The sequence below is a fragment of the Oncorhynchus kisutch genome, linkage group LG4, assembly GCF_002021735.2.
Source record: "Oncorhynchus kisutch isolate 150728-3 linkage group LG4, Okis_V2, whole genome shotgun sequence".
NCBI lineage: Eukaryota > Metazoa > Chordata > Actinopteri > Salmoniformes > Salmonidae > Oncorhynchus > Oncorhynchus kisutch.
In genome coordinates this window covers 43691582-43979939 of record NC_034177.2, presented here as the reverse complement: position 1 = coordinate 43979939, position 288358 = coordinate 43691582, and the positions used below count along the sequence as shown (strand labels likewise).

At 43.5% G+C, this 288358-nt stretch overlaps 3 protein-coding genes and 1 long non-coding RNA gene across 26 annotated transcripts; 2 read left to right on the top strand and 2 right to left on the bottom strand.

The window, feature by feature from the left end:
• Positions 1 to 2541: 2541 nt before the first annotated feature.
• Positions 2542 to 20537, bottom strand: cnot1 (CCR4-NOT transcription complex, subunit 1). Of its 18 annotated transcripts, XM_020481092.2 has the most exons (49): positions 20401 to 20537; positions 18884 to 18917; positions 18395 to 18683; positions 17984 to 18091; positions 17605 to 17697; positions 17353 to 17421; positions 17198 to 17252; positions 16837 to 17040; positions 16554 to 16722; positions 16295 to 16421; positions 16077 to 16187; positions 15816 to 15986; positions 15567 to 15694; positions 15087 to 15447; positions 14838 to 14969; positions 14586 to 14737; positions 14209 to 14380; positions 13886 to 14093; positions 13664 to 13792; positions 13093 to 13217; positions 12700 to 12986; positions 12528 to 12606; positions 12134 to 12373; positions 11523 to 11663; positions 11218 to 11397; positions 11014 to 11130; positions 10760 to 10870; positions 10079 to 10156; positions 9759 to 9972; positions 9318 to 9469; positions 8933 to 9229; positions 8694 to 8834; positions 8467 to 8571; positions 8198 to 8317; positions 7867 to 8061; positions 7612 to 7754; positions 7387 to 7495; positions 7049 to 7218; positions 6568 to 6799; positions 5983 to 6231; positions 5604 to 5767; positions 5277 to 5394; positions 5072 to 5173; positions 4803 to 4976; positions 4496 to 4708; positions 4104 to 4284; positions 3893 to 4025; positions 3639 to 3773; positions 2542 to 3426 (listed from the first exon to the last, which is right to left on the bottom strand). In XM_020481092.2, the coding sequence occupies exons 3-49, from the start codon at positions 18494 to 18496 to the stop codon at positions 3348 to 3350; spliced, it is 7275 nt and encodes a 2424-aa protein (XP_020336681.1). In that variant the 5' UTR covers positions 18497 to 18683; positions 18884 to 18917; positions 20401 to 20537; the 3' UTR covers positions 2542 to 3347. The 18 variants fall into 18 exon arrangements, with proteins under 18 accessions (XP_020336681.1, XP_020336680.1, XP_020336692.1 ...); XM_020481091.2 differs by lacking the exon at positions 18884 to 18917; XM_020481103.2 differs by lacking the exon at positions 18884 to 18917 and having other exon boundaries at positions 4559 to 4708.
• A 16284-nt stretch (positions 20538 to 36821) lies between these two features.
• On the bottom strand, positions 36822 to 71791 carry kdm7ab (lysine (K)-specific demethylase 7Ab). Of its 3 annotated transcripts, none has more exons than XM_020481089.2 (20): positions 71660 to 71791; positions 53266 to 53351; positions 52814 to 52931; positions 52567 to 52727; positions 47638 to 47779; positions 46748 to 46934; positions 46207 to 46369; positions 44682 to 44769; positions 44371 to 44477; positions 44164 to 44255; positions 43815 to 43901; positions 43353 to 43589; positions 43102 to 43226; positions 42426 to 42634; positions 42239 to 42333; positions 41997 to 42136; positions 41652 to 41800; positions 41476 to 41543; positions 39992 to 40274; positions 36822 to 39875 (listed from the first exon to the last, which is right to left on the bottom strand). In XM_020481089.2, the coding sequence occupies exons 1-20, from the start codon at positions 71755 to 71757 to the stop codon at positions 39787 to 39789; spliced, it is 2724 nt and encodes a 907-aa protein (XP_020336678.1). In that variant the 5' UTR covers positions 71758 to 71791; the 3' UTR covers positions 36822 to 39786. The 3 variants fall into 3 exon arrangements, with proteins under 3 accessions (XP_020336678.1, XP_031678867.1, XP_031678869.1); XM_031823007.1 differs by having other exon boundaries at positions 42471 to 42634; XM_031823009.1 differs by lacking the exon at positions 71660 to 71791 and adding an exon at positions 57111 to 57455.
• A 3590-nt stretch (positions 71792 to 75381) lies between these two features.
• Positions 75382 to 278931, top strand: ccnd2a (cyclin D2, a). Of its 4 annotated transcripts, XM_031823006.1 has the most exons (7): positions 75382 to 75483; positions 156534 to 156819; positions 201493 to 201544; positions 255209 to 255424; positions 258839 to 258998; positions 267263 to 267411; positions 274243 to 278931. In XM_031823006.1, exons 4-7 carry the CDS (start codon positions 255254 to 255256, stop codon positions 274414 to 274416), a joined length of 654 nt encoding a protein of 217 aa, XP_031678866.1. In that variant the 5' UTR covers positions 75382 to 75483; positions 156534 to 156819; positions 201493 to 201544; positions 255209 to 255253; the 3' UTR covers positions 274417 to 278931. The 4 variants fall into 4 exon arrangements, with proteins under 4 accessions (XP_031678866.1, XP_020336677.1, XP_020336676.2 ...); XM_020481088.2 differs by lacking the exon at positions 75382 to 75483 and having other exon boundaries at positions 156719 to 156815; XM_020481087.2 differs by lacking the exons at positions 75382 to 75483; positions 156534 to 156819 and adding an exon at positions 160162 to 160457.
• LOC116373996 (uncharacterized) lies at positions 243570 to 250240 on the top strand. Its single transcript, XR_004209732.1, has 2 exons — positions 243570 to 244220; positions 244505 to 250240. It is a non-coding gene; the product is annotated as an uncharacterized LOC116373996 (long non-coding RNA).
• Positions 278932 to 288358: the final 9427 nt, after the last annotated feature.

Genomic DNA, 288358 nt, shown 5'->3' with positions numbered 1-288358 from the left:
CGTTTATTTGGTAACTATTTTCTTAACTCTTTCTTGAACTACATTCTTGTTTAAGGGTTTGTTAGTAACCATTTCACGGTAAGGTTTGATTGGGTAAAGTTTGATTTGATTTCTCCATTGCTATTTTGATCATCCATGGAACCCCTGGCCCAGGCAATGGGCTAATCGAAGGAAATAACACAAATTTCCCTAAAATCTACTGATCATTTTACTATATCGAGGCAATGTATCTCAATCGCTCCCAAATGCATTGAAGATCATAGATACATTCATCTTGATCTCATATTATTAAATTAATCTGCCTCTGAAGACCCCTGATGGAGGACTCCATCTCTTCCTATAGAATCCCAATTGTTTCCCATTGTAAATATTCGGGAGTATATATATTTCCTTGTTTATATAAAATCATTGCCAGAAACGTTGTCAGAAAGCTCTAATCAATTCAATCTGACCTCAGATGGACTAACATCCTAGTTCCTTTAACTGGCTAAATTAATATTTTTCCAGGGCTGAATTTCTGTAGTTCAATGCTTACCATGTCTCTCCCTTCAGGCTATTGGGATAAAATCCAGTGTGGTTTCAAAATGTATATGGCAATGTAAGCGATCCCGGAAAAATTTACAAAGTTACAAAATGTATTTCAAAGTGCATGATTGTATGATGTTAACTCCTCGAATCTCCCAATTAAGAGATAATTTCTGCTGGCAGGTAGCACTGCCGTAAACAAACGCGTTGGCTATTAATGGCAATTATGTCACTCTCCCAATTCGTCAATGGTTTGGACACATCTACTCATTCCAGGGATTTTCATTATTTTTTAAAACTATTTTCTACATTGTAGGATAATAGTTAAGACAAAACGATCAATTAACACATATGAAATCACTGAATTAACCAAAAAAGCATATATTTAGATTCTTCAAAGTTGCCACCTTGACAGCTTTGCACACTCTTGGCATTCTCTCAACCAACTTCATGAGGTAGTCTCCTGGAATGCATTTCAATTAACAGGTGTGCCTTGTTCAAAGTTAATTGGTGGAATTTATTTCCTTCTTAATGCGTTTGAGCCAATCAGTTGCGTTGTGACAAGGTAGGGGTGGTATACATTAGATATAGCCCTATTTGGTAAAAGACCAAGTCCATGTTATGAGAAATGTAGGTCCATCATTACTTTTAGACATGAAGGTCAGTCAGTCTGGAAAATTTCAGGAATTTTGAAAGTGCAGTTTCAAAACTGGCTCTCAGGAGGATCGCCACATGAAAGGAAGACCGAGACTCTTGCCATTCGCTCAACCAGCTTCACTTGGAATGCTTTTCCAAGTCTTGGAAGGAGTTCCCACATATGCTGAGTACTTGTTGGCTGCTTTTCCTTCACTCTGCAGTCTAACTCATCCTAAACCATCTCAATTGGTTTGAGGTCAGGTGATTGTGGAGGTCATCTGATGCAGCACTCCATCACTCTCGTTCTTGGTAAAATAGTCCTTACACAGCCTGGTGTTTTTGGTCATTGTCCTGTTGACAAATGATAGTCCCCCTAAGCGCAAACCAGATGGGATGGCGTATCGCTGTAGAATGCTGTGGTAGCCACGTTGGTTCAGTGTGTCATGAATTGTTAAATCAGTGTCACCAGCAAAGCACACACAGTGGTAGTGGTTTCATTGCAGCAATTCTACCATTAAGGAAAGATTCAGTTTCCTCTGAAAAGTTTGTTGAGATGTGTGTTACTTGAACTCTGAAAAAATAAATACAATTGGGCTGCAATATATTGCTGTTTTCTGAGGCTGGTAACTAATTAACTTATCCTCTACAGCAGAGGTAACTCAGGGGCTTCCTTTCTTGTTCAATCATAGCTCTTGGTTTTGGCAACTGCACTTGAACATTTGACATTTTCCATATTGACTTACCTTCATGTCTTAAATGGACTGTCATTTCGCTTTGCTTATTTGAGCCATTCTTGCCATAATATGGACTTGGTCTTTTACTAAATAGTGCTATCTTCTCTATACCTCCATACATTATCACAACACAAGGAAAGAAATTCCACAAATTAACAAAGCACACCTGTTAATTGAAATACATTCCAGGTGACTACCTCATGAAGCTGGTTGAGAGAGTGCAAAGCTGTCAAGGCAAAAGGTGGCTACTTTGAAGAATATAAAATATATTTTGATTTGTTTAACACTTTTTAGGTTACGTTATTTCATTGTTTGTCTCATCACTATTCTACAATGTAGAAAATAGTAAAAATAAAAACCCTTCAATGAGTAGGTGTCTCAACTTTTGACTGGTACTGTATATTCATTTGTACCCCCCCCCATTAAAAAACAAACTTGGTCAAAGACTTCCATGCTCCTCCGCTCTCAAAACAATGTGCTGTGGAGTAGGTAGAACTTCAAATTGACACTGCAACACTGATAGAAACAGCACTGCAACACTGACACTGATAATTACGTATTGCAATTACTAATTTACTATGTTTTACATAATACAATGAACAAACAGTCTAAAGTAATTTCTCATCAGCATGAATACAAACAAAAATGCAGTTCAATTGTTTAATGCGTTAACTACAGTATGCATACATACAGGAAATAAGTAGCAAGAACTAAAGGCAACTATAAAGGACTACAAAATACACACGGACCAATACATTTACAAAACATTCAAAATCCTTACAAAATGGGCTGTATTGGTCCTTTTGTTGTTCTGCAATTTGGATCTTTGTACAAATTTTAAGATTTAATTCGCCATCTTAAATTTTCCACAATTTTACAAGTGCCGGGGAGAACCTCTAACCCACTATTTAAAATGGAAAGACCATTGCCCCCACCACACCCCAAGTAGATCAAAGGAGTGAACCCATGAGAGAATCTAGTGCACTGCCTTTCTTTTCCCACTCAACAAATAAAAAATAAAAAAACAGCCCTCTTTATCCACTACCTTTTAAGCCTCCGAATGCAAATAAATCAATCATCAAATATGCAAAAATTAAATCTGTAGGAGGGAGACAGCCAGGGACCTTTGGTAGTGACTGAATGTGTGTGTACACGTCGTCTTTACACGTTAGATCATTTGTTGGACACTACATTCACATATCTGCTCGTACTATCAAGCTCTCCATCTCCCTTTTAATATTTACATCGAAGCATAAAAATATTAAACAGCATGTCCAAATAACTTCTCCATAGCCAGGGCAAAACAAACTCTTAGATCCATGAGCAGCAGTCAAACTTCAAAATCAGCATTGCCAGTTCATCCAGTGCTAACAGTAATGTAGGGGGGCATCTGTGGGGTGGGTTCCAGGGATGGAGGGTTTGGCCCTATTATCTCTCCTGCAGGCTGGCTGACTAACTGGCACCAGTGCCCTCCATCACCTGCTGAGCCTGCTTTTGCCCCATGCAGCACTGAGCCACTGACTGGAACAACCTGAGAGAGAGAGACAGCGGAGGGTGTTTAATCCAAGTCCTTCCATTGCAGCAATTTATCTTAGAACGTGTATGATATTGATTTTATTTTATTAAAGCAGAGCATGAACACAACGTGCTGCTAACTGGTTATCCTCCAGCTACTACTCTGCAGGTGAAGTCATCTCAGCTGAGTGAAAAGCCAACTCTGGTAGAGAGTGAATGAGCACATACTTCTCGATCTCCGGGGCACAGTGTACAAAGTCGTGGCTCCAGAACTTGAAGGCGGGATTCTTGATGAGCTCGATGAAGGTGATGAGCAGTCCCCAGGGATGAGGCCTGTTCACAATCAGCCTCTCCAGAAGAACCCTGCAAAGAGGTGCAAAATCCTGTTAACAAAGACACTTGGAAAGGAAACTGATCCATAAAAATGTAGGTAGTTCCAATGTCTTCAAATGCAATTGTTCTTTGTAGAGAAGAAGATTTACCTGGTAATCTGCTCCTGGATTGCCTCAGTGTTGGCCTCAGCAAACAGGTACAGCATGGTGCAGCTGAAGTAATGGGTGTGGCTGTTTGGGTAGCGCAGCTGATTGGCGATGGCATTCAGGAAGAGATAACGCCCTGGGAACAGAGAATGATGAGAATACCACACAACAACGAAGAGAGAAAACTGTATGCATGTGTGTGCGCACATCTTACCCTCAGTGTCCAGGTCCACAGCCAGGTTCTGGAAGATGTCCATGTGGGCTGAGTGAGTGATGGTGCTCATGGAGGGGGTGCTGCCCTTGTTGTGGATGTGTGCGATGGCCTGGGTTCCCACATACAGCACCAGAGCGTTGATCAGCTGGATGTTGTAACGGTTGCCTGGCTCATTTGACACCTAGAATAGGTTTGGAGGGTAAAAAGTAGAACAAAATGTAAAACCCCCAACACTTGCAATTGAAGGAGACACTCGTTTTATTTCCAGATTGAGTTGCCTGGAACTAAATCTACAGACAGACGCACTGAAAACACCCAAGTACAATGACACTTCAGATACAACGCAAGACAAATCGACATTTGAACATTTGCGCAAAGACTCAAAACTTAACCTGTTCTAAAGATGTGTCGTTGTGCTGCAAATACTTCCAGGGACCCAGAGTGGCGCCCCCTACCTGCAGATTGCTGCGGAGCTCAGAGAGGAAGGTGACGGGGGAGCGTGTCTTCAGGTACGAGTCCAGATCCTTCTTGAACTGAGAGGGCATCACTCCGGTGAAGTTTGTGAGGATGCGCGGCGCGATGTTGATCTCGCTGAGCATGTCAACCTAGTAGACAAAAAGTGAAAAATAGTAAACATTTACAGAAAAATACCAAACAAATTGCAGTGTAATGAATTTAGGGTCTCTCATTCAGCTGTACCTTCAGATTGGGAGTGAAGGGGTCTGGAAGCCTCATGTTGCGTGGGAAGGCACTCAGAATCAGGTTGCGGAGCTGGATGCAGTTGGGTGGGATGACGTCGCAGAAGCCGTAGTGGTAGTCACATAGGAACTCTGGGAAGTCATGCAGTAGGACCAGAAGGACACGCAGGGTACCCTGAGGTCAGAGGAGAAACATTTCAGTCAAATCCAAGTCGTAGTCATGTTACTAATGGTTTCAAGGGAAAGAAAAATTATGAGCCGTTTCCCAACCTTGTAGAGGATTTGCATAGGTTTGTTAAGCTCAACATTCCTCAGGAAGGGCGCCAGGTACTTGAACAGATCAATGAGAAGTTGGGCATACATGGGCCAACCCTAAATAGAAGAGAAAACAGGTTATCAATGGTTGCTATTCAGTACCAAAAACATCCACCCAAACATGGCACCGTCTTGTCACACATCAGTGACTTCTCCTTGCCTTCTGCTGTGGGGTGTGCGCCAGCATCCTGGCGATGAAGATACGGTGAGAGATCAACTCCAGCCAAGCGTAAACAAAGCCAGGGGCTTTGGTAGGCCTCAGGATGTGGAAAGTGTTGCTGTAGACAAAAAGAACAAAATAGAAACATGGAAAAGGTAGACAACTCAGTATAGATGAGCACCACACATTTACAGTTAAGGAAAGTGAGCTTTAAGAAATCCTGACATTCAGTGATAAATACCCCCAGTGAAAACCAATCATAGAATTCTATGCTGTATTCCACAAAGAAACGTTGGATCTGCTATGGCTTTTCTAACAGGCATTTACCAGAAGGCGGTGAGGGTCTGGAAGTTGATGGTCTCCAGCACGTGCTCGGGGGCATTGAGCTCGAGCAACAGCATGATGAAGATGCGGTGGTAAGGCAACTGCTGGAACTCAGTCTGTCTCACATCATGGTCCTGGATCAACACTCCAACCACAATACCTAGAACCTGAGAACAGTCAAGGGACACATTGATGAATCCAGTAATGTAATTTCCCAAGAGCCTTTATCAGAAATCTGTGAAGGGTTTTAAAAGAAAACTCAGAACTATGAACTGCGTTGTCAGTTTGCTGATTTCAAATGTACGGTTGTCTTTGCCGAGATATCTTTACAAAGCAGAGCTGATTCTACAGACTCCATGGTGAGGAGCCTCCTGATATTAACCTTGTTGAGCAGGTTGATCTTGGTGACAGTGTTGGTGGCCTCTCCGGAGTGCTTGACCAGCAGGGCAATGAGGCGCACAAAGGCATCCAGGTTATGGTAACACTTGGCCCTGATGATGGCGGCGCTGGCTGCGGGGTTGTGCTGCTGCTCGGCCTGGGCGCGGTAGCTGATCTCCACACACATCTCCGTGCACAGCCGGAAGAAACGAGTGATCAGGTCATCGGTCTTCAGAATGCCCTGCTGGTGCATCTGGGGAGGACAGTAAATACAGTAGTGAGAATGGCCATACACATCTAGTCATCCATAATAGTTAAAATTGTGTACATTTTACTAAGATTATCTTCGTATGAATATTGATGTACAGTCTCATAACACTGCTGCTGGGTGCAGTGGTTTGGAAGAAAATGGTGTTGCTGCTATGTGTACTGCTCTAGCACTAAGGCCCCACTGTGTCAAGGCCGCAACTGGAGCTGTGCTCGTGTTGTGAAGGCAAACAGCGCTCTGACTGGCTTGGAGGAGACAGGCGGTCGTCATAAGGCAAAGACTGTGAAACTAAAATAAAGACAAGTGTGTGCTGTCCTGTACCTGGCCCACAAAGGCAGAGAAGGCCTTGGTGCTGTCCCGGCCGGCGGCTGCAGAGTGGTACAGGTTGACCCATTCCCTCAGCAGGTACTCAGCCTTCTCCCTCAGGCCAGGCGGGTCGTCGTACTCGGATGCCTGGGAGATGCCAGAGTGCATCATAAAGTTGGGTCCTCCGTGGGCCCGGTCGATCATGGCCTCGTAGTTGGAACGGACCACATCCATCAGCTGAGGAAGCCTTGAGGTAAAAGGACAGATATACATCAGTTAGAAAGAACTACAAAACGTATGTACACCAACCACACATCTCCAGGGTCGTATTCACAACACACAAAATGGAAAACTGACAAGACAGCATGGGACTAACTGAACTAGTCTATTAAGAAACGGCCATTTTAGTTCTCCATTTCAAAAGGTTTTGCTAGAGTGTGCACTAAAGAACACGACCCAGACAAAAAAAATATTATTCGGACAGAAAAGGATTTACCCCTCAGGTGCGTTGGCCCTGGAGTGGGCGCTGGTTCGCATCAGAGTCTCGATAGTGTGGAACAAGTCTGCCTCAGTAATGTGGCTCACACTGCGCTCATCCACCAACAGCAGCTTCACCAGCTGCATGGCAAACGCCACCGCCATGTAGTGCAGCCCATTCTCCATAGACTAGACAGAAACATACAGACACACATGGTTGTAAGACACTGACACAGGTACAACACAAAAGCCCATTACACAGTTTTATAGAATAGAGAGGACTATTCACAGATTGAGTTGTGCACCTGAAAACAAACATCGCAACCCTTAATAAAAGGTGTGTGTAGTGGTGTTTACCTGTGCCAGGTGCAGGTCGTACTGCTGCATGTTGACCAGGTGGTTTCTGATCAGCAGCTCCACAGCCTCCACGTTGTACTTGTACTCATCACGGCACTCAATCAGGCACCTGGAACAGATCAAACATACCCCAAACGTTAACAAAAATCGACGAGTTGATTTAGTTTTCCATCCCCATTAAAGCCAGAAAGATTCCCATGAGTCGGTTTTATGGGGGATACCAACCTGGTAATCTGCTTGTTGCACCACAGTGGCCCGTATGCCCGGCCGTCCTGGAGGGCTTTGAGCACCAGCAGGTGGCACTCTCTGTATCGCAGAAGCAAGTCAGCATCGGCACCACTGGTAGCATCCAGCAGACCCTCCACAGCCTGGAGCGAGAGAGACAGTTAGTAGAACAGCTTTTCTACTGAGACCTAAGCTACTTGTCTATGCATGCATGCATGCATTTCCAATGTGACTGTGTGAGAACTAGTCCCTGACCTTCTGCAGCAGGCCCAGAGCGGCAATGCCGTCCCGGGAGTTCCTGGCTAGGGCCACAGCCTCCAGTAGGCTGCGCAAAGCCTGGGTCTGAGGGTTCATGGCCAGCGCTGGAGGGATGGCGTGGAGGTGCTGCTCCAGGTCTGCCATGCACTTGTCATAGATCTGAGCCACGTCGTCCGTGGCCCATGCCTGTTGCTGTAATAAAACACAGGAGAGACACATTCATATGGTACTTGAATAATGTCCTTAACCTTAAAATAATGTTGGGTTATGTCAAGATAGTAGCAAATGCAATATTGGTGTGTTCTCTTCCAGGGCCGAAGAGCCTTACCTTCATGGGCTGGGCAAGGAATCCTGTGGGCTGAGACAGGTCATTGCTGGGTAGGAAGCCTGGAACATTCCGGGCAAACTCCTCATACACCGCCAGCTGTTTGGGGTCTACGCCTCCAACCTGTGTCAGAAATATCACTCAGTAAATAGTCCAGATGCAAAAGCAATGTTTGATATCCCATTCATGAAATATATATTTTTAAATTCATGTCTGACTATACCACTACTAGGAAAGAAACCAATGGAGTGCTATAGACCAGGTGTGCTCACCTTGAGTCTGATCTGCTCTGGCATGCGCTCAGCCTGGTAGGTCAGCACAACGGGGTCACAGTAGCGACGGCCCTCCTGACGGGCATGCTTCCTCAGCTCAAACTCCTACAGGAGAGGAAGGGTACGGGTACAGGTACAACAGTCAGCCATTAGATAAAGTACTGGACAGTATACAGACAAGAGTAGCATCCCAGTGAGAACACAAACGTGCCCATAACTAAACTCACCGTCGCCAGCCTCTTGTCCATCTCTGGGCCAGCCTTCTCCACTGCAGTCTTCTGGATGAAGCAGCAGGCCAGCTCACAGTTGTCCTGGGCAACCCTGGCAGCAGCTTCCTCCATCATCTCTCTCTGCTGGGGGGTGGGGGCCTGGAGGGGGACAATAGCAGTTATAAGCAAGAACACCACTAAAAATATTTTATATAGCTCTCTGTGCATGTGAAATGGGAGAGAATGAAGATGCCTACCCTGAGGGCAGCGGCAAAGCTGTTCTTCAGGTTGGTGGCGATGCTCATGAGCAGGGGCTCCCGGCAGGTGATCATGGCCATGCCGGCGGTCAGGTTGCGCATCATATGATGAGCTGCCACACGCATGCGCGACTCCTCCGAGTCCAGAGCAAAGTCCTTCCTGACGATCTGCTCGCAGGTGGTCATGGCGATCTTGATGGATCGGTCCACTACGGGGTGGACAAGCTCTTGCACGGCCCGCTCAATGGACTGTCTCACACACTGCTTGAGCTGAGGGTGGGCTTGAAGCAAGGGGATCTGCAGGGAGTGAAGAGTTAGTACCGCCACAACTCACGACTTACCATGTGTATTCGTCACAAGGTGTTTGAGTGAAGGTGCTACTTACGTTGATGTTGATATTGATGTGAGGGGCTAGCCCTGCAAGGGCGTACACATTGATGTCATGATAGCTAAACTGCGGGGTAGGGGGCCCAGTAGCTGAGCAAGTGGTGGTTGGGGCAGGAGTGGATGGTGCAGCTGCAAATGGAAGAAAGTCTCCTGTTGGTTACAAAAACACTATTGTGATTAAAATACAGGAAAAAAAAAAAAAAAAAAAAAAAGGAGCTCAAGCGCAGCGGCTTGAACAAAACAAAAAAAGAAACGGGTTAAATGTTCTTGGCCAAACACTACAAATCCAGGTTGTCATTCTACATTCAAATAATGGAACTTAAGATGGGCTAAAATCTTATTCAACAATTGTGATTAAATATTAACATTTCAATATACATGATGACATTCAGATTAAACAAACATTTGAAATAAAATTGATAGAAAGATATCCACACACCGACAAGGGGCATCCCAGTTTGAAAGTGCTGGATACCTGTGCTAACAATAGGGATCATTTCTTCAGGGGGCTTGGCCTCTTTCTTTGGTGCAGAGAGCTGCTCCTCCAGACTCTTCAACTTGTCTTTGTCTTTCAGCAGGGTGCCAGGCTTCAGGTCGTTGATGTCCAGTGATAAGTTCTTACACAGCACCTCAATCTCAAACTTTAAGTTCAGCTGTAGTGGGGAAAGAGGCACAATGACAATCAGTAGGTGAAAAGTTTAAAAAAACGTGTTAAAAACATGTTGATGCTGGTGGATGAAAGAGAAAGGGTTACCGGACCTTTAGATCATGTTCCGTATGCAACTCTGCCAGAACATTCATGATGGCCATGGTCCAGGGATTCTGAGGTCGGAAGATCTGAGAAAACATTTAACCTGCTCTTAAAAACAATGAAATAAGGCATAACAGAGAGAAAAAAAGTGTGCAAATACATAACTCCAGTGGGCATAAATAATGTACCCAGAGAGCCATTTGGTCCAAAACAATGTTTAACCAAATAGTATTTTTATGGAGCAAAAATAGCACACATACTTTGCGCCTCTTTGCTTCTTCTGGAGATGGGCTATAATACTGCCTATAATGGTCTACATCATCTAGTTCTGGCTGGCTCCCTGTCTGCTGCTGTAGGTATTCTGCCTGGAAGGACTGGCTCCCTGTCCGCTCCGGTAGGTACTCTGCCTGATGGGACTGAGTCAGTCTTAGGGCCCATAGTTTCTCTTGACCATGGGACATGACCAGGAAAAACGAGTAGCTAGTTCAACTCCAGACCCAACCATATTTTCTGTTGGATTGGCTGTCTCGCTATTCCTGTAGGTCCTGCCTGCCGGGGCTGGCTTTGTCTGTGTTGGGCCTAAGCTCACTTTGTCATTATCACATTGCTAAAGTTGTTCCCTAGAAATTAAAATGTGAATTCAGATACCTATTGATACATTTGAAAATGCTTGTGAGATGTGGTCTTACCACGCTACGCAAACTGGATTCCAGGACTTTGGCCACAAACGGGACCACATAGAGTAGCTCCTGCTGCCCCTTGACATAGGCTTCCAACAAGAGGGATTTCACCTCCAAATCCTAAAAAAAAGTTGTACAAAAAAGGCAGGATAAACAAAATACCATCTAGGGGCACAGTTACGAGCGTTTGGTTATTTGTTGGGAGGAAAACAAATGGAAAGTTCTATACAGGCCAACATTTAAAAGTGAGGAAATGTACTCACCGTGTACAGGATGGGCTTGTTTTTAGCCAGAGTGATCATGCCAAGCCAGTGGCCCAAATTCTTCAGTAGGGATCGATCAGAGAAGTTTGCAGCTGCCTTATCAGAGGTAAGGAGAACCTGACACATGGAGAGAGAAAAGGCTAGTGTTAAAGTAGCTCTCTTAAACGTTTTCCATAAATGTTGTTTAAGTGAATAATCACACACCTTGATGTTTCTGTAAGTTTCATTCAGGACCATTTTGACAAACTCAGGGTTCTTCAGGGTGTCTAGAAAGTTGGAATATAGGCTGTGGAAGTTGGGCTCGATGCTGACCCTCTTCATGACCAGATACTGGGAAACCCAGGGCATAAACTCCTCTTTCACAGTTTCCTTTAACTCCTCGACCTTGGGAGTTGGATGAAAAGACACAAGCATTTGTAAAATTACAGAAATGTATTTAAATTGACCAAAACCAAGATGCACAGTAGCAATATACAGTAAGCAAACAAAAATGTATCTCTACGACCCACCTTCTGTGTCATGTTGGATTGTGACAGGTTATTGAAGATGAAAGCAATTTTCTCTTGAACATTCTCTGGGGGTTCCACAATCCTCTCAGTTTGGTCTGTTGCTACTAGCAGAGTGTCAATGTTTGTGGTGTTGATGGAAGGCTGAAATTAATAGATTAGAATATACATTCAGAACAAAATGTTTTACAATCTACTAACCTCCACTTTGGAAATCATAATTTTACACTACCTCAAATTCCCATAAAATTATTACTTAGTGCATTCTTGCCAAACAATCACAGTATATTAATTATTTCTTCAATGACCGCATTAGAAACAAATTCTCATTCTCTTAGACCTGCCCCATTTGCTTGAAAAAATGTGTTATTTCCTGGCCCTCTCCCCTTCTGTGCACGTTTGCGTGCACACAAAAATGAGCAGCATATCGTTGTACAAATTAGGGAACCCTCCTCAAGGAACTGTTTAGTGTTGCCATTGACAATGAAACTATAGCAACGCAGTAAACAAACACTGAAGCACTAGGTCGCTGGCATCATTTCACATGGCCAGCTAAAAGCATGCGCATATATATATATATATATATATATAGTACAATTGTCTCAGGTACTCACCGGCACATCCTTCTTGAAGCTGCCAGGGGTAGGTCGGGTGATGGTAGTGGTTTTGGCGACAGTGGTGGTGGCAGTAGCTGTGGTGACCAGGGTGCTGGGCTGTCCAGGCTGGGGGGCTTTGGGAGGCTGAGACTGGGCCTGAGCTTGAGCCAACGCCAGGCTTCCAGGGGTGGTGATGGATCCTTGCATCTTCACTGGAGGATCCCGTGACTGTTGGCCATACTCGATATACTGCACGCACAGGATATTCGAAAGTGCCAGAGCGAGAGACTTATTTATCGTGAAGTAGGATCCGCACCTCTGGCTAAGGTGGTGCGGAGATAAGTATAAAAGACAAGGTACTTGTACAGATGAATGACAAATTGTCTCACAAATACACAGGAAATCCAATTACCTCTTGCAAATGAAGGGGGAATTGCAGAAAGTGGCCGATCGAGGCCAAGTGCTGACAATATTGGGGATAGTCCTTCAGCCTAGAGAAGGAGAGATCAAATTACCCCTACAGCAGATCACAGATAATTTGAATCATACATACACAACATTCTATAGCAACAGCAAGTCCATACCTATTTTTGAATCTATCTAGAGCAGCGATTCCAAAGTAATACATTTTGGATCCAAATGGCTTCCTTAAGGCTTCAAGGACATATCTGAGGGCCAGTCCAAGGGCCATGTAGGTGACAAGACCCTTCTCGATGATCCCCCCGAACAGGCAGGCGGTGATGTGCAGCTCCTTGTCGGGGTACTGGGGGAAGAAGCGGTACTCCTCAAACAAGTTCCTCAGCATACAGTTAAAGACCTCCCGCTCTCGCTTGATGGTGGAGTCCTTGAACCTCTGCAACATCTCCAGCACCTGCAAAGAGAGGGGCACCATGGCTTAAACAGCTGTCAGCTTGAGGCTAAACACCATCACTGGGTCAGTGCCTGAAACAACTGCAGACTTTTACTCAGGGACTCACCTCATCCACAGACATGGTGGGGTGCGGAGGGTGGTTGTAGATGCGCTGGAAGTAACTGTTAGCCTCATCGTCAATCTCCTTACTAAAGTGCTGGTTAGCCTCGGGCCACACCTGAGATAAGTCAGCTGGGAAAAAGGTCAGACTAAATCAAACACTGCCATAGAAAACCCTTTGGAACTATTTCAATTGCAGCAAATAAAACATTTGCAGGGTAATTAAAAACAAGCTTAGGGTGTTTCACTATCAAACCAATAAACACCACACAAAAAAAAATGTACAAGGATTGTACCAAAAATCCAAGTTCAAATTCCTGTCAATTAGGAGCATAGGAATTTGCCAATTTGTGTTTAATGGAAGACTGACCTGTATTTCCTCTGATTCAATGTGTGAAAGACACTGTTTTTCTTCCCAGATTGTACTCAATGTTTTTAGATGAGAAATGTTAAAGCATTTGTAATTGACTCCAGTAAAACCACATTACTTCAAGAGCCCATTAGGAGATAAAGAGAACGTTTTGGGAGGAAATACAGTTGAGGCGCCTAGCACACTCAGTCACACCACCACCACTTACAGGCCTTCATCTTACTCTGCTGAAAGGTGGTCGGATTCAGGCCCGGTGTGCTCATCTTCCTCGTCCCAAACGGATCGCTGCTCACCGCTGGCATTCCAAGACCAGAACCAATGCCTGATCCCAGAGGACCTAGACAAAAGAAGAAAAAAAACAAGTTTAGTCCTCCATTATATTGTAATCAAAACACTATGAAATTCTCTATGGCAGTTTCTCTACTCATACCTGTGTTACCTAGCTGTGAAGAGAGGCTTCCAATCCCCCCAAACGGTGTGCTGGGGTTGGGGTTGGACAGTGGAGGGAAGGCCTTAGCTGGGGACTGGGGGTTGCTGAAGGCAGAGCCCAGCGGGGTAGGGAAGCCCTGCATGCTCTGTGTGTGAGAGGTGGCAGAGCTGCTCAGGTTCAGCGAACCCATGGCTGTCAGGGGATCCATCTAGAACACAGAATGGAACAATTGTAAATTAAGGGGATGATGAAAGTACAATGTTTCTAGCCAATACACATTACCCAATAACAGTGTTAGAGAACATAGATGCAATGCCCTTCACCTGGAGAGGAGACACCGATACCTGCACAGGGGAAATGGCGTCTAGGCTGCTGGTGCTGGGAGCACGTCCCTTTGGCATGACCCCCGGTGGTGGCTGGCGGGCTTTGTTCATGACGTTGCTACAGTTGGCAACCATGGTCAAGATAGTCTCAGAGAGCTCTTGAGACACACTCCTGAAAAATACATAAATTATTTAACTATATGACAGTGTTTCATATTTAGAAAGATAATTAATTTCAAGTTCATGATATATTATGGAACCTAGACCTTTTGGCACAACCATTTAATATGATTGAAGTAATGAAAGGGAGCATACCGGTCACAAATGTGATCATAGGTCTAATGATTCAACCTCTGATGGAAACATGGAAAACTCACCCGGCACAGGACTGCAGACAGCCCAGCATGGTAGCCATCGTTTCCGGGGGGAGCTGTGCGCTTTTGGGCTGGTCCTTCTCTGGGGCCAGACCACCCATAATAGAGGGACAGCGCCTCTTCAGGAACGTTACACATGCCTGGATGAATGGCTCCTAGAACGGCAAACAGGTAAATAACTGTCATACACTATATCCAAGTAACTTTTGTAGCAATGTGCATGTATAATTGCTGTAAATTAAAGGCTCAACTCACGCCACCCACCCCGTGCTCTCGGATTTTGTCAGTCAGCCATTTGTCAAGTTTGAGGTATTCACGGCGAGATGCAAGTGCAGCAAGGTCAATAACAAAGGCAAATGGAGTACCATTTAGCAGCATTGAAAGAGACTGAAAAACAAGAGGAACAGTTTGGATTTTGCAACATAAAAAGTTTGCAACGTGGCCTTGTACAAAACTATATCAAAGTTGTCATTATATTTCCTTAAGAGCATCCCTGATTTCTACCTTCAAGTCCTGGGCCACATCCAGGATGCGGGACAGCTTGGCCTGGTCGTACTGCTCTCCTCTCATGTACCACTCTGCCATCGAGTGCATGATCAGCTGGCGGATAGAGGGGGACTGGCCCTGTCCGTGCCACGCGTAGTGCAAGATTATGGCGGAGTTGGGGTGGTTGCCCAGGAAGATGGGCATGAGGGTGGAGATGAGCTCGTGGCGCAAGGTGTGCCAGGAGGTGCTGATCTGCAGCAGCGCCAGCACCAGCATGTCAGGACAGTGTTTAATGGGGAAACTGAAGAGCTGCTTCACCTGCTCGTACTGGCCCACCTCAGAGAGGCGCAGGAGGCTCTCCACCAGGTCCAGGCTCTTCCTGTGCGGCGAAAAAAAATCACAAATAAAGACCATCAGAAATGGCATGACATTTGACTAATAATTCATGTAAAGGAGTATCTGGAACTGTGGTGGTCAGGAGGGCTGTGTTTCACGCACCAGGTGGCTATCTCCCTGTTATCGTCCTCGGGTGGCGCCTTCAGTATGTCGATGGCTACGGTGTGGCAGGGGTAGTCAGCGAAGCAGAACACATCTGGGCTCATGAGGGAGTGCTGAATGAATGACAGCTGGAAAGGAGGGGAGAGAGAAAGGTCAGGAGGGCCAAGGAGGAAGTCCAGTGGTAGGACAAGAGCCCAAAGAGTTAAGTATGTGGTCATTTTTACACAACAATGATCCCCTCTTCCTTACCTGTCCCTCAGCATGCTTCCAGGGCCGGTAGATGAGGTCGACAGGGAACACCTCCATACCCAGGCCCCTCTGGATCCCATACACCACCATCTGAAGTCCCTTACTGTCCCGGATCATAAAGCCAGGGTGATCGAGCTCATAGGTCACCTCTTTGAAGTTCAGATTGGGGTTCTTAAATATAAAAAGGAAATGTTATGAACAAAGTATAAGACGAGAATGGCCAACTGAACGGGAATATCAAGTAATTCCACTTTAACTTACAACTTCTTTGACCACGTCAATCAGAACTTCTACATTCCAAGTGTGGGCCTGAGAACCATCACTCTTGTCCTTTCCATCACTCCAAATGCCACTGCCGGGAGCAGAGATGGACTGAAGAAGATGTAAAGAATGCATTAGTATATAAAGAAAGCAGTTACAGGATTATTTTTACAGAGCTTTGGAAAGGTTTATTAAGTTACTATCAGGTCAACCCTCACCTGTAGGGGGATCCCATCAGACAAGCCAGAGTGGGTACGAGCCATCATCCCCAGGACCCTGGCCACCTGGCTGGCAGTAACCTCTCGCACCCCATACTGCAGAATTATGTTGCGGCATTCATCAAGGCTGAGAAAGAGCAAAACGGTTCATTAACAGGGGTAACAGTCATTCAATTCCTTCTGTTGTGGTGGTCATGTATGACACCAAAAAGGACTCAAATTGAATTTGTAATGGGCATTTCAGTTACTAAATAATCACCTTGCACAAAAGCCATAGCCAACTTCCTGCATGAACTCTGCAAGAGAACTCTCCATCATGGTCTTGGCTAACTCTCCCGAGTCTGGCAGAATCCTGTCCATCAGAATGTCCCGTTTTTCAGGGTACAGCAGCGGTGCAAGCACCACAGGGCAGCGCGCCTGCGGGAAATCTGAAACACACACAGACAGCGTTTAACTGATAGGGCAACAATGGTGTGAATGAAGGAAGAGTATATTACCTCTGGAAATAATTGACATTTTCTGTCAAGTAGCACGCCCCTCACCTCTGCACAGTGTCTTGAGGAAAGCGTCAATCTGCTCTTGTCCGACGCCACTGGCTCCCTTCTGGCCAAACAAAAGATGGGAGAGGAGCAGGTGCAGGACCTCTATGGCAATATCTTGGAAGCCACCTTCCTGGTTAATGCCAAGGTCAGCGTCCACGTACGAGCGGAGGAGATCAGGGAGCTTTTGTTTGACGAACTGCGCGGCTAAAAACAGGTGGGAAAATATTTAAAATAAATACTTGCCTAGATACCATAATTACAGAATAACTTGAGCCCCCCCCCCCCCCCCCCCCCCCAACAAACACACTTGCACATTTTCAAGTCAGCTGGTATAGTCAAAAGATTACATATAAAAATTTACCAAAACCACGAAGGTCTGCGTTGCACGAATTGAGCAAAGCAAGGCCAAATATCACCTTGGGGGAAAAAAGACAAGATTTTTTACTGCAATAAATGTTTTTATCTGATAACATACATTTCCATACAGACTTAATTCTCTAGAACATAACTACTTACTTCTTGAACCTTGCTTAGCTTGAGAACTTTACTCAACTGAGTGAACAAGTGGGCCGACGGCTTCAAACTCTGAAAATGATAAAGGTTGAGAAAACAATCAACAGTTATTCTGACGCAGACAGTAATTTTGGGACATGAAGCAAGGCATAACTTGGACCCACTCCATCACTGCAGAAAAATGTACACATTGTCTTTAATTTGCAGAAATCTTTTACAAAGGTGAGTGAGAAAATAAGCACATATGCCTCCTACCTTCTGGTAGTGCAAAGGATTGTCGATGGCGTAGCAAAGTGTTGAAATAAAATTAGGCTTTGAAATCAGTGAAACACACTCCTGGATCAGAAACTGTATCACGGGCAAGTGGACAAACAAAGGTAAAAGGGAGAGGGAACATAAAATAGGTTAAGGACAAAATAGGAACGCAGAGTCAATTTCTAAAACAATAAGGGAAGACAAACTGACAATATCAATGACGATTAGGAAACCTACACAGTGGTGCGTTCAGAGTTCACATATTCCTAGAGCTGTGATAGCTAAGCATTTTCCGGTTCATAAGAGACCATTAATCCTCAGAGCTAAATCAGTTGAAGTCTAGCCACTGGTGTAATAAGTATTACTAATCAAAAATTACCTGATGAAAATCTTTGCCACTGCTTTTACCATCACCACTGAAATCCACATGGGAGAAGAGACAGCGTAATAAATGCCTGTCCGCCTCAGGGCCGTGACGATTCACAATCTGTTGGGACAGAAAACGCATTCACCAAAAGAACAACAGGTTGGCTGGCACTGCCAAAATATTATTGACAAGATAACTCAGACCTAATGCAATTCTGAACCACAGAATCATATTTGTTTTACAATCATTTCTGAAATGTGATATCTAATAAAAATGTGTCTATCTACATCATCAAATCTACTTAGCTATAGCCCTGCAACGCTCTAAATTTGTGAAAAATGTGTACTGTTTTGTAGTGTCCCAACTATTAAACACAACAAAAGAAAATGACAATTTGTGAGCATAATACTACATGCTACTCACATGCTGTATTTCCTGCTGGCTGGCTCTGTAGTTTTTCTTTGTTAAATTGTCCACCAGGTAGCTGATTTGAGACAAAGCCAGCGAGAGCGAGTCAAGATTCATTGCTGGTTGGGGCGGAAGCAGGCGGCCGTGCCCGGCGCAAAATCACCATTATTCCCCTTTAGTCACTTCAGTGATAAGATACTTCTGCCCCCCCCCAGGTGTGAAATGTCTGTTTTAAAACAAGCTTCTTCTGTCAATGGATCTTGATACAAGGTAAACTCCCTCAGTGCAAAATCAAGTTCAGCATCTGAAAATAGCCAAGAGAGAAAAGTAGTTAATACAGCTGCAATCTGCAATACAGTTCTACATATAGAAACTGTGTGGTAAAGTATTCCAAAATAATGGAGCAAATAAAACTTATATGATCAACTGGGTTTGTAAATACCAAAAGCGCATAACGACGTACAACAGCCATGGGTAATAAACCCAGTTGGGCCTACTACTCACCTGGAGTAATCCTGATTCATACGCCTGCGCAACACTAAACAAAACAGAAACATAGCTAGCTACCTTTAAACTGACAGGTAAGAAAGTCACCATGACAGTTTGCACAAACAAATTATAAATGTTTGCCAAAACTCTTTCCCAACGTCGCTCTAGTATCAGTGTCACGAGAGTCGGGCCTTGACTTCTGCACACCCACTACTCCTAGTTCAATCAGCATCGTGTGAGCTGATATTTATGCGGATGATTAACTATGTTCTACACTGGCAACACATGGTTAATCAATGAATAAACAAGCTAAAGTCGTTGTGAATTTGTTTACTTTATTTGGCTAGCTAATGCTAGTTATAGTAATTACAAACGTTAGATGTGTTTTCAGTGTCCTAGCAATAATGCAAATAGTCAGCTACTATAGCTTAGCGAGACAATACTAACGGCAACTAGCTAGCTAAGTTAACAGTAGCTTGCGTGTGTGTAATCTAAAAACATTTTTTTCCCGTAACCGTCCACGTAGCCAACTTAAGGGTTAACGTTAGCTAACCTTATTTTTGCCAGTTAACAGATAACTAACGTTACCGCTAGCTATCTTGGGCAACATAACTTGGCTCACGTTAACTAATAATACCAACGGTCACGTTAGCCATGATTGCTAACTGCAGAATTGACCTGACCACACACTAGCAAGTATAATTTGTTAACGTTAACCATCTGACAGTAACAAGCTAACTTAACCACTGAGACAAAGAGCTAGCCAACTAACGGTAGCTAAGCACATTTTGCAGCTAACTTAGCTAGATGTGACCAACGTCAGCCAGGCTACAGACAGTAACGTTAACTCTCAGAAGGCCGTAATGTTAGGCTGTTTTCTGTAGCTGGCTGGTTAATATCTGGTACCGCTGCAAATCCAACAATTATATACAGTAAAACCTAACGTTAGCTCACTGATCAATTTAGTAGCGAGCGATTATGCTATTGTCCATGAAAATAGTCAATAAAATATATAGTTACAGTACTAAGTTACTAGTATTACTGAGTAGTTCGTTACGTTAACTCGATGCCTAGCTAACTAATTAGCTAAATGTAGCTACCGTTAGCTAACTGGCTAGGTACATGACCTAGCCATGTATGGCTAGGTAGCGCTAACGTTAACTAGCTATAGTACTAGCAAAGATACAGTAACGTTACTAGTAGTTAGCTAGATCAGACGTTGGCATGAACATGTCGTTGTCAATGTGCACCATCTACGGGATAGAAATAATTACCGTTAACGTTAGCTAACTTAAATATGACTGGACATTTTCACTAGAAAACCAACTCTGCTTTTTGACATGGGACCATCAAACATAGCTAACGTTAGCTGCAAAGACAAGTTCAGCCAACGCTAGCCAGTTTTTATTTTCTTAGCGAACGTTACAGTAGTTAGCTATGACGCCTAACGGCTAGTTGCACAATTGCTATCTTACTAATGTCTTAATTTGAATAAATATCCCCGATTGTTAAAAAACAAATATTAAACTTACCATGGTTCCTAAAATGTATTTGTTATGTTCATTCCTTTTGGTTTCTGCGCCCAAACTTGATTAATTAAAAGGGTTGCTCTCCTTCCAGTTCGGTTAAATTTTTCAAAATAAAATGGCGACTGTCATCTCCGCGCGCACACAGTGCAGTCTGCACTTTAGTGCTCGAGCCCGGGCTCGCGACGCCATTGTGTTGTTCTTCTTCGGTGGAGTTTAACAACATCCAATATGTTGCATTACGCCCCCAACTGAACTATAGTAAAACCCATTACACTTTGTCATACAAAATGGAAAAAGGGGAAATGAGAAAAAATGTATATATTTTGTAAATCACCCTACACTCATGATTAAAACCCACCAACATATTCCACTACTTTAAACCTATCTGATCCTACCCCAGGCCACTGACTTGAGAGGACGGACACTGCCACTCAACACATCCTGTAACTCTTCTGAAGTAAAATCTTGTACCCCCAGGTACTTCTCTGCAGCTGCCACCACAAAATCTATTTTCTGTGACCTATGCCTCGATCACACCAACAGTTTATTGCGTTTTGGTACACCAGAAGTGCATTAATTTCTAATGGAACTCTGCGTTTGCCTTGCAGCATTGCGTTGCAGAGGCAGTTGCAGTGAGTTCTGTGTGGTGCATACCTTGTATTTATCGAACATATGCATCAAACTGTATGTGTAGACAGCTTGACAGAAATGGCAGCAGAAGGTAAATGTTGAACTATTGTTGCACACAAAGATGATGCTGCGTACCATTTTGTACAATGTGATCAGTGTGATCAAGCCATTACATCCATCTCTACGGCATAGTTGGTAACCATTTCTATGTGTAACAGTATAACCGGGCGCGAACCAGGGACCCTCTGCACACATCAACAACAGTCACCCACGAAGCATCGTTACCCATCACTCCACAAAAACCGTGGCCCTTGCAGAGCAAGGGGAACTACTACTTCAAGGTCTCAGAGAAAGTGACGTCACCGATTGAAACGCTATTTAGCGCCTACCGCTAACTAAGCTAGCCGTTTCACACCCGTTACATATGAACACTAAGAAGCTAACCTTACTGAAACATATCACTCATTGGCCTATCCCTCTGTTCTAGCACATACCTAATATTCACAGGGTTCCTCTCAGAATCTCTTACCCTTGAACCTCCCTCTACTTTCTTCACTGCCTCAGCATGCGGCATCTTCTGCACTACTCTGACCCTGGCCACCTCAACCTGCCTCTCTGACCCTGGCCACCTCACCCTGCCTCTCTGACCCTGGCCACCTCAACCTGCCTCTCTCTCAGTTGACACACACAACTTTTCCTACCGAAACTTAACATTATTCTGTCCCATGTCCTCTTGCACACTTCCCAAATCTTGGATTCTCCCTTCTACATACTGCTGTGACATGCCCATAAACATGACACCTGTAAGACTGCAGTGGATTCAGCACAAAAGCTCTAACAGCATAACTCATATATCCTAACATTACTTTATCAGGTAAATCCTCTGAATCAAGCTCAAAGAACAGACTCCCCTCTGTTTCACCACGCTCCCAACTGGACCTGCGTCGCACCAAACTGTGGGAGTCACAAACACCAGGAATCTGCAACTTAAATTGCTCCACCTCCACACTTAACGCCACCCCAGTAATCACTTCTTTCAATGGTGCCCTGTACCTAAGCGCATAGTAAGATACTTTCCCAAAGTTGCGTCGCACGGTGTGCCTGCTCCCTCTGATCTGAAGAAACACAAACAAACATCACAAGTCCACTTGGGTTACCTTCGCCGACTCAACAGCACCCACCCTCTTTTCCACCTAACCTGAAACCACCCATGGATCAGACAAAAGGCCTGGTTCCACCCTCTAGAAAAATCTCACTCCCACTGGGCTAAACATATCTTTATCATAACCATGTCCATCAATGCAAGGCTTTCCAACACCAATCTTCCTCAACATACCCTCTTCCTTGTTATTGCTAGCTTCAACAGATTCAAACCTATCCTCTGCCTCCCTCAGTCTTTTCAACCTTCTCTTTCTTTCCCTCCAATCCTCCTCCCTTAACCAATTACCAGATTCCTTTTAAAAATATTTAAATATTTTTTTAAATCAAATAAAATGTATTTATAAATCCCTTTTTACATCAGCTGATATCTCAACATGCTGTACAAAAACCCAGCCTATAACCCCAAACAGCAAGCAATGCAGGTGTAAAAGCACTGTGGCTCGGAAAAACTCCCTAAAATACTTTTTAGCCTCCTTGTGAGACATGCTAAGCCCTGTACTCCTTCCACTTCAAACTCAAGCCATCCCACCATAGATGTGCATGGCATGCTTCCACATGAGCACCAGCAGAGAGGAAGAGGAAGAGAGAGGCCCAACTGATGGATAATCTGTCTCCCTCCAGCAAGTGGCGTTTTTTCCTCGCTCACCAAGCCAGGATTTTTTTATGGAGGTCAATGAGTGTAATGGCTTATTTGCTGTGTGGCTTCATTGATCGAATATAAGTTTCTTAATGCTTAAGTTGTTACGAGTGTACTGATAGAAGTAGGACACGTGACACAATGGCAACTTTATTGGAGTTGTCTCGAGATAGCTATGCATATTTATGACATAAGGCTATTAGCATAGCGTCTCTCTCCATTGACTACAGGTGGTTGACGTCAACAACCCTCATCGAATATTCAACAAAATATTACAACAACGAGATGTATCCACCAATCCAAATAAAGGATAGGCGGGAGCTAGACAGCCCGCGGCGCCTCCTTGTGGACAACGAATCCCATTGTTTGGGAGAGAGACACGTACTTGTCAGTGTGTCCATTGTCTTTGGCACCAGAGAAGAAGAGGCGAAACGAGACGGATAACTGGAACCAAAATCTGTTTCCTTCAGCAGGTGTCAGTTTCACTTTCCGATCTGTGGCTTTGGGTTCACACTGCAAACGCACTACCCTCCCCTGTGCGCAATAAAAAAAACACACAACCTTACCCAAAGCAAAAGAACAAGTTTGACAACTCTCCCCCCAATTTTGCAACACTCCGATATAAAGTGTTTTTTCTCCAAATTGCTGGGATGTCGCGTGTCCTACTTATATCAGTACACTCATAACAACATAAGCATTATGAAACTTATATTGGATCAATGACGCCACAAGTAGCAAATAAGCCATTCCATTTTTTGTTAACCAAATTCGACACTCATTGACCTCCATACAAAACTCCTCGCTTGGTGAGCGGGAGAAACAGTGACAGGATGTTCTAGTGCTCACTGCTCTTAGAGGCTTTTATTTACAATGTTAACAGATGCAGGACGAGTTGGCCAATAAACGTTGTACAGAAGAAAAAAAACTGGACTTCGACAAAGATATGAACAAATCAAATATATTCTCAGTGTAAACTATTCCAGCAACAACTCTTTGCCTGTAACAAAACTCAGGTATGGCTCGACTCTAGCCAACCTGTTACCTGCCCAGCCTGCTCTTTTCCCAGGCAAAGGCCAACTGAGCAGCTAAGTACTCTTTCCATGAACTTCCTTACACTAGAAATGTTCCATCATGATTGCCCCAATATAGTCTGAAAGTATTCAGACTCTTTGACTTTTTCCAAATGTTGTTACGTTACAGCCTTATTTTAAAATGGATTAAATCCCCCCCCCCCCCCCCATCAATCTACACACAATAGCCCATAATGACAAATCATAAATAAAAACCGAAATATTACATTTACATAAGTATTCAGACCCTTTACTCAGTACTTTGTTGAAACACCTTTTGCAGCAATTACAGCCTCGACTCTTCTTGGGTATTATGCTACAAGCTTGGCACAACTACAGTACCAGTCAAAAGTTTGGAAACACCTACTCATTCCAAGGTCTTTCTTAATTTTTTGCTATTTTCTACATTGTGAATAAAAGTGAAGACATCAACACTATGAAATCACACACATGGAATCATCTAGTAATCAAAAAAGTGTTAAACATATCAAAACATATTTTATATTTGAGATTCTTCAAAGTTTTTTTTATTTATTTTATTTTACCTTTATTTAACCGGGTAGGCTAGTTGAGAACAAGTTCTCATTTGCAACTGCGACCTGGCCAAGATAAAGCATAGCAGTGTGAACAGACAACACAGAGTTACACATGGAGTAAACAATTAACAAGTCAATAACACAGTAGAAAAAAAAAATGTTGATGTGTGCAGAGGGTCCCTGGTTCGCGCCCGGGTATGGGCGAGGGGATGGTCTAAAGTTATACTGTTACACATAGAAATGGTTACCAACTATGTCGCAGAGATGGATGTAACGGCTTGATCACACTGATCACATTGTACAAAATGGTACGCAGCATCATCTTTGTGTGCAACAATAGTTCAACATTTACCTTCTGCTGCCATTTCTGTCAAGCTGTCTACACATACAGTTTGATGCATATGTTCGATAAATACAAGGTATGCACCACACAGAACGCACTGCAACTGCCTCTGCAACGCAATGCTGCAAGGCAAACGCAGAGTTCCATTAGAAATTAATGTACTTCTGGTGTACCAAAACGCAATAAGCTGTTGGTGTGATCGAGGCATAAATCACAGAAAATAGATTTTGTGGTGGCAGCTGCAGAGAAGTACCTGGGGGTACAAGATTTTACTTCAGAAGAGTTACAGGATGTGTTGAGTGGTAGTGTAGTACACACCATTTGCCTTGATGACAGCTTTGCACACTCTTGGCATTCTCTCAACCAGCTTCATGAGGTAGTCACCTGGAATGCATTTCAACAACAGGCGCCACCTTCCAGTTCGTGTGAGTACAGCACAAGGTGAGTCCAAAAATGTCTTATATGCTGCTGCATAAATTATGTAATAAATTATGTAATATGCCAGGGAGATATGTATATTGTAGCTAAGAAAGTAATAATAAGTGTATGTTGTGTAGTAAGCTGTTATTAGCCGATGTGCCTCACCATAATAATTTGGTAACTTCCCCCCTCATAACTAAGCCTACTGTTCTGACTTGATGGTGCACATGTAGCCTATAGCCTGTTTTAGATAAATGTAATAATTGAATATTGTAAGAGCTTTCATTGTCTGCTTATATGTCCCCTTTATTTATGCTACGGTTCTGACTTGGTGTACAGGGAGATTACGGGCCCATGTTCTGAATATTGTTGCTGTACATTTCAAAAGTGCTGAACAAGTAGTTATATTGATTACGTCTGTCCTAGTTCGCTCATTAGTCCTGAATTCACTCCACGGTGCTGAAAAGAAAGGTCTGCTGTTGGGACAGCTTTATGTTGGTCCTAACAGTATGTTGGCAAAGTTTGTCACCGTTGTAGTGCAATGCATGTATTGTTTAGTGTTGTGTTGTGTCATGTAGTGGCTTTGATGCCATGCATCAAAAACATTTTATTTGTGTATGCCACACCAAGATTTACATGCTAAAATCAGCACTGGTCGAGAGTAGACCCACAACTGATCCAAATCGAATGAAACATTCCAATCACAAGACTTTTGCACCGTTATTTAAATGACATTTTCACTGTAGCCGAGAATGTTCCCTAACAAAAAAATTTTGCAGTTCTGAAACTGCAGTAAAAGTTCAGTAACTGTAGTCGACTGGTATTTTGGACGCAGTTTTTTATGTATTTATTTTATTTCACCTTTATTTAACCAGGTAGGCTAGTTGAGAACAAGTTCTCATTTACAACTGTGACCTGGCCAAGATAAAGCATAGCAGTGTGAACAGACAACAACACAGAGTTACACAAAAAATAGTCTATATACATTGTGTGCAAAAGGCATGAGGAGGTAGGCGAATAATTACAATTTTGCAGATTAACACTGGAGTGATAAATGATCAGATGGTCATGCTCAGGTAGAGATACTGGTGTGCAAAAGAGCAGAAAAGTAAATAAATATAAACAGTATGGGGATGAGGTAGGTAAATTGGGTGGGCTATTTACCGATGGACTATGTACAGCTGCAGCGATCGGTTAGCTGCTCAGATAGCAGATGTTTGAAGTTGGTGAGGGAGATAAAAGTCTCCAACTTCAGCGATTTTTGCAATTTGTTCCAGTCACAGGCAGCAGAGAACTGGAAGGAAAGGCGGCCAAATGAGGTGTTGGCTTTAGGGATGATCAGTGAGATACACCTGCTGGAGCGTGTGCTATGGGTGGGTGCTGCCATCGTGACCAGTGAACTGAGATAAGGTGGAGCTTTACCTAGCATGGACTTGTAGATGACCTGGAGCCAGTGGGTCTGGCAACGAATATGTAGCGAGGGCCAGTCGACTAGAGCATACAGGTCGCAGTGGTGGGTGGTATAAGGTGCTTTAGTAACAAAACAGATGGCACTGTGATAAACTGCATCCAGTTTGCTGAGTAGAGTATTGGAAGCTATTTTGTAGATGCCATCGCCGAAGTCGAGGATCGGTAGGATAGTCAGTTTTACTAGGGTAAGTTTGGCGGCGTGAGTGAAGGAGGCTTTGTTGCGGAATAGAAAGCCGACTCTAGATTTGATTTTAGATTGGAGATGTTTGATATGAGTCTGGAAGGACTCAGAATAACTGCATTGTATACTACACAATAACTACAGGGGAAAAAAAACTGTTATTTTGGACGCAGTATTTGCAGGATTGTCATGTGTGCTCCCTCTCCGCTGTCAAGGTCACCAGGCTGCTCGTGATGACACCTGTCACCATCGTTACGCGCGTCATCACTCACCTGGACGCCATCAGTTCCCTGATTACCTTCCCAATATATATCACTCCCTTTGGTTCCTTCCCCAGGCGTTATTGTTTCTGTGTCATGTCTGTGCGTTGTCCATGTTTCTTATTTTGTATTATGTTGAGTTTAGTTATTAAAACCCTAAACTTGCTTCCCGGCATTCAGTGCAGATCTTTACAAGGATACTGTAGTTATACTGCACCCTCTGACTGAAATCTTTTTTTCGTAAGGGTTGTACTCACTTGAAAACAATAAAGCAATTATTCATTGCTTTTTGGTGTTGTAGGCTCATTTAGGTAGGGGAATTGTATTGTCCCTTAACAAGATCAATAAGGGAGATTTTGTGTGTCTCATGTCTTCACTGTTCCTTCATGTGCAATGATGCACCTGGCCTCTCTGCTGCCTATCAGCTATTCCTATTTGTTCTTGTCGGTTCATATAAAAAAAAAAGCATGTAGCTTTGAATGTCTTTGTGTGGTATGATCACTAAACTCAGCAAAAAAAGAAAAGTCCTCTCACTGTCAACTGCGTTTATTTTCAGCAAATCTGTTGTTCTGCCCCTGAACAAGGCAGAATTTGTTATTCACTGACTTGCCTAGTTAAATAAAGGTTAACCCTTAGCGTAGGTTGACCCGTAGCGACGAATTTACGGATTCTACTTGTAGAATGGCAATGCTCATTATTGGCCAACAACTTGACTTTGAGCCAATCAGAGAGCACAAACCACCACGTGGGTGAGCCAACAAAAAAAAAAAGAAAAAAAAATTATTTTCTCCATATATCTACGGATGAGCCAGTCACAGTTTCCAAACCCAGATACGTAACATCGCGAGACTTTCAGGAACGCTTGCCAAGCAGACCAGGCCGATGTTTGGAGTTTGAGAAATCAATGAGAGGAGTGAAATTATTCCTTAGATGGCAATTTTCTCGGAATCGAAAGGCACAACCTAGATTCGATACAATGTCTAAAGTATTTGAACATGTTGTTATTCCAACCTCGTGATAGTGACAAACAGACACGTTTTCATTTTCGTGAAAAACAACCATATTGAATGAGTGCCTTTAATTTGACGACTTGCACATGCGTAGTTTGGTGCGAGACGACCGTTAGACCCAATGGCATGTTTTCCGAGTTTAGCTAGACAAGGTCGCCATGACATCGCATACATCGGTGATCGGGTATTTCTATTGGAGGAGCAGTTTCTGTCTATATTCACACTACTGTCTTTGAGTCAGTCACACGTCATATGTAATGTGGGCTATGGGATGGCAGCATGCTTAGAGCACATAGGCAATGCACACAACACCAAATACTTCCTCCAAGCTAGCTAACTACGGTAACTAATATTGACATTAGAATTACATCACAATGGATTAACTAGTTTCCACGAAACAGCTTTCTGTGTTAGCTGCCGAGTTGAGATTATGAAGAGTGAATTAAATGTTTCTTCATCATCTTGCTAGGTAGTTATCTAACGTTAGCTTTGGCCATCTGGCTACTATCAAGAAGGGTTTTCTTCAAAATAGCAACATTTACACAGATAGCTTCGAATCTAGGCCATAAGGAATATGCATTGTCAAGCAAAGCTACTTTTTTTTGGAGTGCATTTGAACAAGGCTGAGTGTCTTGAGCTTTTACAGAACGCCCAAAAGTTTAATGACATTCGGAGATTGTCAAACCAAACCTTAAATACTGGGTAGATCTACAAGGTAGGGAGATATGTATTTTCTGTCTGTCGCGATTGACCTAGTCAATTTATTGTGGTGTCGAAAACGCAAACCATGATATTGAAGTGCCCAAAGTCAGTGTGCTTTGTTCGGTGCATTGGCACAAAAATCTAATTAAAATCATATTTTGCAGATGTTATGGGGGGTGTAGTGAAATAGGGCAGAGCACAATTGGCCCAGCGTCGTCCGGTTTAGGGGAGGGTTTTGCCGGGGTAGGCCGTCATTGTAAATAAAAATGTGTTCCTAACTGACTTGCCTAGTTAAATAAAAACATTAAAACGTCCTGGAGGGCAGTGTGCCCCCCCCAGTGATGCGTTGGGCTGACTGCACCACCCTCTGGAGAGCCCTGCTGTTGCTGACAGTGCAGTTGCCGTACTAATCACTGATACAGCCCGATAAGATGCTTGCAATGGTGCATCTGTAGAAGAATTTCGTCAGCCTCCTGAGAAGAAAGAGGCACTGTTGTACCTTCTTCACCACACTGTCAGTGGCACGCCAAGGAACTTGAAGCCTTTCAACCTCTACACTGCGGCCCTGTCGATGTGGATGGGTGCATGCTCCCTTTGCTGTCTCCTAAAGTCCACGATCAGCTCCATCATTTTGTTGACATTGAGGGAGGTTATTTTCCTGGCACCACTCCGCCAGGGCCCTCACCTCCTTCCTGTAGGCTGTCTCGTTGTTGGTAATCAGTTCTACCACTGTTGTGTTGTCTGCAAACGTCATGATTGAGTTGGAGATGTGCATGGCCATGCCGTCATGGGTGAACAGGCAGTACAGGAGGGGGTGAGCACACACCCTTGTGGGGCCCCTGTGTTGAGGATCAGCGTAATGGAGGTGTTGTTGCCCACTTTCACCACCTGGGGTCAGCCCGTCAGGAAGTCCAGGACCCAGTTGAACAGGGCGGGGTGCAGACCCAGGGCCCCCGACCTTAGTGATGAATGCTGAGCTGTAGTCAATGAATAGCATTCTTACATAGGTATTCCTCTTGTCCAGATGGGATAGGGCAGTGTGCAGTGCGATGGCAATTGCATCATCCGTGGATGTGTTGGGGCGGTACGCAAATTGGGCTGGGTCTTTGGTGTCGGGGAAGGTGATATGATCCGTAACTAGCCTTTCAAAGGACTTCATCATGATAGAAGTGCGTGCTACCGGGCGATAGTCATTTAGTTCTGTTACCGTAGCTTACTTGGGTACAGGAACAATGGTGAACATTTTCAAGCAAGTGGGAACAACATACTGGGTTAGGGAGAGATTGAATATGTCTGGAGACACTCCAGCCAGCTGGTCTGCACATGCTCTGAGGGCTCGCCTAGGGATGCTGTCTGGGCCAGCAGACTTATGTGGGTTAACACGCTTAAATGTCTTACGTCGCCCATGGAGAACGAAAGCCCACAGTCCTCGGCAGTGGCAGTGTGTTTTCCTTGAAGAGGGTGAAGAATGTGTTTAGCTTGTCTGGGAGCAAGGTGTCGATGTCCATCACGTGGCTGGTTTTCCCTTTAGAAACTGTGATTGTCTGAAGTCCTTGCCACATTCGTCTCATGTCTGAGCCGTTGAATTGCGACTCCACTTTGTCTCTGTACTTACGTTTTGCTTGTTTAATTGCCTTAAGGAGGGCATAACTGGACTGTTTGTACTCATCCATGTTCCCAGTCACCTTGCTGTGGTTAAATGCGGTGGTTTGCGCTTTCCAGATTTTTTGGTTTGGATAAATTATACTCGTCACAGTGGGAACAACATCCTCTATGCAATTCCTGATGAACTCAGTCACAGAGTCAATGTTATTCTCAGACGCAACCCGGGAACATTAAATCACATTTTATTGGTCACATATACAGTTGAAGTCGGAAGTTTACATACACTTAGGTTGGAGTCATTAAAAATAGTTTTTCAACCACTCCACAAATTTCTTGTTCAACTATAGTTTTGGCAAGTCGGTTAGGACATCTACTTTGTGCATGACAAGTCATTTTTCCAACAATTGTTTACAGACAGATCGTTTCACTTATAATTCATTGTATCACAATTCCAGTGGGTCAGAAGTTTACATACACTAAGTTGACTACAGCTTGGAAAATTCCAGAAAATGATGTCATGGCTTTAGAATCTTCTGATAGGCTAATTGACATCATTTGAGCCAATTGGAGGTGTACCTGTGGATTTATTTCAAGGCCTAACCTCAAACTCAGTGCCTCTTTGCTTGACATCATGGGAAAATCAAAAGAAATCAGCCAAGACCTCAGAAACAAAATTGTAGACCTCCACAAGTCTGGTTCATCCTTGGGAGCAATTTCCAAACACCTGAAGGTACCACGTTCATCTGTACAAACAATAGTATGCAAGTATAAACACCATGGGACCACGCAGCTGTCATACTGCTCAGGAAGGAGAGGTGTTCTGTCTCCTAGAGATGAACGTACTTCGGTGCGAAAAGTGCAAATCAATCCCAGAACAACAGCAAAGGACCTTGTGAAGATGCTGGAGGAAACAGGTACAAAAGTATCTATATCCACAGTAAAACAAGTCCTATATCTACATAACCTGAAAGGCTGCTCAGCAAGGAAGAAGCCACTGCTCCAAAACCGCCATAAAAAAAGCCAGGCTACGGTTTGCAACTGCACATGGGGACAAAGATCATACTTTACGGAGAAATGTCCTCTGGTCTGATGAAACAAAATTAGAAAGAAAAAAAAAGTCCAGGACCTAATTGCATAGGGCGGGGTTGAGACCCAGGGCCTCCAGCTTGATGATGAGCTTGGAGGATACTATGGTGTTGAATACTGAGCTGTAGTCAATGAACAGCATTCTTACATAAGTATTTCCCTTGTCCAGATGGGATAGGGCAGTGTGCAGTGTGATGGCGATTGCATCGTCTGTGGACCTGTTGGGGCAGTATTCAAACTGAAGTGGGTCTAGGGTGGCCAGTAAGGTGGGGGTGATATGATTCTTGGCTAGTTTCTCAAAGCACTTCATGATGACAGAAGTGATTGCTACGGGGTGGTAGTCATTAAGTTCAGTTCTTTGCCTTCTTGGGTACAGGAACAATGGTGGCCATCTTGAAGCATGTGGGGACAGCAGACTGGGCTAGGGAGCGATTGAATATGACCGTAAACACACCAGCCAGCTGGTCTGTGTATGCTCTGAGGACGAGGCTAGGGATGCCGTCTGGGCCAGCAGCCTTGCGGAGGTTTACACGTTTTACTCAAATCGGCCAGGGAGAAGGAGAGGGGTGCAGTCCTTGTTAGCGGGCTGCGAAGGTGGCACTGTATTATCCTCAAAGCGGGCAAATAAGGTGCGTAGTTTGTCTGGAAGCGTGATGTCGGTGTCAGTGACGTAGCTGGTTTTCTTTTTGTATTCCGTGATTTCCTGTAGACCATGCCACATACGTCTCGTGTCTGAGCCGTTGAATAGCGACTCCACTCTGTCCCTGTACCGGCATTTTGCTTGATTGATTGCCTTTCAGAGGGAATAACTATGCTGTTTATATTCAGCCATATTCCCAGACCTCTTTCCATGGTTAAATGCGGTGGTTCGCCCTTTCAGTTTTGCACGAATGCCACCATCCATCCACTGTTTCTAGTTAGGGTAGGTTTTAATAGTCACAGTGGGTACAACATCTCCAATGCACTTCTTTATAAACTCACTCACCGAATCAGCGTATAGATCAATGCTGTTCTCTGAGGCTGACCGGAACATAACAATCTTCTGATTGGTCAGACCAGCATTGAATGGTTCTAGTCACTGGTACATCCTGTTTGAGTTTCTGCATATAAGACGGTAAGAGCAAGATGGTGTCGTGGTCGGATTTGCCGAAGGGAGGGCGGGGGAGGGCCTTGTATGCATCGCGGAAGTTAGAGTAGCAGTGGTCGAGTGTATTACTTCTGCGCTTAGTGCAATCAATATGCTGATAGAATTTAGTTAGCCTTGTTCTCAAATATGCTTTGTTAAAATCCTCAGCTACAATAAATGCAGCCTCAGGATATATGGTTTCCAGTTTACATAGTAAAGTTCCTTGAGGGCCGTCTTGGTGTCTGCTTGAGGGGGAATGTACACAGCTGTGACGATAGCTGACGAGAATTCTCTTGGGAGGTAATATGGCCGGCATTTGATTGTAAGGAATTCAGGTGAGCAGAAGGACTTGAGTTCCTGTATGTTATGATTACACCATGAGTCGTTAATCATGAAGCATATAGCCCTTCCTCTTCCCAGAGAGGTGTTTATCTCTGTCGGCGCGATGCATGGAGAAGCCTGGTGGCTGAACAGATTCCGACATAATATGCAGAGAGAGCCAAGTTTCCGCGAAAGAGAATGTTACAATCTCTGATGTCTCTCTGGAAGGCAACACTTGCTCGAATTTCGTCTACCTTGTTGTCAAGAGACTGGACATTGGTGAGTAGCATACTCGTGCACATCGCCCACCGCTCCCGTCTATGGAGCATGACCAGGAGGCTTGTCCGTCTGCCCCTTCTGCAGCGCCGTTGTTTTGGGTGAGCTTCTGGGATTAGATCCATTGTCCTGGGTGGTGGTCCAAACATATCCCAGTCTGCGTGATCAAAACAATCTTGAAGCATAGATTTCCGACTGGTCAAACCAACGTTGAACAGTCCTTACCACGGGTGCTTCCTGTTTAAGTTTCTGCCTATAGGAAGGGAAGAGCAGAATGGAGGCGTGATCTGATTTGCTGAAGGGAGGGCAGGGAAGGGCCTTGTAGCTGTCCTGGGGAGCAGCAATGTTCAAGAATACTTGATGAGCAGGTCGCGCAGGTGATGTGTTGATAAAACTTATGTAGCATTTCCCTCAGATTCCTCAAGTCTCCAGCTACAATAAATTCAGCCTCAGGATATGCGGTTTCCAGTTTGCACAAATCCAGTGTATTTCCTTGAGAACCGTTGAGGTGTCGGCTTGAGGGGGAATATACACGGCCGTGACGATGACTGAAGAGAATAGTGAAATATTTCTGATTGTTACCACAATCACACCATGAGTAGTTAATCATGAAACATACACCTCTGACTTTCTTTTTCACGGAGAGCTCTTTCTTCATGTCTGTGCAGTGTATGGAGAACCCCACTGGCTGTATGGACGGGGATAGTATATCCGAAGAGAGCCATGATTTCGTGAAACAGAGTATGTTACAGTCTCTGAACATTAGTGAGTAATAAACTTGGAAAGGGTGGATGGTTTGCACGCCTCCTTAGTCGGACTAAAAGCACACTCTGTATTCCTCTTCTTCATTGGCGACATCTTGGAGCACCCCTGGGATGAGTGGAAATGCCTCGGTGGGTACGAACAAAGGATCCAATTCAGGAAAGCCTCATTTCTGGTCAAAATGCTGGTGAGAGACTGCCGATCTAATATCCACAATATATTTTCTACTGTAGGTATTTTCCACCAACAGAAACCTGATGGTGGACAATTCGTCATATACTGTATATTTTATATGATTATGAATATGGCATCATACTGTTGAAAATCGTATTTCCCTCCAGCTGATCATTGTCTGTAGCTGGCTCTGATCATAGTGTAGGCCTAATGAAACATGCAGGGAGAATTGGTTGGCAAACCCTCAACCTTTATGACCCGTAGCCCTGCGTAGCATTGACTGTGGCGGGGTGCATTTATGTTATGACACGTTGGTCCAGCAGTACATTTCTTTTTCTTTTTTTGTTTATTTAATTTACATTTTTTTTTATAAATTTTTTGAATTTCACTCCCTTTTTTCTCCCCAATTTCGTGGTATCCAATTGTTAGCGGCTACTATCTTGTCTCATCGCTACAACTCCCGTACTGGCTCGGGAGAGACGAAGGTCGAAAGTCATGTGTCCTCCGAAACACAACCCAACCAAGCCGCCCTGCTTCTTAACACAGCGCACATCCAACCCGGAAGCCAGCCACACCAATGTGTCGGAGGAAACACCGTGCACCTGGCAACCTTGTTAGCGTGCACTGCGCCCAGCCCGCCACAGGAGTCGCTGGTGCGTGATGAGACAAGGATATCCCTACCGGCCAAATCCTCCCTAACCCGGACAACGCTAGGCCAATTATGTGTCGCCCCACGGACCTCCCGGTCGCGGCCGGCTGTGACAGAGCCTGGGCGCGAACCCAGAGTCTCTGGTGGCACAATACATCCAAATAAAGGCGATTCTGAAAGAACTGATAGGCATATTGCTTACACCGGTCATGGACTGGCTTACAGGCTGTCCAGACTCCAGTCCTTCCAGATCAGTGAGCACTGAAGAGATTGAGAGCAGGGCATGGTGGCATCAAATCAACTGGTAATACAGTAGTATTACTAGTAGTACTAGCAGTATACTGTGCACTTTACTGTACAGTGAATTTTAATCAACGCCCTCCTGTCCCACAGGAGACTTTGCCTCTTGCCAGGCATTCGTTAATAAGAAGGTATTCTTAATTGACCTGCCTGTTAAAAAGACGTAAAATAAATACGAATAGTGAGTGTCTGAATGTGTCCCCCTACTGCTGAAATATGGATCTCTATGCAGACAAACACAAGGCACGTTACATTTGTTGCATACTGCCCGCCATGCATTATCTCACACTTTTAGATCCCCAAGCATGCACATTGTAGATGGAAACAAATACATAGGATGTACAAGGGAAATTCTTAGTTTGAGTTACAGTACGCTATATATACACAAAAGTATGTGGACACCCCTTCAAATGAGTGGATTCGGCTATATCAGCCACACCCTTGCTGACAGATGTATAAATCGAGCACAGAGCCATGCAATCTCCATAGACAAACATTGGCAGTTGAATGGCCTTACTGAAGAGCTCAGTGACTTTCAACATGGCACCGTCATAGAATGCCACATTTCCAACAAGTCAGTTCAACCTTTTGCTCTGTTAGAGCTGCCCTGCTCAACTGGAAGTGCTATTATTGTGGAGTGGAAATGTCTAGGAGCAACAACGGCTCAGCCGAGAAGTGGTAGTCTACATAAGCTCACAGATTGGAACTGGCGAGTGCTGAAGCGTGTAAAAATCATCTATGTTTGCAACACTCATTTTCGAGTTCCAAACTGCCTCTGGAAGTAACGTAAGTACAAGAATTGTTTGTCGGGAGTTTCATGAAATGGGTTTCCATGGCCGAGCAGCTGCACACAAGCCTAAGATCAATGTGCACAATGCCACGCATCGGCTGGAGTGGTGTAAAGCTCGCCACCGTTGGACTCTGGCGCAATGGAAACACGTCCTCTGGAGTGATGAATCGCACTTCCTCATCTGGCAGTCCAATGGACAAATCTGGGTTTGGCGGATGCCAGGAGAACGCTACCTGCCCCAGTGCCAAGTATACAGTTTGGTGCAAGAGGAATAATGGTCTGGGGCTGTTTTTCATGGTCCAGGCTCCTTCGTTCCAGTGAAGGGAAACCTTAACACGACAACATACAATGACATTCTAGACAATTCTGCGCTTCCAACTTTGTGGCAACAGTTTGGGGAAGGCCCTTTCCTGTTTCAGCATAACAATGCTCCTGTGCACAAAGCGAGGTCCATACAGAAATGTTTTGTTGAGATTGGTGTGGAAGAACTTGACTGGCCTGTACAGAGCCCTGACCTCAACCCCATCAAACACCTTTGGGATGAATTGGAACGACGACAGAGCCAGGTCAAATCGGCCAACATCAGTGTCGAGCCTCACGAATGCTCGTGGCTGAATGGACGCAATTCCAGGGAGCAATGTTCCAACATCTAATGGAAAGCCTTCCCAGAAGAGTGGAGGCTGTTATAGCAGCAAAGGGGTGGACCAACTCCATATTAATACCAATGATTTTAGAATGAGATACTCGACGATCAGGTGTCCTTTACCTGCTTTACAGTAGCCATGGATGACATTAGACATGAAATTCAAGTGATCTAAGAGTAGCTATCACATCAATGGTATTTGTCAATGCAAAATATCTTAGCCAGTCTTACTGATGCATGTTGAAGTTGGACTGGGAATAAATAATGAAAACATTGCTTAAAAATATTTTATTTACAGGCCACATTGGGATACAGAAATAAACATTCAAAGATTACAGTGTCAAAAGACTTAAGCTTATTTCGTTTTGAAAGATCACAACCTATAGCCGTTGAAACAAGCAATCTGCAGAATAGAAAGACATACCATGACCAACAGATCACACAAATGTAAAACTGATCTAAAATGCAGTCAAATAAATACTGTACAATTAATAGTAGCCTACTGGATAATAGGACCCTGCCAGCAGGCCAGTAATGCCATGCACGATCAAACATGTTGGATGCTGAAAAGTGAAACAGTTGAGTAACTGGAAAGCAACTTATGAGCTTTGCTTCTAAGAAGCTTTGTTGTTATTTACAAGGGCTGGGAGTAGGAGAAGTCAAGTTTCTCTGATTGAATCTCTACAGCATCTATAGGCAACCGCAAAATGCTAAATAGCTAGACAGGAGCGCAGCACAATTAACATGAGGGTGTAGAATAAGTCAGTCAAAGATGGGAACTCCGTTCTGGGTGGGTGGTACTTAAAGCTATTTGACATGCTTAAACCTGGAAGTTAGTGCAATATGTCTTGCCAGGTAGCACACGAGAATAGTGAAGATTTAGTGATGGCTTAATTTTACTTGGGGTCCCCTCTGTTGGCATGCTCTGTGCCAAATTAAATAAATGTTTTTATATTCAAAAGAGATTGCGTCCTTTGGGTCGACCTAAATATTTGAAGTTCTTAGTCTAGAAACGGTCACCATCAAACAGCCCTGAGCAGTCGTAACTTTGTCCACCATTCACGGTTTGAAGTGACAACAATTAACATGAAAAAACAAACAATTTTGGAATGAAAGTTGGAGACAGGCTACATAATTCCATTTCTATAAAAAAGGACTCAAGGGTACAACTAAAAGGGTTCTTAGTGACACTTGTAATACCAACTACACATAAAAAAAAGTGAATAGATCAATGATCAGAAAATGTGTCCACAATGATGTGTCATTTCATGTTGCTTATCAAAACAAACGTTTCTTAAGTCAAGAGCATGGGTCCCTGAGAAAGACACAAACTGGAGCAATCTCTCACTACAAATGTAAGAGGTCTTTCAAGCCATTCATGGTGCTCACATTTTTGGCATTATCACCAAAAAAAAGACCAATTCAAAATCCAACCTGAGGTCTTTCAAGCCAATATGAGGATATATATATATATATATATATATATATATATATATATATATAGTGACAGGGAAAATAAGCATACCCTTTAACAATAACTGGATCAGTAGACTTAATTACATACCATACTAATAGCAAACTTCTGTCACTTAAAGAAAAAAATCCACTCTTTTTTAAAATTAGTCCACTGTTGATACCGTCCCAAAATGTTTTGCATGTCAGCAGTCAAGTTTTCAAGGTAGGATTTTATGAAGCAAAGTGTCACTTGATGCGGCAAGTGACACTTTGCTTCTTGAAAATCCTATCTTGAAAACTTGACTGCTGACATGCAAAACATTTTGAGACGGTATCAACAGTGGACTAATGAAAAAAAAAAGAGCCAAAATACAGTTGAGTGGATTTTTCCTTTGACACATTTATAAAAAAATAAATATTCTTTCAATTTCATACAAACAGCCAAATATTCTTGACCAATCTTTTTTAATCAAAGTATCATACTTAGCCCAAGTAGAAGATAGGAAATGTGTATAATCTTTTGTAAATTTTTGCTGAAATCCACCCATACAAATGTAAGAGGCAAAGTATACAACCTCTTAGGGAAGAAAATCCCACATCCGTTACACTATCCATCGTAACAGGATTGTCATAGTCATTAACTCCCCCCCCCCCTCAATACAGAATTCAATACCAGCAAAAGAAACAGAACAATAAACACCAAAAGAGAAAGTGAAATAAATTATGGATAACTTATTTTCTGTAAATAAATTCTGTACATTTTTTACTTTATATAAAAGCTTTTTGCAGTTTCAGAAACATTTAATAATAACAGCACTCTCAAGCTCCTGCCCTAATTTGACCAATAGATGGCACCAAAGGAACACATTTGATATGATCAACTATAGCGTGATCAACTATAGAGCAATAAGGCTCGTAACTATTTTAGTAAACAGAAGCAGTACTCTTAATGTGGTGGGAGAGGTATTTTTTGGAATGGCTTAATGCATTAGGATTCATAGATAGCTTTTTACATACTGGGAGGCTGATAAGGCAAGGTGACTAGAGTGCTGCATCAAAATATCTCCCCCCTCTCTCAAATGCAATCACTGTTGTGATCGTGACAGGAGGCTAGGCAAAAAGGATAGCATGAATATACACTATAGCACCATTTCAAATTTGTTCCAACACCATAGCACCATTCTTGCTCTTCAGTCAGACTAACACAAGACAATCTCCCAAAGAGGGGATGAAAACCAGGTCGCAGAAAGCAGCATCTTCACTTGCCATTCTCGGCTTAAGCACAACATGTTTTGCTTGTCGTGGCATAACAAGTAGTGTTGGTTGGAAGGGCTAGTGCAAGCCTTGGGTAAAGCACCAGCCAAAACAGATACAAAAGCGTGTGGCTCAGATGCAAAGTTGTTGTATCAAAAGACGTAATTTAAATGCCCACTGCCATGCATCTTTGGACAATCCTGTGTTGTTGCGGTGCTTCAACTCTGAAACAAAGCCAAATTTACTGTGTCTCTCTTTTGATGACTAGAACATATACAATCCAATGTCACTGCTGAGAATCCATGCAGTTGTTTTTACAGCGGAACCATCACTTCACCATGGCAAACGGTGCGCTCGCTCGTGTCTTTGTCATCTAGCATGTGGAGTCAGTGATTCAGGGCAGTCCATCCAAGCGATGATTTTTGATAGAATGTGAGAGTCGAAGCTGAAAGAGACGCATCCTCAGTATATGGGCAGGGGTCGAGTTGTTCCTTAAAGTTTTTACTGGAGACATAAGGGTCTTGAGTGCTATAGCAAAAAGTGGTTGTTCCTGCTCAGCTTGAGAATCTTCCCCAGTCTCTGCTTGGTGGTGGCCATACCTTTCTTAGGACGTTTTCCTGAGAAGAAGAAACATTGCACAGAGATCAATAACAAAAGTAGGAGAGAAGAAGAATGCTACACTCATTTCAACTACTATAGATTAACTAGATCAAATAAAAATATGGAGTCAAACCTTTAGTTGCTTGATTACTGATGGGTGGGGTGTTTGGGGCAGACCTCTTGGAGGGGTGCAGGGGGGGTGACAGAGTGGTCTCACAGTACTGATAGTCAGTCCCTGGGCTGGGGTCCAGACAGAGGGGGCTAGAGGCAGCCCGAGAGGGGCTCTGGTCCCCCCAGGCCTCGCTGCTGTTACTCCCACTGCTCTGACTGTCCATGAAGTTCTTGTTCTCCTGGATCCTCTGGCTGAGTTCAGCTCGACACTCCTTACGCACATGCTGCTGGGCCCTCCGCTCATCCTAAAGGACAGGGAGACATTGTTACTTTACGTTAGATCCTTTAAGTCTTTACTGAAGACTCATCTCTTCAGTGGGTCATATGATTGAGTGTAGTCTGGCCCAGAAGTGGGAAGGTGAACGGAAAGGCTCTGGAGCAAAGAACCGCCCTTGCGGTCTCTGCCTGGCTGGTTCCCCTCTTTCCACTGGGATTCTCTGCCTCTAACCCTATTACAGGGGCTGAGTCACTGGCTTACTGGGGCTCTTTCATACTGTCCCTGGGAGGGGTGCGTCACCTGAGTGGGTTGAGTCACAGATGTGATCTGTCTGGGTTGGCGACCCCCCCTTGGGTTGTGCCGTGGCGGAGATCTTTGTGGGCTATACTCGGCCTTGTCTCAGGATGTTGGTGGTTGAAGATATCCCTCTAGTGGTATGGGGGCTGTGCTTTGGCAAAGTGGGTGGGGTTATATCCTTCCTGTTTGGCCCTGTCCGGGGGTGTCCTCGGATGGGGCCACAGTGTCTCCTGACCCCTCCTGTCTCAGCCTCCAGTATTTATGCTGCAGTAGTTTGTGTGTCGGGGGGCTAGGGTCAGTTTGTTATATCTGGAGTACTTCTCCTGTCCTATTCGGTGTCCTGTGTGAATTTAAGTGTGCTCTCTCTAATTCTCTTTCTTTCTCTCTCTCGGAGGACCTGAGCTCTAGGACCATGCCTCAGGACTACCTGACATGATGACTCCTTGCTGTCCCCAGTCCACCTGGCCGTGCTGCTGCTCCAGTTTCAACTGTTCTGCCTTATTATTATTGGACCATGCTGGTCATTTATGAACATTTGAACATCTTGGCCATGTTCTGTTATAATCTCCACCCGGCACAGCCAGAAGAGGACTGGCCACCCCACATAGCCTGGTTCCTCTCTAGGTTTCTTCCTAGGTTTTGGCCTTTCTAGGGAGTTTTTCCTAGCCACCGTGCTTCTACACCTGCATTGCTTGCTGTTTTGGGTTTTAGGCTGGGTTTCTGTACAGCACTTTGAGATATCAGCTGATGTACGAAGGGCTATATAAATACATTTGATTTGATCCCAACTTGTTACCTAGAGAGGAAGATTAGTCATTCCAATACAGGGTGAGTGATTCTGATGTCCTCTCAAAATAGAGACGTCAGTCTTTAGAGGTGCCGGCATCAGCATGTGCAGTCATGACCCATTCAACCTTGGCTATTGTCATTACCTGAAGGCTCAGTGTGGAGTTGCTGTCTGAATCCTGGCTCTCCTCCCCTGACGCAGGCTCTCTTTCACCTACAGGACAACCACAGGGAAAGTTTACTTAATCTGAAATGTATTGAATTAGGTCCTTAGTCAAATTGAGATGTTGATGTTTATAAGAATTTCAGGACTGTAGCGCACCACGGTCAGGGGAGCGATGGGCTGGGCTGGACCACCAGGGCTCCTGGGCAGTGCTACTCTCCTCTGGTCGCTGAGGGTACAGCAGCCCTGCCATGGACAGCATGCCCTCAACAGCCTCCTCTTCTGTGGTTGGCGAGGTAGGATGTTCTCTAAAGGCCAGCAAGTAAAGGAACAACTTCATTTAATTTCTGAACTCAACTGGATAATGAATGATTCATGCATAACTCCTCAGCCACTGTGGCTAATGTAATACTAAATGTCCCCCCATTGGATTCCTATTGCATTGCATACAGAATACGTAGAACAAGAAGGCCATTTGGTCCATTTATCCATGCGTCTCCGTACCCTTTGAGTGGTTTGTGGTGGTGGCTGAGGGCCTGGCTGGCCTGCTGCAGGTCCGTCACACTGCCTGTGCCTCGCTCCGTCCTGCACAGCTCCTTATCCTCCTCATCTGAGCTCCCTGAATCCTTCCCAGAGTCCCTTTTCTGCACAAGGTCACACAGATGTGTCAGCCTTTATAACTTAAAAACTCTTCCTCCGTGTGAAGGAGAGACCGGGCTCTTTGGGGAGGAAGTGCGATTAGTTACCTGTGTAGAGCAACGCCCTTCGGACTCAGAGTCTGAGATGTCGGAGTACACCGCGGTTCCTTTCCTCAGATCGGAATTCACTCTTTCAAAAAACTCTGAGGAAAAAAAGAGAAGGATGAATTACATACCTCTGCAATGGAATTTTATCTTTTAATTTTAATTCTCTGGCATTCAAAGATGAGCCTACCTAAACCGTTGATTGACAGCCGGTGACTTGACCAGTTAGACTCACTGCTGAGAGAGCTCGGTATCTCCCCTCTCTCTGGGTCTCTGTGCCGTTCCTGCATGGTGTCATTGATTTCTGTTTTCACCAGGACTCCTCCCAACTGGTGGCCACCAGTCCTCTCACCTTCCCACACCGGACTATTCTTCACCCTGGTGTGACAACGCTCATCTCTGTGCACACATACACACACTAGTAAGAAGGGGAGAAAAAGCCAAGAGGCAAACAACAGAATTTGGCACTGAAAGCCATTTTAGCTCATTTTATTTAGGCAAAATTTTGATGTAAGTGGTGAGTTGAAACATAAACATAAACATAAAGATTGCACAGTGCAGGTGGTCCATTCGAACGTGTTTAGGCTGTACAACACCAGCTCTGTGTTGAAACATGTAACCACTGCAGCCAGTAACGTGAGCATTATCAAAGCCAACCGGAGGTGTTGGATGGTGAGTAGAGTGAGTCACTGCTCTACCTGTTGGGAGGTGATGCATGACTGAGGACTTAGCGAGCGAGCAGAGAGACGCCGGCTGGCAGAGGAACCATTAACCCAGGCTCCAGATCCTTGGCTCCTTCCCTGAAAAGGTCACAGGCAGCCGGGGGCCAAGGGTGCTAGGGAGGGGGTGGGGTTCTTCTGGCTCACCTGATAATCCGGCCGTGGCACATCACCAGACGTAGGTTGTTGTCCAGGCTCCGCTCCACAGCTGCAGCAGATGCCACAGATGCCTTGTTGAACTTGGCCGTCACCGTGGAGCTGAACGGGGCATCCTGCGAAAAGAGCATAGAGATTTACTTTAACAAAAGTTGATAATTAACCTAGCCTCAGTGTAGGAGTTGCACATTGGGTTAGACCAAAGCAGCATGGGGGAGATGGTAGTGTGTCAATACCCTCACCTCCTCAAAGGGTCCCACTTCCAGCCTCTTGAGCACCTGTCGCGTGTGCAGCTCCAGGATCTCCAGGTTGGAGGGCGTCTTGGGCGCGTGGTGATGATGGTGGTGGTGCCGTAGCCGTCTGGCAGTCCTGCGAGCATGATGGCTAGCCCGGTCCAGAGTCGACCGCGTCAGCGGGCATCCTCCACTTCCCTGAGATTTCATTGGCTTGCTACCTCCAGCACCACTCTGCTGCTCCTCCTGTGGTTAAGAAGAGATACTAGTCAGTACAGAACCAGAACGCTGCAATAACCAGCTTGAAAGAAACACAGTGCCTTTGACCTGGTACTTAAAAAAGAGAAAAATGGAAATAAAAAAAGAATGAGGGACAGCCTTTTACTCGGAACACAAATTGTTTAGAACCAGCTCCAAGTAGTCACATAACAGCTTGAGGCCCTCTCTCCCAGCCCCGTCACAAGGCCTTACCTCCAGGTAGCGGATTTCCTTTGTGAGTTCTTTAATTAGACGGTTGGGTCTGATATGGTCCGGGACCTCGCTGGCCGGCTCTGTGACCTGAGGAGAGGCAGAGAGCGTTGGGACAATGAGGGCTCGTACAGTCTGTCTGCAGATGGTGGTTACAGTTTCCCAGCCTGGTCTTAGTCATACCAACACATTGGATACAACCTGCCCACTATTGACCTTAATAGAAGGAGCCCAATGTAGATGACATTAGAATGTATATAATGTGACCAAACGTCCTATTCTGTAGTCAGATGTTACACGCACAAAAGAAGCCGATTTGGCGTCTACAATAAGGTTTCCTGTAGTATCTTACCTCTCGCTTCAGCCAGTTCTTCAGTGCAGTAATCAAGGCTTTCACTCCTTCTGTCAGGTAGGCTGGGGGCTGGCAGTTATCCTCTCGTAACTCTGAGAAGCCAGGAATCATATGAGAAGGATGTCAAAAAAAAAGTGCAGAAAGTTACCAAAAGGGGACATCACCGACACAGCAACAAACTCTTCCTCCAAGTTGTATTTCTCTCACCCTTTAGAGTCTCCAGTAGATTCTTTGCCACATACCAGCAGATGGCCTCAAAGTAAGGGAATTTGAATAGGTCAGGAGTCTTCAACCGCCGCTCCATCTCATAACACCTGTAGTTGAGGATGCAGCAACCGAGGTCAAACACACACAACGCTGAGACCCATCACAGTGAAACCACCACTTCATTGCTGGCCATTAAAAAGAGCAGAAGGTAAGAGCGGTGTATTTAGCCATTCATTTCAATGTTATTGCTCTACAAAAGTAAAGAAAGGCAACAGACTGAGCAGAGGACAGAGGGTTTTCTGGGTGCTCACCTGAGCTGCATGCCTATGTTGAGATTGTGGAGGAAGTTCCCTCCGAACGCCATGCAGTCCTGAGAGGTGAGAACAGCATGGATCCATCCTGAGGAACACAGAGGAGGATAGACCACATCAACAGCTGACCCACAGATGTGGAGCAAAAGGCCAGTAGCAGGCAGAAGACAAACATGCAATAAATCCAACATTTCATTTGGGATTCTTGTTCTCCAGCTGTGTTTCAGCCACATCAAAGGGTTTAGGAAATGGTTGAAAAACCTTCCACGTTGCAGCAGCGCATCCACAGAGGCGTGACGATGCTGGGCTGGGAGGCCCTAAACATTATAAATGCCCGGCCATGGAGGGTGCACAGAGAGCTGCTGTGGCCCCAGCAGAGAGAGGACGGGAGCCACTCAAGTGATTCTATGGATGGCTGATAACGGTTGGGGTCCTCTCTCATCCTCTGCCTGTCTGATACATATCAGCCATCAAGAGCCCAACCGTGTGACCTTCCCTACCAGGGGCCTTTGGCTTCCCGCAATAAACCATTTCAGAAATGGTATTTATGGTACAGCAGGGGGCCTGTGAATGCAGTTCATGAAATCATAATTTGTACATTCATCCAAAAGCAGGTGGGCCCATGCTGATGGATCATTGTGCCACAGTTAAAATGATCAAATACTCTTTACTAAAAAATGTACGTTCATTTTTGACATCAGGAAATAGACACAGATTTGTTGTATTTGTACAATGACATTTTCCTCTGGGGAATGGTGGTTTTATGTGTTTATGTACTGAGGACCTGTGTGTGTGTGTGTGTGTGTGTGTGTATAACCCAATATGGAACTGGGCCAGGGCTCTCTCCCAGCAGGGAGCCACTAAGAATCTCACGCTCTCAGTGTCTGCTAGCATCATCAGTCCAGAGACCTTTCACATTCCCAGCAATCCAACTGGGAAAAGCAGCCTTGTGGGAAGCTGTGTTGTTTCCCTCAAGTCAAAAAAGTGTCACTATAAATAACTTGAAAATCTGCTTCTCCACCCTGTGGCTAGAGAAACTGGATCAAATAATTAAATATGCCCTTTTACATGATGTGCATCAATTCATTTTGGCGTGTCATCACCTATTTGACTTGCCATGTAATCGAAAGACCATATATATATATATATATATATGATGTAGGGAAGTTCTGTGAACAACAGTGGGCGTCATGTGGTGCTGTTGTCCTCGGTGACAGAGGAGGTCCACTCAGGCCCTTCAGAGCGCACAGTGGAAGACACAAATAACACAGGTCTTCCTGTGAGGCGCTATATCAAAGGCTAGCTGCTCCGCTCAGTGCTAAATGGAAAAGCAGCTTTACGGCTCGTGTTTTTGAATGCCCTTATGTCTGCAGCAGAGCTTTGGAAATATAGTGCTCTACACGAGGAATGTTGCAACAGTAGAGCAACTTAAACCCTTTGAACTCAGACAAGTTCCTTTAAAAAAAAAACTGACTTTGTCCTGTGGTGGAAAAGGAGACCGCTGCTTCTCGTAGCTTCTCCTAACCTGTCGGGATGAGGACAGTGGTTCCCTGCGGCACCACACACTTGTAGCACTTGTCCACCTTGTCGCCGAAGAACACCTCGCTCTGGTTGGGGGAGGAACTCCACGCCTCGTATAGTGCAAGATTAGCCTGGGTCGGCTTGATCAAGTAGAAGATCTTCTCTCCCTTCAGGACAGAGAAGAAAAAAAATATATATATATATTTTTTAAATTAGCAGAACATTATTCCAGTGCAATGGAATTATTAATAATACAAAACAATTTACACAAGTGTATCTGGAGGGGGAGATTTTCGGAGGAAGGCAAATTAACAAGACCCAGCATGTAGTCAGTGGTGCTACAGTAAAACACTTGAGGGGTGACAAACCTCAGGAGAAGCATGAGGATATTCAAGCTGGGCTGTCAGACTACATAGTCAATGCAAAACGCCCTGAAGAAGACTATAAACAACTCTGGTGCCTAACCCTAGCACATTTTACAAAAGGGATACACTGCTGTCTGTGAAGATATAAATCATGCTGAGCATAGCAATTCCACAGCTTACCCAGAGTACGTGGTACCACACGGATGTGCCTCCGAAGTCTATGTGGAAGTCTGTGTAGCTGTCCTTCACCCCCATCAGGCAGTACTTCTGGACAAAAGGCTTGGGGAAGAAGGAGTCATCTGGCCAGTAGTTCTCAACCCAGGACATCTTCTGAGCGATATCAGGCACCACCACCAGCTCTGCCATCCTGAGAAGATATAAAGAAGTGTTCAGGGAAGTTCTACCAGTAAGGCTGATTCCTTTTTAACGCTACTCATCTTTCAAAACACACACCATTACTGCGCTCTAATAAGGAAGTATTGTTCATCACGTTACACAGCTTCATATCTTACCCATCACTGTTCACCAAACTAACCAGGCATTTACCAAGAAGATTCATTTAATATAACGAATTTCTCCACCTCTTTGCCAATTTAGAGTGGTTTATTCTACCAGCTGTGCTGCTTCTCTGTGTAGCCCACGCAGCACAGTAGGAAGGAAACAGCACAAAATGGACTATAATGTTGGGGATAAAGTTCGGAATTACACAATTTCATGTGTACAACATCTAAAGACCTGCATCACTATACTGAGAGGTTTGTCGTTTTTAAAATGATATATTTTGGTGTTTTTTGAGCCTTAGTTCCTGTTTTCCCGTGACTCCCATACCGCAGAACAAGCAATGAGGAAGTCTATTGCGGGTGGGGTGAGTTTCTCAAAACCAAGTGAAATCGGGAAAAAAAATACATGTCTAGACCCTTTTATAATATCACATTTACATAACAAATAGGATCATTCCAAATGGTGAAAATTCAGTGAATCCTAAAAATACGTAAGTGAATCCAAATTATACAATGATCAACGCAGTAGCAGGATATACGTGTTAATAGCGAAAAGTAACCAATACTTACTTGGTGTCTGAAAACTCCAGACTGATCACGTTCAGCACCTTTGGCCGATAAGGTTTGTAGTAATACTTGACGAACTCTCGAAGCTTCATTTTGCTGTCTGCCTGTCTGGCAACATCAATGACATCCACAATTTTGTCACCACCTGCAAGAAAGTAATGCTTCAGCTTAGAATATGGTTTCTGCGATGCAGAAAGTAGTCTGGAGGAAGTTCAAGATGGGATGGGACAGGCATTAACACTTGTAGAATGTAGTATGTTAAGTAAGGACAGGTGCCAGGTGGATTTGATATGATATTACAGCATCGCCCCATTACTGCACAGTACTACTGACCAATACATGCTAAACCTAGCTTCTAAAAATACTTTAATATATTGAAATCTACCAGGGATACTCACAGGTCCAATCCACCACCCTCACCCCAGCCCAGACAGAGGGCCAGCCAGAGACAGACTACAGTTCTCATGCGCAGATGTCCAATGATGGAGGGCGCAAGGAGTGAAGCTTGCTGCCATTTTCAGAATCCCCATAATACTCCTGATGGACACCTCAGTGCTGCTGCAGCCTGCCCACTGGAGGAAGTGCATTGAAACATTCAAGGCAATCTCTCCGCATCCCATTACTGTCCTTCCATTGATGGACGCTGGAGGAGCCTAGTAAGGGTTGGCTAATGTCTTTCATGTGTGTCGATAACGCCACCTGTGTACAGCTGGCAAACTGCAAATAAATAAAAAAAATGGAGGGGGGGGGAGTTGTGAACAGACCTGCAGTTAACACAGGGCATGACAGGACAGCTGGTGGCTGTGCAAGGACAGCCCTGTTTGGCCCTGCTGGCCACCACCTGATGAAAGGGAACAGCTGGAGGCAGAGTAGCCTCACATACAGAGAACAGCCAGAGGAGCACTAGAGTACAGATGGGAAGGGGAGCTGCCTGGGCGTAGAACCACCAACGACAAGTTGGGGCAAAAAAATCTCTCCAGCCACCAATGTCCTGGGCGAATACTTATGGTCCTCATTTTAGCAATTATCTTTCCATCCAGTGACACAGTCAGGGACTAGGAGCACAGGTCTCCTGGAGAATAGACAGGGCGGTGCTGGTCCCAGGTCTGAGGTACTTGGAAAGTGTGATGTTAAAACCATGCTCCAAAAGGACAAAAGACACTTTACAACAGGTTTGCCATTAGGGTAAATGGAGAGACGGCCATGGAAAAAAACATATCGTTCAATACAATTAACTTACAGGTCCCTGCTGAGCCTAGCAGGCAGAGTGCCAACTGAGGTGAATGGATGAGCTTGGGCAGCTGGCCTGTGGTGAATGCTTGATTAAGCACGGGGCATTTAAACATTGTGAATATGAACAATGTTAAAGAATCTTTTCCAACTAATAAACCCCCAAAAGAGACCCACACATGAATACATTAAACCATTTGACGGTCATTGTCAGGCTGACACCTCAACCTAGACTGATAACTCCACAGGCTTATGCCTAATCCAAGGAGCTTTCAGGAGTCCAAGAGCCATGAAAACCACAACATATCACTGTGAGAATGGAAGACTGTTCTTCTGCCAGTGACAAATAATATGCTGCTCAGAAACAGAGGAGTGGGCAGAATGTCTGACACACATCTCTGACACAGATGTGAGATCGAATTTGGAGCCTGAGTTCCCAAAAAGGAAGACCATACCATTCATCTTTTCTAATATCTACAGTTCTAATATCACACCATGACTGTGGGCATGAAAGAAAAAAACCCAGAGACACAATAAATCCCATGCTAAGAAAAACAATGGCCAGTGCTTCACTTTTTGTAGTCTTCTGGTTATGGTAATATGATACACTGGTCACAGGGACACATTCTCAGGTTAGCAGCAATAGTGAGACGGTTTTGTCTCCACTCTTTCTGTTTGTGTAGACAGAAGGAGCAGAGTGAACGTAATTTGAACCTAAAAGAAACTTAGCCGGACATAAACCTGAGATGTCTGATAATGTACTGGGGATGTAAGGGGATCTCATAAGTACCAGACTCTCAATAGTGGAGAGAGGTGATAAACCACGGTGCTCCGTAAGCTAAGCCACTTTTAGCGACATACTTATTTCATTATTGGTGGATTAATGTAACTGTAAAAAGGTGGACCCAGTGAACCTCTCAGCTCTGTGAAATGAGATGGTCCCGAGGCGCATTAAGTTGCAGTAATGTACAGACACGTTACACTGCAAGCACTTAGGATTAATATTTAACCCTCGACAAGATGCTCAGCTAGCATCTCATTAACAAACACGTTTGATTAAACATCACACTCAGCGGTAAACGATCCAGAAATGTCTAGAGAGCTGGTGTACATAGAAACAGAACATTAGCGCACTGAAACAATTCTTTTGAAAATGGGTCTGTTTAGAAAATAAGTATGTCACAGTAAAATGTACACAAAGAAAACAAAGGCACCAAAACAGCACACTCGGTGAGAGAGGGCTCCATTATAACACACCTAATGTAATGGTAAATCTTAGTGCTGGTGGTAGCATTGCAGGTTCTGGGGTGTATCAGAAATATTTGAGCTATTTTCACAGCGGGAATTATGGGCGCAATAGCTGGCAAAAAAGGGCTGGGTTTTGATGAATAAATTAGTTGCAGGTGTGTCGAGGCTTGGCCCTTCACTGGCCAATGAGAACATGTTTCATGGCTAAATCTGTTGTGTATTTAAGGTATTTTTATATCAACTACAAATCAAATGTTAGTCCGTAATAAATAGCCTACAGAAACAAAATGCAGGCCTATCCCATATTAGATAATTATGTTGAACATGTTTGCAATCCACATTGTTCTAAGTAGGGTAATTGCATGGCTTCAATAAAAATACATATATTTTCTTTTTTAAAACATAGCATTCAAACTGATATAGGCCTACTGTAAATTGCCTTGTCTGAGCTATGCCAAACATTACACAAGATTAAATAAGACCTAAAAAGACAGTGAATGATTCTAATAACACAACTTGTTTTAAGTAGGCTGTGTCTAAATACAGTTACAGGCACCATAATTGCTCCCCGTGGGCATATAATATTATGACAACGTAGACTAGGGATAGTTTTACCCATACCTACACTTTTAAAAAGAACTGGAAACAGATCCAATATAAAGATAAAAAGGGGTGGGTGGGGGGGGTCCACTTACTGCACCCAAATATAATGTTTTATAAACATCATGGAACCATGTTAGAGATCATTTTCGCACCTCTCCAAACATAGCAGACAGCTTCTAAAATGCATTGCATGCGAGCCATGCATTCTAACAAAGCCATGGACAGTGAATCCTTCTAATAAGTTTGGTTTTTAATCCAATTAAACTAAAACAAGCAATATGGTTTTTTTAAACGGCAACTATATTTCTAAATAGGATGGGGTCAGAATCATGATATCAAGAATTGCATCTCTCGTTCCATGAACAGGCACTTGTAGGCCTAAGGCCAAGAGCTTTTTGGCAGGAGTAGCCTATAATGTTTGTCCTATCCATTGAAGATATACCTAGGCTACTATTTAATAAACTATACAATAGCCTAATCCTACAACAGGCCAAGTTATAACAAACATGTAGCCTATCTAGTGTTCTACATTAAATTGGCTTCAACATGGAAGTCTTAGGCTATAGACTAGGGGTATTCAACTCTTACCCAAGGAGGTCCGCACTACTGCTGGTTTTCAATAACTAATTGCACCCACCTGGTATTCCAGGTCTAAATCAGTGGACATGGCTTCGAGGTCCAGAGTTGAGTATGAGGGCGTCTCCCGAGTGCCGCAACAGTCTAAGGCACGGCATTGCAGTGCTAGAGGGGTCACTACAGACCGGGTTCGATCCCAGGTTGTGTCGTAGCCGGCCGCGACCGGGAGACCCATGAGGCAGCGCTCAATTGGCCCAGCTTCGTCCGGGTTATGGGAGGGTTTGGCCAGCCGAGATGTCCTTGTCCCAACTCACTCTAGTGACTCCTGTGGCGGGCCGGGAGCATGCACGCTGACATGGTCGCTGTACGGTGTTTCCTCCGAGACATTGGTACGGCTGGCTTCTGGGTTAAGCGAGCAGAGTGTCAAAAAGCAGCGTGGCTTGGTGGGGTCGTGTTTCGGCAGACACATGGCTCTCAACCTTTGCAGTGATGGAACAAGACTAACTACCAATTGGATATCAGAAAATTGGGGAGAAAAATAATAATATTTTTTTTATACCTTTGAGCGCTTTTCATAAATGCATTGCATGTTCAAACCACTAAGCCAACCATCACAGTTGATATGGACAGTAGTAACTTTGCCACGTGAAAGGTAAACAAACAGGCAAATATAGCCTACATGCGGATCCAGAACCATGGACAGTGATAGGAATTCCCGCGATTTGACAGAAATCCAACAAAGGAAAGTGGAAGAGGCATTTTTTGATAGCAGTCTTTTTAAAATAACTTGATGATCCTAAACAGGCTTCCTACAGTCACTGTCACCTTTAATGCAGAGTCCATACATTTCATAGAAGATGGACAAAAATAAATAAAAATGGGGGATTTCATTAACTCTTTTGCTGATTATGATATTTTCAATAAGCCTACTGTGTGCGCCTCCGCTGACAAATTCAATGCCATCAGCAAATCGCTTTACTGCTAAGACCAGCTTTTGGTCGGTGGTAAATATCTCTAGTTGCACTGGCTGAAATTGGCATATAGGTGCATGTTTTTTTAAGGACACAGTTCAGATTTCAACACCTCCTACCTCAGCGCAAGGCAGCTGATGGTAGACGGGTAAATTAACAACCCTTGCACAAAGGTTGGAAAAAAGCAGAGCGCTGGGTTTTACAAGTGAAAATTGCCAATGAGTGTGCGTTTCACACTAGCGCCGCCTTAACGGCAATCGAAGTGTCCAGAAAGCAGTCTATTTTTCAAATGTTCTCCTCTTACCAACGTACTCCTCCACATCCCTTACAGAGAAGCTGGAGGGGGGCAGCTTGAGACCAAGTCCATCCAGTTTGGGAACGGTGATGGGGTAGCGGAAGCCCTGCTTCTCCAGGTACTTCTGTGTTACCTGATGGCCCTGCATCTGCACCATGATTTCATCCGCACTGCAACAAAGGAAAGAGGGGCATTTATATTACGTTATTGGCAATCTACCTCGACTAATTCTACAAGATCGTGGCTCCTTCAGTACCTGGGAAAGGTCCTGTTCTGCAGCTCTCGTACAAACACAGAGGTCCCTGCTTGCACCGGCCTGCTGCCATCGTCAGGCTCTGTGTAGTCATGCCGGTGCCAGTTGTTACGTTTTTTCACTGGGAAGACAAGACAGCGAGTTGTAAAACTCCTCAACCGTCAGAGTCAATGATCAAACAGAGAAGATACTACACCAAGTTTGCAGGGGTCTGAGGGACATAGAAGTCTTGCATTATGGATTGTCTCCATAAACCATTTCAGAAGATCATAAAGCCCACATTATCTCCAGCCGAACAAGGGCCATCTTCAATCTCAATTTGATGATTACACCATCATTCAATTACCCTAATGCGCCCGCCGTATGCTCTGAGGTCAGACGTCTAGTGGAGAGCCAAATATTAAATCAACCGTGCTGGAGTAATACAAAGTGACAGAGTGTGTGGTGGTACTTACTCAAGGAGGGTCCGTGTTGGACATCACATTTGGGACAGTGGTAAACATCGATGTCCACGGCATGGTGCTCTTCCACTTGGACACAGCTGGAGAGGGAAGAGAACATTTTGATATTCAGACTCAGTTTTATGAAATAAGCTGGTTCTCAACACACAACATATCTGTAGTAAATATAGTTTAAATGTAGGGAGTGATCCAACATCAACCTCCAAATAGAATGGTTTACCAAGAAAACCTTCCAAAAGGACTAATTCGAGGTAAAAAGGATTGATTTGTTATTGCCCATTTGAATCCATTGTACAGGATGCAAACAGGTGACTGATGTTTTGACTTCAAGCTGACGTCTTCCTCAGAGTGACCTGACCATTGCACATAGCTCCTATTTATAGCCTAGTGGCCCATTGTAATTGTTTTACATTGTCTCAATGATAATAATAAGAGGAAGTGTCTCTCGTTAAACAACAGGCCGTCAAAATGTACATAGGTGATATTTGGGTGTCTGTGAATCCGGAGACAAAACTACTGTTCCTAAATAACTGTTGCAAAATGTAAAATACTACCCCTTCTCATTCAAGAAGGGATCCAGCCAAGTGGTCAACCAACTAGGGTACACATCAACAGCCATCTGTAGTAGGCAGGGATTGGGAGGAAAGGAAAGTCTCAAAGTTGCCATCTTTAAACTTGTCAGCGGTTTTAAGCTTTAGGAATGCAGGGTATCCAAATCTAAGAGGGTTTTTATCAAAATCACATAACGTAGTTATAAAAAGATTTTAGCTCACTTCCTTTCACATACAAAACATCCTGCCATCCTGATCCATTTGTCAAATAAGGATATCATAATCCACAAGTCATTTTGACTACCTTAGCACCTTTGTTTTCTCAACGTTAACAACTTCAACCCCCTCAATAAAGAGTGAGAACTATAAATCTGTGGTAAATCTGAGGTAGCCATTTCAAGCTTCTTTGTCAATCACTTTGAAAATAAAAGGTTGATGACATCCGCTACTCATTCACTCAGCCTATTGAGTCCACTGGTCTCCCTCACACAGAACTACGCTACGCCTTGACCTCTTTCTCCCCTCTCTCTCCAGATGATATCCTACAACTAGTGAGGTCTGGCCAACCTGCCCACTCGACTCATCTGATACCAAAAACTATAGACCTGTATCCCTTCTTTCTTGTCTTTCCAAAACACTTGAGCGTGCTGTCTCTGATCAACTTTCTCTCTCTCAGAACAATCTTCTTGACCCTTAACTAGGGTTGCACATTTTGGGGAATATTCAGGTGGAAACTTTCCGTGGGAATATATGCAAATAAATACCATTTAAATGTAGATGTTTCTTGCATTGCATATATTTAACAGATCAGATGGAGACATTGGAGACACAAACATTGACCTTTTACCTTATCATAAGTAGACATTATTGCAAATGATTAAATCCTTACAATATAAATAAAATAAACTATTTAGTTACGAATTGAACTTTAATTAAATTAGTTGACTCTTCACATGGGATGATTTCACTGAACAACAAAAGGGAATATTGAATGATCTCCAATGATCCATCGCATCTCCCAAAAACATTTTCAACATATATCTGTAAAATGATAGCCTAGAAACTAAAGCTTTGGATGTCTTCCGCTCAGGCTTCCATGTCTTCTCCCTGGACCTCATCAATGTCCACCTCTTGAACATCAGACTCTGAGGCCTCATCTTCACTGTCACTTTCCAACCTTGAGGATAGTTCGTTTTCAAGTCAAAAGATTTGCCCGGATGACCACCAATTTTTCAACCATTGTATTGGTCAGCCTGTTGCGTGCGTGTTCCCAAACAAGGGCCAGTTGCGCTCTGAGGCGGCTGATGTTGGTGGGATTTGGAGGATGATTTAGGCAACAGGGGAAAGAGCCTCAGATACACAAAGTCCCTTCCACCAGGTGGCTGATGAGATATGTTGGCACGACTGCCATATTGCATCTTCATCCCAAAGCCCTTGCTTGGAAGTGTACTTCGTCAGACTGTGGGACTGCAAATAAATTCATTAAAAATCCTACAATGTGATTTTCAGATTTTTTTTTCTCATTGTCTGTCATAGTTGAAGTGTACCTATGATGAAAATTACAGGCCTCTCATCTTTTTAAGTGGGAGAACTTGCACAATTGGTGGCTGACTAAATACTTTTTTGCCCCACTGTACACATATGTTCATATTTAATGAGAAGACATCACCTTATTTTCATATTTAGTTAAATATTTCAGAAAAAAAGAAATACAAGTCATTTGTGTCTACATTCAGCTGGTAAAAGTTGATTGTGATATGATTAGGGGAGGGGGGGGGGGTGTAGTACCTGGCCTTGTGTCTGCCAGACTCTTGATGACAACACCACTGATTTGTCAGCTTATTTCACCTAAAGAGTCCACATCTTCAGAACATAGCCCCACTGAAAACCGGGTAACTAATCACACAGTGGCAGTGTGTGTTATTGAGAATGTCTGGCTCTGAGAGATGGTCCGGAACTGACTACAAACCACACACCCTCTCCCTACGTCATGACTGCAGTTGTGCATTGGAACAGTGGGCCCTGTATTCTCACACACTGCTACTTCCACTCACTATTACGGAGTGTGAAGGACACAGAGCTAATAATGACTCACAGCTCCCTTTGTTGCAGAGCAGGCTAATGATGAAACAACCACCTTCTCAGGAAACACATTAGTCACCAGGCAACCCAGTAATTATGTCAGAGTAGGCTTAGGCCTAACCTAAAAGAAGTGAAACAGAACAAATCAAAATAGTACGAGGCAGAAGAAATTAAGCGCAACTACAGACAACTGTACTCAACACCATTTCAGGCTCACCTCCAACCCGAGCCAGTGACGTTCTTCTGTTACTAGGCTATACCATTCTGCCTTTGTTTTCATCTCCTCTTCAGACATGGAGAGAATGATGCCACTTTCTCAGTCATGCAGCTCACTCCTGTGGCTAGGAGTCTCTAGCCTAGCGGAAGGAAGCCAAACACAGCAAGATCACCAGCACCTCACTGAGAGCGACTAATCAGTGAGCTTACAGGCGCAGACAAAGAAAGGAGCATGATGGGAGCAATGAGCATGTGATGGAGATCCAGAGGTGAGCTCTGCTCTTTCCTGGTGCTGTGGTTACCCCAGGTCTCAAAAACGTAACCACATGTAACATATGGATTTGCATTAGTATACGCATCAAAAAGCCCAACGCAAAGTTAAAAATCTCACTTTTCTATTTTTCGAGTCATTACATAAAACATTTTGAGGGGCAACGTGTCAGAGGACCCAGCCAGTCAGTCTATTCCCTACAAGGTACTTCGACATATCTTCAAAATGTATCACTTCAAATTAAACCTAATCGTGTGCCTTCATGACTACTGGTTTCAATTACATTTTCAGCCAACTTTATATTTTATGAATGTAGCCTAACAAATTAGCTTGCAAAGTTGCTAGCCAAATAACGTTAGCCCTACTAACCCTACTACGTTAGCATTGCATGACTCAGCCAGCAGCTTTCAACACCTAGCTAGATAATTTACAGCTTTAATAGTGAATTGAGCCTCATTAAAGTACACCAAAGTTTTGGAGATACATAATGTCACCTAAATCAGTTATATGCATTATCTTAGCCAACAAGCTAGCCAGCCATCATTAACTATTTTAGTCTGCTAACTAGCCTAGCCAGCCAACCACCACAATCAGCATAGGTAGCAAGCCAGAGCCAAACATTGTTAACAACTTGAGACCAACTAGCATAGGCAGGAATCCACAGAACACAACTAAAACAAATCGAGCTGATCAAAAGCAAAGAGACAGCAGAGACTTACAGATTGACAGCTGGGTCCCATCAGATGTTAAAAGAGTGGCTGAGTTACTAATGCGAGAGCCAGGAAGAGAGGTGCTTCAGAGTTAGAGGCCATTTCACCAGGCAGAGGGAAAGTCTCTGTGAGGGTAATCCAAGAGATCTAGCGAGGAAAATCCAATGTAGATCGATTCCAGAGACAATAGTCCAGATGCGGCAGAGGGCACAGGAGATGAGGGAAACATTCAACAAGCCGGCGATCGAAGGAAGGTGGAACAGGCAGGTGGAAATGATCACAACAGCACAGTCCAGACTCAGCTGCGAGTCAGCTAGCACTAACCCAAGTTTGAAAGGTTAGAAAACTCGGTTAGTCTACTTCACAGAGAACAGGCCGAAAAGTTGACGAAACAAATAGAAGGACAAAAAAAAAAAACTATGAACAGACAAGGTACTAAACAGTTGCAGCAAGCAGGAATGATTTTCCCCTTTCATGAGACCTAGGCAAGAAGGGACAAAGAGCCTGCCTGCTGAATATGCAAGATTTCCCACATGTGGGGAATGCTCATGGATTGGTGATCCCAATAATAGCTTGTTTAAAATCACACTTCCTCATTATTGGTGGATTGTAGCCAATGAGAGAGAGAGATAGACATCTATACACACACACATACACATAGTAGATGACTGACAGGGGGCACTGTTTTGAAGCCACCGCACCTCTATCTTGGCACTCTCCCACATTGAAAAAAATATTTTGGAAGCTATAGAAACACATTTGTAAATGTCTACGTTTGTTTTTGCCATATTTATTGTATAACAGACACCTTAATGCATACTTTAAAAATTACATGAGCTAAACATAAAAAAAAATATAAAAAACATTTTCCATGAAGTATACTTTTTTGAAAGATCTAATGTTACTGCCCCCACTTCAACAACAAAAAAATACTTAAATACATGTAACTTAATTGAAATACTGTAGAATTCCACTCTGGGGAGTGCCAGTATGGCCAACCGGTGGCCTCAAAGCCTCTCATTGGCTAATCCATAGCGTCAGCAATCCAGGGTTTATATACATCATTAATTGTAGTTTACCACTGCCAACACTAGGTATGGAATGTAATTACATGCTAGCCTGTTGAGTGGTTAACGTTAGCCAGCTCGAGCTAGCAAACAAACTCTGTACCAGAGTAGGTTCCCTGAAGGACAGTAGCAATAGTGCATTATGTAAGTGCCGTAGGTAACCGAAAATAAGTAAATAAATATTTTGAAACCAAAACCATTATTTTTGGAATTAGAAGTAACCAGATCGTGGGTTTGCATATCCATTGTAACAACAGAGACTTCTTTCTCCCACTTAGGGCTCCCGAGTCTGTGCTAGAGGCGTCACCACCTGGTTCCATTTCAGGCTGTATCACAACCGGCCATGATTGGGAGTCCCATAGGACGGCGCACAATTGGCCCAGCATCGTTAGGATTTGGCCGAGGTAGACCGTCATTGTAAATACAAATTTGTTCTTAACCGACTTGTCTAGTTATATAAAAGGTTAAATACATAAATGATATTCTGTTGGATTTGCACCTTGCATGGCTGCTGTTGCGTTTCCCTACATACACACATCAGGCGGTTGCAGTGGTATTGCACTACTGTTGATGTGGGAGGGAGAACGTCTTTGGAAAAAACAAACACCGGAGATGTTACAAAAACAAATCAGCTTGGCTACGTGTATATTTGTATTATTTTGGACTTGAATGTGAAAAATGTGGTGTTCTGGTGGATACCGGTAAAATACCAAGGATAAAGATGAAATGTAAAGAAACCCTCCTCAAATATGGCCAATGTTAGCCAGATAGAAAGGAGGGGGGGGGGGAAACAGACAAACAAGTCCATGGCTGTTGGCCCCCGGCTGCACGCGTCATGCCTTAAAATGCTTAAATCCCTCTAGAGAGTGACTGTCTGTGCTTGAGAAGGCGACAATGGGGACTGTCTGCCAAGAGGGTGAGTGGGTGGGGGGGGGGGGGGGGGTGGGGGGGGTTCTAGCAGCACTAGCAGGGAACATAATGAAGCAGCACTCCAGAGATAGATAAGGAGCCAATGAGGGTGAAAATCCTCTTCCTCTGCCCAGGAACCCAGTGACTGACACGGACAATACGTCGCCTCATTGCCTCCGCTCTAAAGAGACCTGCCATCTTGTCCGAGTGGTGTTGTTCATTAGTCAGATGTGCAGTCAGAGGTTCATTGTGTTGAGCAAGGGGAGAAACACATTTGAGCAGACAATGGTAGGAAATAAGACATCTGTCTTTATTAGTAGCATCCGTGAGGACATGGTGCCAACATTCGGCTATAAGAAACTGGTTCATGTTTGATGGTGCTCAAAAAAATCCTGGAGAGTACCGTTAGTGGGGGTCATCAAGGTGATATTGGACATAACTGGGTGGGTTCACTTATGAAGCACCCTACTTTCAAATTTCCAGTAATTTCCCCCTGGCCTCTGCACTGAGAAGCGATTCCAAACAAATAACACAATCTATCAGAGGCTGCCCTCTGCTTCACCTAGACTGGTGGTGGCACAAAGGTGTCTCCATGGTGATGGCAGACACACTGGCAGCGTTCCCGTCTCCCTGTACAACACGTCTGCTTACACACCCATACAGGCAGAGACTGAAGCCCCATTCCTCTGCACCATACCGGAGTTCTAGACAAAGCTGAGTGTTGGTGAACAATGTTGGTGGACATAGGGCTGTGACAGTAATTGAATAACCGTGTAATTGACGCTTACGGATAAAGACAGTCGTGAAAATAAAATAAGTCAAAAACTTTTAAATAGGCCTACATTATTGACCAAATTAGCTAAATGTATTCACTTTATTTTCGTGTAGATACACTTTACCTAATAGCGGGGGTATTTACTAATGAATAAGCCAAAGTTCTGCTAACGTAAGCTAGACTGTCTATTAAAACGGGCTGCATCTCCTCTCTCCAAATGTCGCTTGATGCTCCAGCAGCTACACCGCTAGATGCACGGGGGTATAGAAGCGCTAGCCTATAGGCTATGGCACTTGATGTGTGGACTTACTTTTATACAATGCATGTTTCCATTGCTTGCTTGTAAATAAATATGGACAATGCGCCAATCCTCTCCAACCTGGCATGGTATAACTTAATGCGTAATCTTTTCTTAAGTTACAGACATGTATATTTGTTTCCATTTTAATTATTGTCAATTTAATACTATCGCGTAACTCCCTCTCCCCTTCATACTTTCCTTGTCAATTCATCTTATTTCCTAATTTCAGAAAGCTTAAGGTAGGCCTAGGTTTTTTTTTCTTCTTGTGTCTGACATACGCTGGTGGCTTTGATTGACGGGTCCTTTTACAGGGATGTGTGTGTGTGGAGAGAGAGAGAGAGAGAGTTCGCTGATTCTCTCTATAGGCCTAGATGTCCATCGATTGACCGCAGCATCAGGGTGTGATGCTAAAAAAAAAAATTATATTGGACTTCGCGCGAATGGATTTGTGTTCTTTAAATTTATCTTTATTTTACTAGGCAAGTCAGTTAAGAACAAATTCTTATTTTCAATGACGGCCTAGGAACAGTGGGTTAACTGCCTGTTCAGGGGCAGAACGACAGATTTGTACCTTGTCAGCTCGGGGATTTGAACTTTTCGATTACTAGTCCAACGCTCTAACCACTAGGCTACCCTCCCGCCCGTGTCGAAATAGGATCCGTATTGAATTTAAAAAATAAAAAATAATTGCAGAAAAGCCGACAGACGTGGATAAGTTAGGCATACATCTATGTTGACTCAGTCATGTGCTAATTGTGTGTCAATACAAAAATGTGATAGATCCTCTCCAACCTGGCATTAATGAATTTTTAGATTAATATTTATAAGTAATAACCTGAATAATAATTATAATAATGAAGGACCATGATAATAACAAAACTAGTTTCAAATAAGTTTTATTAAGAAGCATATCCATGTAAACAAGTGTGACCTCCCCTTTTTACATGGGGTCTTATAGGCCTAAGACAACAGTAACATACATTTAAACAAAGCGAAATTGCACATTTCTTTTGAGTATGATAGCCTATACATTAAGTTGTCAAAACTAAAATGTGACAATCCTCTCCAATCTGACATTTCTTAATTTGTATACTGGACTAATATTTATAGGTAATAATGACTAATGGTAATAGTGAAGTTGCAGAGAAAAGCCAAGTGCTTCTTTGGAGTCTGATATGCACCAATCCCCCCCCCCCCCCCCTCCCAACGATTATGTTGGATGACCGTACATTGACCTGGCCAATTACCATAACCTCAAATTCCAAGACAGTCACAGCCCTAAATGGACAGCTTAGAAGAGATGTTCCCATTAAATTGTCAAATATCATTGTGACAATGTTTAATTTTTGGGGGGTAATGGTTCCGTTTGTTTCACACACTATAGACGTGAATGCTTTGAATAGCTGCACGTCTTTCTCACTCGAATAGAGGAAACAAACATTTTCCACAACTTACTAAGAGGCCAGTTTACAGACAGGCCTACTATTCTCGGTTTAGGCTAAACTTTGTATGTGCCAAGCTTGTGATAGGTAGGGCAGTGCTAGCCTATTCATTCACAAGAGCACACTGAACATTCACATAAGGTAGGCTTGATAACGGAATTATCAGAATCAGCCGTGACCAGGGTTAGTTTCCCACAATGGGCCTCAAACCTATCCCCAGACACACATTTCCTCCTTCAGATTCTCTGGATCACATTTCCACCACATCGCATGATGAAACCATGGAATTTGAGCTGGGAGTCTAAGCTGCTATGAGCACATAGCTCATATGGCTATGAGTCAAGGTACCTGGCTATGACCTTGGTAGTCATCGGTCACTGATTTCACCGGACGATTAACATCCTCTTCTAGGTTAGCTTCATATTGATTCATCAACGTCATTCATAAACAAAGACTTGCTGAGGGGCAGGAATCTGTGAGAACAACTTCTCACAAATAAAGACTTCACTCAGTCGAGAGGCAGGAAACGCAGCGAAGAGAACAGAAGAGAAACTCACTCTTCCCCCTCATTCCTGGGTTGTGTCCTTCTTTATTCGAACCAGGGGGGAACGACTGCTTCCTCTCATTGAAGCCAAGAAGTTCAAGGCCGACTGCGGTACTGCAGGCATTGTTTGCAAAACATAGGAACATCTTTGTAGTCAATCGTTGTGTAAATACATTTAAAAAAATTGAAGACAATCATTGTACGAATAATTAGTTCTATTATATCAGATGCATGTTTTTGAACTGATTGTTTAAAACAAAATCATACACAAAAGTATGGATAATTTAGTAACTAATGGCTGCCTGCAGTACTCCAGTTGGCCTTTTATTTAACCCTTATTTTACCAGGTAAGTTGACTGTGAACACATTCTCATTTACAGCAACAACCTGGGGAATAATTACAGGGGAGAGGGGAGGTTGAATGAGCCATTGAGCCATTGTAACCTGGGGAAAATTAGGTGACCGTGATGGTATGAGGGCAAGATAGGGAATTTAGCCAGGACACCAGGGTTAACACCCCAACTCTTACGATAAGTGCCAGGGGATCTTTAGTGACCACAGAGAGTCAGGACACCCGTTTAACATCCCATCTGAAAGGCGGCACCCTACACAGGGCAATGTCCACAATCACTGCCCTGGGGTATTGGGGTATTTTTTTAGACCAGAGGAAAGGGTGCCTCCTTCTGGTCCTCCAACACCACTTCCAGTAGCATCTGGCTCCCATCCAGGGACCCACCAGGACCAACCCTGCTTAGCTTCAGAAGCAAGCCAGCAGTGGGATGCAGGGTGGTATGCTGCTGGCCAAGTTGAGATACTCAATGAGGGAGCAGCACTGAGCTAGCCTGCAACATCACTTCCTGGGAGTAGCTCAAACTGCACATACTGTGTCTACATAACTCTCCCACGAGACACCATCTTAGCAGATTTCCTGGGCTTCAAATGCACTATTGAGTCTTCACATAGGAATGAATGGTGTCATGTGATTGATGGCTTTGTGCATTCATGTATGTGACGCAATTCAGGAAACTAGGTGTATGTAGCAAGTCACGACTTCACAGGAGAGCGTTTTGAACGTAAAAAATATTTATCAAAATGTGTTTTGGCAGAAATGCCTTCTCGAACATGTGAACATTCATGTGTCTTAATATCAAACTTATGTAATCTGTAAATACATATGAAATTGTTAAATTACAAGCCTAGTTGGTTTAGACACAGAAAACCTTCCCGCTAGCCATGATTGGCTGAGATAATGAAAGTGCTGGATATGCCGAGAGAGGAGTTTGAATTGGTTTACGATGTTGCATCTTGCGTCTATAAAATGACCTGCTCAAAATGCGTAGATTATCCTTTTACTGCAGTTTTTTCGAAAGATATGTTAGCCATGGAGAACTGCAAATATGTTGCTACTGCTCTCAATAACATTGCTGGCTGGAATTTATCAGGCGCTATTGACAAAGGTCCGTTTCTGGACGACGATTGTGCCATACAATGCTGACTCTCATTTCATAACACGTTTTGAAATCAGTGGAACACAACGGGCCAAACAAGCTGTGCAAACTAAATGGAAACACAGGATGTCTTATAAAAAGGGTTTGCAGACTGCCATGAAGCTTTCATCCATGTATACAGGTAAGAATCTAGCTACAGATTCAGATATTATAGGTTTCTAATTTTGCCCGAAAGTTGTTTTCATTGCAAGCTAAAGCTTGCTGTTAGATAGCAAACTAACATTTAACCTAATGTTTTTTGGTTAACTTTAGCTTGCTATGATAATCGGTTTGTATTGTATTGTAACATTACTCTACAGAGTGGGATTATAGTTCATTTTTTAGCTAGCTAATGTTAACGTGACATGTCTAAACAAAAGATACCAAGTTAAAGCTTGCTGTTAGCTCACTAACATTAGGTGGCTGGCTTGCTAGTTAACATTAACTTGTGTATGAAGCGTGTGTAACGTTAGTGATGTTTTCTCAGAATGCCATTTCTCATTGCTAGTTATAGCCTAATGTTAGCTAGTTAACCAACAAGTTAAATGTTAACTTTAGCTAGCTATTGGTTAACTTTAGCTAGCTTGCTGTTAGCTAGCCAGCTGACATTAAATGGCTGGCTAGCTACAGTATCAAACATTATCTGTATGAACTGTGTGTAGTGATGTTCTCAGGATGCCATTTCGCATCCATTGTGTAATAATGCTAAAATATTTGCATCTGGAATGTGTCTTTCAGCATTAAATCAGTAGAACACGCCCGACTCTAATCCGCCAGTCATACAGTCATCAAAAAGAGAGCTGGCCCAAGCAAGCAAAGGCAGCAGCGCAGTCATCAACTACATGCACAATTTCTTCCCCAATTACAGAGTTGGACCTGAATTGTGCATTGGCCAAAACAAGAACAAGTGTGTGCTCTGGTATTGTGCCTGATGGACCAAGCTCCATCACAATCTGGACCTTCACTTCCTGATCACAGGCCACACCAAGTTCACCCCGGACTGGTGCTTCGCCCTCATCAAGCAGCGCTTCAGAAAGACCAGAGTGAACACTGAGATTGCTGATGTTGTGAAGGACAGCACTGTGACAGGGGTCAACATCCCACAGCTGATTGGACTGGAGGATGGTATGGTGCTTGTGGAAAACTATGGAGGGCAACAACATCTGACTCCGTACTTCAGGCCATTGCCACAGATCAAGCAGTACCAGCACTTCTGGGTAAAACATGTTTTATTTATTTGTATGAGGTTATTCTTATCTAAACTTGGGAGGTGAATTAATGTTGTGCAGGGTTGTAATGTCTTCAGATTTGTTGTTATTCCCTATTTTACAGCTTCGATGCTCTGGAGCCTGGTGTTGTCACCAAGGAGCTGTTGAGCAGCGCTGACATCCTTCCTCCCATAGGTGGTCCCATTGTTCCTCAAAAAATGCAGTGTATGATATACCCTTTTGTAGCTCTGTGTCTCTACTTTTATCCGATATAAAAAACTGAAATTAAAATTTTGCTACATAAGACCGAGTCCAGGTGGTGAGTAACATATACAGTCATTGGTTCGAACACCGCCAGGCTGCAGCCTCTCTCTGCCGAGAAATTTCTTAAGAGCTTAAGGACCATGGAGAATAATGAGTGTAGGAAGTGTCACCTCCACACCAGAGGAAGCAGCCCCTCCCTTGGCCTCTGCTGACAAAGCCACTGTCTTGCCTGCCTCTCAGAGACAACTTCCTGTGACATGGTCCAAGCTGAGAACATAGGCTTCACACAACAAACCCCTTGTATGATTAGCCTATAGGGACCGGAGTTTCTCTTGGTCAGGGTATATGGGTCAGAAATCTTGGGCCAGGAGTTACAGTCAAGTAACCGGAGCAGCACAAACTCTTGGACCCCATGTATGAAAAATGGCATAGGCCATTGTGTAGATCCTATAATTTACAATGTCCATGCGTCAACTATGTTTCCTTAGTTTTCATAAATATCTCAAGGCACGGCAAGTGGGCTACAATGCAATAACCATAGTCAGAGGCCATGCATGAAATGCATCGAATTTCTGACAGGTCAAGAGTTTCTCACATGACAACCTGTGCTTCATCAGTGCTTTAGCCATGAGACTCACTGAATGAAGGCTATGAAGTCCTGAAAATGTGTTATCCAAGCACTTAAATGAAATGGACTAGTCAGCGACATATTCCCAGTGCTGTACTTCATTCATAAAATGTAATTGATTTATTGTCCATGTGAACTAAGCTTATGTTCCCTATTTAATCATCATTGATCTGATCTTGATTATGATCTGATTAACACAGACATATCATTTCAATGGATACGGTAAAAGGACTCAAAACAAATTACTGTAAATGAAGGGCAGTGCAACATTGGATGATTAGAGGTAAAGCAATACATCTATATGAAACGTCAGCCTCTCGTGTGTGTGGCCACACACACTTAAAATGATATCACCCATCACAAAGCAATCATAATAACATAATAGCAGCCTAAATAGTGTAGAGTAAACCACCAGACCAATCCCACTAAAAACTTAAGGGTTTAATCACATGGATCATCAATCTCTCCCCAGTATTTTCATCTTGCAAGGACATTGATAGATGAGTGCTGAACTTGCCTAAAGCCAGTGGCAGTGCAATCAGTCTTCCTCAGTCAGTCACACACGCACACTAGTGATGGGCATTTGACATTATTTCACTATTCAAATAATAAATCATTCATAATTTTCAAATAGTCTAAATATTAAAACAAATATATCTTAATAAATAGAAACGCTCTCCATTACATGGCCTATGCAGAGTCACCAGAAAACGCTAACATCCTGTTCAGGGACACAGCATTTTCAACTGGCATTGCTAGTTATAGCCTAATGTTAGCTAGCTAACATTGAACCTGGTAGGTTAGCTACCTGCAGATTCATGCAGGGTAGTAATGTTATGAGTTGGGATTATGGTTCAATGTTTAGCTAGCTAGCTGTCTAAACAAAATACTCCACTTTGCAAGTGACCATTTCACTACAACTTCTGTATCCTGTGCATGTGACAAATACTATATAAAATAAAGTCAAAGTGTATGTGTTTACCAGAGACAGTAATGTGAAGAACATGACCTGCACCAAAGTCAAATTGGGATATAACGTTAGGCCAACGAGTCAGTGTCCAAGTTATGAAATTCTCTGGTAGAATACCCTGCTTTTATTATTTCGTCACACTCACATCTGTAAGCTATTTTCTGTACTTGGCTCGCCATTAACTTGTAAATAATGATCAGGTTGTGAGTTTATTTTCCTGTAAAAATGAAGACAAATGAGCTAAAGTGAAGACGTTGTGGAGATGTTACTATATGATATGGTCATTATTTGAACTGCTAACAAGCTATAAACTAACAAAAACCGTTTAGAAAGTTTCTTTAAGTTGCCGGGCTTGCAAGATTGCCATTTAGTAAATTAATTTTTAAAACAGATGAGTTTATTGGTGTTAAAATACACTAGTTATGCTATTTTGGACCACCAGGCTGCTGATGTCATGCAGCCTGTAGTTTAAATTTTTTGATAACGACAAGTTTGACATTGGACGAGAATAGAATGTTCATGATGTCACTGCGACAACTGTCGATAGACGTAGTATAAACCAGTCTTTATTCTTTGGTTGTTTAAGTAACAGTGCATTAGAAAAGTATTCAGACCTTGACTTTTCCACATTTTGTTACGTTGTAGCCTTATTTAAAAATGTATTAAATAAAACAATTCTCAATCTACACACAATACCCCATAATGAAAAAGCGAAAACTGGTTTTTAGAAATGTTTGCAAATGTAAAAAAACATATTTCTGCATTAGATTTTTTTTACATAAATATTCAGCCCCTTTACTATGAGACCTGAAATTAAGCTCAGGTGCATCCTATTTCCATTAATCATCCCTGAGAAGTTTCTACAACATGATTGGAGTCCACCTGTGGTAAATTCAATTGATTGGACATGATTTGGGAAGGCACATACTTGTCTATATAAAGGTCCCATAGTTGACAGTGCATGTCAGAGCAAAAACCAAGCCATGAGGTCGAAGGAATTGTCTGTAGAGCACCGAGACAGGATTGTCGTGGCACAGATCTGGGGAAGGGTACAAAAAAAATGTATGCAGCATTGAAGGTCCCCAAGAACACAGTGGCCGCCATCATTCTTAAATGGAAGAAGTTTGGAACCACCAAGACTCTTCCTAGAGCTGGCCGCCCAGTCAAACTGAGCAAACGAAGGAGAAGGGCCTTGGTCAGGGTGGTGACCAAGAACCCAATGGTCACTGACAGAGCGCCAGAGTTCCTCTTCCAGAAGGATAACCATCTATACAGCACTCCACCCATCAGGCCTTTTGTGGTAGAGTGGCCAGACAGAAGCCACTCCTCAGTATAAGGCAGACCAGCCCACTTGGAGTTTGCCAAATTTCGCTTAAAGACTCTCGGACCATGAGAAACAAGATTCTCTGGTCTGATGAAACCAAGTTTGAGTCACGTCTGGAGGAAACCTGGCACCATACCTACAGTGTAGCATGGTGGTGGCGGCATCATGCTGTGGGGTTGTTTTTCAGCAGCATGGACTGGAAGACTAGTCAGGATTGAGGGAAAGATGAACGGAGCAAAGTACAGAGAGATCCTTGATGAAACCCTGCTCCAGAGTTCTCAGGAGCTCAGACTAGGGCGAAGGTTCACCTTTCAACTGGACAACGACCCTAAGCACACAAAACAATGCAGGAGTGGCTTTGGGACAAGTCTCTGAATGCCCTTGAGTGGCATTCAGGAGAGACCTGAAAATAGCTGTGCAGCAATGCTCCCCATCCAACCTGACAGAGCTTGATAGGATATGCAGAGAAGAATGGGAGAAACTCCCCAAATACAGGTGTGCCAAGCTTGTAGCATCATACCCAAGAAGACTCAAGGCTGTAATCGCTTCCAAAGGTGCTTCAATAAAGTACTGAGTAAAGGGACAACTTCTTTGGGATCGGTGTCCCTTCCTCTGGACGGTTGAGCTAACGTAGGCTAATGTGATTATCATGAGGTTGTAAGTAACAAGAAAATGTCCCAGGACATAGACTTATCTGATATTGGCAGAAAGCTTAAATTCTTGTTAATGTAACTGTACTGTCCAATTTACAGTAGCTATTAGTGAAATAATACCATGCTATTGTTTGAGTGCACAATCTTGAACATAAGGTTATTAATAAACAAATTAGGCATATTTGGGCAGTCTTGATACAACATTGAACAGAAATGCAATGGTTCATTGATCAGTCAAACTTTGCACATACACAGCTAGTGGCCAAAATGTATATTGCACCTGGGCTGAAATAATACATTATGGCCTTTCTCTTGCATTTCAAAGATGATGGTATAAAAAAAATACAAAAGAACAGTTTTTTTTTCTTTGTATTAACTCCTACCAGATCTATTGTGTGTTATTCTCCTACATTCCTTTCACATTTCCACAAACCTCATTTCCTTTCAAATGGTACCAGGAATATGCATATCCTTGCTACAGGCAGTTAGATTTGGATGTCATTTTAGGCAAAAAATTGTAGGCTGAATGATAAAACAGCTATTTCCATGTAAAAATGTTATGGGATGCGTTTTTCTCCATAGTTTATTTTTTAAATGGTAGGCGACTCTGGTAAGCCCACATTATGATCAAATAGCCACAGTAGCCTACTTGGCCACTCAAGAACTTAACTTAAAACAGGTACAGCCTCAGTGGTCACAGTAAACACACACCGGAAGTTACAAAGAATTTTCACATCGTTCAAGTTTGCACTCAGTGCCCCAAAAAACTAGAGGGAACATTAGTAGTACTACCTTTTTATGTATAATGTTTTTGGCAAGCACTCTTATCCAGAGCAACTTACAGGATCAATTCGCTCGACACCCCCCCCCCCCCACCTAGTCGGCTCTGGATTCGAACCAGCGACCTTTCGGTTACTGGCTCAACAGTTCACCTCTATGTTATCTGCCGATTGCTTGCTAGCACCCACATGAGGGCGAGGCTAGCGTGGCTAGGAGAGTGCCGCTTGTATAGTGTAAATGGCCAGTGTAACACACACACACATTGGAGTGTCAGAATTCTAGGCAGCCTTCTAAATACTAACATTTTTGATGCCACTGATTAAAGTAGGAAAGCAACACTCTCCAGGAAAGAGACTGAAGAAAGACCCAGGCATATAAAATGTGTGAACAGCATCCGTAAGAGTTTAATGTCTGGCATGAATAGCAAAAATGCTTCTAATAGCCTAATCCCCCCCCGAACACTCTCCCCAGCTCCCAAACTGGCCTGTGCTCAGTTCCTGATAATAACACAGCCTACCGTCTGCCTGCGGCTAGACAGCATAATCCCATTGGTGGCAGGCAGCACTGCAGACAAGAGGTTTCCCAACAACAGAAAACACACAGGCTCAGGCAAGGCAACCCCACCAAAAAGGGATGTGAATGGGCCTGCGTAATCTACCATGCAGGGGAGCAATCCGGGCCTTGGGGACAGAGGAATAAGGGAAGAGAGGGTGTAAGAGATAAAAGCTCCTAACTACAATCCCTTTGTTGAGAGAGCCTTCAGTAAACACGTTTGTGTGTAGACAGACACACGGTCCCAGGTGAACCTTGGCATGCCTGCACTAAGTTAGGCCATAGTGAGCTTGCTCACACTTGTTTGTTAATGAGAAAACAATGAGTTGTAGTGCAGCATTCATGCCTCAATCTCTCTCGGCGTGCAGGCAGAAGCCATGAATTCCTTGCTCAGTTCCTGGCACCACACTTTATAGTTAAACCCAGCTGTTTCAGAAAAAAAACTGGGGTGAGATTTTATATATTTAACTAGGCAAGTCCGTTAAGAACAAATTCTTATTTACAAACCCGGACGACGCTGGACCAATTGTGCACCGCCCTATGGGACTCCCAATGACGGCCTGTTGTGATACAACCTGGATACGAACCCGGGTGTCTGTAGTGATAGATCATTTATTCATACCTCTTATCCTAGCCTCTTAGGAACAATGTCAAGTTTCGTCTTTGGGAAAACATGATGTTCGAGGGACACGTCAAACACGTGCACTTGCTTTAAAAATGTGTTTCTGAATTCTAACGCTAGATGGCTCTCGCCATGAGGACATCTTTGTTCGGGAAGGGACATTTAAATTCCCGTCCTCGACTTGACCACCCAACACTCCCATTTGGTCCATTTCTCAATGATGAGACAAACATTTTCCAAAATCAAAATGTTGTCTCTAGAATTCAGGCTACTTCCTCTTCCTGTACTGGCGTGGACGGCAGTACACCCATTGCCTTGCCTATTGTTTATTGCCCCCCAAACCCACAAGTCACTTATTTGAAATAAGTTAAAATCAAGTTAATATGGCATCCTCACGGCATGAATCGTGACATGACAACTAGTTAACACAGTAACAAAAACATTTAGCTACAGATGAAGGTTTAGGATTTCTGGCTGGCTGTCAGAAGGCGCAAGACAAAACTTGACAAACACTAAAACGACAACAGAGCCGAGACAACAGTGCTTGATTCGAAGTTTCTGCTCTAAAACTGACTAGATAACGTTACATCTACTGCAAATAAAGTACAATTGACTGACAAATCAACTGTTAATTCTACTCCTAACCAAATACTATAAAATAACTAGCAACCGCAGGGAGTTCATTTCCGTATAATTGCGTGCTGTGTTTACTTGTGCAGAGATCTGGCACTGGGATAAAAAAAATTATAAAAATAAACGTTTAATGACTCCGATTTCAACTACCACATCGTCCGTTGTACGTCTAAAAGAAAGTAGGTAAACAAACGAATATGTAGCCAAGCTGCGCAAAGGTCTGTTCGCTCGCGCTGGGTGCTCGCGAGATGCTCTGCACGGTCTTGATCGAACCTCTATTCACAGAGCGAGACTGACATCGCAATACGACTTGACTTTCCTTAACAGATTATTAGGACAGTCGTTGACGCACTCCTGTCATTTTCAGGTATGTCATTAAGTAATATGTCGGCTCCTTACCTGCCATGAAACCAGTCATTACAAATGTCGCATTCAATCATAAACCGGCTAACATCGTAAGACTGCCGGCAGACACAGTACAGCGGGGCAGCCGCCATCTTCTTAGTGTCCAAACAAACAACGCAGCCAGAAAGTTGGGCGGGGACTGTTTTCAACATACACGGAAAAAGCCGAGGGCGAAACGATAATTTACGATAACGTTGGAGGAGACCACACGACCACTCTGCGAAGCATGATATTTGTTAATCATAATAAGCAATCATTTACTATTATTCAATCCAAGCAACAATCGCAACACCATAATGTAGGCTATATTAACTCAACTTGCATGCACGCTAAATAAAATAACAAGTTGTAGAGTGTTATAAGCCAGATGTCTTTGATGTGGCCTGTTGGCACCAGGTGCTCCAAATTGTTAATAAAAGAGCGTGGCCTCTGGTATAAACGTTTGGCTAAAGCGGCGATTCTGGTTGGACCAAACGGCGAAATCTTTTTTAACCCAAAGTATGGAAACTAGTGTGGGACTGGAATGTGATGTGGCATATGTATAGGACTTTTATTGTGATATCCATCCATACCTGTATTCTAATTGGCTCCTGTATTAGAGCAAGGGCTTCTGGGTAGAAGATCAGTCAGCGCTGCCATGATGTAGTGTGTGGGGTTGTGCCAATCACTCTCCCATTATTATGTATTCAATATATTCCCTTATGAGATATACAGTCTCATCATTAACATATGAAGTCTGATGCACTGGTGCTGCATTCTGTTAGCTTCTTCAATTACAAGACCTTCAACCCACGTCCTCACACTAGGAACAACATTCCAACTGGTAGTGTTTGTAAGCATTGTAGCTGTACATTTATAACATACACTTTTCTTCTGAATCGAGAAGAGATAAAGTATTGGCAAGAACAGGCTTTAGTTAAAAAGTTACTGAATCCTTTCTTCTAGAATTCACATATTGCAGTTTTAATGTATATGGTTGTTCCATATAAGTTCAATAACTTTCTGACTATACTCATTTATATTTGAACGAAACCTTCCAAACATGTTTGCCCATGGTAGGTGGTCAGAAAGTGACATTTTGGACCCGGGTGCCAAAACATTTAGGAGACAGAGTTGCTTAAAGTTGACTCATTTTGTAGCTACAGATTGTACACCAAAGTATAACCAAAGATTTTTGGTGTCCATTGACAAATCTATGGTGGCGGTTGGTGTGAGGTGTTCCTGTAACGCCCAGTAATAGACTTAAAAAATATTTGATTATATCACATTATCTTGCGTACAATCTGTAGCTAACCCATTTTGCATACGCTACCATGAGACATCCATGTCGAGTTTGATATTTTTGAAAGCAAAAATAAAACATGTACTTTTTTTTCTTTAAAGTCAATTATCTAAAATTGTAAACACTGAATTTTTTCATGTTCACATATATTGAGAATTAGATCCTATTTTAGATAATCTGAGGTTTTGTGTTATGCCCGCCATTGGTTGAGACACAGCATTCTCTTAAATACAGAGAGGGTGGGTGTCATTTCAATCATAGAAACAAATCATATCCATCAATCAAATGTATTTATGAAGCCCTTTTTACATCAGCAGATGTCACAATGTGCTAGACAGAAACAGCCTAAAATCATAGAATACTTCAGACCACTACAATTTAGCTGGTACATAGAATTTTTAAGTTTCAACAAAGTTATGGATATACTGACAAGATAGATGTCTCTACAACCTAACAATGGGAGTCGTTGTCCACAAAGCGTCATTGTGGGCTGTCTAGCTCCTGCCTATCCTTTCTTTTGATTGGTAGATGTATCTCATTATTGTAATCCTTTTTTGAATATTCGATGAGGGTTGTTGACGTCAACCGCCTGTATTCAATGGAGAGAAATGCTATGCTACTAGCCTCATGCCATCAATATGGATAGCCATCTCAGTGTTTTTTCTCAAAGTTGCTGGGATTTCACGTGTCCTACTTACATCAGTGTACTCGCAACAATGTAAGCATTACAAAACTTCTATTCGGTCAAATAAACCTCATGGAGCAAATAAGCCATACATTTATTTTGTTGTTGACCAAATTTGACACTCATTGACCTCCATACAAAAATTCCTTGCTTGGTGGGCAAAACGACAAAAAAAATGCCACCTGCTGGAGGGAGACAGGTTTTCTGTGGAGTTGGGCCTCTCTTGCGCATTCTCTCTGGTTTCAATTACTACCAGAAAGATGGCTCGCCAGTCCGCCCACTGTCGAATGTCAACTTGAATGTGAATGTCTATTCTATTATCTATATTTCTATGATTTCAATAGGTTTCCTATGGAAGATTGACAGTTTAATATAAGACAATGGATATTCCCACTCAAGTCAACATTCTCTGATGTGAAGACCAACCATAATCCTGTTAATTGTGGTACCATTTAAAAGATGACATTTGAATTTTATCCAGATTTTTGTTAATTTATCAGCCAAAATATGACACCCAGCCGTGATTGAAGAGCACACGGTCATAATCGATGGTGGGCACAACACCTCTGATGTAAAATACAGTCTAAGCTACAACATACAATATATGAACATGAAAAAAGTGTTGTTTAAAAATATATATATATTTCAGAAAATTATACAAGTTTGACAACCCTGTTTGTAAGCTTTCAAATGATATCATACTCTACAATTGATCTTTTTTAGTGATGAAGTCATGGATGTGTCATGGTCAACATCGGGCACCTCTATCTCTTCAAATTAATTCCTATTGAACATACTTCTTTCTGAAATAAATATTAGTTTGATTACATTTTAGTAAAGGAATAAATAGAAACGTATTTTGACTTGTTGAAACAAAGTTTATGGGTAGATTTTCGGATTCCTTTGTCTGCAAGTTGAACGAGTGGATTACTCAAATCGATGGCGCCAACTAAACTGACTTTTTGGGATATTAAGAACGATTTTTATCTATCAAAACAACACTACATGTTATAGCTGGGACCCTTTGGATGACAAATCAGAGGAAGATTTTCAAAAAGTAAGTGAATATTTAATATTTTTATGTGAATGTATGAAACCTGTGCAGGTGGAAAAATATTTTGATGTGGGGCGCCGTCCTCAAACAATCGAATGGCATGTTTTTCTGTAATAGCTACTGTAAATCGGACATTGCAGTTAGATTAACAAGAATTTAAGCTTTCAGCTGATATAAGACACTTATATGTACTTTAATGTTTAAAATCCATCATATTTATCAATATTTATTTGAATTGCGCGCCCTCCCGTTTCACTGGAAGTTGTCCCGCTAGCCGGACACCGATCCTTAAGGAGTGTTAAACCTAGACTTGGACCACACATCTACTCCACTGAATAGCAGGCTAGTGATTGCTTTACAATGCTTGCAGTTAGCCACTGAATCCTTCCAAACCACTCATTGTTGAATTTGCGATTTCCAACTTGTTTTGTAATGTTTCTGTCCAATGGCCGATGAGCACCGATACGTTTTATCTATAGAATTCTAGCACCTTGGGTGTTGACATAGAGTTACAATAGAAGTGGACTTGGATTGGAACCGGTGTTATGGTCAGATGACATAGTCTAAATCCTTCAATCGTGGATAACGACCACCACCCTGCGGAGTTTTGATAAAACAGTTTATAGTCATCGGACAGACTGGAGTTTGGGGCGTCGCCTTTATGTTACTGGGACCAATCAGAGATCTGGCAGAAACTTTGTAAACAAGTCTTACACGTTGTGGGAAATATATTTGATTTGATCGTTTCAGTGAGCTGTATCGTTGGGAATCCCGCAGGACTGGAAGACTTCATTAAGGTAATGGAAAATGTGGTTATATTTTGTAACAAAATGTTTTGCTGCTCATCTTTTATGCTGTTGCATTGAGCTCGAGCGCAAGTGAAACGTTGGCAGACATCCGGTGAGATAGCATAGCTACCTTAATAGTTAAACACATCTCAGTTAACAGCCTACACAAATAATTTCCCTAATTTTCAACTGTAGCAACACAAACTTGAGTTTTGATTGGCAATTATAATTTTTTAATAATAACCAACTAAACTGTCGTGATAATCGCCAGCCCACTATTGCGCAATTGTCTGCTTCTCGCTACTATGTAACGTAACCGCTGTTAAATGACAGTGGCTGTAGCCTGTAGCTGTCGGATACAGCTCTGACACACACATTCATTGAAGCACCTCAGTCACGCCCCAATAGTCTTCCTTTTGTAACAATAGAAAAGTGAACTAACCATTAATCCTGCTCAGTTCAGTTTTAAATGCTTTTCGAAATTGAGAGATCGGGGGTTTGCTCCTGATGTGTTCCGATTGTGTGAACGAGCCTGCGTAGGCTAAATTATGAGTGGATACCAACTGTCTGGAATAGTTTACACATGATAAAATAATGAACAATTGGGACCTATAGGCTATTACATAGGCCAGTGGTTTTCAAACCTCTAGGACCCAAAACGATTCACAATTTCGTTGTAGCCCTGAGCTCACCTGATTCACCTATTCAAGGGCTTGATGATTAGGTGAACATTTTACAATCCCCTATGCTAGCTGTGGAATAATTAAAATACATGGAACGGCTGTGGGTCCCCAGAGGAGAGGTTTGAAAACCCCTACCATAATCTACTCCCTCTAGATCAGGGATTGTAAACTTTGATGGGGTTGGGGGACACAAACAATCTGAAATCATCATGAAGGGCGTCAGTTGCTCACATTTGTGTACCCACATCATATTAGAGCCAGAATACAGTGAGGCGTGTCTGTGATTCTAGATATTGATTTATGGTTGACCCTGAGTTTGCAAGAACAACTGTCCTCTTCAGAACCCATCGTTTTGCCCAGGGAGTGCCAAATGGAGGTTGGGTATATAGATGGTGTCATGGAGAATACATGTTTCTATATTACAATCAATCACCAAAATCATTCACATTAGAATGCATTTGTAATACTTGTTCAAGAGCACACACTAACGAATTCCCTTTATTCCCCTATGCATTTTCTTAAGACCATTCCCCTATGCAAATGGTCTTATTGACAATAATTGTTTTTTATTTGTTTATGAATAAATCACACTTTGCAGTGTGATCCAGTGACTTGTAAACAGAAAAGGTATTATCTGGAATATTTTGTGAATTTTCAAGAAGGAAATTACACATTTTCTCACTTTCATAAGTCACTGTCCTAAAGATATCAAACAGCTTTAGTAGAAACAGATTGACGTCACCATTTCCTGTCATATCTCAAATACAAAGAGACATCACCGCAGTGACACAAATAAGTAAACAAACATTACATGGTCTTGTTTTGTACATGTTGAACTTATGACAACTTGAAATGATACGTTATAGTCTAAAGACTATGGTAAAATACAAATTGTTTAATTTATTGACAGCAATAAGACAGACAGCTTTTTGAAAGAGTAGATTGTGAAGTGAAAATGTTTTTGTTTGTGTGGCAGTCACCACAGCTGTTCTAAGGAGTGGCTCATGTTTTTTCTCTGTCTTCTGGTAAATGCTATTGATGCGTATATGGTAGTGTTGAGAATTCCCCTATACAGTGCCTTCAGAAAGTATTCACACCCCTTGACTTTTTCCACATTTTGTGTTACTGCCTGCATTTAAAACGGATTAAATTGAGATTGTGTCACTGGCCTACACACACTACCCCATAATGTCAAAGTGGAATAATGTTTTAAGAAATGTTTACAAATTAATAAAAAATTAAAAGCTGAAATGTCTTGAGTCAATAAGTATTCAACCCCTTTGTTATGGCAAGCCTAAATAAATTCAGGAGTAAAACAAGTCACATAATAAATTGAATGGACTCACTCTGTGTGCCATAGTAGTGTTTAACATGATTTTTGAATGACTACCTCATCTCTGTACCCCACACATACAAATAATTAGAGCAGTACATTTCAAGCACAACAATGTTACGTTGATGAGGTAGTAGCTGGGAGCTTGCAATGTCATACTTGTGTGATTTGTTTGTGGTGGAACACGTGAAAATTGCTTGTACTTTCAACCTGTTGGAGAACCCTGATTTGGAGTTTAGTGGCTGTGATAGGATAAAACTGAGGATGGATTGCAGTTACAACAACATTGTAGTTACTCCATAATACTAACCTAAATGACAGAGTGAAAAGAAGGAAGCCTGCACATGATAAAAAAATATTCCAAAACATGCATCCTGTTTGCAACAAGGCACTAAAGTAAAGCTGCAAAAAAGTGGCAAAGAAATTAACCTTATGTCCTGAATATGTTATGTTTGGGGAAATCCAACACAACACATTAAATATGAAGAGTACCACTCTTCATATTTCCAAGAATGGTGGTGGCTGCATCATGTTATGGGTACATATGCTTGTCATCAGCAATGACTATAAAAAAAACTGCAATAGAGCTAAGCATAGGCAAAATCCTAGAGGAAAACATTGTTCAGTCTACATTCCAACAGACACTGGGAGTCAAATTCACCTTTCAGCAGGACAATAACCTAAAACACAAGGCCAAATATACACTAGAGTCGCTTACCAAGTGGCATAGTTACAGTTTTGACTTAAATTGGCTTGAAAATCTATGCAAGACTTGAAAATGGCTGTCTAGCAAAGATCAACAACCAACTTGACAGAGTTAGGATAATTTTTTTAAAGAATAATGTGCAAATATTGTACAATCCAGGTGTGCAAAGCTCTTAGAGACGTACTTAGAAAGACTCACAGCTGTAACCGCTACCAAAGGTGATTCTAACATTTATTGACTCATGGGGTAAAATACTTATGTAATCAAGGTACTTTTGGTCATGTAGTGTATGTGGACACCTGCTCGTCGAACATCTAATTCCAAAATCATGGGCATTAATTCGGAGTTGGTCCCCCCTTTGCTGCTATAACAGACTCAACTCTTCTGGGAAGGCTTTCCACTAGATGTTGGAACATTGCTGTGGGGACTTGCTTCCATTCAGCCACAAGAGCATTAGTGAGTAGGGAAGTAGCAACCCCACACATGAATGGTCTCAGGATGCTTGACTGTTGGCATGACACAGGACTGATGGTAGCGCTTACCTTGTCCTCTCCTGACAAGCTTTTTTTCCGGATGCCCCAAACAATTGGAAAGGGGATTCATCAGAGAAAATGACTTTACCCCAGTCCTCAGCAGTCCAATCCCTGTACCCTTTGCAGAATATCAGTCTGTTCCTGATGTTTTTCCTGGAGAGAAGTGGCTTCTTTGCTGCTCTTCTTGACACCAGGCCATCCTCCAAAAGTCTTTGCCTCATTGTGTGTGCAGATGTACTCACACCTGCCTGCTGCCATTCCTGAGTAAGTTCTGTGCTGGTGGTGCCCTGATCCCGCAGCTGAATCAACTTTAGGAGACGGCCCTGGCACTTGCTGGACTTTCTTGGGTGCCCTGAAGCCTTCTTCACAGCAATTGAACTTCTCCTTGAAGTTCTTGATGATGGTTGATTTAGGTGCAATCTTACTGGCAGCAATATCCTTGCCTGTGAATCCATTTTTGTGCAAAGCAATGATGACGGCATGTGTTTCCTTGCAGGTAACCATGGTTGACAGAGGAAGAACAATGATTCCAAGCACCACCCTCCTTTTGAAGCTTCCACTCTGTTATTTGAACTCAATCAGCATGACAGAGTGATCTCCAGCCTTGTCCTCGTCAACACTCACACCTGTGTTAACGAGAGAATCACTGACATGATGTCAGCTGGTCCTTTTGTGGCAGGGCAGAAATGCAGTGGAAATGTTTTTGGGGGATTCAGTTCATTTGCATGGCAAAGAGGGACTTTGCAATTAATTGCAATTCATCTGATCACTCTTCATAACATTCTGGAGTATATTCAAATTGCCATCATACAAACTGAGGCAGCAGACTTTGTGAAAATGAATATTTGTGTCATTCTCAAAACCTTTGGCCACGACAGTAGATTTATGGTTGACCTTGAGCTTGCAAGAACGACTGTCCCTTTCAGAACCAATTGTTTCGCCCAGGAATTGCCAAATGGAGGTTGGGTATATTCAGTTGAAGTCGGAAATTGACATACACTTGGAGTCATTAAAACTCGTTTTTCAACCACTTCACAAATTTATTGTTAACAAACTATCATTTTGGAAAGTCAATTAGGACATCTACTTTGTGCATGACACAAGTAGTTTTTCCAACAATTGTTTACAGACCGATTATTTCACTTATAATTGTCACGACTTCCGCCGAAGTTGACTCCCCTGCCTGTTCGGGCGGTGCTCGGCGGTCGTCGTCACCGTCCTACTAGCCGCCACCGATCCCTTTTTCGTTTGTCTGTTTGTTTTGTCTCATTAGTTTCACCTGTGTTTCTGTTGTTTGGTTTAATTAGCCTCCCTATATTTAGTAGGTAGACCCGCCCTTGTTTTGTGCGGGATTACCTTTATGTTACGTGTGTGCATTTTAGGTAATGGTGGATTTTCTTTTCTTTAACTTGGCACCCTGTGGTTTTTGGGTTGTCTCGTTGTGTGTCCAGCGCCCTGTATTTGTTGGGCTTATTATTTTGTTGTGCCTGAGTAAAGCACCTAACCTCAGTGGAACTCTCTCTGTGTCTGATTCCTGCACCCACCTAGTCCCTCGTGACAATAATTCACTGTATCACAATTCCAGAGGGTCAGAAGTTTACATACACTAAGTTGACTGTGCCATTAAACAGCTTGGAAAAATCCAGAAAATGATGTAATGGCTTTAGAAGCTTCTGATAGGCTAATTGACATAATTTGAGTCAATTGGAGGTGTACCTGTGGATGTATTTCAAGGCCTACCTTCAAACTCAGTGTCTCTTTGATGGACATCATCGGAAAATCAAAATAAATAAGCCAAGACCTCAGAAAAAAAATTGTAGACCTCCACAAGTCTGGTTCATCCTTGGGAGCAATTTCCAAATGCCTGAAGGTACCACGTTCATCTGCACAAACAATAGTATGCAAGTATAAACACCATGGGACCACGCAGCCGTCATACAGCTCAGGAACGGGACGCGTTCTGTCTGCTAGAGATGAACGTACTTTGGTGCAAAAAGTGCAAATCATTCCCAGAACAACAGCAAAGGACCTTGTGAAGATGATGGAGGAAAGAGGTACAAAAGTATCTATATCCACAGTAAAACGAGTCCTATATCGAAATAACCTGAAAGGCCGCTCAGCAAGGAAGAAGCCACTGCTCGAAAACCGCCATAAAAAGCCAGACTACAGTTTGCAACTGCATATGAGAACAAAGATCGTACTTTTTGGAGAAATGTTCTCTGGTCTGATGAAACAAACAGAACTGTTTGGCCATAATGACCATTGTTATGTTTGGAGGAAAAAGGGGGGGGCTTGCAAGCCGAAGAACACCATCCCAACTGTGAAGCACTGGGGTGGCAGCATCATGTTGTGGGGGTGCTTTGCTGCAGGAGGGACTGGTGCACGTCACAAAATAGATGGCATCATGAGGCTGGAAAATGAATATATGAATATATTGAAGAAACATCTCAAGACATCAGTTAAAGCTTGGTTGCAAATGAGTCTTCCAAATGGAGAATGACCAAAAGCATACTTCTAAAGGTGTGGCAAAATGGCTTAAGGACAACAAAGTCAATGTATTGGAGTGGCCATCACAAGGCCCTGACCTCAATCCTATAGAACGTTTGTGGGCAGAACTGAAAAAGTGTGTGCGAGCAAGGAGGCCTACAAACCTGACTCAGTTACACCAGCTCTGTCAGGAGGAATGGACCAAAATTCACCCAGCTTATTGTGGGAAGCTTGTGGAAGGCTTCCCAAAACAATTGACCCAAGTTAAACCATTTGAAGGAATTGCTACCAAATACTAATTGAGTGTATGTAAATGTCTGACCCACTGGGAATGTGATGAAAGAAATAAAAGCTGAAAGAAATAATTCTCTCTACTATTATTCTGACATTTCACATTCTCAAAATAAAGTGGTGATCCTAACTGACCTAAAACAGGGAATTTTTACTAGGATTAAATGTAAAGAATTGTGAAAAACTGAGTTTAAATGTTTTTGGCTAAGGTGTACATAAACTTCCGACTTCAACTGTAGCTGGTGTCAAGGAGAATACATGTTTCTATATTAAAATCACCAAAATAATTTCCATTAGAATGCATTGGTAGTATTTTTTCAAGAGCACACACTAACGAATTCCCTTTATTCCCATATGCATTTTCTCATTTGCACACTGCAATGTGCAAATGGTCTTATTGACAAGAATTGTTTGTATTTGTTTATGAATAAATCATACTTTGCAGTGACTTGAAAACAGAAAAGGTATTATCTGGAATATTTTGTGAATTTTCAAGAAGGAAATTACAAATTTTCACACTTTCATAAGTCACTGTCCTTCAGATATCAAACAGCTTTAGTAGAAACAGATTGACGTCACCATTTCCTGTCGTATCTCAAATACAAAGAAATATCACCGCAGTGACATGGAAATAAGTAAACAAACATTACATGGTCTTGTTACAACTTTAAATGATACATTATAGCCTAAAGCCTATGGTAAAATACAAATTGTTTCATTTATTGACGGCAATAAGAGACATCTTTTTGACAGAGTAGATTGTGAAGTGATCAGTGAAGTGAAAATGTTTGTTTGTGTGGCAGTCATCACAGCTGTTCTAAGGAGTGACTCATGTTTAATTCTCAGTATTCTGGTAAATGCTATTGATGCGTATATGGTAGTGTTGAGAATTCCCCTATACAGTGCCTTCAGAAAGTATTCACACCCCTTGACTTTTTCCACATTTTGTGTTACAGCTTGAATTTAAAATGGATTCAATTGAGATTTTGTGTCACTGGCCTACACACACTACCCCATAATGTCAAAGTGGAATAATGTTTTTTGAAATGTTTACAAATGAATAAAAAATGAAGAGGGGGATAATGCCAATGTTGCATTGATTAGATAGTAGCTGGGAGCTTGCGGTTTCATATTTGTGTGATTTGTTTATGACAGTTTGTGGTGGAACATGTGAAAAGAAATGTGGCAAAGAAATTAACTTCATGGCCTGAATACATTATGTATGAAGTAAATCCAACACAACACACAATATGAAGAGTACCACTCTTCGTATGGTGGTGGCTGCATCATGTTATGGGTACATATGCTTGTCATCAGCAATAACTAAAAAGTTTTTAAAAACGCTATAGAGCTAAGTATAGGCTAAATCCTAGAGGAAAACCTGGTTCAGTCTGCATTCCAACAGATATTGGGAGTCAAATTCACCATTTAGCAGGACAATAACCTAAAACACAAGGCCAAATATACACAAGTTGCTTACCAAGTGGCTTAGTTACAGTTTTGACTTAAATTGGCTTGAAAATCTATGCAAGACTTGAAAATGGCTGTCTAGCAAAGATCAACCACCAACTTGACAGAGCTAGGATAATTTTTTAAAAGAATAATGTGCAAATATTGTACAATCCAGGTGTGCAAAGCTCTTAGAGACTTACTTAGAAAGACTCACAGCTGTAACCGCTACCTAAGGTGATTCTAACATTTATTGACTCATGGGGTAAAATACTTATGTAATCAAGATACACTACATGACCAAAAGTATGTGGACTGCTCGTCGAACATCTAATTCCAAAATCATAGGGATTAATTCGGAGTTGGTCCCCCTTTTGCTGCCACAACAGCCTCAACTCTTCTGGGAAGGCTTTCCACTAGATGGTGAAACATTGATGGGAGGACTTGCTTCCATTCAGCCACAAGAGCATTAGTGAGGTCGGGCACTGATGTTGGGCGGTTAGGTCGGACACTGATGTTGGGCGGTTAGGTCGGACACTGATTTTGGGTGGTTAGGTCGGACACTGATGTTGGGCGATTAGGCCTGGCTTGCAGTCGACATTCCAATTCATCCCAAAGGTGTTCGATGGGGTGAAGGTCAGGGCTCTGTGCAGGCCAGTCAAGTTCTTCCACACCGATCTCGACAAACCATTTCTGTATGGGACCTCGCTTTGTGCATGGGGGCATTGTCATGCTGAGACAGGAAAGGGCCTTGCCCAAACTGTTGCCACAAAGTTGGAAGCACAGAATTGTTTAGAATGTCATTATATGCTGTAGAGGTACAATTTCCCTTCACTAGAATTAAGGGGCCTAGACCGAACCAAGAAAAACAGCCCCAGACCATTATCCCTCCTTCACAAAACTTTACAGTTGGTACTATGCATTGGGGCAGGTAGCGTTCTCCTGGCATCTGCAAAAACCCAGATTCATCTGTTGGACTGCCAGATGGTGAAGTGTGATTCATCACTGCAGAGAACGTGTTTCCACTGCTCCAGTCCAATTGCGGCAAACTTTATACCACTCCAGCCGACGCTTGGCATTGCGCATGGTTATATTAGGCTTGTGTGCGACGGCTCGGCCATGACAACCCATTTCATGAAGCTCCCGACGAACAGTTATTGTGCTGACATTGCTTCCAGAGGCAGTTTGGAAATCTGTAGTGAGTGTTGCAAATGAGGACAGACCATTTGTAGGCGCTTCAGCACTTGGCGGTCTCCTTCTGCGAGCCGTTGTTGCTCCTGCACAATTACAGCACTTACAGTTGACCTGGGCAGCTCTAGCAGGGCAGAAATTTGACTAACTGACTTGTTGGAAAGGTGGCATCCTATGACGGTGCCACGTTCAAAGTCACTGAGCTCTTCAGTAAGGCCATTCTACTGACAATGTTTGTCTATGGAGATCGCATGGCTGTGTGCTCGATTATATACACTTGTCAGCCACGGGTGTGGCTGAAATAGATGAATCCATAAATTTGAAAGGGTCAAATTTGTATGCTCAAATGGTTATGGTCAAATTGTACTTCAGTTGTTAGCGTGTAAACTTTTTTTTTCTCCTGACCACATGACTTGACATAGCGCAGCGGTAATCCGTCTGGTAATTAGCAGGTTATCTGTGTTACGAATGTCCATGTAAACTTGCAAGATCAGGTGGCTTGCGAGGCTAGACCTGACCGGGAAAATCTCCCATATGGGCAATTTCACAGTAATGGAATTACGCTTTGACTCAGATTTTTCACTTTAATATGAAATATCCTTCTTTTGCATATGTGGATATTATTTTACACACAGGCTATTATTGTAATGAGCTCCGCCCCAAACAAGACCACATTTGGTTGGTCCGGACCAGAATAAATCTGAAACAATCATTGACGTCTGTTTCACAAGTTTTTTTGTGTGCACGCTGACACGGTCGCCAGGTGTACGGTGTTTCCTCTTTCCTCCGGTGCAGCTGGCTTCCGGGTTGGATGGGCAATGTGTCAAGAAGCAGTATGGCCTGGTTGAATTGTGTTTCGGAGGATGCATGGCTCTTGACCTTCGCCTCTCCCAAGTCCGTACGGGAGTTGCAGCGATGAGACAAGACTGTAACTACTACCAATTGGATACCGTGAAATTGGGGTGAAAAAATAAATAAATAAATAAAGTATGTACAATGTATGCATCCAGACTATTTTTAGGGGGTACATTAGGAGAGGAGTCAGAGCTAAAAAGTACTAAAAAGGCATAGCGCCTCAAGTAGATGTACTTTGTTTTTGTGTGTTTTTTGTTGTTAAATACAATAACTATGTATTTAAACGATGATCCTCCCATTTTATGGAATGCCCACAGCCCTCATATGTCATGTCTGTTCAATTGTTTTTCTTGCTTCTTCAATGATAGACGGAACAGATAAGGTTAAGTTAACAAAAGACCAACAAAAAACGTATCACAAGGAATGTCCACGGGCTCCATTATGAATAATAAAGAAAGCAGGTGGTACTCAAACACCTAAAGATAAAAAAAGAGACATTTTACATTTAAAGAGGAGCCGAGTTATAGAGACCTACAGTGCCTTGCGAAAGTATTCGGCCCCCTTGAACTTTGCGACCTTTTGCCACATTTCAGGCTTCAAACATAAAGATATAAAACGGTATTTTTTTGTAAAGAATCAACAACAAGTGGGACACAATCATGAAGTGGAACGACATTTATTGGATATTTCTAACTTTTTTTACAAATCAAAAACTTAAAAATTGGGCGTGCAAAATTATTCAGCCCCCTTAAGTTAATACTTTGTAGCGCCAACTTTTGCTGCGATTACAGCTGTAAGTCGCTTGGGGTATGTCTCTATCAGTTTTGCACATCGAGAGACTGACATTTTTTCCCATTCCTCCTTGCAAAACAGCTCGAGCTAAGTGAGGTTGGATGGAGAGCATTTGTGAACAGCAGTTTTCAGTTCTTTCCACAGATTCTCGATTGGATTCAGGTCTGGACTTTGACTTGGCCATTCTAACACCTGGATATGTTTATTTTTGAACCATTCCATTGTAGATTTTGCTTTATGTTTTGGATCATTGTCTTGTTGGAAGACAAATCTCCGTCCCAGTCTCCGGTCTTTTGCAGACTCCATCAGGTTTTCTTCCAGAATGGTCCTGTATTTGGCTCCATCCATCTTCCCATCAATTTTAACCATCTTCCCTGTCCCTGCTGAAGAAAAGCAGGCTCAAAGCATGATGCTGCCACCACCATGTTTGACAGTGGGGATGGCGTGTTCAGGGTGATGAGCTGTGTTTCTTTTATGCCAAACATAACGTTTTGCATTGTTGCCAAAAAGTTCAATTTTGGTTTCATCTGACCAGAGCACCTTCTTCCACATGTTTGGTGTGTCTCCCAGGTGGCTTGTGGCAAACTTTAAATGACACTTTTTATGGATATCTTTAAGAAATGTCTTTCTTCTTGCCACTCTTCCATAAAGGCCAGATTTGTGCAATATACAACTGATTGTTGTCCTATGGACAGAGTCTCCCACCTCAGCTGTAGATCTCTGCAGTTCATCCAGAGTGATCATGGGCCTCTTGGCTGCATCTCTGATCAGTCTTCTCCTTGTATGAGCTGAAAGTTTAGAGGGACTGCCAGGTCTTGGTAGATTTGCAGTGGTCTGATACTCCTTCCATTTCAATATTATCGCTTGCACAGTGCTCCTTGGGATTTTTAATGCTTGGGAAATCTTTTTGTATCCAAATCCGGCTTTAAACTTCTTCACAACAGTATCTCGGACCTGCCTGGTGTGTTCCTTGTTCTTCATGATGCTCTCTGCGCTTTTAACGGACCTCTGAGACTATCACAGTGCAGGTGCATTTATACGGAGACTTGATTACACACAGGTGGATTGTATTTATCATCATTAGTCATTTAATGAAAACATTGGATCATTCAGAGATCCTCACTGAACTTCTGGAGAGAGTTTGCTGCACTGAAAGTAAAGGGGCTGAATAATTTTGCACGCCCAATTTTTCAGTTTTTGATTTGTTAAAAAAGTTTGAAATATCCAATAAATGTCGTTCCACTTCATTATTGTGTCCCACTTGTTGTTGATTCTTCACAAAAAAATACAGATTTATATCTTTATGTTTGAAGCCTGAAATGTGGCAAAAGGTCGCAAAGTTCAAGGGGGCCGAATACTTTCGCAAGGCACTGTATGCTGCCACATACTGTAGTAACAGCAGAGGTGTAGCCATCTTGATAAATAAGAATACACAATTTCCCCTTATATCCAAGCATATGGACCAAGAATGACATTTTCTAATTTTGAGTTTTTATTTATGAACATTTGAACATCTTGGCCATGTTCTGTTATAATCTCCACCCGGCACAGCCAGAAGAGGACTGGCCACCCCTCATAGCCTGGTTCCTCTCTAGATTTCTTCCTAGGTTTTGGCCTTTCTAGGGAGTGTTTCCTAACCACCATGCTTCTACACCTGCATTGCTTGCTGTTTGGGGTTTTAGGCTGGGCTTCTGTACAGCACTTTGATATATCAGCTGATGTACAAAGGGCTATATAAATACATTTGATTTGATTTAGATAGCATTCAATATATTATTTTAGCAGGTGACCTAAATCACACGTTTGATAAGATTGACAGACATAGTAATAGAAATGGCAAATTTAGGGAGCCTCCAAAGAGGCTGAAAATGTTCAACATTACAAATAATTTATAGGATACCTGGAAATTACTATTCCCACCGACAAAAGACTATTCCTTTTTTCTAAAAGTAAGAAAAGCTATTCAAGAATTGGCTCAAATTCATGATATACTGTAGTGATACCGGATCAGGCTTAATTACAATATATAACAATAAATAATAATAGAACAATAGAATTTGGAGAATGAACAGAGCGCATCTTCTGGACCCGAATTCGATTAAATATGTAAATAAAAAAAAAAACGTTTACCATTACAAATGTAGACAGAGGAAAGCTGGCCCCTTATACAATGTGTGATCTCTTTAAAGTGTACATTAGGGGAATGATAATCATACTCTGCAAAAGTTAAATCTGATTTAGAAATCAAAAGTAAGAAAAATGATTCAATATCTTAGAAAAAGGTAAAGAAAATAACATTTCTGAACTTAAGCAGGAATATGATCTTTTACTTCCGAAAAGAGCCAACAACTACAGGTGAAACTCAAATGAAGCATTCTACTTAATTACAAATAATGACAATTTTTTACTTTTCTATTAACATTTATATAAATCAAAATGAAAAACAGTGGGACGGATCCTATAGCCTTCTTAGAGTCAACAACTCTGATGCAACTAAACGCAGCAAAAAAACATCCTTTCACTGTCAACTGCGTTTATTTTCAGCAAGCTTAACATGTGTAAATATTTGTATGAACATAAGGTTCAACAACTCAGACATAAACTGAACAAGTTCCACAGACATGTGACAAACAAAAATGGAATAATGTGTCCCTGAACAAAGGGAGGGGGTCAAAATCAATACTAACAGTCAGTATCTGGTGTGGCCACCAGCTGCATTAAGTATTGCAGTGCATCTCCTCATGGACTGTACCAGATTTGCCAGTTTTTGCTGTGAGATGTTACCCCACTCTTCCACCAAGGCACCTGAAAGTTCCCGGACATATCTGGGGGGAATGGCCCTAGCCCTCACCCTCCGATCCAACAGGTCCCAGCCGTGCTCAATGGGATTGCGATCCGGGCCCTTCGCTGGCCATGGCAGAACACTGACATTCCTGTATTGCAGGAAATCATGCACAGAACGAGCAGTATGGCTTGTAGCGTTGTCATGCTGGAAGGTCATGTCAGGATGAGCCTGCAGGAAGGGTACCACATAAGGGAGGAGGTTGTCTTCCCTGTTACACACAGAGTTGAGATTGCCCGCAATGACAACAAGCTCAGTCCAAGGATGCTGTGACACACCGCCCCAGACCATGACGGACCCTCCACCTCCAAATCGATCCCGCTCCAGAGTACAGGCCTCGGTGTAATGCTCATTCCTTCAACGATAAACGCGAATCTGACCATCACCCCTGGTGAGACAAAACCGCGACTCGTCAGTGAAGAGCACTTTTTGCCAGTCCTGTCTGGTCCAGTGACGGTGGGTTTGTGCCCACGTTGTTGCCGGCGATGTCTGGTGAGGACCTGCCTTACAACAGGCCTACAAGCCCTCAGTCCAGCCTCTCTCAGCCTATTGCGGACAGTCTGAGCACTGATGGAGGGATTGTGCATTCCTGGTGTAACTCAGGCAGTTGTTGCCATCTTGTACCTGTCCCGCAGGTGTGATGTTCGGATGTACCGGTCCTGTACCGTGTTGTTACACGTGGTCTGCCACTGCGAGGACGATCAGCTGTCCGTCCTGTCTCCCTGTAGCTCTGTCTTAGGCGTCTCACAGTACAGACATTGCAATTTATTGCCCTGGCCAGGAAAGAACAAACAAGATTTTGGTTTACTTGTCGCGATGTGATACCATGGACATATAAAATACGCTGCATGATTTATGAATGTCAAAGAGAGATTGACTTTTATAAAGTAGTCAGCACTTGCTGTTCCGTCTTCAGTCAAAGCACAGTAAATAGCCTTATGCGCCCGACTGTGGCTGTATAGGCCTATGAAACACGCAAAATAAATGACTGTGCTACAAAACAACACTTAAGTGGTTTTCAACTCATCATTACCACTTACATTACATGGGTTGTGTAAATCACAATCAGGAGACGACGAAGAAGCATCAAACTCTCCCTCCGTGAAAAGAAATTAGACTACAACTCACCAGAGGGTACAAAAATAACACAGGTACAGAGAGGTGGGACAGACCAGCAGTTTCCCTGTCATCGCTCGCTTTGTGACTGACAGGCGCCTGTCCTATCAATAGATTACTAGAAGATGCCTATGGAGATATTGCAACCTGTACAACGAGGAAAGCTGTACATACTTTTCTGACCATCGCATTGAAACTTTTAACTTAAAACAAGCCTAGGTATTTTCTGACGTGGAAAAGTAGCCAGCGTACAACGAGTCTGTTATCAGCTATTTCGTCAACAGTCGCTGCTTATGGAAAACACTGCTCCTATAAACTTCACGTTGTCTCTCATAGGTTCTTTTACATGGAAATGCCCATATGATGAGTGATTATATGTAATTTCATAGAAAAGGAAACACTGACATCTATAGGGCGCTGAACTCCCAAAACAACTGTAAAATACATGAATACAGGACAGACAATTTAGATTACCTGGGCTCGGTTCCCAAAAGCATCGTGACACTGAGATCTTCTTAATTCTATTGAAACTAAATGGATGAAAGATTATTTTAGTGCTACGATGCTTTTGGGCCATGTTCAATATCTTGACATAACTCAATTATGATTTATGATTGAAGAAAAAAATCATTCAATATATATCTTTCTGTAAGGTAAATAGTACAGAAATGCTTTAATGATGTTTAATGTCCATGGACAATTGGAGGGTAGGTGATTTAAAAAAATGTATTGGTAATGCAGGTGACACAGCAGACAGTATCAATGGGATGTTTCACTTATCTTGCCTCAGCTTTTTTTTGTTGCCTTCTTTAAAGGACATTAAATCAACTGTATTCAGTTAAGGCCTTTTTTCTGCCAGCCATGCATTGGCCTACTCATAACCACTGGGGGGCAGTAAAGTTCTACCATTACCCAACATAATGCAGTCTAAGTAAGTTGCTGGCTGTGAAAACATATAAACAACATCAAGCATGTTTGTCACCTTTGCAACTTTATAAATGTATATTATCAGGCAGTTTGATCGGCGCTGATACAGCAAAAGTAATGTGACTTCAATGTCAATGCTACCCTCTTTCTACATTGTTTTCAAATTGCGAAGAAGTGTTGTGAGGACCTTTTGAGTACCATTTTACCCATAATGCGTTATAATTGCCGGTCAGTCGTTTGTCGCCTCTTTACTATTTTCAACCATGCGACATGTTGAAGTCTATTGACAGTGTGCCTCCAGGAACATGCGGCGTGTGTTGTGTTGGGATGTGTCTGTGTAGTCGACGAGCGAGAAGGTAATAAGCCACAATTGAGGGCTCAGTTGTTCCAGGCCTGTTGACCTCCTTTGAAGTTGAACCTACGTGGCCTACTAAAGTCTCCTTGACCTGCCGGATGACCCCCGTCTGGAAGCTTACACTGGAAGGAAAACCAATATAGTGTGCCTGTGGATTACCTGGGAATGTGGGAGGACTGATCCTGTAGGTGGTTGTGTGGGTAGTGCTGATAAAGCAGAGAGATGGTCAGCACTCAGCACAGAGCTCCATTCACATCTTGACATTTCATGCGAAGGATAGGATATACAGTAGGCTACTGCTTTTGACTTTCAGTGCGAAAACCATACTGTGAGAAGAACTGTGCTATATTGTTGTGTTGTTATTCTTCATTATTTGCTCCTAATCCCCCTGTGCAACTCACTGGCCCGCTTTGCTTCCTGGCTGAAACAACCCTATAGTGTGAAACTCAGGTCTGCAGCACGACGATGTACACATTCCCGGTAAAAAAAAAGGCCCAACAAAATACTGCTCAAGGCTTGAAATTAGTCCACAATGTCTACATAAACAGGCGCTGGAGCCGGCGGGAGCTCGTCTGAGCTGAACCAGCTCATTGAAAGGGCTCCTCCGCCAGTCTGGATAAGCAGAGCAGAGAACTCTGATTGTTTCTCCCCCATAATCCCACATACTGGCCCTCTGTGAGTGTGTATGTATGTGTGTGCGTGCGTGCCTCTGTGTTAACCCTTTCTGACAGACCAATCATCTTCCTGCATTGAGGGGATCAGTAACCTTCCTGTGGGTAATTGGCCTTTCCTTTTTGTCTTGACACGGCAAGATTAAAATCTTAATTAGGGAAGGCATTTGGGCAGACTGGGAACCTGTGGACAGTGATGGATTCCTGACCCAGGAGAACTCTCTCGCCCTCTTCCTGCTGCCCCCAGCCTGTCTGCTCCCTGGCAGCCTTGCACCGTGCTTGGACACAGGCAACACTTCAGTTTTACTGTACCTCTCTTGAACAAGCAGTAAATCTTGACATCACCTCTGCTTTTCTGCGGTGAAAAAGAATATGAAATGCCCTTGATGTTGGGTTTGCAATAAAAGGTGACCATTGAGTAGCTGGGGTTTGGTGAGGTAGCTTAGTCTAGCTTGGGTCCTAAAAGGACCCATGAGCACCAACATATGAAGCTCACAGGGGCATGTCAAATTGGGTGCCAAATTAAAGCTAAAAGTCTATATTTTGGGGAAAGGAAGGCACAAATATACATTTTTCAACCATTTTCCATCCCAAAAATTAGGAGTAAGCAAAGGCTTTGATTTCTGACCAAACAGGTGTAAAGGGGTCTTAGACAACGTCTTCCAGAAACAGTCTTAAAACATGAAAACACAACGTTGAAATCAATACCCCTGCCAGCTAATATCGACACTTTTAGATTTAGTTTTGGAGAAATGATTTGCATTCTGTAAGTTTAAGAAACACTGCCCTGTAATTCCGTTATCAAAACCCCACATATCTTGGTAAGATATTTTCTCATTTCTCTCCCTTAGAAGGATGGAGGATAATGAAAGTTCACAGAAGTAACAAGTAAAGGGAGACCTACCAATTTAGTTATAGTGTTTTTACTGATATAAAGTTTTTTCAATGAATGATTAAGTGATTAAAACTCGTAATTCTGCTACCAAATCGGTAACGATCATGCTGAATAATCAGTAACGGAATTACTGCAATTGAATTGGCTACAATGAGAAATCATAGTAGTCACAAACCACAGTTTGGTCACCTGCTACTGTCCACCCTTCCACTGACATACTGTTATGTTCAGCTCATAACTGTTTTTCCTCTTTCTGTCGTCTGGTGGTCAAAGCAAGACTGTGAAAACATTCTGGACAACCCTTCACTCTCTCTCCCGCCTCTCTCTCTCTCTCTTTCTCTGCTGCTCTCTCTTCTCTCTCTCTAGTTAATGTCACCTCTCCCAGCTCTGACTGGCACCTACCGTGACACCTACCCTCTTTACGTTTACTGTAACCAGCATCCTCACCCACTGAGCCCCGACCGACACCAGACGTCCATGGACGTAGAACGCCATGGTCGTTACGCCATGAACGGACTAAACCGTAACCAATCATAGAATTTTACAGTTTTAAAGCTAGTTTCCTGCAATTCTACACATTTGGCCATGGCTTATGCCGTGTTATTATGCCATCTGAGAAACCCAAACATTATAACAAAATCAATGGGGGCCCCATGCCATGACATATTTTTAAATAGTAGATTCTCCCTGACTGTCTAGTTATTATTTTGGTGATGGTTAGTTCTCAAAGATGATCTTATATAAAAATACAGTACCAGTCAAAAGTGTGGATACACCTACTCATTCTAGTTTTTTTTTAAATGTAGTAGAATTAAATGTTGTAGAATAATAAGGAAGACATCAAAACTATGAAATAACACATTTGAAATCATGTAGTAACCAAAAAGGTGTTGTATATTTGAGATTCTTAAAATTAGCCAGCCTTTGCCTTGATGACAGCTTTGCACACTCTTGGCATTCTCTCAACCTGCTTCATGAGGTAGTCACCTGGAATGCATTTCAATTAACTGGTGTGCCTTGTTAAAGGTTATTTTGTGGAATTTCTTTCCTAAATGTGTTTGAACCAATCAGTTGTGTTGTGACAAGATAGGGGTGGTATACAGAACATAGCACTATTTGGTAAAAATATTTATGGAACATTTATTCCGATAATTTCAAAATGAATAATTTAATTGCTAAAGTTCTAAGAAAACAATATAATGACAAAATAAATATGAAGGCTATAGCGACCTATAGGTAGCTAAATTGTGGTTTCTTCCCTGTCTTTATCTTTGGCTGTGGAGCAAATGATGAATCAAATCCAATTTTATTACAGGTGTAGACTTTACCGTGAAATCCTTATTTACGAGCCCTCTCCCGACAATGCAGAGTTAAAAAGTAAGAAAAGATTATTAAAAAAAAGGAAATGGTAACATAATAATGTAACAATAACGAGGCTTTATACAAGGACTACCAGTACCGAGTCGATGTGCAGGGGTACGAGGTAGTTGAGGTAATACAGTATGTACATGTAGGTAGGGGTAACAGTGACTAGGCAATCAGGATATATAATAAACAGAGTAGCAGCAGCGTATGTGAAGAGTGTGAAAGTATGTGTGTGGTGTCAATATGCGTGTGTATGTGAGCGTGTGTAGTGTGTGTTAGTGGGATTAGTGTGTGGGTAGAGTCCAGTGAGTGTGAATAGATCCAACGTAAGGATGTCAGTGCAAAGAAATGATAAATAAATGAGGTCAATGCAAATAGTCTGGGTGGCCATTTGATTAAGTGTTCAGCAGTCTTATGGCTTGGAGGTAGAAGCTGTTCAGGAGCCTTTTTGGTCCCAGACTTGGCGGCCTGGTACCGCTTGTAGCAGAGAGAACAAAATACGTACATTATTAGTGGGTCTTATGGTTGTGGAAGGCTTATATTTACCCTAGGTATAATTTTACAAGCCCTGAATTCATTAGATTATTGCCTGACTGTTTGACATGCAATGTATTGACTTTTAAATATATTTATATATCCAGATTTTTTTTAAAGTTATGGGCAATTCACAATATATATATATATATATATATACACTGCTCAAAAAATAAAGGGAACACTAAAATAACACATCCTAGATCTGAATGAATGAAATATTCTTAGGCGGAGGTAGCAGTCCTGCTGCTGGGTTGTTGGCCTCCTCCACGTCTCCTGATGTCCTGGCCTGTCTCCTGGTAGCGCCTCCATGCTCTGGACACTACCCTGACAGACACAGCAAAACCTCTTGCCACAGCTCGCATTGATGTGCCATCCTGGATGAGCTGCACTACCTGAGCCACTTGTGTGGGTTGTAGACTCCGTCTCATGCTACCACTAGAGTGAAAGCACCGCCAGCATTCAAAAGTGACCAAAACATCAGCCAGGAAGCATAGGAACTGAGAAGTGTTCTGTGGTCACCACCTGCAGGACCGCTCCTTTATTGGGGGTGTCTTGCTAATTGCCTATAATTTCCACCTGTTGTCTATTCCATTTGCACAACAGCATGTGAAATGTATTGTCAATCAGTGTTGCTTCCTAAGTGGACAGTTTGATTTCACAGAAGTGTGATTGACTTGGAGTTACATTGTGTTGTTTAAGTGTTCCCTTTATTTTTTTGAGCAGTGTATATATATATATATATTGTGAATTGCCCATAACTTTGAAAAAATCCAGATAATATTTTTTGTCCATATGGCCCAGCACTACGGGTGTATGGCAGAGAGGGTCAGAAGTACGCCTTCAAAGAATAGTCATTTTAATACTAACTTTGAATGTTGCAGCGGGATTTCATTTTAGGTCAGTAAGGCTCCTAGATCTATCACCACCAAGTGTACACTGCTTACATCAAATCCAACTTTATTTGTCACATGTTCCGAATGCAACAAGTGTAGACCTTACCGTGAAATGCTTCCTTACAGTACATCCGCATGGTAATACACTGAGCTGGAAGTGTGTGTTTACGATTATCTGGCTTATGCACTAATATGTTCACATAGTTTCTCCTTTGATTAAAAAGCTATGATGCGGTTACAGATGTATGTTAACTGGACATAGAAAGAACACTAGAACAGATGATGCTGACTTTCCGGTGTAACTACAGCATGTTTTCTGCAGAACTGTACTCTTAAATGACCTAATCCTCCAAATGAGCTGAGTAAACGGTCCAGTTTATCTGCCAGGTTCCCCACATGGCCATTGCCTACTGCACAACATACCAACCTCCTGTAAACACATGAGGAAACCTGCTGGACCCTTCGGGGTGACGTCGCCCCCCCCCAATACGTAGCTGGGCCAGGTGTTTCAGTCACTTCTCTGACCACACTTCCGCTGAGGTGGGATAGGGGTCAGACCCCCTGAGGGGGGTGTGGGGATGCAGAGTCGTCCGTGGTGTAAAGGCCAGGGGTACCCATCTAGTCCTAGAAATCCCCCTCAGCAGCACCCACAGCAGACGAACAACTATGGCCTTTGTTGGCCGCCCAGTGCATCTCACACACAGTTAATATAGACTTTTCCCACTGCCTCTGCCAAGAGTCTAAAGTCATTTAATGAAGTGGCGCTGAGTTTGGAAGGAGCCAGTGTGCTCGCGCTGACAGAATGGAAAATGTCTGTGCTATGCAGTAAGAAGCAGGAGGAGTGTGACCTGATACCCAGTCACCTCCACACTGCCGAGCACAAGAAACGCATTCATCCCAAAGAGCCTCTGCTCCCCAGCCACCTACAGCTCACGGCCTGTACTGGATGGAGCTGCAGCGATATGCACAGGCACACTCGCGCACACATGTAGGCGTGTACACCACACACACACACACACACACACACACACACACACACACACACACACACACACACACACACACACACACACACACACACACACACACAGACCTGAGGCTAGGTGGTTATCCCATACTGTACTGTGGAATGCTCTCAGGGACACAGTGACTGGCACAGTAAGCCCTCCATCAGAGCTGAAGATTGGCTCTAAACCTGGGCCCACAACCTGAACACTGAAGAATATAACTGAACGGCTTCACTTTAAATGATGGTGAAGTTTCAAAGAATGCCTCAAGTTTAGATTTTTTTGGGGGGCTTTGTTGACAGTTGTCAACAAGTTGTCAAGTTATGTTTCTTTTCAGTCATGGTATAGGCAAATATTGTAAATGGCTTCCGTGATTCGGTCTTCTTATCACTCTCTTTGTTTAGGTTGTTTATCTGTGCACAGCTTTACCTTTCATGTCCATTTTCATGGCTGTCTATTTATCCATTTCTCCTTTTGAACTGACTATCTGTGTGTATGTATTTAGTCTGTCCTTTTCAAGCCTCTATCCATTCATCTGTCCGTGTGCAGATTGCAGTCTGTCTTGCTGTCCTATTGTGCAGCTGTCAGTTATTTCAAACATTCAAGTGTCATTTGCCTCCAATTTCATCCCTTTCTTTTCCTCCTCTTTCTATTGGTGCGCCGGCGTACAGTGCTCTTCTTCATCTCATTGAGGGTGTATCAGCAGGCGGATTCATTATTCTCTTCTCCACAAGCACGTTTTTTTTCTTCTTCCATGGCAGCCGTAAGCTCCTTTTTAAATCCACGCACAATGCGTTTTTGTCCATCGTCCTCCTTTTCAGTGGAGAGCGCGGGAGCCGGGTGTCCCCCTCTCTCTCTCTCTCTCTCTCTCTCTCTCTCTCTCTCTCTCTCCTCTCTCTGTGTGAGGAGAGGCGGCCCCTGGAGCACAGTGGCTCTGTGGGGCCGTTTGTCTGGGCCTAATGAAGCATGCCCATGATAATAGAATGAAACGTAATAATTCATGGCGTCCTCAGCAAGAAGCACGTGGCCAGCGGTTCGCCTCGCGCCCAGCAGCTCCAGATAGCCTGCACAACAATGCACCGTCCCGGCCCACTCACCCAGCTCCAGATAGCCATCACAACAATGCACCGTCCCGACCCACTCACCCAGCTCCAGATAGCCTGCACAACAATGCACCGTCCCGGCCCACTCACCCAGCTCCAGATAGCCTCCACAACAATGCACCGTCCCGGCCCACTCACCCAGCTCCAGATAGCCTCCACAACAATGCACCGTCCCGGCCCACTCACCCAGTTCCAGATAGCCTGCACAACAATGCACTGTCCCGGCCCACTCACCCAGCTCCAGATAGCCTCCACAACAATGCACCGTCCCGGCCCACTCACCCAGCTCCAGATAGCCTCCACAACAATGCACTGTCCCGGCCCACTCACCCAGCTCCAGATAGCCTCCACAACAATGCACCGTCCCGGCCCACTCACCCAGCTCCAGATAGCCTCCACAACAATGCACCGTCCCGGCCCACTCACCCAGCTCCAGATAGCCTCCACAACAATGCACTGTCCCGGCCCACTCACCCAGCTCCAGATAGCCTCCACAACAATGCATCGTCCCGGGCCCACTCACCCAGCTCCGCTCCAAAACACTTTTTTTTGTTGTTGTCCCGTCCTTCCCCATTCTCCCCCTTCGGGGCTATTCAGAGTGAATTTATCGTGGCTAGTTGCCAATGCTCCCTGTATCATCTGAAAGGGATACAAGGCGAACAGCACTTACCGATTGTCTGCTTGGCATTCCTTCATACTCCCTTTTAGAATACCTTTCAGCTTCTTTAAAGGGAATAGTTTCAGCTAGAGATGTTACCTACCAAATGTGGATGTCTTTTAGGACTGATACACATGTGATAATTCCTTCAGTACATTCCATGCCTGTTTTCTCGTGATGATTAAATGATTGGTCATGCCTGACAAATAAATCAGACTAAGTCAGTGGGGAGTGACCAGTCGCACTGCAGCCCATCCATGCCCTTCACTTTGACTGAGATCCTGAACAAACACAAGCACAGAGCATGAATTAGTGATACTGTACGTGTCCACTCCAGCCTGGGAGTCTGATACATTAGTTTTATTAAAGGAGTCACAGAGAGCATATGAAATGCCCTCTCTGTGCCCACTGGCTCCCTGAGAGGGAGAGAAGTATGCTGGGTTGGTTGGTGATAGAAACACGTTCCCACTATGAGTGTGATATGCTCCTAATTTTAATGCCTGGTTCTTTGAAGAGCTCTGGTCTGAATTCGGTTCTTGTATTACACATGATGTGGTGTGGATGCTGGTAGTTTAGGATGGGAGGCAGCGTGGATGGGGTGAGCGAACAGAGCCTTGATTGATCCCATAGACCTCAGAGCTTCCGTGTAAGGGTCAGTGCGTGTCACGTGGTGTGTGCATGTACGAGACACTGTGGTCGGCATGGTACAATGTGTAATGGAAAAGACTAACTCCATCACTCATCATCCTCCCCAGAGTCTTTCTACCTCTCAGATGTCTGCTTTGATGGTGGCTGCATGGCAACCCGCACGATTAGACAAAATCATTATGCTAATGAATATGTGCGTGTTCCCGGAAGGTGTCACCGTGGAGACCAGGGGTCTGTTGGGCGAGCCCCGGTGTCTGGTCGTCTGTCTGGGGTGATGGATGGTGCAGAGAGACGGACGTGTCCTGCAGGGGAACACACATGTGTCTGACTGGGGCAAACATGGAAAGGGTGATGGATCCATTCAGAGGGAGGACCCTATAGGGCCTCGCATGTCATTGATGTGAAAAGAAGCTGATTGTCAACGGCCCGAGAATGAGAGATTCATTATTTTTATGAGCAACAGGTTCTCCCTGGTCCACGTTTATTCCCACAGTCACATTCTGCTCTTCTCTCAGGTGGCCTCGGACTGGGACTGGGACTCCATTTTGGGTCACAGACCTAATGGCTCGTCAGGAGAGATGCTAGCTAGCGCCCTTACAAGATGAGCGCTCCTGATTGTGTCAGCCACACTCGGTACTTCTGATGTGCTGGCTTCCTCTCCGATGTCTGGCTTTTCCAGACAAGGCAATAAACAACTTCTCTGATAGAAAACAGCCTATGGGGCATCGATGTTAGTCAGAAACATTAATTCTAGTGTCAAAATTGACTACAAAGTGTAAAAAGAATCATTTCGGTCATAAAGTCAGTCTCGTCCAAAACAGAGTTTGTAAATGATTTCGTCGTGACTTACTTGCCCACTAACACAGGATACACAGCTGCGGTGATTGCGCTTTATCCAATCCTACTGCAGAGCACACACTGAGCCTTATAGCCTAGCAGCGCAGCGGATCGGACTTTGTTTACACGCCTCACATTTTCTTTTACTTGAGAAATACTGCGCCATACACCTTAGCTAGATGTCAAGTTGCACAACTAAAACCTCCTCGGCAAAAACGTCAAAATTAATGACAGATTTCTTGAGTTATCTTAGATGAATTCTGCCTATTTTGAGGAAGTGATGCTGGCTTTGTTCCCGTGGTGTCTCATGGGAGACGTCAGTAACTGCCACATCGAACCACACCCCAAAGACTGAAATCTTGATTTTCTTTATGAGCAGCAGAGAAATACATGCAGAATTGGTGCCTTCAGTCACTTTTTTTAAGCGTTAACAGCGGTGGGTGACTCTGGAAAGCATAGAGAGCTGTGTGCATATGGGGCTTTAGTGTGTGTGTGAAACTCTGTCTCCTCTCAGAGGCTGTCCTGTCTGTCTGATACACACTTTATAAGGGGCTTGGGAGAGGGCGGAGGGAGGGAGAAAAAAATCTAAGTGTGCTTAGAGTGTGCCAGTTCACCAGTTTGGTGGTCTTCTTCTGAAGGTCGTTAATTAGTGCAGAATGCAGACTACAGTTCTACTGCCAGCTCTGATGAAAAGGGAGAGGGAGCGAGACGGAGAAAGAGGGAGAGAGAGGGGGAAAACTGAATGGCTGCCAAGAGTGAGGAATTTGTGATAGGTTCAGAGTGGTTCCAAATGTCGGAGCGGAGCGTGGAGTCTCCCAGCGCTTAATGCCTCCCGACCCGTGTGTTTGCAGCAGGCCCTGCTAGCCACACAGAGCAAAGCAGGCACAACACAGCTCAGCACAGCGGCTCTGTTTACATCAAGAGATGGGAGACAGGGAGGCCCACACAGACTCTTGCATTGACCACACATCAATCTCTGTCTCTTGGTCTCGGAGCCGTGGGTTCACACTGAAAGCATCAGGCTAAAATTTGTTTAGGGCTTCTGTTTCCTTCCACAGGGAAATGCAGGTTTATGAATCTTATTATATTTTCCCTCTTTCAAATTTGTGAGCAAAACATGAGATAACCGTATCACAATACTTATGAGGACGAAATGTATTGCGATTCTCACGATTCTATATGTATTGCGATTCTCACGATTCTATATGTATTGCGATTCTCACGATTCTATATGTATTGCGATTCTCACGATTCTATATGTATTGCGATTTGATGCTGGGATTTTCCAAGCATCAATTGTTCACCATATGTCTGCAGCAGAGAGACAGAGTTTTGATCAGTCTAGTATTTTGTAAATGTATACTTTATTTAACTCGGGAAGTCAGTTAAGAACAAATTCTTATTTACCATGACAGCCTACCGGGGAACAGCGGGTTAACTGCCTTTTTCATGGGCAGAACGACAGTTTTTCTTTTACCTTGTCAGTTCGGGGATTCGATCCAGCAACCCTTCGGGTTACTGGCAGAACACTCTAACCACTAGGCTACCTGCCGCCCCATGTAAATAAAAGTGCTGAAAACAAATTGCCTCCCTATTTAAAAAGAAGATGGCGAACACACTATGAAGGAAAAATACTTTGAGTTTTGGTGCAGGTAAAGCCAACTAGCGCAAAAATAATATTGCGATATTATCAAAACGATACGATATATTGTCAAAAATAATATCCCGATATGTAACTGTATCAATGTTTTCCCCATCACTACCACACACTGTCACCATGTTAAATCCACTACCCCTACCTCCCCAGTCCCCCATACCTCATGAAATAATGCAGGCCATGTGAGGTCCACTAAAGTCCTCTGGCTGAGAAACATCAGAAGTAAGCAGCAGTATTAAACCTGAAGGAATTATGAACTGGCTGGAGCAAGGAGAGCCCGACCTTATTTAGTCTGCAGGTGCTTTGTGTGTGTGATACAGCTCCCACAGCGTATCATATACAGATAGACCACTTCAAACTGAATAGGCCTTCTGTTTTGGTCCCTTTTGAACATGGCACCTTTTTAAATACTTCAACAGCTATTACATGAGGATAGTGCTGCTGGCTATGTTTGGAATACTCCAGGGCTTGCAGCTGTACTTTTCATTTTTGTAATCCCTGAGATATGAATAACTTCTGGCAGGCAGACCGAGGTGTCTGCGTATACTTAAAGGCCATTATAAGCGTTTATCAATGACCTTCACACAAAACCTGCCTGGCGACCTCTCTGTGGGACAGCAGCACAAAATGGAACAGATCTGAATCCAAAGAGGGCCCATTTCTCTTTGCCAGACCTTTATAAAAGCAACAACACCACCTTGCAGGGCCCCACCCAACCACACTCAGCCTGGCCCAGCGGCTAGAATGGAAAAGGGCATTATGTCAGTTGCACTCTCTCCGATCAGCCACATGGGGTGCATTGTCTGCGGAGAATCAGAAGACGTTACTGTAGGAGAATGGCTCAGGCTGCATGATGCATTCACGTATCATGTTGTTTGTTTATTGTTCATCACTCCTTTCTCGTTCTCTCTCGGCTGTCCCAGCCTCCTACATAATCACATCTTTTAGACTTGTTCATCATTCTTCTTCTTGTCAAATGTATACATTTTTGTCCAATGGGAGCTTTGGCTCTCCTACTGAAACAAATGCACACTACCGTATAGACAGTACAAAAGCTCTCCATCCCTGGCCTCTTTCCTCGGTGGGGTTTTGTGTAAAAGACGGCTGACAGACAGTGCTGGAGGCGCTGCAAGGGTGCGAGGGGAGGGGGGGGGGGGTCTTGTGAGGGCAGCAGCAGGTCCTCTGCCTTGCTCTTTGGCTAGTGCTGGTTTCCCTGCTTGAGGGTGGAGGGGCAGTCGAGGATGGAGTGGTGGCGATGGAGGGGCGTCCAAGGGTCATCGAGACGGGGCGGCCGGGCAGTGGGCCTCCTTGTGTCCTCATCACTACCTCCAGCCGCGGACAGCATCTGCGCCCTGCTTTGCATGCTAAACACACCCCGCAGAGAGGGTGTCTATAGTACGCTATGGGCCGAAGAAAAGCATTCCTTAGGCTGTTCTGGGCTGGGAGGTGGAACCCTTCAAGAGCCTCCCTCTCTCTCTCTCTCTCTCTCTCTCTCTGTCTCTGTCTCTCTCTGTCTGTGATGAATGCACCACTGCAGACACGACATGCTGTAGTAATGGCCTCCATCACGCATACGGAGAACACATTTTGTTTCTATATTTGTTATATGACGTTCCTACAAGCAAACTCCTCAGGTGAAGCAGCCCAGGAACTTGTCACAGTTGTCTTTAGCTGGTGTTCCATTGTGTAGAGAGGAAAAACGCAGAGTATGCACACACACCGAATGTTATGGTATTGTTTTCCATGGTTTTCTCTCTTGTCGCTTTTCCTTCCATTATGGTAGCTGTTAGGTCACCGCTGCTCAGTAACAATGTGGCAAACACTAAGCAGATGTCATGTCATGTGAGTCATCTGACCAAGAATGGCTAGCGTGTGCCACAGGTTACAGTCAGTCTGGCAGACACCCACTGGCCGAAGGAAACACACACATGGGCTGGATGTACACTTGCAAGTACACGTACACACTCATACGCACCTCTACTAGAAGGATTATATACAAAATAAAGAAAACACTTGAGTAAATTAGGGATACAAAGTACACTATATACAGTTCAAGTCGGAAGTTTACATACACCTTAGCCAAATACATTTAAACTCAGTTTTTCACAATTCCTGACATTTAATCCTAGTAAAAAGTCCCAGTCTTGGGTCAGTTATTTTTTTACACTTTATTTTAAGAATGTGAAATGTCAGGATAATAGTAGAGAGTGATTTATTTTAACTTTTATTTATTTCATCACATTCCCAGTGAGTCAGAAGTTTACATACACTCAATTAGTATTTGGTAGCATTGTCTTTAAATTGTTTAACTTGGGTCAAACATTTCAGGTAGCCTTCTACAAGCTTCCCACAATAAGTTGGGTGAAATTTGGCCCATTCCTCCTGACAGAGCTGGTGTTACGGAGTCAGGTTTGTAGTCCTCCTTGCTCACCCACGCTTTTTCAGTTCTGGCCACAAATTTTCTATAGGATTGAGGTCAGGGCTTTGTGTTGGCCATTCCAATACCTTGACTTTGTTGTCCTTAAGCCATTTTGCCACAACTTTGGAAGTATGCTTGGGGTCATTGTCCATTTGGAAGACCCATTTGCAACCAAGCTTTAACTGATGTCTTGAGATGTTGCTTCAATTTATCTACATAATTTTCCTCCCTCATGGTGCGATCTATTTTGTGAAGTGCACCAGTCCCTCCTGCAGCAAAGCACCCCCACAACATGATGCTGCCACCCCCGTGCTTCACGGTTGGGATGGTGTTCTTCGGCTTGCAAGCTTCCCCCTTTTTCCTCCAAACATAACGATGGTCATTATGGCCAAACAGTTCTGTTTTTGTTTCATCAGACTAGAGAACATTTCTCCAAAAAGTTGCAAATCGTAGTCAGTGGCTTCTTCCTTGCTGAGCGGCCTTTCAGGTTATGTCAATATAGGACTTTTTTTTACTGTGGATATAGATACTTTTGTACCTGTTTCATCCAGCATCTTCACAAGGTCCTTATGCTGTTGTTCTGGGATTGATTTGCACCAAAGTACATTCATTTCTAGGAGACAGAACGCATCTCCTTCCTATTTTTTTTTTACCTTTATTTAACTAGGCAAGTCAGTTAAGAACCAATTCTTATTTTCAATGACAGCCTAGGAACAGTGGGTTAACTGCCTGTTCAGGGGCAGAACGACAGATTTCTACCTTGGGGATTTGAACTTCGGTTTTGAACCTTTCGGTTACTAGTCCAATGCTCTAACCACTACGCTACCCTGCCGCCCTGGTATGACAGCTGTGTGTTCCCATGGTGTTTATACTTGCGCACTATTACTTGTACAGATGAACGTGGTACCTTCAGGTATTTGGAAATTGCTCCCAAGGATGAACCAGAGTTGTGGAGGTCTACAGTTTTTTTCCTGATGTCTTGGCTGATTTCTTTTGATTTTCCCATGATGTCATGCAAAGAGGCACTGAGTTTGAAGGTAGGCCTTGAAATACATCCACAGGTACACCTCCAATGGACTCAAATTATGTCAATTATGTCAATTAGCCTATCAGAAGCTTCTAAAGCCATGACATAATTTTCAGAAATTTTCCAAACTGTTTAAAGGCACAGTCAATTTAGTGTATGTCAACTTCTGACCCACTGGAATTGTGATACAGTGAATTATAAGTGAAATAATCTGTCTGTAAATAATTGTTGGAAAAATTACTTGAGTCATGCACAAAGTAGATGTCCTAACCGACTTGCCAAAACTAGAGTTTGTTAACAAGAAATTTGTAGAGTGGTTGAAAAACGAGTTTTAATGACTCCAACCTAAGTGTATTTAAACTTCCGACTACAACTGTATACAAACGTATGTGGACACCCCTTCAAATGAGTGGATTTGACTATTTCAGCCACACCCGTTGCTGACCAGTGTATAAAACCGAGAACACAGCCATGTAAACTCCAGAGACAAACATTGGCAGTAGAATGGCCTTACTGAAGAACTCAGGGACTTTCAACGTGGCCCCGTCATAGAATTGCCACCTTTCCAACAAGTCCGTTCATAAAGATTTCTGCCCTGCTACAGCCGCCTCGGCCAACTGTAAGTGTAGTTATTATGAAGTGGAAGTGTCTAGGAGCAACAACGGCCCGGCCGCAAAGTGGTAGGCCATATAAGCTCACAGAATGGGAACCCCAAGTGCTAAAGCGCGTAGCGTGTAAAAGAACGAGAACTAATCGTTGGGAGCTTCATGAAATTGGGTTTCAAAGGCCGAGCAGCCGCACACAAGCCTAAAATCACCATGTGCAATGCCAAGCGTCAACTGGAGTGGTGTAATGCTCGCTGCCATTGGACTCTGAAGCAGTGGAAACATGTTCTCTGGAGTGATGAATCACGCTTCACCTTCTGGCAGTCCCACAGACAAATCTGGGTTTGGCGGATGCCAGGAGAACGCTACCTGCCTGAATGCGTAGTGTCAACTGTAAGGTTTGGTGGAGAAATAATGGTCTGGGGTGGTTTTTCTAGACAACACTGTGTGGCAACACACTATCTTTATGGCAACAGTTTCCTTTTTCAGCATGACAATGCCCCCGTGCACAAAGCGAGGTACATACAGAAGTGGTTTGTCGAGATTGATGTGGAAGAACTTGACTGCCCTACACAGAGTTGACTTACCTATCTATCTTAAGATGAATGCACTTATAAGTATGTCATCTGGGCCCAGTTTCCCGATAGTGATGGAACTCAGGCTTAGGAGTGTTTTAACGATACATCTTTCCTACAATGGCCGAAGATGTAAACATGTGTTTCCCAAAACACCACATAGCGAGAATGGTTGCTAAGTGCGTCGTTGGTGTGCTTCGTTGGTGTGCGTCGTTGTAATTATTTCAACATACTGAAGATGGATCACCTCCTAGAGAGATACTACAGACCTATATCTATTCTACCGTGCCTTTCTAAGGTCTTCGAAAGCCAAGTCAACAAACAGATTACCGACCATTTCGAATCTCACCATACCTTCTCTGCTATGCAATCTGGTTTCAGAGCTGGTCATGGGTGCACCTCAGCCACGCTCAAGGTCCTAAACGATATCTTAACCGCCATCGATAAGAAACATTACTGTGCAGCCGTATTCATTGATCTGGCCAAGGCTTTCGACTCTGTCAATCACCATATCCTCATCGGCAGACTCGACAGCCTTGGTTTCTCAAATGATTGCCTTGCCTGGTTCACCAACTACTTCTCTCATAGAGTTCAGTGTGTCAAATCGGAGGGTCTGCTGTCCGGACCTCTGGCAGTCTCTATGGGGGTGCCACAGGGTTCAATTCTTGGACCGACTCTCTTCTCTGTATACATCAATGAGGTCGCTCTTGCTGCTGGTGAGTCTCTGATCCACCTCTACGCAGACTACACCATTCTGTATACTTCCGGCCCTTCTTTGGACACTGTGTTAACAACCCTCCAGGCAAGCTTCAATGCCATACAACTCTCCTTCCGTGGCCTCCAATTGCTCTTAAATACAAGTAAAACTAAATGCATGCTCTTCAACCGATCGCTACCTGCACCTACCCGCCTGTCCAACATCACTACTCTGGACGGCTCTGACTTAGAATACGTGGACAACTACAAATACTTAGGTGTCTGGTTAGACTGTAAACTCTCCTTCCAGACCCATATCAAACATCTCCAATCCAAAGTTAAATCTAGAATTGGCTTCCTATTTCGCAACAAAGCATCCTTCACTCATGCTGCCAAACATACCCTTGTAAAACTGACCATCCTACCAATCCTCGACTTTGGCGATGTCATTTACAAAATAGCCTCCAATACCCTACTCAACAAATTGGATGCAGTCTATCACAGTGCAATCCGTTTTGTCACCAAAGCCCCATATACTACCCACCATTGCGACCTGTACGCTCTCGTTGGCTGGCCCTCGCTTCATACTCGTCGCCAAACCCACTGGCTCCATGTCATCTACAAGACCCTGCTAGGTAAAGTCCCCCCTTATCTCAGCTCGCTGGTCACCATAGCTGCACCCACCCGTAGCACGCGTTCCAGCAGGTATATCTCACTTGTCACCCCCAAAGCCAATTCCTCCTTTGGCCGCCTCTCCTTCCAGTTCTCTGCTGCCAATGACTGGAACGAACTACAAAAATCTCTGAAACTGGAAACACTTATCTCCCTCACTAGCTTTAAGCACCAGCTGTCAGAGCAGCTCACAGATCACTGCACCTGTACATAGCCCATCTATAAATAGCCCAAACAACTACCTCTTCCCCTACTGTATTTATTTATTTATTTAGCTCCTTTGCACCCCATTATTTCTACTTTGCACACTCATCTACTGTCAAATCTACCATTCCAGTGTTTTAATTGCTATATTGTATTTACTTCACCACCATGGCCTATTTATTGCCTTTACCTCCCTTATCTCACCTCATTTGCTCACATTGTATATAGATGTATTTTTCTACTGTATTATTGACTGTATGTTAGTTTTACTCCATGTGTAACTCTGTGTTGTTATGTGTCGAACTGCTTTGCTTTATCTTGGCCAGGTCGCAGTTGTAAATGAGAACTTGTTCTCAACTTGCCTACCTGGTTAAATAAAGGTGACATTTAAAAAAATAAAAACATGATTTAATTTCTCATGAATGTTGTCGAATCCCTCTAATAGAGTTCCAGACACTTGTAGAATCTATGCCAAGGCACATTGAAGCTGTTCTGATGGCTCGTGGTGGCCCAGTGCCCTACTAAGACACTTTATGTTGGTGTTCATTTTATTTTGGTAGTTACTTGTAGTTCATTTGTATCTATACATAGAATGTCCATCCATTCAGCTTGTTCTGCGATGAGTAATTGTCTGCTGAGAAGACAAGTCCAAAAGATTGTCATTTTGGATAATTAGAGAGAATATCAAGGAGCCTCTTTTAAAGGGTAATGTTTAACAGACCTTGTGTTTAGTCTTGGATTGTCATGTTGTTCCTGTTTTCTCTGGAGTGGATTTTGGGGTTGCCACATTTCTCTGTAATACTAGGCACAGGTAGGTCTAGATATGATTCTTGGATTAAACTGTGTGTTGAAAGCAGTTTGCCATCGTTAGGCGGAATCCTCTGAGACCTTATTCTTCTGTTCAGAATAGTTGATCTGTAAGCATCAGCAGATGAGAGCAGGGAGGAGGTCATTGTGGTTGTCCACCAGATGAAAGCCTCTTTCCTCAATCCACATGAAGACATGGTTCAGTCCTCCATCCATGGAGATGTTGAGACTGATGTCCTGAATGGCACTTTTCATTCCCATAAGACCCAGTAAGATCACGGAAGAATGAGTCTTCATTCCCTTTCTCATTCCCCTTTCATGCCCATAGATCTCTTCAAGCCGGAAACCTCAACTGTGGAGTCTTTACTTTTCAACCGGACTTTCCAACTAGAAACCTAATGAAAAGTGACATTGGCTATTACAGAGAGGGCTTCCATTAGCAACCACCACACTACTCCTGTGATTTTTCTAATGTCCTTTTCCGTTCTGAGGGTCCGTTTCTCTCTTTTTTCCGCAGAACTAAATGGTGGAAGGTTGCTCCCTTTGTGTAACTTTGTGTGTAATAATTAACATTGAAAATGAGTCCTTTTTGCCTCACCTAATGTTAACGTTATGCTTATCAGGGGGTACATTACTTATTGAATGGACAGTATCGATGCGTATCCGCAGGAGAGATGATTGAAGTGTTTCCATACCATTATGTCAATCACGACAACAGTCGACCCACCCACAAAATGAGTGTCTTTTCATTCCCCTAATAGAAATTGCCTTTGTGACTTGCTGGTTGACTTTGAATACATACAAGGATAGACATATTTACCTTTGTAGAAAAATACTAGCAGCCTAATTACAAATACACATGGTGTTAACAAAATCAAATCAAATGTATTTATATAGCCCTTCGTACATCAGCTGATATCTCAAAGTGCTGTACAGAAACCCAGCCTAAAACCCCAAACAGCAAGCAATGCAGGTGTAGAAGCACGGTGGCTAGGAAGAAAGGCCAAAACCTAGGAAGAAACCTAGAGAGGAACCAGGCTATGTGGGGTGGCCAGTCCTCTTCTGGCTGTGCCGGGTGGAGATTATAACAGAACATGGCCAAGATGTTCAAATGTTCATAAATGACCAGCATGGTCAAATAATAATAAGGCAGAACAGTTGAAACTGGAGCAGCAGCACGGTCAGGTGGACTGGGGACAGCAAGGAGTCATCATGTCAGGTAGTCCTGGGGCATGGTCCTAGGGCTCAGGTCCTCCGAGAGAGAGAAAGAAAGAGAGAATTAGAGAGAGAGCATATGTGGGGTGGCCACATATGGCCAAGAAACAAAGAATGACAGAAATGAGGTGATCTACAGTAGGCCCATGTGTGATCTAAATGTGGAATTTGACCTTTTTTAGTGTCTTTTTTGATCTGTAACATGATGTATGACATAGGTACGTGTATTTATGATGTAATGGAGTTGTATTAGAACTGTACCCTATAATCCAATTGGATTAGAATGAGCACATTTACAGTGCACATGAAATGTAACCACCAAGGGTTATCCCATAAGGAACTTCCGTTCTTTCCAAGCTCTTTAGAATGTCGCTTTCATGTGAGAGTACAGATCTGACTCTGACGCATCCTTCAAACCTCGTCATATTGCACAGTTTGGAATTCCAGGACAGACGGTGTCGCATGTTGACGAATGTTCACACGGTACTGTTGTACAGCATGCATTCGGAGTGTGTTGAAGTGCTCTGGAGGTGTTTGTGCCCAGAATGTGTTCCTACCTGCAGGTGGCTCCTTACCAGGGGATCTCCTCCACAACGGCCCCTGTCCTCTCCTCCTCTCCCAGATCCACAACATCAGGGTGCAGAAGAGAAGGCAGGGTGAAAAGCTATTCTAAACATTTGGACTGGTTGGCGGTAAACAGATAGATGTGTGTATTGAGTGGCCGCCAGGCAGCTGCTGAGGCACGTCAGGAGCAGATAGCTGCTCAAGCAGAGGAGGAACTCAAGGAATCGTCCTCTGCCTATTATCCAGCACATACTTCACATGCTTCCATCTACGTATGTGGACGCCCAAAACCCAAATTCTTGCCCCTGCATCCCCACTGCAGGGCCTTCTGACGGTCTGGCACGGGCTCTGCAGGTCATCGAGTACAGCCATTGAATAGTGTGACCATAGTCACCCTTTACCCCAGGCGGAAAATGTGAAGGATATGTTAACATTACGGACTGCTCCACTTTCCTCTTCAACAGACCTATGCTGTTCCCTTGCAGCCGTGCCGTATGTCATGTTTAACCACGGCTTTGACAAGCAGATGCCTAGTATAAGAGAAGAGGGCCATGCAGCCTTTGTAGAATTACAACTCGACACAATCCCCCTCTAATCTTAGTTGGAAGCCTTTTTAGACCAGCCAAAGAATGAGCCGTATGTTGATCTCAAAGCACACAGACTGGGTGGGTGCTCCAGACGGCAGTCGTTGGAAAACTCCTGTAAAACAGTCTCTGCTTAAAGGGGATGCTTTACCTTGACTATGCTGTTTGGGAGTTGACTAGGTGTTTGCACACTCCAATCCCCAAAAGGCTCACACACCCGGGAGGAATGCTGCCTGTGTGTCTGTAAAGGGTTTTGCAGTTCATATGTGTCCGATTTAATGCCGATGACAACACCCCCCCCCCCCCCCCCCCCCCCCAAAAGCGAGGAAAGAACAAACACCAATAAAAGGGTAACAATACAATTACACTGAGATTCTCGAGCAGTGCCATATCTAAATGAACAACAGAACCCTTCAAGGGACCCTCTGCGTTATTTGGTGACGTTTACTGTATGGTGGTTTATGTTGAATGTGAGCCTTCATTTTGCTCTTTGAATTCTGTTAGATTTCCATTGCAGCTAGTCATTTGGGTTCTTCTATATCCATGAGTACATATGTAGCCGTTTAATGTCCGTTACAATCGCCTGTATTGTGCAAGGGTACTGCATGGCATTGGCAAGGAGAACCAAGCACTCATTCCTATCACCACGTGTGTGGCTCTTCTAATGAATAGATTTACAGACAAGGAAATATTACTCATGTATTTGAAATGTTTTCTTATACATTACTCACATATTTTAAATGTTTTCTTATATATTACTCATATTTCTTCCGAGATGCCTGCCATTGAATGTCCGTGTGGAAACTGTGAGGCGTGGTGTGTCATCTTTTGTGTACATGATGAGGAAACAGTGGCAGGTTAGGTGTATATGGCCAAAAGGTAGATCCAATAAAACATGTGGGATTCACACAGGCATCATTCATGGTTACGTTCCATATTATCTCTACCTTTTTCAGGTCTGTTGACAGTTTGCAAAAATAGTTCCTTTCCTTCCTCTTCCTTTAAAGTCCCGGTTCTTTGAAACCAAAGTCTGGATACAAGCCGCAAATGTTTTTGCTCTGATTTTCCGCGTCTCCAAGGGCACAACTCAAGCAGATGGAGATATGACTGTTAGGTTACATAATCCATAGCATTATGAATTTTGACTTCACTTTCTATTTCCTGTATGGGCTCGGGCCCTGCTCACTTCCCTGTTGGAGATGTTGTGCAACGCACAGCCATCATCCAAGAAAACCAGAAGCTTCGGGACTGTCGTCAATGAAGAGTGAACCTGCTGCTTCCCAGAGCTGGGATTCCCAGAGCTGGGCTTCCCAGAGCCGAGAACCTCCAGCCAGCCAGCCATCACACACACACTTCTCCCCCCCAGCCATTTCCCTGCAGCCAGATAGCTGTCTTGTCCCTACTAGCTCCTCAGAGCGAGGGAACAGGAGGCCCCATCACCAGGCCAGCTGTTCCAGAGTCACTCGCAGCCCTTAGGGCCTCACATTCCCTCATTCAAGGGAGCTTTGTAGTTCTGATATCTTGGAACAGTTGAGCTGAAACCTCTAATGCTCCTGTAATGGTGAAAAAAAGGACAAGCTTGTTGGGCTGTGCTCAATCTCTCCCCTCTCTTGAACCCTGTTACTGTACACACGATGGTCCAGTGTCTCACGGCAGCCTGTGTGGAGAGGTGGATGTTTGCTGGCAGTGGCGTCCCAGGCATCCTCCATTAACTGGTGCGGAAGGCTGTTTTACATACTGTGCATTGTGAACTGTAAAGCTGTCAGCTGTTGGAACATTGGGATGTACTGTACTTCACCTCTCCCTCCCCAACTACACTCTCCTGCTGCCAATTTCAACTGGAAGAAATGCCTGTGGATTGCACAGCAAACTCTCTCTCAGAATGCCTCACGGTTTTCACAGAAAATAGGCACTGAGGTTGATCTGTCGTTTCGCTTATTGCAGCCACCGTTCAGTGTAGTCATTGATTGCACCTAGGATATAGAGGGGTAGGGATATGACAATCTTTGCTCAATATTCTTTGATTGATCGGGGATAAAGAATTTCAGAACATGGTCAAATAAATGTAGAGAGGGGCTTAAAAGGGGGATAAACAAGATGCAAAGGGCCAAAAGGCACTAAGCCAAGGCCTATGCAATTGCAATGAGAGTACATATTAAAAATGCAACCTCAATTGACAATGATTCATAGTTGAACCAAGACATGAGGGTCCCTCTGTTTTTCCATCTGAGCACTTTCCTATTGAACAAAAGGTCAGTAGGACATCTGGCCTATATGTCCGCAGGGAAGGATCAGGATGACACATAAAGCTGTTAACGACACCATAAAGCACTTTACCTCAAGAGTGTGAAGTGAACTAGCGGAAGATGAAGTAGTTCTCCTGCCTAACTCTGTAAACATACATTAGAGAACACTTTAGACAGTGAGTTTCACTGTTTGTTGTTCCGTATATCAATCATTGCATGCTCAGTGTTCTTGTAATGGCTTGCAGAGTGATAGTAGGTGGTTGGGTCTGTTATAGCGACATCACTCAGTATTAAAGCAGCTAACACCAAGGGTTAGTTTATAAAGGAGACCAGCTTCCAAAATGGAAACATGACAGTACTGATAACACTACAGGGAATTGTACAGTTATTGTAGTCAATGTGACTGTCATTGATATTGTTCGCACCTATTGTGCTTTCAGTTGGCGGAATGTGAGTTCCCTGGAAGAAGTGAGTTAAAAAAAATGTTTTTTTTAATATTCAGGGGAAGAACCAGGCGGTCTGGCTCAGAAACAAATGTCCATGACGTGTACCAGGATGTGTTGCTACTGTATAGGTTAGTGAATGTTCAGTTGACCCTATTGTATTCTGTCAGAGCAGCAGTACACCGGGGGGACTGTCTCCTCCCTCTGTGGCTAGGCTTGTGACTGGACCATAACCACTCTCCTCTTTGGGGTGTGTGTCCTATTGGACCAATCGGTAGCCACACTAAGGGGCATATACACTGAGTGTACGAAACAATAGGAACTTCCTAATATTGAGTTGCACCCCCTTTTGCCCTTAGAACAGCCTCAATTCATTGGGGAATGGACTCTACGAGGTGTCGAAAGCGTTCCACAGGGATGCGGGCCCATGTTGGCTCCAATGCTTCCCACAGTCAAGTTGGCTGGATGTCCTTTGGGTGGTGGACCATTCTTGATACACAGGGAAACTGTTGAGTGTGAAAAACCCAGCCGCTTTGCAGTTCTTGACACATTCAAACCGGTGCGCCTGGCACCTACTACCATACCCTGTTCAAAGGCACTTAAATCTTTTGTCTTGCCCATTCACCCTCTGAATGGCCCACATACACAATCCATACACAATCCATGTCTCAATTGCCTTCTTCAACCCGTCTCCTCCCCTTTATCTACACTGATTACATCAATAAAGGATAATAGCTTTCACCTGGATTCACCCGGTCAGTCTATGTCATCACCCCTCCTCTCCCCTGTAACTATTCCCCAGGTTGTTGCTGTAAATGAGAATGTGTTCTTAGTTAACTTACCTGGTAAAATAAATGGAAAGAGCGGTGAATGTTTGGTACACAAAGTGTAGGCCCCTATATAAATGACTGTCATTCCTGCAATCTGTAGGGCCATGTATAGACCTCCCAACAGTTTGTAGCCATCTTGTAGCCTACTCTTTGATACGCCTACAATTTCCCATGCCGTTTCCCAGTGATATCTCTGAAGGAGACATGTGGGTCATTGTCATAGTTTCCCATGGAGCTGGAGTTTGACTTCAGGACATTTGCCAGCTTTGCACTTTACCCAGCCCCATTTCTCTAGAATGGCATGTCATTCAGCAAAGGCCTGTTTTCAGCTCTTATCAACATGGTTTATCAGGGGTTATGGTATTGCAGACCTCCAGTCTGTTCTAATGGTTCTCATTCCCTTGTTAAAGTGAAACATCTATTTGCTTACGACACTTATCACCCCACAATCAGTTAGTCACTTTTCCTTCATGAGAAAATCAGTCTGATCAGGCACTTGGATCATCCACCCCAACTGGTGTAGCATGTGTGTGTGCATGAAAGACGTGCCTGCCAATGACAGACAAAGCTGGTTCTCAAACCCAAAAAATCCATTCACAACAAACAAACTGGATGGGTAGCACGGAGGACCTCTGGTCAATGACATGCAGCCCTTTTAAATTCCTCTGAGAACAAGTCTCTGAATGGCCTCAGTCATTGATGGGGATTTCCTACGTATAAACACATACTTCTCTATCATTCCACTGGGGATACAGTGCAACACTTAATGAATATCCTCTTGTTGGAAAATGTTAAGCAACAAAGGAGTATGTCCACACAATGACGAAGAGAGAAGTCTGTGCGAAATGTGTTGGATGTGCAGTACCGTATGTGGCCTTCAGATGGCGCTGACGCATTCGTTATGCGGCTCTTTCTGTAGAATGGAAACTGAGTTGTGGGAGGAATCTCCCTCTGGCTGCTGCAGCTCTCTGTGGCGGTATATGCAGATGGTGGTGGACACACACACTGTCTACTGGTATTAGAGCAGAGAAGCCATACAAATAATACCAGATAGAATAAGAAATGCCAGTCACTTCAAGGCACCAACACTAGTGAGATATGCATGATCTGGTGTTAACTTAGTAGCATGGTCTAATGGTCATCATTTGGATCACGCTACAATGACAGAATTAGTTCCTCCAAGACTGGCAGACTATCACATGGCAAAGGAAGTCCCACATTGACTGAGGGGCCAGAATCTGAGTGGAGGCCTCTGGACTTGGCGGATAGACATGATGACTATCACTAGAACACTATGACACTTTACTGTACACTCATGCCTCAGCAGTAAAGCACCGAGTGACTGCTGCTGCTGAGAGATAATTGCTTTAAATGAGTTACTTTCTCTGTTTCCTTCAATTCAATAAGTGGGGGGAAATACTGGGAAGTTCTTAGTATTCATTTGGCCTGTTCCAGTGAGACCTATTAGTCTATCACAATGGCAGGTGTAAACACACAATCATGTTTTCCTTGCAGAGTGAGGTCATGAAAAGGCGTGACAATTACATTTGAAAGCATAATTTTATATGAATTAATTGGAATGTTTTCTTTGATCTGTCCAAAGCTAAACATGGCAGCCATTTTGAATTCCCCCTATGGCCAAACTAATTATAAAGAACAGATTGAATGAAGTTGGTAATGGCACATCTGTCTGTCTGTGGGATTTGAGAGGAAGCTGTCTGAGCAGTTGGAGGCATTGTTAGAGGGGACGCCAGTCAGGGAGAGAGGCAGGGAGATTTGGACGCTTGTGGAGGCCTGGAGGGTTGTCAGTCTGAGCTGAGCCCTGCAGGTGTGGAGCCATCTGGGGTCCCAACCGTTGAACCAACTTCCTGGATGACAGGCTCCACCCAGCTCCCACCCTGTCAACAAACCCAATCACACACTTTGATCTGGTCGCACCTCTAGCTCTTCTTCTCTCTTTCGCTCTGCCTTTCTTTGGAAGTGGTGACAGTTGACAATGTCTGTGAGACTTTGTTAGCATTGCTGTTCCACAGGTATGGAGATGCGGGTAAAGAATAATGTGTGTGTGTGTGTGGGTGTGTGTGTGTGCCTGTGTTTGTGTGTTTTACTTGTGTAATTTGAAGGCTACTGACAGTAAACATGGAGAATGTCAAGCCACTGGGATTGGAATCATTGTAGCTAGCTACTGTATGTCATCATTTCCTACAAATCCTGCTATTAATGGAAATATTCACCCATTTTGAATGTTATTGTTTTTGTGCATCTCTGAGCGATGTTCTGTCTGTTCCCAGGGTCATTTCATGTGTATCGGAGCCGGTACGATGTAACATAGTGATAAAGTTGCTCTCACTACACTGGAAGTTAATAGGAATATTACTTTTAGATCACGAAAACGTCTCATACATGTCAGGTTTCAATACCGTCCGGTGTCATAACATGTTTTTATTTGATGAATTTGTTATTTTTCATTCCTTAAAGTCATCATCTCATCTCTGCTCAGTCAGTAGCAGCCAGCCAGACAATGTTATCTCTGCTCTCCCTATACTGTACTGTCTTTTAGTCATCCTATCGAGTTGGGCTTGCCTGCCTAAGCATGCTGCAGAGCTGTCTGGCAAAATCATTTGACTAGTTCTTCAAAGTAGATAAGGCATACTTTCACGAGCTGTCTCTACCCCTCTCTCATTGTATCTAACCTAACGTACTAGGCGTAAAAATGTATCCATCTTTGTCCGAGACAACAACAAGAAAACAGGCGCAATGGATGTGGTCTTTTTATTTTAGTCTACTTAGAAAATATTGTCTTCTTATTGAACTGCACTGTTGGTTAAGGTCTTGTAAGTAAGCATTTCACGGTAAGGTCTATTCGGCGCATGTGACAGATAAAGTTTGATTTGATTGTAGTTAATTACCACATTCTGCACTGAACTAGGTTGAATATTTGCTCAATGAAAACTACTTCTACCTTCAGCCCAGCTTCCCACATACTTCTTGACTTGATTTCTCTTGTGAATGATTTGATGTCTTTCTAGAGAAATGGTGTGTTGGGCTCACACAAAAAAACAACTTAATGGATTCAAGTAATTGAACCGACATAGGTCAATTAGTTGTTTTAATACAGTGCATTCGAAAAGTATTCACACCCCTTGGCTTTTTCCTTTTGTTAAGTTACAGCCTTATTCTAAAATGGATTAAATAGAAATGTTTCCTCATCAATCTACACACAATACCACCATCAATCTACACACAATACCACATAATGACAAAGCAAAAACAGGTTTTTCGACATTTTTGTAAAAAAAATAAAACAGAAACACCTTATTTACATTAGTGTTCAGACCCTTTGCTATGAGACTCGAAATTGAGCTCAGGTGCATCCTGTTTCCATTGATCATCCTTGAGAGGTTTCTACAACTTGATTGGAGTCCACCTGTGGTAAATTCAATTTTGATTGGACATGATTTGGAAATACACACCTGTCTATATAAGGTCCCACAGTTGACAGTGCATGTCAGAGCAAAAACCAAGCCATGAGGTCGATGGACTTGTCCTTAGAGCTCAGAGACAGGATTGTGTCGAGGCACAGATCTGGGGAAGGGTACCAAAAAATGTCTGCAGCATTGAAGGTCCCCAAAAACACAGTGGCCTCCATAATTCTTAAATGGAAGAAATTTGGAACCACCAAGTCTCTTCCTAGAGCTGGCTGCCCGGCTAAACTGAGCAATCGGGGGAGAAGGGCCTTGGTCAGGGAGGTGACCAAGAACCCGATGGTCACTCTGACAGAGCTCCAGAGTTCCTCTGTGGAGATGGGAGAACCTTCCAGAAGGACAACCATCTCTGCAGCATTCCACCAATCAGGCCTTTATGGTAGAGTGACCATATGGAAGCCAATCCTCAGTAAAAGGCACATGACAGCCCCCTTGCAGTTTGCCAAAAGGCAGGCACCTAAAGGACTCTCCAAACCATGAGAAACGAGATTCTCTGGTATGATGAAACCAAGATTGAACTCTGGCCTGAATGACAAGAGTCATAATGGAGGAAACCTGGCACCATCCCTATGGTGAAGCAGGGTGCTGGCAGCATCATGCTGTGGGGATGTCTTTTCAGTGGCAGGGACTGGGAGACTAGTCAGGACCGAGGGAAAGATGAATGGAGCAAAGTACAGAGAGATCCTTGATGAAAATCTGCTCAGGACCTCAGACTAGGGCGAAGGTTCACATTCCAACAGGACAACGATCCTAAGCACACAACCAAGACAATGCTGGAGTGGCTTCGGGACAAGTCTCTGAATGTCCTTGAGTGGTCCAGCCAGAGCCCAGACTTGAACCAAATGGAACACCTCTGGAGAGACCTGAAAATAGCTATGCAGCGACGCTCCCCATCCAACCTGACAGAGCTTGAGAGGATCTGCAGAGAAGAATGGGAGAAACTCCCAAAATGCAGGTGTGCCAAGCTTGTAGCGTCATACCCAAGAAGACTCAAGGCTGTAATCGGTGCCAAAGGTGCTTCAACAAAGTAGTAAAGGGTCTGAATACTTATCTAAATGTATTATTTCCATTTTTAAATTATTTATTTTTTAAACATTTTGCTAAATGTTTTTCCTTTGTCATTATGGGATATTGTGTGTAGATTGATGAGGGAATTAAAAATATATATATTTTAGAATAAGGCTGTAACGTACCAATATGTGGATAAAGTCAAGGGGTCTGAATACCTTTCGGTTAATCGGTCAGCCCTAACAAGTGTTAACCTCATTTGTACCATTTGTCAAGGTAAATTGGCCTAGCCTTTAAAGCTACAGATCTTTTGTCACCTCTAGAGTAACACTAAGGATGATCGGTTGTCTTCACCAACCAGCCAATAAGATTCTGCTCCATCTTTTTAATGTTGCAGGTAATGTCTACAGACATACAGACAGATACACAGCCTTCTCAGGGCATAATCTATCATCATTATTATGAACTATTATTTGACCACAGGTTGCTACCCACAATCCTTTGCACCTCATCCTCTAGTGCCATACCTGTGTGTCATTTACATTCCTCAACTGTAGTCTTAAAATAACATCTTGTAGCTGCAGTTTGTGGCCTGACGGTGAGACAACAAAGCTTTGGGTGTCGACCTCTTTTAAAGTGACGCACGGTGTTTACCAAATGTAGCATCCACGTCCGGTTCTCGGTATTCTAATGTTTCTTTCTTAAGAAGATTTCTAGGAATGTGAAGCAATTGATGTTCAGATTGTTATCATAAAAATACAAAAAATTGCTGCTAAACCCTTTTTAAGTCTTTACCACCATACTACATACTCTGTCAATGTCACACTTTGTCCTGCACAGAGCGTGTCACAGTAAACCTGTTATGTGACAGTGTGTCCCTAACTGGTCTTTGTTAATGGCAAATGATACAGGCCAGGAGTTAGCTAGCCCACTTCTTCAGGCAGAGATCGGATGTTAAACCAGAGTAGCAGAGCAGGTGCGGAATTCTGTTTATATCTCTATTGAAGGATGAAATCTTTATCCCTACTCTGGAAGGATGAAATAATGTGCATTTTATTACTCAGATTTCAGAATGTTTGTGTTGGCAATGTCAGTCACCAAAACATGTCAATATTAACAGTCTCAAATCAAACTATTTAAAGAGTGCATTTAAAAGAGCCACTGAACACACCAATTAGCACTTGTTTGTCTGTTGCTCATTAGAAAAATTATATTTCAGGCTTGGAGGTGTGTTTCCTGACCGATTCCGGTTAATGTTTGTACCCATGAGACAATGTAGCCTATTTCACTTCCTAAAAATCACCTGAATGAATTTAGGAAACTTAAGATATTGGTAATTCATTTTGCCGTTTTTGCTGAGGATGTTTTGGTTGCGCAATTTTACATCTATAACTAAGGTGTTCGGTGGTGTTCGGTGCAGGTGTTCGGTGCAGTATATCAAGTAAAAAAATTGTGTGACGCATTGTCATATGTAAACAAGTCGGGCTGCTGCTTCTGTCTCACTGTCTATGCTATTGGATAGAGAGCGATCACCGCAGCTGTTCACCCCATGTTTTTATTTATTTAACTAGGCAAGTCAGTTAAGAACAAATTCTTATTTACAATGACGATCTACCGCGGCCAAACCCGGACGATGCTGGGCCAATTGTGCGTCGCCCTATGGGACTCCCAATCACGGCCGGATGTGATGCAGCCCGGATTCAAACTAGGTAGTGCCTCTTGCACTGAGATGCAGTGTCTTAGACCACTGCGCCACTCGGGAGCCTGTTAGTCGGCAAATGAACATCGTCAAATCAAAAACCAACCTTCATTTACCTGTTGTGACACACGGATGTTCCAAACTCCGTTTTGGATGAGAGTTTATGACCAAAATGATCCTATTACACTTTATAGTCAATTTAAACTAGAATAACTGTTTCTGACTCATATCAATGCCACATAGGCTGTTTTCAAAGAGATTTGTTTATTTTTAAAGTTAGTCGCTATTTAAAATAGAAAAACACTTTACATTAAAACAATACATTAAAAAAGTGAAAGCAAACAAGAAGCAGTAAAGAGGATAAATAAAAGAACATAAGAACACAGAAGATATGTAAAACAACCAGTTATTAAAGGCCTGGCTAAAAAGGTGTGTTTTTAAAAGTGTCAAGACAAGATGTTCCACAACTGAGGGGCTTTAATAGAGAACGCTCCGCCCCCCGCCTTGGTTCTGCATAAAGGTACAGGAAGCAGACCGGCTCTTTGGGAGTGGAGCACCCTCACTGGTTTCAGGTTTTGAAAGAAATCTAGTAACGGGATGTTTCGGAATAGAAAACAGCAAATGAGTGTCTGTTGACTGTTGGAGGTAATAGTTTGACAGGATAGCATTTGCTTTTATTATAGTCTGTTATAATCAAAACAGAGGACACAAAAATACATTGCACAGGAAATAGTTTAAAAACAGAATGTTTTCAATTATAGTTCCTGTTCATGATAGTTGTTGACAAATGTGATAACCTTGTGTTCTGGTAACTTTGTTAGTCCTTTTGCATCTTAAATAAAACATCTAAGGAAGAGTTGAAAATAAAAAATAAAGTTAAAATGACCTGTAAAGTAGCCTATTTGTGATTTTCCTACATTATATTTTTTCTTACACTAAAACCTGGAGGGCATAAACACAGGAGTTGATCAATTCTTGTTATTCAACCTCACTCCCAAAGTAATCCAACTAGGGAAAACCTGTCCTAGTGTCCTTATCCTTCAACCTTCTCTGTCCATTTTACACAAATCATCCTTGAATCAGATACGAAGCTGTGATACAAGCACAAAGACTGAGCTATAATATATTAATAATATATTTAGTAATATATTTACAGATTGTGTGTGTGAATACAGATTGTGTGTGTGATTACAGATTGTGTGTGTGTGCGAGTGCACCTGCGTGCATGCATATATGTGTGTGTGCGAGTGCACCTGCGTGCATGCATATATGTGTGTGTGCGAGTGCACCTGCGTGCATGCATATATGTGTGTGCATGCGCCTGTGTGTGTTCAGGTCTGCCTCTGCACTTTGACTGTTGGACCACCTATTGTCTTTCCATTCCTTTCACTTTACATTGACGGGAGCATTCGTCCAAAAATGCGGTGAAACGACTCAGGTATACGTTATCATGGTGAACAGAACAAGACTGTTGAGCTAATGGGAGCCAGGAGGGGGAGTCAGGTTGAGCAGTCGGGGAGGGGGGGAGGGGGGTTGATGTCTACAGAGCCACACAGACCAGGTGGATCAGTCAGGGATTAGAGGGGAAAGGGGGATTCCTCCCATCCCAGCCGAGAGTTAGAGCAGATGATGTCAGAGCACCCCAAACAGACACTGTAATCCTAACATGTCACTCAGGGAACCTGACCAATAACAGTCATTAGAAGTATTTTACTCTCAATTGTGAAAGCTCACAGTAAAAATGTAAATTGCGTGCAGCAACCACACCTGATCTACAGAAGATAAATTATGTAGTAATTTGTAATAAAGAAAGATTTAAACATATTGTGGGATTTGTATTGGCTACAGTTGAAGTCGGAGGTTAAAAATACACTTAGGTTGGAGACATTAAAACTCGTTTTTCAACCACTCCACAAATTTCTTGTTAACAAACTATAGTTTTGGCAAGTCGATTAGGACATCTACTTTATGCATGACACAAGTAGTTTTCCAACAATTGTTTACAGACAGATTATTTCACTTATAATTTACTGTATCACAATTCCAGTGGGTCAGAAGTTTACATACACTAAGTTGACTGTGCCTTTTAAACAGCTTGGAACATTCCAGAAAATGATGTCATGGCTTTAGAAGCTTCTGACAGGCTAATTGACATAATTTGAGTCAATTGGAGGTGTACCTGTGGATGTATTACAAGGCCTACCTTCAAACTCAGTGCCTCTTTGCTTGACATCATGAGAAAATCAAAAGAAATCAGCCAAGACCTCAGAAAAAAATTGTAGACCTCCACAAGTCTGGTTCATCCTTGGGAGCAATTTCCAAACGCCTGAAGGTACCAAATTCATCTGTACAAACAATAGTGCGCAAGTATAAACACCATGGGACCACGCAGCCGTCATACCGCTCAGGAAGGAGACACGTTCAGTCTCCTAGAGATGAACGTACTTTGGGGCGAAAAGTGCAAATCAATTCCAGAACAACAGCAAAGGACCTTGTGAAGTTGCTGGAGGAAACGGGTACAAAAGTATCTATAACCACAGTAAAACGAGTCCTATATCGACATAACATGAAAGGCCGCTCAGCAAGGAAGAAGCCACTGCTCCAAAACCACCATAAAAAAGCCAGACTACGGTTTGCAACTGCACATGGGGACAAATATCATACTTTTTAGAGAAATGTCCTCTGGTCTGATGAAACAAAAATAGAATTGTTTGGCCATAATGACCATTGTTATGTTTGGAGGAAAAAGGGGGAGGCTTGCAAGCCGAAGACCACCATCCCAACCGTGACGCACGGGTGTGGCAGCATCATGTTGTGGGGATGCTTTGCTGCAGGAGGGACTGGTGCACTTCACAAAATAGATGGCTTCATGAGGAATTAAAATTATGTGGATATATTGAAGCAACATCTCAAGACATCAGTCAGGAAGTTAAAGCTTGGTCGCAAATGGGTCTTCCAAATAGACAATGACCCCAAGCATACTTCCAAAGTTGTGGCATAGTGGCTTAAGGACAACAAAGTCAAGGTATTGGAGTGGCCATCACAAGACCCTGACCTCAATCCCATAGAAAATCTGTGGGCAGAAGTGAAATAGCGTGTGCGAGCATGGAGGCCTACAAACCTGACCCAGTTATACCAGCTCTGTCAGGAGGAATGGGCCAAAATTCACCCAACTTATTGTGGGAAGCTTGTGGAAGGCTATCCAAAACGTTACCAAAACGCTACCAAATTCGAATTGAGTGTATGTAAACTTCTGACCCACTGGGAATGTGATGAAAGAAATAAAAGCTGAAATAAATCATTCTCTCTACTATTATTCTGACATTTCACATTCTTAAAATAAAGTGGTGATCCTAACTGACCTAAAACAGGGAATTCTTACTAGGATTAAATGTCAGGAATTGTGGAAAAACTGCATTTAAATGTATTTGGCTAAGGTGTATGTAAACTTCTGACTTCAACTGTTTGTTTCAGGCCTGCTGTATTTAGCTATTGGTTAAATCACTTTTTGACAGCATAGATGAGGATCTGGAGCATCAGTATTTGTGGGTTTGATTACAGGCTCAAAATGGCCAGAAGCGAATAACTTTCTTCTGAAACTCGTCAGTCTATTCTTGTTCTGAGAAATGAAGGCTATTCCATGTGAGAAATTGCCAAGAAACTTAAGAACTCGTACAATGCTGTGTACTACTCCCTTCACAAAATAACGCAAACTCTAACCAGAATAGGAAGAGGAGTGGGAGATTTAACTTCTTTAGGAAAACAGACCATTATGTTGTCATCCAGTCACAATTATTTATTTTCCAAGCTATAGCACACTATTTTTAATTCAGAAGGTTTTTAAAGGACGAAAGAACATGGTCTGCTTCGTGTTTTCATTTTTGCTATGGAAAAAATATTGCGATACTGGTAGTGTCACAGCCCTAAAACATATGCAGTTTCATCTCTGACATGGGAATGAAATCTACTGATCTTTTCAGTGTATTCTGAAATTTAATTTATGGTATTTATATTATAATGAAACACCATGTATCCAGGTGCTGTACAGGGATTTTCTACCAAATAGAATCAACACAATGCAACTATCTACAAAGCTTCTGGTTCCATTTTTATGAACAGTGTGTGTCACCAATAATTCTTTTTTACAAGACCCCCAAAACCAATAGAGGATAAAAAGCAAAGCAAAGCTACTGTTAAAAAGCCCTTCTCAGCTGTAAGAAAACATATGGCTTAATGTCTCTGTTAACAAACTTTTGTTCTCTTTTCACTTTTAATTTGGACATTTATGAGTTTTGGGATTTAGTAGAAGATAAACGGGGTAAAATTGGGCCTTAGCGTTGTGTGGTCCCACTGTGACAGTTGCCCAGTTACTTATGTATCCGTCTGCTGCAGACAGCCGAGATATGGGTCTTCAGAGATTTGCCTATTTTTCCATCAGCCGTCGACTCAGATTTTATGGCCATCTGGTCGCCCATTGCAGAGGCAGCACGGCTTTGCCTTGTGACTCTGTGTGAGTAGCGGCCTGGCGACGTTTGACCTGTGCTTTCCAGGTCGTGACCTTAACCTAATTTCCATTCAGCCATTTTGACAGCAGGGTTAAGTTTATATGATACCCCCGGATAAGTGCTACTTGAAAGTGCCAAGATTCGGAAAGCAGCCCTCGCTCCTTTGATACTCTGGTTTCTGTTATGACCCTGCTCTGTCCTCCCCAAACCTGGGTCCATCTGGATAGGCCCCACACCAGGCTGCAGTAACCCCCCTGCCCTGCTACCCAAACTAAGCTGCCTCACAAACTTTGTCTGGGTCTTAGTTTTCTCTCACTCCCTTGTCTCCTTTACTTTAGGCTACCTTTCACTTTCTTTGCTCCCACATTTGACTTTAGTGTAATTAAAAACTTTGCCAGATTAAAGATGCATCAGTTGGTTTTACATTCATACTGTTTTAGCTTAATTAGAATAAAAAATATCTTCATCAATATTAAACTTTAGACCTTTCGTTTTTGTTGGCCCTGTATGGTATTCCATGAAATGAACCTCCTTTGAGAGCTGGTCTGGAATTCCGGAATATTTGAACTCTCCGCACAGCTGGCTGCTTTCAGAGAGTCCTGAGGAATCCTTCGTGGCTCTTGGAGTCAGGAGGAGGGCATCAGATGGCGACTCCGAGCTTGATCCCTCTCCCCAGTTGGCTGCCGCTGGTTCTTCTAGGAATGAGCACGCAAGTGAGACTTCCTGCACTGAATCAAGAGTGGATGGCAGCAGGACAAAACTGACTCGTGTGCCACTCGAAAATATTCCTTTGGCAGAGAAGGCAGTGCCATGTTAGGAAGCAGCCATAGAGCCCAGGAGACTACAGGATACAGTATGTGTTGCAAAGTACTTGGACAGAGGAGGTTGAAATCCATGCTCCACTTTGGCATGCCTGGCCGTTATTAACCTTGCTAGCTTGGCCCTGTGAGAAGTGTCAGCTGCGTTCCAGAGCTGAGAGCAAGGCCGACAGCAGCATCCCCCTCACAGGTGCCTCTCTTCCCCCAGTGAAGGACATAACAGTACCAGCTCCCCAGCCCTGCTCTGCTCTGGCTGGCCTTACAGCAGTGGGACAGGACCAGCTATCTCCTCTCTCACAGTGAAGTATGTGAATTATGTTGGTATGTTTGTTCTACTGGAAGACAATAAGAATTTAAAAAAAATATTTAGACTGTAGTTCAAAGTATGAGCACTGTTGGAAGAAGGAAGTGTTGTATTTCATTGTTAACATTTGTGTACAAGAGAAATGTAACAGGTGCATTTTCGGGTGCTTAAACACTTTGTTGCAGTCACACCTTTTTTTCTGAGATTTCTTCACTTTCTCATGTGGCTTGAGACAAACGGTACGGCTTTTAGTTCAGATATAAACACAAACTGTTTATACACCCATGATGGTTTTGCTATTCTTATTTTGGGCTGTGGCCTTACAAGAATTTCTTAGAATTTCACTTGACTTTCCTTTGACTTTGACTTCCTCTGTTTTGAAAGATATATCAATAACTTTGACTCAACTCTGACTTACCCTTTTCTTAGCTTATGTAGTAACACTTTTGCTTTACCTTGTCCCAAATGTCTCATAGACATTGAATAACTTCTGAGAGCTCAGCCATGCCACTTGTATCAGGAGTTTGACAAAGACAGTTTTTGCTTTTGAGTTTGAACACTTACAGCACATTACAGAAGAGCAGGAAGTCCAGACTAACCTGTCCTGTACCATCCCAGAGCTTTGCATCATAGGCCTTAACAGTGTCCACTTTGAGAGTCAGTTGAAGCTGCAGGGCCTCAGTCTCATTTCCATAAGTAATCGGGTTACAGGGTGAGAAAAGGGCCCTGGTACAAGCTGCAGGGCCTCAGTCTCATTTCCATAAGTAATCGGGTTACAGGGTGAGAAAAGGGCCCTGGTACAAGCTGCAGGGCCTCAGTCTCATTTCCATAAGTACTCGGGTTACGGGGTGAGAAAAGGGCCCTGGTACAAGCTGCAGGGCCGCAGTCTCATTTCCATAAGTAATCGGGTTACAGGGTGAGAAAAGGGCCCTGGTACAAGCTGCAGGGCCTCAGTCTCATTTCCATAAGTACTTGGGTTACGGGGTGAGAAAAGGACCCTGGTACAAGCTGCAGGGCCTCAGTCTCATTTCCATAAGTACTCGGGTTACAGGGTGAGAAAAGGGCCCTGGTACAAGCTGCAGGGCCTCAGTCTCATTTCCATAAGTAATCGGGTTACAGGGTGAGAAAAGGGCCCTGGTACAAGCTGCAGGGCCGCAGTCTCATTTCCATAAGTACTCGGGTTACAGGGTGAGAAAAGGGCCCTGGTACAAGCTGCAGCACAGCCCGTGTCCACTCCTGCTCTGGCATGCACCGAACGTGCCAGTTCCCATGACTCGCTCACGCTGCCACTTTTGCTTATTCCCCCCCTTTACTTTTCCCCCCTACAAATGTCAGTTGCAGTGAAAAGCTGCATTCATACAGTAATTAATGTAAAGCGTATTTAATGTGTCAATGTGACAATTGTCATAAAGCAGTAACATAGGCCTACAAATATTCATGTCATTTTTCCCCATTTCCCTTTTTAATTATTTATTCACTGGAATTGCTTTTGTTTCCACAAAAGGTCAGAGCCCACTTCCAAAAAATCTAATCAAACCAAATCAAATTTTATTTGTCACATACACATGGTTAGCAGATGTTAATGCGAGTGTAGCGAAATGCTTGTGCTTCTAGTTCCGACAATGCAGTAATAACGAACAAGTAATCTAACTAACAATTCCAAAAACTACTGTTTTATACACAGTGTAAGGGGATAAAGAATATGTACATAAGGATATTGCCGCGTTAAGACGGCATTTGCATTGGAATTTACCACTACATTATTTGCCATGGGCTGTTTGTGTTGTCAGGTGACAAATGCCTTGGTCATTTGAATATTATGAAATTGCCGGCGGTTAAGAACGACAAGCCGGAGCATCACCCTGGAACAGACGCATTAAATGTCAAACTTGTCTGACTTGGTCAGAAGTTCAGCCATTCCACATTCCTGACTAAGGGATAAAGCTGCTCTAATCCCTTTTACCAGGTAGCCAGAGTTGGCAGCGGAGCCTGGAATTCCAGCGGCATTCCGATTTAGGGAAGTTGCTAGGGTCTGGATGGACAATTCGCACAACAAAGGAGGACTCTCATTCAAAGAAAATAGGGTTTAAGTTCTGTGAGAAAGTCAGCCGCCACCGAGATGGGTGTCATGTGGAATGTGACATATTTAGAGAGCTTTTGATTCGGCGGCTGCTCTAAAAAGGGCTGAGGTGATTGGACATCCACGAGCCCCGGCGGCTGACACACAGTGGGACCAGGAGGAGGGAGGCCGGTCTTGATCTCATGACAAGTCTGGCTGCAGGGTGACAGTCCAGGGCAGATTGCAGCAGGCTTACCTGTCAAAGCCAATCCAATGAGCTGCAGTACAGCCCCAAGGGATGTTGTCTGGGATCAACACAACAGTAGAGACTTCAGAGGGCACAGTCTGGCCTTTTATCTGGCTAGAGAATGTTGTATGGTGCTGCTAAAGACCACAGGCTCCATAGCGATACAGGGGCATTACTGACCTCTCCTACTAAGTCCTCACAGCCCGGTGGAGTCGGTTTGAAAAGCATGTAGGGGACTGGGAGATATACACTGGCCTCTCTTTGTCCTGTCTGAGTAGCATTGACTCTGAACTAGACTCCACGCAACCTGAACAAAAGACATTCATCCACAGTGCTGTACACACCAACATGCATTCTTTCTGAGTTCAATGAAAAGTCAGTTAAAAAGAATGGGTCTATTTCACTGGGTTCCGAATCCTTACGTTTACGGGGGAGATCTAATTAACATCATGTCTGCTTACTGCTGGCCAGAAGTTACTTTTTTTGAATTGAGATTACAAGTAAAGTTTGTGTTACAGCCTAATAAGTATGGCACAACCATAGATTTTTTTTGTCAGAATGGTCCCCATCTCTCTCTGCTTGAATGATGTGAAAAAGTTCTTATTTGGCCTGTATGTGTGGCCCAGTCAATATGACAGAGTGCTTTCACACGGTCAAATCTGAATCTCAAACCATGATTTTAAGACCCATGACCTTATGATGTATCACTCTCTGTATAAAACGTTGAATTATCGCAAGCAAATCTATCCTGATTTCCACCTTTCTTAAAGAATGTGAAGAATATGTTACATTGTAGTAATTCATCATCGATATCTTTTTAGGCTTTCAAGATCTCCTATCTGAAACAAAGCTCGTGTTTTCTTTTCAACTGTGAGGAACTGCGACGGTGTAACATGGATATTCCTGTGAACATCGGATACTCTGTGATCTGCATCAGACGGACACAGGAAGGCCAGTTAACTTGAGTTTGCTATTCACCTCCTATGTGTGTGTTCATGGGGGTTGTGTTTCTGACCTATATTGTCACAGCAAAATAACCCAGCAGCAACAGTAGTTGATGTTGCTTGAGCAGTGGTTAGGCTATTAGCTGGTCAAAAGTCTTCAAAAAGTGTAATACTGTTAATATAACTGAGTTAGAGTGGGGTTTTCAGGGAATCTATGTAAATCACAAAGCTCATCTCAGTAGGAGGAGCCTAGTATGCTGATATTAGATGACACATTCTCAGTAGGAGGAGCCTAGTATGCTGATATTAGATGACACATTCTCAGTAGGAGGAGCCTAGTATGCTGATATTAGATGACACATTCTCAGTAGGGGGAGCATAGTATGCTGATATTAGATGACACATTCTCAGTAGGGGGAGCATAGTATGCTGATATTTGTTGCTTACCGCATTCATTTTCACTAAACAGTTCAAAATAGTATGTTTTTTGATTAGTACACAGTGTGCAGTTTAAGTAAGTAGTAGGCAAGACAGATTTTGGACACGGCCTAGGGCTCTGGCCTGGGGGTCTGTTTTTTTTTTGATGGTGATAAGGGCATGTCAGTCTCAGTCAAGCTTCTGGAATCAGTCAAACACGTTAGTAATGTAGAACTTCCTGATATATTATATTATTTGTCAGTGTTCTGCCTTTGGCTCCTCGACACCCTTGGGGCAATCTGTATGTCTGGAACTATTCTGTGATGTGGATGCAGTTCTGGCTGGGTGGTGCCGCCGCTGTCAGTGGTGTTGTGCGTGTTCATGAAGAGCCACACATACAGACAAGATTCACCAGGCAGAGCATGACCCTCTGTCATTCTCCCTGAGCTCCAGACACTACAAAGCCTCCCTGTTTCTTTGTGTGGTGTTTGTGAAGAGCCCTGTTTGTAAACGCAGCACATAAATCAGCCATGTATTAAGGCCAGTGTTGAAAGGATACACATATGTGATGTGAAAGATGCTCTGTGTTGTAATGGCAGTACATTGAAAAAAAACACCAACACAAGCTTGCATGCACACACACACACACGCACACACACACATGCACACACGCACGCACGCACGCACGCACGCACGCACACACACACACAAACTAACCTTGTGGGGACACACAATTCAGTCCCATTCAAAATCCTATTTTCCCTAACCCCTAAACATAAACATAACCCATACCCTTACCTTAACCCAATAACCTAACTTTAACCTTAACCCTGAAACTAACCCGAATTCTAACACTAGTTCTAATCTTAACCCTAAACCCCCCAGGAATAGCATTTGACCTTGCCTTGTGGGGACCAACAAAATGTCCCCAGTTGGTCAAATTTGAGTTTGTTTACTATTTTTGTATAGTTATAGTCCACAATCTCACACATACACTGAGTGTACAAAACATTAGGAAAACCTGCCTTTCCATGACATAGACAAATCAGGTGAATCCAGGTGAAAGCTATGATCCCTTATTGATGCCACTTGTTAAATCCACTTCATTCAGTGTAGATGAAGGGGAGGTAAATTTTTTATTTTTAAGCCTTGAGACAATTGAGTCATGGATTGTGTATGTGTGCCATTCAGAGGGTTAATGGGTAAGACAACATATTGAAGTGCCTTTGAACAGGTTATGGTAGGAGGTGCCAGGAGCACCAGTTTGAGTGTCAAGAATTGCAACGCTGCTGGGTTTTTCACTCTGAACAGTTTCCCGTGTGTATCAAGAATGGTCTACCAACCAAAGGACACCCAGCCAACTTGACACAATCCCTGGGCCAGCATCCCTGTGGAATGCTTTCGACACCTTGTAGAGTCCATACCCCGACGAATTGTGGCTGTTGTGATGGCAAAAGTGGTTGCCACTCAATATTAGGAAGGTATTCCTAATGTTTTGTACACTCTGTGTACATAGACACATACGGACACACACACACACACACACGCACACACACACACACACACACACACACACACACACACACACACACACACACACACACACAGAAGAGAAGACTATATTTATTTGTTGCCAATAGTAACTACCACATTCTCCCACTGTTAAGAGGGAATTTATACAGTGCCTTGCGAAAGTATTCGGCCCCCTTGAACTTTGCGACCTTTTGCCACATTTCAGGCTTCAAACGTAAAGATATAAAACTGTATTTTTTTGTGAAGAATCAACAACAAGTGGGACACAATCATGAAGTGGAACGACATTTATTGGATATTTCAAACTTTTTTAACAAATCAAAAACTGAAGAATTGGGCGTGCAAAATTGTTCAGCCCCCTTAAGTTAATACTTTGTAGCGCCACCTTTTGCTGCGATTACATCTGTATGTCGCTTGGGGTATGTCTCTATCAGTTTTGCACATCGAGAGACTGAATTTTTTTCCCATTCCTCCTTGCAAAACAGCTCTAGCTCAGTGAGGTTGGATGGAGAGCATTTGTGAACAGCAGTTTTCAGTTCTTTCCACAGATTCTCGATTGGATTCAGGTCTGGACTTTGACTTGGCCATTCTAACACCTGGATATGTTTATTTTTGAACCATTCCATTGTAGATTTTGCTTTATGTTTTGGATCATTGTCTTGTTGGAAGACAAATCTCCGTCCCAGTCTCCGGTCTTTTGCAGACTCCATCAGGTTTTCTTCCAGAATGGTCCTGTATTTGGCTCCATCCATCTTCCCATCAATTTTAACCATCTTCCCTGTCCCTGCTGAAGAAAAGCAGGCCCAAACCATGATGCTGCCATGTTTAAAGCTTGGGAAATCTTTTTGTATCCAAATCCGGCTTTAAACTTCTTCACAACAGTATCTCGGACCTGCCTGGTGTGTTCCTTGTTCTTCATGATGCTCTCTGCGCTTTTAACGGACCTCTGAGACTATCACAGTGCAGGTGCATTTATACGGAGACTTGATTACACACAGGTGGATTGTATTTATCATCATTAGTCATTTAGGTCAACATTGGATCATTCAGAGATCCTCACTGAACTTCTGGAGAGAGTTTGCTGCACTGAAAGTAAATTTTGCACGCCCAATTTTTCAGTTTTTGATTTGTTAAAAAAGTTTGAAATATCCAATAAATGTCGTTCCACTTCATGATTGTATCCCACTTACAGTTTTATATCTCTATGTTTTAAGCCTGAAATGTGGCAAAAGGTCGCAAAGTTCAAGAGGGCCGAATACTTTCGCAAGGCACTGTAAACCTCATAAAGGGTGCTCGCTGCTTTATCTAGAATCGCCTCAGTGGACTGACTGTGACAGTGGCTTTTCTATCTGTAAGGTGCTGTTTGACAAGAAGCTCTTTTGATCACACTTTTTGGAGAGCCAGCCCTTGTCTTTTATCTCACTGTACTCATATTTTACACAGAATAGGACTACGTCTCGCATTTCTGTTCGGCCTGTCACCCCCAAAAGAGAGACAGTGTCCCATGACTGACAGCTAGAACAGGGACAAGGGCACTGGAGCAACAGGAGCCATCGTGCCCCAGTGTCACTGAGGAAGAATCTACTTTCCCCTTCACACGATCACCCAGCTGTGTCCGACTCGTCCGACGTGTCACCCACTGTACCCTCCTACACTGGGCCTACTCTCCCCTGGTTCCCACACTGCCATGTTAACACTGCCCAGAGGAAAGGTGCCCATTCCCAGGCTTCCTAACCAGCTCACCGTTTCACCGCCTGGAAATCCCCCACCGCACAAAGAGACAAGTATAATACTGCACCACTGCAGGCGGGGGAGGTATTCAGGAGGTATTCAGGAGGTATTCACAGGACAATATTGATACGGGAGGCATTTTGGTCTGCGAATCCTTTGGGGAATGCACCCAAGTGTTTTGCGGTTGTATGGCCCTGCATTATATCCAAGTGCAGCAGGTAGCTAACTGTGATACTTGTTATTGATTCGAGAGAAGCCTACACTTACACAGATGCTCTTTTTTGTTGTTTTTCATCTTGAGCTTTATGAATGACTTTTCCAGGCTGTTGTAATCTTTGGGAACTTGTAAGAAGCTCTGTCAGCAGATGTTAACATGTGTTTTCAGCCTCCATATTCAAATAGCACCAATTTTGACATTGTCTGCAGGTACTGTTCTTCAGTATAGGGAAATGGGGATATATAGTCAGTTGCACAACTGAATGAATTCAACTGAAATGTGAGTTCTGCATGTAACCCAACCCCTCTGAATCAGAGAGGTGCGGAGGGCTGCCTTATTCCACATCCACGTCTTCGGCGCCCGGGGAACAGTGGGTTAACTGCCTTGCTCAGGGGCAGAACGACAGATTTTTACCTTGTCAGCTCGGGGATTCGATCCAGCAACCTTTCGGTTACTGGTTATAGGCCGAGTAGTCTGTGTAACCTGACTGTTTCTGTATTCAGCAATGCTACATCATTGCCTTGCCACCGGTGGGATCATGCAGCCTTTTATTGAAGGGCATTGATGGCCAAATTCAGAATCTTTGCAAGTAACTTGCATATCTTTTACCCTAAAAGTTGATCAAATTTGAGGGGCAAGTAAATGGGCATAATGACGCCTCTGCTTGCCACAGTCACCTTTCACCTTTCTCAAGACATTATCCCTTCTGAGGGATGAAAGTAGACCTACTGTACATAATGACCCACTGTATTTGTATTTATTATGGATCCCGATTAGCTGATGCCAAGGCAGCAGCTACTCTTCCTGGGGTCCGGCAAAATGAAGGCAGTTTATACAATTTTAAAAACATTACAATACATTCAGACTGTTCCCTCAGGCCCCTACTCCACCACTACCACATATATACAGTACAAAATCCATGTTTACGTGTGTGTATAGTGCGTATGCTATCGCATGTGTATGCGCCAATGTTTGTGTTGCTTCACAGTCCCCGCTGTTCCATAAGACATTTTTTTTATCTGTTTTTTAAAATCTAATTTTACTGCTTTGCGTCAGTTACTTGATGTGGAATAGAGTTCTATGTAGTTATGGCTCTATTTAGTACTGTGTGCCTCCCATAGTCTGTTCTCGACTTGGGGACTGTGAAGAGACCACTCATGGCATGTCTTGTGGGGTATGCATGGGTGTCCTAGCTGTGTGCCAGTAGTTTAGACAAACAGCTCGGTGCATTCAACAGGTCAATTCCTCTCATAAATAAAAGTAGTGAGGAAGTCAATCTCTCCTCCATTTTCAGCCAGGAGAGATTGACATGCATATTATTAATGTTATATATACTTGGATGTGTAGTGTCCGCATTTGTTGCTGGCATGTTATGCCTAAGTTTGCTAATCTTGCCAAAAATAATGAATGTTGTTGGAAATATCAGTTGGTTTTGTGATGAATGAGCCATCTGTTTCAATGAATGATGGAGCTGAGTTGGCCTTTTTTTCCCAGGATTTCATTGAAGGTGCTGCATAGCTTTTTACTATCATTCCTTATTTGATTTATCTTGGTTTCATAGTGTAGTTTCTTCTTCTTTTTAATTCAGTTTAGTCACATGATTTCTCAATTTGCAATAAGTTTGCCAATCAGTTGTGCAGCCAGACTTATTTGCCATTCCTTTTGCCTCATCCCTCACAACCATATCATTTTTTCAATTCCTCATCAATCCACGGGGATTTAACAGTTTTTACAGTCATTTTCTTAATGGGTGCATGTTTATTAGTAACTGGAATAAACAATTTCATAACAGTTTGAAGTGCAGTGTCGTCTGTTTGCTCCTCATTACACACCACGGATCAACAGATGTTCTTTACATCAACAACATAGGAATCACTACAAAACGTCTTGTATGACCTCTTATACACTATATTAGGCCCAGGCTTTCGAACTTTGTTTTTTCTAGATATGGTTACTATATTGTGATCACTACATCTGATGGATCTGGATACTGCAAGCACATTTCTGCGCATTAGTAAAGATGTGATCAATACATGTGTATGATTTCATTCCTGTGCTGTTTGTAAATACCCTGGTAGGTTGACTGATAACCTGAGCCAGGTTGCAGGCACTGGTTACAGTTTGAAGCTTTTTCTTGAGTGGGCAGCTTGATGAAAGCCAGTCAATATTTAAATCACCCAGAAAATATACCTCTCTGTTGCTATCACATACATTATCAAGCATTTCACACGTTATCCAGATATTGACTGTTAGCAATTGGCGGTCTATAGCAGCTTCCCACAATAATAGGCTTTAGGGTGAGGCACATACACCTGTAGCCATATTACTTCAATAGTATTTAACGTGATCTCTTCTCTAAGCTTTACGGGAATCTGGTTCTGACTACAAACAGCAACACCTCCACCATTGGCATTTCTGTCTTTTCTATAAATGTTATAACCATATATTGCTACCACTGTATCATCAAATGTATTATCTAAATGAGTTTCAGAGATAGTCAGAATATGATTGTCATCTGTTACTAGCAAGTTATTCATTTCATGAACCTTGTTTCTTAAGCTACATATATCAACATAATGTTAATGACAGTTAATGACCTACTGTACATTCATTTAGTATAGGCCTACTGTAATACTGTGGTGTGTATTCATGGACGCCAAAGGAAGCCAGTCTTCCCCAAAATATGTACCAAGAAACAAATAAACAAACATAATTGTCCTTCAGTTCGCAAGAGGCTGAATGTATCTCACAGGAGAAAGCATCCGAGCGAGCGAAGCAGCGCCCCTCTGTCTCTCTTCGTGTAGGCCATCTATCTGATGCTGCCTGGTCCAAACGAGTATGACATTGTTGCCGGCCGTAACACTGTGAAGGATCCTGGCGCATTCCAAAAATAGTGTCAAGTGAAGCCAGCTTGTTGTGCCCCTGGCCTGAGAGGATGGAAGTTCAATATGTAGCTAGATGCAGAAGGCTAATGTTAACTAGCTAACGTGGCCCATGAATGGAAGTTAAGCTAGCGAGCAAGCATTTTAGCCAGGTAACCTAGGACAACAAAAAATAATATAGTGTACTGTATGACAGAGTGATAGACCGTTTCGTCAACATGAAAGAGAGGAGAATGCATTGGCGTTTCTTGACAAGTAGGGTGAGTCAACATGTTGTTCTACTTGAACGCGCGCACACACGCACACAGAAATCAGAACCATGCACAGCCACATCATATTTAACTTACGATGATTGGACTAAATGGTTTTTGGTATCTTTTAGATGTCACCGAATTAGACAGAGGTGATTTGATGAAGTTGAAATGGTGCTGGAATGGTGGAGGCAGCTCATGTTTTTTTTGACTTGTGGTAACTCCCCGTGGTTCTAAATCAATACTTGTTTAGTCGACCGAAAATGTCGGTAACATTAACTTGCTTGACCATGCTGTAGGTCATGTAACTGTCTGTTACATGCAATATGCTTCATGGACTTCAGTAGACAGAGGTTGCTCTGTGGGTTTGCGATAAAACAAAGGTGTGGTTGAATGTATTCTGCCACTGTGTCTTCTTATTGTCTCGTCCTTTAGGCCTATATATCACGCTGTCACTGCATATGAACTAACAGGTTATAGAGCAAACAACGCAATTGTCACAACACGTAGGCTGATTTTACCCACACACAGCTACTGCTGTGATACTATACGGGTTCTAAACAGATGTAAAACTATGCAATTTCCTGAGAGTTCATTCCCAGCAGACATGGAGACTAAGCACTAGGCAGGCCAGACCAGGCGTGTGCTGCTGTATCCCGGTGGTCCTCCAGGGACAGGGATTCCCAGTCACTGAAGTAGTAGTTGGAGCCACAGTCACTGCCTGTGTGTGTGTGTTCTCTGTGTGTGTAGCATAATGAGGCTCTCTGTAGGACGTGGTTTGAATGCACTTCAGACAACGGGGACAGGGCTGTACGTACAGCTCCATATGTATTGGCTTGCCTCTCCTCACCACATCATATTTCCAGCCCCATGAATGAGGCCCTCAAGCAGGAACTGTGTGTGACACAGAGCCAAACAGCTCTTACAAACATTGTCTATACAATAGTAGACAAAATAGGTTTCTTTTTGTATTTCTACGAAACAATCTTGTGGAGGACAGGTCCTGGCTTTAGGTTGCGGCAGGAGAGGGGCTGTTTTTCTGAGAATCCTTCCGAGAGATGCCATACTGCTCCCCTTTATGTGGTTTTCTGAGCTTTTTATATATTGTTTGCACAATTTTTGCAACAAAAAAGGCCTCCCTTGGCTGCCTTTTTATATGCCACTGTTTCATCATATTTTGAATGGGAATCAGCAAACGATTGTGAAGGTTTGAAAACAGACGGCTTATGTCCAACCTTAGATATACATTCAGGATTTGCTTTGTTAGGACCATAACTGCATGATGGGAGTGGACGAGAGTGATGTTGACCAATGAAAGGCTTCCAATTAGTTACTTCTAAATAGGGTTGAGAAGGTCAATTGTCCACTCAGAACACTTCAGCTGACTGGCGCTGGGACGGCGATCATACAGACCATGTCAGAAAATGTCTAATACAACGGAGTGCTTATAATAAGAGCTCCATACAGAACAGTAATTGGGGGAAATGTGGGCTGTTCTATGATTGCAATAAACCTTTGGCTGTGAGCCAATGGACGCAAATAGGACTATTGAGTAAAAAAAAAAAACACTGTTTCTTTATACGATAACATTTCCAGACATTGCAATTAGGCTACTATAGCCCGACTAAATACAGAAATAGGTCAGATATGTGAACTAGATAGTTGTTTTTCCTGTTTTCTTTTCCCCAGTCAACATGGAGGTAATTATTTGATATTGAATTCATGTGCATAGAATTAGTATTTCTTAGAATATTTTCCTGAAATGAACAGCTCCCATAACTCAATTATTCAATGGATTAAAGAGCAAGGAGATATAAAGGTTTTCATGTTAATGATTTATGTGTGGTGGAGTTCCTCTGGTTGATAAACATTTGGCAATATAAAAATATCAATAGCAAAATTGTTATCTAAATGTCAAAGCACCAGTAAAAATGTATTTTCAAAGTCATTTAGGCCCTTACCATTTGTAGTAGTCGACATTTGTTGCAGTCATGTCACATTTCATAAAGCGCAAACAATATCTAGGCTATATTTTCTGGTGTTTTGTGATGATTTGAATACATTCACTTAATGTCAGTTTAGTTTCTCTAAGTCAGCTTTCAATGTCTCCTCAACGGACTTGTAAGGGTATATGCAAATGTACATTTTTTTCTGTCTTTTTGAATATAGCTTCTACTTCCTTTTCACTTTGTTTATGCACCTCAGGCCAAAAGTTTAGGGGAATTCTGAAAACTAAGCCTATTTAAAGATTTGTGTTTGTGCGGGTGTTGGGGTGTTTTCACCGGCATGTGTATTCATTGTTGTTTTGCTATCATGCCACATAGACGCCTGCCCATGTCGTCTAATTCTGTCAGACCCTACTAATCTTATATCGTCTGTTGGCCAGCTGTGTGAATTGACAGAGCAAAACAAAGTCAGTTTGTCCATCTGCCTGTCCCTCAGATACAGCTTTCACGTGCACCCGGACACACAGACTGGGCAGGCGAACAGAGAACTGCTGTGCCCGTCTGTGACTCTCAGTTCTCTCAGTTCATCTCTCCCTCTCTCGTTCTCTCTCTCCCTCTCTCTCTGAGGTCTGCTGGGTGATGCAGATGCTGCTCTGGTAGCTGTGATCAGATAGTCACAGATAGTTGTCTTTGTCACAATTAGGCCCAGAGCTCCACAGCCCCACTGAGCAGCCCGCCTCGCCTGCAGGTGCCTGGAGAAGATCCTCAACTGAGCATTCCTTGTCCACTCGGTCAAAGGCAGATGCGGAGGTTCCCCATATGGAGATATAAATCCGCTGGAATCATCTATTGATACCAGGCAAGAAATATTGCAACCCCAGGATACAGGCAGGAAGCCTCAGTGAAGGAAGGTACTATTTTGGGTGAACAGTCCCATTGTCCATGGCGTAGGGACGGGAGGCTGGGGGCGGGAGGGAGTGATGTTCTGGGGAGGCAGCATGTCTCCTCTGCCCTACCACCCCCTCCAGTGTTCCACATTCAGATGGTCCCTCTGTCCCCTCTTTTGTGACTACCTCATGGCAGTCACACTCTGAGACATGTGCCCAAAAGAGGAGGGGGTGTTATATAACTCGCCTTCAGTGACTGCTGGAGAGAGCTTCCCCCTCTTAAAGATGCAGTGTGGCTTGGCACAACCAAACTTGAAGATCAAAAGGCCAATTAATACAAGAGAGGAAGCGCTGATGTCAGGTATTCAAAGCTTGGCCCTTTGTTTGTTTGCCTTGTCACAATCATTATTTCCACACAACAATACCTACTGCCAAGAGAGGGAAGGGAGGGGGGGTTGCTAGAGAGAAGGTTAGGCCTTCTACTTTTTAATCGACCCAGAAGAAAATATACAGATTCATGTCATAGAAAAGAATCTGAAAGGGAGAGCTCAGGAAATTGTGTTCTCTAACACATGGTTCATGCAGTTCTTAGAAGTGCTACCCTTAAACCGAGCAATCCTGCATCCAATAATCCAATATTCTACTATCTCTTTCTCCATTTAATGTTTATATTTTACATGCCTAAGGCAGACTTGTGACCTCACTAACACCACAAGGCCTCACGCAACAACTGTGAGGGGGAATTCATGTACAGGTATGTTACGGGAAATGTGTGCTCTCATTTTAGTTTTACTGGTACTGTCTCTCTCATGTTCGTATCCTCTCAACTGAAAAGGCCCCCCACTAGGTTCTCTAAATCCTCTAGAGACGACAAGAATAATAAGCGGAGGTAGTTTTGAGACACGGCTTAGCAAAGTATTTACTTCTTTGCACAGACAACACGACAACAAGTATAGAGCTGTCCTCTGGCGGCTTGTGCGCCAAAGCACCACAAAAAAACAAGCTTTGGAGGTAGTTCATGTGCTGTCTGGGTGTATAATAAAGGCCTCACACACAGCATGGGCCTCAGCACAGAGCACAGCACAGCCACCCCGGCTCACATGCACACCCACGCGTTCCTGTCTCACCGATCGTTCTAGCCCAGCCATAGCGCAAGCACTTCCTCCTCTCCCCTCTCGTGTCTGTGATTGTGCTGTTCAGTCTGTAGCAACTGGCTGAGGCAAGGGCATTACGTTACACTCACAATGGAAAGCCAATATCCAGCTAACATACATGGCTAGAGAGTATCAGAGGCAGACTTGTATCACTGAAATGTGCTGTAGTCAGTTGTTCCTGAATTGTAATCTGTTGTGTTACCATCATATGATTTATGGATTAACTCAGGATGCAGCCACTATGTAACATGTAAGAGCTGTACCTATGTCAACCAATGACTGAAAATAGACCAACATACAGTAGAAACAATGCAGTGATCCTACTGAGTGATAAAGAGGTGCTGCAGGGCGGAGGTGGCTTGTTTACACGTTTGGACAAGGACAAGGGGCAGGAATGGCTAAGTCTTCCTGAGGGAAATGCAAACAGTCGTTTGACATTTCGGAGACAAATGTATTGTCGGTGAGGGAGTATTCCAGCCGACGAGGTGCGGGACTGGGCAGAGCCGCCAGCCGAGGGAGAGCAGCGGCATGTGGTTGGATGGTATCTTTGGGAAAGTTCAGCTCTGCTCACAGTATCTGGATCTCAGCTGGGTACAAAAACCACAGGGAAATGAGAGGAAGGCCGCTGGAGTTTAGAGGGCCGAGCGCTGGAATGTTTCACTTCAAATGGAAAATGTTCGCAGCTGTTAGCCTCTTTCTGTTGGGAGCTTGCTAATTTCTCTTATTTTCTCTTAACACAAGTGCTTCTCTTTCATTCACTCTACTGTGGACTGATACCCTGTGAATGAATCCCCCTTGGTCCTGCTTCTGACGAGGACTGTTGTCAGCTTTCGTCAGCCCTAAACTAATCCGTAGTGTCATACAGGAAGCTTCCGTCTGCCCCCACAAGAACAACAACAATGTCCCAACGTCAACAATCCCAAAAAACTCCAGACCTTCAGATCATCCACCCATCTCGTCTGAAGTCTGATTGCCCTGGTTTGGCCAAAGTTCAAATAAACCTCCAGAGCATACGGCTACAGACACAGGTTGCAAATGAGCACTCTCTAATGAGCCTGTGGGTTGGAAGGGTTCTGAGTCAGTAAGAGAGTCCCACTCTAGTGACTCTACGTCTGTGTCCAGATTGCATCGAAACCTCAGCCATCTGCAGATCACACAGCCAGTCACCCAGTGCCAGTGGCAGGTTTCCCTCTGGGCCTCTGACCAGCCTGAGCCTCAGCTCCGTTTTGAACTCCCAATTAATGGGCAGGCCCAACTGTGCATGTTATCCAGCCCACATCTCTCTCCAGTCTTGGACTGGCTGAGTTCTCCCGAGGACTTCTCAAAGAACTTATTCAGCATCACCAGATTGTAGTCAGAGCTCTGAAAAATTCACTGCGCTGACTAAATGGACCAAAATATGCTGAACCAAAATATAAACTCAACATGCAACGATTTCTAAGATTTTAGTGAGTTACAGTTCATATGGGGAAATCTGTCAATTTAAATAAACGAATTAGTCATTGATCTATGGATTTCACATGACTAGGAATACAGATATGCATCTGTTGGTCACAGATACCTTAAAAGAAATGGGCCTCACAATGGGCCTCAGGTACTCGTTTTCTAACGATCGTCGTTGGAATGAGACCAAAGCGCAGCGTGGAAATTGTTCATATTTAATGTTCACAAAAAAAACACTCAAACAAAATGACAAATGGAGAAAACCGAACGCGCACAGCTCTGTCAGGGAAACAACCTAAACAGAAAGCAATCACCCACAAAACACAGGTGGGAAAAGGCTACCTAAGTATGATTCTCAATCAGAGACAACAAACGACACCTGCCTCTGATTGAGAACCATACTAGGCCAAACACGTAGAAAATATAACCTAGAAAAAAGAACATAGACAACCCACCCCAACTCACGCCCTGACCAACCTAACACAAAGACATAAAAAGAAACTAAGGTCAGAACGTGACAGTTGCAGTATTTCCGTGCATTCAAATTGCCATTGATAAAATACAATTGTGTCCATTGTCCGTAGGTTATGTCTTCCCATACCATAACCCAACCTCCGCCACCATGGGGCACTCTGTTCACAATGTTGACATCAACAAACTGCTCGCCCCCATGATGCCATACACGTGATCTGCTGTTGTGAGGCCGGTTGGTCATATTGCCAAATTCTCTCAAATTATGTTGGAGGCGGCTTATGGTAGAGAAATTAACATTCAATTCTCTGGCAACAGCTCTGGTGGACATTCCCGCAGTCAGCATGCCAATTACACACTCCCTCAAAACTTGAGACATCTGTGGCAATGTGTTGTGTGACAAAACTGCACATTTTAGAGTGGACTTTTATTGTCACCAGCCCAAGGTGCACCTGTGTATTGGTCATGTTGTTTAATCAGCTTCTTGATATGCCACACCTGTCAGGTGGATGGACTATCTTGGCAAAAGAGAAATGCTCAATAACAGGGATGCAAACAAATTTGTGTACAAAATCTGCAAATGGAAAATGTCTGCCATCTTTTATTTCAGCTCATGAAACATGGGACCAATACTTTACATGTTGCGTTTATATTTTTGTTCCGTGTAGATCATTCTGTGCCTCCGCCCAGTAGGCCTATGGTCTCATGAGTGTCCTCAATTTCCCCCTGTGGTTAGGCCAAGTACCCCCAGGGGTCCTAGTACCCTTGGTTGGGCACCGCTGCTGTAGAACTGTCTCATTTCACAGCTGTTTTGTTGTGGTTATCTGTTGTGTTTTGTCTTGCTGTTTTGATGGTGGCCATGAAAGGACATCCCAATGCTGTTTGTTTTTACATGTGCTTTTCATTGTTTATTGTCTACAGCAGGGATGGGCAACTTTGATGGGGGTGGGGTCCACAAATATCTAAACTCATCAAGTTTCAGAGTAAATTCTAATCTACTAATTTTGCCATGGGGCGGAGAAGAAAATGTTGCTGTTTTAAAGTTAGTTTGCTGCAATTCTACACATTTTGGCATAGGGTAGAGAGAAATGTTTGCAGTTTTTAATATATTTGAGTGAGACTGACAAAATCAATGTGGGCCCCCCAGGGCTCTAATTCGATGTTTAGGTAGCTGGTCGCTAAAAATATAGCTGACATGGGCTAACTGAGTGACTTTCAGTGACTGACATAACAAGAGAAAAACGGATGCACAACCAAATTCAGAATTTGCACCAACAATAAGTTGAGACCTGAGTGACTATCAGTGAAGATATACTTTCTTTTTTTTTGGAGGGGGGGGGGTTGATCCGGCCGCCAGTTGCCCATCCCTGGTCTACAGTGTGTCTAGTCATGGTCACTAATTCAATAGAACAATGTAAGGGCTGAATTAACTCGTCATCACTCCAGATTGGTCTGAACCAGGAGAGAACCCCCCCTCCCCACTATGGTATCATGTCAGGATTGCTCTCTTTCTGTTCCTTCTGTATGTGTGCACGTGTGTGCGTGTTTGTGCACGTGCATCTGTGCGTTTCTTGGTCCCCTGTGAAAAGTGGGTTGTTACTAAACTACTTCCCTGTCTTTTCGTTGCTCCTGATGATGGCATCCTCTTGGAATTCGCTGCTTGTACTGGTGTGCACAAAGGAGAGAGAGAGAGAACCTACCACAGCCGGGGACTCTGTGGATCTCTCTGTTCTGCCGCTGCTAACCAGGACCATTTGGTGTCTTGTTTCTTTACCCCCTTTTCTTTCCCAGCTTTCACTCTTTTTTTAATTCACTCCCCTTCCTGTCTGGGTTATGGCCATTTTACATGATGTTTGAAATCAGCTCTCTGTGGGCTGGGGGGTGGAGGTTGGCGGGACTATGGGGGAGCTGTGTGTATGTGTTGCTGAGATGTGGGGGGGTGTACAGGGTACTCTGGAGGCCTGTGAAGGGGATCGGCCTCCCTCCGCACAGAACTCTTGCTCTCTTCGATTGATGGGGGAGGTGTTGCCGCTGCTCGCTCATCCATCACATACTTTATTTGGGTTCAGGAGAAAGGAAAAGTTGGAGAAAAAAAAGGATCTTCCAAAAATATCAGAGTGGGGGTGTGCCCCCGGGCCGCACTCTGCTCTCACCCCCCCTCCCCATTTGAGCAAATGCAGGAAAATAAGTCTTACCCTCGTGACCCCTCGCCATTCAACAGTCCCAACGCTAATAACAAAAGACAGATAAAGCTGGCCGTGCAGATTTAGTGCAGATTATAGAGCTGGTCCCTGATTTCCACAAGTCTCACCCGTCTCTAGGCTGTGTGAGCTGGGTGGACCGTTGTTTCCCTCCTTTGACTCCCGTGTGTGGGGCGTAAGCAGGGGCTAGGAGCTGGGACAGCAGCAGAGTGTGGGTGGTGGTCTTTATCTGTGGGCAAGGCTGACAGCAGAGACAGATGAGTTGGTGCTCTGGGGCTGACACGGGGAACAATGCCTGCTATGCCAACCCTGCAAGCCTCACAGTGTCTGGACTGCAGGGACAGAGGCTGTGCCTGTCAGAGCTCAGATGTGCTGTGGACACTTGGCCTAGAATGAGCCAAGCTCACAAACGCCTCCGGAGACAGTGAATGTGTGATTTTTTTGGGGGGGGCTAAACCTGCTATGATCAATGAATTGTCGCATGGCATTTTATCCTCCCGTCATTTCTATTGACACTTTGACAAGCAGCTTTTTACTGCAACACACCAACATAGAAGCTCGGTTAAATTCAACCGGACTTAGTACTGATGTGCTCAGGATAGCTTGTGAACTCGCAGGTGAAATGTCTTCTTTGACATTTTTAAAAGAGAGCTAAAAATGGTTCACATTTAGGCCTGGACATCTTGTCCATTGCATATTATTACAAGCAAATACACAATGACTTTGGCTTATGCACTAGGCTTTGTCTCACTTGCTTGTAGGAAAGTTGCAGAAATCGAAAAGGAGGACTATCAAATAAAGAAGTCACTGTTTCCTATTATCCTGTGTTTCATGTGCGATGCAGTGAGGCAGCATGTGTAGACCGAGCCAAAATAATATGAGAAGAAAAACAAACAAAGGAAAATGATCTTCACATTTCGTACTGGGTAACCCATTATGTGATTATAGAAAACAACGCCGCTTCCTGACAAATGATTTAGTCTTATTGACTGGGATTGGAATTGCATTTTGACTGTTTAAGAAGGAATCCATGGAGAGGAGACAGACACTAAATCAATTTACTGTGCGTCCTTTCCCACCACAGTTTTAACTGCAAGGGAAAATGTGCTCTAAAGAACGTCCAAACAGAAACATAATCTATTTGTAAAGTGAAGACAGATTGAAAATGGCATACTTTTATGCAAATCACACAATTTTGCGATATAAAATATTAAAGTTACAGGTTGACCTATACATCTATTTCAGGGGAAGCTTTTAGCCTGAATCTAATTTCTCATGGACAGATTCTGCATGTAAACGGAAGAATCTGTCAGGACTGAATGGGATGCTTCAGCCCCATTGCCCCCATTTTGAGTTACAAATGACATTATTTCCCAATCGTTCTCGGGTTATGTCAGTTTGGTAATTGGGGACCAAAAACGTCTCCAAGCTCCCAGGGAAAAACACTGCCGCTCCAAATTCACTCCATTCATTAAAACCACTATTTAACCAGCACTCTCTGTTTCTGTGAGTACCTGGACCTACCATTTGGTTTTGAAGTATTGAAACCAAACCATTTGGATTTGAATGAAAAGTATTTGAATAAACATGGAAAAGGTGAATGTAAGAAGTGCACATCATTTCAAATAGGCCACATGTCATATTAAACAGCATATAAACACTCTAAATAGGTCAGGAGCCAGACAGGGAGACTAAAAATGAATTATTTAGGCTATATTATTTCAATTATTTCAAGGCTATAGCTTACAAAGAAATACATTGTGAAGCATTTGCGAGTGTGACACAATAGGCTGGTAGGGACATAAAGCACTCATCTTTTAAACAACATTTTGTTGTATTTAATCATTAGTCTATAAATTGCACATATAGGCTGTGACTTACTTGGAATTAAATACAAATTAAATGAAAATGACTTATTAGTTCCTTTTGAATTCATTTTAAGAATTTTAGGAAAGCTCCTTGAACGTGGGAATATGCCAGGCCTATTGGGCCAAAATCAATTATGGCCTATTCTATAGATAATAGAACACATTTTTTTGTTGTTTATAAATAATTTTCTACAATGACACACTTAGTTATCTACCCTCCTCATTCCTTTCTTTTAGCATGTGCACATAGTAAGTCCACCATAATGCTTTCGGAGTATGGGTCTTTTCAGATTCCACAATGATTATTTAGTTGTGGACACTACATCGCCACTTTCCCTCCTTGTCCCCTTGTACTCCTAGTTTATCAAAGACAATCCAGCCAAATCATCATGACACCCATTTAGCATGCTCATCAGAAAGGCCTTATTAATATTCAAAATGGTGATTTGGGCCAAGGGGAGAGAGAGAGAGAGAGAGAGAGAGAGAGAGATTAGAAAGATTGAAATAAAATGAGCAATATGAAAAACAACAAGAGAAATAGTAAGAGAGAGCGAGAGCAATAGAAAGAGAGAGTGATAGAGAGAAAATGATAGAAAGAGCGATGAGAGAGAGTAAATGGGATTACTCTGCTTTGCCTCCGAGGGGAAGAAGCAGTGGTTGAGGATTGTCGTGACAACAGCCGAGCGCCCTGCCATTGGGGAGAGGAATAGGGCTTATTTGAATATGCTGTATGGGAGGTAGCTAGCCAGGCAGATAACCTCCGGTGTTCTGGCAATGGGAAGGGGTTAGACATGGTCAGTGGGGCTGAGGTGCCCAACAGGCCTAAGCCATGGCTGGTGCTGCTGCGAGTCAGGGTAGAAAGGCCCGTGTACTGACAGACACCCCACAGCAGGAAACCTTGGCTACAACCTATCAATAAACACTCCAACTCAGCCACAGATTATTTTTTTTAATACATGCTTTTCCTGTCATCAGGTGTTCTGAGTTGCGTATTTTGTTGCTTCTCTTGTTTACATTGTGATTTAGGTTCACAAGGGCATAAATGGAAGAGAACAATACTCTCTAATATTTCAGTATCGAACTTGTTATTGCATTTGGATGTTTTACATCATGGAACCCCTTTGATAATATTCATGAATGATCCCCTTTCATTTGTCTGAGCCTCTTAAATGCTGACCACTGTTTTGCTACACATGTATTGGTTATTGTGAGAACATGACTCAAGCCATAGAGGGGAAAGAGTTTGTTTCAATGAGCAGCCTGTCTTGTTGACATCAATGTCAAAAGGTTCTCGGATCTGGTCCAAGCCGAGGCAAGTGGTCGCTTGGACTTTGAATGCTCCAGTTTCATATGCTTCAATGTCTAAGATATGAGATTCTTACTGGAGATTACATGGGCTATCAAATCCTCTGTCCTCTTTATGAATTGTGGGTATTTTTTTATTGACCATTCCATAGCATTGGCAAAGCTTGTGCAGTGGGCTACATTGGTCCATCCCTAAGGGTCATTTGTTGGATCAATGGATACTACTCACTGGAATGTGTTCCATGATGCCATCGAGACAGAAGGTCTTCCAGAGTTTTCCCAGCCCAGACCTGACCTAACTGTGCACAAAGTCAGAATGGCCGCATTATTTTTGGATGGATACTAAAGGATCTGTTGGTGCCTCTCTGTCCTACACTGTGTACTGGAGCTCCTTTTCTTTGAGTCATTCTACAATTCTCCAGCTGCTCCTCTCATCCCCAGCGCTGTTGCTCCATTCCACACCGTGCATGTCCCTCTGTCCTCACCCAGAATGCTGTCTTGCCTGTGGATGGATGGCCGCTGAGCTGGTTTTGCCACAGTTCCATTGGTCTGTGTCGGCTGGCCTGACCTTCGTCTGTGTGGGATGTTGTCACTTTGAACATCCTCCCTTGAGTTATTGGACTTGAAATGAATGAAGGTCAAGACAGAGCCACTCAGTTCTCACAAGATAAGGAAAACTGTTAACTAGACTCATTGACAGGTCTTTCAAATTACATTTTGCCCGGTTTTAAACGTTTGTGTACAACTAGTGGTATTTGAGTACAGTACAAGCTATTCCGGTTCAGTTTGTCTCTGCTCAACTGCTGCTGTACAACAGCTGATGAAGTTGTTGAGGGCAAAACACTCAATTGTCAGAAGAGGGAGCATTCAAATGAGGATGTTATCCAAAACAACCCCAAGAGATTAACGTGACAGAGCCATCTGTGTTACAGGGTGATATCCCTCATTATCTGCATGTTGTAGCGTTCAGAAGCCATTTACAGCCCCCCCCCCCCCCCCCCCCATGGCTCTGTACTTTGCCTATCCACAACATCAATCTGAGATGAGTCTCAAAAGGATGGTGCAGACACAGCCTTTCACCCAGTGGGTGAATAACAGTCCGTGTTGAGGATGGAGGTATATGAGGAGACCACATCATGAGAGGATCCTGGGATGAGTCAGAGACACAGTCAGTGGGGGGGCTTGCCCCAAACCGGGGGCAGTGTCATCACTTCTCTGCTCTGGAGATGTACTGATTGGAACGTTTTTTGTTGTTGTTGTTGTTAACTCGTTTGATCCCCATTTTGCGACAGTCCTGATGATACAATTTACTTTATAAAAACATTTGAATGAAACAAGCATTAGTTCCTATTTTAAAAGGACGATTGCAGAATTGGGTTGCTGTTAAATAGTCTGATTTGTTTTGTCCTTCCAACTAAAAGTCCCAAATACGACATATCACTGTACATTTGTATTTTGAGAGAAATGCATATTTTATCCGAGTTTGACCGAAGTCATGACGTGAAGAGAAGCACTACGCGAGCAGGAGTGAATCAAATGGGAAAGACTCATCATCATACAGATTCCTCATATTGTAAAAACATTACACTCTGAATAAATCCCACTTATCATCTGACCATATCCTCTGATTTCTTTATTCTGTATCAGCTTTTTTTTTTTTTTTTCAAACGTATACAGCGTCCAGGCTTCTAGCATATAGCCCCTTTTACAACCCTGCCGGCATACCCCTACTAGCTAACAACTAGCAGCCTTGAAACACATCAATTATCAGCAGTTCAGCACATTTCTCGTACTGTGACACAAAATCAAGATAAACCTTGACCGTCATAGTAGACATGGAACGTCTATGACCAAACGCGCTAAAACTCTGTTGTTGGACTATGGTAGCAATAGCTAGCCACACATAAACCCGAGTGCTACTACAAGGAGCAGTAAATCTAGATAATGGCTAACACAAACATTGGCTATCATGAAATCCTGCAAGTTCTGCCAGCCAATAAAGATCAGGCAGTTCAGCAAAAATAACGATATACCTTGAAATAAACAATGACGTTAATCCGATTGGTATTTGACCATTGATTCCTGCAAAATGTGCAGTATTCTGTTGGAGTTGTTGTAGCTAGCCTGCGAGCTAGCTAGCGAGCTAGCTTATTCCATCCCCAAACACCATGTGGGCCAGTTCGTTTTGCATGGCCCGGTGCACTTATATAGCTGGCTAGCTTCGTTTTTTTTAATCATCTACTAGCAACATAACATGACAAAACTCTTTGTGCACTTTAGTACCTACTTACCCAATTCACATCCATAACCGAAGCCGCCTGCCGTGACTCTGTAATACCAGTGGGGTCAATGGACTTGGAGCCTACATTGACTGTGGCCACATAAACCTTTTTTAGCCTCGGCTTCATGGCGAATCCACTCTTCTACTGTTGGTAGCCATCGTAATTGTTTGGGATTAAGTGAGGCCCGCATATGACTTAGTGTCAGGGGTTCCCATAACCCAGTCTGCCCAAAGTGGTACAACTTTCTTCCCATCTTCTCGCATTTCGACCAAACATGAATGTCAGGAAAGAGTGCACTGCCAACACCAACACCATCTCTTGATGTCAAAGACGCAATGTATTGTTAGTATGAGTTTTTATATTTGTTTTTAATAAACGTTTGCAGAAAGACTGTCATCTGGAGGTATACAGGATGCATCTTTCTCTTCAGTAAGCAAATTAGCCAGACAAATGCTGCCCATCCTGTCAGCTTGCTAGTGCCTGCAGCAGGGTGGGCAGGACTTGGTGGGTCTGGCTTAGAGACCATTCAACATGGTGGGATTCCGAAACACAGAAAGAGAGGGTCTCCAAGTACACACTCGCACACACACACACACACACACACACACACACACACACACACACACACACACACACACACACACACACACACAGCAACATTGACATGTTATTAACATTGTATTTCACAATTTGTAACTTGAGACAGTGATGGTGCGAAGAGGTTCCCATTACTGTTATTGCAATGATATGGCGTAAGTTCTGATTACAGAGACTTTGAAAGAATCAAAATTATTTTGTTAGGCATGTATAGTCTTCTAATTATTCAAATAAGTAATGCCAACCTCAATCTATTCCTAAAGGAAAGTGAAATGTACAATGAAAAATACTGTAAATATCTGTTTGAGAGACTACGTATAGCCTATTCCATGTAATGCCTTGCCAGGCCTAATGATTTAGGCAACATTCTGCTGTGGCCTTGCAGGCTCCCCGGAGTATCCTTGGGTACAGGAAGGGGCAATGTACTCCAGCTCTCATTCTAATTCTTAATAGCCTTGAAATAACATGATCATGAGAATTTCCTCTACAGCCCAAGTCTGCCTTAGAGTAATATCAATTGTCTCTACGGTACCTGGTAGGTCTGGGCGATATGGCCAAAATCTCATATCCCGATATAGATTATTTCATATCCCGATAACGATACATATCACGATACAGCACATTTTCTGTAAATTCAATGAATAAATAGTTTATATAAAATGACCACATGTAAAGGCCTATTTCTTATTACATTTTGACTTATACTCAACAAATAAAAAGGTACTTACTCATATTTGATTATTTATTTTATTTAGAACCTGTGCACATTTTCAATTAAGCATGTAACAAAACATAAAATATGAATGTAGAAAATCTAAAAAGGTAAATAGAAAACACTTCAACTATAGTTGCAAACAAAATAAATATAGGCCTAAAATATATACAGTTGAAGTCGAAAGTTTGCATACACTTAGGATGGAGTCATTTAAAACTCATATTTCAACCATTCCACAAATTTCTTGTTAACAAACTATAGTTTTGGCAAGTTGGTTGGGACATCTAGTTTGTGCATAACACAATTAACGTTACCAACAATTGTTTACAGACCGATTATTTCACTTATAATTCACTGTATCACAATTCCTTAGTGTCAGAAGTTACATACAGTTGACTGTGCATTTAAACAGCTTGGAAAGTTCCAGAAAATGATATCATGGCTTTAGAAGCTTCTGATAGGCTAATTGACATAATTTGAGTCAGTTGGAGGTGTACCTGTGAATGTATTTCAAGGCCTACCTTCAAACTCAGTGCCTCTTTGCTTGACATCATGGGAAAATCAAAAGAAATCAGCCAAGACCTCAGATTTTTTTTGTAGACCTCCAGAAGTCTGGTTCATCCAAATGCCTGAAGGTACCACGTTCATCTGTACAAACAATAGTACACAAGTATAAACACCATGGGACCACACAGCCGTCATACCGCTCAGGAAGGAGACACGTTCTGTCTCATAGAGATGAACGTACTTTGGGGCGAAAAGTGCAAATCAATTCCAGAACAACAGCAAAAGACCTTGTGAAGATGCTGGAGGAAACAGGTACAAAAGTATCTATATCCACAGTAAAACGAGTCCTATATCGACATAACCTGAAAGGCCGCTCAGCAAGGAAGAAGCCACTGCTCCAAAACCGCCATAAAAAAGCTAGACTACGGTTTGCAACTGCACATGGGGACAAAGATCGTACTTTTTAGAGAAATGTCCTCTGGTCTGATGAAACAAAAATTTAACTGTTTGGCCATAATGACCATCGTTATGTTTGGAGGAAAAAGGGGGAGACTTCCAAGTCGAAGAACACCATTCCAACCGTGAAGCACGGGGGTGGTAGCATCATGTTGTGGTTGTGCTTTGCTGCAGGAGGGACTGGTGCACTTCACAAAATAGATGGCATCCTTGAGGAAGTACAATTATGTGGATATGTTGAAGCATCATCTCAATACATAAGTCAGGAAGTTAAAGCTTTGTCACAAATGGGTCTTCCAAATGGACAATGACCCCAAGCATACTTCCAAACTTGTGGCAAAATGGCTTAAGGACAACAAAGTCAATGTATTGGAGTGGCCATCACAAATCTCTGACCTCAATCCCATAGAAAATTTGTGGGCAGAACTGAAAAAGTGTGTGCGAGCAAGGAGACCTACAAACTTGACACGGGGACACCAGCTCTGTCAGGAGTAATGCGACAAAATTCACCCAACTTATTGTGGGAAGCTTGTGGAAGGCTACCTGAAACGTTTGACCCAAGTTAAACAATTTAAAGGCAATGCTACCAAATTCGAATTGAGTGTATGTAAACTTCTGACCCACTGGGAATGTGATGAAAGAAATCAAAGCTGGAATAAATCATTCTCTACTATTATTCTGACATTTCACATTCTTAAAATAAAGTGGTGATCCTAACTGACCTAAGACAGGGAATTTTTACCGGGATTAAATGTCAGGAATTGTGAAAAACTGAGTTTAAATGTATTTGGCTAAGGTGTATGTAAACTTCCGACTTCAACTGTATATGTATATTTTTGGGGGCTTGCCTGTTTTGCATGTTATTTTGGCATTAATACCTGTCACATATCAATTTGCATTTGGTACCTTGGGTCGAGTGTTAGCACCAACTCACGAAACCCCCGTTTCTCGACCGTGTAAATTGGGGCCATGTCTTTGCAGATGTAAGTTGTAATGGCAGCTGTTATCTCCTTCCATCTTTGTGATTCTTCGCCATATGGTGTGCCTCGGGCAAAAGCCTCTTGAAACGTTTGAGTTGGGGGGGTTTGTTTTGATTACTCGACTGTACTTTTTTGGGTCACATCCAGCCTGTTGTCGGGAACGGCCTGCGGCATATTTTTCAGAGGACGGTTTTCTGGTACGTGTCAGACTTTTCATACCCAAACAACGTCCATGCGACCGAAGTTGCCCCTCTTTTAGGTACGAGCTTCATGTCTCAGTGCTCTGTGTCACGTTCACTCTCTTCCATGTTTGTTTGTGTTGCAAATTTCCTTCCACACGGCACGCAAAGCGTTGCCCAATTGCCGAATTTCTTTGTGGTAAAGAGTGTGATTTGCGACCATAAACTAAATAAACTATTGAGCATAATATGAAACGATAGATGTTTTAAATTGTCACACGATATATATCGTCATATCGCCCAGCCCTAGTACCTGGCATAATGGATCACTCAGTGTTAGTATAGATCAGTGCAGATGATGTTAAAGCTACATTCACAGAAAGAAAATTGGAAATACAGTGCATTCAGAAAGTATTCAGACCCCTTCCCCTTTTCCACATTTTGTTAAGTTACATTACAGCCTTATTCTAAAATTGATTTTTTTTAAATCCTCATCAATCTACACACAATTCCCCATAATGACAATGCAACATTTTTTTAAAAACATTTTTGCAAATTATTTAAAATGTAAAAAACAGATACCTTATTTACATAAGTATTTAGACTCTTTGCTATGAGACTCGAAATTGAGCTCAGGTGACCTGTTTCCATTGATCATCCTTGAGATGTTTCTACAACTTTATTGGAGTCCACCTGTGGTAAATTCAATTGATTGGACATGATTTGGAAAGGCACACACCTGTCCTATATAAGGTCTCAGAGTTGGCAGTGCATGTCAGAGCTAAAACTAAGCCATCGAAGGAAGGTCGAAGGAATTGTCCGTAGAGCTTCGAGACAGGATTGTGTTGAGGCACAGATCTGGGGAAGGGTACCAAAATATTTCTGCAGCATTGAAGGTCCCCAAGAACACAGTGGCCGCCATCATTCTTAAATTGAGGATGTTTGGAACCATCAAGACTCTTCCTAGAGCTGGCTGCTCGTCCAAAGTGATCAATCGGGGGAGAAGGGCCACCAAGAGACCGATAGTCAGTCTAACAGAGCTCCAGAATTCATCTGTGGAGATGGGAGAACCTTCCAGAAGGACAACCATCTCTGCAGCACTCCACCAATCTGGTCTTTATGGTCAAGTGGCCAGAAGGAAGCCACTCTGGAAGCCAGATTCTCTGGTCTGATGAAACCAAGATTGAACTTTATGGCCTGCATGCCAAGCGTCTTGTCTGGAGGAAACCTGGCACCATCCCTATGGTGAAGCATGGTGGTGGCAGTATCATGATGTGAGGATGTTTGTCAATGGCAGGGACTGGGAGACTAATGGAAGATGAATGGAGCAAAGTACACAAATTCTTGATGAAAACCTGCTCCGGAGCACTCAGGACCTCAGACTGGGATGAAGGTTCACTTTCCAACAGGACAACATCCCTAAGCACACAGAAAAGAGAAAGCAGGATTGGCTTCTGGACACGTCTCTGAATGTCCTTGAGTGGCCCAGCCAGAGCCCGGATCGAACATCTCTGGAGAGACCTGAAAATAGCTGTGTAGCAACGCTCCCCATCCAACCTGACAGCGCTTGAGAGGATCTGCAGAGAAGAATGAGAGAAACTCCCAATACATGTGTGCCAAGCTTGTAGCGTCATACCCAAGAAGACTCTAGGCTGTAATTGCTTCCAAAGGTGCTTCAACAACGTACTGAGTAAAGGGTCTGAATTCTAATGTAAATGTGATAGTTCAGTTTTTTGTATTTTAGTAAATTTTTATACATTTCGAAAACCAGTTTTTGCTTTGTCATTATGGGGTGTTGTGTGTAGATTGATGAGAAAAAAACTGAATGTAATCCATTTTACAATAAGGCTGTAACAGAACAATGTGAAAAACGTCAAGGGGTCTGAGTACTTTCTGAATGCACGGTATGTTGGATTTGATCTCTTCTAGCTGGGATTCAAAATTCAAATGGCACTCGCACATCTTTGTTGCAGGTATTTGTATTTTGTATTTATTATGGATCCCCCTACTCTTCCTGTGGTCCATCAAAATGAAGGCAGTTTATACAATTTTAAAACATTACAATACACTCACAGATTTCACAACACACTGTATGCCCTCAGGCCCCTACTCCACCACTACCACATATCTACATTAATAAATCCATGTGTATGTATAGTGCGCATGTTAACGCGCGTGTGTGTGTGTGTGTGTGTGTGTGTGTGTGTGTGTGTCTGTGCCAATGTTTGTGTTGCTTCACAGTCCCCTCTGTTCCATAGGGTGTTTTTTTCATCTGTTTTTTAAATCTAATTTTACTGCTTGCGTCAGTTACTTGATGTGGAATTGAGTTCCATGTAGTACTGTGTGCCTCCCATAGTCTGTTCTGGACTTGGGGACTGTGAAGAGACCTCTTGTGGCATTTCTTGTGGGGTAAGCATGGGTGTCCGAGCTGTGTGCCAGTAGTTTAGACAAACAGCTCAGTGCGTTCAACATGTTAATTCCTCTCATAAATAAAGGTAGTAATGAAGTCCATCTCTCCTCCATTTTCAGCCAGGAGAGATTGACATGCATATTATTAATATTAGCTCTCTGTGTACATCCAAGGGCCAGCCGTGCTGCCCTGTTCGGAGCCAATTGCAAGTCGTTTTTTTGTGGCACCTGACCACACGACTGAACAGCAGTCAAGATGCGACAAAACTAGGGCCTGTAGGACCTGCCTTGTTGATAGTGCTGTTAAGAAGGCAGAGTATCGCTTTATTATAGACAGACTTCTCCCCATCTTAGCTACTATTGCATCAATATGTTTTGACCATGACAGTTTACAATCTAGTGTTACTCCAAGCAGTTTAGTCATCTCAACTTGCTCAATGCCCACATTATTTATTACAAGATATAGTTGAAGCTTAGGGTTTAGTGAGCGTTTTATTTCCAAATACAGTGCTTTTAGTTTTAGAGACATTTTGGGCTAGCTTCTTCCTTGCCACCCACTCTGAAACTAACTGCAGCCCTTTGTTGGGTGTTGCAGTCATTTCAGTCGCAGGTGACTGGTAAAAGTTGAATAAGAAAAACCCAGTACACTGCTCCTGCTAGTATCACTGCTCTTTATTAAGCTTTACGTAGCGGCCTCAAGGCCTTCGTCAGAGCCTTTCTTCTTTTTTCTCATCTCTTCTAACGGGAAATTGTTACGCTAGGCAAAAACTGTTCACTTTTCTATCCAAACAATGTTCTCTTCAATTTCCCTAAATGTGTTTTTCATGTTCTTATCTTGCAGAGATCATTCAATGAGAGAGATGCTCAAATACGCAATACAGACCAGGCCATGGTGCCAAGGTCTACCTATCTCTCCAAAGGGAGGAGGAGAGCATCAGAAGAGATGGTCAGCCCTCTGGCCTCGGTCAGGCCATTGTCTTCCAGCAGGTGAGGTCACTCCTACCGTGATGCTAGTCCCTTGACCGACGGTGCAGACGAAAGGTCTGGCCAACCTGAATGATGTCATCAACAGTGCTGCATCGCCCAGTGAAGACAGGATCCCACCTGTGAACAGCAGCTTTGAGTAGGTACAACAACTGCTACTTAAAGTATACCCACCGCTATGGCAGTCAACGAACGTCCGTTGTGTATGCGGATGAGTGTTTCTAAACTCCTTTATCATGTTGTTCATTATAATGTGTTCAGTGTGGGTCGATGTGATACACAAGAATGTTCTGTGTGGTTTGATGTGATACACAAGAGTGTTCCGTGTGGTTTGATGTGATACACAAGAGTGTTCCGTGTGGTTTGATGTGATACACAAGAGTGTTCCGTGTGGTTTGATGTGATACACAAGAGTGTTCTGTGTGGTTTGATGTGATACACAAGAGTGTTCAGTGTGGTTTGATGTGGACACGAGCATCTCTCAAATGTCAGACCACTCAAACTTAACATTCAAACGCATCTGTCTGGTCTATATCTTTAACGTTATAGAGAATCATTGTCAAATAGGTGAGTATCTGGGTTGGCGCCATGTCGGGTGGGCGTTATGGTAAGGTTATCTTTCCTGTTTCCCCTCTGGTCTCTGTGTCTGTACCCACTGCCCAACGCCTACTGAATGAGGCTCTAGGGGCGTTTTTTCAAAGGAAGAAGGAAATGAGTTTTTCCCATGCTCCTGTGCGTCGGGACATTTATCACCCAGATCACTAGGAACTGCAGAGAGGGAGGAAAAAGTGGCTTGGCGTGGGATCTGTCACCAGAACCTCAACACATATGTCACTGAACTATTCAGCTCTGCCACTGAAATGGGGGACGTTCTGTTTTGACTGCGGGAACCGACATGCAGCATGTCGAGATGAGTTCATTCACCTGTAATTGTCATCTTAGCATCCTCCCCTTTGTTGACGAATTGGAACGATAAGATGATTATTAAGGTGAAAGTGATAATAGGTCTGCTAGGTCAGCTATCTCTGGTCCAATGATTGGTCTGAGATGAAAATTACAACAACAAAAATCACCAGTACCCTACCTTGGAGGCAAGGATACCCGCATCCCACTACAACAGCTAGAGATGCACTGAAGTGGCTCCCTGGTTCAATTTGCAAATCAATGAAGTTAATGGTTCATAGTCACAGGCAGTTTCAACTTATCTGATGTGGAGAGTACAGGGAAATCGCTCCATTCCTTCTGGGCCAGAAATGCAGTCATGATTATGATTATACACTCCAGTGTTTGGTAGGGAAATATTGAGCTGCTTCTGTTCTTCAGTATAGCTATACTACCGGTCAAACATTTCAGAACACCTACTCATTCAAAGGTGTTTCTTTCTTTCTTTTTTTACCATTTTCTACATTGTAGAATAATAGTGAAGACATCAAAACTAGGAAATAACACACATGGAATCATGTAGTAACCAAAAAAGTGTTAAACAAATCTAAATATATTTTATATTTGAGATTCTTCAAATAGCCACACTTTGCCTTGATGATGACAGCTTTGCACACTCTTGGCATTCTCTCAACCAGCTTCATGAGGTAGTTACCTGGAATGCATTTAAATTAACAGGTGTACCTTCTTAAAAGTTAATTTGTGGAATTTCTTTCCTTCTTAATGCATTTGTGCTTATCAGTTGTGTTGTGACAAGGTAGGGGGTATACAGAAGATAGCACTATTTAGTAAAAGACCAAGCTACAGTTCATCATTACTTTAAGACATGAAGGTCAGTCAATACGGAAAATGTCAAGAACTTTGACAGATTGTGCTGTCAAAGTTTGTGCTGTCGCAAAAACCTGGTGAAACTGGCTCTCATGAGGACTGCCACAGGAATAGAAGACCCAGAGTTACCTCTGCTGCAGAGGAAAAGTTCATTAGTTACCAGCCTCAGAAATTGCAGCGCAAATAAATTATTCACAGAGTTTATGTAGCAGACACATTTCAACATCAACTGTTCAGAGGAGACTGTGTGAATCAGGCCTTCATGGTTGAATTGCTGCAAAGAAACCACTACTAAAGGACACCAATAATAAGAAGAGACTTGCTTGGGCCAAGAAACACGAGCAATGGACATTAGACCGGTGGAAATATGTCCTTTGGTCCGGAGTCCAAATGAGAGATTTTTGGTTCCAACCACCGTGTTTTTGTGAGACTGTGTGGGTGAAGGGATGATCTCCGCATGTGTGGTTCCCACCGTAAATTATGGAGGAGGAGATGTTATGATGTGGGGGTGCTTTGCTGGTGACACTGTCTGTGATTTATTTTGAATTCAAGGCACACTTCACCAGCATGGCTACCACAGCATTCTGCAGCGTTAAGCCATCCCATCTGGTTTCGGCTTAGTGGGACTATCATTTGTTTTTCAACAGGACAATGACCCAAAACACACCTCCAGGCTGTATAGGGGCCATTTGACCAAGTAGGGTGATGGAGTGCTGCATCAGATGACCTGGCCTCCACAATCACCCGACCTCAACCAAATTGAGATGGTTTGGGATGGATTGCACCGCAGAGTGAAGGAAAAGCAGCCCACAAGTGCTCAGCATATGTGGGAACTCCTTCAAGACTGTTGGAAAAGCATACCAGGTGAAGCTGGTTGAGAGAATGCCAAGAGTGTGCAAAGCTGTCATCAAGGCAAAGGGTTGCTATTTGAAGAATTTCAGATATAAAATATATTTTTGATTTGATTTGTTTTTGGTTACTACATGATTCCCTATGTGTTATTTCATAGTTTTGATGTCTTCACTAGACATCCAACTGCACCAGTCTCTAGTGTAGCTAGTAGTTTTAATAATAGGGTGATAGGAACAGTGTCATCAGTTGTAATGAATGCAATCCAAATGGCTCTCCACGGACACATGCTGGCTTTACAAATAGAGTCCAGGTGTCCAAAGGAAAGATCCAATCACGGAAAACACAGGGGCGGAATACGTCATAACTCTGACACAGGAAGTGAGCGTGGCGATCTGCTTGCCAAAGGTACAGTTGTGAATATGAGGGCCAAGAATTTAAGGATATATGAAGGGTCGAGAGGAGCAGGCACGACATCACCTGGGGCCCTCTGGGAGAGGTAGAGCCCTGCAGGCTGGACAGGCGGGCAGTCAGTCAAGCAGACGTATTTATACCATGGCCAGCTCCTTTGGGCCCCATTAAAGAAGAAAACGGCCTGTAGCAGAAATGCTGACCTTCAGTGTAGTTTGAGAAAGTGTCATCTAGGAACACTTTTTTTCATTGGACGCACTATATAATTATGTGAAAATATTTAAAACCCACCTGGCTCTTGATGCATTTTTGGGCTGCATTGTACTCTGATGATATTATAGTCATGATGCATTAATGGTATGTCCAGTGTTTCCTTTGGCCCAGGGGGCGAAACAGCCTGTGCATTTAAATGAGTTGGTCCCTCGTCATAATGAGACTACTTTCCTGTCCCTGGGACCTGGGTGGGAACAATGACTAACACAGCACACATTAGTGCAGCGCAGGGTGACCCGTGGGTCACTGGTTACTGCCGGTGCACAAGGCCCGAAATAGTTTCTCTCTCTGAAGTGGACAAAGAAGCACTGGCTGCTGCGGGATCTGTTCTTGTTGTGATTACCTGGCTCCAAAGGCAAGCCATTCTCCCTGGACCTCTGGAAACGCACTGCGCTCTGCCAAGTGTCCATGATAATCACCAGACCATTCCTGGGTCAACACGCAGGACAGTAGGGGGAATTCCGCAGGCATCAGCCAGGTAGGGCTATTATTACAAACATCATTAAAACTGTATCATCCTCATTCACTGTAGGCTGCACACATACTGTACATAGGTATAAAGTAGGGTGGCAATGTCACCATTCGCAATACTGTATATGTAATCAAATTGTTGCATTGTTGCATAGTGTGAAAGGAGGAGTACTGTATGAATGGAATGCGACTAGCCACGAATATGAGTGTAGATCCGTTTGCATCCCCAAACTGTACTTTAACCAGGTATTGAAAGGCACTGTATGAAATCTTACCCCCTCGTGTCAGGGATCTCTAGCTGTCTGCCAGCATTTTGGGTACGCTCTGAGCTACACCCTGCCAGAATAAGCACACTAGTTAATGGTTCGGAACTCTGGCTTATCTAGGCCATCGAACTCAACAAAAGCTATAATTATCTGCAAAATAAACTCTCCCTCTTGATTGTTAGACAAATAATGCATTAAACAGTTTCAGATAAACTGGATTCTACTCAGTGCTGCTGGCCCCTATAGACTAGAGAGGCCATTGGCCTACATCTGCTACTGTAGGGACCACTTCACTAGATGCAGGGAGTCTTGCTAGTTAATCAGAAAAGAAACACCTTAGTTAAATAATTGGTATTTGAACACTTGCTTTATGAACATTTCAACATTTTGCCCTATAAAAGTTTCCCTGCATATATTTGATTTCTTATTTTTGTATGACTCAGCCTTGTACGACTCATGAGGTTTGCTTTATATAGGCCCAGACATTATTTGGGGATTTCTTTCTGCAGTTTACCTCCCACTCCTCCCACTCTTGTTGGCCATACACCATGAGGGCCGTGGAAGCCTGGCACTCGCCTGGAGCTCTCAGCCAGGCTTGAGCAGCTGGGATCTGGGAGAGCTCCCTGCAGTTCTACAGTGTGCTGGCAGCCCCCCACCACTCATAATTCTGCCTTTTACTTCCAGCCAGCTCCAGAACACAATACAGAGGAGCCCTGTGCTGCTGCACACACACACACACACACACACACATTTTTTCAAATGCAATTCAAAGAGGAGACCAAAGGCGGAAGAAAGTAGCAGACGCCTCTCAGATGCTCGGCTTGGCTTTGTGTGCCACTTGACACAGACGGTCGTGCACAAGATATCTGTTGTTTATTGTTTATGACAAGCCTCCTGACCACACTTTATGCTCTCTTCATCTGCCTGAAAGGGGAACAGTCAAGGGCTTTGAGGCTCTGGATATTAGGAGCAATGAGTGCTGTCTTGCCTATCCATTGAGTGGAGGTGGAGGAGCATGTTAGGCCTTTGGTGGTGTTTATTTTATATTCTATCCACTGGTCCAAAGTAACTTCCACGTTGTGCATGTTATTTGCTCAGCTGGAGTGCACGGGAAGGAGGGGTCTGAGCAGTGTCTTTCCCCAGGGGAGGAGTGTCACAGTGGAAACGCACCTGTAGGTGAGTCTGGTGGGCCTTTCCCTGGCTATACAGGTAGTGGTGAGTGCCTACTCAAACACTCAACTCTGAACTCGACCCAAACTCTAAAACCCCACCGTTATCAGCTTCTCATTGGCTCATCCTGGGTCCTCAGCAGTAAAAATAAATTCCTTCCTAATAGCCCATGAAAGCAGTGAATCACCACATATTATTGTTTGAACTGTGGCGAATCTTTCCGCATTACCTCAGCATTGTGCTTAAGAAACCCCTATTCATTTCACACTGACTGGGGTTTATTTTCACGCAATTGGCCTTATACTCGGTTTGATTTATTTTGAGTTCTTGAAAAAAGTGCACTTTTGGTTAATGAAGAGTCCAGCTGGACACTTGTCATGGGTGACGGTGATAAAACGTGACGAGTGAGGAGTTGAAAAAGCCTGCCGACTCTGGAGAGGTCAGTGCCCCGCCATGCACCCCCATAAAAGACTCAAAGTAAACAGACTTTGATGGGACTGGGGAGGACTCTGAGACTTGGACTGTGTTCTGGTAAATAATTGCATTCATTGTTCCTGCCACTGTTGGTTATGGTCACAAGCTGTTTGGTAGGCCCCTGTCTGTCTGGTGCTCCCCATGAGCCCAGTGTCAGCGTCTCGCCACCAAGGGTAACAACTTGTGCCAGGGGTGAGATGCCAGCTCCCTGACCCGGTGGCCCGAGTCTGACGTGCCGGGGGCGAATGGGTCTGCGGGTCTGTTATTAGGCAGAGGCAGGGCGTGCTGAGCGCATGCATGCTGCTCCACTGTTAAACAAAGATAGTTCAAAGAGCACATTCCTGCCTCTGCCGGGCAGCACTTGCAGTGTCAAAGCTCTGGATAGTTTAATGTATTGCTGCCCTTATATCTCCCCTGACTTTGTACAATCTGATTGGGAGCTTTATATTTATAACTCACCATGTGAGTGGCGGTGGGAACGAGCACATGGTAGCGGATTGGTGCACCTTGTCTAAAGTGAAAAATTCCTTTCAGACAAGCTCTGTGATATGGCGCGTCCACGTTGGATGGCAGTACAGTATCTGGATATACAGTAATACCCACACACTGTAAACCTGTCATAGAGGGAATGCCATGCTGTAAAAACCAGCAGCGTTGATGACAATGCACAATTTGTCAGATTACCAACGCGAACAGAGTTAAACATTTGCTTTCGATATCTCAGTACTTCACTAGCTATTTTAGTCAACTTAAAACACAACGTGTGTCAACGTGTCCATCACCTTTCATTACGGCAGCAAATGTTGAAGTATAAGGAAATGTAGGCTGTCACCAAAGAACTCACTCTTTTGGCAGAGTCTCCACAGGAAGTAGTTAATTTGCTCTTTGTTTGCCTTCTGCCTTTGGGACTCCTCCGAGGACTGAGAGAGCAGAGGGCCTCATGGACAGATGCTTCAATATAGAATGTAACATGAGAGCCATTGAGATTTTTTTGTTTTTTTAAGTCTCTCTCTTCCTCTCTCTCCCTCTCTTTGGTTTCTTCCTCTCTTCTGCCTCTCCAATCTTTAATCTTGTCCAGGAGTTTCTTTGCATTATTGCTCCAAAGTGCACTTTGCCAAACTAGCGTGGGAACTGACCCGGCCCATTCAGAGCTGAATCGTCTGTATTCTGTAATGATGGAACCTCAATGACATCATGTGCGTTTCAGCACAGGCTCTGGTAACGGCGCCGTGCGCCTCGTCAAAATACCAGAGGTTAAGCGGAACGTGCGGCAAACTCAGCAATAGAAGTCAGATGCTCTTGGTTTTCTTTAATTTTTTTGTCGGCCTGACACTGAGGGGCCCCCACAAGGGCCGGGCCTGGACTGTAAATGTCAGAAAATGAATGCAGGCCTTCGTAACAACGTGGAATCTGATATAATCCACCCCAGCCACCGCGTTTGATCTGCACCTCAGCGTAACAAGTCTTGAAAGAGTGAAAAGAGCATAGCATATCTAGGAGGTTATGGTATTTTAACTTATAATTTGACGTCATGGCCAATATAGTATTTCCGTGTGTTCATTGACATTATGAAAACTATTGGTCGTAAATTCATGTCTTTCTGTAGGCCTAGGCTTTTTTGGATATCTTATCAAATGTTTAGGGCCGGGGGGCCCTGTTCAATTTAAACCGGCAAGTAGGTTTCCGGGATGAGTTTGAGTTGATTTGCGCTTTAGTATCTCCTCCACTTTTTTGGGGGTTTCTTAGCCATTTTCAGGAAGCAGTATTCTACAGACACAGACAAGTATGGCAGCAAGAGAACATGGCATGCTTTACTGCTCGAGTGTTGATCGTGGTCGGGGAGACTTGAACAGTAGCTTCAGCATCTGCACTTTAATGATTGGCGAATGGCGGACATGTTCGTTTCCTGCCTTTGGAAAGGTCCTTTTGAAGCTCCCTGGCTCTAATCGTATCCCCCACCACGCCTCCTATACTTAGCACACTATACTGTGGCATGTGTGAACTCCACTGTCAATGTGTGCCCTCGTGGGGACTCTGGATGGGAATGAAATGATGACTGGGTCGTTGGTGGTAGCGGATGGATTGTAAAAACGTTCCAAATTACGGGTCTCTTGGAATCAAGATGAGCAAGAACATGCACATTACTATCACAGACTTAGAAACATGTGGGGACATCTTAGACCAAGTAGAGTATTAAAAAGACTCAAGTATTTGGCTTTTGAAATACAATATATGTTTTATTTTTTCCACCTGTGGTAGGGATTCTCCTGTGGATAGACACAGGTGTAGCTGTTACCAGAGGGTGTACGTTCATAGGCTACACACTTTAAGTGTCCTACAGTATTCGCACATTCCCGGCAAGACATATAAGACATTATAAAGCCTCATACAGGCTTATAACAAGTCATAAAGCATGTCACCTAAAGTCCATTTCAACATGTTCTTTTCATCGCGATTGGAGAATATGTCTGGACCCGAGAAGTTTGGGGGGGGGGGGGTCTTTGTATTTAAACCATGTCAAAAAGACAAATAAAGTAATCATGTCACTTCGCAAGTATGCTTTAGGAAACGTAAACAGACCTCAATGCGCAGGAAGACAATGAAGTCAACGGGCTGTTTTACATTAAGAGAAAATAATCATAAAAATACATTCTGTGTTATTAGCGGTTGGACTGGGCCAAGTACAATTTGCCATTTGTTTCCCTGAGGGATGAAGGCAGCCAAACAACTGTGCTCCAGACTGAAGCTGAACTGAGCGGGCCACCATTGATATCCGCCTCCATGTGTCCCCCCCACGGCGGAGAATTGGGCTCAATAGAATACCTCTGCATCACATTTCCTGCTGTGCCTTTCCAAAGGCCCGTATCTCAAATCCATATGCTGCTCATTGCACATTGTCTCTAGAAACCATAGAGGTACTGTGCTTTTGCAGGACTGCAGTGTGTTACTCAGATTAGATCTGTGGGAGGATCAGATACAGCCCAAATCACAGGGAGACATCATGACATACAACTTAATCCTTTTGGTGTGGGGTAGTAACACATTCATCTATCAATGAATCTGGTATATACATATATGGCTAGATAATTGCTTATCAACCATTTCAATCTGCAACTAGAGAATGGTGGAGGAATGAGGAGGATGGCATCTCACCAGTGTACTGACGATTCACAGCCATACACAATGCCTGGTCCAACAGTTTATTTTTCCCTCGAATAAACTTTCTTTCCTCTCACATACGTGTGTATGCCTCCTCCTCTGGAACAGCTAAGGATGTGATTTAGTCAAGATCTGCCCCCCCCCAACCCTGCTCTCCCCACACACACCAACCAGCCCTTACATCCCCACTTTACCCTTCAATTAAAGTAAGATTACTATCAGTGCTTGCCGAATGTGCCTTTTAGTAAATACAGATCTGTTTCCCTGGCCAATCTGTTAGAGGCACCCTGCTGGGAGGCCCTCAGTAGCCAGTACTCCTTTCCCCTACTTGTTACTAATTGACTGGTCCTGTGGCGGCCAGGCCACTTGGATGGGGAAGCATAGCAGTCATATGCGACCGAGGCGACTGGGTGCTTGATGTGGGAGCCATTAGCGCAGCGCAATGGTCGGAGGAGAGGCACACACAGGCTACGCGGCTTGATCGAATAAGGCACAGTGGAGTGCTTCTCCACTGACTAGAAGTTAAGTGCGGTGACATCGACGACAAAACAAAGCGCTCTGGTTCCCCCCTTCAGGGATGGAGGGGCGGAGATGTCTGAACTCCTCTCTGATCCCCTTCTTTCCCTACACGGTCCAATATGCCTCTGCCCCGGTCGCTCCCAACACCACGCTCAGCACTCGTGGTATAGCTGGACTTACCATACTGTCTAACTCAACTGACTGATGTACAAGAGAAACAGGACCACATGATGTGGAGCTATTTCTCTCTGTTTTGCATTGCATGATGCAATGGAGTGTGAATGGTTTTTTAAAACTTCTTATGGCTGCAGGGGCAGTATTGAGTAGCTTGGATGAAAGGTGCTCAGAGGTGCCCAGAGTCAACAGCCTTCTCCTCAGTCCCAGTTGCTAAAAGAAGCATATTATTATTAGTGTTGGATAGAAAACTCTCTGAAGCTTCTAAAACGGTTTGAATAATATCTATGAGTATAACAGAACTCATATGGCAGGCAAAAACCTGAGAAGAAATCCAAACAGGAAGTGGGAAATCTTAGGTTGGTCGATTTTCAACCCAGCCCCTATTGAATACACAATGGGATATGGATATATTTACACTTCCTAGGGCTTCCACTAGATGTCAACTGTCTTTAGAAACTTGAATGAGGCTTCTACTGTGTTGTGGAGCCGGATGGGAGCGCTTTGAGTCAGTGATCTGGCAGAGAGCCAGGTCCTTGTCATGCGCATTTCACATGATAGCGACCTGCGTTCCATGGCTTCTCTACAGACATAGGAAGTCTCCGGTTGGAACTTTATTGAAGATTTATGATAACAACATCCTAAAGATTGATTCTATACTTAGTTTGACAAGTTTCTTCGACCTGCTATATAACTTTTTGAAGTTTTCGTCCGACTTCGGATGGACGTGCGGGAGCGTTTGAATTTGTGTACTAAACGCGCTAACAAAGGTAGCTACTTGGACATAAATAATGGACATTGTCGAACAAATCAAGCATTTATTGTGGAACTAGGATTCCTGGGAGTGCATTCTGATGAAGATTGTCAAAGGTAAGGGAATATTTATAATGTGATTTCTGATTTCTGTTGACTCCAACATGGCAGATAATTTAATTTATTTTCTGAGCGCCGTCTCAGATTATTGCATGGTTTGCTTTTTCCGTAAAGTTTAAAAAGAAATCTGACACAGTGGTTGCATTAAGGAGAGGTATATCTATATTTCAATGTCTAACAATTGTATTTATCGACATTTATAATGAGTATTTCTGTAAAATTATGTAGCTCTCTGCAATATCTAGTGAACTAGTGAACGTAACGCGCCAATGTATACTGAGAGCTTTTGATATAAATATGAACTTTATCAAACAAAACATACATGTATTGTGTAACATGAAGTCCTATGAGTGTCATCTGATGAAGACCATCAAAGGTTAGTGATTCATTTTTATCTCTATTTGTGCTTTTTGTGACTCCTCTCTTTGGCTGGAAAAATGGCTGAATTATTCTGTGAGTTGGTGGTGACCTAACATAATCGTTTGTGGTGCTTTCGCTGTAAAGCCTATTTGAAATCGGACACTGTGGTGGGATTAACAACAAGATTACCTTTAAAACGGTATAAGATACATGTATGTTTGAGGAATTTTAATTATGAGATTTCTGTTGTTTTGAATTTGGCGCCCTGCACTTTTACTGGCTGTTGTCATATCGATCACGTTAACGGGATTGCAGCCCTAAGAAATTAAAAAGACCAATCCAAATCATGTGCAAATGGGTGAAAGAGGGCCTCAGAGTACACTAGGAGAGGTTTGAGCTCTGGGGTGACCAGGCAGTTAGTTATTCTTTTTTATATAGCCTCTAGCCCTTTGATACAAATAGAACAACAATAGATCTGACTCCTACTGCCAATACTGTATTTCTACTGAGCCAGCTGAAGAATGTGGATATGGTCTACTATGCAACCATAGCGATCAAAGGCTACTGAATGCCCTCTCCTGCTTTCTCATGCTCAGAGGGCTTTATCAGGTATACAGTGGGAAGGTATTGCAGTGAGGGACCTTCGATGTGTTTTTTCCTTCCTCCCCCCCGTCTAGACTTTGGCCCCTCTAATGTGTGCCAGCCAGTCAGCTGAGTGAGGGGAAAAGCACTGAAGGTGGTGATGTTGCTCCTTTTGGTCCGTAGAGGAGAGTGGGTTGTGTTTGTTTGGGATCGTGCTCATTTGTTGCACTTTGATCTGGATGTTTGTGCACCGCAAATACAGCAAACATCACCAGCAACCTCTGGATGTCAACGTGACATTTTGAATTCATGTTTTGGGAAAGATAAATTGAAGTATATGGAAAACAAGTTTGACCTTTACATTCATTTCTGATTTTGATTTCTGAAGACATGTTGGCTAACGTAGGAAAGAATAGTGGCACTGGATGTGTAACAGTGTTCAAAACCCGCACGTGAATGAAGTCTGTTCTTCCAATCACTTTCAGTTTTAGGCCGTTTTTAAGCGGCCTTTCACCTTGCTTGTCATGAGCTCCTTTTCTCTCAGGTTATCCTAGCCACATTTGTGTACATGTACAAGCAGCAAGCCACAGCATTGACTGCTTAGATGTTGAGGGATCGCAACAGAGAAATGACTGTGCGGTAAGTTACGTCACGGCCAGGTGACCGTGATACAGTGTCATAGGGTATTAGCACATGGACCTAGTTTACAGGCTATCATGTAGCTGATGTTCCCTCTCCCGGCTGTACAATACACATGGGAATGACCCTCTGCACTGAATGATCAGGTCTATCTGCAGCTGTTCATTATGACCTTACCACCAAAAATCAATGGGCACAAATACAGAGAGGTGGGAGGGTGGGGGGGGGGGGGTCCGGTCCAGTGGCTTTGAAGTAACAACAGGGCTTTTCCGAATGTTATCGCATGTCTCACTCTGTCGCTATCAAAATGCACTATCATTCGCTCTCCCCTTTAGACCTGACTTTTTCCACTGACTCAAGTTAAACAGATTAGCCGGGTGGTTTGAGCCCAATGGAAAAATCTCCCTTAACTCCCCAACACAGGATTTCTCCCACAGTGCCACGGTGGCCTCTTAAATGATTGAAAGATCTATTTGCACTTATTGACCTGAGCCCCTATCCAGATCAGCAGTGAGTGTAGGCTACAAACTGTAAAAGCCAGATGCGACACGTTTCTGATAGAAAGCTTAAGAGCGAGAGAAAGCTCTTCTCTCCAGGCTCTATACTGACTGACCCCAGTCAGAGTTAGCGAGTTGTTTTTCCTGGAGAGGATCTGATATGTGTCGCCCAAGGACAGGACAGCACGGCTCAGCAGATGTGACAGATCTGTAGCGCCGGTCACAGCAGTCCTGTGCCAGTCCCACCTGGCAGGCAGGCAGGCCATAGTGACTGACTGGCATTTGGAGCTCGCCTGGCACCACTACCCACCCTGCCATCTTTGGGAGAGAAAAAATTAGGATTCAATTTTCCCCTCCTCCTGGCCTTATATTGTTTCCCCCCGTTGCCGTGGTACATGCAAATGGGGACCAAGGTATGCACCCGGTTATCTCTCTGCTGGAAACGCTGTGCCCTTGTTGCTTCATATAGCTCGACTCTAGTGCACCAGCCATTGATAAGGCTTATGTCTCCGATAGCTAGCGCGCTTTCAAGTCCCCTTCACAAAACAGCCGGCTCCCTTTGATGTTGTTTTCCCAAGCCAAGGACAGACAGGCAGGCCTCCCCACACTGCAGGACCAAACTGGCTAATCAGTAATCGCTAACTTGCTGAGCCCAGCAGTCCTTCAGTGGACAGACTTTTTTTACACCCCTTCTCCTTCTGTTTCTTCTTCTTTCCTCCAGGATGCTTTTCTTGTGGTTTTTGGGGATTTGAAAAGGGAAAGTGTGGCTGTCAGAGAGGCGCCGTGGGAGGACTGTTTGACTGAAGGGTCTTTCTGCCTCGCTGTCCTCCTTTCTTGTCACTCCTTCTTCTTCTCTGCCGCCGCCACCTGCCCTATCCTCCTCCTTCCCACCTCCGCTTTTTGGTCTCTTCTTTTGCTCCTCTCTTCTCTGCTCTTTCTTGTCCAGCCATGGGGCAACTGTTGGTCCTCTGCCTGGCTGATGAGGGGTGCCAGTGGGGGACACCAGGGACAGGGGGACATAATCGTGCCACAGACACATGGCACTGTATTAAAACATTAGTACCACTTTATGACTTTATTTAGCACATGCCAAAGAAAATTGATTAGGTGACAGAGACGGAACAAAAGAGGAATCATCCTCATGAGTAACTTTGTCTCTTTTGAGGCCAATCATGGTCATCCATGTCTGAACATTGGATGTCTCACCCTGTTGTTGCTTAACGTAACAGTGTCCCTTTTTCATAGGGACAACATCTAACTACACTGAACACAAATATAAAACCCACATAAAACTATTTCAAGGATTTTGCAGTTCATATAAGGAAATCAGTGAATTGAAATAAATAAATTAGGCCCTATTCTATGGATTTCTGGGAATACATATATGTATCTGTTGGTCACAGATACCTTTAAAAAGTAGGGGGTGGACAAACAAATGTGTCAGTATCTAGTGTTACCACAATTTGCCTCATGCAGTGCAACATGTCTCCTATGCATAGAGTTGATAAGGATGTTGATTGTGGCCTGTGGAATGTTGTCCCACTCTTCAATGGCTGTGCGATGTTGCTGGATATTGGTGGGAACTGGAACACGCTGTTGTACACGTCAATCCAGAGCATCCCAAACATGCTCAATGGGTGACATGTCTGGTGAGTATGCAGGCCATGGAAAAACTGGGACATTTTTAGCTTCCAGGAATTGTGTACAGCTCCTTGTGACATAGGGCTGGGCATGAATGGCACGACAATGGGCCTCAGGATCTCGTCAAAGTATCTCTGTGCATTCAAATTCAAATTAAAATGCAATTGTGTTTTCATTGTCAGTAGCTTATGCCTGACCATACCATAACCCCACCTCCACCAGCAATGTTGCACTCTGTTCATAACGTTGACATCAGCAAACCCCTCGCCCACACAACCCTATACACTCTCTCTGCCATCTGCCCGGTACAGTTGAAACTGGGATTCATCCGTGAAGAGCACACTTCTCCAGTGTGCCAGTGGCCATCAAAGGTGAGTATTTGCCCACTGAAGTCTGTTACGACACTGAACTGCAGTCAGGTCAAGACCCTGGTGAGGATGACAGGTACACAGATGAGCTTCCCTGAGACGGTTTCTGACAGTTTGTGCAGAGATTCTTCAGTTGTGCAAACCCATAGTTTCATCAGCTGTCCGGGTGGCTGGTCTCAGACAATTCCGCAGGTGGCATGGTTACACATGGTCTGCGGTTGTGAGGCCGGTTGGACATACTACTAAATTCTCTAAAATAACTTTTAGCGGATAAATGAACATTTCATTCTCTGTGGGAGCTCAGCAATAGAACTTAAATGGTACATATTTAGGGGATCAAGAGAGAAAAAATGCAATAGACCTAATCAAAATCAATCAAAGATGGTATTGCTGTGATGGAAAAGAATGTGAGTCCAGTCATCATGTGAGTCCAATCTCTTAAATCAAAGGTCCCGTCTGAAAAAGTGCCAGGCCTCCAGTCCAGGCCTCCAGTCTGCTTAGCTCAGCATTAGTAATGACTCAAATTCCTCACAAGGCTCCATATTTTTAACATCAACTAATTGCCACCCTTCTGACTGCCTTGTGCTTTCTGCATATGGGTAACCAGTGTTATTATTGGCGTGTTATTATTGTTTTTCTTGGGGCTTGTACAAGCCCTTTGAGCCCTGTGATCTGTGGTGACAGTGGAGGCTGTTGACGTGTGTGTTGCGTGGCGCGGCGTGTGACGCAACACCGTATCATGGTCAGAGAGAAGAGGCAGGGCCGTGTCAGGAAGTGCGGTCCAGTTGGTTTGTGCCTGTCTGCCCGAGCTCAGCCAGTAGCAGGCCCTCTCTCCTCTCCCTGAAAACACTGACCCACATGTTGAACCTGCCCCCACGGTTGAATGAGGGTCAAAGGAGAGTTCTGGAAGCAGTCCAGCAGTTTGTAGTCCTTGCCAGAGGCAAACTGCAAGTCAGCAGCCTTGGGCAAGGGACAGCTAGGCTACGCTCCCTTTAAAAAGATGGAAACAATGATGCTAGGAGTGTGAAGGTGCTTGTTTATAAGTGTCTGAAGTTATATCAAAATTGTAACTATTGATCCGGCACTAGCTATGTGGAGCCAGTGTATTTTTGTCCTAGACTTTCTGTAGACTTCATGCATGTAAATGATAGCACAATCCATCATTCATAGTTTCTATTTTGATTCCTCTCTGACATTTCAGCTACCCCCTCAGAATCTCTGCTGGAGGAACACTGAGAGAGTTCACACTGTTTGACGATTCCCAAGCAATGTTGGGTTATTATTCTCCCTTTTCTCCCCGTCACATTCCTGAATAATGAATATAAATCCAGTTGCCCAATTTCTGTCAAATTCAAAACACTTGCTGTTGCTATACAACAAGTCAATTCACCATGATTGATAACGTCCCTTGCCTAAACTAAATATCAACAATACTGTGTTCCCTTGCCGTTACGTAAGTGAAGAGAGAGCCAAAATCAAATATGTTACTTATTGTGCTTATAGGGAGATTTTCTCACAATTTCATTTGATGGGCTTCTTACAGTATTTATTTTGTGGCTGTCATTTGCATTGGGTTTTCAATCTGCAGCCTTGGATGGAGAATCTCCCACCTCATTGTTCTAAGAGAATGGAAATAACTAACTTCCTTTCCCCTCTGAACCTCTACTCCTACAGTACCACCTCTTCTTTTGATTTCTTTTCTGTATCATTTTGTATATCAGACTGTGTAAAATCCCCACATCAGTCAATTGGGAAGTATGTCTCAGCTATTGTAAGTGTGTCTTAAGGTCATGTGAGAAGATCCATGGCCCAGTTCCTTTCTAGAGAGTAGCATTCGGTACGATATTTGGTCTTGACTGTAATTATGTTACTGTAACGGTATGTTTCAAACCCTGAACTGGGCCATAGGCAGACCCAGCTGCATGATGGGGGCAGGAAATGACCTCATTATGAGGGAATGTGTTATCACTTTTTTTCAAAATTAGAAATGTATATCTGAAAATGTAGCTACACTCTTACCCGTATACACAGATGAATGCTTCACGGCAGACTGGAACCATTTAACTCTGTTCTGTTTGTAGCTACATCTTGTTTGACCAGCGTTGTGTCAAGTCACTCTGGTTCACACTAACCGTGGAGTGTGCAGAAAGTAGCCCGTAACTGTTTCCAACTGACCTGTTGATAGTGCCTCCTAAATCCAGGGCATCAATATTGTTGAGAAAAGTAGGAACATTTTTGTAGTTCTCGATGGCTAATGTTATGCCTTTCAAAAACGGCGCTATAGACAGGACTGTCCACACATACTGAACAGCTCACGTTATAGACAGAAGCATGCTACATGGCAGACCAATCCAAACTCATCTCCTGGCATGTCCAGACCACCCATTAGCTCAGCCAATCATGGCTAGCGGCAAGGTTCCTACCTTTTTCCGTGGCTAAACCAACTAGGCTCGTAATTTAACAATGTTATTTGATTTATGGATAGGATACAAGTTTGTTATTAAGGCACATGAAAGTTAATATGTTCCAGAAGGCATTTCTGCAAAAAAAAGCATTTTGATGTTTATGTTCAAATGCCGCATTGTAAATTGTATTTTTGTTTCATTTAACATTTATCTAACTGGGCAAGTCAGATTAGAACAAATTCTTATTTACAATGAAGGCCTACCCTGGCGCTGGGGCAATTGCGCTCCTCTTTATTGGACTCCCAATCACAGCTGGTTGTGATACAGCCCAGGATTGAACCAGGGTCTTTAGTGACGCCTCTAGCACTGAGATGCAGTGCCTTAGACTGCTGCGCCACTCGGAAGTAGTGACATGCGACATATGCCACGTTTCCTGAAAAGAGTCACAAATGGCATCCATGATTTCATCTAACTCTGGGGAAGTAGATCAAGGGCTTCATTGCTGAAGTATGCTTTTAAACCATAATTGAGAAAGAATTCATTGAAGTTGGATTATTTGTGACATTTTACCATGACTCTTTTTAAGACTCCATAATGTTTCATCTGTAGGTGCTACAAAGCATAAATCGGTGTCACATGAAGCTTTACCGCATGCTCTGTAATATGAGTAGTATTTTGATTTCAATAACAATTTTCTGACATACATTTTATTCATATAAAAAAATATAAACATCAATATTGAAAATAAAATATTTTTTGATTTGGCGAATATATATACAGTGGGGCAAAAAAGTATTTAGTCAGCCACCAATTGTGCAAGTTCTCCCACTTAAAGAGATGAGAGAGGCCTGTAATTTTCATCATAGGTACACTTCAACTATGACAGACAAAATGAGAAAGAAAATCCAGAAAATCACATTGTAGGATTTTTTATGAATTTATTTGCAAATTATCGTGGAAAATAAGTATTTGGTCAATAAAAAAAGTTTATCTCAATACTTTGTTATATACCATTTGTTGGCAAGGACAGAGGTCAAACGTTTTCTGTAAGTCTTCACAGCTTCTGATAGGCTAATTGACATTATTTGAGTCAATTGGAGGTGTACCTGTGGATGTATTTCAAGGCCTACCTTCAAATGCAGTGCCTCTTTGCTGGACATACGGTCAAAATCACAAGACCTCAGAAAAACAATTGTAGACCTCCACAAGTCTGGTTCATCCTTGGGAGCAATTTCCATACACCTGAAGGTACCACGTTCATCTGTACAAACAATAGTATGCAAGTATAAACACCATGGGACCACGCAGCCGTCATACCGCTCAGGAAGGAGACGCGTTCTGTCTCCTAGAAATGAACGTACTTTGGTGCGAAAAGTGCAAATCAATCCCAGAACAACAGCAAAGGACCTTGTGAAGATGCTGGAGGAAACAGGTACAAAAGTAGTAAAATGTAAAATGAGTCCTATATTGACATAACATGAAAGGCCGCTCAGCAAGGAAGAAGCCACTGCTCCAAAACCGCCATAAAAAAGCCAGACTACGGTTTGCAACTGCACATGCGGACAAAGATCATAATTTTTGGAGAAATGTCCCTTGGTCTGATGAAACGAATATAGAACTGTTTGGCCATAATGACCATTGTTATGTTTGGAGGAGAAAGGGGGAGGATTGCAAGCCGAAGAACACCATTCCATCCATGAAGCACAGGGGTGGCAGCATCATGTTGTGGAGGTGCTTTGCTGCAGGAGGGACTGGTGCACTTCACAAAATATATGGCATCATGAGGAATTAAAATTATGTGGATATATTGAAGACATCAGTCAGGAAGTTAATGCTTGGTCGCAAATGGGTCTTCCAAATGGACAATGACCCCAAGCATACTTCCAAAGTTGTGGCATAATGACTTAAAGACAACAAAGTCAAGGTATTGGAGTGGCCGTCACAAAGCCCTGACCTCAATTCTATAGAACATTTGTGGGCAGAACTGAAAAAGCGTGTGCGAGCAAGGGGGCCTACAAACCTGACTCAGTTACACCAGCTCTGTCAGGAGGAATGGGCCAAAATTCACCCAACTTAATGTGGGAAGCTTGTGGAAGGCTACCCGAAACGTTTGACCCAAGTTAAACAATTTAAAGGCAATGCTACCAAATACTAATTGAGTGTATGTAAACGTCTGACCCACTGGGAATGTGATGAAAGAAATCAAAGCTGAAATAAATTATTCTCTACTATTATTCTGACATTTCACATTCTTAAAATAAAGTGGTGATCCTTACTGACCTAAGACAGGGAATTTTTACTAGGATTAAATGTCATGAATTGTGACAAACTGAGTTTAAATGTATTTGGCTAAGGTGTATGTAAACTTCCGACTTCAACTGTTTTTTGTTGATCATAATGTATTCTACGTGCATATCAAAGTTCCAGAGCGGGATTTCTGCTACTTTTAAAGATATGATCCAATTTGTCAACATTACCAACAGAGTGAATGTGAAAATGGATTCAAAATGGTCACCCTCTGTTGGGGATTTATAGGATGTGCAGTGATATAAGTAAATAGAGGGCTTTGTTACAGTCCACACTATCTCAATTTATACGTATTAAATGAGTCATAACTTTAAAACTAGTGGAGATCCCACTCTGGAACTTTGACATGCCCCTAGAGTATTATGTTTAACATTTTGCCACATCAAAACTTTTATATTTTACAAAGTAAAATTGTAATTGAAATCAGATTACTACTCATTACACAGCAAGAGGTACTGTAACGCTTCATATGACACACATATTGGCTTTGTTGCACCTACCGATAAGGACAAAATGTCACATTTGGATTATTTCTTAATTATGCTTGAAGATACAAATTATACAAAAGCCTTCCTCCAAAGGACCCTTTTGTGGATTACATTTCATAAATACAAAACAGCTTTTTGGGGTTGTAGTTCCATGAGGAATCACTCTAACACATCCAGACTGCGCTTGTGTGTGTGTGTGTGTGCATGCGTGTGCATGCATACATATGTGTTGGGCTCTCAGCTCAGGGCGGCTCTTCCGGCCCCCAGGTTTGGAGGTCAGTCTGCACCCCTGTTCCACTGCACAGACCCCGCAGACCCCACTGCTGAATAACCAGAAGCAGATGGTACCGGTTACAGACACAGGCCGGCTTGTTTTCCTTTGTTTCAGTTTAACCCTGCCTGCCGGTAGGTAGGTTGCGAGAGGATAGGAAGCCCAGAGCAGAGGTTTGGGTCTGGGCCTGCACTGGGGTTCTGTAGAGGCTATTGAGACATTCATGAAGGGTGGCTCACATCAGGAGAACACTGCAGTCAGCTTATCAGCTGTTAGGATCAGCTGCTCCAATATCCTGCTTGGCCAACGATACTGTTGAGTTACCTGGGAGTTGGGTTTTAGTGTTATTTTTCAGGGATGGATTGAATACTTCACTCTTCATGAGAGGGAGTAAGAATCCTGGTATTGTATGGTCATTCATTGGGTGGGTGGCGTTGGCAGGGACTCTTGGTGGAACTGTTGTAATGTATGGCCTGTGCGTGACGATGGATGGGAATGTTCGGCTCAGGGAAGCAGGAATGTCAGAGACATGGAAACGTAAGACATACGATACGAAACCCCACTGTTCTGCCTCTCTCGATACCCTCTCTATATTAAAACAGTGGCTCGGGCAGTTTTCACAAGATCTCAGACTTTTGAAGGAAAACTATGTAATGTATGATTATACAGTTGAAGTCGGACGTTTACATACACTTACTGTAGGTTGGAGTCATTAAAACCTGTTTTTCAACCACTCCACAGCCTCCTTGAAAGGGGAGAGTCATTGCCGTGCCCTCTGCACGACAGTGTTGGTGTGTGTGGATCAGGATAATTCCTTAGTGATGTGGACACCAAGGAACTTGAAGCTCTCTACCCGCTCCACTACCGCCCCATCGATGTGAATGTGGGTGTGCTCGGCCCTCCGGTTCCTTCGTTTCCTGTAGTCCGCGATCAGCTCCTTTGTCTTGCTGACATTGAGGGAGAGATTGTTGTACTGGCACCACACTGCCAGGCCTCTGACCTCCCTATAGGCTGGCCTTCCACCGTCGTTTCGTCAGGAGTAGTGTGCGGCCACGCAGTCATGGGTGAACAGGGAGTATAGGAGGGGACTAAGCACGCACTCCTGAGGGTCAGCATGGCGGATGTGTTGCCTTCCCTCACCACCTGGGGGCAGCCCATCAGGATGTCCAGGATTCATTAACAACATTCTCACAGGTTTTCTCTTGTCCAGGTGGGAGACTGCAGTGTGGAGTGCAATGGAGATTGCGTCATCTGTGCATATGTTGGGGCAGTATGCGAATTGAAGTGGGTCCAGGGTGTCTGGAATGATGTGGTTTCATGGCTACAGATGTGAGTGCTATGTGGCGATAGTCATTTAAACAGGTTACCTTGGCGTTCTTGGGCACAGGGGAAATGGTAGTTTGCTTGAAACATGTAGATATTACAGACTGGGTCAGGAAGAGGTTGAAAATGTCAGTGAAGACACTTGCCAGCTGGTCGGCACATACTCTGAGTATACGTCCCGGTAATCCGCCCTGCGGCCTTATGAATGTTAACCTGTTTAAAGGTCTTACTCACATCAGCTACGGAGAGCGTGATCACACAGTCATCCGGAACGGCTGGTGTATGGTTCAGTGTTGCTTGCCTCGAATTGAGCATCTGGTAGTTACGCGTCACTGTGCAGCTCGCGGCCGGGTCACCCTTTGTAGTCAGTGATAGTTTGCGAGCCCTGCCACAGCCGACGAGTGTCAGAGCCAGCGTAGTAGGATTCGATCTTGGTCCTGTATTGATGCTTTGTCTGTTTTATGGCTCATCTGAGGTCGTAGCAGGATTTTTTATAAGCATCCGGATCAGTGTCCCATTCCTTGAAAGCGGCAGCTCTAGCCTTCAGCACAGTATGGATGTTGCTTGTAATTCATGGCTTCTGGTTGGGATATCTACGTACGGTCACTGTGGGGATGACGTTGTCAATGTACTTATTAATGAAGCTGGTAACTGATGTGGTAAACTCCTTAATGCCAACGGATGAATCGCAGAACATATTCCAGTCTGTGCTAGCGAAACAGTCCTGTAGCATCTGCTTCATCGGACCACATCCGTATTGAGCACATCACTGGTACTTCCTGTTTGAGTTTTTTCTTGTAAGCAGGAATCAGGAGGATAGAGTTATGGTTAGATTTGCTAAAAGGAGGGGGAGGGAGAGCTTTGTATGCGTTTCTGTGTGTGGACTAAGGTAATCTAGAGTTTTGTCTCCTCTAGTTGCACAAGTGACATGCTGGTAGAAATGAGGTAAAACGGATTTCAGTTCCCTGCATTAAAATCACCGGCCACTAGGAGCGCCGAGCATTTTCTTGTATGCTTATGGCCCTATTCAGCTCATTGAGTGCGATCTTAGTGCCAGCATCGGTTTGCGTTGATAAATAGACAGCTACAAAAAATATAGATGAAAACTCTCTTGGTAAATCGTATGATCTACTGCTTACCATGAGGTATTCTAACTCAGGCGTGCAGAACCTTGAGACTTCCTTAATATTAGAGATTGCGCACCAGCTGTTGTTAACAATGCTGCCATACTGTCTTGACGATGCATAGAAAAATCAGCTAAATGTATATTATCCATGTTGTTGTTCAGCCACGACTCCGGGAATCATAGCATGTTACAGTTCTTCAAGTCTCATTGATAGGATGGAGCTCATCCAGTTTTTTATTCAGTGATTGTACATTCGCCAATAGGTCATTAGCTGGGTCATTAGCTGGTAAAGCGCTGCTCTACCTTCTTAACAGCACTATCAACAAGGCAGGTCCTACAGGCCCTAGTTTTGTTGCACCTGGACTACTGTTCAGTCGGGTGGTCAGGTGCCACAAAAAGTGACAATTGCAATTGGCTTAGAATAGGGCAGCATGGCTGGCCCTTGGATGTACACAGAGAGCTAACATTAATAATATGCATGTCAGTCTCTCCTGACTCAAAGTGGAGGAGAGAATCTCTCCTGGCTCAAAGTGGAGGAGAGATTGACTTCATCACTACTTGTATTTGTGAGAGGTTGAATACACCGAGCTGTCTGTTTTGTCTGTACAGCTGTCTGTATAGCTCCTACACCCATGCATACCCCGCAAGACATGCCACAAGAGGTCTCTTCACAGTCCCCAAGTCCAGAACAGGCTATGGGAGGCGCACAATACTATATAGAGGCATGACTACATGGAACTTTATTCCACATCAAGTATCTGATGCAAGCAGTAAAATGATATTTGAAAAAACAGAGATTTAAAAAAAACTTATGGAACAGCGGGGACTGTGAAGCAACACAAACATTGGCACAGACACATTTGGATCATAGTTGCTGGGTCTTGGACACAGTAGTTCTGAGACAGAAAGGAAATGACTATAAACTATAAGCAGTCCCTCTATCTACACTTCAGTTCTTTACCTGTGTGTAATCTATGTACTGTACTGTTTTACAGAAACGTCAAACTCTAGTGATGCATTCCATGCTGCCAGGCTGCCACCCTGGCAAGGACTTGTCATGTTTTTCATGGAGGTAACCGGCCAGCCGGGTGGTCACGTTCTCGTTTTGAAGCACTTTATTCACACTGATAAGTGGCCCCCCAGCCGTGTCGGTAGTGGAGTGGCCATTCCTGAGCAAACAGCAGTGTTACAGGGTGCCAGCGGAAATAACACCAACGCTGCCGCTGATAAGATTAGACTGGCCGTCATCTTTATCTGGCCTAGCTGGCCCCGGCCAAACACTGAGCCCTGTCCGGGGGGCAGAGGAGAGAGAGGACACAGCCCCAACCTCCTCCAGCCCCACCACCACCATCCATCTCTCCACCATACTAGCACACTGCTCTGCCTGTCATGTGAGAATTATTATTAGCGGTGGAGAGCATGAGGGGGATTTAAAGGGGATACTGGCAGTGAGGGCTATATCAGACAGTCAGAGAGGTTGGGATGACAGACCAAGTGACCTGGTTTTCATGCGACGGAGAGCGATAAAAGAGATCGAGATATGAGCCTTGTGATTTCCATGTCCTATATTGAAGACTCAATTGTGTGATTTCTGTCATCTCAAAGATCAGTCTGCCATCGTAATCGAAGTATTGACAGCTACTGTATGAAAGCCAGATTGTGTGCTCTGTATTTTATCATATTCTGTTATTTATCATATTGTAAAACCTTTATTTTGTTTTATTTCTCTTTTTGTCAGGACTCATAGTTCATCTTCAAGGTTATTACTGGTAATAACAAGGGAATGTTAAAACCATTTTAGACTCTCTCCAGATCTATCTCTCACCAAGCTATAAATACTTGCCTAAATACCATGATTGATCCAACACTCTGATTTTGAACCTACACTGTCTGCAGGCTGAAAGACTGTTCTTCTTATTTTCCATTGAATGTACATTATGCTTATAAAATGACATTACCAGAAAGATGAGGTTTCACTATGAGCTATTTCATGTGAAGAGAGTCATTTTGTGACTTTCCCCACCTATGGGGCTGTATTTATCCCCTCATAAGGTTAGTTGTCAATTCATTTAGGTCAGAAAGGTGTTATGACATGGAATGTAATTTTCATGTTTTTAAAATAATTTTCAATTCACGGTTTGCTATTCGAATGAAGTAGAGGCAGTATTTGCATGTCGCTGTACTTCTGGAGAGATGAGATAGATATGTGGAGCCTAACAGTATAAAAATGGTGAGGCAAACATATTTTTCACTGAAATGGATGAATAGTGGAAACACTTGAATGACATGACAGCAACCAAGACATGTACGTTATATAGTGTAATGTAGAGAAAGCGTTTCCTCTAGTCAAACCTAGAAAGCGCCCCACCAAGGACTGCTGTCCCCCGCCTAAACGTGTTTGCCTATTCAGTCATTTGAATAAAATCGCTGTTGCGAACCCTAGTGTTTCATTTGGTGGCCTACGTATTTAATATTTAATGCCTAACAACCCCGTTCCCTTTTCCTTCTGCCATATACAATCATTATATGTCTCATTTACTGAGCACATTACTACTCGCACTCTTAACATGAGAACATCCGGGACACACTGCTTTTTGTTTTTATTCTAAGCCTTGTTTATCGGTGGCTCTGTGGTGAAGCATAGCTCAGAAGTGGCACATGCACAGACACGCACTCAGCAGGCTCTATACCGCATACTCTTGTGTTCAATGGTTATGATGAGGAAGATGACATTTGTAAAACAAAAAAAAAGAGAAGTTATGGTTTGAATCGTGTCAGTAAACCCCATGGTTTGCTTATTTGACATATGAGTAAATAAAGTGGCATTGATCACAAACCATTTACAATCATTTTACACGTCATAGACGTGCATGTATCTGCTGTATATCATGAATGATATCTAGGCTATATCATAAACACCCCTAAATCTACACTTTTTATATGACTGAATTCATGAATAGGAATGTAACTGAACTCCTGTGTGATTATGTCGAGAGGTATAGGAGTACTATAGCAGAGCAGCTGTTTGAAGAACCAGCACTTCTGCTGCAGCTGCTGCCACTGGTGGTAAAGCAGGGTCCAACAGCAGCCTCCTCTAACCCCAGTTTCCCATAGAGGGCGCAAGCAAGGCAGATGCAGGGGAGAGCCCTGTCCAATGAGCTGTAGCCTGACTGCAGACTCTATTGAACGCTGCCAGGGTTGCCTGGACAGACACAGATAGACAGAGGAGCAGAGCTGCTCTTGTTTGCTGAGTTAGGAAGTAGATACTGCACTACAGCGCAGATACACAGACCTGTGCAGGGGCAGGGACAGGGGAGGGGCAGGGCGTGGGGCAACGGTGTAGCTCACACTTCTCCTCATGACAGAGTCCTCACCTTTTTAATTTCCTTCTAATCTGAGACAGTGTCACTGAAGACATCCTGTGTGCTAGAACAGGGGAGTGGCATGATGTATCGTAACTATAACAACATCATTGTTTTTCAGCTATTGATCCTTCAATTCAAAGTCCCATTAACCAGCTCTGCAAACGTTATATAGTCAAAATATGGAGTCTCGCAGATCAACTGTCATCATTACTGCCGTTATGCACGATATGTACTTCCGGAAAAGGTCGAATTTAGAAGTATTGTTTTTGACCAAGTGCGTGTGTGCCAAATCCACCTTCGGGCATTTTCAACAAAATCCCTCATTACTGCCACATTCAGGTCGGCTGATCCAGCAGCAGTACAGTATCCCGAAAGATCATTGATTTCATTTATATTTAGACCTTTTTTAGAAGTTCATACCGTGCGGAATGGCAGTAATTATGATAGTTACTCTGCAAAACTCCATATTTTGGTGAGTACCGAACGGATTTTGACATGATCAAGTTTGCAGAGCTGGTTAATGGAACTTTGAATTCAAGGATCCTGGGTGCCAGAGGAGATCTCGTCTCAAGCCCAGGTCTGGTTCACCCATAGCCCACACATTGTTTTTGAATCAGAATAGTGCACCATGGTCATAACTCTACATCAGTTTTGTTGTTGACTGTGTTGCAATGGAATCAGACAGAGTACAGTAGCTACAGTACCTACAGTATTCATTACTTCCCAACTTCCTCAGTGATAGCCACTATTCCAGCATCGCCTTCATTACTGGGGGATGGTCCCTCATTACTGTATCATAATCCACAAACAAGCCCAAAACTGGACAGAGTTCAATCAATCAATTATATAATTTACCTTTCCTTTTCTCAATTACTATAAATTGTCCATCAGCTGTGAGTGGCACTGATCCCAACATATTTCCCTAACATGGCAAAGATCAACCAATCACATGGGATTGACTCCTACTGTCATTTGCGCTATTTTCTTTGCCTGACAACAGTTAAAGTTTAGTCAGATCTCCCTGAGTGAAGGCAGCATGGCTGGAGTGGAGCTGAGTTCTTTTGCAAGGACATTCCACTCAGACTAATCACAGGCTTTTTTGGGCTAAACTGCGAGAAAAATAGAACCAGGGAACCAGTGGAATTTTAAGACACAGATAGGTGACGTCTGAGTTGGCTTTAATCAGAAAGTCATTTGGAGAATGTTGCTTTGTCCCAGTGTGTTAATCCGCCTTGGTATTATAAGGGAAACTCGTTTTTTATTCAACTACCCCTCCAGCCCAGAATCTCTCCATTAGTGATGACATTTAGGCTCAAACATTAAGGTCTGTGTTCTAAAAGTGGACTTTAGGGAACAGATCAGTGGTGCATTCCATTTTTTTTGTTCAACTTCCCCTATTTTAAAGTTCTACTTTCTACCGAACATGAATGAGTGGAATCTGAAAGTACAAGTATGACCCAACCTCAATTCCATTCATTAGTGTCACAGACCCATTTCTCTGCTTTAGAGTCCTATACAAAGCAATTTCACTCAATCTCATTGTTTGTACAGGCCTACGGTGTATCACATGATTTCAACATCCGGACTGGAGACTGCCTTTGCTTCCATATATAACCCCTTATAATAGGTCACTTATGGAATTATACATATTGCAATTTGTGGATCCATATCTTCGGTTGACAATTTCGGTTACTGACAGCCGATGCTGATTAATATAACAAACTTATGATGGTAGGATTTCTTCCATAATAGTTTACGCATGGTTGCCCTAGTCATGTTGACCCTTTATTGGAGCATTAGAATAGATACAGACAAATAAGAACACTGTGTTTTGAGAAGCCTCAGAACTGTGTATGGTCTGCTGACTGATATGTCTGATTGTGGAAGTAGACATTCAAGACAATGTACATTTGTAATGCTGCAGGACCATGCTGTGGAAGTGTCCCCACTAGGGAACAGGTGCCAGGTGTTTCATAACATAGTGTTCTCCTCTCATTTGCATAGACCGATGTTTAAAGGTCCGGTTGTCACATCTGCTTGACACTTTGGCTCTCATATTGGAATTTGTGTGTGTGTGTGTGTGTGTGTGTGTCCCTTTGTTTGTTTGGTGAGCGCCTTCAGTCATGTTGGAGCTCTGTATCTATCTAGTGGTAGGGTTGTGTGTGGCGCCCTGCAGAGGGGGTCAGTTCCGGGTCGGTGGGGGTGAGCAGAGGGGGGGGGGGGGGGGGGGGGGGGGGGGGGTTGGTTAGGGTTATCAATGGCCCACAGCTGCACAGACAGCTGAAATTATTCAAATAAACTGCATGTGATGCTCCATTTAATCTGCAGGACTCTAGTCGGGCCTCAGAGACGCACACCCTGTTGACGTAATGGACATAAATATTGAAAACAGAAAAGGTTGCGGAGTTGATTCACTCAATCAGCCCCGGAAGAATATGGAGGATCCGACTTTTATGAATGTGTCATGCACACAATGTGGTATTTACAGAGAGCAAGAAAAAGATTGAACCAAAGGTGGAGCGAGAGGGGGATAGTGAGATAGATAGGGTGGGAAAGAAGGGCAGAGATAAGGACAAAGTGAGCAGTCACGTTCTGGGGAGATCCTCCCCCCATCCCCCCTGGTTGGACCTTGAGCCAGGGCTGCCTGGATACACAGCCAGTGCTGTGTCATGGTTGTGTGTGATGAGCGACTGAGCATGACTCAACACTATGAAGAGTGACAAACATGGCTGCCAGAGAGTGACACTAACTCATTTAGTCTTGTGGTAGAATTAGTGACTTTTTAGGAACTTAAAGGACAGCTTTTCTCACCTCCTTTTACACCTCCTCACACCCCCTACCCCCAAATCATACCCTAACTCATACTCCTCTTCACACCCCCCCTACCCCCAAATCATACCTTAACTCATACTCCTCTTCACACACCCCCTACCCCCCAAATCATACCCTAACTCATACTCCTCCTCACACCCCCCCTACCCCCCAAATCATACCCTAACTCATACTCCTCCTCACACCCCCTACCCCCAAATCATACCCTAACTCATACTCCTCTTCACACATCCCCTACCCCCCCAAATCATACCCTAACTCATACTCCTCTTCACACATCCCCTACCCCCCCAAATCATACCCTAACTCCTACTCCTCTTCACACACCCCCTACCCCCCCAAATTATACCCTAACTCATACTCCTCCTCACACACCCCCTACCCCCCAAATCATACCCTAACTCATACTCCTCCTCACACCCCCCCTGCCTCCCAGATCATACCCTAACTCATACTCCTCCTCACACCCCATGCCCCCCAAATCATACCCTAACTCATACTTCTCCTCACACTCCTACCCCCCAAATCATACCCTAACTCATACTCCTCCTCACACCCCCCCCACCCCCCAAATCATACCCTAACTCATACTATTCCTCCCACCCCCTTCCCCCTAATCATACCCTAACTCATACTCCTCCTCACACCCCATGCACCCCAAATCATACCCTAACTCATACTCCACACCACCACCTCTGACCCCTTTCAGGGGACTCCCACTGGAATCCCCAGACAAAGACAGGAGTGCAACTCCTTTTTGGGAGCCTGTTTGCACCCCTCAGTGACCCTGCCATGTGTGTGTGTCAGCCACTTGCACTCAGTTCCTGTTTGTGGAGGCCCACTGGCCCTGGCAAACACTGTCACTCAGCTTATCTCTTGTGTTTTATGTTCCACCCAGTCGGGGCACAAACAGCCCTTTGTGGCTGAGAGGTGGCTGGGCCCAGTCCAGGCCAGCCCATGCAGCTGTTCCCCACTGTTGGACATTTCCGTACTTGGTGACCCTCAGTGTGCTGCCTGGGGCCCTGTGTGCTGGGGCCCAGAGTCCAGGGCTGTTCAGAGGGTTCAGGGCTGGTGAGAAAGCGGGGGAGAGAGTCTCCTGGACTGCCTGCAGTTGGGGGTGGAGAGGAGGGGGGACAGAGGAGAGGAGGGGAGGGGAGGCCAAGACATGCTATGTGGTGCTGGACTGAGCGTTGGCTCAGGGGTGGTGGTGGGGCCTGAACTTACAATGCCTCTTTCATGTGTGTGTGGAGTGTTTGACTTTGTGATTGAGCCCTGTACTCTCCCGCCACATCTTCCATTTGCTCTGAGTGAATAGCAGCCGGGGCTTAGAGGTTCTGTGTGGCCCCTGACTCTGTGTGGCCCCAGTCAGAGGAGACCTGCCCTTTCGGCAGGGTTGGGGAGTAATCAGTTACGTGTCATCCGTAGTTTTATTTTTTCTGAAATCAGTTACGTTACCAGCAAAAATAATTTTAATCAGATTACAGATACTTTTGGAAAAACAAGATGATTACTTATTGGATTACTTTATGACAACTTTCTGCTTTCTCAGTGATATACACCTGATTGAGTTGGACCACAAGTCAGAGACCACTGATGACACACCAAATGCATTTGAAAGATACTTTTTGTCTTCTTCTAATGCCTCTTAAAGGAAAACTCCACTCAAAAACAATATTTTGGTATTTGTTTCATTGGTCCCTTGTTGACATAGTACCAACAGCTTTGCTTGTCAGTAGTCAAGTTTTCAAGACATGTAACTTTCAATATACAGAAATCATCCCTGTATGATGCATTATATGATGTGCCGTTTTGCATCATATGATGCAAAATGGATGATTTCTGTATTTTGAAAGTTACGTATCTTAACTTGGGACTATGTCAACAATGGATGAATGAAACAAATACCAAATATGGGTGGAATTGTCCTTCAAGGGGTAAGTATCCAATGGTAACTAATCGGATTGAGTTTGGGTAATCCACAAGTTACCTTACTGATTACAATTTTGGACAGGTAACTAGTAACTGTATCGGAGTACATTTAGAAAGGAACCTACCCAACCCTGCCTGTCGCCAATTACTCCAACCCATCATGGGTCTCCCTTCAGACCCCTCCACCTGAACCCTGGTGACATGGCAGCTCCCCTCATAGGAGGTTCACTGCTCTGTAACACAAAGTGCATTGTGTTTGACCCATTAAGCACTCTTAAAAGGAGCAGTCGGCGAGGGAGGCACAAAGCCACTTGCTGTGCTAGCACTGAGTGAGGAGACAGCAAGAATGTGCCCCTAGACTTGGCTAGGTAGCTTACTTCTCTTGTCGGCGCGAGAGCTTGAATGCTCTATAAATATTGTGTGTGTGTGTGTGGGCTCACGTTTGTTCTTATAATTGGTAATGTGTCTGTCTGCGTGTTTGTGCGTGTGTTTTAATTTATATGTGTGTATGCTTGCGTATCTCCTGTGTGTATGTGTGTGTGTCTGTGTTTGGGTGTGCAGGTATGGGTTTTTGTGGCAGTGAGAGTGCCTACACAAATTGGACATGTGTGGGTGCATGCCTGTGTGTGCAGTGGCGGTCGGTGACGTTTAAGATTATGGAGGACACTTTTTTTTAATGAACATGGCCTTATTTCTATTACAGCATACTCAATGTATGCTGATTAAACAGCATGGTCATTACACAGGTGCACCTTGTGCCGGGGACAATAAAAGGCCACAATAAAAGGAGTTGTAGCGATGAGACAAGATAGTAACTACTAACAATTGGATACCACGAAATTGGGGAGAAAAGGGGGTAAAATGTTTAAAATTATTACATTTTTAAAAAGAACACAATAGAGAAATCTATGTACAGTGTGTGCAAATGGAGAAGAGTAGGCAGGTAAGGCAATAAATAGGCCATATAAGCAAATATAATTGCAATTTAGCATTAAAACTGACGTGATAGATGTGCAGATGATGTGCAAGTAGAGATACTGGGGTGCAAAAGAGCAAGAGGATAAATAGCAATATGGGGATGAGGTAGTTGGGTGTGCTATTTACAGATTGGCTGTGGACAGGTACAGTGATCGGTAAGCTTCTCTGACAGCTGATGCTTAAAGTTAGAGAGCGAGATATACGACTCCAACTTCAGTGATTTTTTTGCAATTCATTCCAGTCATTTGCAGCAGAGAACTGGAAGGGAAGGTGGCCAAAGTAAGTGTTGGCTTTGGGGATGACCAGTAAAATATACCTGCTGGAGCATGTGCTACGGGTGGGTGTTTCTATGGTGATCAGTGAGCTGCGATAAGGCGGGGCTTTACATGGCAAAAACCTATAGATGACCTGGAGCCAGTGGGTTTGGCGACGAATATGTATTGAGGGCCAGCCCATGAGAGCATACAAGTCGCAGTGGTGGGTAGTATATGGGGCTTTGGTGACAAAACAGATGGCACTGTGATAGACTACATCCAGTTTGCTGAGTAGAGTGTTGGAGGCTATTTTGTAAATGACATCGCCGGATGTCAAGGATCGGTAGGATAGTCAGTTTTACAAGCTTATGTATGGCAGCATGAGTGAAGGATAATCGCTATTTAGTTTTACTAGCATTTAAAAACAGTTGGAGGCCATGGAAGGAGTGTTGTATGGCATTGAATCTCGTTTGGAGGTTTGTTAACATAGTGTCCAAAGAAGGGCCAGATGTATACAGAATGGTGTCGTCTGCGTAGAGGTGGATCAGAGAATCACTAGCAGCAAGAGCGACATCATTGATATATACAGATAAAATAGTTGTCCCGAGAATTGAACCCTGTGGCACCCCCATAGACTGCCAGAGGTCCGGACAACAGGCCCTCTGAATTAACACACTGAACTCTATCTGAGAAGTAGTTGGTGAACCAGGCGAGGCAGTCATTTGAGAAACCAAGGCTATTGAGTCTGCCGATAAGATTGCGGTGATTGACCGAGTTGAAAGCCTTGGCCAGGTCGATGAAGACGGCTGCACAGTACTGTCTTTTATTGATGGTGGTTATGATATCGTTTAGGACCTTGAACATGGCTGAGGTGCACCCATGACCAGCTCGGAAACCAGATTGTATAGTGGAGAAGGTACGGTAGGATTCGAAATGGTCAATGATCTGTATTTTAACTTGGCTTTTGAAGATTTTAGAAAGGCAGGGCAGGAAGGATATAGGTCTATAACAGTGTGGGTCTAGAGTGCCTTCAAAGGGGATGACCGCGGCAGCTTTCCAATATTTTTGATCTCAGACGATACAAAAGAGAGGTTGAACAGGCTAGTAATAGGGGTTGCAACAATTTCGGTGGATAATTTTAGAGAAAGCGGGTCTAGATTGTCTAGCCCAGCTGATTTGTAGGGATCCAGATTTTTGCAGCTCTTTCAGAACATCAGCTCTCTGGATTTGGGTGAAGGAGAAGCGGGGGCTGCTGAGCTGTTTGCCAGGGTAGGGGCAGCCAGGTGGAAAGCATGGCCAGCCGTAGAAAATGCTTATTGAAATGATCGATTATCGTAGATTTATCGACAGTGTCAACCTCAGTGCAGTGGGCAGCTGGGAGGAGGTGCTCTTATTCTCCATGGACTTTACAGTGTCCAAAAACGTTTTTGGAAATAGTGTTACAAGATGCAAATTTCTGTTTGAAAAAGATATCTTTAGCTTTCCTAACTGACTGAGTATATTGGTTTCTGACTTCCCTGAAAAGTTGCATATCGCAGGGGCTATTTGATGCTAATGCAGAACGCCACAGGATGTTTTTGTGCTGGTCAAGGGCAGTCAAGTCTGGGGTGAACCAAGGGCTATATCTGTTCTTAGTTCTAAATTTTTTGAATGGGGCATGCTTATTTAAGATGGTGAGGAAAGCACTTTTAAACAGCAAGCAGGCATCCTCTACTGACGGGATGAGATCAATATCCTTCCAGGATACCCGGGCCAGGTCGATTAGAAAGGCCTGCTCTCTGAAGTGTTTTAGGGAGCTTTTGACAGTGATGAGGGGTGTTAGTTGACCGCGGACCCATTACGCACACAGTTAATGAGGCAGTGATTGCTGAGATCCAGGTTGAAGACAGCAGAAGTGCATTTAGAGGGCAAGTTGTACCTGGTAGGTTCTTTAATAATTTGTGTGAGATTGAGAGCATCTAGTTTCGATTGTAGGACGGCCGGGGTGTTAAGCACGAACTCTGAAGATAGATGGGGGGCAATCAACTGGGGGCTGAAGGGGGTCTATAACAAACGGCAACGGTGCGAGACTTGTTTCTGGAAAGGTGGATTTTTAAGAGTAGAAGCTCGAATTGTTTGGGCACAGACCTGGATAGTATGACAGAACTCTGCAGGCTTTCTCTGCAGTAGATTGCAACTCCACCCCCTTTGGCAGTTCTATCTTGTCGGAAGATGTTATAGTTAGGGATGGAAATGTCAGGATTTTTGATGGCCTTCCTAAGCCATGATTCAGACACGGTTAGGACATCAGGGTTGGCGGAGTGTGCTTCTAATGTTAACATGAATGAAACCAAGGCTTTTATGGTTACAGAAGTCAACAAATGAGAGCGCCTGGGGATTGGGAGTGGTGCTGGGGACTGCAGGACCTGGGTTAACCTCTACATCCCAGAGGAACAGAGGAGGATTCGTTAGCTAACTAGCTAGCTAACGAAATAGCAACTTGTCGTACTAGCTAGTTCCAATTTGTTTTCTCGTCATGAGTGAAGCAGGTATAGTAGCTACCTTGTGGAATGGTTATGTGAAATAACTATATTTTCTTGCAATATCTAAAATAATAATTTAGACAGTTTGGAGTGGATCACAGACCAACGCTACCACCGCGTTCGGTCTGGACTGCGAGGGATCGCCACTGATGATTCAATCTGCACCCATCGTATGGTCCATGTTAACAAACAGGGCAGGCAGGGATAGGGCTGTTGCGGTGACGGTATTACCACCACATCAGCAGTCATGAGTGGTAGTTCAATTCCACGTGATCGTTGATTCACTGTAATCTCCTCTTATGTACTCTGGACATGCGTTGTTGGTATCCAACTCGCTAATGACTGTTGGGTCACTAATGGCCTGGTACTTAGGGCTCTATTGTCCCTCCATCAGGTCCTAATGGTCTGGTACTTAGGGCTCTGTTGTCCCTCCGTCAGGTCCTAATGTTCTGGTAGTCAGGGCTCTATTGTCCCTCTAACCACTCCGACATCAATGCAAATGCAATAGAAAATCACATCAAACACTTATCATCAAAACAGTATGTGCTTTTATAACTCACTTAACTGTGATGATCAATTTGAAGAAAGAAGTTCAAGAGCAGGTTGATACTGAGTGGAAACATGGTCATTGTGGATGTTGTTTCAAAGCCAAACACAACAAAATGGAGAGCACTTTCCATGGTGATGTATAATTCAAAACCCCCATATGCATATTAGAGCTTTTGATTACGCATAAACCTATATATGAGCCCATGCCAAAATAAATATTTAAAATAATGATTGTGCCTTTATACAATACATAGCCTAATAGCCTACCATATATTACACATGGCAGAAAACCCTTTTTAAAAAGGATTTAAGATGTCTTTGGTACATAATTGTTCTAGCCTAGTTCGCCTTTGAGTGTGGACTGTATTATTGTGCATACTGGATTGACTTGTTACCGTATGCTATGCTCCAAACTTTCTATCCATGAGTCTGGGAGAGAACGTATAGGCCTAGGCAATGCTTTTGGTTCATTGATTGTGCAGGGTTTCTTACAGAGTTAGCCTACAATTATAGTGAATTTGTATTTTGATGTTGAATAGCCTAGTAATAGGGCATTTAAAAATATATATTTTCATAATTAATAGGCTGACACATGACCTTTAGCTACAGAACATGTCACCAATGTGCGTTTCCAACTCCTCTCTCTCCTTCATTACTTTCTGGATCGCGCAGAGGGCGGGACTGTCAACAATTTAATGAAATATGTTTTGTTGTGAAAACATGTTACTATCGATGTTCCCGAAAATATTTGACTTGGTTTCCCAAATGAAGCACTGGGTAGCTTCAGGAACAGGGTTGGAGAGCCCATGGCATACAGTTTGGACGGAATATCACCTGTCACCCAGCAAGAGGCTGCATGCACCTCAAACAGTGGTTGATGCGTGGGGTGAAATAATCAAATCAAAGTTTATTGGTCACGTACCCAGATTTGCAGATGTTATCGCAGGTGGAGGGAAATGCTTGTGTTTCTAGCTCCCAACAGTGCAGTTATACCTAGCAATAATAATAATTTAAAAAAAACTCTGAACACATAAAAAAATGGTCAATAATTATTCTTGAGATTTCTATATACAATCCTGTGAGAAAGCAGAGTTTTGATGGTTGCCACTAATAAGAGGAGGATCCCAGCTGCTACTCTATTCTACTCCAGTTTTATAGCCTAAAACTGGACTAGCCTACCCAAACTGAGGGAAAGCGGCCTTCATTCGCTTTTCTAGTACATACAAATGATATGCTTTTTCCCCCCTCTTCATGTTCCTGCCCATTTGATAATGGGCCATTCTAAATCGAAACTATTTTTACATAATAGCAAAGAGAATAGTCTTTTCAAATAATCGTAGCCTATTATCGCATCATGCAGTCACAATATATGTTTTGATTTCGAATACATTCTAAGGTTTGTATCATTCACAACTAAAGAAGGCAAACAACTCTAAATCTAGTGTATAGGTTTAAATAATCACTTTTACACTTGACATAGCCACTTCATATGCGCACTTGCTCGGGAATGGGAAAAGCTTCCTTTGTATTTTATTCAGCTAAGTTCAATTATATTCTTCTTACTATAAAATATAATATAAAATAATGGCACAAGACTTACAGTGAATTCTTTTTCCACATTTTGTTACATTACAGCCTTATTCTAAAATGTATGAAATCATTTTTGATCCTTCATCAATCTACACACAGTACCCCATAATGACAAAGCAAAAACAGGTTTTTAGAAAATGTAGCAAATGTATATTTAAAAAAACGTATTCAGACCCTTTACTCAGTACTTTGTTGAAGCACCTTTGGCAGTGATTACAGCCTCAGGTCTTCTTGGGTATGACTGTACAAGCTTGGCACACCTTTATTTGGAGAGTTTCTCCCATTCTTCTCTGCAGATTGTCTCAAGCTTTGTCAGGTTGGATGGGGAGCGTTGCTGCACAGCTATTTTCAGGTCGCTACAGAGATGTTAGATCGGGTTCAATTCAGGCTCTGGCTGGGCCACTCAATGACATTCAGAGACTTCTCCCAAAGCCACTCCTGCGTTGTCTTGGCAGTGTGCTTAAGGTCATTGTCCTATTGGAAGGTGAGCAGGTTTTCATCAAGGATCTCTCTGTACTTTGCTCCGTTCATCTTTTCCTCGATCCTGACTAGTCTCCCAGTCCCTGCCTCTGAAAAACATCCCCACAGCATGATGCAGCTACCACCATGCTTCACCGTAGGGATGGTGCCAGGTTTCCTCCAGAAGCGATGCTTGGCATTCAGGCCAAAGAGTTCAATCTTGGTTTCATCAGACCAGAGAATCTTGTTTCTCATGGTCTGAAAACCCTTTAGGTGCCTTTTGGCAAACTCCAAGTGGGCTGTCATGTGCCTTTTACTGAGGAGTTGCTTTCGTCTGGCCATTCTACCATTAAGGCCTGATTGGTGGAGTGCTGCAGAGATGGTCGTCCTTCTGGAAGGTTCTCTCGTCTCCACAGAGGAACTCTGGAGCTCTGTCAGAGTGACCTTCGGGTTCTTGATCACCTCCCTGACCAAGGCACTTCTCCACTGATTGCTCAGTTTGGCTGGGCGGCCAGCTCTAGGAAGAGTCTTGGTGGTTCCAAACTTCTTCCATTTAAGAATAATGGAGTCCACTTTGTTCTTGGGGACCTTCAATGCTGCAGAAAGGTTTGGGTGCCCTGCCAAGGGTCTGTACTTTGACACAATCCTGTCTCTGAGCTCTACGGACAATTCCTTCAACCTCATGGCTTGGTTTTTGCTCTGACATGCACTGTCAACTGTTGGATCTTATATAGACGGGTGTGTGCCTTTCCAAATCATGTTGAATCAATTGAATTTACCACAGGTGGACTCCAATCAAGTTGTAGAAACATCTCAAGGATGATCAATGGAAACAGGATGTGCCTGAGGTCAATTTCGAGTGTCGTAGCAAAGGGTCTGAATACTTATGTAAATAAGGTATATCTGTTTTTATATTTTATAAATTTGCAAACATTCTAAAAACCTGTTTTTGCTTTGTCATTGTGGGGTATTGTGTGTAGATTGATTAGGATTTTTATTTATTTAATCAATTTTAGAATAAGGCTGTAACGTAACAAAGTGTGGAAAAAGACAAAGGGTCTGAATACTTTCCGAATGCACTGTATAAGCATACCTTGTCTGCTAAATGACCTAGCCTACAGCCTATAGCATGGCGCATAGCCAGATAACATACAGTAGGCCAACTCATATTCTGTTCTACTGAAATACATTTTATTCATATCATAATGTTTATTTAGGCCTGCCTAAATAAAATAATGGATTTATTTTGATGGTCTATATTAAATGGATTTATTAGACTTTTTATAATGTCGATGTTCCAAAGGCACACATCAGCGGCTTGTACGCGTGGAGGCCTGGAGGTGTTTATGTTAATTAACGGTCAATTACCGCGAGACTGGCAGTCATTTGCATGACAATAACTGGCGGACAAACTGCCATTACCGCCACAGCCCTAGGGGTGTGCTACTTTTATTTTCTGTCAAATAAATGAACCATTTTTGCAAAGATTATACTTTTTTTTTGCACATTTCCTGAAAACGTGTTCTGATTGGAGCTCTGGATTTGCTATGCTGCATTTTTTTAAACAGAAATAGCAGAGATTGGAAATAGCAACTTGGATTAAATATGACAATGTTTACCTTTCCGTCCATTGTGTAGCCTACTACTGAATATGGTGCAATGTCTGCTCAGATATGTCACCTTCAAATGAAGAAGCACAATGAGTTTTGGCGGCAGAACGGGTCAAATAATTTCATGAGCCGGACTTTGCCCATTTTTGATCAGACATACGGGGATGAATAGAAAAATATCTATAATTCACATATCATGTGAGGATATCTATTGAAATTAAGATTTGTAAATTATCAGGTAATACAGATATGATACATTTCTGAAAATATGTGGATACGTTCAAGCATAAGTGTAAAGACTTAGATATGTCAGCATGTTGACACATACCCTTTCCGGAGTTAGAATATTCAACAAATATGTAAGTGGGTGCATGCACATCGGGTGCGTGTCCTGACCGTATCTCGTCCCAGATATCTCCCTGGACTCATACAATAGCGGGAAGATTTCAGAGGTACATGTAGAAACTCCCATTATGCAGCATAATACTCTAGCTCCGTATATGACATTAAGGACATGCGTATCTGGAGCATATCTACTCCAAATGTCAAATATCCGGGAAAATATCCGGGAAATATATAGATAAAGATATCCCCTGATATCAGCCACATACAGCATCATCACTTTGCTCGTTGTATAATTTCTTCTTGCGTCTATGTCCCATTATGCAATAAAACATTATTGAAACATTGAACGTTTCATTAACTGTGAGGCGTTTTCATCCTGGGTACCTTGCACCTGCCTGCTCTTGTATAGATGTGTGTGTGACAGTACGTGAAATCATGGACAGAATGAGTGAGAAATGAACCCAACCCACCTGTTACTACCCGATGCCTGTAAAAACATCTCCAATACCTGCCCACCTATGTGTCATGCTCTTAGACACTGTATCTGCTGACCTCTTGTTGACCTCTGGTGACCCCCTCTGACCTGTCTGACCGTCCACTTCCTGTCTCGGCATGTGTTCCCACCCTCCGGGCTGTAGTTAGTTGACGGAGCTGTCAGCGCAGGTGTCAGCCTAAGTGGCCTGTGAAGGATGTTGATGGCTGTATGGTTTAGTGGAGGCCAGGCACTCTGTGGGGCCACAGATCGGATCTCCACACCTCCACTCTTTCGTCCCACTCAGTGCTCTCTCTCTCTCTCTCTCTCTCTCTCTCTCTCTCTCTCTCTTTTCCATTCTCTCACTTTCTTTCTCACCCTCTTTCTCTCTCTATCCCCCTCCCCCCTCTCTATCCCTCTCTGTCTTTGTCCCTCGTTCCCTCTCTGTCTGTCCCTCTCCCTCTCTCTCTCTGTCTTTCTCTCTCTGTCTCTCTCATTCTCTCTCTCTGACTGACCAGAACATGTGGGTCATCTCACCCCATGTCAACGCTCAACGCTCACTCTCATAGAACAAAAGGATACAAGAGACTGCAAAAACAGGAGAGGAATGTGGCATGTCCTTAGTGGCTACCTCTGCTTTCCTCTACCTTTCTCTTTCTCCTGCCATTTGTTTTTACTACCCCTACACTACCCTCCTTGATGAGCTGAAACTTTGCCATCAAAGCAGTCTCGGTGTGTGGGTGGGTGGGTGTGGGTGGGTGGGTGCGTGCGTGCGTGCGTGAGTGGCTGGGTGCCTGCCTTAGTGTGTGTGTCTCAGCGTGCGTGTCTCAGTGTGTGTCTCTTGACCACAGAGAGAGAACATCTGCTTGACAACAGCGGAGAGAGACAAAAACAGGGGAAATTCTAACTGGGCCACAAACAAAAAGCCCAGACAAAGATCCAGAGGAGATCCAGAACTCTGTTAATCCACTGATGCAGCCAGTTAGCAGGGTCTGAATGGATAGAATGGATAAGCAAACCCTTCTCCAAACAAATCCTAAAGGAGACTAAAGCACTTGACTGCGGAGTCACTTCCAGTCCTTCCTTGGGTGGTATTGGCCGAGCTGTTTACTCAGCCTTTGTACCAATCACAAATCAATGCAGCTGCTTCAATAGAGAGATTAGGCTTCAGAAACGGTGGGGGGATTCTACCTGAAGCACACCGTCTTTATTGATATCCACCTGGATAACATGTTGGCATTGCGTTAGACACACACCAAAAACAGAAGAGAGCGACATTCCAGTCACCCTGATAAAGTAGAGCTGTCTTGATCTCTTCGTTTAGAGATGAGGAGCCCAGAGAACGGGATTGGGGAAAATGAGTTCACAGCATTGTTCACAGCATCGTTCACAGCATCGTTCACAGCATTGTTCACAGCATCGTTCACAGCATCGTTCACAGCATCATTCACAGCATCGTTCACAGCATCATTCACAGCATCGTTCACAGCATTGTTCACAGCATTGTTCACAGCATCGTTCACAGCATCGTTCACAGCATTTTTCACAGCATCGTTCACAGCATTCTTCACAGCATCGTTCACAGCATCGTTCACAGCATCGTTCACAGCATTGTTCACAGCATCGTTCACAGCATCGTTCACAGCATCGTTCACAGCATTGTTCACAGCATCGTTCACAGCATTGTTCACAGCATCGTTCACAGCATCGTTCACAGCATCGTTCACAGCATTGTTCACAGCATCGTTCACAGCATCGTTCACAGCATTGTTCACAGCATTTTTCACAGCATTTTAGTCATTTAGGAGGCACTCTTGTCCAGAGTGACTTACAGTGTGTGCATTCATCTTAAAATATCACAGTCGTAGTAAGTAAAACATTTTCCTCAACAACGAAGTTCAAATAAAATGAAATTGTATTTGTCACATGCTTCGTAAACAACTGGTGTAGACTAACGATGAAATGCTTACCTACGGGCCCTTTCCAACAATGCAGAGAGAAAAAAAGTAAAATAATAACTCAAGTAATAAATACACAATGCGTGACGATAACTTGGCTTTATACACCGGGTACTAGTACCGAGTCGATGTGCAGGGGTACAAGGTAATTGAGGTAGATATGTACATATAGATAGAGATAAAGTGACTAGGCAACAGGATACATAATAGATAGTAAACAGCAACGTATGTGATGAGTCTAAAGAGTTAGTGCAAAAAGGGTCAGTGTAGATAGTTAAGTAGTCCGGGTAGCTATTGGTTAACTATTTAGCCATCTGATGTCTTGGGGGGTAGAAGCTGTTAAGGGCCCTGTTGGTTCCAGACTTGGTATGTTGGTACCGCTTACCATGTGGTAGCAGAGAGAACATTGTATGACTTGGTGGCTGGAGCTTTGGACAATCTTTTTAGGGCTTTCCTCTGACACCGCCTGGTATAGAGGTCCTGGGTGGCAGGGAGTCACCTTGTCCTAGAGAGATTTACATGATTATCAAAACATCACGCCACGGAACTTCTGAAAAACCCTATGGGGAAAATGAATGGCGGAAAAGCGATTAGAACCATTTCCCTGTTTTGACCGCTAGGTTTTGTGGGTAATTTGACTGATACTGTGGTACTCTATGGTGCAGCAGTAGAACTTTTGGAGGATCAGAGGGCCCATTGGTGTGTGTGGACAATGATAGTACCTTAGTGATATGAACACCAAGGAACTTGATGCTCTCGACCTGTGTTCCTTGTAGTCCACGATCAGCTCTTTTGTCTTACCGACGTTGAGGGAGAGGTTGTTGTCCTGGCACTACACTGCTAGGTCTCTGACCTCCTCCCTGTAGTCCAGGGTTCCCCAACCTGCGGCCCTGAAAAGAGTTGTAAAGTACAGAGAGTTGCTTTATAACCAATAATGCTTTGCCAAGTGCTCAGATTTCAAAGACATTTCTAAATAATAGAAGACGTTTTAAAAAGGGAGCTGGGACAATGGAGGGACTTAAATCCTAGATGTTTCCTGACTCTTGAAGTTGTGGGATCTATTAGTGCCCGTTGCCTATTGAAGATCTTTGTGTTCGCACTTTATATTCACTTTGTTTGAAAATAAATGTGTTTTGACAACTTCACATCTCACTGGCTTTCATGATACGTCACTCCTTCCCTCCTTCCCTCCTCCCCTCTCCCACTCCTTGCATTCCTTCCAGGTGAAGTGAACCTGGTCTTACTGTTCAATTAAGCTCCTCTTCCTCCTTCTCTCCTCCTCCTGCGATGGATTGGGGGCATTAACTTTCAGATGTAAGCTTAGCTCGTTTTGGTTGGAGGACCTGAGGCATCGCGGTAGGTAGCCTGGTGGTTAGAGCATTGGGCCAGTAACCCGAATGTAACCGAAACCCCGAGCTGACTTGGTAAAAATCTGCTGTTCTGCCCCTGAACAAGGCAGTTAACCCACTGTTCCCCGGTAGGCCGTCATTGTAAATAATAATTTGTTCTTAACTGACTTAAATAAAAATATATAAATCAAATCGCCGGCCCAGATAAACTGATCACTGTGGGGAAGAACACTATGGTGTGAACATTGTGTGGACAAAAAGATTTGTTCCCAAAACACAAAAACTGTCCAGATGTGCGGATGATTCCATAATGTTTCATTCAGGATGCAAAACACACCCAACGGATATTGCAAGAACGTTCCCAGAACACATTTAATCTGTTCTTTAAAGGTTCCCAGAATATTTCTTTAGGTTGTGCGAACATTGTGGGATTATGACAAGAGATTGGTTCCTAAAACACTCAAACTGACTTTCAGATTTGATTGTATCAGGGTGCAAAAAGCATTCCTTTGATGTTGCAAGAATGTTGACAGAAGAGCCTTTCTGAGTTGTTTGTAAAAGTCAGATACTCCGGCCAACATCAAACATGTAACTATGTTCACGGCATTGGCCTTCCATGGATGTTTATATGACAAGTTATCAACTCTGGTTCATGTCTTGTACAGTGTTCACTCTCACCCGCTACAGCTAGCTACGCTAAAGACGTTGGTAACTAGCTAGATAGTAGTTTGGCAACAAAAAAAACTATGTATTACCGTGCTGATCTTCGCTGATGGGGGGGTCATCATGTCAGATTTGCCATCTCTTGTAAAAAATAAAAATACGCCAGTGACGAGTGCATGAGGATTAACATACGCGACACTGTGACGTCATTTGCGTGAGACTAATCGTTGAGTACGTCCATTTGTAACCTCACCCACCTGGACTACTTGGTTCGAGAGGTCAGTACCAGGTATCAAACAGGGCTGAATATCTCACTTGGTTCCAGGAATCAAGCGGGCCCTGGGCAAGTGGAAATGAAATAGGAACTGTGATATTCACGGCACAGCCCCGCAGTGGAAAAGTGTTCTGGGAACATTCTTGTAACATCAGTTGAATGTCTTTTGACTCTTAAAATAAACATTGTAGAATCTGGACAGTTTGAAACGTATAGAATGATGGCTTGTCCTTAATCAGGGCCATATTCATATAGGGACTAATGTAAAATGAAAACGAATGTTAAGCCTCCCTGTTTGTGTCCGTTTTCTTCCGTTTGGTGCATAATGAATGCAACCCTGTTCTTGCGTAAGTCGATGCCTCGTTCAAAAACGGTAAACTAGATGGGTTGGGTTTGAGCATTCAGCCATATCACAGTTACACAGGCTAAAACACTGTTCTTCAGATCCAGATTGTGTAATTGTGTGAACACATGAGCTCCCAGTCACCCACACAGGGGATTTACAGGTATGATGACTCTGAAAAATCAGTAGACTACTGGGGAATTCCAATTATACTGAACAAAAATATAAACGCAACATGTAAAGGGTTGGTCCCATGTTTCATGAGCTGAAATAAAAGACCCCAGAAATGTTCCATATGCACAAAAAGCTTATTACTCTCTAAGTTTGTGCACACATGTATCCTGTTGCCTAGTCACTTTATCTCTATCTATATGTACATATCTACCTCCATTACTTCGTACCCCTGCACATCGACTCGGTACTGGTACCCGGTGTATAAAGCCCAGGACCTCCACTTTACCTGCGGGATCATCTGAGACCAGCCACCCGGACAGCTGATATAACTGAGGAGTATTTCTGTCTGAAATTTAAAAAAACTTTTGTGGCGACAAACTCCTTCTGGTTAGCTAGGCCTGGCTCCCCAGTGGGTGGGCCTATGCCCTCCCAGGTCCACTCTAGTCATGTGAAATCCATAGATTAGGGCCTAATGAATTTATTCCAATTGACTGATTTCCTTATATGAACTGTAACTCAGTAAAAATCGTTGAATCTGTTGCATGTAGAGTTTTTTGTTCCAGAGGAATAGGACTTTCCATGCAGTCAACGTCATCAGTCTGATTGATTTGATTCCTCAAGTACAAAGTCTTGAGAATAGTAAACTAAGTTTGAGCAGTACTTTCTTGGAGTTTATAAGACGGCTGTCCAGTCACTCAGTTTATTTAATGGTGTCTTTGTGTTTGTTGTTCTAGGAGCGTTGGAGCGAGTCAGGAATGGTGGTTGGTCGGGTGTGGCTCATCTCAGGTAAGACTTAACTCTTAGCTCTTGTGGTTTACGTTGTACATTTGAGGTGCTGCTTTCACATGGGAAGGCGACTGTTTTCAATGAAGACATTGTAGCACAGCAAGATCTTGGGCTTTTTGGGTGATGAATGTGTTGCGCTGTAAGGAAGAAGTATAAGAAAGATTCCCTGTATCTGCGGATTCTCTCTGGCAATTTGATGAGCATCTGAGAAATAGAATATCCTTAAACACCAGACTGTAGTAGTATACGAGAGGTGTAGATGATACAGGATAGAATAAAGTATTGCGTAGTGTTTGTGTGAGTGTGTGTGTGTGTGTGTGTTTTTGTGTGCACATACTCTAGTGCACGTGTGTCATTCTACTTCCCAGAGTATACAGTGAGTATTCAGTATTCTTAGATACCACCTCGTATCGTTGACTATAGATTGGGGAAGGCTGTTTCTGTTGTTTTGATTGAAACCAGTCTCTCCTGCTTGTCTGTCTTGCGCTTAGGAATGAGGTTCAAGAGCTTTCGTATAGATCTTTATATCTGTGATCACTTATGGTGGTTTCAAACTAAAATCTAGCATGATTCTCGTCTTCTTTCTACAGGGATGGAAAGTTCTGTTCATGTGCAATGTTGTTGGAAATAACAATGAGTGTGTCTATAAGAAATGAAACTGTCTGAGTTTTCGATTGTCACTTTACATCATGCGCGAGAGTGTTAGTAGATAACTATTTCATATTTCCACGAAGCCTACTTGTTCACGAGTCGATAGTGGCTGTCGGCAGATTCTTTTAGTGTACACAGTTAATGAATCGAGAAAGGAATTTCAACACAATCTATATACCCGCTGAGATCTAATTCTTGATTCTGCCAAACCATCACAGAACATTTCAGATACTCCACAGTCGGTGGTCAATTGATCAATGACAGTAGTCCGATTCGCCAACCGGTGTATTTTTTCATGTCTTCATGGATGCTGGATTGCATGGGAGCCAGTGCCCACTTTGAAGGTAAATCTAATAATCTATTAGTGGTCACATATGTTGTTGTCATTTTCACTATCATAAATGATCTGATACCAGCACTGTGTCTTTCTTTCTAAACCACCGAAACTCCACAGGGTTTATTTCCTGTAAATGACGGTCAGGTGATTTCTGTCCCATCCGCTACTCTCATGTCTCTTTTTTTTTTAAACATTTGATGTTATACAACAGTTATACAGTCTTTTTCAATACATCAAGGACCATCAACTTTAAATAGAAGTGTCCTGAAATAATTTGTCACTAAATCATTCGCCCGGGTATCAAGCTGATAGGCCTAAGTAAACATTTGCCGCTTGTCTATGGGTCATAACATGACAAACAGACACATTCCTAGTATCGCACCATTGCCTGAGTCTCTTGGCGAGGAACCGGATTTCTCTTGGACCCTAAGATGAGGGGTCTATGGATGGAGGCATAGGACAGACACCCAGTGTGTCAGGTCATCCCTCAGTGAAGTGGTTCTGCTCAGAGTGACTCGACACTTTGGACATGTGCTAGCACACTTGTGCTCAGATACGTTTCGTTTTTGGAGTAGTCTCTGCAGCAGCTGCCTCCCCACAGCTGACTGACCAGGGCTCTAGAACAGAGGTTGAGCTCAGGGTGCTGGTCCCCCCTCCCTCCCCCTTATCTATTCCACACCAGCCACCCTGGGCAGTCGCTACTGGGTGATTCCTCACAAAACTAGAACAAAAAAAGCTCAGGATTTGGGGGGATTTTCACAAGATGGAATCCATAGAAGGGTCCCTTGGAGAAAGAATTGTTGACATATATTTTACATTTGCATTTTAAAGCAATTGAGGACTAATGAATTGAAGTTGGAAGATTTGGGCCATTTTGGACATACCCAAGCCTCCTCTAAGACACCATAATGCTTCATCTGTAGATGCTACGGAGCAAAAAATGTCTGTCAAAGGAAGCTGTGAAGAGTAGTGATATGAGTAGTATTTTGATTTCAATAACAATTGTCTTACATTCATTGATGAATATTGAAACGTATAAACATGAATATTGAAAATATACCCATTTTTATTTGCCCTTTTTTTTATATATACAGTATAATGTTATATATTTTTGAAAAATAAATTCTCTGGTCCACTGTGCCAGACTGTCTCCCTTCCTGTCTATCTTTCTCTGGTTATCTCAGTCCTGACTCTGGGATCCAGTGCTAAAGTCAGAGTTCCAGAAAAGATCAGGATGAGCGGCACCAAGAAAAGGCCCCTCTGTTAGCTGCTCGTCGCGAGCTACACTCTGGTACCACGTCATCAATGACAGACAGTCTGCCAGGTTAGCCCCCGGTTTGTCTGTAGCTCGGTGGCTAAATAAAGGAAACATCTGCTCCTCTGCAGCCCTGCTGGCTGCACTAGATCCAGACAGACAGGGAGGAGGAAGAGTAGCTCGTTGTGCACGTCAGTCGGGTCTGGAGCAACTGCTGCCGTCTTCCACTCATCCCGCCTCAGCCACCACCAACCCCTCAGTCCCTCCGCCACCACCATAACAGCTGCCGCCCCTGGATCAGTGTAGCGACAACCATCTCTCTCTCTCTCTCTCTCTCTCTCTCTCTCTCTCTCTCTCTCTCTCTCTCTCTCTCAGCAAAGACATGCCTCTGCACATGCATACAGCAGTTTAACCCTAGCCCAAGACGTGGCGCTCACTCAGCTGTGCGCGCTTACAAGTGAGTGCGGGTTTTCGCTGTGTGTCTTGACATGGTTAGGTGGGCTCCCGTTGAACATCGGTTCTCACAATGGAAATCCCCCATTCAATGAGTGTGAGGAGAGAATGAGAGCAGAATGGGGTGATACTCATCCCATTGTAGTCAGTCCACCTTGGACAGGGAGCTACGACACAGGGAGACTGGCAGAGGGGGAAGAGCTCACAGATTTGAACCAGATAATAGAACATGTCTGGTCGTCTGCAGCAGCGGAATGTCCCTTGGACCTACAGCTGAATTGAGATCAGTTTTGTGTCGTAGTTGAAAAGTCTCTTCATTCCTGAGTCAATAGACTCAAAGACAGTTCAGCAAGCTTTCAGGAGGCTAATTGCATGTTAAACGTAGAGCCGTAACTCAAACCTGTCAAGATGTGACTTCAGGTAGATCCCTAACCATAGCGAGGGCTATTTTTCTCACAGATCCTTGTCCTAGATATCTGTAACAAATCATTGCTAATAAGCATGTGTAGCTCGTGAATGTGACTAACATGTCTTCTGGGTGATGCACTATATCTAGGCCACTGGGCTGTTCTATACATTGCATCCTGGGGGTATGGAGATATGGAGCACAGAGGCTGCGACTGTGAGAATAATACCCAGGGAGGAGGTCACGATCCTGGGAAGGAGTGGCTGTAAAACAGGCCTGTCTTGGAGCTATTGGGTCCTATCCTGTCCACTCGCCCGGGTGGACACAGAAATAAACTAGTGTGGGCTAGTACTCTCTCTGTCTCTCACAGCCTTTAAAATAATAACCCCATCAACTGAAAGGGAAAAGCTAGATCTGTTCTTCCCAGAGATTGTGGTGGGAAGAATCAATGACTTCCTCCTTCTTTCTCCAGGGACGGGGGACAGAGTCGTTGTTCCCTGAGGTCCCATAGTATTAATAGTGCCTCTGATAAGCCAGTGGTGTCACAGCATCTTGAGTTGTTGTGAGAACCTCTTGATATAGAATCAAAGAGATCTTAGGGAATACATTTCCCTGCCTCCTTCCTTCATTTGTTCAGCCCGGTGAGCTGTTCACCATGTCACTCGCACGATACTATGTCTGCGTCTGCGTTGACAATGCGTGACAGACACATGAGTGGTATATCAGGGACAACCTGACACTGGGTATTCTGTTGGGCTGTGACAGATTGAGTCCCGGAGCTCTGGGACAGTTTTAGCCACTTGGTGACATGCTCGGAAGCCAGGGTAGGGTGAGGAACCTGTCTCCGACATTGCTTTGCATCTACCTTTGTCACATACACAGGTCACAAAAGGATAGTTACAGGCTTTCTGCTGTGCAAATGACATATTGGCCCTGAATGCACAGGAAATACTGTAGCAATCAATCAATCAAATGTATTTCTAAAGCCCTTCTTACATCAGCTGATGTCACAAAGTGCTGTACAGAAACCCGGCCTAAAACCCCGAACAGCAAGCAATGCAGGTGTAGAAGCACGGTGGCTAGGAAAAACTCCCTAGGAAGGCAGGAACCTTGGAAGAAACCTAGAGAGGAACCAGGCTCTGAGGGGGGACCAGTCCTCTTCTGGCTGAACCGACCACTCATCATGTGAGTTGACTCGGTTCAATATCCTATTCACAACAATACACTAGTTTGATAATAATGCTTGCTGAAAGCTGTCAGAGGGAGTGGAGAACGATTGTGCAGATTTAGAGTCAACTCAACAACAGACCCACTCAGCGTCGGCTTACTGGGGAACTGATTTATGCCAGGGAAAGTGACTTCTTATTGCAGATTTTTCTGAGGTACTTTTTTCAGTGTTGTTTGATAGATTGCCTCAAATAGGTTCCCTGAACAGGGACCATGGGAAAAGAAATTGCTGGAGTTGAGAAATGCTGGGAAAATACTGAGAGACAGACTGCCGTTGGTAGTGGGGCAGGGCATTGTGGGACCGGACTGAGAGAGGTTTTGGTGCTCATGCGTGAGTGACTACCCGGTGAAGAGAAAACATGGAGGAATGGATGCGAAACACAGGCCAACTATGACCAGCTGCAATTCCATCTAAGTTCAGTTTCCATCTTGTTATGTTTGCTTGATTTCCTTCAGAGATGAGATGTGCTGCGGTGGGCAAGGTTGCATTCAGCCGGCTCAATGGGCAGAGTCCCCTGACATGGGCATAGGAGCGGGCGCCCTCATCATGCATACCGACATACCAGGCTGATGGGGGCCGGTCCCAGTGCGAGGGCCAAGCGGGGAGCCCACCCAGGGCAGCGGGCCCTCCCCTGCCCACCTTCCATGTTCCATCAGGGCCCGGCTCAGGATCAAGGGCAGGCCATGTGTCGGGGGACAGCGCTAATGATTGCCTCGGCCATGCCATCCCTTTCATGCCCCGACCCCAGAGTCCACTTTCAGCTAATGCTATTTCCTGTAGATAAGTGCAAACATTCTCCTGTTTCTTTTTTTGTTGTTGTGGTTTTGGGAGGGGAGGGGTGGGGTGGGGAGGGGAGGGGTGGTGTGGGGAGGGGTAGGGAGGGGTAGGGTGGGGTCGGGTGGGGTGGGGGTGGGGTGAGGAGGGGAGGGGAGGGGTGGGGTGGGGTGGGGGTGGGGTGAAAATATCTGATTGAGTGGTTGGGGAGCAGGAGTGAATACATGATTCCCTGTGAGATTCCTTCATTACCCGATTTGACATTATTGCACTATTAGTGATCGTAGTCTTTCTGAGATGTTTTTGTAAGTGTCCACGGCTAGCTTGCACTGTACTCTACATGCCTGTCTGTCTGTCTGTCTGTCTGTCTCAAAGAGCTTCACTGTTAGTAGCCAAAACCTGTTGCCCAGTTGGACCTCCATCGCTCTGTCCGTTAAGTGGCTTAATCAAGCCTGTATTACACGATTATTTTACTCACCCAAGACCTCCAAAATTGTTTCCAGCTTCGAGGGAGATCAGTCGAGATATTCGGCAGGCTTGATGGGAACGGGCCTTCTGGTTTGCTACAGCGCTGTAGCTTGGCCTCCCTTTCAAGTTGAAGCTTTTTATGATCCACATGATGACCCTATATACAGGTCATCCTTATTATGTTCTTGTCCGCTCCTCATTGAAAGCACCAAACACCAAAAATAAATACAAATAGAAAAACTGCAAATGACTTCCTTGTTCAAGAATGTGTGTGTCATCATCAGACGTGCTAACTGAGTGCAGTGAGTTCAAGCTTTGTGAAAATGCTGCGCCACAATGTTGTGCTAATGTCCTCTCTCTCTCTCTCTCTCTCTCTGTCTCTCTCTCTGTCTCTCCCTCTGACTCTCTGTCTCTCTCTGTCTCTCTCTCTCTCTCTCTCTCTCTCTCTCTCTCTCTCTCTCTCTCTGTCTCTGTCTCTCTCTCTCTCTCTCTCTCTCTCTCTCTCTCTCTCTCTCTCTGTCTCTCTCTCTGTCTCTCTGTCTCTCTCTCTCTGTCTCTCTCTGTGTCTCTCTCTGTCTCTCTCTCTGTCTCTCTCTGTCTCTCTCTTTCTGTCTCTCTCTGTCTCTCTCTCTCTGTGTCTCCATGTCCCTCTCTCTGTCCCTCTCTCTGTCCCTCTCTCTGTCCCTCTCTCTGTCTCTCTCTCTCTGTCTCTCTCTCTCTCTCTGTCTCTCTCTGTCTCTGTCTCGCTCTGTCTCGCTCTCTGTCTGTCTCTCTCTCTCTGTGTCTGTCTGTCTCTCTCTCTCTGTCTGTCTCTCTCTCTTCTGTCTGTTCTCTCTCTCTCTCTCTCTCTCTCTCTCTCTCTCTCTCTCTCTCTCTCTCTCTGTCTCTCTCTCTCTCTCTCTCTCTCTCTCTCTCTCTCTGTCTCTCTCTCTCTCTCTGTCTCTCTCTCTCTCTCTGTCTCTCTCTCTCTCTCTCTGTCTCTCTCTCTCTCTCTGTCTCTCTCTCTCTCTCTCTGTCTCTGTCTCTGTCTCTCTCTCTCTCTCTCTCTGTCTCTCTCTCTCTCTCTCTCTGTCTCTCTCTGTCTCTCTCTCTGTCTCTCTCTCTCTCTCTGTCTCTCTCTGTCTCTCTCTGTCTCTCTCTCTGTCTCTCTCTGTCTCTCTCTCTCTCTCTCTCTCTGTCTCTCTCTGTCTCTCTCTCTCTCTCTGTCTCTCTCTCTCTCCCTCTGTCTGTCTGTCTCTCTCGCTCTGTATGTCTCTCTCTCTCTCTCTTTCTAACAGTCTGTCTGCTAACTGGGGATATCTGAGGGCAGGGGAAGCGGGTCAGGCACATCCGTCCACGTGCCCCTGCGATCCCAATCATTCATAAATCCACCAGCGGCCAGATTCATATCCTCATCAGACCCGCCATCCGTCTATTATCTGTCTCTTTCTCTGTCTCTGTCTCTGTCTCTCTCTCTCTCTCTCTCTCTCTCTCTCTCTCTCTCTCTGTCTCTCTCTCTGTCTCTTTTTGCCTCTCTCTCTCTGCCTCTCTCTCGCTCTCTCTTTGCCTCTCTCTCTCTGCCTCTTTCTCTCGCTCTCTCTTTGCCTCTCTCTCTCTCTCTTTGCCTCTCTCTCTCTGCCTCTCTCTCTCGCTCTCTCTTTGCCTCTCTCTCTGCCTCTCTCTCGCTCTCTCTTTGCCTCTCTCTCTCTGCCTCTCTCTCTCGCTCTCTCTTTGCCTCTCTCTCTCTTTTTGCCTCTCTCTCTCTGCCTCTCTCGCTCTTGCTTTGCCTCGCTCACTCTGCCTCTCTCTCTCGCTCTCTCTTTGCCTCTCTCTCTCTCTGCCTCTCTCTCTCTCTCTTTGCTTCTCTCTCTGCCTCTCTCTTTCAATTTCAATTTAAGGGGCTTTATTGGCATGGGAAACATATGTTTACATTTCCAACGTGAAATAAACAATAAAAATTAACAGTAAACATTACACTTACAAACGTTCCAAAAGAATAAAGACATTTCAAATGACATAGTGTGTCTATATACAGTGTTGTAGTAATGTCAAATAGTTAGAGTACAAAATGGAAAATAAACATAAATCTAGGTTGTATTTACAATGGTGTTTGTTCTTCACTGGTTGCCCTTTTATCGTACGAACAGGTCTCTCTCTTTCTCTCTCTTTCTCTCTGCCTATCTATCTCTCTTTGCCTATCTCTATCTCTCTGCCTATCTCTATCTCTCTTTGCCTCTACCTCTCTGCCTATCTCTATCTCTCTCTGCCTATCTCTATCTCTCTCTGCCTATCTCCATCTCTCTCTGCCTATCTCTATCTCTCTGCCTATCTCTATTTCTCTTTGCCTCTACCTCTCTGCCTATCTCTATCTCTCTCTGCCTATCTCTATCTCTCTTTGCCTCTACTTCTCTGCCTATCTCTATCTCTCTCTGCCTATCTCCATCTCTCTCTGCCTATCTCTATCTCTCTGCCTATCTCTATTTCTCTTTGCCTCTACCTCTCTATCTCTCTCTGCCTATCTCTATCTCTCTTTGCCTCTACTTCTCTGCCTATCTCTATCTCTCTTTGCCTCTACCTCTCTGCCTATCTCTATCTCTCTTCGCTCTACCTCTCTGCCTATCTCTCTCTCTTTGCCTCTACCTCTCTGCCTATCTCTATCTCTCTTCGCTCTACCTCTCTGCCTATCTCTATCTCTCTTTGCCTCTACCTCTCTGCCTATCTCTATCTCTCTTTGCCTCTACATCTCTGCCTATCTCTATCTCTCTTTGCCTCTACCTCTCTGCCTATCTCTATCTCTCTATGCCTATCTCTATCTCTCTGCCTATCTCTATCTCTCTTTGCCTCTACCTCTCTGCCTATCTCTATCTCTCTTTGCCTCTACCTCTCTGCCTATCTCTATCTCTCTATGCCTATCTCTATCTCTCTGCCTATCTCTATCTCTTTCTGCCTCTCTTTCTCTGCCTCTCTATCTCAGCCTCTCTTTTCTCTCCCTCTCTGCCCCCCCCCCCCCCCCCCCCCCCTCCACACACTCTCTGTCTCTGGCTATTACACAGGAATTGTTGTCACACCCCTCAGGGACAGCACCTTGTACTGGTGACAGCTCTCTCTCTCTCTATTTTTTCTCTGTGTTTCTCTCTATCTTTCTCATGGTTTCTCTCTCTTTGCCTATCTCTCTCTATCTGCCTCTCTCTCTGCCTCTCTCCCTCTCTCTTTCTCTCTCTGCCTCTTTCTCTCTGCCTCGCTCTCAGCCTCTCTTTCTCTGCCTCTCACTCTCTGCCCCCCCCTCCCTCCATACACTCTCTGTCTCTGGCTATTACACAGGAATTGTTGTCACACCCCTCTGGGACAGCACCTTGTACTGGTGACAGCTCTCTTTCTCTATATTCTCTCTCTACCTTGCTCTCTCTCGTTTCTCTGTTTCTCTCCATCTTTCTTTCTCAGTGTTTCTCTCTCTTTCTCTGTTTCTATCTGTGTTCCCCTGTATTCTCTCTATTTTCTCTCTCTGTGTCTCTTGTCTGCTTGCTTGCACAGTGCAGCCAGAGTGAAATTCCCCCTAAGTCATCGAGCAGAGATTCCACTTCTCAGCAACCCTAACTCACCAGAATGTAAATAGAGCAGAGTTTTTCACATTACTTCACCGCTTATTTTTAGTCGCAGAACAAGAGCAGTCAAGGATGTGCCTCTGCAAGCCCACGTCTTATCAGCAAAAAGAAAACGCACACAACAACAAAAAATACAATTATAAATCAAACAAAACATGAATACCCTCACATAGGAAGTGATGCACTGATGTAGCCTCATGGTAACTGTAGCTGGCCAATTATAGCAGAGGGGGAAAAATGCTCTCTCTCTCTCTTACGTCACAGATGCTCATGTATTCTTGGTATGGCACCAATGTTACGTGTCAACTTTACTATGGGATATTCCCATCTAGAGAGAGGTTTTTAGAAGTGTGTGAAAGCGGTGTTATATAGGACGAGTAGTTGGGTGTGATCAATATGACTTCTCTGTCATAGATGGGTCCATGTCGTACTGGATACAGTATCTGTGCTGCCTTGCAGTTGGGCTGGGGCCAAGACCATGGAAGGGGGAGGGCCAGGTCCTGCAGGCTAGAGGTGTCTCCCTACCTGGTCTCCTTCCGGCAGGATTGCCTTCAGCTGCAGCCCTGCACCCTGCAGACACCATGGACTGAGGCTAGGCATCTCTCTACCTGGCAGTGAATACACATCTCCCCCCCCCCCCCCCTCTTTGCTCTCACTGAGGTTGGGTCCCAAATGGAATCCTATTCCCTTTATAGCACACTGCTTTTGATCAGAATGGTGGGAATGGTGGTGTCATTTGGGACACAACCGCTGACTCTCACCAAAGAAAGGCCTTTTTCCAGCTCATTCTCCGATCCACTTTCTCATCTGTGCACCTCAACGACAAAGCTAAGGGAAAGAAAAGAGATCAATTCTTGGCCACCGTTATTTCTCTCTCTCCGACTTCCTCGTTTTGCAGAAGTAGAGGATTGTGACTGAGAGACTGAAGCAAGCTTTTACATTTGTCCGTTTGACTTTTACAGGTGTGACTTCAAATCGACAACGCCGCCCAGTGTGATAGAACTGTTTCCTGTGTTGTCATCTAGGTGAACGACTGGTTCTTAGAAGCAAACTATGTATTTGCGCTTACCTCACCGTTTCAGGAGGTGCGGGTTCCACGGCCTGGGTTTAGATGGCTGCATTGTCTCGGTGGAGGTGGAGACGGGCCCTTTGTTTGAGATGGAGAAAATCGCGGTGGTGAAGCGTCCTAGTTCAACGCTGCCATTCAAAGTGGTGACTCAGGGAAATTCCCACTGTCTGGTTGACACTTGACTTATGGTGCGTGAGCCCTGAGACGATTTCTCAGCCACAGAAACAGTGAGTCAGTCCGTTGCAAATTGGAACCCGACACGTACCGAATTACACTTTTCATTTGATGGACTGGACAGTTTTGAAATGAGCAGTAGTACTGTTTCTTTACTAACCTATCTATTTGTCCTCCAGTTGTTTGGTCTTGAGCTACACACACCTCCTGCTTGGCGGTGTCCCCTCTCACACAGCCAGTCTCTCTATAGTGAGAGGGGCCAGTGGAGTGGATCAGCTCCAGCTACTTCCTGCTTGGCGGTGTCCCCTCTCACACAGCCAGTCTCTCTATAGTGAGAGGGTCCAGTGGAGTGGATCAGCTCCAGCTACTTCCTGCTTGGCGGTGTCCCCTCTCACACAGCCAGTCTCTCTATAGTGAGAGGGGCCAGTGGAGTGGATCAGCTCCAGCTACTTCCTGCTTGGCGGTGTCCCCTCTCACACAGCCAGTCTCTCTATAGTGAGAGGGTCCAGTGGAGTGGATCAGCTCCAGCTACTTCCTGCTTGGCGGTGTCCCCTCTCACACAGCCAGTCTCTCTATAGTGAGAGGGTCCAGTGGAGTGGATCAGCTCCAGCTACTTCCTGCTTGGCGGTGTCCCCTCTCACACAGCCAGTCTCTCTATAGTGAGAGGGTCCAGTGGGGTGGATCAGCTCCAGCTACTTCCTGCTTGGCGGTGTCCCCTCTCACACAGCCAGTCTCTCTATAGTGAGAGGGGCCAGTGGAGTGGATCAGCTCCAGCTACTTCCTGCTTGGCGGTGTCCCCTCTCACACAGCCAGTCTCTCTATAGTGAGAGGGTCCAGTGGAGTGGATCAGCTCCAGCTACTTCCTGCTTGGCGGTGTCCCCTCTCACACAGCCAGTCTCTCTATAGTGAGAGGGTCCAGTGGAGTGGATCAGCTCCAGCTACTTCCTGCTTGGCGGTGTCCCCTCTCACACAGCCAGTCTCTCTATAGTGAGAGGGTCCAGTGGGGTGGATCAGCTCCAGCTACTTCCTGCTTGGCGGTGTCCCCTCTCACACAGCCAGTCTCTCTATAGTGAGAGGGTCCAGTGGAGTGGATCAGCTCCAGCTACTTCCTGCTTGGCGGTGTCCCCTCTCACACAGCCAGCCTCTCTATAGTGAGAGGGTCCAGTGGAGGGGATCAGTTCCAGCTAAGATAACTCTTTGACACTTCCATTCCTCTCTGGTAGCTGGATGGGCTGGAGATGCTGCTTCCTTCCCCCTGATACAGAGAGAGGCCCCTGGGGGCCGGTCGTGTCCTGTAGAGGGGGATGCTGCTACTGTACCAAAGCAACAATGAGGAGGACTGCTCTGCTTCCTGCTCTCCTCCTGGAACCACAGAGATGACATCATGCCTGTGTGTTTGGAAGGGAGAGAGGGTAAAGAGAGGGAGATGGACAGGACCATTACCAAAGCGGAGGTGTGTTCACTTGGTGAGGCCAGCCTCAGGCCTCCAGAAGGCTTTGATCAGCCCAGCCCTCTGCTCTGCCTCCAGTAGGGCAGGGAAATATCTTATTTTAGAAACATAGATGATTCTTTCCCCCTTCACAAATCTAATAAAGCAATGAAAGTAATAAAGTGAATTAAGTCCTCGGCTGAATGTGCCTCACAAGAGCTCTTTATATCTATCTGCAGTAAGTATGGGGCCCAGGGTTGGCAGCATGCGCTGCTGGCTGCACACAGGAAGCTCGACAGTCTCTAGCAATGCAAACCAGCTCTGTTTAACTCTGTGCAGCAATACCAGCAAGCCATCCATATACTTTCCCCGGGCCGCTTTGATGTTGAGCACTTTTCAACGCACTTTCATCTCCAACTGAAAGGCATCCATTTCCTCCGTCGTTCTCTGGAGGTTGTAGAACGAGGGAGAGAAACGCTGGTGTGGTGAAGGAAGGGAAGTAGGAAGAAAAAAATGCCTGCCTGGCTGAGAGTGGTTTGAGCACGTGCAAGGCCGCGCTGCCGGAGCAGCCAGAGAGAGTGATCGCATCGAGGGCCGCAGAGGAATCTCTCTCTCTCTCTCTATCTCTGAGGCCTTTTCTTGGAAGGAGGATACAGTGAGTCCCGATGTAGCTACAGTACTTTACTGTCTCTGTGCTGTGCTCTCTGGCCACCCCATTGAACTGCCAGCTAGTAATCAATTATAAGCCTTGTCATTGGGGGCCCTGGGCACAGCAGCTGGCCGCAGGAAGCAGCAGCAGTCCTGAGTTCCACAGCCTCTTAGCCAATCAGCTGCCTCCAGCTGTCCACCCGGCACCCTCACCATTCAGAGTGCTGCTGTGGCCGCTGCTGCTGACTGTTCCTTTTTCAGTGTTTCCTTCCTAAATGATCCACTGCACAGACACATCCGCCCCTGGCTGTGACCGAACCGCCTTGTCGACATTGTTCCTCCCCAAAATGCTCTACCCTGCCTCCTCTTTGTCTCTCTCTCTCTTTATCATTTTAACCTTTCCTCCACCTCCTTCTCCTCTCTCCTGCATGTCCTCTCCGTCTCTGTTTTGTCAGCCTACCTCTGCCTTTCTCTCTTTGTTGTTCACTCTGTCTCAATCGTTCTCTCAATCTAAAGTTATACCACGTTTGGAATCAGCTTGCATATTTCTTCTCAGAGAGCAAGTTCTTTGCTGACTCTTTCTGGGTGTTTAGTCCCAGGTGTCTGTGAGGAGGGGATTTACATGTTTTTAGGACAGCAAGAGAGGAGAGAGAGGAGAGCGAGAGAGGGGAGAGAGGGAGAGAGTGAGAGAGGAGTGACAGAGAGGAGAGAGAGTGAGAAAGAGAGAGAGAAGTGAGACGAAAGAGAGAGAGGCATGCTGACAGATCAAAGGGCCTACCTTTAAAATGATCTGAAAGAGTCCGGCATTTAGCATCCATCAGGATACCTTAAAAGCTCTCTGGTCAGTCCAGGGTGGCTGAGGGCCCCCCAAAGTGAAAACCAGTCTGGAGAGGAGAGGCTGGGGGTCTGAGAGAGGGAGAGAGAGAACAAATAACAGGCAACTGGTCCATACAGAAAATATTTGAGGAAAGGAGGAAAATCCCCACAACACACGGTTGTCGTTTTATTTTGGTATCCCCCCCTCCTTTGTTTTTTTATTTGGTTTTTCGTCGTCTTCATGGTGTTGAGTCTCGGGTATCTCCATCTGTGCACCATCTCCGCTCAGCTCACCAGTCCAGAATGTCATTACCCCACCCTTTAGGCTCTAGACGTAGGGTCACGTCTGTGTCTGGGGACGAGATGGGAGGGGGGTAGAAAGGGCTCCACACAGTTCTGCTCCACACAATTCAAGGTATTGCTGTGGTCTTTAAGGGCCAATTTCCCAGGCCCAGATTTAACCAACATTGGATGATCATAGTTATGCAAAGCTGCTTTTTTTGTACAGGAATACGCTTCAACCGATTCTGCTCGACATAGATCTTGATTAGAACTGCGTTCAACATCAGTTCCTGAAACGTAACATTTGTTTCCTTATTCAATTACCAATAGCTCATCCATTGCATACAGTGTGATAAAGGAATGCTATATTCACTTGAATCCAAATCGGTGCTTTTCAGCCTTAAATTTTAAAATAGGCGACAGATTGCAACTTCAACTTCAGAACACATCTAGTTTGATCTGCGTCATCCAGATTGTTTCTGTGATCGAATTATATGAAATAGCGATTATTTATGATCTATAGATTGTAAGGAAGTCTTGGCACAAGAAACATGCTGCATTTTCATTCTACTTTTCCCTCTCCATGGAGTCAACCCTTACACACACACATGCATGCACAACCAACCCCCCCCCCCCCCCCACTCATCTCTCTCTCTCTATCTCTTGCACACTGGATGCCTGTCCCACTGTGCAGACTGCTGAAATGTGTGGCAGCTCTGACCAGCCTGCGTGCTGGACGGCTGCATGCCACTCTCCTTGTAATGGATGTCCACAGCGTTTGTTGCTTGGCGCTCCACTGTCCGACTGAGGATGAGTTCCTTCACTGTTTAGGGAAGAGGATGTGATCTCATCCGTTAAAAATCCAACCTATGTCGCTTGCTGCTCATGACTTAATCCAGTCTTCTCTTTTGTGCAGAGAACCCTTCTCTCTCTTTATCTCTCTCCTTCCCTCTCGTGCTGCCTCTTTTCCTAGTTCCTGTCTGTACTGTAACAAATAGAGTAGAGTAATGTTGCACGGGTCCCTTGCTGGTGGTTCTTGGTGTGTCTAAGGATACGCTTTGGTGGGCAGAGGATGTAGGCTACCGTAGGTGTGCAGAGGAAACTGTTGTTGATGATTTTAATGACCCCGCTATATAGTGTTGTTCACTCTACTGTCCTGCACTCTACTGTACTCTACTGTACTGTTTTGTACTCTACTATAGTGTCCTGTACTCTACTGTAGTGTTTTGTACTCTACTGTAGTGTCCTGTACTCTACTGTAGTGTCCTGTACTCTACTGTACTGTTTTGTACTCTACTGTACTGTTTTGTACTCTACTGTAGTGTCCTGTACTCTACTGTAGTGTCCTGTACTCTACTGTAGTGTTTGTACTCTACTATAGTGTCCTGTACTCTACTGTAGTGTCCTGTATTCTACTGTAGTGTCCTGTATTCTACTGTAGTGTCCTGTACTCTACTGTACTGTTTTGTACTCTACTGTAGTGTTTTGTACTCTACTGTAGTGTCCTGTACTCTACTGTAGTGTTTGTACTCTACTATAGTGTCCTGTACTCTACTGTAGTGTTTTGTACTCTACTGTAGTGTCCTGTACTCTACTGTAGTGTTTTGTACTCTACTGTAGTGTCCTGTACTCTACTGTAGTGTCCTGTACTCTACTGTAGTGTTTGTACTCTACTATAGTGTCCTGTACTCTACTGTAGTGTTTTGTACTCTACTGTAGTGTCCTGTACTCTACTGTAGTGTCCTGTACTCTACTGTAGTGTCCTGTACTCTACTGTAGTGTTTTGTATTCTACTGTAGTGTCCTGTACTCTACTGTACTGTTTTGTACTCTACTGTAGTGTCCTGTACTCTACTGTACTGTTTTGTACTCTACTGTAGGTTCCTGTATTCTACTGTAGTGTTTTGTACTCTACTGTAGTGTCCTGTACTCTACTGTAGTGTCCTGTACTCTACTGTAGTGTCCTGTACTCTACTGTAGTGTTTTGTACTCTACTGTAGTGTCCTGTACTCTACTGTAGTGTTTGTACTCTACTATAGTGTCCTGTACTCTACTGTACTGAGCAGCACTGTATCTCAATCTTATTCTTTGACCTTCACAATCCCAACTGTGTTTTGCAACAGTGTAAGTGGCTAAGTTGTAACGGCCCTGTTTCTCTGGTTGACTAACGACCCCAAATGACACTGGACAGCATGTCGTTCATTGTTCATTACACTTGGTAAACCGAGTAGTTTTTTAGGGACGCAAACTTACCAAAACCAACTAATCTCTTGAATGGATTATTAGAGCATCTGTTATTGTTTTTAACTGGTTCTTTCTTATGCACGATGTGGAGTCCACATGTGCAAAGGACATTCGTTGTGGGCTGAGCAATAAGTCCTTTTTGGCATTGAAAAACAGGAACGTTTGTTAATGCTTTTCATTCATTATTAGCCTAGTAATGCTACGCTAGGGTGCATTAGCTACCAGTGTGTGCGAGCTAACGACATGTGAACATATGGGACAGCCCTGAGCTTTAATACTAAAGACTGCTGACAGGACCAGTGTTCAACACTCAGTCGTTTTTTGTTATTAAAAACAGTTATTTTTTTACAGACTTAATCAACAGGCTGTCTCTCTATCTGTTGGCTCTCTCCTATGTGCCCCCACACTCTGGTCCAGCTACCAGCCATGCTATGCCATCCCTTCATACACTGCCTTACTTGTCACCAATTGTCAGGGCAGCTGTCTGCGAGCAGCAAATGATTGTGGCACGTCATAACTCAAGCCCACAAAAGAGAGGGATAGCGCTGCTGGGATGGGGTACGCCAGCTTGTGTTTCCTGGCTAAGGAGCAAAGGGACTCTGTCAGTCAGCCTGGGTCACAGATATATGGGGCAGCAGATGCACCAGACAGAAACACTGCACTGCTGAGGCACAACACCACCAGTGACGGGGACCGACTCTAATCTCCAGTCCCCCCTAGACCAGCCGTGCACCCCCCCCACCCACCCACCCACACACACACACACACCTGTGCCCCCTAGACCAGTAGTCTGCTGCCCAGAGGGTCTCCCCCGTGGGTGAGAGTTTTACTAGACAGTGATGAAGGGTGCAGGTTGCGATTAAAGAGGGCAGACGGATCAGGAGGAGGTTGTAAAGATAAAGAAACCAAAAGATGAGAGGTGGGACCAAGTGACTATTTTTCGTGTCACAAGCATGCCTAAAGGTCTCAAGTCTCAAGTCAGGTCCAAGTCGTGCTTTCTAAGAGCGAGTCAAGTCAAGTTAAAAAGAAATCTATACATGCAACGACTTGTTCAACTACAAATTTTTGTCTATTTATTGAGGCTACTGGACAGCTCTTTTCATTATTTTGTCTACAACACGTTTTGGTTATGTAATAAAACATTTTAACTACAAAGTCCAAATGCAAGTTTCATAATTAAATGATACATTTCTACCAATTTTGACATACCAAAAAGACCAGTAAGCCAATGCTAGTAATTGCTGCTTGAAGCTCCATTGCTGGTGAGCTTGCACATTTTTTGGGAGCTGCATATTTATTTATGGTAGTCCTCTCTCCCTACAATTTGATGTTTGCACTGAACCTGATCCTATCAGCAAATCAACAATCTGTTCGCTAGCTCAGTGAATCTCAAACTTTTTGACCCCCGTCACCCAAAAACGAGTGGTTCAAAGCTTGATAGAATATGTTACATCTTCATCCCATAAGTATGGAAGGCTGTGCAATGTTACAGCTATCTTTAGACATATAGCCAGTACCATCACTGAGGTATATAATTAATGTTACAGCTATCTTTAGACATATAGCCAGTACCATCACTGAGGTATATAATTAATGTTACAGCTATCTTTAGACATATAGCCAGTACCATCACTGAGGTATATAATTAATGTTACAGCTATCTTTAGACATATAGCTAGTACCATCACTGAGGTATATAATTAATGTTACAGCTATCTTTAGACATATAGCCAGTACCATCACTGAGGTATATAATTAATGTTACAGCTATCTTTAGACATATAGCCAGTACCATCACTGAGGTATATAATTAATGTTACAGCTATCTTTAGACATATAGCTAGTACCATCACTGAGGTATATAATTAATGTTACAGCTATCTTTAGACATATAGCTAGTACCATCACTGAGGTATATAATTAATGTTACAGCTATCTTTAGACATATAGCCAGTACCATCACTGAGGTATATAATTAATGTTACAGCTATCTTTAGACATATAGCTAGTACCATCACGGAGGTATATAATTATCTTATAACCCACCAAAATTGGCCTATCTGAAATATGAAAATGATCACTGAAATCACATAGGTAGCCTATTGTTGTGGCAAAGATGTGTCCATAGCAGATTGCTAAACTGCATTTTATATGGATAATATTAATGTAGGTCAGCTGCTCAATTTATTTTATAAACAAGTGCTTTCTGGTCACTAATTTGGACATATTTCCAGCCTTTGCGCACCAATGCTGATGACTGGTCATTGGTCAAGTTAAGAGACGCAACTTTTTGGTTCTTAAGCACATATGACATGTTTTTTAAACGATTTTGGTAGTAGGCCTATGTTAGGGACCTGATCGAATAAGCAAAGGTATAAATATAGAATACATATGGTAGGCTATATGTAGCCTATTCAAATAAGTATAAAAAAATATATCCCATTTAGTTTCACACTCGCGAACCTCCAAAACGTTCTCACTGTGTTAGCTCACCCGACCTGTGTTGATTGACAGTTTACTGGTCCAATCAGAGGGCCGAGTGTGCATTTCACTAGCCAATCAGTTTTTTGGGAAGTGCGATACTGTCTGGCTGTTATGCTAGGTTACTCTACGTTAGGTTGCTGGCTAGGAGGCTGGCTGCTTGGAGAGTAATCCACGGAGATTTGTGACAAAAGGTTACAAAACCTGGCCAGATAATTTCAAGTCATCAGTCAAGTCAATGTCGAGTCTCAAGTTATTTTATAGTGCCTACAGAAAGTATTCATACCCCTTGATTTATTCCACATTTGTGTTACAGCCTGTATTCCAAATATTTTTTTTTCACCCATCTACACACAATACCCCATAATGACAAAGTGAAAACATGTTTTTAGAAATGTTTGCAAAAATATCTCATTTTCTTAAGTATTAACCCTGAGTCAATACTTTGTAGAAGCACTTTTGGCAGTGATTACAGCTGTGAGTCTTTCTGGGTAAGTCTCTAAGAGCTTTCCACACCTGGATTGTGCAATATTTGACAATTATTATTTTCTAAATTCATCAAGCTCTGTCAAATTGGTTGTTGATCATTGCTAGACTACCATTTTCAGGTATTGCCATAGATTTTCAAGCAGATTTAAGTCAAAACTGTAACTCGGCCTGGATTCGAACTTGCAAACTTTGGAATCGAAGGCAAATGCTTAAAACACTCAGAAACATTTACTGTCTTCTTGGTAAGCAACACCAGTGTATATTTGGCCTTGTGTTTTAGGTGAATTCATGTCCCAGTGTCTGGTGGAAAGCAGACTGAAGCAGGTTTTCCTCTAGGATTTTGCCTGTGCTTAGCTCCATTCTGTTTTTATATCCTTTATATCCTTTATATCCTTTATATCCTTTATATCCATTCCCTTTATATCCATTCCCTTTATATCCTTTTTATCCTGAAAAACTCCCCAGTCCTTAACGATTGCAAGCATACCCTTAACATGTTGCAGCTACACCTATGCTTGAAAATATGGAGAGTGGTACTCAGAAATGTGTTGTATTGGATTTGCCCCAGACATAACATTTTGTATTCAGGACAAAAAGTGAATTACTTTGCCACATTCTTTGCAGTATTACTTTAGTGCCTTGTTGCAAACAGGATGAATGTTTTGGAATATTTGTATTCTGTACAGGCTTCCTTCTTTTCAGCCTGTCAATTAGGTTAGTATTGTGGAGTAACCAGTGTTGTGGTTGAGACCATCTAAAACAAGTTTGATTCAAGACCAAGACCAGAGTGAGGGCAAGACCAAGTCAAGACCTAGAACGGGAGGGGGACAAGGGATCTGAGACCAAGTCAAGACCGAAACCAGAAAAATGCGAGTCTAATTCAAGACCATGATTGTAATTTTGTCAAATCACCACCATAATTAGAGTTCAAAATGTCCTTTCTGTGTTCATATTTCAGAACAACATGTGGATTCTTTAGACATTCAGAAAAGTGAAAAATGCATGCTGAGGTAAAATAGAGCCACTACAAATTATTACTAACCGAAACACAGTGAGGAACAATGGACCTTCTACGCTTTCAGAGAAGGGCTAAGGATTTATAAAATAATTATTAAAATAATATAATGACAAAATATCCTCAAAGGGATATTCAATGTCTATTTTTATTTCATTTTTACCCATCTACCAATAGGCTCCGTTCTTTGCGAGGCATTGAAGAACCTCCCTTGTCTTTGTGGTTGAATCTGTGTTTGAAATTCAATGCTCGACTGAGGGACCTTACAGATAATTATATGTGCGGGGTATTATTGCACACAGTGAGTCCATGCAACTTATGTGACTTGTTAAGCACATTTGTACTCCTGAACCTATTTACGCTTTCCATAACAAAGGGGTCTCAAGATATTTCAGCTTTTCATTTTGCTATTAATTTGTAAAAATGTCATAAAACATAATTCCACGTAATTCCACGTTGACATTACGGGGTATTGTATGTAGACCAGTGACACAAAATCTCAATTCAATCCATTTTAAATTCAGGCTGTAACACAACAAAATGTGGGAAAAGTAATGCAGTGTGAATACTTTCTGAAGGCGCTGTATGCTCTTTGAAGTCGTGTCTCAAGTCATCAAATGTGAGACACAAGTCAGACCCGAGTCCCAAGTCATGTGTCTAGAGTCCACACCTACATGGGGATAGTAAAAGTGAGTGACATGGGAATTTCTGTAGTCTCAGGGCCTGTGAAATACGACACACATACCGATGTCATTACTTTGCAAATATAAACCTGTAGGTTGATAAGCCTTCTGAGGGCATTAAATTGGCATTAGGTCAACAGGAGTAAACTGTCAAATGTTCTAACAGGAGGATATCCCCAGGCCCCACTCTCACTGATTCTGCTAGAGCAGTGGTTCCCAACCAGGGGTACTAGGACCCCTGGGGGTATTTGATCAATCCACAGGGGGTACTTGAAAAAAACGCATGAGAACTTAGGCCCGCTGATAAAATGCACTTGAGGGGGTACTTCAGGGGTACTTCGGGCAGAGCAAAATTCAGTTGGTGGTACTGGTTGGGAACTACTGTGCTGGAGCATACCTGACCTTACTGTATACAGTATTATTTAGATGTAAATACATTCCTTTTTTACCTGGAAGAACAGGGGGGCTAAGTGTCTCAATCTGCAGTGCTTTCCAGCTGATCAGCCCTATGGCAAAATATCAAGGTCTGGCGGTTTTTATCTTACCCATGCTTCTACCTATTGGCTCTCTGTTTTGGGTTATTCTCTAAAACATGCATGGTGCACCCTGAGACATGACAATCTTATTGCTTCATCTTTGTTTATATTGTATGTGGAAACATTACTTACAGGCTGCAACGAGGGTAAATACCCACTGTAAAAATGACTTTACAGTCAATTCCAGAATTATTGGCACCATTGATAAAGATGAGCAAAATATACTGTATAAAATAAATAATACAAATACTGAGCTGTATTGTATGCACAAAAATATGAACAATTATATTCCTTTATACTAATACAATTACTCAGACATTTTTTGTTAGTTTGAGTAGTAATTAAAAAAATCACAAAAGATAGGTGTCAAAATTATTGGCCCCCCTGTTTTCAAAACTTTGTGCACCCTCCCCTTGCGAGAGTAACACCACTTAGTATATAATAGTAGTATAAGTAGCAAAGTTAGTATAAGTATTGTGTTTGTAGTTTGTTAGTTTCTTCAAATGTTGTATTTTCAAATTCAAGTGGCAGCATCTACTACTATCTAGCTAACGTTAGCTGATAGGTGCTAGCTAGCTGTTGGACCATAAGGACATCTTCATGAAGGGCATCAAGACATGTCCCATGAAGGGCATCAAGACATGTCCCATGAAGGGCATCAAGACATGTCCCATGAAGGGCATCAAGACATGTCCCATGAAGGGCATCAAGACATGTCCCATGAAGGGCATCAAGACATGTCCCATGAAGGGCATCAAGACATGTACCATGAAGGGCATCAATACATGTACCATGAAGAAAGAAAGGATAACATTTCAGAGAAGAGAGGCCAGCTCCTCTGAACATTGCTGTGTGCCGCTGTGCAACTCCTCTGCAAGATTCTCCAGTCGGTCATTCCACTCTTTCCCTGTTGATGATGAGCTACGAAAGAAGTGGGTGATTAGCATTCGGCGAGACAATTTCACCTTCGGGAAAAGCTCTGTTTGTGGCAGGTATTCCTTTCTGGGGGTGCAGTTGAGCCAATACCGGGAGGGCTGCATCTGAAGAGGGGGCAGTGCCACTTCCCTCAAGGCCGAATGTTTGGTGAGATGTGCGAGAGACAGAGCACTGAACATGCAGAAGATGGTGGAGATGAAGTTAACGATGATGATATTGACTGCCCAGGACCACGACTACTGTGCTGTACCTGAGTCAGCAGCAGTTGACTTGGCCCGGTCTGAAAGGAGGAGATTCTGAGTGAGATAGCTAGGCTTAGGGGAAAGCTGGAAGAGAAGTCGTTTTGGTCTGCAGCAATTTGCGGGATCAGATGAGGACATAGAATTCTACACTAGGTAGGTTGATGACTCTAACCAACACATAACTTGTATTGTATGTTATCAATAGGTAGTTAATGATGAACTGTATGCTTTTGCTGAGTCCCTATCAGACCTCTTTTGAGCCAGCAAAGCTGTCATTGACGCAAAGGATGGCTACTTTGAAGAATCTCAAATATAAAATATATTTTGATTTGTTTAACAGTTTTTTGGGGTACTACATGATTCCATATGTGTTATTTCATAGTTTTGATGTCTTCACTATTGTTCTATAATGTAGAAAATAGTAAAAATAAAGAAAAACCCTTGAATGAATAGGTACTGTACTGTATGTATGTATGTATGTATATATATATATATATATATATATATATATACAATTATTATTTTTAAAGAAATATGTAGATATATATTTTCCCCTAACCCTACCACTCCTCCCCTAATTAGAGTAAACTAATGGACAACAACACTCAGGCTTCTACTTCCATCTTATACATACGATATACATTTTTTACGGACGCAATCTATTTTACAATAGCTATCTTTTGTTTGTTTTAAATCCAATCCTTCAACTACCCTCAATCCCTTCAATCTATCTCTGAAGACCATCCAGTTTTATTTCTATTTGCCATATATTTTCCGACTGGGCTGTGATGTTTCACAGAAGTTCTGAACCTTTTTATTCTCATAGATTCCACAGATTGTAAATTAAAGATAGACATTTTTGCTCAAAGTATTATTATATTATTGATCGATTGACCATTGACTTTTCAAATCATTCAGCTGTGCTATTTGCAGAGTTAGCTCCAGTTAAATGTTGCAATTCTTCAGCCATTCCTGGACCTGTGACCAAAAACAAGCTACATATAGACAGTGCCAAAACAAATAATCTAGTGATTCTGTCTCTTCGCAGCAAAATCTGCAGAGCTGGGATGGTTGTATCCTCCATATATATAACATTGTATTGGTTGCAAGAATTTTGTATAATAATTGAAATAGAAAATGTTACGTTTTGAATCCGGCGTTGTTTTGCGTATCAGTTCATAAACCATGTGCCATGGAATCGGTACATCGAAAATCTCTTTCCAACTATTTCGCAATCTATATGGCACAGCTGACAATGCTTTGGTAAGAAAATGAAACTGGTATAATTATTCACTTATCACAATTTTCTTTAACCAAGTTTGGTCTTTAATGCATGGACGACAGACAAGTTCCTTACTTTCCCCCTTCCACTTGCCTCTTCCATTTTTGTGATAATGCTGCAATAAATTGGTTGTAATTTCGGGTAGAGCAGAAATGTCCATATATTTTTGTTAGCTGATGTGTGACATAACTCCACAAGTACTATTTAACCCTAACCCATTTGCAAAGATTATACATTTATTTTTAAACCATTTTGAAAGATAATGGATTTTTATCAATTAGTATATTTTAGTTTAACCATAATATTTGTTGTATTGTTTTTTGTCTTTTCTGGTGGATTAAACTGAAATTGTAACCAACTTTCTATGGCTTGTTTAAAAAAATGGCAATATAGCAATTTCATTTTCAAATCAGCGAATATGAGAGGTTGTAATCTGAAGAAGGGGAAAAGGCCATTCTTGAACATGGGGTGACACATTTTTACTAATCTGCTAGAGAACACATTCGAATTTAAGTATAACTTTTGTATGACTTAAGCCTTAAGTGAGAGATCTAATGCTTTAATATTTAATCATTTCTGTTAATTATATAAATAGGCCAGTTTAATTTTGTCTGGCTTGCCGTTCCAAATAAAATTTAATATATTTTGCTCATATAATTAAAATAAAAACTGGTTGCTAGGTTGCTAGGCAAGACCATAAGCAAATAAGTTAACTGGGATATGACTAAAGTGTTAATCAGGGTGATTTTTTCACAAATGGACTGGTATTTTCCTTTCCATTGTTGCAAGAGCTTATCTATTTTTGCTAACTTTCTATTAAAATGTAGTGTAGTGAGATCATTTATTTATTTCGGAATATGAATACAGAGTATGTCCACATCACCGTCAGACCATTTTATTGGTAAACTACCTGGTAATATAAAAGTTGTCTGTTTTACTGATCAAATACGTACTGTATCATACTTATCATCATTTGTTTGTAATCCAGAGACGTTAAGAAAAGTATCTAGATCCTCTATGAGGCTGTGAAGAGATCCAAGTTGTGGATTTAAAAGAAAACATGAATCATCAGCGTACAATGACACCTGCTTTATCTTTTGGATCATTGTCTTGTTGGAAGACAAATCTCCGTCCCAGTCTCAGGTCTTTTGCAGACTCCATCAGGTTTTCTTCCAGAATGGTCCTGTATTTGGCTCCATCCATCTTCCCATCAATTTTAACCATCTTCCCTGTCCCTGCTGAAGAAAAGCAGGCCCAAACCATGATGCTGCCACCACCATGATAGACAGTGGGGATGGTGTGGTCAGGGTGATGAGCTGTGTTGCTTTTAAGCCAAACATAACGTTTTGCATTGTTGCCAAAAAGTTCAATTTTGGTTTCATCTGACCAGAGCACCTTCTTCCACATGTTTGGTGTGTCTCCCAGGTGGCTTGTGGCAAACTTTAAACAACACTTTTTATGGATATCTTTAAGAAATGGCTTTCTTCTTGCCACTCCTCCATAAAGGCCAGATTTGTGCAATATACGACTGATTGTTGTCCTATGGACAGAGTCTCCCACCTCAGCTGTAGATCTCTGCTGTTCATCCAGAGTGATCATGGGCCTCTTGGCTGCATCTGATCAGTCTTCTCCTTGTATGAGCTGAAAGTTTAGAGGGACGGCCAGGTCTTGGTAGATTTGCAGTGGTCTGATACTCCTTCCATTTCAATATTATCGCTTGCACAGTGCTCCTTGGGATGTTTAAAGCTTGGGAAATCTTTTTGTATCCAAATCCGGCTTTAAACTTCTTCACAACAGTATCTCCGGACCTGCCCGGTGTGTTCCTTGTTCTTCATGATGCTCTCTGCGCTTTTAACGGACCTCTGAGACTATCACAGTGCAGGTGCATTTATACGGAGACTTGATTACACACAGGTGGATTGTATTTATCATCATTAGTCATTTAGGTCAACATTGGATCATTCAGAGATCCTCACTGAACTTCTGGAGAGAGTTTTCTGCACTGAAAGTAAAGGGGCTGAATAATTTTGCACGCCCAATTTTTCAGTTTTTGATTTGTTAAAAAAGTTTGAAATATCCAATAAATGTCGTTCCACTTCATGATTGTGTCCCACTTGTTGTTGATTCTTCACAAAAAAATACAGTTTTATATCTTTATGTTTGAAGCCTGAAATGTGGCAAAAGGTCACAAAGTTCAAGGGGGCCAAATACTTTCGCAAGGCACTGTATATATCCTGAATGAATCTTGAATAATGATTAGTGAGAAAGTTACAGATGCACAAATTTCATACCCTGACAAGGTAAAAATATGTCATTCTGCCCCTGAGCAAGGCAGTTAACCCACTGTTCCCCTGGCGCCGAAGACGTGGATGTCGATTATGGCAGCCCCCTGCACCTCTCTGATTCAGAGGGGTTGGGTTAAGACACATTACAGTTGAATCTATTCAATTGTACAACTGACTAGGTATCCCCCTTTCCTTTCCCCCAAAAATGCTAAACTCCCCTGTTATAGTAATGGTGATAGGTTAGCATGTCTTGGGGGTATGATGTTTGTGCGTACATTTTTTTCGCTCATCATTATTCATGATTCATTCAGGATATATACACTGAGTTTGCAAAACATTATCTTTCCATGACATGGTAATCATGGTAACATCCACATTCATGTAGAAGTATTTAATAACATATTCTATTCTTATTTACGATAAAAGTGACTCTAAAATGACACAATACATTATTTAACATTCATTTCTGTTGGGAACAAACAGCAAATGCATCCAACAAATTTGTAGTCACAAGCTTGATGCAGCCATTGCGTGCTGAATATGGGGCCAAATACTTAACTTTTTACTACTTTAATACACATGTAAGTGAATTTGTACCAATACTTTTTGTCCCCTAAAATGGGGGGACTATGTACACAAAATACTGTAATTTGTTAACGGTTCACCCGATATCGATGAAAATACCCTCAAAGTCAGCCTGTTAGAGTGCGCTCAGTGGCATTTCATTGGATATGCATCATCCATTGAAGGAATGTGTCTCACGATCAGTCTTATCTAGTGTTTTGTCTGAGGGGCATCCAGTCCCCCACTTCCAAAACAGCCTACATATGCCTTGAATCCCATGTTGCTGAAATAGGGGGCTGAGCGTTACGGGCTGATAACAGGCTGCAGACTGAGACTCCCTCTCCCTCAGCCCCCCACCCCCGCAGCCCTGAGATGCACTCTGATTGGTTGAGAGGAGTTCCAGCACCTTCATGCCGGGGCACAGCGGATGTTGTTACCTTGTTCCCAGACTCCAGTGCTCCCTCCCCTTTCCCAAATCATCAGATTGATTTATCCTAGAGTGGCGGAGTGCGGCTCAATTGGTTCCATATGAGGACGGTGCTGAGTGGTCATCTATAACAGTAATTTTCAGTAGGCTCCTTATTCTCGGGCCAAACAACCAAAAACACCCAATTTCCTACCTTGCTGTTCATAGAAGTGACAGATGGCGAAAACCTGGAAAAGCTTTCTTATAATCGTTAGCAACTGACATTTTGAACACAATACTTTATTTTGGTCTCTCCCTCTCACTCCCCCTCTCTATTTTGTTCTTTTCTTTCAAGGTGAACAATCCAGGGAGGAAAATTGTGTTGGTGGAATAGGGCCTAAATTTATCCAAGTTCAGCTTCTCCTCCTTGATTTGGCCCAGGATGTGAATTCAATACACAAATATTTGCCAGGTAGTTTGTCTCTCTTTAGGACTCGCTCTACCTGAACTGGGATGCCACTTAGAGCCACACTTAGACAGCCCCTGGACAAGGTCCCCTTTCATTCCAGGCTGGGACCTGGACCTGCACTCCCCCGGCAGTTGGGTCGTCTGGACGCCCCGCTTGACGGACCTGCTGCGTCTGAGTGACTATGAATGGCTGCATCTTATTCCGGTTCCCTTTATAGTGCACTACTTTTGACCAGGGCCCAAAGGCTTCCCATAGGGCTCTTGTCAAAAGTAGTGCAAAGTCTGCTGTTGCTGGGGAAATGCATGTATGATAAATGCAGGGCCTGGAACAACAGCTGAGCTGAGGCAGGACTTGGCCCGAAGTCCAGGACTGTTTCAGACGTGCAAGAGCAGTTTCCTCATGTCTTGGCTCTTTGTCATGAATTACCTCTTTCATTTTTTTCCCAGTAATAACCCAACTCCTCTACTCAGCATTTAAAACACCCATTTTTCCCTTTTGGTTTTTCGGTTTTCCTTTTTTTCTTGTATTTATTTCCACTCCTGTCTTTCTGGCAGGGCAGACTGCAAGCTCATAACTGTAACTCAATCTCCTGGCTGGGAGGGTGGGCGGGCAGCCACTGGGGCCAGTGCAGACCATGCGTGGGTGAGTGGGTGGGCGGTCAGCGTCTGGAAGGCAGAAAAAGGGGTGTTGAAAGCACACCTTTCAGCCAATGAGCTTCTCTGTTCACCAAAAGACAATGGCACTCCCTTTCTGAGGATTTCCTTTGTTTATCTACATGAGGAAACATTTCTCTTTTGAAGTAAAGGTGAGTATTAGAGAAGAGACCAATAGGTACACGGCTGCTGCATCATCCATGTTACCTTACTCGGGACATTTTGAAAATAGCTAGACGATTGAACGAACTCTACAAAAAACAATTATACATACCAATTATACATACCATAAAACAACTTTACACGTTTTGACTGTCCTGGCGTACTGGACACGCCTGCACCGCCCGCAAGGCACGGGGGCCGACAAGCTCTGGGGGCCCATGCACCTATCATCGATGTCTATTGTTTTGTTTGTTTAATAAATCAATTTGACAGTAACCCTCCAAAAGGTCATTTATAAACCTTTTTTCATTTCCATATGTACTAGGAAGCTAAGTGTTTTTTTTCCTTGGGCTTCAGGAATGTGACTGAAAAAGTGCCTCAGGCCTTGAATAAAATGTTTTAAAAAATTAACTGATTGAAAGTAAGGAGATATCAGTGAACAAATGTCTTGGCCAAGGCTATGACAGCGCCAGTGTAATAAGTGGCGCTTTCTCAGGTGTTCAAAGGTGCATATCAGACCGAGAGCCTAAAGTGAAAATGACAGTTACAGGGATGGTAAAAAAAAACATCTTGGTTGCCATAGCAACATCAGGGAAACATGGCAGAAGGGAGTGGTGATTCAAATGCAGCAGTTCTGCAACATCTTTAATTGAGCCTCTCGTTGCCGACCTCACCATGTTACGGAAAGAGATAAACTGTATATGAAGCTCTCGGGACAGGTCGTCTGGATACTGGACTAGCTGCAGAAATGGCGCTGAAGAGATAGATAGCTGCCGGCTTACGGCTCCTGACCAATTCTGCTATTTTGTGGGGGGGTTTTACGCTGATCACAACTTTTATTTGACAAAATATTTAATCTATTATTACGTATGACCGAAAAAATATTCTGGACATTAACCTCAATTTGGATGAAGATTTCTACCCCAACGAGTCGGCAGCTGTGGATGTACATCCTGGACCAGGTACTAATCCCAGGGACTCGAAAGAGGAAGAGGCACAAGAGAGGCAAACCAGCGGGCTCCCTGACAAAACTAGTCCATGATTAAATAAACCACCTCTACCCTCTGTTCCATTGACGAACGTACAATCACTAGGGAACAAACTGGACGAGTTCCGTTCGAGACTATCCTATAGACGGCACCTGAAGAACTGGCACTCCACACTGCCCTTTCCCTGTCTGTTCACCCATGACTGGGTTGCCAAGCACGACTCCAACACCATCCAGTGGTAGGCCTAATCACCGACAATGATGAGACAGCCTATAGGGAGGAGGTCAGAGACCTGGCAGTGTGGTGCCAGGGCAACAACCTCTCCCTCAATGTGAGCAAGATAAAGGAGCTGATCGTGGACTATAGGAAAAGGAGGGCCGAACAGGCCCCCATTAACATCAATGGGACTGAAGTGGAGCTGGTCGAGAGTTTCAAGTTCCTTGCTTTCCACCAACAAACTATCATGGTCCAAACACACCAAGACTGTTGTGAAAAGGGCACAACAACACCTTTTCCCCCTCAGGAGACTGAAAAGATTTGGCATGGCTCCCCAGATCCTCATAAAGTTCTACAGCTGCATCATTGAGAGCATCCTGACCGGTTGCATCACTGCCTGGTATGGGAACTGCTCGGCATCTGACCGTAAGGCGCTACAGAGGGCAGTGCATACAGCCAAGTACATCACTGGGGCCAAGCTTCCTGCCATCAAAGACCTATATACTAGGCGGTGTCAGAGACTCCAGTCAACCAAGTTATAGACTGCTCACTCTGCTACCGCACGGCAAGCGGTACCGGAGCGCCAAGTCTAGGACCAAAAGGCTCCTTAACAGCTTCTACCCCCAAGCCATAAGACTGCTGAATAATTAATCAAATGGCCACCCAGACTATTTAAATTGACCCCCCCTAAGCTGTTGTAATCGGCGCATGTGACAAATAAAATTTGATGTGATTTAATATTCTATGTTTCTCGGAGTCGTGGCTGAACAAAAGCATGGATAATATGCATCTAGCTGGCTTTTCTATGCATCGCCAAGACCGAACGTGAGCTTCGGGTAAGGTTAAGGGGGAGAGGTGTGTATCGCTTTGTTAACAACAGCTGGTACGCAATCTCTGTTATTAAGGAAGTCTCAAGGTTTTGCTTGCCTGAGTTAGAATACCTCATGATAAACTGCAGACTATACTATTCACGCAAGAGCGCTTTCATCTGTATTTTTCTTAGCTGTTTATTTACCACCACAGACCTATGCTGGCACTAAGACCGCACTCAATGAGCTGTATAGGGCCATAAGCACACAAACAAATACACATCCAGCGCAGGTGCTCCTAGTGGCCGGTGATTTTAATGCAGGGAAACTGAAATCTGTCTTACCTCATTTTTACCAGCATGTCACTTGTGCAACTAGAGGCAAAAAACTCACCTTTACTCCACACACAGCAACGCATACAGTGCTCTCCCTTGTCCTCCATTTGGCAAATCTGACCATAATCCTATCCTCCTAATTCCTGCATACAAGCAAAATCTCAAACAGGAAATACCAATGATGCTCAATACAGAAGTGGTCTATCCAATAATGATCCAATAACCAAGAGGAGTTTACCACATCAGTCACCAAATGTATTAAAATAAAAAACAGACCTGATGGAAACCAGTCCATTAGTCCTGCATTTCCCCCTTGAGTATGTGCATCAATATGTTCTCTACTGATATTAAGTGCATCAACGACATCGTCCCCACATATCCCAACCAGAACCAGAAGCCATGGATTACAGGCAACATCCGCACTGAGCTAAAGGCTAGAGCTTCCGCTTTCAAGGAGCGGGACACTAATCCTCCGACGAGCCGTCAAACAGTCTAAACGTTAATACAGGACTAAGATAGTATCCTACTACACCGGCTAGTAGGATTCTAGCATCGTCGGATGTCGCAGGGCTTGCAAACTATCACATATTACAAAGGGAAATCCAGCCGGGAGCTGCCCAGTGACAAGAGCCTACCATACGAGCTAAATTCCTTCTATGCTCATTTCGAGGGAAGAATCACTGAAACATCCATGAGAGCACCAGCTGTTCCACGTGACTGTGTGATCTTGCTCTCTGTAGCCAATGTGAGTAAGATCTTTAAACAGGTTAACATTCACAAGGCTAGATGGATTACCAGGATGGGTACTCAGAGCATTCACTGACCAGCTGGCAAGTGTCTTCACTGACATTTTAATACCTACATGTTTCAAGCACACCACCATAGTCCCTGTGTACGCCAAGGTAACCTGTCAAATGACTATTGCCCTGTAGCACTCACATTTACAGCCATGAAATGCTTTAAAAGGCCTGGTCATGGCTCACATCAACGCCATCATCCCAGACACCCTGGACCCACTCCAAATGTCACCGCTCCAACAGATCCACAGATGACACAATCTCTACTGAACTCCACACTGCCCTCTCCTACCTGGACAAGAGCAACACCTACGTGAGAATGTCGTTCATTGACTATAGTCCAGCATTCAACAGCATAGGGCCCTCCAAGGTCATCACTAAGCTCAGGACCCTGGGACTGAACACCTCTCTCTGCAACTGGATCCTGGACTTCTTAATGGGTTTCCCCCAGGTGGTGGGGGTAGGCAACAACACAGCCGCCATGCTGACCCTCAATACGGGGGCCCCTCAGGGGTGCGTGCTTAGTCCCCTCCTGTACTCCCTGCTCACCCACGACTGCTTAGCTGCACACGACTCCAACACCATCATTAAGTTTGCAGACGACATGATGGTGTTTGACCTGGTCACCAACGGCGATGAGACATTCTATAAGGAGGAGGTCAGTGACTTTGCCTAAACAAACTGCACTATCAATTTAATAGTCTACAATCTCACCATTTTCAACCTGCATATCGATGTGTCTCAAGGTGGAGTCTGATAATCTCAACGGCACCATGCAATGCACCCTGGACTGAAGAGGCAGACAAATAGGAGAAAAATGTTAGATCCCCTGTTAAATTACACATTTCTCGAGGTAAGAATATCGCAAAAATATAATCAATGGCTTATTTGAGAGAAGACAGCCTACCGCTGCCTACATCAGCCAGTATTGAAATCTGACATCTATGATAGATGTTTTCCGAATCTAAAAATCATATTCCTGTTAACTTCCAGTCTAGTGAGAGCTGCTTTATCACAATGCTACGTCATACCGGCCAAATTTCTGCCTGCTTGAATGGCAGTAGCTCAGATACACATGAAAAAATGAAATGACCCAAGGAATCGACAGAACATCACTCAGAGATGCACAAAAACAATAACATTCATAATAGGTGAATCTATACTCTAAACCGACTACTTTTTTCCTCAAAGGTAAGCTATTTGATGTGTAATTTGTTTAAAATGTTTATAAATAGCAGCTAAATATGGTAGGCTGTATACAGTGCATTCTGAGAGTATTCAGACCCCTTGACTTTATCCACATTTTGTTACATTGCAACCTTATTCTAAAATAGTTTTATCCTCATCAATCTCCTCAAGATACCCCACAATGACAAACTGAAAACAGGTTTTTATACATTTTTGCAAATGTATTGAAAATAAAAAACAGAAATACCTTATTTACAAAAGTATTCAGACCCTTTGCTTTGAGTCTCAAAATTTAGCTCAGGTGCATCCTGTTTCCATTGATCATCCTTGAAATCTTTCTACAACTTGATTGGAGTCCACCTGTGGTAAATTAAAATAATTGGACATGATTTTGAAAGGCACACACCTGTCTATATAAGGTCCCACAGTTGACAGTGCCTGTCAGAGCAAAAACCAAGCCATGAGGTCAAAATAATTGTACTTAGAGCTCCGAGACAGGATTGTGTCGAGGCACAGATCTCGGGAAGGGTACCAAAAAATGTCTGCAGCATTGACAGCCCCCAAGAACACAGTGGTCTCTATCATTCTTAAATGGAAGAAGTTTGGAACCACCAACACTCTTCCTAGAACTGGCTACACGGCCAAACTGAGTAATCAGGGAAGAAGTGCCTTGGTCAGGGAGGTGACCAAGAACCCGATGGTCACTCTGACAGAACTCCAGAGTTCCTCTGTGGAAATGGGAGAACTTTCCAGAAGGACGACCATCTCTTCAGAACTCCACCAATCAGGCCTTTATGGTAGAGTGCCCATACGGAAGCCATTCCTCAGCAAAATGCACATGACAGCCCACTTGGAGTTTGCCAAAAGGCACCTAAAGGACTCGCAGACCATGAGAAACGAGATTGTCTGGTCTGATGAAACCAAGATTTAACTCATTGGCCTGAATGCCAAACGTCACATCTGTAGGAAGCCTGGCACCATCCCTATGGCACCATCCCTACAATGCATAATGAAACAATCCCTAGCAAGCTAGTGTTTTGAGGGTGGATTGACTGTAATATTTGGCATTCATAGAATGGTTTTACGCACAGCTTTCTATCCAAGCTGAGAAAGAGCGCAGGACAGCCCATACCATACAGGTTCAGGTAGGCTATACATGACAGTTGTATATTCAAAAAAATCTATTGGTAGATGATTAGTTTGCTGTTGCATTGAAAATGCATTTTACAATCTGCAATGTATGAATTTCCAACTTTTAATTACTGAACAAGTAATTACATTATTGACGCCAGCGACACCATGTATAGCTTTGTGAAATGTTAGGCTTAACATGAGACATGACAACCAAATACCAATAAACATTTATCCATTAGCTAAAGCAAAGCTATAGGCTACATGCCCTGGCACCACAGAAAGCCTTTCATCGATTCAATGTCGCAATTTCAGCACCATGGACAGTGATCGGTAGCTTATTCTTTGTGAGTGGCTATTTAGTTGATGCATTCAAATATTTCAGGGCGGGGGAGAGGGGGAAGGGGGGGGGGGGGCCGAACTTCGACCATGCGGGAGTCCAGCAAAACTGAGTCATGCAAGTGCCTCCACAGCAGATAATATTTTTACTAAAATACTCGCTTCACTTAAATTAGCTCATTTAAGATGGCCATCTATTCAGCTCCTAAAAGGGGCCTAACCCCCATCTCCCCAGACCGTCTTTCATCCTGCTTTCTGACCCTCCCATATGTGCAGCTAATCTCTCCCTTGTGTCTCTGAAATGTCAGTGCGGAGGAGCGAGCATGTACTTGCTCGCTATGGATTTCCCATGGAATGCACACTTTCAGTTCAGCCAGTGTTACGTGTTTTGATAGGCAATGATTATGAAGTATTTTATTTTTCCTACTGGGTGTGGGAACCAAACCTGTTGGTACACTACCATCGTGACTGAGGCTGCTGTCTGGTTCATCCGACTAGGGGTGATTCTATGCTGGGATAAGTAGTGAATCACATTGCTCTCACAAGACCTGGAGATGACATCTTCAATTAACAAATAGAGGATTTAGATCCAGCTCTAGATCCAGCTCAAGGTGTGCTGTGATGAGTGTTGAATGTAAAGAGGAAGTCATGTGTATAAAGGAAAAAGCATGTCTCCTTGGCAGACAGAAAGGAGCATCCCTAACAAACAGGACACAGGCAGAACCACCTTGTTTGAATAGGTGGGCTGTTGTAAGAAACAAATAAGATTCTTGGATGGGATACAATAGAATACAGTAAAAAAAAATATATTTGATTCCAACCCCAATACTTTAATCTATGAAGTCATATGTGAACAATTTAATACATGTCAACATGCTTTCGTATGTGTTGCATGTTTGTTTTTGTTGGTGTCGCAGCCAGGGACAGAATTCCAGGGAGAGTGTCCAAAGGGTTAAAAACCCTATCTGACTCTGGAATGAATGGTGGAAGTTTGGTGGTGGAAAAGGGGGAGGGATGGGGAGTGGGAGGGAGCCTCGCCGGCAAGACAATTCCCCCGACGTGGGCCATTCACAGACACAGGAAATGCTTGACCTCACACCCTGAGAAACGTCCACAGCAGCCCACTTGTGTTCAAGGTGTAATTGGGCGTAATTAGGAGCTGGCAGATAGGAGGACCTGCATGCTCCACATGCCTTCGTTCCTCCTGCCTGCCTGCTTCCACACTCCCCTCGCCTCGCCTGCAGCAGAGGAATCTTTAGGACAACAAGAATTCATTCAGATACTGAATTCTTAAGCTTTAGGTTGGTAGGGCTTACGAAAATATTGGCTAAAATGAAATCCGTAAATCGTGTTTGTCTGTCGGCCATTGATGTGATGTGGGATGGAGACGGGGGTTGTGGGGGTACACAGGGCGTGGCAAAAATGTTTCTCAACGGTCTCCTACTTAAAGCATTATTGGTAGAGAGTAGAGAGGTCTGAGTTAGTCTATGGACCAGCCCCGTTCTACTTGTCTGACTCCTAATCTGTTCCCTTCTCACCTATCAGGACAATGGAAGCCAGGCTTCCTGTGTGGAAATGAGGAGATGGGAGCAGGGACTGAGGAGGGGAGATGAGATGAGTGCAGTGCCGGTTCTAGCTTTTCTTGGCCCTAAGCAATATTTATTTTGGGGACCCACACCTCGCAAGTAAAACATTCTAGTGGTCCCACTCTTGACGGCAGAGAGATAAAAACTAAGCTATAAAGTTAATTCCCTGCAATTCTATGCATTTTGCCATGGGGCATAGATAAAACGTTGTCATTTTAAAGCATATTTCCTGCAATTCTACATATTTTTCCATGTTCAAATGATATCTGAGTGCGAGGGGAAAAATCAATGGGGGCCCCCTCAAGGTCAGGGCCCCTGGGCACATGCCCCTGCGTGCCTGGTCAGTAATTCGGCTATGATTACTACAAGCTGTAGATAGCTGGCTAAACTAACTTACCAATTTAAAAAAAATAACTGACATGGGCTAATTGGATGACTGTCAGTAACTGACATTACTAACTCTTAAAGGGATACTTCAGGACTTTGGCAATGAGGCCCTTTATTTACTTCCCCAGAGTCAGATGAACTAGTAGATACCATTTGTATGTCTCTGCGTGCAGATTGAAGGAAGTTGCTAACTAGCGCTAGCACAATTGCTAACTAACATTAGCTACTATTGGTTCACACCACCTCACTTCCATCATAAAAAAAACAATAATAATTTCACCTTTATTTAACCAGGTAGGCCAGTTGAGAGCAAGTCCTCATTTACAACTGTGACCTGGTCAAGATAAAGCAAAACAACTACACAGAGTTACACATAAACAAACGTACAGTCAAATAACACAATAGAAAAATCTATGTACAGTGTGTGCAAATGTAGAAGAGTAGGGAGGTGAGGCAATAAATAGGCCATAGAAGCAAAATAATTAAAATTTACCATTAACACTGGAGTGATAGATGTGCAGATGATGATGTGCAAGTAGAGATTTTATTATTATTATTATATATTTTTTTAACCTTTATTTAACTAGGCAAGTCAGAACACATTCTTATTTTCAATGACGGCCTAGGAACAGTGGGTTAACTGCCTGTTCAGGGGCAGAACGACAGATTTGTACCTTGTCAGCTCGGGGATTTGAACTTGCAACCTTTCGGTTACTAGTCCAACACTCTAACCACTAGGGTGCAAAAGAGCAAGAGGATAAATAACAATATGGGGATGAGGTAGTTGGGTGTGCTTTTTACAGATTGGCTGTGTACAGTTACAGTGATCGGTAAGCTGCTCTGACAGCTGATGCTTAAAGTTAGAGAGGGAGATATAAGACTCCAACTTCAGTGATTTTTGCAATTCGTTCCAGTCATTGGCAGCAGAGAACTGGAAGGAAAGATGGCCAAAGGAAGTGTTACATACTGGACACAGAGACATACAAATGGTATCCACAAGTCCATCTGATGCTGGGGAAGTAGATAAAGGGCCAAAATCCCGAAGTATCCCTTTAACAATAAGTAGAGACCCCTACTGAGTTCCAAAAAAAAGGTTTGGGGCCCCCTAGCTGCTCATGGCCGGCCATGGTTGAGGGGATCTTGGAAAGGGGAGGGAAGAGGAGAGGAGATGGGGGAGAAGAGATGAAGGAGGAGAGAGAGAATCTTAAAAAGGGGAGGCTTGAGACGGGAAAGAGGATGCCAGAGAGGGGAGAGGGAAAAGAGGGCTAGTGATCAATCAGGAGGTCTAGGGCTCTGACCTCTGACCTACTGTGAGAGAACAGGATGCCACCATGGTGAACCTGTGAGGGCTCAGGCATTTAAGACCCTGGGACCCAGCCCAAGCCTTTCTCTATGATGAATGGGACGCTAGCATGAACACAAATTGCCCCGTAATAATGACAGACAGGCCTATAACCAAGCATATAACCTAGCCTGCTAAGAACAAATAGAAATGGATAGAATTATAGAGAGAGAGATTTAAATAGCGAGAGGTAGACATACAGCTGAGGATTACCCTACCGGAGGGAGGGAGAGAGGGAGGGAGGGGGAGAGAGATTGATTTACAACAGAGAGAGCGCGATGCTGGCGTTTTCTCCCCACTCTGCTGACCCTGGAGCCGGTGTGAGGGCAAGATTCCAGAGGCCCCTCAGCAGCAGCTCCGCCCCGACAGACAGACAAGCAGCCAGGAGGGCCTGTAAGTCATCCAAGCCCTCTCCCTCTCTCTCTCCCTCTCTCTCTCCCTCTCTCGCACAAGCCCTGGGAACTGTTTACACTTAGTACTGCTGGCTCTTCATATAGGCTAAAAACAGCTGTTTGGTTCACAGGCTGAATCAGCCAGAGCGCCAGCCTCCCTTTTCATAGCCACGGCATGACACAGCTTGGTAGATCTCTCCTCTGTGTGTTCCCCCGCCCCCGTCCCCCGTCCCCCAAAACAACGTGTCCCTCTGTCTTTGAGGAAACACATGTATTATATTAGTCCTGTGGAAGGCAAGGGTCACACTCCTGTCAGTAATTGAAATTATGTATGCGCTAACGGGATTACAGTGGCCCAGTGATTGAAAGGTGACCCTGCTCCCTTGTTCCACTGCTGGAATTCCAGAGGTAATGGATCATGAAAGGAGGCCTCCTCAGTACATGTAGACAGGCGGAGGAGCAAGGCAGGAGGAGCTAGGTGGAGTCAGAGTCACCTACAGTTTCACCCTCCTCACCTCATTCTCAGTGTTATTATGGGACGCTGCCCAGAACCAGTTATCATTCCACTTGTCCCTCAGCCCTCAAGACCCAAACTTTTGATCTCCGTCCTGTCCATGAATAGAGTCATCACAGTGGGCCAATCAAACCAATTTGGCCCATTTCTGGTAAAGGGTAAATGTCATTACTGTTTTTTTTACAAGGTGAGGGAAGAAATGGTTAAGCATCCAGATGGTGCTTGACAGGTTACCAACTCAATTAACACAGACCCAATGACACCGGAGTCGTTTTCCAGCAGAGCCATGCAGGAGATCATATCAGCCCCCATTCACAAATCTGTTTCAGTAAACTGTCATCTCTACAATTCTCCTTTAGTGCCTTATCTGTTCTCTAGGTAAAATCTATGTTTTTGTTGAAGTTCATTACTGTAGCTTTTTACTTGAGAGATTGTATTGCGTTTAAAACCTTTTCGACATTGGCAGCGGTTCTGATGCCTGTTCTTGTGTGAGATACTGATACTGCACCGTGATGAACTCTGTCCCTGGAATTGTTGCATGGCTGCTTGAGCTCGGCATTATCAACATGCCATAGCACACGCTCTGTTGGGCTCTTTGTGAAAACCAGCCTGCGAGCTGGGCTCAATGCCTTTTTGTCATGCTGAGACAGTTGTCCGGTGAAGCTATGGCAGATGTGAGGAGAGCCCATCCACCCCTACCTACACTGCCTCCATGTTCTATAGCAGGGGTATTCAACACCATATGAGGTCCGGGGCCTGCTGGTTTTCTGTTCTAGCTGATAATTAATTGCACACACCTGGTGTCCCATGTCTAAATCAGTTCCTGATTAAATGGTAACGATGAACAAATGCAGTGGAACTGGCTTTGAGGTCCAGAGTTGAGTTTGAAAATTCTATTGTATCTTTATTTATTTTTCTCCACAATTTTGTCATATCCAATTGGTAGTTACAATCTTGTCCCATCGCTGCAACTCCCGTACGGACTCGGAAGAGGCGAAGTTCGAGAGCCGTGCATCCTCCATAAACACAACCCCGCCAAGCCGCACTGCTTCTTGACACAATGTACGCTGAACCCAGAAGCCAGCCGCACCAATGTGTCGGAGAAAACACCGTACACCTGGCGAACGTGTCAGCGTGCATGCGCTCGGCCCGCCACTATTGTCGCGAGAGCGCGATGGGACAAGGACATCCCAGCCTGTCAAACCCTCCCCTAACCGGGACGATGCTGGGATAATTGTGCGTCGCCTCATTGGTCTCCCGGTCACGGCCGGCTGCGACATAGCCTGGTATCGAACCAGGATCTGTAGTAACGCAGCTAGCACTGCGATGCAGTGCCTTAGACTGCTGCGCCACCATAGAGGCCTGGTTCTATTGTATCTTGATGAAGCAGTGCAAAGTGAATTTTCCCAGGAAAAAATAGGGGGAGAAAAAATTAATGTTTCCCTGTGAATGTACAGGTAACTACCAAAATAATGGAAACACTTGAGTAAATGAGGGATACAACGTATATTGATAGCAGGTGCATCCACACAGGTGTGGTTCCTGATTGAATGAAGCAATTAACATCACATCATGCTTAGGGTCATGTATAGAAATGCTGGGCAGGCCATTATTTTGGCTAGCATGGCTATGCCCCCATAAGATGACAATGCCCCCATCCAAAGGGCACGAGAGGTCACTGAATGGTTTGATGAGCATGAAAACGATGTAAACCATATGCCATGGACGTCTGTCATCAGATCTCAACCCAATTGATCACTTATGGGAGATTCTGGAGCGGCGTTTTCCACCACCACCATCAAAACACCAAATGACGGAATCTTCTTGTGGATGAATGGTCTTGCATCCCTCCAATAGAGTTCCAGACACGTGTACAATCTATGCCAAGGTGTATTGAAGCTGTTCTGACTCGTGGTGGCTCGAACACCCTATTAAGACACTATATGTTGGTGTTTCCTTTATTTTGGCAGTTACTTGTAGGTATCCTTTGATAAATATCTACTGAGACTTGGCATGGGACCAAAGACAACAAATCCCTCTGGGCCACGAAAATCATTCAGGCCCAACTCGCAGGGTGATAATGGGACATTGAAGTAGCCTGTGTGTGTGTAAGCTTTTCATTCATAATATGTTGAGTATGAGGAATAGGACTCACTAATTCATGAAGCATCTTTAGAAGTTGTCTCAAACCGATAAAAACACATGTGCCTCATGAAGACATTGAGATGCAGAACATGTTGGCTGAGGTTAAGAGGTGGAACAGGTGCAACTGCAATCATAGACACAAACTTAATGTGATCAATTTTCGATGTTTTTTATATGGCGCGGCAAGAAATGTAGAGGTACATTTATTGTGGGAGTCATTGATTTCCAAGGCATTTGTTCATTTCCACTTTTCCTTTGGTGGAGAGAATTGTCTTAATAATAAAATAAATCTATTGAATAGAACCACATTCTCATACATAAGATAAAAGCGTAACATACATTGAATCATTGAAGACTTTGTGTTTATAAAGTGGGAAAACTAAACTGAAACAGGACACAGCAGTTTTAAGTGAGGGTTAAAGATGTTCTTATCAAAATGGCGTCTTAGGAAGCTAAGAAGACAGTACGATGGCGGAGAGGAAATGCATTCAGCAGGGAGGGGTGTTTGACTCTCTACGCTGCTCCTCTATTGTTGTTAGACCCTTGCTGTTGTGACTGAGGTACCGGCAGCAGTCGTACACACCCCGAATGCTTTCTTCATCGTTCACACAACAGAATTCCAGCCATAACGACCTGTCCTCTCTTGGAAATAAACCCAAACACAGTCATGGGCCTGGCGGGGGGCAGGACATTTTCTGGATGGACGCCACGAACCAATCAATTCAGTCACTTTGCGGAGGCGCTTGCCACTTTATTTGTAGATAGTAGATAAATAGCCCTTTATCATTGGATGGCGACCTATAAGATACAACTTCATTGTGGGATGTAGATCTACTCTACGTTCAGAAAGTATTTAGACCCCTTCACTTTTTCCACATTTTGTTACGTTACAGCTTTATTCTAAAATGGATTCCGTTGTTTTTTTCCCCTCATCAATCTATACACAATACCCCATAATTATATCACAATTCACCGTAGGGATGGTGTCAGGTTTCCTCCAGATGTGACGTTTGGCATTCAGGCCAAAGAGTTCAATCTTGGTTTCATCAGACCAGAGAACCTTGTTTCTCATGGTCTGAGAGTCCTTTAGGTGTCTTTTGGCAAACTCTAAGCCAGCTGTCATGTGCCTTTTACTGAGGAGTGGTTTCCGTCTGGCCACTTTACCGTAAAGGCCTGATTGGTGGAGTGCTGCAGAGATGTTTGTCCTTCTGGAAGGTTCTCCCATCTCCACAGAGGAACTCTGGTGCTCTGTCAGAGAGACCATCGGGTTCTTGGTCACCTCCCGACCAAGGCTCTTCTCCCACGATTTCTCAGTTTGGCCGGGCAGCCAGCTCTAGGAAGTCTTAGGGGTTCCAAACTTCTTCCATTTAAGAATGATGGAGGCCACTGTGTTCTTGGGGATCTTCAATACTGCAGAAATGTTTTGGTACCCTTCTCCAGATCTGTGCCTCAACACAATCCTGTCTTGGAACTCTAAGGACAATTATTTCGACCTCATGGCTTGGTTTTGCTCTGACAGGCACTGTCAACTTATATAGACAGGTGTGTGCCTTTCCAAATCATGTCTAATCAATTGAATGTACTACAGGTGGACTCCAATCATGTTGTAGAAACATCTCAATGATGATCAATGGAAACAGGATGCACCTGAGCTCAATTTCGAGTCTCATAGCAAAGGGTCTAAATACTTATGTAAATAAGGTACTTCTGCTAAAATTTCTAAAAACCTGTTTTCGCTTTGTCATTATGTGGCATTGTGTGTTGATTGGTGAGGAAGAAAAATGTATTTAATCAATTTTAGAATAAGGCTGTAATGTAACAAAATTTGGAAAAAGTCAAGTGGTTTGAATGCTCTCTGAATGCACTGTATAGCTTGGGATGTAAGTCTATATTTTGGGATGTAGGTTTATATTATTGTTTGTACATTAGATAATGGAATTCTGATCTGTTGCTGGCTATTACAGGAGGGACCTCTTTACTTTAATTATTTCATTATCTCCCCCTCCTCTCAGCTGTTCCTTGCAGGGCCACGCTGACTGAGTTAGTGCCTGTGCTGTTATGGGTTCATTGGGCTGGTATGTGGCAGGAATCTTTGGATCAAGGTAATTTCACAGTGTTCAACATTTTCCCAGGCTGTTAAGCTTCCCTTTACCTTTGTGCCACTCGAAGAACGAGATAAGGAGTGACACATGTTGCCATTAAACACACACAGCATCCCTGCAGCACCCAGGGCTGACGCCACCAGCGGGGCAAAGGAACGACTTGAAAGACACGGACTATAAAATGATCTTCTGACACTCCAGTTTCCCAAAAGGATCAGATTATTGCAGCCTGTCCAAGTGTGGTACGTGTGTAGTGCATTCATGGGTGGCACTGTAATAATGATGAAAGGGGTTGGATTTGTCATTGCAGAGGTCCAGAGTTTTGGGAGGGAGGCCGGGCAGGCGGGGCTGTCGTTTGTCTTTATCAGATACAAGGAAGATAAGAAGGTGTGTTCTTATTGTTCTTATGAATAGTTTTTGTTATGTATATTAAAGTGTGTGCGCGTGTGAACGTTTGCGTGAACGTGGGTGTGCCTCATCATTTATGTCTACATCTGTGCCAGTGTCTGTATTCAACCAGCAGCACGTGTGTTATGGTTCTTTTGTAATCTTCCCAGACTGTTCCGTGTTATTATTAGATATACCAGATGAGTCAACACCTGATGGGTATGGGTGGAAAATGAGAGGGGTATAATTGTTTAAGTAATCTAGTTATTCTCTACTATACCCAGGTCCTGCTCTCATGTACCATCTGTTTCTGCTGGAGACCTCCGGGGCCCTAACCTAACCACACACACTGCATGAAGATGGTGCCCTTACCCACTGTGTGTGTGTGTGCGTGCGTGCGTGCGTGCGTGTGTGTGTGTGTGTGTGTGTGTGTGTGTGCAGGTGTTGGCATTGGGAATCAACAATGAGTTGATGACAATGAGCCCATCAACCCTTGAAACACCAAGAATATCTGTTTCAAAGTCAATAGGAGAGCCTCTTAAACACAGCTGCAGTCAGAAAGGTTTCTGTGAGACAGGACTGCTACCTTATTCCCACCTTCTCAACTTGTGGAGAACACATAGTTAAACTTTTCATGTTTGCAATGCTTTTTGTCCGTTTGACAAATATAATGTCAATAGGCAGCGTTTTTCTTTGTTCCCAACAGGGAGGGGTGCATGAATCATACATTAAACATGATTCGCATGAATGCCTCACTCAGAGACAACAGTTCTCTTTCTTTCTGGGCAATTTGCAGCAAGTGTCAAAACTGGGTGTCTCTCAACTTGAATGCAAATATCTCTCTCTACTGTATGCTGTATGATCATATTTACAGTTGACGTGTTTATGAATCATTGACTTCAATTCACATAGTTCAATATATGTATTGGTCTTTAGAGACACAAAATTGCATTACCTCCCAGGGGATTGGCTGCCAGTCATTCCATCTGTCTCTCAATCTCTCGTTCTGTCTGTCTCAAACTGACATCTGTCTGAGGGAACATATTGAGGACACATCGAAGTATGAAGTTTGAAGGCCATACAAAGTTTTCACTCAGACAATAAAGGGTAAGTATTCCTTGTGAAGTAGCCAACAGGACAATCAGTTCATTAGGGCACAGAACAGAAAATGTTTTAAAAGTTTTGCAACAGACAAGGAAAATGTGTTTTTCTTATTGGACAGGTCCAGGTAGTCGCTCCCTTTTTGAGTCTGTTTTCTTCCATTTGGTGTCTAATGAACACTACCCATTGGAGAGTACTGCATTACAATAAATGTTTGGGATGATGCACATTTGGTTTGTACATGGAGCTGAACGTCTTCAGGATGTTTTTACTCCCTCTGGACCAACATTCCAACATGCCAGGAATCAGGAGGGCCGCCTTGTGCAGAATTACACCGTGAGGGACACAACCTGCCCTCAGAGAGTCCTTGCATTCTGTTTCAAGGCCCCTCGGAGCAACAATGCCTTATGTGTGGGTTGCAAAGGAAGGGAGGGAAAAGCTTGGGCTCTGGTATAGTATCAGTAAGCAGCTGCTGCATGAGTGACAAACTCAAGGGCTACCGATATGAACATGGGAAAATCCTAGGGAAGCAGGGGGTGAAGACAAAGCAGCAGATGAGCCTCTCCACTCAAAAATGTGCTGTTGTGTTCTTCTACAAGTGTGAGAAAGAAAGGAAAACCTATACTAAGTATCCTCTGGACGGCCAAGGGAATATTTACTGTCCTTGTCAAACTGTACCCCAGATCTTCGTCTATTCTCCTCTCCCCAGTTTTGATGAGTCATTGAAAGGTTGTTGGTGGAGTTCAAAAGGTAGGGTCAAGCATGTGAGAGAGGAGGGTAGAAGGGGGGGGGGGGTAAAGAAAGGTAAATTAATAGCAGACTGGCTCTTCTGTTGTCGGAGGGAGGGTTTGGCTGGCTGGTGCTGTACAGACATCCTTATTGTCTGTCCCATGCAGGTAGATCAACACCAACTATGTTCTCTCTGTGTAGACACCCATATGTCCCTCAACGCGCTGTCAGCAACCCCTTTGATAGATTCTGGCTGAATGTAAAAAGTTTGCTTTGAGTTATTAATGATGTTTTAACTTGTGTTTTCTAAACTTTTCAAGAGCTGTTTCTTTGACTGAAATGACAGCCTCGTTTCTTCCCTTCCGTTTTCAAAGCAAGAAGATGTTGAAGATTTGTTGTATGACAACCGAGAATAGGCCTACAGTTGCACGTTGTTTTTTTTATTCTCTTTGTTCGTATTGTGTCTTTTCCAAAGCTTTTTGGGGCACCTGCTAATATTGTAATATCAGTCAAATGTCACAAGGTGTCACGACTTCTGCCGAAGTTGTTGCCTCTCCTTGTTCGGGCGGTGCTCGGCGGTCGATGTCACCGGTCGTCTAGCCATCATTGATTCATTTTCCATTGGTTTTGTCTTGTCTTCCCACACACCTGTTTTCAATCCCATTCATTACCTGTTGTGTATTTAAACCTCTGTTTCCCCTCATGTCTTTGTCAGAGATTGTTTATTGTCAGTGTTGTGTTTGTTGTATAGGTGCGCGACGGGTCCTCGTACCCATGTTTGTTTATATTCTGTTCTTATTAGTGTTATGGAGCATGTTACGTGGACATTCATTAAAAGACTCCATTTGACACTCCGTTTGACTCTCCTGCGCCTGACTTCCCTGCCACCTATACACACAACTCTGACACAAGGTCTAGACTAATGCAACTTTATAACCGGTTGTAACCACCCCCACATAGCATATGAGAAGGTCTGCAGTGTGTACCTCTGTCTTCAGCATCGATTTATCTCTTTAACAGGGAGGGTATTCACCTTGCCCCAAGGCGTGGAGAGATGACAAATAAACATTGTTCTTTTGCTCTTGCCCTTGTTTTTGGACATAATGAGATAAGAAATCATTTTCGGGAGGACATCTTTGCATAAAGAATGTCTGAGGGAGTCTACAGCCCTGGTCATTGGTGCCAACGTTGCAGTGTAACGTCAGTAATAGAATGGTGAGAATAAAACACGATTCTGAGACCATCCCACAGGTACTTGAGCTTCCAGGGACAACCCTCACGAACTGAGTAGCTTGGTTTCTGAAAGACGTCCAGAGTATGGAAAGGGGTTGAGAATGTAGTCTGTAGCGTTTGCTTATCAATCCATTATTGCACGTACTTATTCCCACTAAATAGTCCTATGGCTGGTGTGTTTATTCTGCAGGAGCTGGCTCTCTAGATATCCCTCCTGTCCTCTCTCCGTCTGTATGACTTGAAATAACTTTCCATCCTCTCCCCATTGCTCTCACATATAAACGCGGGTCTCCTTTGCTGTGACGTTATGCCATTCCATCTTAGGGAAATGCAGTCGAAAATAGAATCAAGTCAAATGAATCGGTTTGATTGAATCAAACATGGATGCATGTGTTCCTAATCTAGTGTGTGAGGTTAAAAGTAGAATATGTGTATTTTTTTTAGCGAAATGTGCAGTGTTGGGTGGTCATGCGAGCTGAGTTATGGCTACCTGGCTTTCTGATTTTGGTCTGTTATTGTCCAGGTAGCCTAACAACTGTACTCTGTCTGTATTCTACGATTAGACGAGATACAGGACATTGTTATCACCCAGTTGTATTGGCACTTCTTTGTGGATATCAGCAATAACATGAATGATCATTGGAGCATTGCATACAGCCGGGTATTATGGTATGGATAGATCTTTTGTTATTGCTTTACTCAGACATCTGCAGTTGTTCAACCACAACAAAATAACCCCAGGACGAGCTCAGTTGTGAGCTTTGACCAATGCGTTATAAGAAAATGATAAGCATGCATAAGGTGTTTTGAAATAAAACATGTAGTGAATATAAATGATAGCATATTTTGTAGCAAGTGATGTCTCATGACCACCTAACACACAGTGTTACTACATGGTTGTTACTACATGGTTGTTACTACATGGTTGTTACTACATGGTTGTTACTACATGGTTGTTACCACATGATTGTTACCACATGGTTGTTACTACATGGTTGTTACTACATGGTTGTTACTACATGGTTGGTACCACATGGTTGTTACTACATGGTTGTTACTACACGGTAGTAGTAATTTAGTATATTTTGTTACTTGTATGCGACAAGCTAAGGAGACTTGGGAGTTATAACAGATGTTCAAGCTCAGGTTAATGCAGGAAATGGTTTGCATTACTTTGGAAGTATAAACAAAATAACTTGCCTGATAAGGTTCTGCTTTATAGTGCACAGATGATATTTTTGAGATGACAATGTCAGGGGAGTTCCAAATGTTAAAACGTTGTAATGAACTATTTGAATGGTGTGTTTGTTTCACTGGTGTATTATTTTGCTGTTAACTGTTTTTCAAGTCAGCCAGTGTGGCAGTTACTGAATAGTGAACAAATGTAAACATGGAGTGGGGCAGAGTGGTTGAACCTCTTATTAATCGGAATTAACAGTGTATGCACGTGGTTTTTGTCATTCAGCATTTCTGACCCTGTCATGGTTGAATTAGGGTCATCTTTTTTACATCAACAATATGTTAGATTTATTAGGCCATTTTTGGGGAATATTTTCTCTGCTTTTCAGTTGTCACATGTAACACAAATCATTTGTGCTGTTTTTATAACATAAACAGTAAACATGTTCACACCAGGTCAAAAGTGTGGAATAAGAGAACAAAATCTACTTCTATAAATAACATTAGTATATATCTTAATTTAGGAAATGAATTAGTGAACTTTATTCATATATTATGTTATAAATAATTAAATGGTTTAATTTTTTTTATATTCAACCAACTGATTCTTTAAATACTATTAACAAGGTTATCAATAACATTTAAACAGTCTTTTAAAAATAGTTTCAAAGATAAAGCATAAGAAAAGAACAAACATAATATATATGATTTGTATCTACAGTCTGAAATGATATAAAGGCATTCAAACCAATAACCTACAGAGTGGATTTGGCTCTTTCTGCCTTTTTGCCCTCTAATATGGTATGGGAGACAAATCTAGTTACGTGTTCCGTGTATTTGATTGTTTAATTAAAAGTGAAAAACTAAATGTGTTTTTTTTTCTCATTCGTGTTAATTATCTGGTTAGAAAGATGTTATTTGGCATGGCAGAACTGCACTAATTCCAGCTTGCCTCTGTTGCACATAGCTGCAGGTGTGTTAGAATGATCTCTAGGTATCCCACATTTCACTTGTTTTTCAAAACGTGCTTCTATCACATGCCATAATTGACATTCTCTATAAATCAGCCAACTTTCACACAGCCTAGTTTAGTAAGATTGTGGAAATGCCTTCTTTTTAGAACCTATTTTTGAACCTGTTTTGATAATTATTTTGTAGTAGTTTCAAATGTAGTTCCATGTAAAAGCCCAATCAACACATTATGATTGTTTCATTGCTGCATAATTTATCTGTAAACATGCTCACAGGGAAGATAAACAATGTCAGAAATATGTTATAAACTGTAAAATTATATGTTTTTTATGAATTTGAGAAGATAACATATGGTATAGAACTTCTACATGGTTTTCACTTCAAATATGTTCATTTTCTGAATTGTGAACTTAAAAATGTTTATTTTTCTTTTGATTTCAATATCCTCTTTTTTCAGTCTAATTTGTTTGAAAGGAGGCAGAGACTCACAACCTATAGTTTAGGCTACTACTGTCATTTGTGGAGCATTGAAACCTTAAACTCATGAAGTTCCTTCCTGATAAAAATGAGTTTAAAAGCATCTTAATTCTTGTTTTGGTCAGCAACCTACTTGTGCTTTTGGTATGCAGCCTAGCCTAGCCTAGCCCAAATGCTAGCATTATCTTCCCATTATTTAAAAACCTTTTATGTAGGGCTGTATCATGCCCCTTTGAGTGAACGTTGAGTGAGACAAACCATTGCAGTCACACTATGAGGTGAGATATTTTTTTAAACCTTTTTAACCCCGAATAAAGTTCAGAACAAACGTTGCATTGCCTTGTGTGTGCGTGTGTCCCCCATTTGGATATAATGTTAATTGCATGCATCCGGGAAATAACATGCGCCTCGGCCCAATTCTGCGTTTGACGCTCAGCGCCTGTGATGACGTCATTACTCCGCGAAAATACAGCATGGTTCTTTCATTACTTCTTCCAAACTCGATAAAGCTGCGGCAAAATTTTTGTCTTTGTTGGAATATAGGAAATGGGCTCATTTTGCTGTATATATTTGTACCTTTTGTTAGACATCTGCTGTCCAAGTAATTGATATTAAAAAGTAATTTCTGATGCCAGTGACAGGTGCATGAGCAAGTCATGAGATGCAGGCATTCAGAACATGAGCCGCCTTGAATAAATCACCGTTATGAAAGGCGGAAATTTGAGAAATAAGTTGAAATTTGCATTTTATTGGGCATTATGACAAATCAAATGCACTTTGCCATCGGAGGATTTGGGTGAGACGCGTGGCCATCAAAGAGTATCTGTCCGGTCTGGTGAGGTGGAAACTTCCATCGGACATGATTGTGGACATGTTGGCTCAATTTTATTCTACTTCTGCATAGTTTTATGCATCCTATGTGAACCTTCACGATCAGTCATTATGGCGCGGATGGGTTTGCACAATGTAGAATTTTGATTGCTTATTCTGTTTCTCTGAGGGGAGATTAATTTACCAGAGTGACTCGTTGAGATGCGTCAGGGACTGGAGGAGCAGGGGGAACCCCCTACACACTGCTTCCACACAACGAGCAATTTGCTGGATGTGTTGGCTGGTAGGCTAAACGCCTAAACTATTCTTCATTGAAAAACGTCCCGTATTGTCTTTGATGCCTACTCAAACGTTGTCATTTCTGTAGTTCAAAACATTCCAAAAGAAAGGGAAGATTTTAATCACTCAGTGCCTCATTCATGTAGGCTAGTTTTTCTTGTTGTTGATGGTCACAACAACATAAAAGGTTATCATGGAACCAATTAAGGAACAGTTGGGTGTTTTGAAGATTTGTTGCATGACAACCAATAATACAGTTACGTGTTGTTCGTTGCGTTTTGTCCTTATCTTGATCATGTCTGTTCCCAAGCTTTTTGTGGCAACTGCAAATATTGTAAGATCATTCAAATGACACAAGGTCCAGACTAATGCAACTTTGTAACCGGTTGTAACTTGTAACCATCCCCACGTAGCATGAACATGTTTGAAGCAGGTGCGTCTGTCTGCAGTATCTATTCATCTCCCTAACATGGAGGGTATATGGTAGTCACCTTGCCTCTTCAGACTCATCACCCCTCGCCCACAAAGACGTCGGGAGATGACAATGAACCTTTCTTATTTTGCTCTTGCTCTTGTTTTGGGGACTTAATGAGATAAGAGCACGTTTAAAGAATTTGCGGAAGGCCATCGTTGCATGAAGAATGTCCTTTTACTGGTGTGTATATTCTGCAGGAGCTGGCTCTCGAGATATCCCTCCTGTCCTCTCTCCGTGTGTGTGGTTTGGTATAGCTGGTCTCCTTTGCTGTGACGTAACATTTTATCATGGAACTAATTAAGAAACAGTTGCCTACTTGCAGCCGATGCTATATGTCTCTCATTTTTGCGTCGTAAACAAGTTATAGCAATTTTGATCAATTTTGTAGTAGCTTATAGAACTGCTTTATACTTTTCCAAGTCAAATAGTTTTTTAGTTTCAACTTTAAAACGTGTGTGAGGTGGAGGTTTCATCCATATGGAATGTGTTGCTTTCCAATGTTTTTGTTGCTTGATAGTTGGATATCATTTTACGATGTCACTCTATCCTAGGGGTACAATAACATCCGCTAATCGTGTGAATTGATAAATGGTCATTGCAGGAGTTGGACAGCCCTGGTGCTCCGAAGGTAGCCTATGCAATAAAAGTCTGCCCAGTAACAATCAGCAAGCCTCGGTCGCACGCAGAATACCTATTGGCTATATGCAAATTGTGACAAGGGGAGGAAACAATCTCGAGACAAAAAATCCTCTAAAGAATCATTTCCTAGTTCTCTTACAAGTAGAAGAACAAAAGTGTTGCCATTCAGACCGATAGAGAGACCCACTCGAATGGAATTGAACAACTTTGATCGCACCGGGAGACTGCCCCCTCTGCATTTGAAACACAATCAATGCAGGATAGTCTAGTTGACTCATCTTTGGGGGTAGTTTATTTTTAGAGACAAGCTTAAGCTTTTTTTTTGACAAACTATATCAGATCTGCTTAGTGCTCCTCCAAGATTACATAGACCTATTTAACTGATCTCTATCACGGCAAGATTATGGTTGCATATAATTAATTCTGACATGGGTCCTATATGTATCACTTTCTGCATATGAGTGTTATGATCACAACCTCAAAATGAGGTATTATATGTATATATTAATACACACTGTTGTCCAATACAGAGCATAGGCTGTCATCGTGGTGTTATCTATAAAATACGTTTGTCGCAACAACTTTTCTATGCTGCAATACATTTCCTAGAACGCTATCTCATTCAACCACATGCGTACGGCTTCTGCTGCTATATAAAAGATACTGTATATGGTATACCTGTGTGTGTGTGTGTGCACGCGGGCGTGTGTTTGTCGGCGAGTCTGCGCGGGCGTGTGTACGTCTGCGAGGGAGGGAGGGGGCGACTATAAGTTCATTAAGTTCATCAGATAAAAGAGAAAGCAAAATGAACAAGGAGTAGTTTTGCTTTTAATAAACTGAAATAGAGAAATAAGATTATCCTAATGCATGTTTATAAAGTTGTACAATTGGAACTATTACTATTCCTACATGCATAGCCTACATGCAACATCCCCTATGAATGCAGAGAAACTGTTCCCCTGGCGAGTTTTAACTCAAGCACTTGCTGGATTTATTTATGCATACATGAAAATCGTATAATTAATCAATTGATATAAATATAGACTTTTATCCAAGTGAATTGTCTCTATTTGTACATTTGACACATGGGTGGGGGTGGGGTTTTGTTTGTGGTCATATAGATTTTTATCATGATAAAATAAATAAATATAAAGTATATAGTTGTAAAGTAAAAGTGTAGCCTAGAGAAAAGAGTAACAAATGTTTGATGAGAGCATGTTGCGTCTGGGCAACTGCTCTACATAATGAGATTTGCGGCTTGCGTCATGGTCAGTAAAGGCAGGCTTCAAACGTATCCAGCCAGAAGAAAGTAGAAGTGAACTGTGGGGGAGAGGAAAAAGTTCGCAAGGAGAGGCAGGACAACTCTTGGGAGCCCTGCAGTCTCACTTTATGCCTCCAAAATACTTTCTTTCCAGTTTAGTTGCATCTAGTAATATTGCTATAGTATTTTCACAAGAATAACCCAACTTTTTCAAAACTGAAACGACCATGGAGCTGCTTTGCCTCGAAGTGGACACCATCGTCAGAGCTAGTCTTGATCCGAATCTTCTGTGTGATGACAGGGTATTACAAAGCCTGTTGACCATTGAAGAACGTTTTCTTCCACAATGTTCTTATTTCAAGTGCGTTCAGAAAGATATTCAGCCATTTATGAGGAGGATGGTTGCGACTTGGATGCTGGAGGTTTGTACCGAAACACTTCAACTCTAGGCTATTTCCGTGCCTACGACTCATCTCAAAACACTAACATCGGACTTTTCACTGTCATTTTGTCAGGTTTGCATGGTGTGAGAAAGAGTGTTGCATATCACATTGACAAATAGACAATCGTGATAGCATATAATCAACTACTCGTATTTATATGATTTTATTATCTGTAGCATATTTGAACCAAGTCACTGACGATTTTGATAGAGATATATAGGCATGTGGTTACAGTGGTGTATATCACCAGATAAAGTTGTTATTTGCATATGTCTGATCTATGAAATGTGCCCTGGATTATTTTGTTATGTTTTAGATTGCCAAAATATTTCCATGCACACGTATGCAGTTAATCCTTGCCCTATTCTAGCCTATATTCTAACGCCATATTGGTTTCTATTGGAACTGTTGCAGTTTTTCTGACGATTTTACAGTGTCATAAACGCCATAACAGCAGTTGAAACGTGTCTGGAGTGAAAGAGCAGTGTCTAAACTACATAGTCATAATTGAAAATATGCCGAAATATGTAGCAAACATTTTCTATTTATTTTTTAAATATCGGATCGCGGAAGGGGTGCGGGCCTATTTTGTTCCTCTGGTCTCCGCATTGAAGTCCGTCACCCAGGAATTAAGTTAGATTTTTTACACTTTGTTTGACATAATCAGTTGGGAATGGTCTGAAAAGAAACCCGACCGTCTGAGCTTTATTTTCATGTAAGAGTTATTTAACTAGGATTCATTAAAGATTTTATATTAATTTAGGAAAAAATATTTCGAACTGGCGGTGACGCACTCGAGAGCAACCGCATGCTACTTCGTTTTCAATTTGACAATTATTTCGCATTGAACTTCAAATGTCATGTTTATCAATTGTCGGGTCTGATGTGAAAGACATTGGTGTTCATTATGATGTGAAAACGATAGATGTAGACAATTTATTAATATTTTTAAATATTTTATGAAAATATGACGAAGGAAAAAAAAGAGTTTCCGTATAGGCTACTGTGGTGCCTGGGTGTTTTTTGGCTGGGGTGATTGTGACTTGTATTCATTTCTTACTGAATGAACTGAAGGAAGTCGAGTGCATTGACAGCCTGTGCCGGAGACCTTTTTCAAACATAGAAAATAATCCATTTAGAATGTATTGATGATGTCGCAACAAACAACTCTGGGTTGGGCTCAGTTCTTGGCCAAGTCCCAAAGCGTTTCAAAGAATGGATATGCGTATCTGGCTATTACATTATTTCCACCATTTCGTTATGATTTTTATGTTTCACATGAATTGAACAATTGACATTTTAATTGAAATAACTGGAATTTGATGATGCCAAATGCTGCACATTGTCACATTGTCGCCTCTCTCTCTAGGTTTGTGAAGAACAGAAGTGTGAGGAAGAGGTTTTTCCCTTGGCAATGAACTACTTGGACAGATTTTTAGCCGTGGTTCCAACCAGAAAGTGTAATCTGCAACTTCTTGGAGCAGTTTGCATGTTCCTTGCATCCAAACTGAAAGAAACTCGTCCATTAACTGCAGAGAAACTCTGCATCTACACAGATAACTCCATCAGACCACAGGAGTTGCTGGTAAGCAGTTGGTTTCTGCCAACAAAATGATTCCATTTCAGATTGTTATTATGACATTTGTTAACATTTCTATGAAACTCATAGCTAATTGTTAATGTAATCAATGCTTATGCTATGAGCCATATCTCAAAAGCCACCTATATTCTTTATATTTATTCATATTCTTTTCTTGTAAAAAACTATGTTGGCCCTATTTACATGCATGGAGATTCATGGAGATCATCAGCAATCCTAGATTTATCAGCAAACCTAGATTCCATGTAAATCAATTGTTTATATGACCATTTTTGGCCCCATCACTGTAGGACCCAGAGTGTTTGTCCCCCAAGAGCTCTGTAATATTGGACTGTACAGTAGGTTTTTGTACAGTGGTCTCCATCGCCATCTAGCGGCAAGTATTTGCAGTAGGTCGAGGTCAGTGTTGAATTGAAGCCAAGTTTTGGATCAAGCGAGTGATCTTCAGAGGCTGTAGTCTACAGAGAGGAAGTCTCACATTTTGATGGTCCTGGCAAACACAGTTTTGTCGTTAACCTCAAAAGTTTGCTTCACTCAAGGTTTGTCCTCACAGAATGGACACAGTTACTGTTTTTTGTAGATCCTGCTTCAAAAAGCACCTTTTCCAATGTGGCAGAATAAAGATGTTTATTACATGCATACAATACTTTTGACGTTACAATTCGGCATGAGATTTGTTAGTTGGATGACTTGGCTGTGGGTGCTCACAGCAAGGTTTCACTTGACCTGGTGTGATCACATCCTGCTTGTCTTGGTTATGGTTATTTCTGCAGTCCTTGGTACCCCAAAGTTATAGCCCTTGGCAAGGTGATAGGGTCATGGTGGACCAGACGTACCAGTTGTTAGATAGTTCACCCCCAAGCGGTGGAGGTGAACATTTAAATAGTCTGTTTTTCACATCAGAAAAGTATTTCCTCTGCAACGTTTTATAAACATCATTTAATAAACAACAGTGAATCCCACTCGTGATGTGAAATAAGTCACATATGATTCAGCCGTGGAGGCTGAGAGCTCAGGGCCTGCCTGGGCCTGGCCTGGCTCCTCAGTTGATTCCTGCAGCCAGCGGCAGTGTTAATTAAGATGGGGTGCTGCTGATCCCAACTCTTTGTTACTAAGTAGGTATGGGCTGGAGATGCCAGCCATTCCCTGTGATGACAGGCCCTGGACCAGTTTATTGGCTAGGCGAGACAACCTCAGCAACTATCTATCATTGTTTGTCATTATATTACATGCTGACAGAAGCAGGATTAACATCAGGTGAAGAACTCCCTTTAGCTGGGAACCGGGCTGGGCAGGGCTGTATCCACCCGTACTCATGTTGTTTAGGCCTGGGTGAGAGGAGAAGTGGTGAACCCTGTCCTTGAGATGGTTTCATGTGGGCTGCCTGGGTGTGTTCACAGCCAACTTCTCTATAAGGCAGTCTTTTGGCTCACAAATAGGCACAGGAAACAGGAGATCAGCTGCTCAGCCCATGTGATAGTTTTTTGGCCCCATCTTTGGTAACAATTTCTTGTAAAAGAAACCACAATGTCACCCAGAAGGTGTGACCCGGAAGCACTGCATGGAGGGTGTGTTGCAAAGCTCTCCCTCTCTCCTTCTCTCTCTCTCTCTCTCTCTCTCTCTCTCTCTCTCTCTCTCTCTCTCTCTCTCTCTGTGTCTCCGTCTCTGTTTGTCTCTCTCTCTCTCTCTCTGTCTTCCTCTCTGTTTGTCTCTCTCTCTCTCTCTCTCTCTCTCTCTGTCTGTCTCTCTCTCTTTCTCTCTCTCTGTTTCTCTGTTTGTCTCGGTCTCTCTGTCTGTCTCTATCTGTCTCTCTGTCTGGGAGAGAGAGAGGGAGACACTCCACACTGTGGAGTGCAGACAAGAGTTAGGTCGTAGTCAGGGCCATCTATCTATACAATTCCTAATTGAGTCCTTGAATTTTAACCGCAGAATCAAATTTGTCAATGGCCTCTTTCACAGCGGTATCTGTGGTATTGTTAAGAAGTGACACACTGAACCTTAGCAGTTTGCAACCGTTCTATGTAAGTTGATAGGGAAATGCAACACCCTGTGAAACTGAAGTGGGGAGATCATAGGGAAGTATCGTCTGGATGTTAAGTGCCGCTTGCGCCATCCAGTGTGTGGTCCCCTTTCAGAAGAGAGGAGAGATACAGTTCACCTGAGATTGGGAATCGAAATTAGTCATTGGTCCAGAGTTACGGTGTCATGGAGCTCTGAGAGCAGTTAATTGCTGCCACATTGGACCGGCGTCATCTCATGACTAAGAACCATGTGGCTCTCTGAAGGGGAAAATCACTAGCTACTAGTCACAAGGACAGTCCGAACCACACAATTCCCCCCAAATTAGTCACCAGCTCCTTCCGTTACTCACCCTTTCTTCTCTAAGAAAGCGAGGGCAACCGTACAACTCAAACATAACCCCCCCCCCATGTAAATTAAGCTATGGCCTAAATGTCATTGACTATTACTGATAGACATTGGGAAAGGGCAGTTGAGGCTACAGCTCACAGTTGAAAGTTAAAGTTAATTAGGTCTGGTGAATCTGTCACTTATAGTGTTTGTTTTATTTGAAGCATCTACTTTTATGCTGTTAATGTCCAACATTAGGTATAGAGTTGTTTTGTCTGTGTTCCTGGTGAGCTATAAATCGTTGTAAATTAGCTCTGTTTGGCATTTGTTTAACATTATCGAATACAGAGGCAGTATCAATGTTCATATAGATGGGGTGGAATGAATTGTTAGGTGCCCAAAGTAGCAAAGCAGGCCATAACTGTGGAAAATGGAATGGCTCCCAGCAGCTAATGACGAAGGTAAAACCGTACTATCCTGTGCTAACCTATTTGCTGTGCATTTTTTCTCATGCATTTGTACATGTAAAATTGATACTGTGTCATTCATTCTGCATAGACAGTTGACCAAAAGGTCAGCCATATAGCTAGGAACCCATTCATTGCCTCTGTTGGCTTGAGCATGTTAGTAAGAGCTAGTCTCAGAGTCCCCCTCCACCCCCATCCAATCCCCAGACCTCACAGGTCTCTCCGGAGGAAAGTCCCAGATGCCAAACTACTAGACGAATGTTGTGAGGTCACCTGCGTTCGGGTGTCAGAGCTGCTGTTGCCTCAGCCAGCCTGCTTTGCTCTTTTTCCTAGCCAGGGAGAGTAATATAATAATGATCTTTCTCTTCTCAACCACTCCACCTTCTATGCTGGGTAGGGTAGGGCAGGGTAGGGCAAGGCTAGGGGCTCACACAGGCAAAGAGACAGCCTGCCACATACAGTACAGCCTCCTCGGGCCTGGCTCGGTGTCAGCCAGGGTGGTGCCGTGTATATACAGAATGTTTAGCCTAATAGCCTCTCTCATCCTAACACAGTCTCTCCTCTCTCTCACTTTCTGTTTTAGGAGTGGGAGCTGGTGGTGCTGGGGAAGTTGAAGTGGAACCTGGCGGCTGTCACTCCAAATGACTTCATAGAGCACATTGTGAGGAAGCTGCCATTGCCCGAGGAGAAGTTAGTGCTGATACGCAAACACGTGCAGACCTTCATTGCCCTCTGTGCTACAGGTACGACAGGAAACAATGTTGCATTCTGTATTGTTACTAAAGTCTCTCTGGGGGACAATGATAGCATTTGATTCGAAACATTTACGTTCTCAAAAGATGAGCCAATGGGGATGTGGGTTGCCATCTGATATCACTTTTGTCTTGCGTTTATTTTTTGGGCTCCCGAGCCACGTTTTGCAAGTCAGAGTGATAATGGATGTGCTGCCAAGTCAATTAGGTGCTGATGTCTTGCGTCAACATAGTTGCAGCTGTTGCAAAATATCCTCGTCTCCCCTTCTCTCGACGCAAAAATTGAAATCCCATTCTGATCAACAATGACTGGAGGAGCCCCATTCAGGTTGCTTTGTGGGCCCCGTCACGCAGTGTCGTCGCGCCTTATAACGTACGTGAGATGTATTACCTCCTTGTGTAAATGTGTGCAGCCTAGAAAAGCATGTGTCATGGAGGACGTGTACCTGTGAGAGTCTCATGTCCGCGTCCGTCATGTTTCTCTCTCCCGGCTGTGGCGTCTGGTACGGTCATGTTCTCGAGGCATATCAGTGGCTAATAGAGCATAGAGTGACACTTCAAAGGGCAGGGGCCTGGTTTAAGGGACATTTGCGTGTTCCCGTGTGCTCCGCGACCAAGGGACGATCTGACGGGGGTGGGGCCTGGACATTGTCTCCTCTGCTCTCCAGGTTGGATTGTTTCTTTAAGATCAAACATCGAGCCGTGGGAGTGACAGGAGATATGATCTGAAGAACTGGAGAGGAGGAGGAGGGCGAGAGCAAAAAAAAGAGAAACAGGAGGAGTATATTGTTCCTGCAGTGCCGGATAGTGAGGCACGTCATGTCGTCATCGCTCTCTTCGTCTCCCCATCTTCTCACGCCTCCCTACTGCTTGGGGGCATGATGACTTTCCCATGTTCAGGGAGTGTTTGTGGGGCAGGTTCTCCCAGCACACACCCTAGCAGTATGGGGGGTAATGGGATCCAGAGCTGCAGCAAGGCTTCCCTCTCCCTCCCAGGCCCCCCCGGACTCCACCCCAGTGTTCCACCTCTGGCCCCACAGGAATGCTCCCTACACTCCTTTATGGGAGAGATCCATGTGGTTGTAGAGGAGTGTGTGTATGGATGGATGGAAGGGAGCTAGGGTGACAGGTCTCTAAACATTGCCACTTTTGATGTGGAATCCCTTTTCTGATTGTGCAATTGATAGTGTATGTTGTGAAAGACGGAGAGCACATTGATGGTCTCCATGGGAACTGGCCAGAGTCCCATTGAAGACATGGAATTTTCCATCTCTCACTCTACTCTCTCTCACTCTACTCTCTCATTCTCTCTTTCACTCTCTTTTCCTGCCTCTCTCTTGTTCTCCATTTCTCTCTCTCACTTTCTCTCGATCTCTTTCTCTCCCTCTCTCTCTCTTTTCCTACCTCTCTCTTTCTCATTTTCTCCTTCTTTCTCTTCTGTGCCAATGGAGAGATTACTGTGAGGAACGACTGTGTCAGTGATCGGACCTATTCCCAAAGCAACATTGTGCAAGGCTCCCAGTGCACTTTGTCCTTAATTGCTTCAATGAGGCAGTGGATATACACATACGAGTCTCGTGGAGGAAGATGTCTTCCCGACGTCTTGTAGAAGGGAGCCTTGCCGCAGATAACTGGGATTAGCAGCAAGCCATTTTGTCTGAATACTCTCCTCAGAACTCAGATCTGTATCCAGGCAAAGAGTGAGTTGAACAATTTGTTGCATCCGAAGATCTCTGGGAATTCAAAACCCATTTTGTGCAACGTTCCCAGCCATAAATCAACTCAACTATCTGGTGAGAATCCTCCCAGAGAATCCCCCTCCAAACATGCTGAGAAGGTGACACTGGAAGAGGAGGTTTCTAAGGCTTTGCTATTTGCAAGAGAGTTGACAAAGGATCACCTGGGGCCTCAGTATTTCATGCATAGAAGAGATTGAACTCACCCCCACCTCCACCCCCTCTTCTTGGGAAACTTGCATAAACCAAGCCTTCTGTTTTCAAGGGATTGAGAGAAAGAGAGAGGAGAGGTGGAGAGACAAAAACGCCTCTCATTTTAATGGTTCCTCTCTTTTGATGGAAAAGTTCCGTTCCAGGCACTCGGTGGGGATCTGGTCAGATGGCGACGGCGGGCCAGGCGGCGCAGGCCGTTTCAGTATTAATTAATAACGCGGGAGGGTCCATTCAGCACTATGCAAATAGTCTACGGCTCTGCTAGAGCCCAGGAGAAAGGAGACAAAGATCCGGCCCTACATTTCATATGCAGAAGCATGTAAGGGTCAGCACAGCGGGGGCACTCCATAGGAAACACCAGCTTCTCCCCAGGGCAGCCTACAGGATAATGGTGGAGAAACAAGCTCATTAAGGGAGATTATGGCCTCCTTCTTCCACAGAGACACCAAGCACTGCTTGTCCCCCCTCCCCTCCCCCTGGTCTCTTGTCCCATTCTCTTTCAATAGACTTAAAGACGGGGTTGGGGAACGAAACAGATAGGCCTGAACATGTCTGATGATAATCAGATATATCCTACTGGAGTCATCCTGAGAGATACCGCGCCATGTGGTCAAACATGGTCGAAGAGACCTGCTGCAACATGCAAGGAGATGTGGCTTCGACAGCAGTTAGTGTGACCGTGACCTAAACTAGTGTGTCACGAACCCCTGAAGTTAACCCGGGTTAATAGGCAAGATGGAGTAACACAATGGATCTGTTAGACCCCATCAGCCTGTTTGGACACTCTTGGGCTCCCCAAGCACTTGATTAGAGTGTAGAATACCGTGTAAATAGGTTTCCTGCTGTAGGTAGGGAGAGTCAGTCGTTAGGTATCTCAAATATGCCCTCTCATTTTCTTCCTGAATGCCTGTTGGATGGAGAGTTGGAGAGTCCCATAGCTTCTATAGTGAGATACGATTCAGACTCTACTGGACTGCATGGCAGAGGTCCTTCATCTTTATTACCAGTGTTTGTTAACTGAAAAAGCTTCCGATTTGATTAGTCAGAGCATCCAATAAATTGCCCTCCTCCTTCTCCTCCATCCAACGATCCTCTCTCCGTCTCCGTCTCCGTCCGCTCCAACTCCATTGATGTCTTCAGTATCAATGGAGGAATGGAGGAAGCTTTCTCACAGTATGCACACAGGAATGTGATACACCTTGTGTCATAGAATGGTATGTCCTGAGCTAGCCTCACTTTACTGTGGTAATCAGCACCTCATCTGAAAGACTGGGAGCAGTTCGCCCATACATCCACCATAAGGCCAAGGAATTCATTTGTAGACGTTGCACTTGTCCTAGCAAGTCTCTGATTTGAGCCTCTACCTACTTCAAATCAAATTAATTTATATGGCCCTTCGTACATCAGCTGATATCTCAAAGTGATGTACAGAAACCTGGCCTAAAACCCCAAACAGCAAGCAATGCAGGTGTAGAAGCACGGTGGCTAGGAAAAACTCCCTAGAAAGGCCAAAACCTAGGAAGAAACCTAGAGAGGAACCAGGCTATGAGGGGTGGCCAGTCCTCTTCTGGCTGTGTCGGGTGTAGTCGGAAGTTGTTCTTGTACAGTTGAAGTCAGAAGTTTACATACACTTAGGTTGGAGTCATTAAAACTTTTTTTTCAACCACTCCACAAATTTCTTGTTAACACACTATAGTTTTGGCAAGTCGGATAGGACATCTACTTTGTGCATGACACAAGTAATTTTTCCAATAATTGTTTACAGACATATTATTTCACTTATAATTCACTGTATCACAATTCCTGTGGGTCAGAAGTTTACATACACTAATTTTACTGTGCCTTTAAACAGCTTGGAAAATTCCAGAAAATGATGCCATGGCTTTAGAAGCTTCTGATAGGCTAATTGACATCATTTGAGTCAATTGGCCTACCTTCAAACTCAGTGCCTCTTTGCATGACATCATGGGAAAATCAAAAGAAATCAGCCAAGACATCAGGAACTGTAGACCTTCAGAAGTCTGTTTCATCTTTGGGAGCAAATTCCAAACACCTGAAGGTACCACGTTCATCTGTACAAACAATAGTACGCAAGTATAAACACCATGGGATCACGCATACCGCTCAGGAAGGAGACACGTTCTGTCTCCTAGAGATGAACGTACTTTGGTGTGAAAAGTGCAAATCAATCCCAGAACAACAGCAAAGGACTTTGTGAAGATGCTGGAGGAAACAGGGACAAACGTATCTATATCCACAGTAAAACCAGTTCTATATCGACATAACCTGAAAGGCCGCTCAGCAAGGAAGAAGCCACTGCTCCAAAACAGCCATAAAAAAGTCATACTACAATTTGAAACTGCACATGGGGACAAAGATCGTACTTTTTGGAGAAATGTCCTCTGGTCTGATGAAACAAAAATTTAACTGTTTGGCCATAATGACCATCGTTATGTTTTGAGGAATAAGGGGGAGGCTTGCAAGCCGAAGAACACCATGTTGTGGGGGTGCTTTGCTGCAGGAGGGACTGGTGCACTTCACAAAATAGATGGCATCATGAGGACGTGAAAGTATGTGGATATATTGAAGCAACATCTCAAGACCTCAGCCAGGAAGTTAAAGCTTGGTTCCAAATGGGTCAAATGTACAATGACCCCAAGCATACTTCCAAAGTTGTGGCAAAATGGCTTAAGGACAACAAAGTCAAGGTATTGGAGTGGCCGTCACAAAGCCCTGACCTCAATCCTATAGAAAATGTGTGGGCAGAAATGAAAAGGCGTGTGCGAGCAAGGAGGCCTACAAACCTGACTCAGTTACACCAGCTCTGCCAGGAGGAATGGGCCAAAATTCACTCAACTTATTGTGCGAAGCTTGTGGAAGGCTACCCAAAACGTTTGACCCAAGTTAAACAATTTAAAAGTAATGCTACCAAATACTAATTGAGTGTATGTAAACGTCTGATCCACTGGGAATGTGATGAAAGAAATAAAAGCTGAATTAAATCATTCTCTCTACTATTTTTCTGACATTTCACATTCTTAAAATAAAGTGGTGATCCTAACTGACCTAAGAGAGGGATTTGTACTAGGATTAAATGTCAGGAATTGTGAAAACTGAGTTTAGATGTACTTGGCTAAGGTGTATGTTAGGAGTTTTTTTCTAAGGGGGCGGACATTATCCACGAGGAATAACATCTGAGGTTTGGAAGTAAAGTAAATGTTAGTGGCTGGTGGGTTTTGAGTTTGACCTGAATGTTGTTCTCATGACATGAGAAATCTCCCTGAGCACAGCTGGGGTTTCTGGGTAAAGATGCCTCGGGTCAGCTGTTTATCCAATCTTATCGGTTGAATCCTGTCTAGAAACAAAACACAACAACAGAAAGCCAGGGATGAGGGATTCTAACTGGGCTCCAAACAAAAGCTGCCAATTCATATTCATCCAGTTCGGAGGGGTCTGCGTCCTCCCACGCTTAAGCCAGAGTGCTGTTGCTCAAGTCTCTGGGTCGCGGTGGTGCAACACTGAAGCAAGTTGTTACAGGATCCAACCGTTAAGGAGGATTCCTGTTTTTGTTTCTGGCAAATCACTGTGCCTTTGGGGCTGTGCTGTGGTGACCCAAAACTCCTTTCGTCTTTCAGGGTTTCTTTTTTTCAGTTGGAGTCGATCTGCTATTATGGAATAGGCAACGTTATGAAACCTGCGAAGATAAGAGTGGCAGATGAATATTTCATAGGAAAGGAACTTTCTCTTTCTATGCTACAGTAAGCATACTGCAATACAAGTCAAAGTTCACAGTTGTGAAGCCTGTAGTGCCTCATCTCTCTAACCCATGCTAGTTTACAGTCTAACTAAATGTCTGTGAACGTTGTGTTGGCTACCTGGCCCTCTCCATTAGTGGTGAGAAACAGCATAATGCCAGGCCCCAAAAGGATGTTTGTCTATGACCTTAATGAATCAATAGAGCCCAGGTCCTCAAAATGTACCTAGTAAGGAAAATAATAATTCACTTTAATAATACACATCTGTATAGAACACAGGCTTTTGATTTGTTGCGCTAGACTTTTAAAAAATGTTTTGGGCTGTTACTCAAGTTTAAATGTGTAAACAGTGCATCTCACCCACCCAGGAGTTGGCCCTGGTGAGCATGGCAGGCCAGGCAGGCAGGCTGGGTGAGCAGAGTGGAACGGAGAGGAGGCCTAGGGATGGATGCTGTGGAGGGGGGCGGAGAATGAGCCACTGAACGGGGGTGAGAGATCTGAAGGCCGGGCCAGCCAGCCGCTGCTCTCAGGGAGCTTTCCATCGCAGGCGTCCCCACTCAGGCTACATACACTGTTTATCTTCTGCATGAATATCAATGAGGCTAGCCTAAAATACGGCCATTCTTCCCCCACTACACGCAGCAGTCACCACTGACCCACCAGCCCCAGAGTGACAGACTCCGTCGGCTGCACGCGTATGCCCCTTGTTCTGCAACAGACCTGTCTTGTCCTCCGGGGGCCAAAAATCTGCTTGCTGCCCACTGCTCCACTTAGGCCCCTTGCTTATTTTGTGTATTCGTGAGCATGCACACATATAGGCTTACAATAGGTCCATGTATGCCTTTGTCCCTTTTTTCACTATAGAATGCTCTGCTGTTAAAGTCGTGATGTAAAGCTCTGGGTTCTCTGCCCTCGTTCCTGTTGGCTGGAGGTTGTCTTTAATAAATCGGCCCGTGGCAGTGGCCCAGCAGCTAACCCAGGGGTGTATAATAAGTTCATTTATTTGTCAACACTGAGCCACAACATGAGAAAGCGCCTGGCTCCGCACGTTTAAAAGGCTGCTATCAAAGGACCTACCTCTTTGATTTGGAGAGAGAATAAAGAGAAAAGGAAGCACTCCCCTTCAGAGCCACACACACAGTTTGCTTCTGCTGTGGAGTATGGCAATATGTAAATGTGCCGGCTGTTTCTCTATGGCCCTGTCCACTCCTCAAGCCCATAGGTGGTCCGGCTACAGTGCAATAGCTGTGGGGGGAGGTGGGAGGGCTACATTTTTCTTCTACCAAAAACTCAAAAGGGTCCGGACACGGACTAGAGAGCAATGTGCAGCAGAGCGTTGTCCCCCCCCCCCACACACACACCCGCTCCTCCCTCCTTGTCCCCTACTCTCCCACTTGTCCCTACTCCCCCCCTCCCCACTACTCTTTGTACAGCCGTCGGATAGAATTGGTATCAGTGGAGAGGGTCTGTTGCCTGGTCTCTCAATTGGGTGAGATGAGGTGATGATTTCAGACAATGGAGCCACACACTCTCCTGCCTTTCCTCTCTCAGGCCTGCCGCTGGCTGCACTCAATCAATATGCAAATAAATAGGAGCTCCGATAACACAGGTCACTGGCTGTTGTAGTAACAAGGAGCTGGGCATGTATGTCACCTCAACCAGCTTGTTTCTGGAAAGAAGGGACAAAAATACAGGAGAAGAGGGATAGACAGTGGAGTGATGGAGGGAAGAAATTGAAACTTGGGGGGGGGGGGGGGGGGGGTGACAGGCTTAAAAAAAAAATCTCCCTTCCTGGTCTCCTGGGCCGTTCACGAAGCTGTCTTATTTGCATTATGAATGACAGTGAGGGGAGCTAACAAGGTTATTGGTCTTTGAGACGCACGCCTGTGACCACACGTGGAAAAAGGACCTACAGCAGTGAGCATTGGCAGAGGGACTGTGGATCTTTATCCCACCCTTTCTATGCGCTATGGGGCTTTTTTTCAACCAGCGCACGGTTTACTCAGGAGCTGGAAGAAAAGGTGCCAGACCAGGGAAGGTGATTGGGGCAGAAGGGTGGAGGAGCAGGGGGGTTTGGGGTTTTGCCTTTCAGCTCTTTTTTTACAACCCTCATTACACAGGGCCCTGGTCATTAGTGGGAGCCAGAGCTAAAGGGGATTATTTATGACCGCCAGATTAGCCAATCAGATTGTCTCTAGGGGGAGCGTACTGTCTGTACCCCTATTGTGTCCCTTGAAGAAAACTATTCACGTCTCATTAAATGTAGTGGCATTTGATGGCTCACCTGTAGTGTGTGTGTGGTGTGTATCTCTGGAAGTGTGAACCAGTGTAAAGGTGTTTGAACTGGGGATATGTTCCTCTAAAATGGACATGTTTTAAAGCTTTACTGCTGGGTACCTTTTTGAAATCGGTTTTACCTCTATAGAACTGTTTTTGAGCAGATGGACAAATGCTTCCTCCATTACAGCCATTTAGCCTTAAAGTACAACTTTTCCATGCGTGTTTATTTGCATATGACTCATCAGCGTGTTTTTTTGTTGTCCTCCAACAGACTTCAACTTCGCAATGTACCCCCCGTCCATGATCGCCACAGGCAGTGTGGGAGCGGCTATCTGTGGCCTCCAGTTGGACTCGGGTGACCAGTCACAGTGGGGGGACAGTCTCACAGACCTGCTGGCCAAAATCACCAACACTGAAGTGGTGAGTGACCTGTCTTTCTATCCAAATCTGATTTAGGAGAATGCTCTTTCAAATGATTTTGAATTTTTTTCGTGGATATTTTCTCAGCCTGATCAAGTAGAGTAAGAGCAGAGGTTGACGTCTATTCACGGACTCTTTCTCAGAAGCATTATTCAGTTGGGTATATCTGAGTACCTGCACTTACAGTAAAGTTCATTTGAAATATGTGAGTCAAAGTTGAACCACAACTAAGTCTTTGATCCATTCAGCCAATCAGCATCTCCTACAAATTATGATTTATTTTTTATTGGGCCAATTGTGCGCTGCCCTATGGGGCTCCCAATCATGGCCGGATGTGATACAGCCTGGATTCGAACCAGGAACTGTTATGACGCCTCTTGCACTGAGATGCAGTGCCTTAGACCGCTGCGCCAGCCCATACAGAAATACCTCAACCACTGATTTACGATTGATAGACAGCCTTTGACAGGGTCTGTCAATCGAAACGTAGCTCATGTTTCACCTAATTCATCCTAAAAGGTCACATGCCTCATCTGCATGGAGTTGCTATGCAAAGGTAGTGAAATGACATCCTGTGGTTTCCCCCTTCAATCCAGGTTAGTTTCTGACAGCCCAGGCAGCAGCCCACGCCTGATATAAAAGAGCTGTTAATCCACGCAAACTGGGGAAGCAGAGCCAGGCCGCCCTATGTGTGGTTCTGGGGGGAGAGCAGCACTGTGGCGGGGTGGTGGTGGAGGGGCGCTCAGCTCAGTCCAAACACAGACATCCAGGCTGGGCCTCAGCTGGCTCCTGTGCCTGGCTTTCGTCAGAAGGGGAGCGGGCGGAGCTAGCTGGGTTATCTGCGGGGGTGGGGGAAGGGTCTGCAGGATGGGGGTTGGTGAGGGAGGGCGGGTGTGCGGGGTGGGGGTGGTTAACAGTGCTGTCATTTAAAACAGACTCCCTGATGTCAGGCGCTAACCTCGTCTGTCGGTAGCATCCTAACATTCCTGGATCGTGTGTTGTGGGCATTCCTCCTGGGAGGCCGGACTGAGTGACCTGAGGGCTGCCTGCTCTGTCCTGAATGGGGGCCTGTAATGCCAGTCCACCCTGCTGTGGCTTGGGGAAGAGGAGACCTAGGGGCATGAGGGTGGGAGGCCAAGGCTGCATGGGCCTCTGTTCTGGTTGGCCCTCTCTGGCTAAACTTAACGCCAGACAGAGCAAGAGACGGACTCTGAGCCTCACAAGGCCTTTCCCGCTGTGGGGAAAGGAGGATAGGAGGGGAGAAAGCTGTTGAAGTGTGAAAAGGGACACCAGGGAAGCATGGCCAGTGTCCCGCCTCACTTGCGATGATTACCCCCTCTCTCTCATGCCCAATAATGCATCTCTGCTGAAGTCTTGCTCCGTAGCCGAGGAAAAACAAATAGCTGGCCTAAGCAGCACAGGCCCTCTGTGTGTGTGTTGGGACCCAGGGGTGTTAGGTCTGAGGCAAGGGAGTTGACTGCTGGCTCCATGATCAGTTCCTCACATTCCTGGATGCAGACAGGCCATGGATTCAGAAAACACCAGAGCAGGGACGCCCCTTGTGATGCAACGTATGCCACGAGTCCGAGGAGCTTTTAGTACAACGCTGCTACAGTAGACTGGTCTGCCAGAACAGCATTTTTGGAAAGAAGATGCTTGACAATGACTTAGCACTGCTCTGTCTATGGTCTCGCTATAACAGAAAAACAGGAGTTGGTGATTACTGGCTGTGTCATTTCACACCTTTTCCAAGCTCCGCCACTTAATGCTCCGATCCTAAGGGCTACCGCCACCTCAATGATCAATTTGAACGCAGTCATCAGTGTGGTACGAAACAGAGTAGGAAAAGTGCACACACATTTGGTTTGGCGCGCCGGCTGGGGAGATGACACGGAGCTGGGACGGAGATGGCCAGGCAAAATATGAAGTAAAGCCTGGCTGCCGATGCCTACACCGCCCCTTGGCACCCCACTGTCATCTGTGGTGTCCAAAGCCGGAGGTTTTCAGAGGGGACATGCGAGGGGGCCAAGTCACCGTCTCCCGCCGCCTGCCGCTGCCCAGAGGAATTTGTGTATAGCCTTAGATACACCTGGTGTGGCACAGAGAGCAGCCAGTCGGGCACAGCAGCCAGTTAGTGAGACTTCACGCCAAGCCATGATGGGCAAGAGGCTGGCACGGGGGAAGAATGAAAACTGTGTTTTTAGGAGGTTTTCGATTTGTTGGGATTTCCTGTAAGACCTGAGGGATTCTCTGTCGCTGGGGTTTTTGCTTTGCTGACATCTACGGTGCTACCGTCTGCCATTTGGTGCGTCTGTTTTGATTCTCAACATCCAAGAAGCCGGAAGCATTGCCAGTGAAAGGTAGGACTATAGAAAGTGGTTTGACAGAAGACATACTGTAGCTCCATTAATCTGAAACATCCATTGAAGCTCAACGCGCAGAAGGTCCTTCTCTGTTCTAGCACACAGCAGGCTGAGACAGGAAGAGAGGAAGGGGGAGACGGAGGGGCTAGAATACTGTTTCCTCGTTTTTGTCTGCTTTTCTTGGCAAGCTGCCCCTCTCCCTCTCTCCCATTCATCTTTTCTCTCAGAGTAGCTCACCAGGACACAGGAAACACACACACACACACACCCCTGTCCTCCACAGCCCCTTCATTCTATCCCTGACCCCCTCTCTCCCTTTTCTTCCCTTCCTGCACCCCTCCGCTCATCATCCAGTCCTCCTGATTCACATTGCGATCTTCTCTTAGCCAGTTATTTCTAATTTCATCTGGAATTTGTGTATATTGAACAATGATGTATCTATTAATGTGGATGTCACTCTTAGAACTATAGCCAAAGGGAATGGGATAGCACCTTGTGATGCTCAAACATGACATTGCTCAACATGGGGTCATGGGTCATGGGTTCTACATCGGGTCATGGGTTGGGCATACCCTCCAGGGTAGGGCATGACACGCCTCCTAAACACACAGCATGCTGTCTCAGCCTCGGTCTCGGCACAGAGTAGCACTGCCTAGTGTGGTACAGTAGTTCAAAAATTCCACGGTTTCACACATTTTTCCCTCTGGTTTTGGCGGTCTGCTCGACTTCCTCCTTTGGGCGCTGTGACGTCACGGTGGATGCCCGTGGATAATCCGAGCAGCGTGGTTCCTCCTCACATGGCTGTTTGATTAGACTGTCAAAATCATCTTTATAGATGTGGCTGTCTTTGGGTGGAGTTCCGTTTCAGTTTCAAGTTTTAACGTGCACAAGTACAGTGAAACGCGTTTTTAGCTCTGAACCCAACAATAACGTCAACAATATCAGTGTAGGACTAAAAATAACATAAGGTAGAACAAAAACACACGAGGAATAAAAAAGAATAAGAACATGAGAAGTAAGAATGCTATATACAGGGTCAGTCAGTTCCAGGACCATATTTACAATAAAAAAATATATATTTTACCTTTATTTAACTATGCAAGTCAGTTAAGAACACATTCTTATTTTTAATGACGGCCTAGGAACGGTGGGTTAACTGACTTGTTCAGGGGCAGAACGAAAGATTTTTACCTTGTCAGCTCAGGGATTTGATCTTGCAACCTTTCGGTTACCAGTCCAACACTCTAACCACTAGGCTACCTGCTACCCCATGTGCAGGGATACTGGAGTGGTAGGGGTAGATACTGTACTGTATAAGGGTAAGGTGACTAGGCATCAGGTATAAGATTAACAGAGTAGCAGCAGCGTATATGATGATTGCGAGTGGATGGGCGTGTGTGTAGCGTTAGTATGGTGTGTGTGTGTGTGTGTAGGGCCCTGTGAGTGGGCATAGAGACAGTGAAAAAATCAAATACAAGGGTCAACTAGCCATTTTGTTAGTGATTTAGCAGTCTTATGGCTTGGGGAAGAAGCTGTTCAGGAGCCTGTTTGTGTCGGACTTGAATTAAGGGGTGGCAGTGGGGGAATGGGGACTCAGGATTGGCTACAGAATTCCTACTTTGTTTCCAGTGTATTTCCAGCGCTGCCTTCCTTAGTATCTAGATACCTAAAAACCTATCTGAAAACAATATTGGTGTTTCCAGTAGTCACACATTGAAGCCATTAAAGGTTCTCAAATGAAGCCTGTGGGCCTTGGCATTAGGTCCAATCTGCAGCTATAAAGAGCAGCAGAGAGGGGAATGTCTTTTAAGAAGTAACGGCCTGCATTCTTGCGGTAAAACACAAAACATGTTTTGTGCTTTTTTTTCTTTTTTTTACAACTATGGAGCACATGTTGGTGGGAAGTTGGGGACCCCTGGAGCACATGTTGGTGGGAAGTTGGGGACCCCTGCTGCACATGTTGGTGGGAAGTTGGGGACCCCTGGAGCACATGTTGGTGGGAAGTTGGGGACCCCTGGAGCACATGTTGGTGGGAAGTTGGGGATCCCTGGAGCACATGTTGGTGGGAAGTTGGGGACCCCTGGAGCACATGTTGGTGGGAAGTTGGGGACCCCTGGAGCACATGTTGGTGGGAAGTTGGGGACCCCTGGAGCACATGTTGGTGGGAAGTTGGGGACCCCTGGAGCACATGTTGGTGGGAAGTTGGGGACCCCTGGAGCACATGTTGGTGGGAAGTTGGGGACCCCTGGAGCACATGTTGGTGGGAAGTTGGGGACCCCTGGAGCACATGTTGGTGGGAAGTTGGGGACCCCTGGAGCACATGTTGGTGGGAAGTTGGGGACCCCTGGAGCACATGTTGGTGGGAAGTTGGGGACCCCTGGAGCACATGTTGGTGGGAAGTTGGGGACCCCTGGAGCACATGTTGGTGGGAAGTTGGGGACCCCTGGAGCACATGTTGGTGGGAAGTTGGGGACCCCTGGAGCACATGTTGGTGGGAAGTTGGGGACCCCTGGAGCACATGTTGGTGGGAAGTTGGGGACCCCTGGAGCACATGTTGGTGGGAAGTTGGGGACCCCTGGAGCACATTATGGGGATGCTGGGTGACGGTCGGGTTTCCTCCAGGCCAGACGCCTGAGGCCCCCTCAACATGTTACAGCCCCACTCCTAAGCCCACTAACCCTAGCCCTCACACAGCCTTGTCACATCTGTCCCCATCCAGGGTCACTACAGGTAGAAAATCAAAGAAATGTCTTAACTGTTATTTAGGTATGAATTGAGCCCATTGATCTGATTCATTTGCCTTGTCCTCAATTGGGCGCAAATACAGAATCATAATAATTTGCTCAGTTAATCTAGCCTAAGTAGTGCATTATAGATGTGGCGTTCGTTAGCTCAAGGCTCTTTCTGGAGATTTTGGCATTGTGACCTTTGACACGGTGACCTTTCGTCACTCAGCTGCGTTCAACTCCTGAGGAGCAATTCCCATGTGATAGGCCTCTGTTCTCATTTCACCAAGGCAGCAGGCAACACTTGCCCAGGCCCAGAAGCCATATAAACCAGGTTCAAACAGTGGCCCATCAGGTTTAAATTACCTGTAAATGTCAAAGGAATGTTCCCCTCTCCATAAGCTTCTGGCCATGGGGCTCTCTCAGTCATATTTCCCACAACCACCCCTATGTGCTTAAAGGCCCAGTGCAGTCAAAATGTAGTTTTGCCTGTGTTTTCTATCATATCGGAACAACAGCTGATAAAGCTAAACGCTGTAAAAGTGTGAGAACATTTGGTCAGTGTGTTTTTTCTGATATAGTTCCTGTTTGAAAATACAATCGACACATTACCTTTTTAAACAGCAGGTTTCGCATGTGGGGTTTTGGTTTGCCTGGGGACATCTCCAAGCGCTATATTAGTTAATAAACAAATAACCAAGAGAGTTCTAAATCTCTCTGCCAGACAGTCCGAGCAAAATGTTTTTTGCTAAAAAGCTACTTTTTCCTTTTGATAATTTTAATGGAAAACTAATATAGTAAGGTACTTAATTACCCAGCGATGATTTGATATTGGGCCTTTAAGACCAACAGAGGACAAGGGGAGGCAAGGCTTTGTGTGCATTGCTGTTTTAAACCACCAGAGGGCAGCAGTGTCATACACTGCAAGCCATAAGCATAGTTATTACAGGGCAATCTTATGTTAATAGTCAGATCAGAAGTCTTCCTATTTAATACTTCCAACCTGAGAGCTGAACCTTGAGGCCACAGCAGGCTGACGGGGGGCTCAGGAGTGTTGAGAGGGTGCTTTCTCTGGAGGATTCTCAGGTTCCGTCGGCTCTCTTTGATGCTGAAACCCAATCTGCCTGGCTCTCAGGTGGCCCCCTGCAGGCAGAGACTGGCTCTCGTTAAAAAAGCACCACCTTTGTGTTCCCACAGGATAGTGGATGTAATTAACATAGCTGAGCTTCAGCACTGGGGCCTATACCTGTGTTTTCACCGTTGTCAAGGCTACTGGTGTGTTGTGCGTGGGATAAAATAGGGAGATGGGGGAGGCGTTCAGTGCTGGGCCATAGTGGGCTGAGGTAATGCTTGGCCTGGTCCTTAGCTGTCTGTGGGGGCGGCAGGCAGGGTAGCGGTCATCCAAACCCTGCATGGACCCGGTTCCCAGGGGCTCCGTACAGTCAGGAGACTGAAGGTCTGTGTCACTTCTGTTCTGTCAGGGCTGGGGCTATGTATTATGGAAAGGATAAGTTACCTTATAAAATAACAGGCAGATAAGTGGCTGTGACCCTATATATTAATCAAGTAATCTACAAAATATTCCAATGTTTGCTTTGGCTATAATTTGGATTTTTTGTGTGTGTGTGTGTATATATATATATATATATATATATATATATATATATATATATATATATATCCATGTGTACTGTGCACGGTTCCTATATTGACGGACATGTCTGTTTGGTTGTGTGTTGCAGGACTGTCTGAAGGAGTGTCAGGAGCAGATTGAGAGGGTCTTGGTGAGCAGCCTGCGAGAGGGACGGCAGCAGCAACAGCAGCAGCAGCAGGTCCAGCGTGGCCCCAGCAGTAAGACCATGGATGAGCTGGATCAGTCCAGCACCCCAACGGATGTTCGCGACATCAACTTGTGAGCCTGCAAAAAGAGAAGCAGCGCATCCGGAATACGCATCAAATCAACATAAAAAAAACGACAAAAAACAAAAACAACAAAAACAAACTACCCCTTGAAAAAAAATGCTTGCAAATTTTTTTTAGAGATTTTTTTATTTTGTTATATAAAAACATGCGCCCATGTATTGTATGAAAGGAAAGCTATTTTTAGATATAAAATAGATATACTTTAAAAGCTATGAATTGATATATGGACGCTCTATGGTGCCTCAGATATACAGAAGGCAAGCCAATTATATGTTGCGTTCTGTTTTTGATTGTATAGTCATGATAAAGTTATATCGAATAAGACAACAATAGCTTAATTAAGAGTTCAAAAATGTTTGGGGAGACCATTCCAGGCTTGCATATATGGGATCACAATCGGGGCAAGGTTTTTCTGTTTTGTTTAGTTAATTATTTTGGTTAATGTTGGTCTGCCAGAGATAGGAGGCCAGTAAGGGCTCCGCTGACCGTGAATGGCAGGTCTCAACGTGGCATAGTTTGGCTGTGTGTTGGGGACGAGGGGAGCACTTTGCAGGAATTGCCGAGTGTTGTGCTAAGAAAGAGACAAGTAGGGTCCATGGAACAGCCAAGTATATAATAGTGAATTACATTATTATGATTATTATTATTAAGAAACGTATTTGTGAATACAGAGTAATAGATGTCAATAAGCTCTTTTTGTCAGGCTGATTGTGGGTGTGTGTGTGGGTGGGTGGGTGTAACTGCCATGATGTGAGTTTTGTATCAGCTCAACTGTGTGTGTGTGTGTGTGTGTGTGTGTGTGTGTGTGTGTGTGTGTGTGTGTGTGTGTGTGTGTGTGTGTGTGTGTGTGTGTGTGTGTGTGTGTGTGTGTGTGTGAGTGTTATGGCTTGGCGCTTGAGTGGAAAGACTAGACTAGTGGTAGACTATGGAACAGGCAGACTCATTCTCTGCAGGGCATCTATGTTATATCACTGCCTTAAGTTAATATGCGTTGTCGGCCGACAAAAAGCTGGGGGTCTGAGTCCACTTAGTGGGTGAGAGAGAGAGAGAGCGAGAGAGAGGGTCGGCTGTGTTCCCTCATTTTTGTCTAGAGGAGTTTGGCAATGGACCATCTGCTTTCAGAAGTTTCATTCGAGGTGTTTGTGTTTTTCACTGCCAACATACCAATCAAATAGTGTTTGTATTTTTATGTTGTTTTTGAGTTTTTTTGTTATTTTGTTACGGAAGGAGCTTCAGGCTGCTTAGCGTCAGCAGGGAGGAGTGTGTGCCCCTCTTGATGGTACATTAGTATCTCAGAGGAGAGGGGAGGCCTGTGGTCTGTGGTGGTTGTATGGGGTCTGGGGGGTGGACAGGTATAGATGGAAAGAAAGGGTTTGTTTCAGTGCAGAAGCATGTTGCTGTGTAGAGGAAGGAGATGTAGTGGAGTTGCTGAAAGATACAGGAGAGGAGCCCAATGGCCTCATATGACATCTATCTGATTTCTGCGTTTTGGGCAGACTGAGGCCACGGGTGGCAAATTAGGATCAAAACCAGACTCATTATTTGAGAATGAACTTTCTGGGTTCATTAGAAGAGAGGAAAATGTATTGGAGCAGGGGAAGATTTGTGATCAATGCATCTGTAGTCCCTCATAGAGTTGTTTCAACGCGCCTGTGATTTTAACAGCAAAGCACTTTGAAAACACGCTCCCCAATGGACAAATGAAATGGTTACGGTGTGGGGATCTATGGATGCTTTCTGTTTTCTCGTTAGCTTTTACTTTGTAGGGCTGGTTTCCCACATTCAGATGTACCCACTTGGCAAGCAGGTGTCAAAATAATGCCTAACACCTTATGACATGAGGACATTCCGATCTGAAAACATTCCGAAATAAAGAAAAGTGCAAGGTGAAAGGAGCGTCTGACCATTTTTCGTGTGTTTTAACAAATAACTAATGTCAATTAAACATTTTAAAAAAGGCTACAGACGAGGTTAACGATTTAGTTTTTATTTGAGAAGTTACCACATTATAAAATATTTGTTCTACTTGAATTTTCTATTTGACCTGCTTCACAACAACAACATAAAGTCACATGGGTGGGAACAATACAGAAAACGTTATCATAGAACATCTGGTGTTCTGAGGGCAAATGAGGTTTTCTTTCAAAAAGATGGAGCTGTTCTATGTTCAACGCTACCTTATTGATGGTTTTGCTAGTAGAGCCTGGGCTGTTGTCTTCGGGTGATGCCCCTGTGTGGCTGTGCTGTCCCCGAGGCTGTGCAGACTGATGTCTGTGAACCCGTAGTGATAAAACTCTATGAAAGTTCTATCTCTGCGTGTACCCCTCTCGTCCAGTGAGATTTGCTGCTTCAGTCACTTCATTGGCATGGGGTTTGATCAGTCACCCAGACGTCAGAATTAGACTAATTCACTTCCAAGACTGACACAGGGTACATCGCCAGCACAAGACAGCCTTGATCACGCAATATTCTCATTGCTACATTTAAAGGTGGATCGAGGTTTTGGTGTGTTTTTTTTCGTGTGTGTGTGTGTACGTTTGTTTGTGTGTTTGCATGTGTGGTAGGTATGAGGGGAAAATGAGGATTCAGTGTTTTAGCAGGCTACTCAAAATAAATGTTTTTCAGGAAAACGTTTTCTAGAAACCAATCTTATAAACAAGGCCATCTTCAACCTCACCAAAACTAGCCCCTGTTCATCATTGTCAAGGATGTCTGCCCTTTTTTTTCCTCTGCAAGCTCTATTCTGAGCATAGATGATGATTTGTTTGTTTTTACAAAGTAGTTGACTGTGTTAGGTTTGAATTTGTATTTAGACCACCTTCAATTTGTGTTTTGTTTTATGGGGTGTCCAGACCCTCAAAACAGTTTGTAGAGCGTTTGTAAGGGGTTAGATACTGTATTCCAAAGTGAAGAGAGATAGAGGTGTCAAGACATCAAAGTGACAATATTTTTATTGAGTTATTATTATTATTGTCTTTTCGCGCTGCTAAAAGCTATGATTTTGTTTCATTCTTATATACAAAAAAAAATGACATTACTTAGTTGTGATGTGTCACTTGAGTGTGCTGCTATTTTATAAACATTTGTATTATAATATAATTATTTTACTGCTTAAGAGATACATTCAGAATACTGAAGTAGATGGTAATAGAAGAACATGACATGAGTATTCGACTGGAAATGTTCTTTGTACAGTTTGCTTAGATAGCATGTTTCTTTTCCTTTTGATCTATTTTGCTCTACTTTCTCAGTCACATTGCGGTATCTCTATACCTCAGGTTTACTGGACATAAAAAGAATATCTGAATACCTCACAACTCTACAGTTTTTAGGGAGCCTGGGAAGGGTAACAGTACAGTAGAAAGCACAGTGGTTTTGTCTGTTGTGAAATGTACTGACCTTGTTGAGTGGCAAGCATGCAAGGCTCCCGCCTGGACTTAAACCCTAGTGGAGGGTGCACAACAACAAGTCAACACTTCCTTGGTCCGTTTAAGTTGATGGTGGTGCTAATTGTGAGACTCGTGTGACAGTCATTGCAAAGACAAATGTGAAAATGTCTCAAATATCATTGATGATTAATTACATGGTTTGTTCCAATTAATGTCGATGGATTTTGATTCCTAAGCTTGATTTGATGAGCTTAGTTGACCTGTGTGTTCCAGGTGGTCCTATTGTCTGGAAAACCAATACAAAATGGCTAAACCAATCAATCAAAAAGCTCACCACATACTGCAGCTGACATGAGGAAGTGTGTTTCAACAGCGGGGATTTCCCTTTAGTTGTCCCCCTTCCACTAGAAGTTACATAATGTACCTCAGAAATGTCTGTTGCACAACCTCTGTTCAATAAACTTCTGCTTTAAAGAGTCTGACACCATACCAGTCCAATGTTATTCTAATTTCTGTTTTCTTTTTGTATGTTATTATGGTTAGTGGAGCAGATTGTAGGATGTGATTGTGTACATAAAGTGAGGTGAACACTAGAGGTTGCTGTAGTCATGAAACCAAGAGGACTCGAGAGCTGTTAAGTGGAGTGGAGCTGAGATTGTGGGGCAACTGAGGATACTGCAGTCTGGTTAAGGGCAAAAAAACAACAACGAATTAAAACAAAAGTTAAGAAGACGGACCCCCTGCTTGAATACCAACCAAAACTAGCTATTAAGAATGTGTTTGTTTCTGTTGCTTCCCCTGTATGACGTCCTCTGAAGTGTTAACACACTAATCAGTCAGGTTTCAAGCAAGTGGGATATTGGTGTCTGTCTGAGTTTGTCCTCTGACTCTGGGGCCCTAAGGCACTCTTATGCAGCTTCTTGTTGGGCTGTTTTTTAGGGGGACTGGATCATGTAGGCCTAGTAAGTGAATAAGTTGGTTTCGAAGTTAGCGTTGAATTCAGTATTGATAACTTCTGTTTATGATTAATCAGCTCTTTATTGGTCTGTCTGAAAGGATCCCTTAAAGTGTTAAGGGTCAAGGCATGCTGTACAATCAATAAACTCACCATGAATTAAATATATTGTCTCTGCTCTTTTTATGGTTATGACAAATTGCTTTACTCTTTCACTTATAAAATCTTCTCTCACTCATAAAGTCTCTGATGACCTTTTATATTACAAACTGTTAGACAGGAAATAATAAATGATGTAGGCTACATTACTCATGGATTTGTTTTAAATAATATACATAATGTACAGACAAATTAGTTTGACTTCATTTGAAATTAAATACAATTTATACAATGCTATCTCACACTTTTTATATATTTCCTCGACTGCAGAGTGCATTCCCCGTAGACAATACCCTAAAGTAGCAGACGTGAAAGAAACGCCTGAGCTGTGTTCCTTTCTTTCTGGTCCTGACGAGAAAAAAACTTTGCACACTCTTTTCAGGAGGTTCTCTTCTGCACTGTTAAACCAATCCAGTAAATGTGGAGGAGGAGTTCAAATGGAATGTTAACAAAGATGTTTTATTATATTGACAAGATAGTCGAGTGTCCGCTCTAACAATTGAAATACATATACTCAAAGATGGAAGGCAGGCGGGAGGAGGCGCGATCAGGTGGGACCCTTCTAGCCAATGAAAATGAAGATACGAAATGCCACGTGTGTCCACTTATATCCAGCGGTGAAAGTAAAGCGGTACTCTTAGGTACAGAGCCGGACAAAATAATTAGATGTGACAAGACTGTAACTACCAATTCAACATCATGAAAATTTGGGAGAAAAAGTGTTAAAAGTACACAACAACAACAAATAGAACAACAAATAAAAAGGATTTTAAAAATAAATAAAAATACATGAGCCTATCACAATAATACAAATAAATGTCAAGAAAAATGTAGGCTTTTACACTATTATTTATCATTATGTATGTCCAAGGCATGAAAAATTAGGGAATGGACTTGAGAACGCATGGTATAGCCTATACTCCAAAATGCCATGTGGTTCGAGGATAACATAACATTTTTGCCAAGGCAGAGATCAGTGGCCGACACAGAGACACACGTGGACAGCAGCGGACGCATACATTTTGACCAACTGACAATCGCCAAATGCCGTTACTCTTTACAGGTGTTTTGTGTAACAGATGTCACTTTCGATTCATCACTGCTTGGAGGCTAGAAATATGTTGCTAGTGGATGAACTTGAGCAGAAAGCCTAGTAAAGGAGCCCTTTGAAGTGATTTTTTGTGTTAATGATTGGTTGTGTTAATGCCACAATAAAAGCTCATTTATTTAAAAATGTAAATGGTGAATCTTTAGGACTAGGCTCACAGTAGCTATTGAATTAATAGGGATTCTACATTGGAAAAATATATATAAACGCAACATGCAACAAAATTCTATGATTTTACTGAGTTACAGTTCATAAAAGAAAATCACTCAATTTAAATAAATTCATTAGGCCCTAATCTATGGATTTCACATGACTGGGAATTAATGCAGACTCCTCTGAACAGTTGTTGAGATGTGTCTGTTACTTGAATCCTGTGAAGCATTTCTTTGACCTGCAATCTAAGGCACAGTTAAATCTAATGAATTTATCCCCTGCAGCAGAGGTAACTCTGGGTCATCCTTTCTTGTGGCGGTCATCATGAGAGCCAGTTTTATCATAGCGCTTGATGGTCTTTGCGACTTGAAGAAACTTTCAAAGTTCTTGACATTTTCTGGATTTACTGACCTTCATGTCTTAAAGTGATGATGGGCTGTCATTTCTCATTGCTTATTTGAGCTGTTCATGCCATAATATGGACTTGGTATTTTACCAGATAGTGCTATCTTCTGTATACCACTCCTACCTTGTCACAACATAACTGATTGGCTCAAACGCATTAAGAAGGACAGCAATTCCACAAATGAACTTTTACCAAGGCACACCTGTTAATTGAAATACATTTCAGGTGACTACCTCATGAAGCTGGTTGAGAGAATGCCAAGAGTGTGCAAAGCTGTCATCGAGGCAAAGGGTGGCTATTTGAAGAATCTCAAATATAAAACCTGTTTTGATTTGCTAAACACTTTTTTGGTTACTACATGATCCAGCCTTGATCAGGAGTCCCATAGGTGAAGCACAATTGGCCCAACTTCGTCCTGGTTAGGGTTTGGCAGGTGTAGGTCATTGTAAATAAGAATTTGTTCTTAACTGACTTGAAATAACAAATTCCATATTTGTTATTTCATCGTTTTTTTTCTTCACTAATATTCTACGATGTAGTAAATAGTAAAGATAAAGAAAAACCCTTGAATGAGTTGGCGTGTCCAAACTTTTGACTGGTGCTGTATGTCATTCTATGATCAGGTCCATATAGAAAAATGTGGCGCATGTGCTTGAGGTCCTATACCTGGAAGAAATAAAAAGCTACTTTCACCCCTGCTTATATCAGTGCATTTGTAACAACCTAATCATTACAAAACTTAAATTCGATCAAATAAGCCTCACATAGCAAATTAGCAATAAAAAATGTTTGACACTCATTGACCATACAAAAAGTCCTGTCTTTGTGATATTATTTTCGTGGACAGATTTTGGGCGGAGTATACCCTCTCTCTTCGCCTCTTACTCTCCGCTGTCACCTTGTTAATGTCCAAAAGCGGAAGACCCGTCACAGGCTCTCTTTCCATTTCCCCTGAAAACCATTTTTTTTCTAATCCCGAACCCGCTGAGGGTGGGGTCCTTACTATACAGAATCATTGGGACGTCCCTGTCCCATAGAAATAGATTTTTAAAGGGGTTAGGGTCGGGGTCGTCCCAAGGATCCCAGATAGCACTAACCACGTGTATGCTGTGTTTCGCAGGTGGTTTTGGAAGAGAGCTAGCTACACTTGAATAACTGTAATTTCAAGTGCATCAACTACCTTAATGCTTAGTTTACCTTTGCCATAACGATAGTCCAACAATAAATGTGAATTATTCAGAAGATACTTCGGTCACTTCATTACTATTTAGTGTCAGTTGACGTTTGCATAGGCTGCTACTTTTGACTACAGTGAATGGCAAATAGCCCTCGGGTATTGACATGGTACACGTCAAGTCGACAAATGGGTGAATGGTTATCATAATACTGTACATTTTAGAATTTGAACGGTTTAAATGCTACAATCAGTGCACGCCACCGCAACAAACGCTCTGCTTTATCTTGGCCAGGTCGCAGTTGCAAATGAGAACTTGTTCTCAACTAGCCTACCTGGTTAAATAAAGGTGAAATTAAATAAATTAATAAATTAAATAAAACTGAGCTGGTGTCGCATTTCTCCAGTGCATGTCCAGATAAAAGGTCAAACTGATTACGAATGTTTAGCCCTGCTTATCAGAAAGCAAGGAGTTTCAAATTGTAATGTCACGTGCACAATTGTCTTTCTTGCAAGCGCTAAATCCAACAATGAAATAATCAATCATGTAATACTAAAAATAACAAGGTCGAAATAAGAAGAACACGAGAAAGTAAGTAAGCTGTATACAGGGTCAGTGCCAATACCATATTTACAATGTGCAGGGATACTGGAGTGATAGAAGTAGATATGTAAGGGGGTAAGGTGACTAGGCATCGGCATTTCTAATACATAGTAGCAGCAGAGTATATGATGATTGTATGTGAGTGGGTGTGCGTGTAGTCAGAATAAATGTAAATGCATATTATATGTGTGAGTGTTTGTAGGGCCCTGTGAATGTGCATAGAGACAGTGTAAAAAATAAATACACGGGTCAAATCAGATAGTGTGTAGCTATTTTGTCATCGATTTAGTTAGCTATTTAGTAAGTCTTATGGCTTGCTAAATAGAAGCTGTTCGGGAGCCTGTTGATGTCAGACTTGATGCACTGGTACCGCTTGCCGTGCACAAGCAGAGAGAACAGTCTATGGATCGAGTAAACTAAGAGCATTGCTTCAATAGTGATACAATATGCCTGGAGAAATACCCTACTAAGGCAAACTAAGCCATGCGTTTTGATGTGTTTCTCATTAGATGGTGTCTTCTGTATTGAATTGTATTCTGGTATATTATAACCAGGCAAGTCAGTTAAGAACACATTCTTATTTTCAATGACGGCCTGGGAACAGTGGGTTAACTGCCTGTTCAGGGGCAGAACGACAGATTTGTACCTTGTCAGCTCGGGGGTTTGAACTCACAACCTTCCGGTTACTAGTCCAACGCTCTAACCACTAGGCCACCCCACTTATAGATCATTTTTTCCCTCAGTGGTGAAACAGAATGGAATAGAAAATACCTTCTACAAGGTGTAATTTACTATAAAAGTACATCTGGTGCTACTGTTTTCATACCGTTTTGTATACATTAGAGAGCCTTGGATGAAATGTGTCAAACAGCACAAGGTAGAGGTTTAGGAACAGATAATCCCAATAGATTTCCTAGATGTCATGTTTCAATGGCATATCACTAACACTGTGAGGTTTGCAGTGTCACTCCAATCCTGGGAATTTCCCAATCCCCCCGGCCAGGTGATAGACGTGTCTTTCAGACTAGGGATGCAGCAGGCAGGCTCTACAGGAAAGTACCTCAAAGAAGTTGAGTTCACCAACATGTTTGCCAGTATTATGGCCCGTGCCCGCCAGGTGAGTGGCGACGATGCCACAGAGATCATGTTATCTTTTATAATACACTTTTGACACCAGTACTATGTGTTGGGATGGTCCATTATGAAACAATCTCTCCTTAGAAAGATGTATGTGAATGGTTGTTTTATCCGTTTTGTTACAGACTTGCAAAGCGATTTTGAAGAACAACAGTTGTTGCTCTGGCCTAGAAATTGTGACGCATCACTTAAAGAGAGGGTGAGTACCCTTTCTCTGGACTATAGGTTGTCAATATCTCATTTCCGTATATGCTGTTATATATATATATATATATATATGGTGGTGGACATGAAGGATATGGATACAACAGCTGGTCTATTGTGGCTGAACTTCCGTCCTCCAGGGAGAGAGACTATAGAACATGTAAGTCATTCTGGGGGATCCTAAGGGAGCGTGTCTGTCTGCCTCTTTCTCCCTCTCTATATACTTCTCCTGATTGGAGACCAGAGGCAATACATTTTATCAACACTAGATGGCACCGTTGGCATGCATTACAGAGTAATCCATTCTTGACTATGAATATGCCAAATAAATGTTTTCCATAACAGGTGCCTTCATCAAATACATTTGCTTGAGGTTTGTCTCCTTGATGCTTTTGAAGTAGGGATCAAAGTACATAGGTATTTGGTGCCACACCTATTATTGTCTCAATGAAAAAGTCAGTACTTCAGTCTGAGAAAACAAATGTACAGTGTGTGTGTGTGTGTGGGGGGGGGGGGGGGTGTTCTAATGAGACCAAGAACTTACATTTAGCTAAGACTTACCAATTAGGACTTAGCTTGCAGGTCATACGTCCAGTGTCAGTGTGATCCAACAGCTAGTTTACGAGACACGTTGTCCAGATGATGATGCAGATCTGCAATGGTATGTGACCACAGTATCTCTCTAACCACCCAGGACATGTTGTAGGCCCCTCAATCAGGATGGAACCGGTGTCAACCAGTCTGTTGTGTGGGTGTAGGAGAAGAACGGGAAGGACGAGTCTGTGTTGTGAACAAGAGTGCTTTGTTCTGTGTTAGATAAAGACACGGATCGAAGAGTTTCTGGAGCACCTGTTCCAGCGCATGTTGGCTGACCACTGCGGACCAGGACAGAAGGAGACAGGGATTCCTCAGACAGAGGGGGCTCACGCAGGCAAGCCGGACGATGGGATCAGAGACATCCCTGCCATGCGCTGGTGGTCAGCCATGGGGCCCTCATACAGTTGAAGTCGGAAGTTTACATACACCTTAGCCAAATACATTTAAACTCAGTTGTTTCACAATTCCTGACATTTAATCAGAGTAAAAACTCTCTGTTTTAGGTCAGTTAGGATCACCACTTTATTTTAAGAATGGGAAATGTCAGAATAATAGAGAATGATTTATTTCAGCTTTTATTTCTTCCATCACATTCCCATTGGGTCAGACATTTACATACACTCAATTAGTATTTGGTAGCATTGGCTTTAAATGGTTTAATTTTGGTAAAATGTTTCAGGTAGCCTTCCACAAGCTTCCCACAATAAGTTGGGTGAATTTTGTCCCATTCTTCCTGACAGAGCTGGTTTAACTGAGTCAGGTTTGTAGGCCTCCTTGCTCGTACACGCTCTTTAAGTTCTGCCCACAAATTTTCTATAGGATTTGAGGTCAGGGCTTTGTGATGGCCACTCCAATACCTTGACTTTGTTGTCCTTAAGCCATTTTGCCACAACTTTGGAAGTATGCTTGGGGTCATTGTCTATTTGGAAGACCCATTTGCGACCAAGCTTTAACTTCCTGACTGATGTCTTGAGATGTTGCTTCAATATATCCACAGAATTGTCCTTTCTCATGATTACTTCTATTTTGTGAAGTGCACCAGTCCCTCCTGCAGCAAAGCACCCCCACAACATGATGGTGTTCTTCGGCTTGCAAGCCTCCCGATTTTTCCTCCAAACATAACGATGGTCATTATGGCCAAACAGTTCAATTTTTGTTTCCTCAGACCAGAGGACATTTCTCCAAAAAAGTACGATCTTTGTCCCCATGTGCAATTTCAAACCGTAGTCTGGCTTTTTTAATGGCAGTTTTGGAGCAGTGGCCTCTTCCTTGCTGAGCAGCCTTTTAGGTTATGTCCATATAGGACTCATTTTACTGTGGATATAGATACTTTTGTACATGTGTCCTTCAGCATCTTCACAAGGTCCTTTGCTGTTGTTCTGGGATTGATTTGCACTTTTCGCACCAAAGTACGTTCATCTCTAGGAGACAGAACACGTCTCTTTCCTGAGTGGTATGATGGCTGCGTGGTCCCATGGTGTTTATACTTGCGTACTATTGTTTGTACAGATGAACTGTGGTACCTTCAGGCATTTGGAAATTGCTCCCAAGGATGAACCAGACTTGTGGAGGTCTACAATTTTTTCCTGATGTCTTGGCTGATTTCTTTTGATTTCCCCATGATGTCAAGCAAAGTGGCACTGAGTTTGAAGGTAGGCCATGAAATACATCCACAGGTACACCCCCGATTAACTCAACTGATGTCAATTTGCCTATCAGAAGCTTCTAAAGCCATGACATCATTTTCTGGAATTTTCCAAGCAGGTTAAAGGTGAATTCTAAGTGAAATAATCTGTTTGTAAACAATTGTTGGAAAAATTACTTGTGTCATGCACAAAGTAGATGTCCGAACCGACTTGCCAAAACTATAGTTTGTTAACAAGAAATTTGTGGAGTGGTTGAAAAACGAGTTTAAATTACTCCAAGCTAAGTGTATGTAAACTTCTGACTTCAACTGTATATGGGGTAGAGTGGAAGGGGTTGAAGGAGGAACACATCTCCTGGTTTGTTCACACTAGGGCCGACTAGAACCGTATTGTGCTCTTTAGGAAATGTTCTTTTCACATTGTCCTTTCCAGCATGGCTTCAGCAACTATGGTGGATGCGTAACCAAGCCAGCCCAGTGGAGCTTGGCTTCACTCGGCTTGGCCCTATAGTGTGGATCAGGCTATAAAGTGCTAACTAAGATATACACAGAGACACCACACAGGCATCTGGTTTAAAGTTATTTAAAACGTTTAAAGTCATATGTATTTGTTTTGTCTCATACTTTGTCAATGTACATTATTTAAAACAATCAAGGTTGAGGAAATAAACAGTCATATTTTGAAGCTTTCCCATCTCATCACTGCTCAACCAGTTGACTTGTTAAAAACCTGTCCTTAAAATTCAAATTTCAGATTCTTTGACACCATCTAAATTCAGCCGTTCATAACTTGAGTTGAATACCTTATTTTAACCTCAGTTCCCATTTCTGTGTTGCAATGTACTGACATCACAGCGTTCCTCTCAGGCTGCTGATAATCATTGATTCACTGTTAACCATTGCGGCTCTTTGCTCTTATCACTCTCTGCTTCTATATACACGGAGTGTACAAAACATTAACATGGGCTTTCCATGACTTAGACTGACCAGGTGAATCCAGGTGAAAGCTATGATCCCTTATTGATGTCACTTGTTAAATCCACTTTAATCAGTGTAGATGAAGGGAAGGAGACTAGTTAGTAGTTTTAGAAAGTTTTTTTAGTAGTTTTAGAAAATTTGGCAGGATGTCCAACCGGCTTCATAACCGCAGATCGTTGTGTGGGCAAGTCAACGTTGTGAGCAGAGTGCCCCATTGTGGCGGTGCGGTTATGGTATGGGCAGGCATAAACTACGGACAACAAACACAATTGCATTTTATCGATGGCAATTTGAATGCATAGGAATACTGTGACGAGATCCTGAGGCCGATTGTGAGGCCCATTGTTTTAAGGTATCTGTGACCAACAGATGCATATCTGTATTCCCAGTCATGTGAAATCCATAAATTAAGGCCTAATGCATTTATTTAAATTGACAAATTTCCTCATATGAACTGTAACTCAGTAAAATCTTAGAAATTGTTGCATGTTGCGTTTATATATTTTGTTCAGTATATATCCTCCTGTGTTATGGTTAAAACTGTGGAGGAACACTAAGTGAAACTACTGTTGTTGACTGGACATTTTTCACTTTTTTTTGTTGTTGTGAATTAGCACTAGTGTAGACAAGAGACACTTAAATAGGCAACGGTATGCTCATACTTGATAAGTATTTGAGTTGACCTTTTTCTTACCTTTGAGGTTATCTCCATCAATTTCCGATTGTGACAATTAACGGTGTAATTTTCTATAGCTATTTTACTGGTTGTTTATTTGGTGAATGAAATGTAGAAATGTGGCTTATTGCACAAACGTTCAAATAAGTCGCTGATAAGTAAAGAACACACTTTAGGAAAGAACGGAGGTTCCAGACTTGTTTATCCAGGCACAATGCCTATTTGTATTACATCAACTTTTGACTGGGTTCATTTGTTTATTTATATATCTAATCAGACTGTACAGCACATCTCCTCCTTTTTGAAACTACTCACATCACGTTCTATATGTTTTTGTCACCAGACTGAAAAATAGAACTTCATGCTTTTGAAAGGTAATGCATGATTGACCACAGATTTACCTCTTGGAATCCAAGTTTATTGACCACTACCACTAGTTTATCAGAATCAATTTACCTCCTATTGTTCCATAGTCAATGAATGAACCATGGGTAACATTAATTACACCTATAATCAGTTGCGACGTGTCATTCAGAGCAAAAAATATAATTATATATAATATTATATATAATATAAAAATAATAATTTTGCATGTTATTTTGGCATTAATACGTGTCACATCAGTTTGCAAACAATGTAAACAAAAATCGTAATTGAGTTAATAAAGCTACATACAAACATGGTCTCTTTTTTTGCTTTCTTGAGTAAGGCAGCTCCAAAATGCATGTGTTTCAGCCTAACTCAGTGCTT

Bases quoted from the DNA above. Each gene is read 5' to 3' on its own strand.
- cnot1 (XM_020481092.2), bottom strand. From the start codon at position 18,496: ATGAATCTTGACTCGCTCTCGCTGGCTTTGTCTCAAATCAGCTACCTG. The intron at 8,062-8,197 runs GTAAGGCTCTTC...GTTTTATTACAG, and splicing joins TCCTTGCCCAGCCCATGAAG to CAACAGGCATGGGCCACGGA. The intron at 4,977-5,071 runs GTTGGGAAACGG...CTCTGACCTCAG, and splicing joins CTATGCAAATCCTCTACAAG to GGTACCCTGCGTGTCCTTCT.
- kdm7ab (XM_020481089.2), bottom strand. From the start codon at position 71,757: ATGGCGGCTGCCCCGCTGTACTGTGTCTGCCGGCAGTCTTACGATGTT. The intron at 44,770-46,206 runs GTTAGGAGAAGC...TGTGTTCCTCAG, and splicing joins CACTGTCCTCATCCCGACAG to GATGGATCCATGCTGTTCTC. The intron at 41,544-41,651 runs GTGCGCTACAGT...GTTGTCCTGTAG, and splicing joins CCATCGCTCCCCTGACCGTG to GTGAAAGAGAGCCTGCGTCA.
- ccnd2a (XM_020481087.2), top strand. From the start codon at position 160,177: ATGACTAACACAGCACACATTAGTGCAGCGCAGGGTGACCCGTGGGTC. The intron at 255,425-258,838 runs GTAAGCAGTTGG...TTTCTGTTTTAG, and splicing joins TCAGACCACAGGAGTTGCTG to GAGTGGGAGCTGGTGGTGCT. The intron at 267,412-274,242 runs GTGAGTGACCTG...TGTGTGTTGCAG, and splicing joins AAATCACCAACACTGAAGTG to GACTGTCTGAAGGAGTGTCA.